Here is a 233,462-nt window from a genome sequence, read left to right on the forward strand (position 1 = left end):
TAATCCACCTCCAGTTTAGAGATGAGCAAACTGAGGCTCAGGAGGTTTGAGTGAGTTGCAAAGGTCATAGAGCTAAAAGTTACAGAGCCAAGATTTGAACCCAGGCAGCCTGGGTGCAGAATCCAAGTTTTTAACCACACTGCTATATTCTTAAGTGTATGCAAGCATGCAAAAATGCTGTCCTACATATTTTGAGAAATACGAAAATGAGAGGGGGAGTGAAATAAGAAAGTGCATAGATAAATAAAATACCCAGTGGAGAATTATGTAACACAAGGCTTTCTTTCTTTTATAACACAAAAACAGTAACTGAATCTTTGTTTGGTGAGATGGGATTTGTTCACAGAAAAATATTTCAGTATAAAAATTCCTAAAGTCAAATGTGCTTGTGACTCAGTTATACAGTGGCAGTTGATATTTATGTTGAAAAATGAAAAACAAAACCAACAAGTTATTCTGGGCACTAAACCATGTTTAAAACTGCTGCATTTATATTTTTGAAATATTTTTCTATAACTACTAACCTTTCCAACAGGACCAGCTCTCTGACATTTCTTAAGAATTTCCATGCAAGGCTTATGTTTTTCTGCTTTAAAAAAAACAGAGAGATATTATGACTGTCTGGTACTTGGTCCTATAAATAATTAAAATAAAGGAGACTTCACTCACCATCCCCCAAAGTTAAGTTAAAGTTTAAAGGAAATATTTTATAAGCATATTTAATAACAAAAGTATTTAACAAGGATTACTTTCTGCTTCATAAATGAGTTACATTTCCATTACAAGAATACTTAATAATGTTTTAACTAGTTCCATTATAATACTGTTCAAGGTAGATAATCAAACACATAGAGAATAAAAACCCACTTTGCATATTCAACTGAAAGAAATGCTGCTGTTGGTATAATTTGTGAGTCTCTGAATCCAGTGTAATGAGTTTTGGTTAAAGCAATATGCTTTTTAGTGACCAGGAGCATGTTCCAAAAGGAACAGCCACTTGCTAATGATAATCCAAAATGCTCTTGGTTTTTTTAAGTCTACGGAATTTTTCCAACAAGTATAAAATAATACTGCTATCTGCTTACATTGGTGGAAAATGGGAAAATAATAGCCTGCCTGCACATTCATAATAAATGAAATGTAAGTGAGCTTGATTTTTGTCTCTAAAAATTGGAGAGGTGAATGGATTTAATAATGCTTAAATAATAGTACTTTTAGGATAGTAAATGCTAGAATAGTCCACAGAGAAGCATTCTCTAAGAAGTATTTAAAATTGATCCAACTACTTGAGTAAGGAAGGTTTACCTTTGGGATTAAATTGAATGCCATCTTTGAAGATGTAATCCTCTGAATATAACAAACCATTAAAAACATATTCACTGCAAAAAAATATCCAAATTGAACCTATCTAGGGAATGGACAGTTAGAAACAGATAAAAGGCTGGACTTTAGGATAATTATGAAAAAATGCTTAGTGCAGTAATTTAAAGGAATAAGTTTAACAAAACATCAGTGGGTAGAGATCCTTAGAATCAGGATTTAATAAAGATTGATAGCAAGGACCCATAATCTGCTTCTCCATTTTGGAAGTGAGTTTATTCTCAGGTTTAAAATGTCCCATGAAGTTTTGTTTTCATAACCAGTTCCTTAGAAAGCCCTTTGTTCATATGTAGCGCACTGTTAAACTTTCATCCTATCTTATACAAATGCTTATAAATTTTTAATTAATAGAATTTGTATGCATTTACAAATTTATCATGTGACCACTTCAACATGTATAAATGTTATGTCAGCAAAATAACAAATTACTTTGTGAATGTGATTGGTTCCAGATAGTTCAAGAGCATGACTCTCTAAACCAACACTGCAAAATTTTGGTAAGGATTAAAAACATTTCCTAGGGAAAGAAGTAATGGCTGAAAAAGAAAACAAAATGAACAGGAATAAAAACAAAAACTGCAAAATGTTACTGTCTATGAGTGTCAAACTTGAATAATTTATTTATTAACTGTTAGCTAAAGAGAAAGTAATTTTGAGTAGTTATTGTAAAAGGTCAGATGGAAAACAAATTTCCTCTGTGTCAATAGGTTAACAAAATGCTGTGCTCGCTGACTCTGTAGAGAGAGGGCCACTCAGAAAACACTTGACCTGATTAGCTCATCAACAAACCATTAGGAGGATTTTCTGGAAAAGAAATGGGGAATCTATTTGCATTATTTTTATTACCTTCCCGATTTTTGTATGCTATTGTACAGCAAACGCTTAGCTACTAGAGGGCACTTGATGAGCAATTACTGGAATACCTGAGTTCTTGTTTAAAATTTCAGGAATCCTGGTGGCTTCTGGGTTCCGCAGGAAACTAGAAGGGCAGGATATTTTACATAAATGTTAACTTCATTAGCAGCGTCTTTGTGTATATATAGATGCTTCATTTTCCTCTGTACATCCAAAGATATATGGTATATACAAACAAAGTATATATATATAACTACATTTGCATATATCATTTATATAGACCATTTTTAGATATAGTGGTTTGTGGGGATGGAGGGAGGGAAGAAGAGAGAGAGAGAAGGAGAGAGAAGGAGAAAAAAAACATATTATAAGTATTTATTTGAAGTTTGTGCTTATCTGGCCCCAATTAGACTTGTAGTGTCTCAAAAATAGAAACTTTTCACCCCAACTTCCTAACACAGAGTCTGACACATCATAAGTTTTCAATAAATGTTTTCCAAATGTGTTTTTTTACTGACTGGATATTCACAAATACTTTCAGAATGAATTTATCTTTTAAAATTGGTGTCAACCAATATATCTGCATGTTGTCTCAATTCTGCTCATTTATACCCATTTCTCTATTTTTTTAATGAATAAAAATTAATTGATAGAGCGGAAAACATCTTAACATCCACATTCATAAGGTTTGCCTTAGGAATTTCCACTTGTGACTTCTCTTTCAGCCCAAATGACTTCTCTCATTTATATGTACTGTTAAAAGTGCCTGTGTACAAATAAAGAGCTAAGATTTAAATGTCTTAAGCCCTACCTTTAGGTTAAAAAAAAACAGAATTATTTGCACATTTGAATCGTCCAGTTTACCTGCTTTCCCTTTTATAGTGTAGTAGATTCTCACATCTCATTTCCTTGAATAATTCTTTTCAATGGAATTCACATTTAAATGTTTATTGTTATTATCTCAGTTTTAAAAAGTGATTATAAAAAATGTGGAAAATCAATAAATAAAATCACAATGGACACTACAAAGATTCTGCAAACAAAAACAGATATAAGCATAGTGACTAATAACAGAGATACAATTTTTTTTTAACATTTATACCAGGAAGTAATAGTCAATAAAATTATAAGAATAATGGATTCTGTAAGTCCATAAAGAAACATAACTTGAAAACAACTAAATACTGAGAGAAAAGAGAGCTGGAAAAATTTTAGAACCTGGAATAAAGCAAAAATGTTACATAAATATCTTATACATTACTAAAAGTAGAAGTTAAAATAGCAACAACACTGCAGGGAAAAAAAGGACACTTATGAGCATGACAATCTTGAGAAATTTTCATACTATGTGAAGTAATAGGATCCCCAAGATGAAAATGATAGCTATTAAGAATTCCATTTCTAAAGAAATGATCAGAAGAAATGAAACACAGGTGATTAACAAAGATATTCTAAAAGAGCGATTTTATTTAAAAGGTTAAAAAACAAACAAACATGAAATCAGAAGAATTTAATGTGAACCAGGAAAAATTTATTTTAAAAGTTTGTCACCTTAAAACATCTTGGTGCTATTTTTAAATTTTAAAGAAAAAGAATTCTATAAACATTAACATACACTTAAAGAGTTCCTACAACTTCCAATTCCAGGAATGGTATGTTAGTTTATTCATACCACCTCTAATGTCTAAAATCATTTTCTTAGAAGATTCAAAGAATTCAAGAGATGGTGAGGATGAGATGCCAAGCCAAACTCTAGAAAAAAGTAAATATTCAGAAAAATAAAGAGCCCACAAAGCTGCTTTTTCCTTGAGAACATTTGCTGATCCAGATTAAATTGAGCTACAATTTTTAGAGAGAATCAAGGAGCATGAAATATATAAATCCAGGTCCACACCCCTGAGAAATCATATAGGAGATAAGCACATTAAATTAGAGCTCTGAAGTAAGTAAATGCACCTTCCTAACCACAACCCACATGCAGGAAACTTGATGCGGGTATGGTTGCATGCTGAGCAGTGTAAAGGGGGAAAATAGAATTAGAAATCTGTCCCTCTGTAATGGCAACCACAAATGAACTTCTACATGGATTTTCAGCCCTATCTTACATTAGTGGGAGCAGTTCAAAAAAAGTCAAACTCTAAATTTAGTTTAAAGTGTTTATGGGATGGTTATGCATCTAGGGATATAACAGGAGAAAATGCAAATCCTAACTGGAGGAGAAACTTCACTCTAAGCCCTAGGGAGTTCCTACAAATAATTTCTCAAGGAAAATTGGTAGAAAATTAACCAAGTTCACAAAGAAATATGATATCATGAGTGAGAACAGATACACAAACAACCAGCAAAAAGAGATACACAAAGATGGCAGAAAGTGTAATAATCACACACAGATTATAAAACAAATAGGCTTGCAATGTTTGAAGAAATAAAATCAAGATTGAAAATAACTGAGAGGAAATATAAAACATAAAATGTGACCCTACAAGATATTTTTAAAAAAGAGCCACCAAAAACCTTAAGAAATGAAAATATAATGTCTAATTTTAAAACTGAATTGGATGTGTTTAGCAACAGACTGAACACAGCAAAAGAGAAAAGTACTGAGATGGAAAACAGACTAAAAAGTCTCACTGAAGCACAGAGAGAAAGAGAAATACAGAAAATGTGAAAGTCAAGTTAAGAGACAAGAGAAAGTAGAGAAGGACAAAGACTGGTTTGCTTGGAAAAGAAGATAAAAGGTGTTTAACGCACACAATATTTGAAGAGATAAATGATAATTTTCCAGAGATGATGAAAGATACCAATCCACATATTCAAAACGCCCAAAGAATCACAAGCCAGAAAATAAAAATAAATTCAAATTATATATTTCTGAGTGAAAAGCACAGAAAAAATAAAGACAAAGTCTTAAAAGCAACCAGAGAAAAAAATGAATTGCTGTATTAACTGTACTTTCTTATTTTCTGTATTCTTGATGCTCTGGCATCTGGGTCCTCACTGACCAGGGTGGGACTGCCTCTCCAAGGGTTAGCTAATTCCTAGAGATAGCAAACAATTCACACCTTTCATATGTGAACAAAACAATTCAGACCCCCCCACACTCCAACCTCCTCTATGTGGCTCTTACACTTTAGGCCAATCACCTGTCCCAATCACTCCAGGACCAGACACTACACAACTTGGGACAGCTCCTACAGCCCAGAGTCTGCTGAAATTATTAAAACTAGTCAATTCTAAGACTACTTACCTTGTCTCACATGTTCTATAATATTTAATTCTATGTGTCAACTCCACTGAGCCACAAGGTAACCAGATTTTTAACCAAACATTACTCTAGGTGTGTCTATGAGGGTGTTTCTGGATGAGATTAATGTTTAAATAGGTAGAATGAATAAAGCAGATGACCCTCCTTAATGTGGGTGGGTCTCATCCAATCAATTGAATGCCTAAACAGAACAAAAAGGCTGAATAAAAGGGAACTCCTCCTGCCTGACTGCTTGAACTAGGACATTGATCCTTTCCTGCTTTTATACTGAAACAGAAAACTGGCTCTTCTTGGGTCTCAAGCCTGCCAGAATTTGGACTGGAACTTACACCACCAGTTCTCCTGGTTCTCAGGCTTTTGGACTTGGACTAGAACTACTGGACTAGAATCAGCTCTTTTGGGTCTCCTGCTTGACTAAAGATCTTGGGACTTCTCAATATCCACAATTACCTGAGCCAATTCCTTATTATAAATCTATCTATATATCTATTTCATTAATGATTCTGTTTCTCTGAAGAACCTTGACACATTTCTTCCTGCAGAAACTGCAATAAAGCCTTTTGTCCATGTTTTTCTTCTACTCCTTCTCCTTCTTCACCTCATCCTTCCCCATGTACCTCTGCATGACATGGCATGTTCCTTCCTCTTTGGAACTGTGAGCAACAAACTATCTTTTCAATGACCGTAGTACCCTGATCTGTTGGTCTCACTACACCTGAATTATGATGAAACCTACATTTTAAAACAATCATGTTGAGAGAAACAACAGTGAGAAAGGCAGGTGACTTCTCAGTAACAATAATGAATATTAGAAAACAAAGGAATAACTTTGTGTCAAATGGTACTAACTGCTAAATTAAAATTCTATACCCAAGAAATATATATGTATTTCTATATGTATTTCTATTTATATATACTTCAAGAAATACATATATATCAAAAATGAAAGAGAAATAAATACTTAACAGATAGCCATAAAATTAGAGAGTTTGTCACCATACACACTCAGTAAATTTCAGAAGAAATTTCTAGTAAATACTAGAAGGAACACCAGGATATATAGACAATAGTCATGGCAATAGAGAATGGAAAGGAGAAATTGCTTTTTCCTGAATCAAATAGAAATGAAGAGATGGAAAGAATTTGAGAGAAATTGATACACACACACACACATACACCCACAGAGGGAGAGAGAGAGAACAAGTAAAGAAAACCCAACATATATGTATAATAGGATTCTCAAAGAAAAAAAGCAAATCAACGCCACAGAACAAATCTTGAAATATATCATTAAATAAAACTTTGTTGAAATAACAAAAGATGAATCTACATACTAAAGGGGCACATTATCTACCTAGGAAAATTTTCCCAGAATGGTTATCACCAAGACATACTGTAGTAAAACTATTAGACCTTAAAAAATATTGTTATTATTCAGGCCAAAAAATTAATTACATACAAGGAGAAAAGTATCAGTTTGGCATAAATCTTTTAGAAATACTTTATGTTGGGAAGGCAATGGACTAATACATATATTCCTATTCAAGGCAAAAAAACGGTCAATAATTTTATATCCAGCTAAACTAACCTTCAAATGTGATGAGCACAAGTGAATTTAAAAAGCATGCAAAAATTCAGTGAATATTATAAAGTTTCAATAATTAAAACAATGTGACAACAACATAGGAATAGACAGATTCACCAGTAAAAAAGATCATTTAAAAGTGGTCATATGAAAATTTAATGTATTATAATAACTACGTTTTAAATCAACAAGGAAAGATAGACCTTTCAGTAAGTGGTATCGAGATAATTAGGTAAACACAGAGACAAAAAATAATAATAAAATTAGCATTCTACACCATGTGGAAAAAATCTAGATAAATTTAAAAACTAAACAAAAAAAATAAAATTACTAAAAGTAAATATATAAAATATTTTAAGCTTCATGTTATGCATTCTCAAAGCACAAAAAACAAATAATTGCTAAATTTGACAACATAGTAATATAGTAGTTAATTATTATTGAGTGCTTACTGTATGTCAGGAACTATTCATAATTTAAGCCATCTAACCTTCACATCAACCCTGTGAGGCAAGTTCAATTATAATCTGCATTTCATAGATAAGGAAATTGAGGGTAAGAGAGGTCAGCTTTCCAAAGGTCACACAAAGAGTTTCCGAGTGGTGATTCAACCCCAGGCCATCTGGTCTCAAAGCCCATATTCCTAATCACTATGCAATATCCTGCTCTAAGTAAGATATAAGAAACAGAAATTTAAAATAATCATTAGGCCTGGATAAAAATAGTTCTAACACAAATAATACATAAGGAGTTAATATCTGGGAAAAAATTCTAACAGTCCTATAAGAAATCGAAAAGCAGCACCCCCACCCCCCAAAATGGACAAAAGATATGCACAGGCAATTCACAGAAGAAGAAACTTGAATGGCAGAAATCCATATAAAAAGATAATCAACTCAGTAGTAATCAGGGAAATGCAAACTGAAATAATGAGATACTAGCTCACATTCATCAAATTATCACTAATGTTAAATGTTTGACAACATCAGATATTGAAAAGATTGTGGATTAATACTGCTGATAAAAGCATGCATTAGTATAGCCAGTTTGGAGAATAATTTGAGGTTTCTATTATAACTCAAAATTCTCACAGCCAATAATACAACAATTTCAATTCTAGGACTCTTTTCTAAGGAAAAATCATGATAGGTGTACAATGAGACACAAGCATGTTAATTGTAATGCTATTCATAATAATCAAAAATGAATAGCAAACTACACATTCATAAATAGAGGAATGTAAGTGTGTGTGTGTATTTGATGGAATTCTGTGCAAAGAAACAAACAAGATATGAGTGTTTCAATGTAAATAGATATGAAAATTATATTGTTAACTGAAGAAAAAAAAAATCTCTGGAAGCATAAGAACCAAACTCATAATAGTCTGCAGTTTGGGTTTTGGTGGAGAGAAAAACAGGCAAGAGAGCAGAAGCAAAGGGATTTTAGTATTATCTGTTGTATTTAATTTTTTCCAAAAGTTAATGTATTTATGTTTTGTTGTGTAATTAAAATTAAATTTTTAAGTTGAAGAATGATCAAAATTAGTAAGCATGACAACAGAAAATATTCTTGCAACAGAGTTTTCATCAAATTCATTAAATTTAAGTTCAAAGTACCATCTTTCACAATGTCATATAGCTTAAATACAGTAAAGTACATTGAGGTACATTATTCTATGCCCAAGGTCTTTGACTAAGCCTAGGTTAAAATAATAGTTGTAATGATAGTAGTATATTTCAATGTTATTCAATGAGAAACTTTGAATTGTTGACACAAGGGCTTTTAAAAATGCAAGGCACTGAGTTAGCCATTATCCTTTGTTTTAGCTAGATAATACAGAAGTTCAGAGAATATTTATATACCATTACCATAAAACTTAATTTAAATCTATACTTACTCTTATCATGTTATCTTAAAGTTGAACTTCTGCCTAAGTTTACAGAATAAGACAGTTTTCCTATAATATTCAAAGATTTGTTTTAATAATTTCAAGGACTGTTGACTCGTAGTGTTGAGAATATAAATTTTTGTTATAGGAAACTACATTTATTAGAACACTGGCCCCAGAGAATTGTCTTTGTTCCCATAAAATTGTAAACTGCATTTGTCATAGTTTGCATTTCTCACTAAGTTTACAATAGTTAAACATACTCTCTGAAATCCCCACTCCAATCTTGTTACAATTAACTCAACCAGAGTGTATGGCTTTTTTTTTTTTTTTTTTTTTTTTAAAGTACGAAAAAGTATAATGAAGAGTTTCTTTCTTACAGAACTTATTTTTGAAAGTAAATTAAACAAGTGATTCAAACATTATTTTGAAGGTACAAAGCAGAACCTTATTCTATTGCATATGATTCACCAGGAATTTAATTTAAAGTAAATTAGGGTCAGGAAACAGAACACACCTGGGGTCCTAAGGCAGGAACCTGGGGTCCTAAGGCAAGAGCCTAGGGCCAGCCGCCTCTGCCCAGATGCCCGCAGGAAACAGAGCACAGCAGGCGTCCTTAGGCAGAAGCTGATGGCCAGTACCCTCCGCCTGGAAATAGGCAAGAAACAGAGCCCGCTGGGGGTCCTAGGCAGGAGCCGAGGGCAGCATCCCCCGCGGGAAACAGTCATGGAGCATGACAAAAACACCACTCTCCCCCATCCCCCCAGTCCCCCGGTTGGCCCACCACAGCCACTGCCACAGCCAAGGCTGCCTCAAAAGCGGCACAACACCACAGCAGTAGCCATAGCTACTGTGCAGGTGGCCCGCCAGATATCTAACCGCAGTGACACAAGGAGAATCACTAGTAGTGGGCTCATCATATATGGCTTTAATTTTGTTGAGATACTTTCCATCTATACCTAACTTGTAGAGAGTCTTTTTCATGGGACAAATGTTGAATTTTGTCAAATGCCTTTTCAGCATCTATAGAGATGATCACATGGTTTTTGTCTGTGCTTTTACTGATATGGTGCATCACCTTTATTGATTTGTATATGTTGAACGAACCTTGCATCCCTGGGATGAATCCCACTTGATCATGGTGTATAATTTTCTGTATGCGTTGCTGTATTCTGTTAGCTAGTACTTTATTGAGGATTTTTGCATCTATATTCTTCAAGGATATTGGCCTGCAGTTTTCTATTTTTGATGCATCTTTGCCTGGTTTTGGTATCAGGCTGATGCTTGCCTCAGAATGAGTTTGGTAGAATGGCCTCTGTTTCAATCTTTTGGAATAGTTTGTAGAGAATTGTTATCAGTTCCTCTTTGAAGGTTTGGAAGAACTCTGCAATGAACCTGTCCGATCCTGGGCTTTTCTTCTTTGTTGGGAGCCTTCTGATAATAGCTTCAATCTCTTTTATTGTTATTGGTCTGTTCAGATTTTCTATATCTTCTTGGTTCAGTTTTGGTAGTTTTTATGTGTCCAGAAACTTATCCATTAATGGATAAGTTCTTGTCTAGTTCTTGTTTCACGTTTGTTGGCATATAGTTGTTTATAGTAGTCTCTAATGATTCCTTGTATTTCTGAGGTATCAGTTGTAACATCACCTTTTTCATTTCTAATTTTTGTTATTTGAGTCTTCTCTCTTCTTAGTTAGCCTTGCTAAAGGTTTGTCTATTTTATTTATCTTTTCAAAACACCAACTATCTGTTTCATTGATCTCTTGTATTGTTTTTTGAGTTTCTATTTCATTTAGTTCTGCTCTGATCTTAATTATTTCTTTCCATCTAGTAACTTTGGGTTTGGATTCTTCTTGTTTTTCTAGTTCTTTAAAGTGAAGTGTTAGGTTGTTTATTTGCCATCTTTCCATTCTTCTTAAGTAAGAATTTAATATGATAAATTTCCCCTTTATTACTGCTTTTGCAGTATCCCACAGGTTTTGGTATGGTGTCATTATTTTCATTAGTTTCAAGAAATTTTTTGATTTCCTGTTTGATTTCTTCTTGGACCCATATGTCATTAAGTAGAATGTTATTTAATTTCCATGTGTTTTTATAGTTTCCAGAGTTTCGTTTGTCATTGATTTTTAATTTTAATCCGTTGTGGTCTGAAAAAATACATGGAATAATTCCAATTTTTAAAAAATTTGTTGAGATTTGCTTTGTGACCTAACATGTGGTCTATCGTGGAGAATATTCCATGTGCTGATGAGAAGAATGAATATTCTGAGGTTATTGGATGAAATGTTCTGTAGATATCTGCCAAGTACAATTGGTCTAAAGTGTTGTTTAGATCTTGTGTTTCTCTATTGATTTTTTGCCTAGATGATCTGTTCAATGTTGACAGTGGGGTGTTCAGGTCCCCCACTATTATGGTGTTAGTGTCTATCTCATTCTTTAGATCTAATAGTGTTTGCTTTATAAATCTGGCTCCTCTGACGTTGGGTGCATATATATTTATGATTGTTATGTCTTCTTGATGGATAGATCCTTTTATCATTAAATAGTGGCCTTCTTTATCTCTTTTATGGTTTTTGGTTTAAAGTCTATTTTATCTGATATAAGAATAGCTACTCCAGCTCTTTTTTCATTTCTATTTGCATGGTATATCTTTTTCCATCCTTTCATTTTAGTCTATGTATGTCTTTACAGGTGAGGTGAGTCTCTTGAAGGCAGCATATTGTTGGGTCCATCTTTTTAATACAGTCAGTCTGTGTCTTTTGAGTGGGGAATTTAAACCTTTTACATTTAGAGTTATTATTGAAAGGTGTTGATTTACTCCTAGCATTTTATTGATTTTTGTTTAGATGTCTCAAGTATCTTTTGTTCCTTTCTTTCTAATTTTCTGTTTATCTTCTGTGTTCATTGGTTTCTTGGGGTGGTAGATAAACTTTTTTTTCTCTTTATTGCTAGCATTTTTGTTTTACTGGTAGGTTTTGTTCTTTCTTGATTATTCATTGCAGCAATGGACGTTTTTCAGGTATCAAACCCAGTACTCCCTTGAGAATTTTGGCTGGTTGTGTGGTAGTGAACTCCTGCAGTTTTTGTTTGTCTGAGAAATATACTTTTTGTCCTTCATTTCAGAAGGATAGCCTTGTTGGGTAAAGTTTCTTGGCTGGTAATTTATGTCCTTTAGTATTTTGAATATATCATCCCATTATTTTCTGGCTTTTAGAGTTCCTGATGAAAAGTCTGATGTTAGTCTGATTGTGGCTCCCTTTTAGGTGACTTGCTGCTTCTCTCTTGCAGCTTTTAAGATTCTCTCTTTGTCTATGAGTTTTGCCAGTTTGACTATAACATGTCTTGGAGAGGACCAATTTGGTTGAATATGTTTGGGGAAACCTTTGGGCCTCATGAATCTGAAGATCTGTGACTTTCCCTAAACCTGGGAAGTTTTCTGCTATTATTTCACTGAATATGTTTTCAATGCTATTTCCTTTTTCCTCCCCTTCTGGAATACCCATGATTCAGATATTTCGTGCTTAAGGTTGCCTGTTTTCTCTCTTAGATTTTTTTTCCATTTTTAAAATTATTTTTTCTGGTCTGCCTGTGTTAATTCAAACAGCTTGTCTCCAAGGTCAGAAATTCTCTCTTCTGCTCATTCTAGCCTGCTGGTTAGACTCTCTGTTGTGTTTTTTATTTTGTTGAATGAATCCTTCAGCTCCACAAGCTCTGCTACATTCCTTTTCAGGGCACTGATTTCTTTGTACATTTCTTCTTTCAGGTCCTCTATATTTTTTCTCATTTCATTGTGTTGTTTAACTGAGTTTTCTTGTATCCATTTAGTTTCCTTAGAATAGTTGCTCAAAATTCCTTGTCAGTCATTTCAAGGACTTCCTGTTCTCTAGTATCTAGAGCTTGAGAGTTATTACTTTCCTTTGGCAGTGATGTACTTTCTTGATTTTTCATATTTCTGGTATCTTTCCATTGGTATTTAGTCATTGTGGCAGGGGGTATCATGATCCACTCATTCCACACTGATGTATGGCCTGGATTCTAAAGGGACTGCGACTTCTGGGTAGTAGGGACTATCCTAGGCTGGGGGTCCCATGGCACCTGCCTGTTCCAGCACAGCTGTCTTGGGGCATGTGGGCCTGGTGGCTCTTGGGCCTCTCTGGGTGGCAAGGATTGGCCTTGGCTAGAGGTCCTGCAGTTCCTGCCTGTCCTGGCATGGCTGATTCAGGGCATGTGAGCCCAGTGACTCTCGGGCCTCTCTGAGCAGCAGGCACTGGCCTCACCTGGAGGTCCCATGCTGCCTGCTTATTCTGGCATGGCTGACTCAGGGTGTGTGGGCCTGGCAGCTTTTGGGCCACTCTAGGTGGCAGGGACCAACCTGGGCTAGAGGTCTCATGGCTCCTGCCTGTTCCAGTGCAGCTGACATAGGGCATGTAGGCCGGGCAGCTCTTGGACCTCTCTAGGCAGTGGGGACTGACCTGGGCCGGAGGTCCAGCAGTTCCTGCCTCTGCTGGCACAGCTGATTCAGGGCATGTGGGCCCAGGAGCTCTTAGGCCTCCCTGGACAGCAGGCACTGGCTTGGCCTGGAGGTCCCATGCTGCCTGCCTGTTCTGGCATGGCTGACTCTGGGCGTGTGGGCTTTGTGGCTTTGGGGCCTCTCTAGGCAAGGGACTGACCTGGGCTGGAGGTCCTGTGGCTCCTGTCTGTTCTGTCATAGCTGACTTGGGGCATATGGTCTCGGCCACTCTCAGGCCTCTCTGGGATGCAGGCACTGGCCTGGGCTGGGGGTCCCATGGTATGCAGCTCCTGCCTGTTCCAGCACAGCTCTCAGGCCTCCTGTTGTTGCTCTTTAATAGTTGCAAATTGGTTGATTTGTGGGAGAGAGTGATGCTAGGAACTGTCTACTCCACCATCTTGACCGGAACCTCCTGTCTTAAATTTATATATTTGGAACACAGATTACAGAATTAGGGTTCACTACAGTTTTCTGACTGGATCTAATCATACAGCAGAAATACATTTTTCCCTGTACACACTATATCCATTAACACAAAAGAAAACAAACTAAACACATCCAGACTAGTTGCTTTGATTAAAACCATAAATTCAGAGTATGCCTTGCAGAATAGCTCTGTTAGGCTAACCATATACCTCTGGGGGCTAGACATCGCACCATGTGTCTCTGATTCAGATCTTTTCCTATGGTTGACAAAGGGAAAGATTCAACATGGAAACCAAAATGGGCTTAACCTTTCTCAAGTCCTGAGGAAAAGCAGGGCAAGTTTGTTCTTACAATAAGTCACTTTTTAGATCTAAAAACAGCCAGACTCCATGGCTGCTGGCCTTGTTCAGTATTCTCAGATTTCACAATTTAGAATTTAACATCTTTGCAAAAAACACCTTCTTCTAAATTCAATACCAATTAAACTAAAGCAGCATGGAGGAGAAGAAATTGAGACTGGCTCCCGTGTTCTAGTCTAACACTTCATGACTAATATGGTAGAGGGTCACAAGTGAGCTAGAAGAATCTAAGGCAAATGTGCTTAACCTCGGGTCCAAAGGTAGAATTTGAGAGGTTCATGATCATGCATGGGGAAAAAAAACTACATTTTTCTTTTTTTCACTAAACTCTGACTTGACATTTTCCTCAATCATAAATATAAGCAATAAACCACAGCAATATTAGCCGCATCTATGATTTTGCCACCAATAGAAATCACAAATATTTTCATATTACACTACAGTTGCTAAAAATATCATTTATATTTATCCCTACTTTAAAATTATGGTAGTAGCGAACCTGTTGCTAGAATGGCATGTGATTACTGTCTTCCTGCCTATAAATGCTCAGCGTGCAACATGGGTAACCAACTATTGAGCAATACTGCACTTCATAGTCACTCAGCCATCATATTCTCACATGTTCTCACATTAAAGTTTCGTGTTCTCATGTGGAGAACCCAGATCCATATTGCTTTCCAGTACTTCCTTTCTACAATTATTAGTCATTCATTGAAAGAGGTGAGTCGGAGACTACCAGAGTCTAATGTTCTCGTTTAAGCTAAGCAACAACAGCCTTCATACTAATACTGTCTTTGATAAATAAAATATCTTTAACTTCACTCTGTTTTAAATGAATTATTTTGTAATTTAATGTGTTAATAAAGAAGCACATATATGACTATGCCACAAATTCAATATTTTGACAACTGTATATAAATATAAGTTTTCTTTGTAATTCAATATATTTTATTTTATTCATTTAAAAATATTATTCTGAGAAGGGTTCCATAAGCTTCACCAGATATCTAAAGTGGCCCATGGCACTAAAATGGTCAAGAGCTGCTGACCAATAGATCACAGCAAAAACTACACAGTCAAGGCAAAATGCACTTTTCTCAAGAAAATTTGGGTCTACAGATATAGTCAATTCATATGACTTAGTCCAAAAATATTTTTTCATTAAAATTTTATATACAATTCTTTCCTGTACTTCAAATATAAGCACTAAATTTTAAATCTGGTAGGTAATTGCTAATAAGCTTTTTCTTTTTTAAATTACCATCGCAAGCACTACAAACTAAGGTAGAAATTCTAGAGAACATTCCATTTAAACCCAATTCCCGAACCACAACCCAACATGTTATATAGAACTGAAGACACTAAATTCTTCTATCAATACAGAAATATATAAAATCCTTTCCCATCCATACTCTGTCATGTTCAATACTAGGCAGGTTCATTTAACACTGCCAAAACCACAAGGTTTCAGGTGAAAAGACAACTGCCTCCCTAAGTAAAAGAGATAGTAAACAGCAGGAAGAATGGTAAGGCTCAATTTAGAATAGAATGATTCAAAGAAGAATTTATTAAGTGTTCTGTTTATAGGACTGTTTTCTTGCCTAACGTCATTTACTAGTTTTTCCTCACAACCCAATGCACATGTTTTTTCCTCAGTAAAAGCCTCTCCCTCACTGACCTCCTTTTCATACCTCTCCCTGCCTTCCCTCTCATAAATCATAGATTATGACTTATGGAGTCCTCAATTTACTATGACAAATTTCCCATTTTCATCAATTTTTTGTTCGTTTTTCGCTCTGCTTCTTCATCTTCTCAGAAACCTGGCTCTCTAGATCATACTCTCTCTGTTTCACTTGCTCATTCCACTGACATATGCTGACCACACAAATGTGCCAGGTACATTTATGTCCTCAAGGCATTTACAGTCAGAGGAGGAACACAAAACAAAATTTGACTGGCACTGTGGTAAGTACTATTGCAGAAGATTACTAAAAGTGCTACTACGGAGATACAGAGAATGGAGAGATTGGGTCTGCCAGGGAAGGTTGGATTTGATTTCACAGATAAGGTAACCTCAGAGCTAGATCTTAAAGACAATGGTTTGAGAAAACAGAACATACACCATAATTAATGATACAGTATGAGAAATATTTTCTGTGCTGAAAAAGATATGTGTCCAAGGCTGAAAGGTCTCTGAAATCATCCAGAGACAGACAGAGAAACAAAAAGTATTCCTACATATGAATGAAATTTAAGTCAATTTATAGTTAAACAGAGAAGGTAGAGCTCAATGTTAATCTTGACTCACTCCTCCTGAAACCTCACTAAAATGGCACCAGAAGAGTTTGTTTAAAGATATGAACTCACAGGTTTAAAGACAATGTAGAAGAAATAGAGGCAATTCAAATTTAGAAACAAGAAAGCAGTTGGATGAGTAGAAATGCATAGCAGACCATAGAAAGCTGAAAGCAACTAGACATGAAGGCAGCCCAGAAATAAGTTTTTTTGGGCTGCAAACTCTAAAAAAGCCTCAGGAACATAGAAATTTCATGGTGTCAGAGATACACAGAAGATCTTAAATGTATCCAAAGAGTAATATCTCTTATACATAGGATGAAGGATCCCAGTGGCACTGCATTCCTTAGTAGCAACACTAAAACCTAGAAGATAAATGGTATAATGTCTTCAAAATCCTGAGGAAAATGTTTCATTATTGAAGTTCATATTATTTCATATCCATTAATGATTACATACTTTGGCTGAATGACAAATGAAAAAGTATTAGAATTAACATTCATCCAAAATCATATTACCACCTTAGAATAAACTTCCAACATGGAAGAATAAGTTAAAATTTTATTTTTCAAAAGTAACAATTATTACAATTTTATTAAATGTCTTAGCAATCATGTTTTTTAAATTTATATAATTGTTATAATGCATAAACAGTTTCTCAAATGATTTTGCAATTAGCTACCAAATTGCTCCTCTGGCCCCTATATTCTTATCTAAAATGCCACGGTCTCATTTTCAGCTGAAGTCAACCGAGAAGCAAGATATACTTCAGCTAACTCTGCTGGTACAAAGTACCACTGTTGTAATGTTGTTACTAAGTTATTAGGTTCTCCTTTCACTCTAATGGTAGCTGACTAAGAAAAAGACTTATCTTGCCTTTAACTCCTGGACTTGAAGATTTGGCCAATGATGATGACACAATTTCACTGAAATAATCCCACAAGTTGAATTTAACCATATTGTTTTAAGATTCTTTCTAAATATTTTCAAACTACTTAAAATTGTTGCCCTCATTTATATTTTTTATTTTTAACATTTTCACTTACATATTGCTATTTTGCACAATCACATTCAAAATTTTTTTCATAGCATTAGATCAAAACTGGGGGAATGAAACCATGCAATTGACTGTCAAGATAATAAAACAACCTCCGAATTTTTTCAGTATTCCAGCTTTCATTGCATGCTAATTAATTTCAGCATCCTCACCTGGAGTAAAAATATACAAAAATCTTTAAAGCAAGCATAAAGTAAGAAATATGAGTATGTACATTCTCAAGACAGAATAATTCGGTGTCTCCAGCAGGTCCAAACCATTAAACTACTTTCTCTGCAAGTGGCTATCAACTGTTATTTAGTCCCATGATGTTGGTTTAGATTTTGCAATGTTTATAATTTAGCATTCCTTCTGCTCAGGCTTTTTAATGTAAAAGGTCCTATTCTGTATTGTTGGTAAATCTTGTATAAGTACATTAAAAGTCAGTTCCATTTTCATATTTCTTGTATATCATGCAGTTTGCTTCTACAAGAAAACTGATAAAAGTGGACCATCATATTTATGCTTTTAGCAAAGATTTCTTTTTTATTACAGTTATAATTACTTTATTTTCATACAAATAAAGGGTGTAAATAAAAATGTGTGATTCCTAAATCATTCACATTATGTTTGCTCCATTGTCAGTAGCAACCTAGAACAAGTTAAATGAAATGGGTAATTTTCCAGGAAATTATAAATTGTTAAAACTAATTCAAGAATAAGTAAAATAAAAATTTCAACAGACCAATAATCATAAAAATGAGAAAAGATGACCAGAAGATGACTGGACAAGGAAAACATGGTATATTTACACAATGGAATACTACTCTGCCATAAAAAAGAATGAAATACTGCCATTTGCAGCAACATAGATGAACTTAAAGAAAATGATGTTAAATGAAATAATCCAGGCACAGAAAGAGACATACCATCTCATAAGTGGGAGCTAAGAAATAAACAAATAAATAGAAAGAAAGATACAACAATCATAATACATTGAACTTTCTAAAGAAGAGAACAGAACTGAGGTTATCAGAGGTGGGAAAGGGGGAGGGGATAAGGAAAGGATTTGTAAAGGGCCGTAAAGAAGAATGACATTGTATATTGTTGAATATACTAATTATCCTAATTTGAACATCACATATTGCACACAGATATTGATATTTAACTCTGTATCCCACAGATATGTACAATCAACTAAGTTACAATAAAAACAATTTTTTAATAATAAAAAAAGAAAGAAAAGATGACCAGAAATTACCCAGTGAAATACTGAGCTCTTGAGAGTAGACCGTGTGCATCTCTTCCCAACTCTGTGTTCAATGACATCACATTTGTATCTTTAAGTCTACGATGATGTGAATATTTACATCACAGAAATTGGCAATGGCTATAAAGCAGAGCTTTTCATTTCAGAGAGCCAGTTGTTCTGCTGTTAAATGCTTACCAGCATATCCTTGGAATTACCACTCCATCCAAAGTAGCTCAGATCCAATGGTTTCCCTGTAAAGTTCCATCAAACATTCAAGGACAAGTAAATTACTGTATTATATTCATTATTACTTATATGTACATTCCTTTCCACATAATCTTTATATTCTTAATTTCATAGCAAAACTTTTTGAGAAAGTTCTCCATACTCTCTGTCTCCATCCCTCCTCCTTTGAATCCACTTCAGATAGACTTTCATCTCCACTATTCTACTGTTACTATTTGTGACAAGGTCATTATGCCCCCAACGTCTGATAAATCCAATGGTTAGTTCACATTCTTATCTTACTTGATGAATCAACACCGTTTCACATTGTTCATCATTACCTCTTCCTTGAAACCTATCCTTTGCTTGGCTGTTAGGTCATCACACTCTACTAGTTTTTCTCCTTCCCACTTCTTGTTTCTGAATTTGCTGATTCTTCCTCTTCTCCTTGATATATTAAAGCTGCTCAAGGGCTCAGTCCTTACATCTCTTCTCAATCTATACCAACTCCACAGAAGACCTCACCTACTTCAAAACTTTATATAAGGGTACTTTCAAAAAGTTCATGGAAAAAATGGAATTAAAAAATAATATAAATCTTTCTATAAACTTTTTGAAGATCCCTGGTGTAGATTATATATGCTGATGAATCTCAAATTCATGTCTCCAGCATAGACTTTACCCTTCGACTCTAAATTTGTTTATTCAACTGCCTACCACACTTCATTACTTGATTATCTGATAGACATCTTAATTTTGACATGTCTAGACATATAGTTCTTGGCATGATGGAATAACTACTATCAAATTTATTCTCCCACAATAAACAACTCAAATATTAACAAAAATAAATGAAGAAATTGCTTTTAGGCACTGGCTAAAAACAACAGAGGTGAGATTCTTGAGAGAAAAAAAATCCATGAGGTAAATTTCATATTCTCCTTGGCTTTCTGCCTGGCAGCATTTCACAAATAGTAGCACATAGAAATGAATAACAAATAGAGAGCAGAAATCTTGCTGAGTAGTGAAAGTTAAGTGAAATTTGTGGGGAAAGTTATCAGAGAATAGAGAGCTGTAAAGAAAAATAGTGCCATATGTTTGTATAGAGACCTCCCTTAGTGTCTGGATAAATACTAAGTTCTGCACACACAGAGCAAGACTTCAAGAGGTCTGTTATAGAACAATTACTCAAAGGCAATGAGATTAATGCAGATTTCAAAGTTCTCACAATGCTGGGAGATTTTCAAGTTTTGACAAGCCAGAGTGAAGAAATATGCGGAATTCCCCAGGCATTTAGTTGTGACCCCCGAAAAGACACATCTTATGTGAACAGTCACTCCATCACTAAATTAAGGGCTATTCAAGACCCACCCAAAGAAAGCATAAAATCAAGTATATCAAGCTGATTGAGTAAATTTCCTGACATTCAGAACAAAACTCAACATTGTTTAATAGAAGACATTGTCTCTAGAACACTTTAATCAAATTCTCAGCAATACAACATCATAAATATCCAGCACACAATAAAAAATTACTACAGATATAAAAAAGCAGAACATGAGAACCAAAAACAGGAGGAAAAGGTCAGTAGAAGCACAGAGATGGCAAAATGTTTGAATTTATTGACAAAAACTTTAAATTAACTATTATAAATATGTTCAAATATTAAGACAAAGATGGCTGTGGTGAGTGAGTAGATAATGAACCTAAAAAGAAAATGAAAATTAAAGAAAAAAAGAAATGGAAACTCTAGAACTTAAAAAATAATTATCTGAAATAAAAAATTCACTGCATAGGCTTAAAAGTAGACTATACATTGCAGGATAGAAGATTAGTTTTGGAGATTAGATTTTAAAAACCCATCTAAACCAAAGTATAGAAAAAGAAAATGAGACTGAAAACAATGAACAGCCTCAATGGCCTGTAGGACAATATTATATGTCACTGCAGTTTTAGATGGAGATGAAAAAAGATATTGAAGATGGAAGGGCAGAGCTACATGGCTAACAAGAGTTGCCTGGCTCTCACCCCACCTTCCCCGCTGCCAAAAAAAGAGCAAAACAAAACAAACAAACAACTATATTTTGACCAAAATGACTGAAGAAGTATGCTGCAGAGCACCAGGGCAGTAATGAAATCCTTGTGGAGCACAAAAGACCAGTATAGCAGCATAGTGGTCAGAGTAAGCCACCCTGCCTCTGCCACACTGTATACTTCCACTAGTACACACCTGTTCCCTGAAGAACAGAGGATTGGGCAGCAGCTCCACCTCCACCAGCAGCCTTCCAAAGAGCTGCTGGACCCTGGGGCACTGTGCATGACTGCTCCCTTCTTGACAGTGGCTCAACTGTTGGCTTCACCTCCTCCAGCTTGCCTCCACTGAGTCACCTGACCCTGCTGCATACACTTCTCTGATATGCTTTTGAAGAGTCACTTGATCCTTCCACGCTGCACTCAGGCTCACTTGTTTCTAGCCCAAAATACCAAACCATGAGAGAGACAACCTCAGAGCCACGCAACCACACCTGTCCTGATAGCCAGTCAGGCAGTGACTATGTACCTCAGAGAGACTACCAAACAGCAAATTGGCCCTCTGTATTCACACATACCTGGCCCGACAACCAGCTTAGAGTCTCTGACTGAGTAAAATAGTGCCGTTGTTGGCACAGATTCCTGCAGCCATCACTGAAGAGGATTACAACCAAAGAAACTGCACAGAGACTACAGTACTGAGTCCACCGAAAATCAAAGTCAAGCAACATATATAATAGACACCCCAAGACTCACCTACCAGAAAAAGTCATTTCTACATAATCTACTCCATAAAATTAGTTAAAGCAACTACTCCACTAGATGCATAGATATCAACGTAGGTACACAAGCAATATGAAAAAGCAACAAAACATGATGTCCCCAAAGGGACACAATAGGTCTCCAGTAACAGACACCAAAGAAAAGGACAATTATGAAACACCTGTAAAGGAATTTGAAATAACAATCTTAACAAAACCCAAACAGTTACAAGAGAATACAGACAAACAGTTCAGTGAAATCAAGAAAAAAATTATGATATGAATGAGAAATTTAACAAAAAGATAAATACAATAAAAAAGAACCAAACAGAAATCTTGGAGCTGAAGAATTCAATGAATGAAATAAAAAATATAATCAAGAGCTTCAACAGCAAACTAGAACAAGCAGAATAGAGAATTTCTGAACTTGAGGACAGAGCTTTTGAAATAATCCAATCAGAGGGAAAAAAAGAATGGAGAAAGTCTACAAGGCCTATGAGACACCATTATGCAAAGACATGTTTGAATAATAGGTATCCCCAAGAGAGAAGAGTAAAGAAAGGCACAGAAACCCTATTTGATGAAATAATTGCCAAAAATTTCCAAAGTATTGGAAGTGATATGGATATTCAGAAGCTCAAAGTTCCCCATTTAGATTCAACCCAAAAAGATCTTCTCCAAGGCACATCATAAACTGTCAAAAGTCAAAGACAAAGAGAGAATTCTAAAAGCTTCAAAAGAATAGCATCAAGTCACATATAAGAGATCCTACAATAAGCTATCAGCAGATTTCTAAACAGAAATTCTGCAAGCCTGGAGAAAATGGGATGATATATTCAAAGTGATGAAAGAAAAATACTGCCAGCAAAGAATATTTTATCCATCAAAGCTATCCTCTGGAAATGAGGGAAAAAATAGACTTTTCCAGAGAAGCAGAAGCTGAGGGAATTCCTCACTATTAGATTGACCTTACAAGAAATGCAGAAGGGAATGCTACACCTGGAAATGAAAAAAAAAATGATAATTACTAGCATGAAAACATGAAAAAGTACAAAATTTACCAGAAAAGGTAAATTCATAATTCAAACTCAGAATATCCCACTGTATTAAAACATTTTGTGTTGCTATAGCAGAATACTTGAGACTGGGTAATTTATAAGAAAAGAAGTTAATTTAGCTCATAATTCTGGGAAGCTGTATCTGGCAGCTGCACAGACTACATTTTTGGCCACTTGAGGCATGGTTGGTCCAGTGGCTAGGATGCAGGGAGCAGCATCCTGAGGTGGTGCAGAACAGAGGTGCTGCAAGTCTATCCCCCAAAACAATTAGTCCTACAAGTCTGTCCCCCAAAACAAGTAAGTCCTTCCAGGCCTCTTGGTCTGTGATGGGAGAGGCAGCCTGGAAGACTTGTGAAATGCCTTCAGGTGCCTTTCTCTCAGCATTTTGGCATTAGCTCCTGACTGCCTCATAGCCACGCTAATGTCTTTAGCAACCTGTCTATCTGCTGCCCCTTGAATTTTTCTCCTAAAAATGGTCTCTCATTTCCTACAACATGGCTAGGCTGCAAATTTTCCAGATCTTTATGCTCTGCTCCCCTTTTAATTATGAATTCATCTTTAGGTAATCTCTGTTCTCTCATTTTACTATATGCAATTAAATGCAGTCACATGACACCTTCAGTATTTTGCTAAGAAATTTCTTTTGCAAGATATCCCAGTTCATAACCCTTAAGTTCCACCTTCCATAAGCCCTAGGACATGGACACACTGTAGCCAAGTTCTTTGCTACAGTGTAGTAAGGATGTCATTTTTTTCAATTCCCAGTAAGTTCCTCATTTCTATCCAAGAACTCCTCAGAATAGACTTTACCATCTATATTTCTATCAGCATTTTGGCCATCACTATTTAATTAATCTCTAATACACCCCCCCCCCAAATTCCTTCAACCTCTGCCCATTACTCAGTTTCAAAGGCACTTCCACATTTTCAGGTATCTGTATAGCAACTCCATACTCTCGGTACTAATTCTTTGTATCAGTCCATTTTTGTGTTGCTGTAATGGAATACCTGAGACTGGATAATTTATTTAAAAATGAGGTTTATTTGGCTCATTTGATTCTGGAGCTGCATCTGGTTCAGGCCTCAGGCTGCTCCCACTCATGGTGGAAGACAGCAGGGCAGCTGTCAGGTATAAGCAGATTACGAGGTAAGAAAGGAAGTAAGAGAGAGAGGGGAGGTGCTAGTATCCTTTTAACAACCAATTCTTGTGGGAACTAATCCATTCCTGTGAGAGTTCACTCACCACCCCTCTTCAGGCAGGGCATTAATCTATTCATGAGAGATCTTCCCCCATGACCCAAATACTGTCACATTGGGGATCAGATTTTCATGTGAGCTTTGGAGGAACAAACATATCCAAACTGTATTACCCAGTGAGGTAATTGTGCTATGTAAAGTCTTCAATCCTCTAATATAAAGGTTTAAAGTCAAAATGGTCAAAAAAGAACAAAAGCTAAAACTAGTGACTAAGGAACATACAATAAGATACAAACATAAATTAAGGCATCAAACATAAATCAGGGAGTGAGGAGAAGCATAGAGTATTTTCATGCAACCAAAGTTAAGTTGCTATAAGCTTAAAATAGTTTATTATATCTACAAGGCTCTATGTTAGCCCCAAGGTAACCAGAAAAAAAGAAATTACAACAGATACCCAAGTGAGAAAGAGAAAAAAACAAAGCTTAGCACCACAGGAAATCACCAATCTACAGAGGTAAATAACAAGAGAAAAAGAAGGAACTAAGGATCTACAAAACAACCAGAAAACAATTAGCAAAATGGCATGATTAAGTTCTCACATATAAGTACTATGTGTACATATAGTAGTATAACTTTGAATGTTAAGCTTTCCAATTAAAAGATATAGTGTGGCTAAATAGGTTAAAAAAAAAAAAGACCCAATGATATGCTGTCTACAAGAGACTCACCTATTAAAGACAAACATAAACTGAAAGTGAAGGGCTAGAAAAAGATATTCCATGCAAATGGAAATCAAAAGCATGCGGGAGTAGCCATACTTATCACCAGGTAAAATAGACTTTAAATCAAAAACTGTGAAAAGAGACAAAGAAGATCATTACAGGAGAAAGGGATCAATTTGACAAGAGGATATAACAATTGTACATGCACCCAACACCAGAGCACCCAGATATGTAAAGCAAACATTATTAGACCTAAGGGGAGAGATAAATTGCAATTCAATTATAATAGGGGACTTTAACACCCCACTTTACACAATGGACAGATCATGTAGACAGAAAATAAAGAAACATCTAACTTAAACTGAATCAAAGACCAAATGTACCTTACTGACATTTACAGAACATTGCATCCAACAGCTGCAGAATACACATTCTCCTTGACTGCATGTGGAACATTCTCCAGGATATATAACATGTTAGGCCACAAAACAAGTTTACACGAATTTAAAAAGATAGAGGTTATATCACAATGACCACAATGGTATAACACTAGAAATCAACCAGAAAAACTTCACAAAAATTTACAAATATGTGGAAATTAAACAACATGTTCCTAAACAACCAAAGGGTTCATGGAGAAATTAAAAGGGAAATTTTAAAATTCCTTGAGAAAAGGGCCAGCCTGTGGCTCACTTGGGAGAGTGTGGTGCTGATAACACCAAGGCCAAGGGTTCGGATCCCTATATAGGGATGGTCGGTTAGCTCCCTTGGGAGAGAGCATGGTGCTGACAACACCAGGTCAAGGGTTAAGATCCCCTTAATTGTCATCTTTTAAAAAAATACAATAAAATAAATACTAAAAATTCCTTGAGACAAACAATAATGGAAACGTATCATACCAAAACCTATAGGACACAGTAAAAGTGGTTCTAAGAGGAAAGTTTATAGCAATAAATGCATATATCAAAAAAGAAGAAAGATTTCTAATAAACAACCTAATGATACACCTAAAGAAACTAGTACAACAACAACACAGTAAACCCAAAATTGGAAAATGGAAAGAAATAATAAAGCTCAGAGCATAAATAAATAAAATAAAAACTAAAAAAAAAATTGGCAAAATGAAGACTTGGTTTTTTTGAAAAGATGAACAAAATTGACAAACATTTAGCCAGACTAACCACGAAGAGAAGAGAGAAGACTCAAACATAATCAGAAATGAAAAAGGAGACATTACAACTGATACCACAGAAATACAAAGATATAAGAGACTATTATGAACAACTATATGCCAACAAATTTGATAACCTAGAAGAAATGAATAAATCCTGGACAAATACAATCTACCAATATTAAATAGTGAAGAAATGGAAAATCTGAACAGACCAAGAATAATTGAGGAAATTGGATCAGTAATGCAAAGTCTTCCATTAAAAGGAAAGTCCAGGACCTGAAGACTCAAGTGTTAAATTCTACCAAACACACCAGTTGTCTTCAGATTATTCCAGAAATTTGAGAAGAAGTGAATACTTCCCTACTCATTTTATGAGTCCAGCATTACTCAGATTCCAAAACCAGACAAGGACACAACAAAAAAGGAAAAGTATAGGCCAATATCCCAGATAATCAGAAAGGGAAAAATTCTCAGCAAGATACTAGAAAAGAGAATCCAATAGCACATTATTAAGATCATTCACTAGGATCAAGTGAGATTTATCCTAGGGATGCAGATAGTTTAACATACACAAGCCAATAAATACTATACACCACCTTAACAGAAAGGAAGACAAAAACCATACGATTATTTCAATTGACACAAAAAAAGCATTTACCAAAATTCGACATTATTCATGATAAAAATTCTTAACGAACTAGGGATAGAAGGCATATACCTCAATACAATAAAGGCCATATATGACAAACCTACAGCTAACATTATGCTGAATGGGAAAAGCTGAAAGCATTTCCTCTTAAATCAGGAGGAAGACGAGGATGCCGACTTTCATCACTTCTATTCAATACAGTACTGGAAGTCCTAGTGAGAGCAATCAGACTAGAGAAAGAAAGAAAAAGCACCCAAATTGGAAAGGAGGAAGTCAAACTATCCCTTTGTGCAGACAACATGTTATTATATATAGAAAACCCTAAACTCCACCAAAAAACTGTTAGAACTAATAAACAAATTCAGTAAAGTTGAAGGATACAAAATCAACATACAAATGTCAGTAGGTTCTATATACTAATTGTGAACTATCTGAAAAAAAAATCAAGAAAACAATTTATTTTGTAATAACTACAAAAAGAATACGATACCTAGGAATAAATTTAACCAAAGAGGTGAAAGACCTCTATAATAAAAACTTTTTTGAAGAAAGAAATTGACATCCCATGTTCATGGGTTGGAAGAATTTATATTGTTAAAATGGCCATTCTAGCAAAGCAATCTACAGATTTAGGGCAATCCCTACCAAAATACCAATCACATTTTTCACAGAAATAGAAGAAATTCCTAAAATTCATATGGAACCAAAAAAGATCCCAAATAACCAAAGCAATCCTTAGAAAAATGAACAAAGCTGGAGATATCACACTACCTGACTTCAAATTATACTACAAAGCTATAGTCACCAGAACTGCATGGTACTAGCATAAAATCAGACATAGACCAATGGAACAGAATAGAGAACCCAGAAATAAAGTCATGTACCTACAGTCAATTGATTTCTGACAAAGTTGCCAACAATACATATTGGGGAAAAGACAGTCTCTTCGATAAATGGTGCTGGGAAAACTGGATATCCACATACAGAAGAATGAGACTAGACCCCTGCCTCTCACCATATACAAAAATCAACTCAAAATGGATTAAAGATTAAGATGTAAAACCCCAAACTATGAAACTACTAGAAATAAAAAAGGGAGAAATGCATGATGTGGGGCTGGGCAAGGATTTTTTAAATAAGTCTTAAAAAGCACAAGCAATAAAAGCAAAAATAGACAAATGAATTTCACCACTTTAACAGAATAAAATGACTGCCTCAATAATTATCTCAGTAGAGGCAGACAAAAAAGCATTTAAGAAAATTAACACTTTTTCCTGATAAAAATTTTCAGTAAAAAATAATAAATGGAAATTACTGTATATTTGCAATAGCCTCTCAACTTTAGCCTTGGTATCCCTAAAATCTATTCTCAACAGAGTAACAAAGTTATCTTGTTAAAATATAATCAGATTAATTTCACTTTTTTTCCCAAAACACTGTATGGCTCCAAATTTTGCTTCCACGTTTTACTTGAATTGAAAAGATAGTAACTTAGTCACTTAGTTATGTATATCGTAATCTCTAGAGCAAACACTATAAAAAAAAAAACAAAGAAATATAGAAAATAAGCCAAAAGATAAATTAAAAATGGATTACAAAAAAAAAAAAAAAATAGACCTAAATGCAACCATATCAATAGTTACATTATAGGTTAATGGTCCACATACTAATTAAAAAACAGTGACTGTTGGATGGGGAAATAAAAATAAAATATTTTTAACAGATCAAACTATATGTGGTCTACAAAAAAAAAAAAACATTTTAACAGTAAAATAAGAGATGCATGCATACTATAATCAAGAACAAGTAAAGTATTCCTGCTAGCTCTATGGTTAATTAACATTGTTATGGGAAACTGGGCCAATGCAATTGGATAAGATAACAAATTAAGACACATGAATATTGAAAAGAGAAGGAAAAACTAACCTTATTTGCAGATGGCATTAATGTCTAGGCATAAAACTCAAAAGAATAATCTGAAAAACAACTAGAATTTATAAGAAAGATTAGGAGAGTAGTAATTAAAGAAATAAAGCTCAATATTTTCATACATTCTAGCAACAATAAACTAGAAAATAAATTACATTACTAATAGCAAAACAATATGCTTTATATCACCTAAGAGTTAAACTCATGAGAAACGTCCAGAAATTCTATGAAGAAAACCACAATATTGTTACTGAAGAACATAAAAGAAAACTTGCCTAAATGGAGAACTATATCATGTTACCGGCTAAGAGGACTTAATATTGTCAAGATGTCAATTCTTCCCAAATAAATAAATAAACTCAGTGTTGTCCCAGTGGGTTTGAGAATTTATATCTGGAAACCCAACAAATGATTCCAAAGTTCATCTGGAGGAATAATATATAAAATTAAGAGATTTTAAAAATTGTAGTAATAATAGAGTTTTGTCCTGCTAGAAAACAAAATGTATTCCTATATAAAATGATAGTTAAAATACTGGAGTACTACCATGAAAACAAGCAAACAATGGAATAAAATTTAAACTTAAGAACTGTTTCTGTATAAGCATAAGATTAATGTGTTAATAGTGGCATTTTAACTATTAACACATTAATTAGTGGGAAAGAATAAATTAGTGTGTAAATAAGGACAAAACACATAACTAACAATTTGGGGAAAAATAAGCTAGATTATTTCTTTACACTATATACAAAACAAATTTCAAACTTATTAGAGGTTTAGATACAAAAATAAGACTTATAATACTAGCAGAACATTTATGTGGATATACAATTTTGGTGAGGTAAAGAAAATGACTCCTAAGGTAGAAACCACACAGGAAAATATTAAACTTCCTATAAAAATACATTTCTATTTTGTAAAAGATTGCATTAAAAATAAAACTTGCAAATGACTCACTGAGAAAAATATACACAACATACTTTTAAGAAAAAGTTTATATCAATCCATAAATAGTTGACAAAGGCACCACAAGAAAACACAAATCACTAAAGAAAAATAATAAAAAATTTTCAAAAGAAGATATAATTATATGCCCTTAATAATTAAAAGTGCAACTTAAGAGGCATACCATATTAGAATATCAAATAAGCAAAGCTCTATATATGTATTAGTAAGTATATAAGAAAAAGAAACTTTCATTTGGAAGCATATAGATTTGTATAGCCTTTTTGAAAAGCATATTGAAATTCTTAAAATTTTGTAAATATGCCAGTTAGAAGAATCAATCCTAATGAAATAATAATGAATTTCTCTAAATGTATATTCATGTTACTGGATTAGAAACTGCCAGACTAAAGACAGCTTTACACAGTTTTCTCTAAGAAATCAACTCACAACAATGAAAACTTAAAAAGACAAAAACAATCTTTGATAAAGCTAGGAGGCACCTGTAACTTTGAATTATAATATTTGAGGAAGAACTGCCTGCAGGAAAGTTCAAACAGGGGTGCAGAGCAATACCTAAAAAGACATCTGTGGCTGAGATCTCAAATAAATCAGTCAGAACACAGTTATTCAAAGTATGTGGCAAAATATAAAGCGAAAAACCACAAACTTCATCTAGAACAATAGGTACAGGATGCCTGGGTCTTTAGGGGGAGCTTTTCTGGACCCTCTGACCCCACAGAACAGGCAGAGGAGGTGGAGCTGAACAAGGAAACACACATCTTTGCAAGAAGCAATGTATCATTGAGAAAAAGTAACGGAAATGGATCTTGACTTATGAGCAGTCCAGCAACTGCTGATTTCTTTGAACTAGAAAGAAACGAAGGTTAAAGAAGTTCACACACACACACAAACATACACACAAAACTCTAAGTCATAAGGAGCTTTGCTGTGAACTAAGGAAAGTTACTGCTTTCCTGGAACATTACTCTACTCCCTCCCCTGAAGGAACCTCTTGCAAATAACTGGAAGAATTCACCTCATTCAAAAAAGTAATAACCAAAAAGAACCAGCCAAGTATCTATGCAAAGTTACTTTCATAAAAAGGAAGAAAAATGTGGGAAAAACAAGTGGCAGGTGATGAACACACACCAGAAAAATACTGCCACTGCACAGATAAAAATCATGACCAAATATACAGTCATGAGTACAAGGCACCTAATGAATCAAAAAGCTCAAAGGAGAGAACTGAAAGAGATGAAACATAAGCTGGAAGACTTAAGAAATAAATAGAAGAAAACAATAAGTTCATCCAAGAAATCAAAGCCACACTAAGCAGCACAAAGAGCCATCACTGAAATCCCACTAAAAGTTAGAAGAACAATATTAAGAAAGACAAGCAAAATAACAAATATTGAGGGCAGACCGTAAAGAAGGAGTCAACACAAAACAAAACATAAAAGAAATTTTTTTAGGACATAATTTTGAAGAATTAAGAGACTTAAATCTATAGATTGAACTGGAAATCATTCCCCCCTAAAAAAAAAAGAGAGAGAGAGAAAGAAAAGAAAAGAAACAAACAAAACAAACACATGCTACATTATCAACACTGAAACATATCCTAGTGATGGTATTAGACTTCAAAGATTTTTTTTAAAACTTTGGGAATTCAGGCAAAAATGATTAAGTAACCTACAAGTTTGAGGCAGACTCCTAATTGTTCCTCCTAAATTTTCTCTTATTTCTGACTATAATGGCCACCCAGCTAGACCCTGAATTTCCTAGCTCTCTTTCCAGTTTGTATGGTGGCATACCTAATACAGATGGGAAAAATTAGACTGGGCTCATACTTCACAATAATATTCAATGCTAGAAGACTTACAAAAAATTGTAACCCACAATTTTCATATCCAGCCAAAGTTTCATTTAAGGAAAAAGGAAATAGACAAATATTGTGACTTTCATAAATCCTTCCTGAGGAAACTACTAGACAATAAACTTCAGCCAATCAAGAAATGAATGGAGAAAAATAACTGGCAGTGACTATTGAATCTATTTAACCAAAGATGAAGATGGCTTCAAAACAAAATGTGCATGTTATAAACAATGAAAATGAAAAAATGGTAAAATTAGACATAGACAGGAAAAAGAGAAGGTGGGAGATTGTGTAAGTATGCATATTTTCTCATACAGATGGCTAACAATCTTTTAAGAACATAAAGACTAGAAAAAAAATTTAATAATATATAATTGACTAAAATTGGTGGTGGAGGGGAGACAGGGTACAACTGGTTCTCAATTGTAGCTGTACTTAAGAGTCATATGGGAGAATTTGTATAAATAATCATCCCTTAATCTCAGAGGCACTGGTATTTTTTAAAAGCTCCCAGATCATGCTAATATGGATCAGGGCTGAGAACCACTGAAGTAGAAGAGTACTACCAAATGTCATTGCTATAATGGAGAATAAATAGACACTGCTGGAATAGAAGCTAAAGTATATTAAATTGGGAGGTTTTACGATGACCACTAACAGAACTTTAAATAAAATCATAAATCTTTGATCAATTCAGCAAGTTTTTTAAAAAAGAAAAAAGAAAAACCCACGAATCTCTGAATTACAAAGAAGAACGTCCATGCATACATGTGCACATGCACTTACGCATGCACACACACAAAAGCCATAAAAAACAGGCCATGTAAAAAGACTTTTGAAAAAATCAGAAGCAAAATAAACTGAAATCATTATATAAAATATGATGACAAAATTCATCTGTCTTATATAAAAGACATAAACTCACCTGTTAAAAGAAAGAAAGATGATAGAGAGAGAGATGTAGGTATATGTCAGGTTGATTCACAAAGCAAAAGTTGACCATAAAGGTATGACGTTAAAAAGATCCACTGAAAATTAAATATCTCAGATAAGTTAAAAAAGTAAGCATCTATGGTGGTTGGGCCTGGACGACAGTGGTGGCCAGGGGAACGAGAAGAGGCACGTGAGAGGCCATGTGGGATGCGGGGTGCCAGGAAGCCGGGAGCGCAAAGGTTGACTCTTCACCACACTGAAACCATTAGAAATTATATTACCTGGCGACTGATACGTCTCAAGGTGAACTCGTCCATCCTAAGGCACTCCCACTTATAGCAGGAGCTCAGCTGACCCACGCAGTCAAATTAGGCAAGAAGGTAGAAGACAGCACCATGCCAAGTCATGGAGCTGTGAATTCTCCCCCGGAAACTCCTCCCAAAAGCAAGCTTGCTGAAGGGGAGAAAAAAGAAAAGCCAGAACCAGACATAAATTCAGAGGAATCTGTCTCCTCTGTAGAAGAACAAGAGAATGAAACTCTACCTGCAACATCTAGTGAGACAGAGCAGCCAGAGGGGGAACCTGAGAATGAAGAGAAGGAAGAAAACAAGTCTTCCAAGGAAAACAAAAAGGATGAGAAAGATCAATCTAAAGAAAAGGAGAAGAAAGTGAAAAAAACAATACCTTCCTGGGCTATCCTTTCTGCCAGCCAGCTAGCCAAAGCCTAGAAACAAAGCCCCCAAGTCCCAAGATGGATGCAATTCATACTGAGGCCATTAAGGCTTGCTTCCAGAAGAGTGGTGCATCAGTGGTTGCTATTTGAAAATATATCATCCATAAGTATCTTTCTTTGGAGCTGAAGAGAAGGGGATATCTCAAACAAGCACTAAAAAGAGAATTAAATAGAGGAATCATCAAACAGATAAAAGGAAAAAGTGCTTCTGGAAGTTTTGTTGTGGTCCGAAAATCAACAAAAACACTTCAGAAATCCAGAAACAGAAAGAAGAGGAGCTCTGCAGTGGACCCAGAACCACAAGTAAAATTGCAGGATGTCCTCCCACTGGCCTTCACTCGCCTTTGTGAACCTAAAAAAGCTTCCTACAGTCTCATCAGGAAATATGTGTCTCGGTATTATCCTAAGCTTAGAGTGGACATCAGGCCTCAGCTGTTGAAGAATGCTCTGTAGAGAGCAGTAGAAAGAGGCCAGTTAGAACAGATAACCGGCAAAGGTGCTTCGGGGACATTCCAGCTGAAGAAATCAGGGGAGAAACCCCTGCTTGGTGGAAGCTTGATGGAATATGCAATCTTGTCTGCCGTTGCTGCCATGAATGAGCCAAAGGCCTGCTCCACCACTGCTTTGAAGAAGTACATCCTAGAGAACCACCCAGGGACCAATTCTAACTATCAAATGCATTTGCTGAAGAAAACCTTACAGAAATGTGAGACGAATGGGTGGGTGGAACAGACTTCTGGTAAAGGATTCAGTGGCACCTTCTAGCTCTGTTTCCCTATCACCCCAGCCCCAGAGTTCTATGTCCAAACATAGAACAAAATGAAAGAACCATAGAAAGAGCCAAATGATTCTAAAGATGAAGATGACGATAAAGATGAGTCATCAGAAAAAGACTCTGAGGATGAAGAGGTGGCACCCCCTAAGAGAAGGTTGCAGAAGAAAACCCCAGCCAAGTCCCCAGGGAAACCTGCATCCCTGAAACAGAGAGGGTCCAAGCCTGCACCTAAAGTCCCAGCTGCCCAGCGAGGGAAAGCTAGGCCCCTGCCCAAGGAAGCCCCTCCTAAGGCCAAAATTCCTGCCAAGAAAGCCAGGCCCTCACCTTCAGTCATTAAGAAGCCTAGTGGTGGCTCTTCAAAGAAGCCTGCAACCAGTGCGAGAAAAGAAGTGAAACTGCCTGGCAAGGGCAAATCCACCATGAAGAAGTCTTTCAAAGCAAAAAAAGTAAATTTTATAGGAAAAAAGGGTATCATGATGAAATTCAAAATCTTATTTTCTAAGGTCAGTGTGCATTTTAGTTTTGATGCTTTTAAAATTACATTGTTGTTCTCCCCTATGAACATTGTGGGGAGGGAATATAAATAAACCAGTTTAGGCATTTGTTAGCTTTAGGTGCTGTTCTTGGTGCCTGCCCTTTCCCTCAGTCATTTTAATTTTTGCAATAATCCTTGACTTACCTAAACTGTGTAATCTATACTTGTCCTCTTTGCCCTCTCTACCCTGAACACTGTTCTTTTTTTATGGTCAGCTTTGGCTTTTTTTTCCCCTTGCTTTATCTAAACAGTTGGAAAGATTTTTATATTGGTAGAAAGCATCAAAAGCAGGATGCTGGTCAGATGCTATAAGTAAAAAGGAGGCAGTATAGCACTGACTGAATTGTAAATCCTCCTGCCTGGAGATTTCAGTTATAGCTATAATAATTAATCTTATTTATAAAAACCATTCTATTAACACTTTATCCCCAACTATAAACACAGAGACATTTTAGCTTTGGGAATAAGCCAAAACCAATATAATCTCATTAGATTCTGAAGATTCAGAGCTCCTTTGGGCTACTTTTCACATTGATCAATTTACACATATTTTTCACTGGCCTAGAGCGTTGCATTCCCTTAACAGTAAGCACAAGTTCTCTACACCACTTGGTTTTTGACTGAAAGGGAAGTATAGAAATATATTGAATCTGTGATTTCTGGTGTTGCCTGTGTTATACCAAAAATGAAAACATAAAATCTTCTTGATCAAATGTTGAAATATATTTTTTAATATTCAGAGCATGAGTTGTTATTTCCTGTTTGCCTTTCTTATAAGTAAATGTTGGAGTAAGTAAATACATTGTTGCTAATGTAAAAATGTAAGTGGAAAAACATAAAATTTGCTAAAATAAACTAGATTCCAGATTCAAAAAAAAAGTAAGCATCTAGGCTAAAGCACACAAGACAATGACAAACAAATGAAAAACAGGGTTGGGGTTGTAATCTAACCATCAGATGAGGGTCAAATTCAAGGCAAAGAGCATTAAATGAGAAAAAGAAAGTTGCTTTATAATGTTAAAGTATACTACCTACAATGAAGACCTGACAGTTACACATACCTGTGAACTTAGTTACAGCACCCAGCACCAAAAAAAGCAAAAATTACATAAAGTGCTGTGAAATTTAGACAAAATCACATTTATATTAGGAGACTTTCTTTTTTTAAAAAAAGATGACCGGTAAGGGGATCTTACTTGACTTGGTGTTGTCAGCACCACACTCTCCCAAGTGAGTGAACCGGACATTACTATATAGGGTTCCAAATCCGTGGCCTTGATATTATTAGCACCACATTCTCCCAAGTGAGCCACGGGCTGGCCCTATATTAGGAGACTTTAACTCAAAATTAAGTATAAACAGAAATGACATAAACAACCTGATAAGTTAAACTAATAAATGAATTTTGAATTCTATCCAAAAAAAGAATACAATTTTTTAATGTGCACGGAAATACCCATGATTCATTAAATTAACCACAAACCAAAAAATAAATCTAATAAATTACAAAATATATAATTAGTATAGACAGCATTCTTTGGGGTTAACGCAAGGAAGTAGAAAATACTAAACAAAAGTGGCAAAAAAGAAAATGCATATGCATACAAACATCAAAACTAATTTGCAGATTATCCAGAAAAACAGAGTAAAGAATGTAATATGCCCAACCTATTGGTCATAACTAAAGCAGTGCCCAGGGGAAATTATATGATTTTAAATATTTATAATTATAACAAATAAGAATGCAAGAAAACAAATAAACTAGGTACTCAATTGAAAAAGTTAGGGAGGGACTAACCAGTTAGCTCAGTTGGTTAGAGTTCAACCTTATAACACCAAGGTCATGAGTTTGGATCCCCATACTAGCCAGGTTAAAAGGAGTTAGGGAAAAATGAAATAAACCTGATGAAAACAAAATGAGACAATAAAGGCAAAAACAGATATTCATTCATTATAAAACAGAAAAACTTGTATGATAACAAATAAATCTAAGAGCATATTGTTTAAAAGAATGAAATAGATAAATCATTAACTTACTTAATCAAGAATAAAAAGACGGCATAAAAACATAAGAAGGGAAAATGGGAAAATACTATATGCAGAGAATAAATACAGCTATAGTGATTGATATTTTGCCAACAGGCACTATTCTGACCATACTAGTTATTTATGGTGGGCATATATTGTGGTTGATTGTGGCATCTGTTATGACTCACCAATGTCCATGCCAACTGATTTTAAAACATTTTGCACATCACTTCTGCATAAAGACCAATTGGGTCAACTTTATGTAAATAAACTTGGAATCTTGAATGATATAGACTATCTTCTAGGAAAACAGGTTACCAAAACTGACCTCAAAAATGTCAGAATATCTAAACAAAAAATTTCTAAAGACTACTCCACAAATAAATGAAGAGTACCAGACCCAGTTTTAGGAACCAATAATATAACTGTATAAAAGCATTAAAAAAGAACAATTTACAAAATATTTGTTATGAAAAAATTATAACACCACCACCAAAACCTGAAATGAGTAGCCCAGAAATGAAAACTACAGGTCAATTTTAGTTGTGAATATTAATACAAAAACAGTTTAAATAAACTATTAACAAACAAAATCTAGCTCCATATTAACAAAATACCACACAATGATTAAATGGGGTTCCTGACAATTCTGATTCAATATGAGAAATATATTAATGTAACTTACCATATTAATAAATCAAAATGAAAGAACATATAATCTTCTACATAGATGCTGCAAAGACATTTGATAAAATTCATTTTTGATTCTAGATTAAAATATAACTCAACATAAAAGGAATAGATAACTATATCTTTGTATCTTCAATATGACCAACATGATGATCAACATGATGCTTAGTGGGGAAAACTTAGGATCATCCACATTACAGTCAAAAACAAGACAAGATTATGCATCACCATCATCATCACCACCACCATTATCATCATCATAATTACCATCAATATCACCATCATCCCCCTCCTCCTCTTTTAGGCACTTCACATGCTTTAACTCAATTTAATTCTCACAACAACCCTATTAGACAGGTGGGATATATTTTTTGTGAAGGCACTAGCCTATCCAATTAGACTAGGCAAAATAAGAAATACAAAATTCTAAAATGAGAAGTATCTTTTATTTAAAAATGATTTGATTGTACAGTTTGAAAGCATGTTAGATGCAACCTAAAAGGAATTACAGACAAGAGAATTTAAGAAAATGCCTATGTTCAAAATTAATTTAAAAATATTTTCATTACCAGCTTTTATGGACAAGCTTGTACCAAATCAAACTTCCCTACAAGAAAAACTAGAAAAGTTGGATAAAATTAAAATGACAACTATCTGAAAATATTAGAAACCAGAACCTGAGAAGTGAAGCTCTTCAAGAGCCAAGAAGAAAACTGAAATAAGCCCAACATTCTGCTCCACTTTTCCTCTGAATGTTTTTCCTGATTTGTTAGTAGCAGAGGGCCTAGAACATGAGAATTGAGAAGAAAGGGGTTTCTATGAGGATGAAAAGCTGAGCAGAAGTTTCTGTAGCATCACAGGACGGAAGATAAAAACTTGGAATTCAACAAGAAAAGTAAGACTTGAGAAGCCAAGATCTCAGGGAAAATGAAATTGTATCAAGATGAACCCAACATTCAACAATTCAACTAACTTCCAGCTATCTGCTAATTTATAAATAACATGGGGCTAACTCCAGTGGCCCTCTACAGAGCTGCCAGAACTTGCTGCAACAGTGTACACCTGCTCACTGATCAACAGTGAACTAGGCAGGGGCTTTGACACCCCGAGGCAGGCCTCTTCAGAGCTGCTGGGCTTGGCTGCACCCTTGTAGGCTTGCATCAGGCTCACCAGCTGATCATGCAGCTATCTTCAGAGATGCCGGGACCCATGATAGCTGTGTAACACTTACTCCCAAATCAACAGCTGATTGGGTAGCAGCTTTTTCTCCCTACAGCATGCCTCTAGAAAGCCACTCGGTCCTGCAGCATCCACATAGGCTTGTTCCAGTCTCAACTGCTGAGCCAGGGGCCCTCTAGAGAGCTGTCAGGACGTGCTGCAACAATATACCTCCGCTCACTGACTGACATCTGCTCACCCACCCCAGCAAGAAACTGTTAGGCCACAAAGGCACCCACAGACAACTCTAAGATGGAATACAGTTGAAGAAGTCACGTGAAGGCAGCACTACCACATTCACCCAGATCCAAACTTAAAACACCCAACCCAGTTGTCAATATAGAATACTTCTACAGGAAAGAGTCTCCCCCCTCAAAAGCCACTCCTAGAATTTAAAGAAGTGACTACATCAGATGTCCAAACTTCAACACAGAGATATGAGAAGCATGAAAACCAGGTAACATGACTCCCCAAAAGAATACTAATTCTCCAGTACCACACCCCAAGACAACACAAAATTGATGAATTGCCTGAAGAGGAATCCCAATACTAAGGAAACTCAAAGTGATGGATAAAAAAAATAGATAGAAATCATAATGAAGTCAAAAAGAAATTAGAGGACATGTATGAGAAATTCAACAAAAAGAAACAATTTTTAAAATCAAGCAGAAATCTTGGAACTGAAGAATTCATTCAAAGAAATAAAAAATACAACCGAGAGCACTAAGCAGGCTAAAACAAGTGGAAGAATCTCTGAACCAGAAGATAGGCTTTTTGAATTAATTTTTAAAAATGAAGAAAACCTACAAAATCTTTCCAATAACCTCAAGCATACAAACATCTGTATTATGGGTATACCAGAAAAGGAAGAGAAAGGAAAAGGCATTGAAAGCCTACTTAATAAAATAATAGCTAAAAACATCCCAAATATTGGGAGAGATATAGTCTGAAAGATTCAAGAAGCTAAAAGATCCCCGAACAGGTTCAACCAAAAAAGGACCTCCCCAAGACATATTATAGTCAAATTATCAAAAGACAAAGAATCTTAAAAGGAGCGAGAGAAAAGTGTCAAATCACCTATCAGTCTAACAGAAGACTTCTGAAAGAAATCATACAGCCAGGAGACAGTGGGATGACATATTCAAAGTATTAAAAGAAGAAAAACTGCCAGCCAAGAATACTATATGCAGCAAAGCTTCCCTTCTGAAATGAAGGAGAAATAGTATCTTTCCCAGACAAACAAAAATTGTGGGAATTCACCACCAAAAAATTGGCCCTTCAACAAGTCATCAAGGCAGTCCTACATCCAGAATCAAAAGAGAGATATATGTCACCATAAAGACATGAGAAAGAATAAAATTCACCAGTAGAATAGATACAAAAATGAGAAAGAGAAAGAAAATGTATTTTATCACTACAAAAAAACACCCAACAGCAAAGATAAACAATAAAAAGGGGAAAAAAGAACAGAAGGAATATAAAGTAACCATGAACAAAGTAATAAAATGGCAGGAATAAGACAATACCTTTCAATAACAACCCTGAAATTAACTAGATTAAATTCCCCACTTAAAAGATATAGACTGGCTGAATGGATTTTAAAAAAAAAAAAAACTAGACCCAACTACATGCTGCCTGCAAGAAACCCACTTCATCCTTTTACATAGACAAATATGAAGGCATGGAAAAAGACATTCCACACAAATTAAAACCAAAAACAAGCAGGAGCTGCCATACTTATATCAGATGAAACAGATTTTGAACCAAGAACTATAAAAAGAGACAAAGAATGTCATTATATAATGATAAAGGGATCGATCCAGCAAGAAGACCTAACAATCATAAACATATACGGACCCAAAAGCAGAGCATCCAAATATATAAAGCAACTATTATTGAATTTAAAGGAGAGAGAGAGCCCAACACGGTAATAGTTAAGAACTTTAACATGCTGCTCTCAACATTTGAAAGATAATATAGACAAAGAATTAGGATTGAAATGCTGGATTTTAAACAGCACTTTAGACCAAATGGACTGACAGAAATATACAGAACATTTCATTCAATGACAGAATATACATTCTTCTTAGTACAGGGATCATTCTCCAGGATAGATCACATGTTAGGCCACAAATTAAGACTCAATAAATTTAAAAGATTGAAATCATATCAACTATATTTTCAGACCACAGTGGAATAAAATTAGAAATTAACAACAAAATGTTGAAAACGATACAAATTCGTGGAAATTAAACATGTTTCTGGACGACCAATGGGTCAAAGAAGAGATAAAGCAGGAAATCAGAAAATTCCTTGAAACAAGTGAAAATACAAGAACTTATAAAAACCTATGGGATACTACAAAATGCAGTACTATGAGGGAAATTTATTGCAATAAGTGCTTACATAAAGAGAATAGAAAGACTTCAAATGAACAACCCAATATTAAATCTCAAAGAACTAGAAAACTAGAAAAATCTAATTCTAAAACTAGTAGACAGGAAGAAATAAGATCAGAACAGAACTAAATGAAATACAGACCAAAAGAATGATTTGAAAAGACCAACAAAACAAAAAGTTGGTTTTTGGAGAAGATAAACAAAATAGACAATCAATCATTGGCCAGACTAACTAAAAACAAAAGAGAGAGAGAAGACCCAAATAACAAAAATTAGAAATGAAAACAGAGACATTACAACTGATACCACAGAAATAAAAAGAATCATTAGAGATTATTATGAACAAATATAGGCCAACAAATTTGAAAAAAATAGAGGAAATGGATAAATTTCTGGGCATATATAAACTATCAAGACTGAACCAAGAAGAAATACAAAACCTGAACAGACTGATAACAAGCAAGAAGATTAAAGCAGTAATCAGCAGTCTCCCAGCAAAGAAAAGCCCAGGACCACACAGCTTCACTGCTGAATTCTACCAAACCTTTAAAGAAGAATTAACACAAATCCTATTCAAACTATTCCAAAAAATTGAAACAGAGGCCATCCTCCCAAACAAATTCTATGAGGCCAGCATCACCCTGACACCAAAATCAGATAAAGACCCAACAAAAAAAGAAAGTGACTTGGCAAAGTTGCCTGGATGTTGCTTCTCATTCTGGTAGTATGTGGCAGCTTGTCTTACTTGTCTGTAAGGATCTCAGGTTGTTCTGCTAGAGCTTCTGGCACACAGTGACCTGCACTGGCCTTCAGAGCTATAGAGAGAATGCTGGGACACCCAGAAGCCTGGAAATGGACTCAGAAGCCTTTGAGGACATGGCTGTCAACTTCACCATGGACAAGTGGGCTACATTGGATCATTCCCAGAAACAACTCTGCAGAGATGTTATGGGGGAGATTTTTACAAACTTGGTTTCTGTAGGGAAAAACTGGGAAGACCAGATGATAGAATTTGGGTGTATTGTCCCCCCCAAAAAAACTTATGTGGAAATGTGATTCCCAGTGTGGTAATGCTGGGAGCTATTTGAGTCATGGGGGCAGATCCCTCATGAATGGATTAATGCTCTCCCCAGGGGGTGGAGGTAGTGAGTGGGATCTCACTCTATTAGTTCCCATGAGAGCTCCTTGTTTAAAAGACCCTGGCATCTCCCCTCTGTCTCTGTTGCTTCCACTCGCCATGTGATCTGCTTGTACCTGCTGACTGCCTGCTGCTTTCCACCATGAGTAGAAGCAGCCTGAGGCCCACACCAGATGCAGCTGTCCCAGAATCATGAGGCAAATAAATCCCTGTTCTTTATAAATTACCCAGTTTCAGGTATTGTTATAGCGACACAAAAATGGACTAATACACTAGAACAACTGAAGATTGGTACAAAAATAATTGCAAGAATCTAAGCAATCACATTGTTGACAAAGTTGGTGAAGTAAAAGAAAGTTGTGCCTGTGGACAAACCATCAGCCAGATTCCAAATCTTAATCTCTGCAGTAAAACCACATGAATGTAGTTTGTGTGGAAAAGTCTTTATGTGTCATTCATCCATTAATAGGTGCACCCCATCTCACACTGGACCGAAATCATATGAGAATCAGGAATACGAAGAGAAGCCGTATAAAAATAAGCAATGTGGGAAAGCCTTCAGTTACCTCCATGCCAATCAAATTCATGGAAGGACTCACACTGAAGAGAAACCAATGAATGTAAGGAACATGAAAAGCATTCATTTCTCTCTCAAGTGTTTGAAGACACATGATAATGCACACTGGAGATGGACCTTATAAACGTAAAGTATGTGGGAAATGCTTGACTGTCTCTGTTCATGTCAAAGTCATGAAAACATTCACACTGGAAAGAAACCCTATGAATGTAAACAATATAGAAAAGCCTTCAGGTTTTCCAGTTGCTTATGAATACATGAAAGAACTCACACTGCAGAGAAACTCTATGAATGTAAGGAATGTGATAAAGCCTTTAGATGTCTCAGTTCCATTCCAAGACATGAAAGAACTCACAGTGGAGAGAAACTTTGTGAATGTAAAATATGTGGAAAAGCCTTTGGCTGCCCCCATTCATTTCAAATGTATAAGAAGCTCACAAAGGAGAAAAACCCTGTGAATATGAGCAATGTGGTAAAGCCTTTAGTCTTCTCAGTTCTGTTCAACTACATGAAAGAACTCACACTGGAAAGAAACCCTACGACAAGTGTAAGGAATGTGGATAACCTTTAGTTTTTCCAGTTCAGCTCAAAAACCTGAAAGAAATCACATTGGAGAGAAAACCGATAAATGTAAGGAGTAAGGGAAATCCTTCATTTCTCTCACACATGTACAAAAGCATATGATAGTACATACTGGAGATGGATCTCATAAATGTAAGGTATGTGGAAAAGCCTTTGACTATTTAGTTTATTTCAAATACATGAAAGGACTCACACTGGAAAGAAACCTTATGGATGTAAACAATGTTGTAAAGCCTTTGGTTGGTCCAAATCCTTCCAAACACATGAAAGAATTCACAATGGAGAGAAACCTTATGAATATAAAAAAAGTGGTAAAGCTTTCAGTGCTTACTGTTCCTTGTGAAGGCATGAAAGAATTCATACTGGATAAAGTGCTAAATGTAAGTAATGTGGAGAAGCCTTTAGTTGGTTCATATACTGACAAAGACATGTACAAACGCACACTGGATTGAAACCGTATTAGTGTCATATATACAGAAAGGTTTTAAATTTTAACAAGTAGTTTAAAGGTCACATGAAAACACACTGCAGTGAAATTCTATAAATGTCAACAAAACATATACTCTGAAAACTATAAAATATTATTGTACAAAATTAATAAAGATCTAAGTAAATAGGAAAAGATCCCGTGTTCATGAAACAGAAGACTTGACATTGTTGAGATGACAACCCTCTCTAAAATGATTCATTTTTTAAACTCTACCTTTGGATTTGACACAATGTCTATCAGACTAACAGCTGACTTCTTTGTAGAAACTGGCAAGGTCTTTCAAAAATTTATATGAAAGGGCAGAAAACACAGAATAGCTAAAGCAGTCCTGAAAAAGAATAAAGTAGGAGGACTCAGATTTTCTTATTTAAAACTTACTACTAAGTGTCTTACATAACTTGGGCTGCTATAACAGAACACAATGTGCTGGGAGTTCCAAACAACAAAGTTTCATTTTCCACAATTCTAGAGTCTGGAAGTCTGAGATCAGGCTGTCAGCATTGTCCAGTAGTTTGTGAGGACCTATTTCCTGGTTAAGCCCTCACATGGCCTTTACTCGGTGCTTGCTTGTAAAGATACAGCTGATTTTCTATAATGGTACCAAGTGATCTCATTTACCTAATTATATGTGGGCATTAATCTCATTATAGGTGCTTCACTCTCATGATCACATCTAAATCTAAGTACCTCCCAAAGACCATATCTCTAAGTACAATCACACTGGGGGTTACAAATAGCCAAAAGCACGTAACAAGACGCTTGACATCATTTGCCATCAAAGAATGGAAATGAAAACCAGAATGAAATAACATTTCACACCCACTGGAATGCCTAGAAACAAAAAAGTGAGGTAAGTTTTGGCAAGGATATGGAGAAATTGGAACCCTCGCACACTGCAGGTAGGAATACGAAATGGTGCAGCTAATTTGAAAAACAGTCTGGCAGTGCTTCAAACAATTAAATGTAGAGTTATCACATGACCCAAGAATTTTACTCCTAGGTGAAGAATTTCATATGTCCACACAAAAATTTGAAAGAGAATGTGTATAGTCACATTATTCATAATAGGTAAAATGTGGAAAGAAACCAAGTAACTATCAATGGATGAGTGAATAAACCAAATGGGCTGTATTTATACAATGGAATATTATTTGGCCATAAAAATGATTGAAGGATTTTGTTTTCATTTTTCATAGCTGGCTGGTATGAGCATCCAAACCCTTGACCTTGGTGTTACAACACTTTGCTCTAACTAACTGAGCTAACCTGCCAGCCCATGAATGAAGTATTGATACATGCTACAATATGGATATGTCTTGAAAAGTTTATGCTAACTGAATGAACTGAATGAAGCCAATCACAATGACCATGTGTTATATAATTCCATTCATTTGAAAGTTTAGCATGGTTACTAGAGGTGGGAAAGAGGGAGAGGAATGGGACTAGGGAGAAATTGGGTAATGGACACAAAGAATAATTATGATTTCAAATGATGAACATGTTAATAAAACTGGTTTGGTTATCACATATTGTACACAGATACTGATAGTCAACTCTGTTTCCCATAAATATAATCAGTTATTTTTTAATCAAAAAAATAAATTTTAAAAATTATGAAAACAAAAAATAACATGAAGCTAACAATATAAGAAGCCAAGCATAAAGTTACAACTAGGATCCTGTATTAGTTACCTGAGACTGTCCTAACAACATACCTCAGATTGGATAACTTAAACAAGAGAAATTTATTTTCTCACAATTCTGGAGGTTAAAAGCTCAAGAGCAAGATATTGCAGGGTTGATTTCTTCTGAGGCCTCTCTTCTTGGCTTGTATTTTAGCTGTTTTCCTGTCTTTCTTCATATTATATGCAAATACAGTCACATTATGAATGGGGGTTAGGACTTCAACATATGAATGGAGTGGTGGGGGCACAATTCAGCCCATAAAATATCCTAAGAAGTAGAGCAAAATTTTAGGCAGTTTACTGACATTAGAGAGACAAACACTAGAGCTCAGGGCTAATCAAGATCAAGAAACTCTGATAAACAGATCAATTAGATCCCCTGAAACATTACACTTTAAGAGACAGGCCAGATTAGAAGTAGATTGGCTCACATACACTGAAATACATCTTTGAACCAGCTCAATCCCAGACAGGATTTAAGTGAACTGCTTGTCAGAAGCAACTATAAATCCTCTTTGAAGGAACAATATCCAAACCCTCAAATTATCTCTACAATTTTCTCATATGCAACGTTTATTACAAAGTAAACCACAAAATAAAAACAAATAGCTGAAACCAAGAGGAAAATAAACAATAAAAACCCTGGTAATGTAGAGTTAATATTCTACATGTACTACATCCATTTTTAAAAGGGCCTTGGGCAAGAGCTGAAGACTGCAGCCCCCTCCACCCAGAAGCAGGCAAGAGAGCATGCCTGGGGTCCTAGATGAGGAGCTGAGAGGCACAGCCCCTTTTGCCTGGAAGCATGCAGGAGAACATGCCCGGCCCCTAGGTGAGAGCTGAGGGCTGCAGCCCCCTTCACCCCAAAGCAGGCAAGAGATGATGCCCAGTGTCCTATGTAAGGATCCAAGGGCTGTAGCCTCTGCTGCCAAAAAGCAGGCAAGAGAGTCTGCCAAAAACACCACTTACATGCAGGTGGCCTACCACAGCCACCACCACAGCCATAGCTGCCAAAAAAGTAGCTCAACACCACAGCAGCAGCCACAGCCACCATGCAGTCAGCCTACCAGACTACACTGACACAAGGAGAATCACCAGCAGACCCAGAAAAAGAAGAAGACATCTCTCTCCTCAAAGCCCACTCCAAAGTAAAAGAAGAAGCAACTGCTCTACCAGATGACCTGACATCAACGTAGAGATGCTAGAAATATGAAAACCCAAGAAAATAGGACACCACCAAAAAAATACAGTAATTCTCAAATACCAGACCCTATGGAGCAGGAAACTCTTGAAATGACTAAAAAGGAATTCTGAGTTTCTTATGGCAACTCACTGAGATACAAAAAGACTCAGTTAGATAAGATAATGAAATGAGTAAAAAAAACCCAGAATATGAAGGAGGAAATTTACAAAGAGATTAATACCTTAAAAAAGAATGTAGCAAAACTCATGGAACTAAAAGATTCACTCAATGAAATAAAAAACACAACTGAGAGTTTACATAACAGGCTAGAACAAGCAGAAGAAAGAATTTCTGGTCTTGAAGATAACCCTTTTGAAATAACCTAGGTGGACAAAAAAAAGGAAAAAGAATTTTTTAAAATGAATTTTTAAAAAATTTTTAAAAGATTAGAAAATCTAAGAGAACTAGCAGACAACCTTAAGTGCACAAATATTTGAATCATGGGTGTTCTGAAGGGGATGAGAAAGGAAAAGGCATAGAAAAACTATTCAATGCAATAATAACAAAAAACTTCCCAGGTATAGTGAGAAACACAGACCTTCAGGAGGCTCAAAGATCCCCAAACAGATTCAACCCAAAAAGATCCTCTTCAAGACACATTATAGTCAAACTGGCAAAGCTCAAAGGCAAAGAGAGAATCTTAAAAGAAGCAAGAGAAAAGTGTCAAGTCACCAACAAGGGAGCCCCTATCAGACTAACAGCAGACTTCTCAACAGAAACTCTACAGGCCAGAAGAAAATGGGATGATATATTCGAAATACTAAAAGAAAAAAAACTGCCAGCCAAAAATATTACACCCAGCAAGCCTATCCTTCAGAAATGAGGGGAAAATAGTGTATTTTCCAGACAGACAAAAGCTGTCAGAATTCACCACCACATGACTTACCCTACAAGAAATCCTCAATGAAGTCCTGTATCTGGAATCAGAAAAATGATAATCACTACCACAAATAAACAAGAAAGAACAAAACTCACTGGTAGAACAAAAATACAAATGAGAAATAGGAAGAAACGAAGTCTTACCACCATAAAAGACCATAATGACAATGTAATAATGCCCCTGTTTATTTCTGATTTTAGTAATTTTGGTCTTCTCTCTTTTTTTGGTCAGTCTTGATTAAAGTTTGCAAACTTTGTTAATCTTTTTAGAGAATCAACTTTTAGTTTTGTTGATTTTCTCTATTTTTTAAAAATTCCCTAACATATATTTCTGTGGTAATCTTTGCTATTCCCTGGTTATATTTGCTTTGGGATTAGTTTGCTCTACTTTTTCTATTTTCTTAAGGTACAAGTTTACATTACTGATTTGAGATTTTTCTTATTTTTAATATAGGTGTTCAGAAGCATAAATTTTCCTCTAGTACTGTATGAGCCCTGCATTATGAAATTTTGAGGTGTTGCACCTTGGTCTTTACCTCAAAGTACTCTCTAATTCTCCTTGATTTTTGTTTTCACTCATTGTTTATTTAGGAGAGTGTTGTTTAATTTCCACACAGGTGTGTGTTTTCTAAATGTCCTTCTGTATTGTGGTCAGAGAATGTATTTTCTATGATATTAGTCTTTAAAAAAAAAAGATTTTAAACAAAACAACAAACAAAAAGTTCATGGAAAGATTTCCATTATCTTTCAATTCTATTTTTCCACGAACTTTTTGAATTGCCCTTGTATTTATATTCTATTTTATTGATTTTTCATGCAATTTATGTTGCAAAACTTAGATATTTAAATTTCTATGCTTGATTTTTTTTTATTAAATGGACCTGATTTGCTTAAAAACTAATTTGCCTTTGAAAAGTTTATCTTCCTCCGTTGAAATTAATTTGATATTTGCATGCTTTTGGAAGACTTTAGAGAGCTATTTCAAATAACTGTAGAGATTATAAAATGGAACATGTAATTTTTAAAGTTTTACACCTCCAAATTTTGTAAAAATTTGAAGCCCTACTTTCTACAGAATATTTTGTTATTCATCTGTTATTCAGTTCATGTATTCATTATTTGAACAAATAAATAGGCATATCTTTGTTTAAAAAAATAAATTAATAAAGTATCTCTAATAAAAAGTAAATAAATAAATAAATGAAAAGGACCTCAAAGACATCAAATGGATCTGCAAGTAAATTAACCACCTGCTGCAACAAAGTCCAACAATCATTTCTAAATTTCTTTCTTTTATTGTGGTCAGAAAACATACTCTATAACTTTGATCTTTTAAAATGTATTAACACTTGTTTAGTGGCCAAAAATAAAAATAAATAAATTTTTTAAAATTAATTAATTAATTAATTAAATTTTGGAGGGGAGGTTCATGAGAAATTGGTTAACGGACACAAAGAATGATTATGTTCTGTAATGATGAAAATGCTAATTTATCCTGATTTAATCATCACATATTGTACACAAGTATTGATAGTCAACTCTGTACCCCGCGAATATGTATCATCAATTATGTTTCAATTAACAAAAAAGAGAAAGAAAAAAGAACTGATATCGTCAAAAAAGCATGGAGAGTTGGAGACACAGGGACCAGGTCTTCCTCTAATATTGTCTAATATGTCCTCTTAACATTTACAGGGAAGTGGCAAGAGTATAAATGGATCTATATACAAATTTTAAAGTAATACGAGTAGTCTAATATTGCAAATGTTTTTCAGCTTCTGTGGGCAACTGTTGTGAATATTGTGCTAATTTGTGAAAGTCTCCAGAACCACAAATTGAAATGTGAAAGAAAATGTCATTGGCTTAGGAGTCTGTACTTCGGTGGTGATAAAATTTATAAGAGGCTACAACTGTTTGGTGACACTTGGTAAAACTGTTCCTTGTGCTAACTTAGAAGATCATGTACTAAATTAACTTGTCACCTAGGAAAAATGTTAGAAAACAGAATGTAAGTAGCATGTCTTAGGTGCTGTTGGCTACATTAGGCAGTGTTATGGGTTAAATTGTGTCCCCCACCTCCTCAGAAAAGATATGTTGGCTTCCTAACCCCCACTATACCAGAATTGGAGATATAAATAATTAAGCAAGTAATCAAGTTTAAATGATAACTAGTATCATTATAAAAAGGAGAAATTTGAACACAAGGACATGCACATAGAGAGAACACCATGTGAAGATGAAGGCACAGACAGGGTGACACATCTACAAGTCAAAGAATGCCAAAGCTTGTGAGCAAACCATCAGGAGCTCAGAAACAAGCATGGAACAGATTTTCCCTCACAGTCCTAAGAAGGAACCAACCCTACCAACACCTTCATCTCGGATTTCTAGCCTCCAGAATTGTGAGATGAGACATTTCTATTGCTTAAGCCACCAAGTTTGTGGTACATGGTTTCATTAGCCATAGGAAACTAACACAAAAAGGTATTACAAGAAAGAGATGTGCTCAAAAAAGAATTGATCAATGTGCAAACAGGAATAAAAGGGAATCTGGGGACTTTATAGGTTAGAGAAAGTAACTGCTTATCAATCCCATATGGTAAAATACACAACTGAGCAACAAATGCCAATTAAAACTCAGCCTCGAGACAGTGATCAAATCAAAGGAATGGCCATCACCTTCATGGTTAAATTCGATGAATAGGTTAAGGTGTCCCGCAGCAAGATTGTGATACACAATAAACTATTCCAGACGTATGCAATGGCTTTCAGAAATGAGATTTAGGGGGTGGATCTCCATCATCTGAATAATGGAGAGACAGCTCAAAGAATACTCTGCTGTACTCTCACCTATAACCCAGACTCGAAGGACAGGTATCAAAACCTCCAACAAATGGGTAATTCAGTACACAACAGCAACAAGAAACAGAAGGGATAGTACTTTTGTACAACATAGGCTTCAAAGGAGGTATTTTTTATCAAAGGAGTTTAAATGATTATAAAACAAGCTCCACAAGACAGGCTCTTGGTTTTGTTTACAGCTGTATTCTCAGCACCTAACCCAGAGCACCTATATTAATAGCTGCTCAGGAAGTATTTGCTAGTTGCAAGAATAAAAAAATAAAAGGAAATCCAGAAGAATTTTGTCCTTTTCTCTGCTTGCCTCTCATAGTCCCATAATGCTGGGCAAGGAGAAGAATAAGAAGCCCACTTGAGCAGTATTCTGAAAGGGAACTGAATTTCACTGACAGTAAGATGGTGGAGGGGGTCTTTATTTTAGAACTTTATACAGGACTGTGCTGGGGCTCTTTGGCCCTAGCCTCTCATAGGCAGTCCTGCCATTAATTTATCATTGCCTCTCTAGCTTTCTCCTCCCAGTAGTTCAAACCTTGTTTGAAGCCTACAAATTTCTATAATCCCAACCCTTATTTTTTTAGCAGATGATGCTAATTCCCTTTCTTTACTGAGAGTATTAAAACCATCCAACATAAGCATTCTAACAGAATCTTATTGTCATTCAGCCCCTAATTTGTGAAGATGATTGGGACTCTCTAGTATCTGTACCACAGTTGAGGACACAACCTCATCTCTAAGGCTGCATATCTGAGCACATATTTCTCTGCAAAGAGGACATTTCTGCTCCTTACATTCATGTGAAATGCCTGCTCTTTGCTGAACTAGAAATTAATGCTTTGGTTCTGTTGTCCTCTGCCTTGCTCCTCCCCATCCTCTGTTCCTTCAAACCAAGAACTCTTTCTCAATATTGTGAGGTAAATGCTTCCAGATGTAGAAAACTCCCAGCTTTTCAGTTCAGGCTGCTAGATTAAAAGCCTCAACAGTCCACATAAAGTACCATTTTATACTGCATAGGAATGGGAACAAAGGCATTAAAATTCAGTTAAAATCATTCTGCCAACTGGGCCAAAGCCGGAACTATATCTGAAGGTTCTTGATCTTCACCTACTCTGTTTGCAAACATCCTTGTTCACATTCACTTTCTTGATGTGTACCTTTATTATGAAATCTCTAATCTTATCCTAGTTCTTCTAAAGCCATGAGTATTTCAAAAATAATATTTTCTGTAATATCTTCATGCTCTCTATAGTATACTAACCCAGATGTCACCTGATCACATCTATCCCATGGATAGCAGGGTGAAATGGATTTAAGCCTTCAATTCTTCTCCAAAGCTCTCCCCAAGACTTCTGCAAATTCCCAAGGTTTAATTTCTCATTATCTCTTCTGCCCAGTTTTACATTATATCAGTCCAGAAGTAAAACTTACCTCTTTATTAATTCCTATAGAAAATTCTGCAGTCACACAAAATATAGATTTTACTGAATATATGGGGAACACAGAGCAAAACGTCTTATAACTCTATACCAATTATCCCTCTTTCTCCAGAGTCCTTCCTGGCCATCCACCACTAGGGATTCCTGTGCTGGCACTTAACCTACACAGCATCCAACTTCAGTCTTTGCATAAACTCCCCTCTGTTCTTACTCCCTCCCTCACCAGAAAACCCAAACCCTTGAGGTTTCACTTTCTACCTCCAAAGTGTTTTCCCAGACAAATACTGTTTCTTCCATCACAGGAATTCCGATGCAAGCTGTTAAATTTGCAGTAGATTAGAATCCATGTTAATTTCTAAAGATAACTTAGTAATTGATTTTAGTCTTACTTTCATTTGTTTTTTTGTTTTTGTTTTGTTTTGTTTTAAATTTTAAATTTTACTTTTGCATAAAGTGTATGCAAAAGTAAATAGACTGGTATAATGAATCCTTTTGTATTCATCATTCAGGTTCAATAATTATCAAGTCATGGTCAAGTTGTTTATCTATTCCCCACCAACTTACTCCTGTATTATTTTAAAGCAAATCCTAGACATCACATGATTTATCTGTATTTCAGCATATATCCTTACGGCCTTTTTTAAAAAAAAATGTAACCACGATAGAACTATCACTCTAAAAAAAAAAAAAAGAAAACAGAAGCAGCAACAATTCCAATATTGTAAAATATTCAGTGAGTGTTAATTCTAATTCTCTCATACATTTTAAAAGCAGTTGATTTTTCACTTAATGTCTTCCTTCTCTCTCTCTCCTTCTTCCTCTCCCTCTTCCCCCCCTCCCTTCCTCTTCTCCTTGCTTCCTTTCCATGTGAATGTTCTGATTACATTCCTGTGAGGTGATTTAATATACAGATGAGTTCTGTCCTTTGTATCTCCTGTTAACTGGTAGTTGGATATAGAAACTTGATCATATTCAGGTTTGATTTCCTTTGGCGAGTGTCTGCCTAGTTGTCTCTCTTTTTGTGTTGATAATTACCATTGGTGCTCATTGCTTTAGATCAAGGATTGGCAACTTTTTTCTGATAGGGGGCAAATATTTTAGGCTTTGTGGGTTATCTGGTCTCTGTTGCAACTACTAAACTCTGCTGAGAGTAATGGGAAAGCAGCCATACACAAAATGTAATTTGTTTGGTTTTTGAATGAGGAAACTGAGGCTCAGACATCTTAAGCGACTTGCTTACTTTAGCTCTTAGAACAGTGTTTACACAGAGCTCTTGATTCAGAATCACATGGGTGATTTTGTTTTTGTTTTTTTAATGCTGTTTGGGGGGGCTGCATCTTTGATCTACTGAACCAGGATTATTGAATAAGCTCCCCAGATAATTTTTTAGCCCACAAGACTGCCTTATACGTATAACTTAAGGCCTACAGGAAAACAACAACAACAACAAAAAACACTAAAAGATGTTACCAACTTAATTTAAATTTGAGCAAAAGAAGAATAGCTTGGATTCACACATCACCTGAAAAGACTTTGGACAACTTTGACACAGGACAAAGTAAATACTGGTGTCATTTTGGTGGAAAGAACACCAGACTAGGAGTCAAGGCTAATTGTGTGACCTTGAGCAAGTTACTTAACATATTTGGACCTCAGGTTCCTAGGGGAAAATCCTACTTTCTTTCCCTACTTAACTCCAAGGACCATTTGAAGGATAAAATGAGATCATGTGTGTGAAAACACTTGTGGGAGGAGGGGAAAATAAATAGCTCTCTACAACTGCTAGGTATTATTTCAAAGCCCTTCTTGGGCCTGGAAAATATCAATCTTCTGCATGTTACCAGTGTGCTAGTAAGGCAGCCTGTGGAGTTTTTCAAGAAGCCTGTAGGATCCAAGTTAGGCAGCTCATTGCTCAGGCTGAGTAGCCAGAGAGGGGAATTCTTGATTCAGAGCAGCATCTGTTTGTGATTAAGGTTTCAGAGGCATGTGCTTGAACTGAAGGCAATGCTACAGAATTGGTCATAGCAGCATTCCCAATTGTAAAACAGATACTGTCCTTAAAGTGGAGATGAAAGGTAAACATGAAAGCATTATTCTGTAATTACATTAAACAAAGTGATACTTGTTTAACATGCCCCACAACACACACACAAGCACACACAAAGGGGAACAACAGGCAGAGGCTTATGTGAAAGTAAGAAATAACCAAGCAACAACCACCACCACTAGACTCAGATCTCACTTGTACTCTGTTAATTACAAAATATACCTGCAGTTTGCAGAGAGGGGCTCCTGGACATCCACCCCCTGACATAAATACAAAATTCAAGTCTGATCAATTGAATCTTTGGCCAAAAAAAAAAAAAAAACCCTTATACAAAATTCACTATGAATTCTGTGTCAGAGATCTGACTATAGTTAAAGTAAGCATATTTACTATAATTCAGAAGAAATGATCAATTTCTAATAAAGACCAAAGATCTGGGCCAGTGTGGAGAAGAGTGATCCTAGGATTTCCACGTGGGCCAGGTGAGTGAGAAGTCTTGAGAGTCATCAGGGAATGGAGGTAGAATGAGATCTGAAGATTTTTGTTAGGGTTATTTTGTGAAAGTGTGCATTTTATATCTACAAAAGGGTGGGGGGGGTGCTCCTGTTGAACTTAAAGTAAAAGCCTAGAGAGAGGTCTATTTAAAGATATAAAGAAAAAGGCCAGACTACAAGTTTAAGGTTGGTCAAAATTTACTGATCAAACTGTAGATTGCAGTTGAGTGTACATGAGTAAAAAACATGATGTCTCATACCAGGAGAAAATCCTGGTTTTTATGGGGAACATTCAAAAGATACCCAGAAAATCAGCAACTCAAATGGCCTGGCTGGTTCAATTTCCTTCTTTCTATAAATGCTTATATCAAAAGTAAGGAGAGTTGTGCCTATGCCCAAAGCAAGTGACCAAAAAGAGAAAAGAGAGGCAAAAGTTACTATTTGATAGATGGATCTAAGGATAATCTCAGTACAAGAAAGCTGCTCCAGGAAAGCAGAGGACTGGGCCTATGGGGCCAGTCACTGAGGTCAAAGGAGGAACAAAGTAGATGAACTACAGTCACTTCTACTTGGTTTTCCATCAGAAGATGGATGACTACCTTGTAAATTAAATCTAGTCATAAATCACTCAAATCCATCTTACAAAGAGTACTTCTTTAGGGCATCCAACTGACTAAGAATATACAATTGTGGGATGAGGTTGGAAGGATCCCTTAAGCAGCAGTAAAAAGACCTGGAGTCTAGTCCTAGTTTTGTCAATGCCTAGCCAAAGTGGAATTTCAGGTGGGGCATTTAGCCTGTCTATATATCTTCTAGAAGCCTGCAATGCGGGGGATGTGAATGATGCTGGGGAGAGATAGAAAGGTCTCCAAGGTCCCTTCCAGTTTTAACAGTCTATGATTCCATTTAGCATACAAAATAATTTTAAAAGTCTGGAAAGCTATATAGCAAAACATCACTGGAGGCTACCACTGGGAAATGGGATTGGGGTAGGGGTAGAGAGATAATTGGAAAGAAAACAATTGGAGAACACTTTAATGAGGAAAAATACAAAGGCAAAAGGGATTTTTAAGTGAAATAATAAACAAGAAAAGTTCCAGTTAGCATATAAAATAATAAAGTCTAGAAGGCTAGATATCAAAACATTCCTAGTATAGTAGTCAGAGCCTAAGTATGGAGCAAAAGAAGTAAAGGGAATTGGTAGAGATACCATTGTGATTATTTTATTTCCTCTCTTTCTCTCTTGCCCTTGTTAGAAAAGCCCATGGCAGAGCCACTGGAGGCCGCTCAATTCCAAGTCTTCTTTGTCCTCTGGGGACCAACCCTCCATGCCCAGTGACAGGTGAAGGAGGTGTGGAAGGGGTGCTGCCTGGAAGCCTGTTCTTCACCTTCTGATGAATTACACCATCTGATTTTCTGGCATGATGTGATGAAAGCTGAGTTTGTCTTTCACCCCATACTCATGTTACTTTCCCTGGAGATTTTAGCATCATCACTGTGGCTTCTTATTTCACCCTGGCTCTCTCCTTTGTCATTTTCAACTTCAGGGTCTACAAGACTGTCATCCAAGCTGTATAGAACTCAAAAGAAGGCTATGGAATCAAACTCAGTTTTCAGAAGTTTTCCATAATTATGAGAGTGACCCCATCAACAGGACCCCAAAACTCATCATTTGTCTGTTACTGGTGGAAAATCTGGCTATCTTCATGTGACTGATGACCTCTGTTGGTGCAGTTCCAGTGGAATTGCCCTTCTGATCTTTGCCAAACTATAAACTTTCAGTGTTTCAATGAAAAGTACAAAACCCAGATTGATTACCATGTTCCATTGCCAGGGATAAGACCAAGTCAATTGCTGAAGGACCCAAGCAAAACTCTCTGACATTTCAAAGAAATAAGCAGAATAAATCACATGTAAATCACAAATTCAACAGTTACTAAATCACCGCTGAAGAGTTATATCACTGCACTTGTACCATGAAGGAATATGTTGTGCCTACTTCCAAACTCGTTGAATTTGATGTTTTCTCACCTTCTTTCTCTGTGCTCTCAGTACCAATCTCCAGAATGTGTTACACTGAAAAAGAATTGACTTCTTAGAAACCGAAAGAGTAAGGAAAGATTCAAATTAATAGGATAAGCCAGAACTTCTAAGGGTGGTGGAGCTTTTGTCTATAGCTTGAAAAGGCGAATGGTGAAAATAAACATAGATAAAGCACACTTCTCCAGCATGGTCATAAACCCCTTCCTCACAATAGAATTATGATTACCATACAAAAAAATTATTTGAGGGTAGAAGTAGGATAATGGCTGTCTAGTTTTTACCTAATCCTTCGCATGGATTATTTTTACTGTCTTCTGACCTCTTTTCCTTGTCCTATAACACGAGCTGTTATTCCTGTTATCATCTCCTCTTCCTCCACCTCACTGGTCAAATAACTTTCCATTATATTAATAACTCAGAAGGGACACTGATAGTCCCTGAATCTTAAAATCTGAAAAATAAGATTGGAAACAGAAAATGGGGTCACTAAGGGACCAACACTTCCTTCCCTGCTTTCCCTTATAGGAAATAAAAAGCTCCACCACTGGGGAAGAGGGTTTCTGTTTTATCTCCTCTGGACATGAGTTCTAAGCTTGAATGGGAGAAATGTGCTTCCTGCCTTCTTCCTTAGCCACCTCACTCCAAGTTTAACAGACAATGCTGTGCTTTTTCTTATGAAATTAAACATCTACAGCTTCTATAAAAAATAATACTAGTGGTCACCTCTGGGTAAATGGATATGCAAGCAGATCACTGAAACTTACATCAGTGAGTATATATTAATAAATAATTATAGCAAGTGATTCATAATATGAAAAAGGGCCTAAATATGATTAATAGGGAAGAATTTCTGGATACTATGTCTCTGATAAAGGGAAAATACCTAAATGGTGAGACTTCTACTACATTTTAAAACCATTTAAAAATTGCTTTAAATGTTATCCTTGTGAACTACAGAAGGAGAAGGTTTATATTTGGCCCAATTATTGCCCCCTGGTTACCAAAAGTTACTTGATGGGGTCAGTGCCTTAGTCTCTATTATAACTGAATGATCTCCCCAACAACACATGTCTCCAGAGTTTTTACGGTATGAAAAGAAATACCATAGAAAGATGTAGAAAGATGGTGGAATAAGTTAATAAAATAAGTAAATATCATATTCACAGCCTCTTGAGCTGGTGATGCTCCTAACCCTAGTTTGAAACTTCATTAGCTTGGAAGTCCAAAGAATAAGGATAAGTAACAAAGACAAAGTCTGTTTTCTGGCCCACACCGACACTAATTCTGAGTCCACAATACATGTTGTTGGTTAAAATAGGAGATGTAACTTTTTGAAAAATATTAATCCCTATGCTTATCAAGTCCAGAACAACAAAAACTCAATAAATGTTCTGATAACTCTAAAGGAAAAATAACATGAAGCTCACATAGCTGAAAGCTGTCCTTATCTAACTTTGTTTTCCTTTTCACAGAGACATAGAACCCACAGAGGCAGAAACGAATGGGTTTTGTATAACTCTGGCCTTCTCTTAGAGTCTAATTATTTGTTCTCAGAAACTCAAACCACTTCACTATACCCAAGCAGGCCAGAAAGTTTGCAGGTAGAGCTGAGCCAAAGAGTCTGGTTTGGTTATAAAAGCCAAAACAAGAGTCGACCCATTTGAGCTGACTAGACACATAGGCAAAAGAAATAAATTTATATACGTGTATGTACGTGTTGGTCTGCGTAGTGTTTGTGTGTATGGTCACTGGGGCTGACAGGGAGTAATGACAGAGTATTTTCACTGGCTTGTCTTTTCCTTGGCTCATCTTTACTGTTGGAGGCAGAGCAGCAGTGCTAGATCCTGACTGACTTTAATTTGCCTTCCTCATTTCTTAACAAGCAGGAATAGAAATTGCAGTACTCTTTGTTATTTCTGCAGCTGATAGAACTGTTTAAGAGGTTCCCCACCTCCAGTTAAAGCTTTCTTCTTCTAAACTTAAATATGCTTCCAAGATTTTGTGTGGTATTTGAGGTAAAGAGAGAGAGTTAGTATTCGTTTATTCAACAAATGCTTGACCTGCCTAATATTTACATTGAACTGTGCTAGGCACCGTGGAAAAATAAAGGAAATAAAAAACAAAGCATAACACGTAAAATTTTTAATTCTAATTGTAGGATAAGAAAATGTTTGTTAATAATGTAATATTCTTTTTTAAAAGGCACAATACGGCTGGCCGGTTATCTTAGCTGGTTAGAGCATGGTGCTGGTAACATCAAGGCCAAAGGTTCAGATCCCTGTACTGGCCAGCTGCAAAAAAATAAATAAAAAATAAAAATGCATAATACAAGTCTCCCTCAATATCTATAGATTTAGATATAGCTATTATGTGTACATATAGATATAGGTAATCTAGAGATAGAGATATAGAACTCTCCCTGATACATGAGGATTTTCTTTCCATATCCCACATATTAAGTATTAGCACATGCAAGTCTGGACCCAGATAAAATAGTAAAGTGGGTGGCCTCCACCTTCAGAATTCCATGTTCCTGTAGCTTTTGCTCATGATTACCGTTACTGCCAAGGGTCCTTTAATACTCTCCTTCAGTCAACAGTCCACTATAAACTTTGCAAATTCTCTCTCCTCCCAACTCTACTTTCCTAAGTGTGCACCTCTCTGAAGATGGCTATTCAGATACACCAATTTCTCTAAATCCTTAAGAAGTGCTGGTAGATTACCAGCAGGTAGCATGGTGTGCTGGCCATAAACATGCCAGTTAGACAATTGAGTTAGATGATTGTGTATGGAATCTTGGCTCAAACACTTACCAGTTCTGTGATCTCGAGCAGCTTACTTAACTTCTTCATGTCTCAGTTTCCTTTTAGGTCAGATTGAGTAAAGGGAAATGGTAGCTAGTATCATATTTCATCTAATCTATAATGCTTTCTAAGTCATTCTCACCATGATTTGACATGCCACTATGATTTTTCATGCCATTAAGAAAGAAAAGAATGCTCTCAATTATGCTTGTAAGATGCTTTCAATTGCAAACACATCCTAATTTCAGAATGTTAAAATGTGAAAAAAATGTGCATCTTAAAAGTGACTAAAGACAATAGTATCAACCTCATAAGTATTATATAGTATAAGGTTCTTACAAGTATTATATCTATTATATATGTATATCATTGTAAGTATTAATTAAGATAGCCAAAATAGGGTGTTTAGCACAATGACAAGCACAAATTAAGCAGCTAATTGTTAGCTAACGTTATTAATGTGTTACTCCTCCCAGATAACAGACTTCATTTTAACATATGCTTCTTTAAACACAATGCCTTAACATACAGACAGACATCTGAGGCAAGGGATGGAGGCTTAGAGCCAATGGAAACATACCTTACTATGGCTTAGACTTTTTGATGCCCTCATTCAGGTTATACATTTTGATAGTTATTTGTAAGATTACTCCAACTCAAAAACCTAGTGACACAAATCTGGGACCAGAACTTCTGTCACAGTTTAGACAGATTTTTCCCTATATTAAACAATCAAACTTCTCAATGGCTTTCATAACTAGCTGAAGACACCAAATATAATACCAAGTTAATAAAAATACACATACATGCACACATACACAAAAATCACCTTCCTGGCTTACTAGCTTTCTTATGCTCTTTAAACCTGAAAGTTTATTTCATCTAATGACTTATTTCAGATTTATGTCACCTACAGTTATTTATCCTCAGGGTACAAAGACAAAAGGAAAGAACACCAGAAAACACAGTTATTTTTCAGATGAGTAAATTATAGAACAACAGTATTTTAGCAAGCACTTTGGATGACATAAATGCCCTACCTTTAGAAATCTAATCTTGTCGACTTTATGTTGAATTCAACCCATAAACTCTAAAGATGACACTCACCCAAGAGTTGGGTATGATGTACGTAACAAATGTAATACCTATATAATATGCTGGAAAGCATCATTCCTTTATTGGTCTTCAGATTAGTCTGCAGCTTGATAACTTGTTTATGCCAGCATGCTTGTCTGTTAAGTGGCATAGTAACTCTGTTGATGAGATTGTCTAATAACTTGACTACCAGCAATACAGTTGACAGTATGTTGCCACAGTTGCAGAACTTCGTAAAAGTTTTCATCCTGGTGTGGCAAAAATTTAGACTGTGTCTATTTACAACCAAGCAACCATTTTCAGGGAGTTGGTCCTTTTTGTATCTCTTACATAAACAATGTGCTATGATCTAAACTGGTTAATGAGATTGATTTAAAACCCTTTATATACATTTGCCAAAGACAGGTTGATCAATTATTTTAGTTCCAAGACCTTGGTTACTCTCACTAATATCCACATGCTCAAGCAGAATTTAGAAATAGCACTTACCAGAAGACAGTTATTTCAATATGCAACCCTCAGTCTGGAATAATCACACTCATCCTGCACTCAGTACTCCCTTCTACTGCACTACACTTTTCATGTACTCACTTGGAGTATCTGTTAACATTCTAGGCTCTCCTACTGAAAAAAAAATACTTCCTGGAAGACAAAAATTGTGCCTTATTCATGTTGGCACATTTCTTTACCCATCCTTCTTCCTCTCCACAATGCTTCATACATGATGGAAGCTTAAAATTTGATAAAATAAACTATATATATCCTCAGCTTCTGAAAATTGATTATACTTGAAGAAAAACACACACATAAGTCTACACAGGTTCTTGAAATCAAAGGTCTAGAAAGACTTGACAATGAATCTACTTTTAAGCTTCTCCTGGTTGAGAAGCCTTGGGTAGGTAAGAGAACACCTCCAGTAGAATTATAACTAATTCATCACAAATAACTTCATGAACTGAAAGATTTTTTTTTCTTGATACCCAGCTATGGAAGATTGGGCAAGTCCTCTAAAAGGATTATAAATGTAATGCATTTTCTAAGATAAGTTGTGTCTAGGAATGCTACTTAGAACCCTCCCTAGACCACCAGTCCTCCAAGGAGATAGCTATATCTTTGAAAAACTGTGGAGTAGTCTGCTTCCTGCTGGTAAGACTCAAGCCAATCAGCCAAGTTAGAGAAATACCCTAGAAGCTGACATTAGGACCAAGGAACTTGAAGGAACCTTAGAGATCACCTAATGGGTCTAGTCAACTCCATCATTTTACAAGTGAGGAATTTAAGCCCCAGACTAGCTATGACCTGACCAAGTTTAGAAAACTTATCAGAGGCAGAACTGTGGAGAATCCAGGTGTCTGAATTCTTAGAAATATTTTTATTGGGCTGAATTTTCAATGCTCCTTTGACTAGGGTACAAACTGTTCAATGTATCTCCAGTACACTTACATATGACAACAATAATACTCTGCAGAGTGTGAGACCACAGAATAACATCAATTCAGGGCCAAATGGTAGGCTTTGCACATAAACCTACTCATAGTAATATTATTTTAAGAGATCTATCTTCAAATATCACACTACTTGTGCGGATCCTACTCTAAGTATGTCTTGACACCTTTCTTGGGTTGCTACAACAGTCTCTGAACTTTCCTTTCCTGTGGCATCTAAAACATTCCAGTTCATTTCCCTTTCTGCCATAGAGTTATCCAATGAAAAGCCTGGCTCTTTACATTATCCCTTGCTGTAAAACCTGCATAATATCCAAACATGAAAGGGTTTCCACAATCTTGCTTCTACAAGTACTCCCCACTCCCTGACACTCTGAACTTGTCACCTTTTTCTGAATACTTACTTCTTACCTCCGCATGTGACATTCCCCAAACTGGAATGACCTTCTGCCACCCTTACTCCCTACTCCATTCTAACATGATTCTTCACCTGAAAACTCTTAATGTCATATCATATGCCAACTTCTTTAGTGGAGCTTTACTTGCTTTCTCCATACAGTTAGTTTCTCCATTCTAACAAAGCTGTTTCCATACTGTTGCTTGGCTTGAAGGAAACAAGAGGACATTAGAAGATGTTAAATAGCAGAGTAACAGTAACCAGACTCGTGGATTTAAAGGATCGCCCTGGCTTCTGTAAGGAGCAAAAGCAGATGAAGAGGGGCCATATGGAAAGTAATTGAGTTAATCCAGGTGACAGTGGCTTCAACTAGAGTGGGCAGTGGGTATGGAACGAAGTATGTCGTGAGATTAGGTGATGGAGTAGATGAGAGGAATAAAGAGAGAAGGGGAGGTATCAAAAGTGACCCTAAACGTTCCAGCACAAGCAACCAGGTAGTGTGTCATATCATTTGCTGAAATAGAGAACATTAGAAGAGGATCTGATTGTCGTTTATTTAGGCCTATTTGAATTTTGTTTTGTTTTTGTAGTGGGGGATGGATGGAGATCATGAGTTTAGTCTCAGATGTTGAAGTTGAAGTGCACATTTACTACCCAAGTAGAGTTACTGATATATGGGAGTTCGGAAGCAAGGTCTAAATTTGGGATACAATTCTGGAAGGTACTGGCATGTAAATGGCAATTCTGCATGAGAGAGATTGAATCTGCCTGGGGAGAGCACATGGAGAGAGAAAAGGAGAGGGCCTGGTACTCATCTTGCTACTGTTCTTTTTTCTCCTTTCTTCCCAAGAGGTTGTATGTACTTGCTACATCCTTACTACCACTGCCTCCTTATTCTTATACAATTTGGCTCTGCTCTTCCTACTCTATGAAGATGATCCTTAATTGGCTTCAAAGACTTCTAGTTGTCAAAATCAACAGCTTTTTAAATTTCCCTTTCTGTATAACCTCTCTAAAGCATGAGACAATGCCAACCACTACCATTACTAAAACTCTTGTTTGACTTCTGTGATTATATCATATTCTGGTTCTCCTCCTTGCCCTTCAATTGCTTTCTTTTCTGTCTTCCTTTACTGTCTTCTCTCCACCTTTCAACACCTAAGCATGAATGTATCCTATAGCTCATATCAGATATTTGCTCTTCCATTTCTAACATTTCTAATCCCTTTGGAGATCTTATCTACCTCCCCAGCTTCAACTATTACTTATATATAAATGGTCCCAAATTTTTTATTACTGATCCTGACTTCTCTCTCTCTCATAAAATTGAGTCTTGCATTTCCAACTGCTTATTAGAAGACATGCCACTACTTCAAGAGCAATTTACCCAAAACAAAACCCATTCTCTCCCTCTAACCCCAACCTTATCTATTTTCCAGATTTCTCAAACATGATAATGCTGTACAATCATTCTCTCTGATACACAGTCTCTAAATCATACATTAAGCCAAAAGATGTCATCTCATGTTGTCCTTCATTTCTGCACATCTAATAATCTCAAAGTTATATTGATTCCTCTTCTTTTCCCAATGTTTTTTCTTTCCATCACTGTAGCCATTACCCTACACTAGATTTTTATCATCTTTTTTTTTTAGGCAAGTAAAAAGTTTCCTAATCTACTGTCATATCTTCGACCACTTGCTTTTCCATTTATCCTGTTACTACCTGTGTTATCTACCTAAAACATTACTTTACCATTTCATTCCTCATCTCAAAAACTTAGAACAGCTCCTGTATCTACAGGATAAAGCCCACACTCCTTGGCTTGGTCTTCCAAAATCTGGTTTCATCCTACCTTTCAAACTCTAATTCCTACTACTCTCCTTTATTACTCTATATTCAAGTCCAGCAGAGGTTTCTCATTGCCCCCTGTGTATGGCATGCATCTTCCTGTCTCTGATGCATCAGTCCCCACCTCTGAAACACCCTGCTCATTCTTCTCAAAATTCATATACATTTCAAAGGCCAATATTACCCTAACATCCTCCATGAATACTCAAATCTTCCCTATCTGGAAATGATTACTTTCTTGTTTGTATGTAACTGACTCTCCCTGACACTTAGTAGGTATTTAAGACTCAGGTTTACTTCATTTCCTCAACCACTGGTTCACTCCTTCAGTACAGGACTCTATATAGTATTTACTGGCTGCCCGTTAATAGCTTTGATAAATATTCAAAATCAAATTTTAAATTCCAAGCTAGTGATGAATGTTATACTCCTATAGTTCCACTGTTTACTGTAATCATTTATTGTATCACTTGTATCATTATTACTTCAGAAAATAGTTCCAGGAAATCTCCAATTTTGAGAAGTTAACTAGATGTATTTATATTCTAAGAAACAGATTTCCTGTAGTTCTAAAGTACAAACATAAAGAAGGAAAGGAATTAGATACTGATGTCACCAAAGAATAATATTCGAAACAATTTTTTATTTTAAATGAAATGCAAAAAAAAAAATTTTAAGTTTACAACAAATATAACCACATTTCATTGGCTTGTAATTCAGATTTCGTGTGAATTAGTTCAAATTTCACAGTAATGTAACTCCATATAATAGCAGAAACAATCACTTAAAAGGATGTTGAATCCTTCATGTAATTCAACTAAAATCACTAATTAAATATATCCATAATTAAGAGACCCAGCTAGTTTGATAAGAATATAGATACTTTGGGAAAATATTTATGCTACTTACTAACTGGAATCTAGTTAGTTTAGTCATTTCTATTATCTGGAAAATTAAGGTCTCTAACTAAAAAAGAAGATGCATACTTTATTACATTCTCAGTATCTCTGAATGCTCTGAGGCCCCAAATCGTTCTAAAATCCTTTGAGACTATGTGCCTCAAAACTTCAGCAGGCCTCTGTTATTCTTCCACATCTGTAGAGCCTGAGGCTTGACCTCATTTTGTTCTGAGGTAAGTGATCAACTGTAAATGAGGTGAGATACTCTAGTGGGTATGTTTAGAAATCAACTAAAGTTTTCTAAATTATTTCAGAATGAATCATTTTTGTATTTGTTTCCTGTTCTAAGATATTTTCGTTGTTGATTATTGACTGGTATATAAGATCTTTGAGGACATTTTTCTTTTCAATATTGTATACCTCTGCCTGGAATATATTCTCCTGCGCCGGATATAATGAAGCCACTCAATAAATAGTCATTAAATTGAATTCTTATCCCTGGAACAAATAAATTGTATCCAAGGAGGATAGAATCTAAATTATTAGGCTCTCTTTGAAGTGGAAAAATTTTTTCAAAAGTCAACTAAGTAAAGAACTACAGTTCTCCTGGGATGACTTTTGAAATGAAAGCCAACCACGAGGGAAATCACTATGACAGGCCTTAACTCAGTTGGATTTAATCACCTATGAAAGATCTTCCCTGTTGAGCACATCAGGAGGCTTATAAATTGGATGCAGGCAATTCAATCGCTTTCAAAAGTCAGCTCTCTCCGAAGGAATTGGAAAGAATGTTTTCATAATTTCTATAGTAAGAGGAGCTGCCACAGTAAAATAGCAGCAGTTGGGGTTAGGTAGGCCCCCTTTCCCATGCAGATTCTCCAGTAAGTGTTTTTGTTCCTTGGTTTTGTTAAAATAAGATCCAAGTTATGGTTTCATAATTTCCCCATCACTAGCCCTGAAATAAAGTTACTACAGCCCTTAAACTGGAATGACTCCACTAGCTGCATAGCAAACCTTTGCCCAAGATTCAAACCAAACTGAATGTTTGAGGGTTTGGGTTGTTTTGAGTTTTCTAAGCTTCAAGCTTAAATTTTCATGAACCTTATTTCACTTCCTGATCTTTTCTGGGAGAGAGTGTGGAAAAACTAACCTCTTTGGTGCCAGTGTTAGAAGAGGCTCTCTAAGTGTTGTAATAACTGCATGGGGAGAAGATAGGCCTAGATAGGAGTATGGTAAGATGGTCAACTCTGGAATTATTTTTTAAAATTCTCTCTGAAGGTTTCTCTTAAATTCTGTTCTTCTAGTACCTTACATTTAAAACATTCAGTGACAAAACTGGAGTGTTATGTTCCTAAAAACCACAGGCACAATGAAAAAGAAAAAAGGCCAGCAATTTTAGTTCAGAACTGAAATAAAATAACTATTATCTATCACAACAATAACAACTAAACCATAGCAACATCATCAATGCCATCTTGGAAAGGGAACTAGATGGAAGAGAGATAGAGGATTGGATTTAAGCCTTTGGGCTTGGAAGATTCATTGAATTTTACAGATCCTTGGGAACAAAGTGCAATTGCTAGAGGAAAAGAGACTATGTAAGAGGCAGAGAAAGTAGGAGAAACAAGTTTTCATGGCAGAGCCGTTTGGTGTGGTAAAGACAATGTAAGCTGTAAATTACACATATTATTAAGAACTGTGTAATTCTCAATAAATTTACTGCAGTTTATTTTGGGTTGGATGGATGCCAGTTCAGAGACCAGTTCCATCAATGAGAGCTTCACAGTTCCATACTGATGGTCCATGTCAAGAAGAAGTTTCCAGGAAGATTGAACCACCAGCATCAAGGATGAAAAGGGCAACTATATCCACAGCATCACTAGCACTGTCTCATTCTTCATCTCTGTGATGGATGAGTTGCTCAGACAGAAATCCACACTGTGGCTAAATATGAAGTCAGATGCATCTGAAATTGCTTAGTATGAATGCTTGCTTAATAAAGAAATACAATACTGATGCAGTCAGAGCCTCTCTTAGAAGGGTAAGGGGGATCATTTGAGAGCAAGCCAAATTCTAAATGTTCTGTACAAGCCCTGCTGAACATTCTTATCTTGGAAATACTGAGACCTAGGCCTCTTCATTTCTCCCAGTATAGAACTCCTATAACCAAATATAACCCGGATATTTCTCTAGAGAACTTAACTAAGGCAAACCTGGTACATCAGATTCAGATTCTTAACCACCACCACCACCACCAATGTTTGGAGATAAAAATTACCTTTACTCTAATCTTTGTAAATATTATCTTGAGTAGTCATAACTATGCATGTCTACCCTCTAGATGAAATCATGTTCAAACAAAACTGACCATAGGGCAATCAGCAGGTGTGGGGAGTTCTAGGGTCATGACAAAAGGGAAATTGCTAGTCATAGACAAAACAGGAATATTAAAAATCAAGGAAACAGATCAAATTATGCTTCAGTACAGGGGAAGGAAGTCTCAATCAGGAACTGTAGAATCAGCAGGAATCAGTACAGGATGGCAAGGGATAAAATAAACTATGAGTTATAAATCATTTTTTTAAATAGCTATACCTACATGAAAGCATATTTCCTATAAGAATTCTGATATAATTAAAGTAGTAGAGGTTAGTTTTTTTTTAGTTTATATTTTTCTATAACAAGTTTTAATATAGAAAATAAAGAATACAGATAAGCAACTCAACTTGTACAACTTGTACAACTACAAAAAATGAAGAGAGCATATGCCAAAAAAAAACAAACAAACCGGTTTCAACTCTTCTCAGTAATTATATGGGTGGTAAAAGTATTAGTAGTAGACTAATATTTTGAGATTGTTATATATGCAATTTGAGATAAAATAAAAGTGTAAATTATGAGATATTCTAATATACCCTGTGTCCTTGAGAACTAGGATTTTCAGTAGGGGAAAAAAGAAGATACAGATATCATACAAAAAAAGATTATGTTAAAAGTCCCTGTAGTTGAATTTGAACTAAAAGTATTAGTATTAAGACATTAGCTGTTTTAATTAAAATATCATTTTTATTTGCTCTATCCACTGAAGAGTCCCAGAAAAAATGACCACCCCAATAGCAATGAGCAGCTCTGATACCCAAATTGTGACACTGAAATTCCAATACTCACTTGAATATTTCTTGAAGAAATAGCAGGTTCTAGACCTAGGGCAAGAAATAAAGAAAATAAATGTGGAATATCGTGTCATGCCAAATAGCAAGAAAGCTATCAAACACTCAAGAGGCTACATAAAGAGCTCCCATTAGCCAAAGATGGAACAATTTGAGTTCCAAATTGCATAACTTCAACTGATTGAAACACATCAAATATGTTTAAATCTATGAGTTCACATTGATAGAAAAAAGAAAGTAACTGGCCACCTTTGGAGGATATGAGAGAACCAATTCACTATTTTGAACATTGTAAATAAAGTTAAAGAACCAGCCATTTATCCTGCATTTCTTGTACAAATTGTACCACTGAGTAACAAAATATCCGATAAGGGGAAGCATCTCTTATAAAAGTATTCCAAATAATAAGTAGAAAGAAATGATAAAATTAGAATATAACCACTTTTAAACCCCAAATTAATTGAGCCTCAAAAGCTAGTAATAGAAATAGTTATGTGCCTCTTGATTTAAAAAACCTCACTGTATATCCTTTATCAAAGGGATTAAACATTAGTTTTAGTTAATTGTTTGGATCCTAATAGCAATTTGCATGAAATAAGGAGGGTAAATAAATAGGTCAAACTTCACCATAATCAGCAAAATCGTAACTGAAAAATTCTACAGGTCAAATACCTTGGATTCTTCAACAGTTAAGTTGTAAGAAGAAGAAAAAAAAGAATGGAGGAAGAACCTATATATTTAGACTTAAAAGACATCAATTATTTAAACAGGCAATATTAAATTATGGTGTCTAGGCATGCACACTTGAGTAATAAAAGTACACAGAAATTCAAAGAACTAATTACCATAAAAATTACAGTGGTTACTTTTGGGGCATAAGTGGGGGTTGAGATTGAGACTGGGCACATGGGGGCTTGTGGGGTATATGAAAAAGCTATATTTCCTGATCTGGGTGCTGGTTCTTTTATCTTATAATAACTCATTAAGCTATACATTTGTGGGGTTTTCCTGTATTTGTATGTTATTGTACAACAAAATGGCAAAAAAAAAATCCCACTAAATATTTGTTATCTGCATATATTTGATTGGTTGAATGAGTTGCTTTATTAAAATAGGTACTTAGCAAATGTTACTGTCATGTTTTAAACTGAGGAAACTGAACTATGAAGAAATAATTCTAGTTGGCATGATATCCTTCATCAAATAGCATTAATCATCCCCACTAATGTAACAGTAGCTGGATTAATAAGAAAACCACATAATGGACTTCTACTAAAGAAAGATAGGTAAATATGATTCACTTCAATAAGATTTATTGGGTGTCTGCTCTATGCTTGATTTTTCTTTCCTGACTGAATACTTCAGGTCACAGAAAATATTTGACCAGCTATGCCCAAACAAAATTTACCAAAAATACTGCATTAACTTGACCAGTAGAAAATATATTTTTCTAGTTTTCCATATAGCTACATTTAAGTCACATTTATGAAAGGTGACTCATCAGCAATTTCATAGCAGGCTCTCTCTTAAAACCACAGTTTTTCCACCTGCCCACTGTTCACCAACAACAGCTGCTAGGCAGTGGGTAAGACCGTAAGCTACCAACACAATATCTATCTCCCTAATTTTCCTTACTAATAGAACTTCAATACTATTTGGAGTGCTAACTGGATACAGCTAAAAATCATTTATTGGCTTCCCCTGCAATAAGGAGGTGATTGTGTGAGAAGTAGGCAGAAGACATCTTGGATTTTAGAGGAAACTGCTGATTTAGCTGACATGTGCCTTTTTGCCTTCCCCCACTTCTATCTCCTTCCAGCTAGGAATGAAGATTCGATGAATAGAGTTGCAGCAACCACGTGATGTTGGAGATGGAATCCAGTACTAAGTATGGCGAAGAAGAAAGAATGAGGGAACACAGTCTCTGGTAACATCATGAAGCCACTACACCAGCCCTGTATTAATTATTTTCAGACTCCTCTTTGCATAGGAAAACTAAATCCCAATTTATTTAAGTACTTCTATCGTGAACTTCTGTCACTCAACAAATTATTAATTAACATCCTTAATTATTATTTATTAATATTGTATTATAACTGATACAATAATCCCTCTTATTATTATGACTATCAATAGTATCAGTGCCCAACAATAAATAGCACATACTGATACACCATTTTAGAGATGTCTGAATGAAGTTGCAAAAATCAACAAAAAGAAAATAATTCTCAGAGGTGAAAATTATACTTCATAATCCATGTCATATTAAGTAAGAATTGCTAGGACTCAAGAGCATAAGTGAAACTTCATGATATGAAGAGAGAAACAAAATTAAAATAATAAACAATGGTAAAGTGCCAATCTTCATGGTTTATCTTCTACAACTTTCTATGGAATGTTATCGGCAATAGCAGCAGCAACAGCAAGAACATTTACTAGGCATCTGTACAACATCAAATTATACAGAGGTAAGTACTGTTTGAATGAATTTGACAGCACGATCTCTGCTTCATGGGGAACATTCATATGTACACACATCACAACATATGAAGGGTTCCAAGACACAAAGATTGACATTAACAAGAAAAATATAATTTTTGGCAACTGCTAGAACACATCATTTCTTTCCATCATTGACAAGACCTTGGCTGGGATTCTTTTGGATCAGCTACTATATAATGACGGCAACTGTATACTCCCAGAATAACTGTGGCTTTAAACCATAGGGCAACTGATATAATCTTTCCTTTAAGTCAGAAATAAGAAAATTACAGAAAACAGCCTGAATATTACAAAATTTACTGACTGCACTGAAACTTTGATGTTGTATGTAGACTTCAACTATAAATTACTATCTAGCTTTTTGTGCCTATGATTTGTCAGTATAAGAAGATGGTGGGACTGTGCACATTAGTCAATCAATAGTCACTTCAACAGCTACTATACACCCAGCACTGTAGAGATTACAGTTATTTGTATAATTTTTCATTTTTTTTTAAATAAGAGAAAGCAATTTTAATAAAATGGATAAAACTTTAACTATGTATTCAGTCATTCTATTCTTTAGCTTCAGAATTTTTGTTTCATTGCTTTTATGGTTTCTATCTGTTGAACTTCTCATTGTGTTTATGTATTACTTCCTGGTCTTAATTAATTATGTCGGTGTTTTCTTGTGAATCACTGAAATTCTTAAACGATTATGTTGAATTCTTCATCAAGCAATGAATTTGTAAATATTCATTTTTAGGAGGTCAGTTACCTAGGCTTTTTTTATTTATTTATTTTGATGGTGTCATATTTCCCTGATTCTTTGTGTTCATTGTAGCCTTTTTCTATTAATTTAGTTTTGTCAATATACAATGTGGTTGATTATTGTGGCCCATTACTGAAACCTTCCTCCCTCTTCCCTCTCCCCACTTCCTCACAACAATCTCCTTTCTGTCTGCTTGTCATATCAAGTTCAAGGAACTGTAATTGTTGTGTCTACTTATCTCCACCCCACTCCCCAGTTTGTTTCAGTATTTATTTATTTTTAGCTACCACAAATAAGTGAGAACATGTGATATTTCTCTTTCTGTGCCTGCCTTGTTTCACTTAAAATAATTCTCTCTAGGTCCATCCCTGTTGCTGCAAGTGGCAGTCTTTCATTCTTTTTTATAGCACAGTAGTATTTCATTGTGTAAATATACCACAGTTTCCTTATCCAATCATCTGATGATGGACATTTTCTCAATATACATTGTGGCTGATTATTGCTCCCCATCACCAAAACCTCCCTCCCTTCTCCCTCCCCCCCTCCCCCCCAACAATGTCCTTTCTGTTTGCTTGTCGTATCAACTTCAAATAATTGTGGTTGTTATATCTTCATCCCCCCCCCGGTTTGTGTGTGTGTGTGTGTGTGTGTGTGTGTGTGTGTGTGTGTGTGTGTGTGTGTGTGTGTGTGTGAATTTATATATTAATTTTTAGCTCCCACCAATAAGTGAGAACATGTGGTATTTCTCTTTCTGTGCCTGACTTGTTTCACTTAATATAATTCTCTCGAGGTCCATCCATGTTGTTGCAAATGGCAATATTTCATTCGTTTTTATAGCTGAGTAGTATTCCATTGTGTAGATGTACCACATTTTCCGTATCCACTCATCTGATGATGGGCATTTGGGCTGGTTCCAACTCTTGGCTATTGTAAAGAGTGCTGCGATGAACATTGGGGAACAGGTATACCTTCGACTTGATGATTTCCATTCCTCTGGGTATATTACCAACAGTGGGATAGCTGGGTCGTATGGTAGATCTATCTGCAGTTGTTTGAGGAACCTCCATACCATTTTCCATAGAGGCTGCACCATTTTGCAGTCCCACCAACAATGTATGAGAGTTCCTTTTTCTCTGCAACCTCGCCAGCATTTATCGTTCAGAGTCTTTTGGATTTTAGCCATCCTAACTGGGGTTAGGTGGTATCTCAGTGTGGTTTTGATTTGCATTTCCCGGATGCTGAGTGATGTTGAGCATTTTTTCATATGTCTCTTGGCCATTTGTATATCTTCCTTAGAGAAATGCGTGCTTAGCTCTTTTGCCCATTTTTTAATTGGGTTGCTTGTTTTCTTCTTGTAAAGTTGTTTGAGTTCCTTGTATATTCTGGATATTAATCCTTTGTCAGATGTATATTTTGCAATATTTTCTCCCACTCTGTTGGTTGTCTTTTAACTCTTTTAATTGTTTCTTTTGCTGTGCAGAAGCTTTTTAGTTTGATATAATCCCATTTGTTTATTTTTCCTTTGGTTGCCCGTGCTTTTGGGGTTGTATTCATGAAGTCTGTGCCCAGTCCTACTTCCTGGAGTGTTTCTCCTATGTTTTCTTTAAGAAGTTTTATTGTTTCAGGGTGTATATTTAATTCTTTGATCCATCTTGAGTTGATTTTGGTATATGCTGAGAGATATGGGTCTTGTTTCATTCTCCTGCATATTGATATCCAGTTATCCCAGCACCATTTGCTGAAGAGGTAGTCTCTTCCCCAGTGTATAGGCTTGGTGCCTTTGTCAAAGATCAGATGGCTGTAGGTGTATGGGTTGATTTCTGGGTTCTCTATTCTATTCCATTGATCAGTGTGTCTGTTTTTATGCCAGTACCATGCTCTTTTGGTTATTATAGCTTTGTACTATAGATTAAAGTCAGGTAGTGTTATGCCTCCAGCTTTATTTTTTTTGCTCAGCATTGCTTTGGCTATGCGTGGTCTTTTGTTATTCCATATAAATGTCTGGATAGTTTTTTCCATTTCTGAGAAAAATGTCATTGGAATTTTGATGGGGATTTGTACTGCATTTGTATACATTGTATACAAATTGTATACATTGAATTTGTACATCACTTTGGGTACTATGGACATTTTCACAATGTTGATTCTTCCAATCCAAGACCATGGGATATCTTTCCATCTTCTTGTGTTCTCTTTAATTTCTCTCAGCAGTGGTTTGTAGTTCTCATTATAGAGATTTTTCACATCCTTGGTTAACTCACTTCCTAAGTATTTTATTTTTTTGGTGGCTATTGTAAATGGGCAAGCTTTCTTGATTTCTCTTTCTGCATGTTCACTATCGGAGAATAGAAATGCTACTGGTTTTTGTGTGTTGATTTTGTATCCTGCAACTTTGCTGAAATCATTTATCAACTCCAAGAGTTTTTTGGTAAAGGCTTTAGGCTGTTCGATATATAGGATCATGTCATCTGCAAAGAGGGACAGTTTGACTTCATCTTTTCCAATCTGGATGCCCTTTATTTCCTTCTCTTCTCTGATTGCTCTGGCTAGTACTTTCAACACTATGTTGAATAGGAGTGGTGAGAGTGGGCATCCTTGTCTAGTTCCTATTCTTAAAGGAATAGTTTTCAGCTTTTCTCCGTTCAAGATGATATTGGCAGTGGGTTTATCATATATGGCTTTAACTATGTTGAGATATTTTCCATCTATACCTAACTTATGGAGAGTCTTTGTCATGAATGAGTTTTAAACTTTATCAAATGCTTTTTCAGCATCTATAGAGATGATCATATGGTGGTTGTGTTTGCTTTTGTTGATATGGCGTATCACACTTATTGATTTTTGTATGTTGAACCAACCCTGCATCCCTGGGATGAATCCCACTTGATCACTGTGTATAATTTTGCATTCGTGTTGCTGTATTCTGTTAGCTAGTATTTTAATGAGAATTTTTGCATCTATATTCATCAAGGATATTGGCCTGTAGTTTTTTTAACAGTTGTATCTTTACCTGGTTTTGGTATCAGGGTGATGTTTGCTTCATAGAATGAGTTTGGGAGAATTGCCTCTGTTTCAATCTTTTGGAATAGTTTGTAGAGAATTGGTGTCAATTCCTCTTTGAATGTTTGGTAAAATTCTGCTGTGAATCCATCTGGTCCTCGGCTTTGCTTTGTTGGGAGCCTTCTGATAATAGCTTCAATCTCTTTTATTGTTATTGGTATGTTCAGATTTTCTACACCTTCTTGGCTCAGTTTTGGTAGTTTGTGTGTGTCCAGAAATTTATCCATTTCCTCCAGACTTTCAAATTTGTTAGCATATAGTTTTTTTTATAGTAGTCACTAATGATTCCTTGTATTTCAGATGTATCAGTTGTAATATGACCTTTTTCATTTCTAATTTTTGTTACTTGGGTATTCTCTCTTCTTTTTTTTTAGTTAGCCAAGCTAATGGTTTGTCAATTTTATTTATCTTTTCAAAAAACCAACTTTTTGATTCATTGATCTACTATATTGTTTTTTGGGTTTCTATTTCATTAAGTTCTGCTCTGATCTTAATGATTTCTTTCTGTCTGCTAACTTTGGGTTTGGATTGTTCTTGTTTTTCTAGTTCATTAAGGTGAAGTATTAGGTTGTTCACTTGCCATCTTTCCATTCTTCTGAAGTAAGCATTTAAGGAGATAAATTTCCCCCTTAGTACTGCTTTTGCAGCATCGCATATGTTTTGGTACGATGTATCATTATTTTCAATAAATTTTTTGATTTCCTGCTTGATTTCTTCTTGGACCCATATGTCTTTAAGAAGAATGCTTTTTAATTTCCATGTGTTTGTATAGTTTCCAGAATTTCGTTTGTTATTTGATTTCTAATATTAATCCATTGTGGTCTGAAAAAATACATGGAATAATTCCAAGTTTTTTAAATTTGTTGAGACTTGATTTGTGACCTAACATGTGATCTATCCTGGAGAATGATCTATGTGCTGATGAGAAGAATAAATATTCTGAGGTTTTTGATGGAATGTTCTGTTTATATCTGCCAAGTCCAATCGGTCTAGAGTGTTGTTTAGATCTTGTTTCTCTGCTGATTCTTTGCCTAGATGATCTGTCCAATATTGACAGTGGGGTGTTCAGGTACCCTGCTATTATGGTATTAGTGTCTATTTCCTTCTTTAGGTCTAAGTGGGTTGGCTTTATAAATCTGGCTGCTCCAACATTGGGTGCATATATATTTATGATTGTTATGTCTTCTTGATGGATCAATACTTTTATCATTCTGTAGTGGCCCTCATTATCTCTTTTCATGGTTTTTAGTTGAAAGTCTATTTTATCAGATATAAGAATATCTACTCCTCCTCGTTTTTCATTTCTGCTTGCATGGTAAATCTTTTTCCATCCTTTCACTCGTAGTCTATTTGAGTCTTTATAGGTGAGGTGGGTCTCTTGAAGGCAGCATATAGTTGGGTCCTCGTTTTTAATCCAGTCAGCCAGTCTGTGTATCTTGAGTGGGGAATTTAATCCTTTTACATTGAGTTGTTATTGAAAAGTGTCGATTTACTCCTAGCATTTTACTGATTTTTGTTTGGATGTCTTAAGTATCTTTTTTTCTTCTTTCTTTCTGATTTACTGTTTGTCTTCTGTATTTGATGGTTCCTTAGGTTGTAGATAAACTTTTTTTCTCTTCATTGTTGCCATTTTTATTTTACTAGTGGGTTTTGATTTTTCTTGAGTTTTTATGGCAGTGGTTTTTATTTTTCAGGTACCAAACCCAGTACTCCCTTGAGAATTTCTTGTAAGGGTGGTTGTGTGGTAGTGAACTCCCACAGTTTTGGTTTGCCTGAGAAATATGCTATTTGCCCTTCATTTCGGAAGGATAGCCTTGCTGGATAGAGTATTCTTGGCTGGCAATCTCTGTCTCTCCAGGCTGGGGATGGAGTCGGGCGGCGGCAGCAAGGTCTACCTGCTATGTCGCATGCTGGCACTGCAGGGCGTGTGTTCTCCATGGATCTTCTGCTTGTCCAGCTGGGCGCCTCTCTGATCGGTGTGCACTTGGCCGGGCAGGGGATGAAGTTGGGTGGCAGCAGCAAGGTCTACCTGCTGGGTCACGCGCTGGCACCACAGGGCGTGTGGTTCCATGGATCTTCCGCTTCTCTGGCTCTATTTGTATAATTTTCTATTTAAGGATCATTAACCCCATTAGAATATAACTTCCATGCAGAGAGGCCTGAGGCTATCTTGTCCACTACTAAATCCCTTGTACCTAGTACAGTGCCTGGCATATATTATTAGAAGGACAATAAACATTTGCTGAATGAATAAAGGTACATGAGCATTACAAGACACAATTCCTTACATTCCCCAACTGGGGAAACAAAACTGAAAAGATTTATGTTTTTATTTTCCAGTTTTATCTTCACAGTCCCCACTGTTTAGAGTAGAGCTGTTCAACAGAACTTTCTGCAAAGAGGAAAATGTTCTACATCTGTACTGTCCAATATGGTAGCCACTAGCCACACGTTGCAGTTGAGCTCTTGAAATGTGACTACACTACACGACCTCATTCTTAACTTATTCTACATAGTCTCAGTTAGTTTTTATTAAAGATTCAGTTAACTATTTTTTGGAATCTGAAGTAGAGAATGGGGAATCCTAACTTATGTTTTGCCATTAAAGTGTTCTTGCTCCCCCACTACCACTACCCAAAAAATATACACAACCAAAAGAAATCCAGGAAAGATGGTCAATAGGTTGTTTCCATGGGAATTCCACTTTTCTAAGTTATAGTTAAAGATAGGGTAGAAGACAGATTAGCCATCTTAGCTATATAGAGAACTAATAGCATTTGAAATACATAACATTAAGTTAGGATTACAAAATCAAATATTCAGAATACAAATAAATCTAGAGAAATACTATCTACTAATATCAGATAAGCAGACCATATGCCATCCAAAGTGCTATATGGCTAACCGTACTGTTGATTGCAGAACATTCTTTTAATTTTTCCATATACATTTATTGAGTGTTTATTTGTGCCAAACACTATTTAAAGCACTAGAGTTACAGCAATGAACAAACTGATAAAAGTCCTGTCCTCGTGGAGCTTATATTTTGGTGGGTAGACAGCCAATAAACAAAAAAATAAGTAAAATATATAGCAGGTCAGGTGGTAATAAGCTCTATGGAGAAAAATATATCAGGGAGGGGGGTCAGGACATACAGTGAGGGAAAGGGCTGGCCAGGGATGACCTCACTGAAAAGATGACATTTGAGACAAGACTTGGAGTTAAAGGGAAAAGACAGGCAGATATCTGAGGAAAGAGAGTTTCAGGCAAGGTAACAGCAAGTTACCAAAGAACTTGTTAAAGGAATAGCAAATAGGCCAAGGTGCCTGGACCTGAATAAGCAAGTGCAGAAGTGTAGAAATATTCTGAATGCTTACATATCAATCCTTACACAACCTTTTGAAATAAGTGCTATCATTATCTGTGTTTTGCAGGAGAGAAAATAAGTACAGAGAGTTACGTAGCTCAATCTTGTATATAAGTGGCAAAACTGAGATTCAAACCCAGGTACTCTAGTTCTACAGCACATGCTCTTAAGCTATGCTGTTCTGTTTCCGACATGCTAGAGTTGATCATACCTATTCTTGTGGCAGGCAAAAAAAAGGGGGGGGGGGGTTCCAAAAAGTATTCATGTCAAACTCCTGGAACTTGTGAATGTTACCTTATTTGGAAACAGGTTCTTTGCAGATGTGACTAAGCTAAGGATTTTGAGATGAGGAGATAATCATAGATTATCTTTGTGGGTCCTAAATGCCATCACATGAATCTTGATAAGAGAGAGGCAGATGGATAGTAGGGATGGACACAAAGAGGAGAAGACCATTAAAGACAGCAGAGGGAGATGTAGCCACAAGCCAATGAATGCCAATGGTCACCAGAAGCTGGAAGAGGCAAGGAAGTACTCTCCCCTAGAGCCTCTGGAGGGAGGAATTCAAAATCCATACATTGATTTTGAACTTTTGACTTCCAGAACTATGAGAAATAAATTTCTACTGTAAAGCCACCAAGTTTGTGGTAATGTGTCACAGCAGAGCTAGGAAATTAATAAATACTCTGACATATTCTAGAGCCTATGATACCTTATACCATCTTTTCTCGTGATTAACAACAACAACAAAAAATCACTCATACGTTTGTCACATATTTATTCAAAGTCTATTATGTGCCTGACTCTGTTCTTGATAATGGGGATAGAAGGGTAAATAAAACAAAGCCCCCACCCTCACTGACACTGGGGCAGATGGACAAAAACACGTAAACAAATAGAATAATTTTAGACAGAAGCACAGTGAAGAAAATAAAGTGAAATGGAATAGGGAATGACTGGAAAGGGAGATCCTTTAGCTTGCGGGATTGAGGAAGCACTCTCAGAAACCATGCTATTTGAGCTGAGCCTAACAATGAAGCGTGGTAAATGATCATACAAATAATGGGAGGAAGATGCTTCTGACAGAGGGACCAGCACAGAAAACATCTTGAGCCAGAAATGGTCTTGGCATATCCTAGGAACAGAAACAAGGACAATATGGCTGAAGAGTGATGAAAGTGGGGGAGTCATAATAAACTTAGCAAGGAATGCATAGGGCAGGACATTTGTATCAATTATCTATTGCTAAAATAATACTGTGTAACAACACATGGAAAAATTCAGAAGGTATACAATAATAAATGTTTATGGAGTATGTTTTTGGGGTCAGCTGGGAGTCAGCTAGGCAGCTATGCTGGCCTCAACTGGACTTGTTCTAATGCCTGGTGATTGAATGGATGTCTGGTGATTGAATGGATGTCTGCTGATGGAGGATGACCTAACCTATGGCAACTGGGGTAACATGGCTCTGCTCCATATGACTCTCCAGCAGGCTAGCAGGGGAATGTTCCATGGTGATGGCAGAGGCTCAAGACAGAATCCCCAGTGTGCAAGACCATACAAAGCATCTGCTTGCATGACATCTAATAATATCTCATTAGTTAAAGTAAGTGACATGCCTGAGGCCAGAGTCAACAAGTGGGCAGCTTAACCTGCCCATTGTGGAAAGGCACTACAAAGTTACATGGCATGGACTGAGGAAACAATGAAGTAGAGCCATCAAGGCAAGCTTCTGCAGATATGTAGGCCCTCAATAATCTAATAAACATAAGAAACAATTATTTTTAAATAGGATAACTTATTACAAATGCTGTAGGAGTTCAGAATAGAGGATTTGGCTGTAGTACTCAGAGAAAGCTTCAAAGAGAAGGGTCTTAAAGGATATTTTAGACTTAGATGGAGGGACAAGATGAGGGAATTTTAAGAGCAGGAAATATCATGAATGGAGTTATGATGGCAGAAAAGAGCACTGTACATACGTGGAATGAAAAGACTGGCATGTATTCCAACATCAAGATGCTTTCACCTGATCCAATCTTTATCACAAACAGAAGCAAATGAAGTAGAACAAATAAATCACATATTCATCCTACATAGTAGAAACCACAACATTTCAAACTGTTTTGAGAGTCTAGAGTTCTGAGGGCTGAAGTAAGCCCTGAAAGTACAAACATAAGTTTCCTGACATGTGTGATAACGAAGACTCAATTCAGTATTTACCAGAACGGTGAAGAAACCTGAAATTACAAATTGATATCTATTATATAAGAATCTCTGTTGGTAACCCAATGTTGAAAGCTATCATCAGGTTGTTATTCTGGAAGCATGCTATCAGATAACTCCAAAATTGCTAGAATCAAACAATATCCAAGAATCATCTTTACAAGGCAACTGAAAAATTTAGCCACAAACTTAATTTCAAGTATGTTCATGTAACTCTTAATGCTATTTACATCTTGATTTATGCCAATAAGGTGTTAAGGCAATTCTCAAGATATCAGTCTAAAGCTCTAAAAATTGGTGATGTATAATTCACTAGAACTGGCTCTTCATTTGGGTCTTTAAACAATTTTATTAATTCTGTTTACATGACACTAAGAACAATATATTGCCCAGTAACGAGACCCAGGGAAGCAGCCAGTCCACACTAGCGCACACAGAGATGAATTCAAATCTGTATACAATAAAAAGAGGAAACCATATGCAAGGCAAACTCATGATTCAAATATATACTGTTGCAACATAAATATTTAAATCAATTAATACATCTGTAACAGTGGATCAAAACATGAAGTTATCAGTGTTCCTATCTAACTGGTCTCAAATTCACTGGACTAATTACAGTAGAGCATCACCAACTCTCCCCACATCTCCCAACCCACCATCCACAAAAGTACTGCATTGAGCATAGTGAGAAGATACACCACCAACTCCTATTGTTGGAGCAAAATGGAAGAGCTTTATTGCCTCCATCAGTCTCAGCTGGACCCCATATCTATAAAGAGTCTCTAAACACTCCTTACAAGTCTATGGTGCTGAAAGCCTTCAATTTCTCCTCTGAACCCTCAAATTAAAGACAGACTCAATCTGATTCTTCCCAGAAAAAGCTGCAGTCAACTCATCAACCAGATTAAAACTCTCTCAGAAAAGTCCTCTCCTAATTCCACACTGAATTCTGAGTGACATAAGTGCCCACCAGAAGCTACCCTTCCCGGACAACTCCATAAACACACCAAAACCACACACACACAACCTCTTTCTAAGGGAGTGCCGAGACTAATTCTCTCACCAGCCAGTTCCACAATACCACGTGTCCTATTGCCCTTGCTCTCCACCTAGATGTGACCCTATAGTCATCTATCTTTCCCACACTTTCATCTCTAAACAGTTCTGTGCTTCCTCTCCAATCTTTGTACTATGCCTTCTGGGTAACAAACACCCTTATAGCATTCTCTTTCACTAATTTTTTTTAACATCACACATACTTAAGAGTTAGAAAGGATGATGAGTGTCCTTTATACTCCATACTGTCAATAGCATGCAAAAAAATCTCGTTATCTGAGTTCCACAAATTCAGCAAAGCCACTTCTCTTCATTATCATTATGCCATATCTTCCATCTTGAAATAGAAATCTTCCCTTGGTGCCACACCCTCTTCTGTCCACAACCCAATTTTTCTGCATTCCTCAGTGTAAATCATCAGCATATTGGTTATATATTTTTCTTTTTCCATTCTTTATTTATTCTTTTTCCCTTCTTTCTTCAATTTTCTATCAGTGTTCAGCAGTCCCTACCAGTATCATTGACAGTGTCACTGCTTCAAGGTCATCCATGACTACCACATGACAAACCAAAGACTGATTCTCAGACCTCATCTTACTCACCCAGTAGCATTTGGCACAGCTGATCATTGTGCTTTCCTGCACTTACTGAGATGTTTTTTCTCCTTTATTCATTTAAAGTATTGAATTTCATGTATTTCTTTCAAAATATCACTTTAGTTTCCTAAAATAAACCTTATCTGATCATGAAATATGATCCTTTCCATATAACTAAATTCTATTTGACAATATATTGTTTAGAATTTTTATGTCTATGAATTTTTACATCTAGAAAGACTTGCCTATAATTTCCCCTTCTTATAATACACTTGTCAGATTTTGGTACCAAGTTTATGCTAGACTCATAAAAAGAGTTGGGAAGAGTATCAGTCAGGATTCAATCAGAGAAGCAGAACCACACACATACAAATGCATACACACACACACACACACACACACACACACACAGTGAAGCATATACATAATTTGTTACAGGGATTTGATCTCATGCAATTGTGGTAGATAATAAGTGGTATATAAGATTGTTCCATCTGATGCTGTAGTCTATAGGGAGAGGAACTGGGAAGAAAAGAGGGAAAGAATAGAACAAGCTGGAATCCAGCAGCACGAGTTGAAACCCATGAGGACAGACTAAAATTCAGATCTTGCTGTGTCTGACATCAATAGTATGAATGTCCTCAAGAGAGCTAGTGTCCTCTGTCAAAGAACTACATACACGTGTGCACACACACATCCCAAGAGTCAGAGAAATCGAAAGTGGATCAAAGAGAAAGTGGAGTGCTTTACTTCTGCCCTCCATATCACATATAGCAATGTCTCTTGTGGTCCACTACAACTGGAAACACATAGATAAAGAGAAGGAAATTCTGGAAAATGTAATTCAGCCTAGGCAAGTTGATACATTACAAACCTACCACAAAACACTTAAAATCTACTCTCTAAGCAATTTTCAAGTATACAAACTCGTACTTTGTTATGAAGTATAGTTACCATTTTGTACTAGATTTTTTCTTTTTTTTTTTTCATACAATAGATTTCTTGAACTTATTCCACCTAACTGAATTTTTTTTTTTCTTTTTTTTTTTTTTTAATTTTATTTTATTTTTTAAATTTTTTTTTTTTTTGAAATTTTTTAAATTTTATTTTGTCGATATACATTGTAGCTGATTAATGCTCCCCATCACCAAAACCTCACTCCCTTCTCCCTCCCCCCCTCCCCCCAACCATGTCCTTTCTGTTTGTTTGTTGTATCAACTTCAAATAATTGTGGTTGTTATATCTTCTTCCCCCCCCCCCCCGGTTTGTGTGTGTATGTGTGTATGTGTGTGTGAATTTATATATTAATTTTTAGCTCCCACCAATAAGTGAGAACATGTGGTATTTCTCTTTCTGTGCCTGACTTGTTTCACTTAATATAATTCTCTCGAGGTCCATCCATGTTGTTGCAAATGGCAATATTTCATTCGTTTTTATAGCTGAGTAGTATTCCATTGTGTAGATGTACCACATTTTCCGTATCCACTCATCTGATGATGGGCATTTGGGCTGGTTCCAACTCTTGGCTATTGTAAAGAGTGCTGCGATGAACATTGGGGAACAGGTATACCTTCGACTTGATGATTTCCATTCCTCTGGGTATATTCCCAACGGTGGGATGGCTGGGTTGTATGGTAGATCTATTTGCAATTGTTTAAGGAACCTCCATACCATTTTCCATAGAGGCTGCACCATTTTGCAGTCCCACCAACAATGTATGAGAGTTCCTTTTTCTCCGCAGCCTCGCCAGCATTTATCGTTCATAGTCTTTTGGATTTTAGCCATCCTAACTGGGGTTAGATGGTATCTCAATGTGGTTTTGATTTGCATTTCCCGGATGCTGAGTGATGTTGAGCATTTTTTCATATGTCTGTTGGCCATTTGTATATCTTCCTTAGAGAAATGCCTACTTAGCTCTTTTGCCCATTTTTTAATTGGGTTGCTTGTTTTCTTCTTGTAAAGTTGTTTGAGTTCCTTATATATTCTGGATATTAATCCTTTGTCAGATGTATATTTTGCAAATATTTTCTCCCACTCTGTTGGTTGTCTTTTAACTCTTTTAATTGTTTCTTTTGCTGTGCAGAAGCTTTTTAGTTTGATATAATCCCATTTGTTTATTTTTCCTTTGGTTGCCCGTGCTTTTGGGGTCGTATTCATGAAGTCTGTGCCCAGTCCTATTTCCTGAAGTGTTTCCCCTATGTTTTCTTTAAGAAGTTTTATTGTCTCAGGGTGTATATTTAAATCCTTAATCCATTTTGAGTTGATTTTAGTATACGGTGAGAGGTATGGATCTAGTTTCATTCTCCTGCATATCGATATCCAGTTATCCCAGCACCACTTGCTGAAGAGGCAGTCCCTTCCCCAGTGAATAGGCTTGGTGCCTTTGTCAAGGATCAGATGGCAGTAAGTGTGTGGGTTGATTTCTGGATTCTCTATTCTATTCCATTGGTCAGTGTGTCTGTTTTTATGCCAGTACCATACTGTTTTGGTTATTATAGCTTTGTAGTATAGCTTAAAGTCAGGTAGTGTTATGCCTCCAGCTTTATTTTTTTTGCTGAGCATTGCTTTGGCTATCCGTGGTCTTTTATTGTTCCATATAAATGTCTGAATAGTTTTTTCCATTTCTGAGAAAAATGTCTTTGGAATTTTGATGGGGATTGCATTGAATTTGTATATCACTTTGGGTAGTATGGACATTTTCACTATGTTGATTCTTCCAATCCAAGAGCATGGAATATCTTTCCATCTTCTTGTATCCTCTCTAATTTCTCTCAGCAGTGGTTTGTAGTTCTCATTATAGAGATTTTTCACCTCCTTGGTTAACTCAATTCCTAAGTATTTTATTTTTTTGGTGGCTATTGTAAATGGGCAGGCTTTCTTGATTTCTCCTTCTGCATGTTCACTATTGGAGAAAAGAAATGCTACTGATTTTTGTGTGTTGATTTTGTATCCTGCTACTGTGCTGAAATCATTTATCAATTCCAACAGTTTTTTTGTAGAGGTTTTAGGCTGTTCGATATATAGGATCATGTCATCTGCAAACAGGGACAGTTTGACTTCATCTTTTCCAATCTGGATGCCCTTTATTTCCTTCTCTTCTCTGATTGCTCTGGCTAGTACTTCCAACACTATGTTGAATAGGAGTGGTGAGAGTGGGCATCCTTGTCTAGTGCCTGTTCTTAAAGGAAAAGCTTTCAGCTTTTGCCCATTCAGGATGATATTGGCAGTGGGTTTGGCATATATGGCTTTAATTATGTTGAGATACTTTCCCTCTATACCTAACTTATAGAGGGTCTTTGTCATGAATGAGTGCTGAACTTTATCAAATGCTTTTTCAGCATCTATAGAGATGATCATATGGTCCTTGTGTTTGAGTTTATTAATATGGTGTATCACATTTATTGATTTGTGTATGTTGAACCAACCTTGCATCCCTGGGATGAATCCCACTTGATCGTGATGAATAAATTTTCGTATGTGTTGCTGTATTCTGTTTGCTACTATTTTAGTGAGGATTTTTGCATCTATATTCATCAAGGATATCGGCCTGTAGTTTTCTTTTTTGGTTATATCTTTACCTGGTTTTGGTATCAGGATGATGTTTGCTTCATAGAATGAGTTTGGGAGATTTGCGTCCATTTCAATCTTTTGGAATAGTTTGTAAAGAATCGGTGTCAATTCCTCTTTGAATGTTTGGTAAAATTCTGCTGTGAATCCATCTGGTCCTGGGCTTTTCTTTGTTGGGAGCCTTCTGATAACAGCTTCAATCTCCTTTATTGTTACTGGTCTGTTCAAATTTTCTACGTCTTCACGGTTCAGTTTTGGGAGCTTGTGTGTGTCCAGAAATTTATCCATTTCCTCCAGATTTTCAAATTTGTTGGCGTATAGTTGTTTATAGTAGTCTCGAATGATTCCTTGTATTTCAGATGAATCAGTTGTAATATCGCCTTTTTCATTTCTAATTTTTGTTATTTGAGTCTTCTCTCTTCTTTTTTTTGTTAGCCATGCTAATGGTTTGTCAATTTTATTTATCTTTTCAAAAAACCAACTTTTTGATTCGTTGATCTTTTGAATTGTTTTTTGGTTTTCAATTTCATTCAGTTCTGCTCTGATCTTAATGATTTCTTTCCGTCTGCTAACTTTAGGATTGGATTGTTCTTGTTTTTCTAGTTCTTTAAGGTGAAGTGTTAGGTTGTTCACTTGCCATCTTTCCATTCTTCTGAAGTGAGCATTTAATGCAATAAATTTTCCCCTCAATACTGCTTTTGCAGTATCCCACAGGTTTTGGTATGATGTATCATTGTTTTCATTAGTTTCAATAAATTTTTTGATTTCCTGCTTGATTTCTTCTTGGACCCATATGTCATTAAGTAGAATGCTGTTTAATTTCCATGTGTTTGTATAGTTTCCAGAGTTTTGTTTGTTATTAATTTCTAGTTTTAATCCATTGTGGTCTGAGAAGCTACATGGGATAATTCCAATTTTTTTGAATTTATTGAGACTTGATTTGTGACCTAATATGTGATCTATCCTGGAGAATGATCCATGTGCTGATGAGAAGAATGAATATTCTGAGGTTGTTGGGTGGAATGTTCTGTAGATATCTGCCAATTCCAATTGGTCTAGAGTCTTGTTTAGATCTTGTGTTTCTCTACTGATTCTTTGCCTAGATGATCTGTCTAATATTGACAGTGGAGTGTTCAGGTCTCCTGCTATTATGGTATTAGTGTCTATTTCCTTCTTTAGGTCTAATAGAGTTTGTTTTATAAATCTGGCTGCTCCAACATTGGGTGCGTACATATTTATGATTGTTATGTCTTCTTGATGGATCAGTCCTTTTATCATTAAGTAGTGTCCCTCATTGTCTCTTTTTATGGTTTTTAGTTTAAAGTCTATTTTGTCAGATATAAGAATAGCCACTCCAGCTTGTTTTTCTTTTCTGTTTGCATGGTAAATCTTTTTCCATCCTTTCACTCTTAGTCTGTGTGAATCTTTATGGGTGAGGTGGGTCTCTTGTAGGCAGCATATAGTTGGGTCCTGCTTTTTGATCCAGTCAGCCAGTCTGTGTCTTTTAATTGGGGCATTTAAGCCTTTAACATTAAGAGTTGTTATTGAAAGGTGTTGATTTATTCCTAGCATTTTATTGGTTGTTTGGTTGTCTTAGGTGTCTTTTGTTCCTTGCTTTCTGATTTACTGTTTGGTTTCTTTGTTTGTTGGTTCCTTAGGTTGTAGATAGTGTTTTTGTTAGCTTGTTTTCTCTTCATGAATGCCATTTTTATTGTACTAGCGGGTTTAGATTTTTCTTAGGTTTTTATGGCAGTGGTAGTTATTTTTCAGGAACCAAACCCAGTACTCCCTTGAGGATTTCGTGTAAGGGTGGTCTTGTGGTAGTGAACTCCCGCAGTTTTTGTTTGTCTGAGAAATATACTATTTGCCCCTCATTTCGGAAGGATAGCCTTGCAGGGTAGAGTATTCTTGGCTGGCAATCTTTGTCTTTTAGTATTTTGAAAATATCATCCCATTCCTTTCTAGCTTTTAGGGTTTGTGATGAAAAGTCTGATGTTAACCTGATTGGGGCTCCCTTATAGGTGATTTGACGCTTCTCTGTTGCAGCTTTTAAGATTCTCTCTTTGTCTCTGAGTTTTGCCAATTTGACTATGACATGCCTTGGAGAAGGCCTTTTTGGGTTGAATACGTTTGGAGATCGTTGAGCTTCCTGGATCTGAAGATCTGTGATTTTTCCTATACCTGGGAAGTTTTCTGCCACTATTTTGTTGAATATGTTTTCAATGGAATCTCCATTTTCCTCCCCTTCTGGAATACCCATGACTCGGATATTTGAGCGCTTGAGGTTGTCTGATATCTCTCTCAGATTTTCTTCCATGTCCTTGATTCTTTTTTCTTTCTTTTTGTCTGCTTGTGTTATTTCAAACAGCCCATCTTCAAGTTCAGAGGTTCTCTCTTCAACTTCGACAAGCCTGCTGGTTAAACTCTCCGTTGTGTTTTTTATTTCGCTGAATAACTTCTTCAGTTCAGCAAGTTCTGCTACATTTTTTTTCAGGACATTGATTTCCTTGTATATTTCCTCTTTCAGATCCTGTATACTTTTCCTCATTTCATCATGATGTCTAGCTGAGTTTTCTTGTATCTCATTCAGTTTCCTTAGAATTATCACTCGAAATTCCTTGTCAGTTATTTCAAGGGCTTCTTGTTCTATAGGATCTAGAGTATGAGATTTATTAACTTTTGGTGGTGTACTTTCTTGATTTTTTGTATTTCTGGTGTCTTTTTTTTGGTGTTTATTCATTGTGGCAGTGGGTTTCACAGTCCACCGGTTTAAGACTAATGACTAACTAGGATGTTGCTGTGGTTGCCAATTTGGTATGGCTCCCGCCGTGACTGCTCAGTTGGCCTCTAGTGTCTTGTGTGTGTGGTTGCCTCGGGTCTTGGGCTTCTCCGGGGATCCACCTTTCTAGTCAGCTTGTACTCTGCTGGGCTGGTGGATCACGTACCACAGGGTGTGTGATCTCTGTTGAGCTTTCACTTTCTGTACAGGACTTCTCCCCGTTCCGTGTGCTCTGGCCCAAGCTGTTAGATCGTGCAGTGGCGACCCCACCGGGTGTGTGGTTTCTGTCCAGTCTCCGCCTCCCTGGCCGCACGTCTCCACCCTCTGTGCACACTGTGCTGGGCTGGGGCGTGTCTTCTGCACCCCTCGTCTATCAGCTGGGCCTTCAAGACCCTGCTCAGCACTGCCTCGCCCAGGAAGTCTACCAGGTTTCTGCTAGGCACAGACGACCGGTCTCTCTGGGTGCCTTTGTAGCACTGTGTAGATCTTTCTCGGGTCTTGTTCACCTTTGTATCCCCCCGGTATAAACCGAGTCTAGTGCCCGCCTGCAGCCTGCTCTCTGGCAGGTTCAAGCGGACCTGGGAACTCTCCTACCACACTATTCCCAACCAGAAATTCGTTAGGCTTTTTTCCAAACTGGTGGTCGCAGAGATGGTATCTGCCTCCCAGTAACAGGAAGTTTACCGGGGCCGGAGTCCAGGGTGTGGTGGAGTGACAGTCGGCCCACCCGTACTTCCTAGCCCTCCCAAAACTGGTCGGGACGCCCCACACCCCCAGCCCTGCCAGAGAACCTTGGAGGGAGTGGGAGAGGAGGTCGGCCCGCAGGGTCCGGAAAGCCCCGCGCCAGGCCAAGCAAATGGGCTCAGTGATGGCCGAGCAGGGCGGAGCTGCCCGCACCTGGGAAAATGGAGGCAGCACCGTGGCAGTGAGTGGCCTGGTGGTGCAGGCGGGAGCCGCGTGGGCATCCACCCCCCGAACAGAGCTGTGCCAGGGATCACTCACAGTGCTGTGCCAGGTCGGGCGCTCGCTCTGTCTCTGGTTTGTTGCCTTCCGTGTTCTCGGCGCTGCCGCCTCGGGCTGTTCAGTCGCGGCGCCGCTCGGGCGCTCCCAGGAATCTTCTTTAATGCCGGCCTGAAACCTCGAATCCTGAATAGGGCAGCTGGCCGCCTTCAGTGCGGCCCCAGCCTCCGGGATCCTGGCTGCATCCACAGCAGCCCTGGCGCCGTGTTCCCTGTTTCAAGACTCACTTTTGCAGCTAAGAATCAGTTCTTTTCCTGCTCCACACTTCAAAGCTGTTGCCTGTAAATGAGGCAGCCTCTCCTGCCGGGGGCAAAGTGGCGTTGAGCCCCCACGACCGGTCAGCAGCAGCAGTCCTCCCTTAAGAGATGGCCAGAGGAAGGTCCACTGCCTGAGGCCCAGTGGCCACCTTTTCCACCTCAGCTACTCCGCGCCAGCCGCCGCAGCCGCCGCCATCTTGAAACTCCTAACTGAAATTTTTTATCCTTTGACCAACACCTCCCCAATCCCCGGCCTCTCCCACCAAAGTGGTTTTTCTTTTTCTATTTTCTAATAGAGGTTTTTGAAGATTGGTAGTATTGTTTGGGAGAATTTATCAGGGAAAGCAACTGAGTTTTCTTTGTGACAAAGGTTTTTAGTTTATAAATTCAATTTTTTAATAAATATAGAAATATTGAAATTTCCTATTTTTTCTTCTGGCAGTCTCGTAAATTGTCTTTTTTCTATAGCATTTTTCTATTTCAGGTGTCAGTAAACTGTGACCTGACTCTGTGTATTTGTAAATAAAGTTTTATTGAGACACCATCATACCCATTCATTCATTATATATTGTGAATGGCTACTTTTATGTTTCAATTGCAGTTGAATAAATGTGTTTGTATGGCTTAGAAAGCCCAAAATGTTTATTAGCTGACCCTTCACAGAAAAAGTTTTCTAATTCTTGACTCATTTCTTTTTTTTTTTTTTTTTTGTCGTTTTTGTGACGGGCACTCAGCCAGTGAGTGCACCGGTCATTCCTATATAGGATCCGAACCCGTGGCAGGAGCGTCGTCGCGCTCCCGGCACCGGAGCTCTACTGAGTGCGCCACGAGCTCAGCCCTTCTTGACTCATTTCTAAACATTGATTTATTTTCAAAAAACAAAAAGTTGTTCCCAATTTTCACTTACTATCTCTTTCTCTTATTACTAAAAGATTTATAGTAATGCCCCTTTTTCATTCCTGACACTAGCAACTTATGCTTGCTTGCTTTCTTAATCAGTCTTGAGTAAATTTATCAGTTCTTTGGCTGTGTTAAATTTTTCTATTGTACGATTGATTTCTATTTTATGAATTTCTGCTCTGATATTTAGTAATTCCTTCCTTCTACTTTCTTTGGTTTTATTTTGCTGTTCTTTTCTAATTCCTTAAGAAGTGAGTTAGGTCATTGATTTTTCAATCTTTCTATTTTCTAAAATACATTCTAGAGCTATAAATCTCCCTTTAAGAACCACATTAACTGAATCCCACCAGTTATATCATAAATTCATTATTTTCAGTTCAAAATATTTCCTAATTTCTGATTGCGTTCTTGAACCACATATTATTCAAGTGTGTTGTTTAACGTCTAAACATTTGTAGATTTTCTGTTATTTTCCTGTTCTTGATTTCTAGTTTAATTCCAGTGTGATCACAAAATATAGTTTATGGTTGCAAACACAAAATTTGTTGAGACCTAGAATATCGAAAGCAGTCTTGAAAATAAGCCAAGTTGGGACATTTATACTCTTGACTTCAATATTTCTATAAAGTTGTAGTAATCAAATGTGGTGCTACAATAAAGACTGACAAATAGATCAAGAGCAGAAGTTTGGGGTGAGAAGTAGAGGGGGGATGGTGGTATAAACAAACTGTAAAGAGGCAAGACATAACTTTCTAGAGTGATGGCAATGTCCTACATCTTGAAAAAGAGTCTGAGTTAAATAGGTGTACACATCTGTCAAAATTCAGTAAATGTACACTTAAGATTTATGCATTTCATTTTCTGTAAATTTTACCTCGAAAGAAAAAATTGTAAACAAATATTAAATCCAGTTAATAATATGCATGTTGAAGTATTTAATAGAACGTGTACGATACAAGCAATATATTTTGAAATGCATTAAAAGAAAAAATGATTAATGATGGAATAGGATAGAGGTATAGGAGTAAATGTCGATGGCAGAATCTAGGTGGAAGTATATGGGTTGTTCACTGTAGAAATTTGAAAAGGAATTTTATCTTTTGATAAAATAAGTCAGCAATCTTGGTTTTTACACTCATAAAATTAGCCATTAAGAAATTCAGGATACTGGTAAACAAATGACCAATTGCCATTTGATTTGCAGTGAATTTATTGGCATCATGTACCGAAGATATGTTAATTGCAGGAAAGAGAAGTTTAATAGCAATTTACAAATATACAGTGTTAGCAGTACTTCTTAAGAAAATGAAGATCACATTTGATATAAACCTTTTGCCTTTCCAGCATTTTCTGAACCACCCAAACCCATCTGGCAAGAGTTTTCTTCTTCAAAGTTCCTTTCTATCGCTTGGAGACATTTCATTTTCAGCATTAATAAAAAAGAAATCTACTATGCTCCATTGCACATCAGAGTAACCAATGTTTTTTAAAACAAGCTATCATTTAAAAAAATTGGAAACTATCTCCATAATTAAATGGTTATGGGAAAACCTCATAATGTTCAGAGACTATGACAGTTTAAGCAAAATAAAGGAAAACATTAACTTTTCTAAACCTTCAAAATGTTTGGATTTGGTCCCAATTTTGGGTGAGATCAGCCAAATCAGTTAATCCAGTGGAAATTTAAAACAAAATACATAATTATTAATATTTATTAAACTACCTGAACAGCAGCAAAGAGAAAAGGTTACCATTAATAAGGACTTTTTCAGATTAAACACGCACCTCCAAGCAAATTCAGACCCTAGGAAACAAACCAGGGGTCAACTATCAACATTAGAAAGATAAGGAAGCTCTATGAGCAGCGAAGTCAGAGGATTTCAGAGTCCTTTGTTTATAAATATACTCAGAAAACATTTGCCTAATGAGATTTAAATAGTTCCTAAGAGAATAAGCAGCTAACTACATCTACTTCTAAGAAAATATATTTAAGTGAAGTAGACAAATTATAAAATAATGTAAACTCCTAAAACAAACTAAAAAAGAAATAGTAATGTTGAATGTTCTTAAAGCTACTTAAGAAAGCAAATCAATCATTTAAAAAAAAAAAAAGTCTCACCAAGAAAACACCAAGCCCAAATAGTTTAACAGGAATGAAAAGAAAAAGAGTAAATTTGATCATCAGTTCATTTTATATACTTAGTACAACTTAATGTCAAACCCAGACAAAGCCAATACAGGAAAAGGAAGTTGCAAATCAATCTCAGTCATGATAATAAATGCGAAATGTACTAAATCAAATACTGACAAATTGAATCCAATAATATAATTGAAGGGTTTGTTTTGTGAACACATGGTTAGTTTAGCAAAATCTGTTCATTTAACTTACTAAAGACTGAAGTAGAAAATGATATTATCATCTCAATATACACAGAAAATGCATTCAATAAGATTCAGCAACAATTCATAATAAAAACTACTAGTAAGCCAGAAATAAAAGAGAACATCCTGTATTTTATAAAGAGTATCTATAAGAAACCTACAGCAAACGTCATGCTCAATGATGAAACATTAAAATCATTCTCTGTAAAACCAGTAATACTACAAAGATATCTGTTATCTTCATTTCCAACTTCTACTGGAGGTTTTGGCAAGTGTGTATGAACACACATACACACAGACAAACACACAAACACACAAGCACACACAATATAGATGGATTTACAAGGAAGAAATAAAATGCCATTATTATATTATTTATATCAACTGCCTGCATCAAAACACTAAAAGAATTCATACATTTGTAAACTATTAGAATTAAAAAGAGTTTAGGAAGTTTCTTTCTAGATCAGATCACTACACAAAAGCCAAACTGCATGTTCTCATATCAACAATATTAGAAAAGGTCATTTAAAGAAAAATACCATTTTCAATAACCAAAAATTTAAGGATTTATAATTAAATTATGAAGCATTATAATTCTTTAACAAAGATATGCAAGGCCTTTATAAAGAAAATAATATGTTATTAAAAAATTAGAGAATATCTAAACAAATATAGAGAAGTACCATGTCTATGAAAAATAAAATAAATTATCCTAAAGGTGTCAATTCTCCAAAACTAATCTATAGAACCAATGCAAATACTCTAAAATCCCATTAAGTTTTCTCACAGAACTTGAAAGGCTGATTTTACGATTTATATTGAAAAGAAATGGTCAAAAATAGCCAAGAAACTAGTGTAGCAGAAAAACTGACAGGTGAGTAGAGAGAGGGCTAAGAAACATGCCCTACCAAATATCAGAAATTATTTTAAAGTTATATTAATTAACACTGTAGATGTGGCAGTAGAATAGAAAGTTCAGAAAGGGACCCCCCTACACACACACAAAGACAGAAACCTGATATACTGTAGAGGTGGTATTGCATATTAGTGGGGACAGGATGAATTATTCAAGAAATGTGTAAGGACATTGGAAAAAGTTAAAATGTATCTCTATCTTATATCATACACAAAATTACAGCTTAACTAACAATCTAAATGTCAAAGTCAAAACATTCACACTTTTAGAAGATATATGGAAACATGTTAATAATCTCAGGGTTGGGAAGAACTTCTTTAAAAAAAATACATTAAAAGCACTAACCATAAAGAAAAAAGAAGCAATTTAAACATTAAAATTAAACAGTTTGGTTCACCAAAAGCCACCACTAAAGGGTTGAAAAGACAAGGCACAAACTGAGAGAAAACATTTGCAACATATATAAATAACAAATAATATCCTGAATATATAAAAAAACTCCCATTAATCAATTAGAAAGAGACATCCCAAATGCTGGCAGGTTAACTCAGTTGGTTAGCACACAGCCTTATAACACCAAGGTCACAAGTTTGGATCCCAGTACTGTCCAGCCACAAAAAGAAAAAAAAAAGAGAGAGAGAGAGAGAGAGAGAGAAAGACATCCCAGTAGAAAAATGGACAAAGAAAAAAAGACATTTTAGATAAGAGGAAAGATACATGGTTCATAAACTTATAAAAAGACACTCAATCTCTTTGGTAATTAGGGAAAAACAAATTAAATGGACAATGAGATAACCAAGTGTTGGCTAGGACATGGAATAATGTACAAATTAAAAGGACAATGAGATAACCATGTGTTGGCTAGGACATGGAATAATGGGAATTCTCATAACTTGCTGGTGGGAGCATAAATTGGTTAATACTATTCTGAAAGACATTTTGGCATGAGTAAAGCTGAACATACACATACTCCATGACCCAACAATTCCATATGTAGGAATAAATAAATATACCCTAGAAAAACTCTTATACATTTCTACCAGAAGACATATAAAAGAATGTACTGTCTTACTCACTGGGGTCAAAATTAGAAAATAACACTGAAATGTGTGATTAAAAATCATACAATATACATTCATCACCCAAAATTAATAGTTATGGAGCTCATAAATATTCTTTTCATGGATTTCTTATTCATTAATTGCTAAATTCATTAATAAATACCAGTATTATCCTTTTGTAAATGCAGAGATAAAATACACCTGACAGTTCAATTTTAGATATAGCACAAAAGACTTTTTGTTCATACAGATAGGCATATGTACTTTAATCATCAAAGGCCATTTCAAGTATTTATAAAAGAAAATACTTTTTGAAGATTATGTCAATTTAATCGGGATTAAAATGAAATAAAACTTCTATCCTTATCATCCTTGAATGAAAAACTTGAGTTTTAACATCTTAATCAGAAAAAACACAGAAGGAAATAATATAGAAAGAGCCTGATGTCCTGTGGTCTTCCTTAATAACAACCCATTTTTAAGAGATTATAATCTACTCAAGAGAAAGCATTCTATCACGGGTCTTAATCAGATTCTGAGAAAATTCACTCAAAATAAACAAGATGCTACTAAAACCAAAACAATGTAGGTATTAGCAGCTATACAAAAGGTTAGCCTCTATCTGATGAGTCATTTCTAAAATGATGAAAAGTGTAAGTCTTTGAAGTGCTTTCCATTCAAGCCAGAAAATATATAAAGGTAGGAAATAATTTACCAAGCAGGTCGACTGAGAAATTTTTCTTCATTTTACACATCCTTGGTTTGACTCTATGCAAATATTGAACTAAGAATGGCAAAAATGGGTTTTCCTTCTTACATATTAATACTAACGTTTTCTTTGTTTTCTCAAGGTATTTTATTTTCAGCATCCAAGTCAATAAGAAATTTAGAAGATGACATGGTATTTAATACATTCAGGCTGGGGAAAGCCTTTCAAAAGGAAGATAATGCAGAAAAATCAGTTGTTGCTCCTTCCCTGGAACAATATAAAAATGATGAGAGCAGTTTTGTAAACGACGACGAAAACAAAATTTCAAAGGTAAGTGGCAATGTGACTTGTCCTTTATTTCAATGAAAATTTAAATGATTTTTATAAATCCTCTGAAAAGCAAAATTGATACTTTTATAAACAGGGGTATATTCAAATAGTCAAATATTCATTAGTACAACTGCTGAAATTTCATACATACCAAGTGGTCCTTTCATCCTGAAGAACACCTATAATCCAAGAGGTTTTTTACCCAATAAACTTGTACTTAAACTATTTTTAAAGGGTAAAAATAGTGCAGAGCATCTTTAAATTGCTCAGTAAGAATATTATACCATTGTTTTATAGTTCCATTCCCAGTAAGACAGCTAAAATACAAATCAACCTTCTCTTCACAGAACGCAGGCTCCAAACATAATTTCTTAAATCATGGTCTGCCACTGAATCTGGCTATAAAACCTTATCTTACATTAAAAGGATCTGTAGCTTTTCCAGCTGAGAATGGAGTTCGGAATACTGAATCAACACAAGAAAAGAGAGAGATTGGAGATGAAGAAAACTCGGCTAAATTTCCTATTGGAAGGAGAGATTTTGACAGTGAGTAGTCTTTTTAAAATTCAATTCTTACATCTTAATAACATAAAACTGAATTTAATGGAATCCAATCATTTTTTGTTTGTTTGTTTTTGTTTGTTTTGTTTTTTTTATTTTTTATTTTTTATTTTTTAAATTTTATTTTGTCGATATACATTGTAGCTGATTATTGCTCCCCATCACCAAAACCTCCCTCCCTTCTCCCTCCCCCCTCCCCCCCAACAATGCCCTTTCTGTTTGCTTGTCCTATCAACTTCAAATAATTGTGGTTGTTATATCTTCTTCCCCCCCCCCCAGGTTTTTGTGTGTGTGTGTGTGTGTGTGTGTGTGTGTGTATGTGTGTGTGTGTGTGTGTGTGTGTGTGAGATAATGGAATCCAATCATAACAAAGCCAAATAAGACCTTGTAATACCAATTACAGATGATATTAAGTAACCGCTGCAAAAGTGTCGGATAAAAAACATTTAATTAGTTATTGAAATTTTGGTTTACTCAAAATTAGTTATACTAGATGCATTCTCTTTTTTTCCTAATAAATTTTGTGATAATTATAGTCCTTTAAACAATTTAAACTTTTTTTCCCCCATCAGTGCTCAGGTGTATGCTGGGAAGAGTCTACCGACCTTGTTGGCAAGTCTGATACCTGTTGGTCCACATCATCTTTTCAGAAGAAAAAATCATTTAATTGCCAATGGGGGGAATAGTCCTTGATGTTACCCTAACTTATGTGTTATTGTAAAAGTCTGTTTTAAAAGAAAGCAGTTTTAAGAAATATCAGTAACCTAAATGATATGCTTTTTCTGTGCATTAAACTTTGTGAAAATTCTGCATAATTATGACTTACTAGTATTTTGTTGTTGTTGAGGATGCTATATAACTTATTAGTATTTTTGAACAATGCTTAACGTATTAACTTCACATACACTCCAGACCAAAATAATAAAGCATCATAATTTATACCTTGATCTCTTAAAAATTATATTTATGCCTTTGGTGAATAGTCTTACATATACATATAAGACAAATTCATAGTGTAAAAAACTGAGTTAACTTTGTCTGGCCAGTAATCAACTTGTCCTTACCAGTACACTTACTGCCTTTTGCTACTTTGGCTAGTTTGCCATCCAATTTATTCTGCAAATTGTTTGATGTCTTTGGTATCTTAACACTTTTATGTTGAGGTAGTTCATTTCCATTATCACAGAGAATATTTTCATCATCTAAATCCACGTGTTCCCTTTTTGAACTTTTATTTCCTGTCTGACTACTTGATTTTCTTGATACTTTTTCACTTTTACTTCTGTCCAGATGAACATTTCCAGAACTTGTTCCAATTGTTGATCTTCCAATAGATGAATTTACACTCTCTGTTATGCAAGATAAAAAGGAGAAAGGAATTATATAATATTTAGTATTATTATTCATGAAAATTTTACAATAAACCTTAAAAATGGCTAAAGAATATTCAAAATTATGATTTACAATAAAATGCTATAAATTATATATATGATTACAAACACAGCTACATTACTATTGCATTACATTTTATTTTACTATACCACCTCTCTCATTCCTACCAACAAATATTTGTTTGAATGCATGACATTTAATCCTTAAACAAACGCTACAAATTATTTAACTATATTTTAATTAAATCAAACTGTATCCTATTCCTATCCACAAATTTGAACTTAGATTTAACTTTTTAAATAAACCCAGATCTTCAAAAACACAAATCTTTACATTTCATAGAACTTTGCAAAAACAATCTAGTTTTACTTAAGTTAAAATCAATTTGTAGAATAGGATTAAATAGTCATTTAATGCTCAAATACAGTCAATTACCAGAAAGGTCATTTTCCATGTGAAGAACACACAAAGGCTTTAATGCTGAATTAACATTATTCCATTTATCCTTGTTTATCATGCCGTCATCTTTATAAGTACAAGCAAACTGGGATCTAATTAAGGTTTGCCTCATCTGGTAATAGAAAAGGAAATATGAAATCTGTTCTTTATCTTTATTTATTTTTTCATCTAAATAGATACACAATCCATAGTAATCAAAGTATCAATAAAATGTTCTCTTAAATATTCTGGTATTCATTGGGAACTTCAAACATTTTACGTGTCGTGGTTTGCAAACTCTTTCATTTCTATAGCTAGTATTTTGTTCTTTTCAGCAATACTGGCTTTATGTTTGTTTTTTATATTTTTTGTAACAGTTATAAAAAAAAATCAATTTGAGACTCTTCAGAGGCCTTTCTTACACATACTGTGTCTGGGCTGCTCTGGAGAGTGAGTTTTATTATGAGTGAAATAATACTACACATTATATACATAATCATAGAAAAATACAAGTCCTTCATCCTAAGAAACAGAGCATAAGCCTTTTGGAAAAAAATAGCATATGAAAGTAAAGAAGAAATTGAGGAAGTGAGAAATGCTAAGACAAAAAAAGAAAACTAGAAGAAATCAAAACAAACAAAAAAAACTAGCAAAGAAGTAAACTGCAAGATAAAACAAAATGGTGATAAAACAAAATGGCACACTTGGTTAAAATTTGAGTATATAGAAAAATAAAAAAGATGATTCAAATATATCATTCTAGGAAGATTCAACCAAGTGATTTAATGGTCAAAAATTCAAAATATACTCTGGTATTTATCTTCAAACCTCAAATAGGAGGGCCTAACTTTCAACATAAATAGGAGAAAATTAGAAAGATACATTTAATTCTTAATCATTGAAAAGGATGCCAAAAAAGTAGTTTTAGAAATGTATTCTGCAAACACAAAGTGAGTGAGCCATTTCAGGAATAGAAATTAATTTCATAAAAAAATAGCCTACACAGATATGCAAATTTCAACAATTATACCTGATGTGTAATACCATTCAAGTATAATGGCGAGGTTTTTCCAAATAATTAGAAGTCACCTCAAATCCTTTTCAGAAATAGACAAAGTTTAAATTTCAAATAAATGATTCAATAAAGAAGACTTCAACAATTCAAAAATCTAATACTTCAAAGTATAACTACATTATGCTGAACATTACTGACAGAGTATTATTGATAAAGTCCATAAAATCTAAAACAGCACAGCTTTGTGTTATATAATCACTAGTTATACATTATATTATATATTCAGAGAGATCAGTACATTAATTCACTCAGATGTTGCAAAGATGATGGCAGTAAAATTCACTAATGATGATTTAGAAGAAAGTAGAATAGTCTCCTGTCCAAATGCTTCATAAAAGCGAGTTTTTTAGGATTACAAATTTTCTGTCTTTCTGACTAATGGAGTCTGTGAAAGCCTTCATTTCCCAAATCAATAAAAATTATGTTTCATGTGCTTGAATAAAGCATTAAACAATTGGAGTTTATCGTCCTCTTAAGCACAAAAATGCACAAAATTGAAAAAAATGTAAACATGTACAAGAACAAAAAACTTTTTTTTAAAAAGTGAAATAGAGTAGGCTCTTGATAATGAATGGGACTACAACCTTCATTAATCCCCTTAATGCAACTCCTATTATCGTTTCTACCACAAGATACCCTAAAATATAACCAAAGATTTTAAGTACCTCTTTCTGAATTTATTAATCCTACAAACAAAAAGAATTAAAGCAATTGACAAAGCTATTAAAATAAATTTTATTAATAAAATGAACTCAACATTATATTACACCATTTCATTACTGCAACAACATTATCTATGAACTTTTATCTCCATCTGCAAAACCAGTACTAACCAGTGGCATTATCTTTCCACACATCTCTTTCATTTCACCAGAGTTATTGCTTATATTACAAAGAGTATGGTAAGACCATGCAGGCAAATGGGTGCTAACTGGCTGGCTTGGATCACTAGTACCCAGATAGGGATGGCTACAGGTGACTTGGGCATTACCTTCCCACTACAAAATCTTCATCAGCACCACACATAAAACACTCTAAAAATACGGTAATTAGATTATTTAGTACAGACAACTGATGTTTTCTCAATGTCATGTTTAGCATGAATAAAAATTTCTTTAGAAAGCTCTGTTATTTTAAATATTTAACATACAATCTAAATTAAAATCTTGGTTTGCTACATAAATAAAGTCACGAAATAAGTGCCACAGCTCAAACTGTAGAGTCCTTAGTGACCACAGGATGATTTCAGAAAACTAGAGTTACAAGGCAATGGATTCTTAAAGAACTTAAAACAGGTTCAGATGTGAAACGAAACTAATTAACCACTTCGCCATGAAAAAGACTATCAATAAATATATCAAAACATGAAAAATAAATACAAAAGGTCTATGGTGATCTTGGAATACTTATGTCCAAAAGAAATAACTGAGTGTAGTTACAGAGTTTTTTTTTTTTCTTTTTATAAAACATTTATACTTGTATATGGGTTTTCTTTTCCCTGCTCTGTACAAAAATCTTTTTTATCAACTACTACTTATTATATTCCATCTAGGTGATAAGCAAACATTATACTAAAGAGATTATTAGGATGGCTTCTATAATCACAAAGATATTCTACTCATAAAATTTGCTGTTGGCACACAGCTGGAAGGAATAACAAATAAATTGGATAACAGAATCAAGACTGAAAAGATTTCAGATGGCTAGAACCAAAAGTAGAAAATAAGATGAAAATAGAGGGGGATAAACAAGGTCCTGCATTTAAGTCCAAAAATATCAATTACAGATGTACAGAACTAGGAGAACCTAACTTAAAAACAACATATGAAAAAGACCTGGAGATTTTAATTGATAATGAACTTGACTGGAGTCAACAATGTGATGTCCTGCTAAGAAAGCAGCACAAAAAGACAAGATGATCTGATGGGAAAAGCATCAGATTTGTAGTCAAAGGACCCGGGTTCTAATAGTGGCCTTATTACTTATTAACTGGATAATCATAAGCATTATACCTCGCACTTATCCACACATAAATGAAAATAATATTTACCTCAGAATTGTCAGAATTATATAAAGTAAAAAATGTAAAACAGCTACATAAACTCTAGAGATGTCTGTAGATACTACATAGTTATTATTTGTAACTTAAAAGAGATTGCTTTTCCTTTGTTTATAAAAGTTGAATTTTTCTGCACAAGATTAGTGGCTACATAAAATTGAGATTACTTCCTGTTACAAATCTCCCAAATCTCTCTGTGTATTTGATTTGGAATCACAAATAAGCAAAACAATTCTCTCTTGAAAGTGCTTTTGAAGTACTAAACAACTAAGAATAATGTCCAGATTCATACATGGCTGTTAAAATCACTTTATGTTCAAGTCACATGAGAGAAACAGACTGAAAGTTTTCCTTTGTAAAGTGTTTTCCCCTCTTTGGAAAGATTTCTATCCACAGTAAAATTGCAATGAACTTCAAACTGGCCAAGAATTAGAAAAGTCCTTTTGCCACAAGCTCTTTTTAAAGTGAAATTATTAGTAGGTTCCCAGTTTGAGGAAAATAGTATTCACATAGGAAAGCCTGACTCCAGTTAAATTAAAATGAATGAGTCAAAACATTGAAAAGTCCCAGACTGTCAGAGTTAGCTGTATTAATAAGAAAATGAAAGTTCTAAGCCCCCATTATACTGATAAATATATCCTCAAGTTTGAAAAAGGAAATTATTCTTAACATATCTATTAAATATGTAACTAAAAATAAAGATTGTAAATTTATCTTTTTATTCTTACATTAGCACATTTTCAAAAGAAAAGAGATTTGGTATCATTAATGGCACATGAATTTGTAAATATATCAAATAATCTATTTCTTCATCATTGAAATTCTATTTACTTTGCTAAATAGCAAAAAGAAAATATTTTTTACCTGAGTAGTAAAATTATCTTTATACAACCACTCATTTTTTTTTTTTACAGTTGATTTCATAAGCCAAATGTTAATTAACAATGACAGTGCTATTGTTAAAAACAGAGACATATTAAAGAAATTTAATATCTGAACAGTCAAGAAAAACCTTCCATTGTTTTATGAATTGGTCAGACTCTTAATAAAGTAGTATATCCTATTCGATAACAGAGAGTGTAGAGAAACTAGAGACCATGTGGGGCACAACGACAGAACTGATTAAAGTGCAAACAGTAGGTTCTGTACAGAAAAGATGTTTTGTGAGGGGAGAAGTATTTTATCACTGACATTGTTTAGAATTGCTGGTGAATGATGATAACAAAAAGTAGACTGACTTTTAGTCAGTAATATGATTGTTTTAAACTTCTCTGCAGACAACACAACTTCCCATTGCCTGCACCAGGTGGACTGCTCCCTCCTCCCTCTCCTGGGTATGACAGTGATGCACACACATGTCTGGGATAAAATAACAAGAACATTTAAGAACAGTGCTGTGCAAGACATGGCCTAGGGACTGGTGCCGGTTTGTGAGTATAGAAATTGAGAGTATGCTCTCAGATGTTTTTTATAGCATGTTGATTTTGCTGATATTCAGTATTATTTTCTAGTAATTCATTTTCATTGTATTTTACAAAAACTATTGGCCTGCAACAGAAAAATTTAAGGAATAGTCTTTCACTACCAGTGCTTTGAGAAAAAATAATTCATATGTGTCCTTTTGATATGCTCTGCAGTGTCTTGATTAAACAAGATGGTGCCTTCTCATGAATCTGTGAATCTAAAAACGTATCACATGGTTGGGCTTTGACTAGATGCTGCCAAAGCTGATTGTGTTAGAACACAGCATATTATGTTAGGACAATTTTTTTTTTTTTAAATTTTATTTTGTCGATATACATTGTGGCTGATTATTGCTCCCCATCACCAAAACCTCCCTCCCTTCTCCCTCCCCCCTCCCCCCCAACAATATCCTTTCTCTTTGCTTGTCGTATCAACTTCAAATAATTGTGGTTGTTATATCTTCTTCCCCCCCCCCCGGTTTGTGTGTGTGTGTGTGTGTGTGTGTGTGTGTGTGAATTTATATATTAATTTTTAGCTTCCACCAATAAGTGAGAACATGTGGTATTTCTCTTTCTGTGCCTGACTTGTTTCACTTAATATAATTCTCTCAAGGTCCATCCATGTTGTTGCAAATGGCAGTATTTCATTCATTTTTATAGCTGAGTAGTATTCCATTGTGTAGATGTACCACATTTTCCGTATCCACTCATCTGATGATGGGCATTTGGGCTGGTTCCAACTCTTGGCTATTGTAAAGAGTGCTGCGATAAACATTGGGAAACAGGTATACCTTCGACTTGATGATTAACATTCCTCTGGGTATATTACCAACAGTGGGATAGCTGGGTCGTATGTTAGATCTCTCCGCAATTGTTTGAGGTACCTCCATACCATTTTCCATAGAGGCTGCACCATTTTGCAGTCCCACCAACAATGTATGAGAGTTCCTTTCTCTCCGCAGCCTCGCCAGCATTTATCGTTCAGAGTCTTTTGGATTTTAGCCATCCTAACTGGGGTTAGATGGTATCTCAATGTCGTTTTGATTTGCATTTCCCAGATGCTGAGTGATGTTGAGCATTTTTTCATATGTCTGTTGGCCATTTGTATATCTTCCTTAGAGAAATGCCTGCTTAGCTCTTTTGCCCATTTTTTAATTGGGTTGCTTGTTTTATTCTTGTACAGTTGTTTGAGTTCCTTATATATTCTGTATATTAATCCTTTGTCAGATGAATATTTTGCAAATATTTTCTCCCACTCTGTTGGTTGTCTTTTAACTCTTTTAATTGGTTCTTTTGCTGTGCAGAAGCTTTTTAGTTTGATATAATCCCATTTGTTTATTTTTCCTTTGGTTGCCCGTGCTTTTGGGGTCGTATTCATGAAGTCTGTGCCCAGTCCTACTTCCTGGAGTGTTTCTCCTATGTTTTCTTTAAGAAGTTTTATTGTTTCAGGGTGTATATTTAAATCCTTAATCCATTTTGAGTTGATTTTAGTATACGGCGAGAGGTATGGATCTAGTTTCATTTTCCTGCATATGGATATCCAGTTATCCCAGCACCATTTGCTGAAGAGGCAGTCCCTTCGCCACTGAATAGGCTTGGTGCCTTTGTCAAAGATCAGCTGACAGTAAGTGTGTGGGTTGATTTCTGGATTCTCTATTCTATTCCATTGGTCAGTGTGTCTGTTTTTATGCCAGTACCATACTGTTTTGGTTATTATAGCTTTGTAGTATAGCTTAAAGTCAGGTAGTGTTATGCCTCCAGCTTTATTTTTTTTGCTCAGCATTGCTTTGGCTATGCGTGGTCTTTTATTGTTCCATATAAATGTCTGGATAGTTTTTTCCATTTCTGAGAAAAATGTCTTTGGAATTTTGATGGGGATTGCATTGAATTTGTATATCACTTTGGGTAGTATGGACATTTTCACTATGTTGATTCTTCCAATCCAAGAGCATGGGATATCTTTCCATCTTCTTGTATCCTCTCTAATTTCTCTCAGCAGTGGTTTGTAGTTCTCATTATAGAGATTTTTCACCTCCTTGGTTAACTCAATTCCTAAGTATTTTATTTTTTTGGTGGCTATTGTAAATGGGCAGGCTTTCTTGATTTCTCGTTCTGCATGTTCACTATTGGAGAAAAAAAAATGCTACTCATTTTTGAGTGTTGATTTTGTATCCTGCTACTGTGCTGAAATCATTTATCAATTCCAACAGTTTTTTTGTAGAGGTTTTAGGCTGTTCTATATATAGGATCATGTCATCTGCAAACAGGGACAGTTTGACTTCATCTTTTCCAATCTGGATGCCCTTTATTTCCTTCTCTTCTCTGATTGCTCTGGCTAGTACTTCCAACACTATGTTGAATAGGAGTGGTGAGAGTGGGCATCCTTGTCTGGTTCCTGTTCTTAAAGGAAAAGCTTTCAGCTTTTCCCCATTCAGGATGATATTGGCTGTGGGTTTGGCATATATGGCTTTAATTATGTTGAGATACTTTCCCTCTATACCTAACTTATAGAGGGTCTTTGTCATGAATGAGTGCTGAACTTTATCAAATGCTTTTTCAGCATCTATAGAGATGATCATATGGTCCTTGTGTTTGAGTTTATTAATATGGTGTATCACATTTATTGATTTGCATATGTTGAACCAACCTTGCATCCCTGGGATGAATCCCACTTGATCGTGATGAATAAATTTACGTATGTGTTGCTGTATTCTGTTTGCTAGTATTTTAGTGAGGATTTTTGCATCTATATTCATCAAGGATATTGGCCTGTAGTTTTCTTTTTTGGTTATATCTTTACCTGGTTTTGGTATCAGGATGATGTTTGCTTCATAGAATGAGTTTGGGAGATTTGCGTCCATTTCAATCTTTTGGAATAGTTTGTAAAGAATCGGTGTCAATTCCTGTTTGAATGTTTGGTAAAATTCTGCTGTGAATCCATCTGGTCCTGGGCTTTTCTTTGTTGGGAGCCTTCTGATAACAGCTTCAATCTCCTTTATTGTTATTGGTCTGTTCAAATTTTCTACGTCTTCACGGTTCAGTTTTGGGAGCTTGTGTGTGTCCAGAAATTTATCCATTTCCTCCAGATTTTCAAATTTGTTGGTGTATAGTTGTTTATAGTAGTCTCAAATGATTCCTTGTATTTCAGATGAATCAGTTGTAATATCGCCTTTTTCATTTCTAATTTTTGTTATTTGAGTCTTCTCTCTTCTTTTTTTTGTTAGCCATGCTAATGGTTTGTCGATTTTATTTATCTTTTCAAAAAACCAACTTTTTGATTCATTGATCTTTTGAATTGTTTTTTGGTTTTCAATTTCATTCAGTTCTGCTCTGATCTTAATGATTTCTTTCCGTCTGCTAACTTGAGGTTTGGATTGTTCTTGTTTTTCTAGTTCTTTAAGGTGAAGTGTTAGGTTGTTCACTTGCCATCTTTCCATTCTTCTGAAGTGAGCGTTTAATGCAATAAATTTTCCCCTCAATACTGCTTTTGCAGTATCCCACAGGTTTTGGTATGATGTATCATTGTTTTCATTAGTTTCAATAAATTTTTTGATTTCCTGCTTGATTTCTTCTTGGACCCATATGTCATTAAGTAGAATGCTGTTTAATTTCCATGTGTTTGTATAGTTTCCAGAGTTTCGTTTGTTATTAATTTCTAGTTTTAATCCATTGTGGTCTGAGAGGATACATGGGATAATTGCAATTTTTTTTGAATTTATTGAGACTTGATTTGTGACCTAATATGTGATCTATCCTGGAGAATGATCCATGTGCTGCTGAGAAGAATGAATATTCTGAGGTTGTTGGGTGGAATGTTCTGTAGATATCTGCCAATTCCAATTGGTCTAGAGTCTTGTTTAGATCTTGTGTTTCTCTACTGATTCTTTGCCTAGATGATCTGTCTAATATTGACAGTGGGGTGTTCAGGTCCCCTGCTATTATGGTATTAGTGTCTATCTCCTTCTTTAGGTCTAATAGAGTTTGTTTTATAAATCTGGCTGCTCCAACATTGGGTGCGTACATATTTATGATTGTTATGTCTTCTTGATGGATCAGTCCTCTTATCATTAAGTAGTGTCCCTCATTGTCTGTTTTTATGGTTTTTAGTTTAAAGTCTATTTTGTCAGATATAAGAATAGCTACTCCAGCTCGTTTTTCTTTTCTGTTTGCATGGTAAATCTTTTTCCATCCTTTCACTCTTAGTCTGTGTGAATCTTTATGGGTGAGGTGGGTCTCTTGTAGGCAGCATATAGTTGGGTCCTCCTTTTCGATCCAGTCAGCCAGTCTGTGTCTTTTGATTGGGGAATTTAAGCCTTTTACATTAAGAGTTGTTATTGAAAGGTGTTGATTTGTTCCTAGCATTTTATTGGTTGTTTGGTTGTCTTAGGTGTCTTTTGTTCCTTGCTTTCTGATTTACTGTTTGGTTTCTGTGTTAGTTGGTTCCTTAGGATGTAGATAGTGTTTTTCTGAGCTTGTTTTCTCTTCCTGATTGCCATTTTTATTATACTAGCGGGTTTAGATTTTTCTTGGGTTTTTATGGCAGTGGTAGTTATTTTTCAGGAACCAAACCCAGTACTCCCTTGAGGATTTCTTGTAAGGGTGGTCTTGTGGTAGTGAACTCCCGCAGTTTTTGTTTGTCTGAGAAATATACTATTTGCCCCTCATTTCGGAAGGATAGCCTTGCAGGGTAGAGTATTCTTGGCTGGCAATCTTTGTCTTTTAGTATTTTGAAAATATCATCCCATTCCTTTCTGACTTTTAGGGTTTGTGATGAAAAGTCTGATGTTAACCTGATTGGGGCTCCCTTATAGGTGATTTGACGCTTCTCTGTTGCAGCTTTTAAGATTCTCTCTTTGTCTCTGAGTTTTGCCAATTTGACTATGACATGTCTTGGAGAAGGTCTTTTTGGGTTGAATACATTTGGAGATCGTTGAGCTTCCTGGATCTGAAGATCTGTGATTTTTCCTATACCTGGGAAGTTTTCTGCCACTATTTTGTTGAATATGTTTTCAATGCAATCTCCATATTCCTCCCCTTCTGGAATACCCATGACTCGGATATTTGATCGCTTATGGTTGTCTGATATCTCTCTCAGATTTTCTTCAATGTCCTTGATTCTTTTTTCTTTCTTTTTGTCTGCTTGTGTTATTTCAAACAGCCCATCTTCAAGTTCAGAGGTTCTCTCTTCAACTTTGACAAGCCTGCTGGTTAAACTCTCCGTTGTGTTTTTTATTTCGTTGAATAACTTCTTCAGTTCAGCAAGTTCTGCTACATTTTTTTTCAGGACATTGATTTCCTTGTACATTTCCTCTTTCAGATCCTGTATACTTTTCCTCATTTCATCATGATGTCTAGCTGAGTTTTCTTGTATCTCATTCAGTTTCCTTAGAATTATCACTCGAAATTCCTTGTCAGTCATTTCAAGGGCTTCTTGTTCTATAGGATCTAGAGTTTGAGATTTATTAACTTTTGGTGGTGTACTTTCTTGATTTTTTGTATTTCTGTTATCTTTTTTTTTGGTGTTTATTCATTGTGGCAGGGGGTTTCACAGTTCACCGGTTTGAGACTAATGACTAACTAGGATGTTGCCGTGGTTGCCAATTTCGTATGGCTCCCTCCGTGACTGCTCAGTTAGCCTCTAGTGCCTTGTGTGTGTGGTTGCCTCGGGTCTTGGGCTTCTCCCAACTAAAATGTAATCTCCATGAACATTAAAACCCTTAGAGTTTGGCAACTGGTTGCCCACTCTGGCCTGTCTATGGTCCTTCCCTCCCCAGAGGGTGAGGAATCCACAAGGCCTCAGACATGCCTACGAGGAAAACACGACCCCCCTTTTAGATTCTGTTCCAGTGGGACCCCAACACACTGAGCTGGCACTAGCCTCTTTCTCTCGACTCAAGAGTTGACTGTGTATACCAAGGGTCATAGGATTGGGGTATACTGCCTCCTGGCAAAGTGTTCTTCAGAACATGAAACAAGAAAACTGGGGTCAAAAGAGGTTTGGGGTAGGTCAGGGACTTCCATTTATATTTTTGCACTTTGGTTGCAAAAATATTTGGGGAAGTCTTGTCCATTAGGACAGGAGTTTCTCTATGCTTTGTTCACTGATATAACTCCAGGACCTAGGACACAGCCTGGAATCTAGCAGGTATTTAACACGTTTGTTGAATGAATTAATTAATGAAGTAAACTAACAAACTATGACAAGCGTATGAAAGCAGAAGCTATGAGAGAACAGAAACCATAAGTATGCAAAAGCTTGGAGTTAGAAAATAATGCACAGAATAGACATTACTCTCTTTAACAGAGAGTAAGGAAACGTTATAATACAGAAATAACAGAAGTAGACTTGCAAAGAACAGCTAAATCACTCTAAGCACAAAAGGTTTGAGACAGAAAAACACAACCAGAGTAAACTACTCTGTTCAATAGAGTAAGGAAACAAGTTGGTACAGAAAAAGAAATATACGTGCAGAGAAAAGCTATATCATATTCAAGTATAGAAAACCATGCAGCTGAAGTCATTAATCTGCTTTACATACACCATTCACTTATGAGTTCTTAAATATTCCGCCTTTCTCAGATTCTCAAGCACATATCCTTACAATAAAACTCCTACAAAAAACAACTCTGTTCCTTAAAACCACAAAAGACATACTTTCTTTCACCTTGTCCATATTACCTATTCACTGTTATTTTGTACAACTACCCAACACACATTCCCTTTACACTTGCAAGGCATTTTAATACTTTAATGCTCTATTCCATTTTCTCTGCCTATTTAAATCCTATTTATTTCAATCTCTCATGGTCAGAGAGCCATCTCTATTAACTATTTAATACAGGTTCCAAGTTATTGCATTTACATGTATCTTTTTTTTAATAGAAAACTTAGATTTGTTATTACAAAGACAAAACAATGATTATTTGAAGTACTTTGAGGACTTCATCCCAGTTTCATTTCTTCTGTTACAGAAACTAACCTAAGAGGGTAGAAATTAAATGATATAACCTAAGAGGTTATAACACAGCAGATTGATGAAACGTGAAAGGAACAAAAGCTAGTCAGAAGCACTTGTGTCAGTGGTTGTACATGTGGTATATATATTGTCAGATTTTTTCTGTGTTATTTGTTTGTTTGTTATTTAAATTTTATTTTATTTTATCAATATACAATGAGGTTGATTATTGTGGCCCATTACTGAAACCTCCCTTGCCCCTGCCTCTCTCCCCTCCTTCCCAACAACCTCATATCTCTTTACTTGTTGTAACAACTTCAACGAATTGTGAATATTGTGTCTTCTTCTCCCCCACCCCAGTTTATCTGTGTACTTCATCTGCTTTATTTTTAGCTCCCACAAATAGGTGAGAACATGTGGTATTTCTCTTTCTGTGCCTGACTCATTTCACTTGATATACTTTTCTCTAGGTCCACACATCATGTTGCAAATGGCAGTCTTTCATTCTTTTTTAAAGCAGAGTAGTATTCCATTGGGTAGATATACCACAGTTTCCTTATCCAATCATCTGATGATGGACATTTCAGCTGGTCCCAACTCTTAGCTATTGTAAAGAGTGCTGCAATAAACATTAGAGAACAGGTATACCTTCTACTTGATGATTTCCATTCCTCTGGGTATATTCCCAGCAGTGGGAAAGCTGGGTCATATGGTAGATCTATCTGTTATTGTCTGAGGAACCTGCATACCATTTTCCATAAAGGCTGCACCATTTTGCAGTCCCACCAACAATGTATGAGAGTTCCTTTTTCTCCACAACCTCGCCAGCATTTATCATTCAGTCTTTTGGATATTAGCCATGCTAACTGGGGTGAGATGGTGTCTCAGTGTGATTTTAATTTGCATTTCCCAAATGCTGAGTGATGTGCATTTTTTCATGTGTCTATTGGCCATTCATATATCTTCCTTTGAGAAATGCCTATTCAGCTCCTTTGCCCATTTTTAATTGGGTTACTTGTTTTTTTGTTGTAAAGTTGTTTCAGTTCCTTGTATATTCGGGATATTAGTCCTTTGTCAGATGCATATTTTGCAAATATTCTCTCCCACTCTATTGGTTGTATTTTAACTCTGTTAATTGTTTCTTGCTGTGCAGAAGCGTTTTAGTTTGATATAATCCCATTTGTTTATTTTTCCTTTGGTTGCCCGTGCTTTTGGGGTTGTATTCATGAAGTCTGTGCCCAGTCCTACTTCCTGGAGTGTTTCTCCTATGTTTTCTTTAAGAAGTTTTATTGTTTCAGGGTGTATATTTAATTCTTCAATCCATCTTGAGTTGTTTTTGGTATATCCTGAGAGGTATGGGTCTAGTTTCATCCTCCTGCATATTGATATCCAGTTATCCCAGCACCATTTGCTGAAGAGGTAGTCTCTTCCCCAGTGTATAGGCTTGGTGCCTTTGTCAAAGATCAGATGGCTGTAGGTGTGTGGGTTGATTTCTGGGTTCTCTATTCAATTCCATTGTATTGTATTTGTATACATTGTATTTGTATATCACTTTGGGTACTATGGACATTTTCACAATGTTGATTCTTCCAATCCAAGACCATGGGATATCTTTCCATCTTCTTGTGTTCTCTTTAATTTCTCTCAGCAGTGGTTTGTAGTTCTCATTATAGAGATTTTTCACATCCTTGGTTAACTCACTTCCTAAGTATTTTATTTTTTTGGTGGCTATTGTAAATGGGCAAGCTTTCTTGATTTCTCTTTCTGCATGTTCACTATCGGAGAATAGAAATGCTACTGATTTTTGTGTGTTGATTTTGTATCCTGCAACTTTGCTGAAATCATTTATCAACTCCAAGAGTTTTTTGGTAAAGGCTTTAGGCTGTTCGATATACGGGATCATGTCATCTGCAAAGAGGGACAGTTTGACTTCATCTTTTCCAATCTGGATGCCCTTTATTTCCTTCTCTTCTCTGATTGCTCTGGCTAGTACTTTCAACACTATGTTGAATAGGAGTGGTGAGAGTGGGCATCCTTGTCTAGTTCCTGTTCTTAAAGGAACAGTTTTCAGCTTTTCTCCATTCAAGATGATATTGGCAGTGGGTTTATCATAAATGGCTTTAATTATGTTGAGATATTTTCCATCTATACCTAACTTATGGAGAGTCTTTGTCATGAATGAGTTTTAAACTTTATCAAATGCTTTTTCAGCATCTATAGAGATGATCATATGGTGGTTGTGTTTGCTTTTGTTGATATGGCGTATCACACTTATTGATTTTTGTATGTTGAACCAACCTTGCATCCCCCTGGGATGAATCCCACTTGATCATGGTGTATAATTTTGCATTCGTGTTGCTGTATTCTGTTAGCTAGTATTTTAATGAGAATTTTTGCATCTATATTCATCAAGGATATTGGCCTGTAGTTTTTTTAACAGTTGTATCTTTACCTGGTTTTGGTATCAGGGTGATGTTTGCTTCATAAAATGAGTTTGGGAGAATTGCCTCTGTTTCAATCTTTTGGAATAGTTTGTAGAGAATTGGTGTCAATTCCTCTTTGAATGTTTGGTAAAATTCTGCTGTGAACCCATCTGGTCCTGAGCTTTTCTTTGTTGGGAGCCTTCTGATAACAGCTTCAATCTCCTTTATTGTTATTGGTCTGCTCAGATTTTCTACAACATCTTGGCTCAGTTTTGGTAGTTTGTGTGTGTCCAGAAATTAATCCATTTCCTCCCGATTTTCAAATTTGTTGGCATATAGCTTTTTATAGTAGTCACTAATGATTTCTTGTATTTATGAGGTTTCAGTTGTAACATCACCTTTTTCATTTCTAATTTTTGTTACTTGAGTATTCTCTCTTCTTTTTTAGTTAGCCATGCTAATGTTTTGTCAATTTTATTTATCTTTTCAAAAAACCAACTTTTTGACTCATTGATCTTTTGTATCAGTTTTTGGGTTTCAATTTCATTCAGTTCTGCTCTGATCTTAATGATTTCTTTCTGTCTGCTAACTTTGGATTTGGATTGTTCTTGTTTTTCTAGTTCTTTAAGGTGAAATATTACGTTGCTTACTTGCCATCTTTCTATACTTCTTAAGTAAGCATTTAATGCAATAAATTTCCCCCTTAGTATTGCTTTTGCAGTATTCCACTGGTTTTGGTATGATGTATCATTGTTTTCATTAGTTTCAATAAATTTTTTGATTTCCTGCTTGATTTCTTCTTGGACCCATATGTCTTTAAGTAGAATGCTCTTTAATTTTCATGCGTTTGTGTAGTTGCCAGAATTTCATTTTTTATTACTAATTTTAATCCATTGTGATCTGAAAAAATACACGGAATAATTCCAATTTTTTTGAATTTGTTGAGACTTGATTTGTGACCTAACATGTGATCTATCCTGGAGAATGATCCATATGCTGACGAGTAGAATGAATATTCTGAGGTTGTTGGATGGAATGTTCTATAGTTATCTCCCAAGTCCAAATGGACTACAGTTTTGTTTAGATCTTGTCTTTCTCTGCTGATTCTTTGCCTAGATGATCTGTCCAATATTGATAGTGGGATGTTCAGGTCTCCTGCTATTATGGTATTAGTGTCTATCTCTTTCTTTAGGTCTAATAGAGTTTGCTTTATAAATCTGGCTGCTCTGACATTGGGTGAATATATATTTATAATTGTTAAGTCTCCTTCATGGATGGATCCTTTTATCATTATGTAGTGGCCCTCTTTATCTCTTTTTATGGTTTTTAGTTTAAAGTCTATTTTATCAGATATAAGAATAGCTACTCTGGCTCGTTTTTTATTTCTATTTGCATGATGTATTAGTCAAGGTTCTCCAGAGAGACAGAATCAATAGGATATGTTATAATTATATCAGAGGGATTTATTAGGGGAATTAGCTCACATGGCTATGAAGAAAAGTCCCATGATAGGCCGTCTATAAACTGGATGCCAGAAGTGTGGCTCAGTCCAATTCCAAAGGCCTCAGAACCAGGGAAGCTGATGGCGTCCTTGGCGTAAGTTCTGAAACCCAAAAGCTGAAGATTCTCAAGCTCTGATGTCCATGGACAGGAGAGAAGAGTGTATCCCAGCTCCAGCAGATCAAGAGAGAGAAAGCTTCACCTCTTTCCTCTGTCTTTTGTTCTCTCTGACCCCCAGCGGATTGGATGGTTCCCACCCACACTGAGGGTGGGTCTTTAACACCCAGGCCACTTAGACCTCTCATACTAATTTCTGCTGGAAACACTCTCATGGACACACCTGAAACAATTACTTTACCAAGTTTCTCAGCATTCCTTCATCTAACCAAGTTGACATCTAGAATTAACCTTCATACATGGTATATCTTTTTCCATCCTTTCACTCTTAGTCCATGTACGTCTTTATAGGTGAGGTGAGTCTCTTGAAGGCAGCATATAGCTGGGTCCACCTTTTTAATCCAGTCAGCCAGTCTGTGTATCTTGAGTGGGGAATTTAATCCTTTTACATTGAGTTGTTATTGAAAAGTGTTGATTTACTCCTAGCATTTTACTGATTTTTGTTTGGATGTCTTAAGTGTCTTTTGTTCTTTTCTTTCTGATTTACTGTTTGTCTTCTGTATTTGTTGGTTCCTTGAGTTGTAGATAAACTTTTTTTTTCTCTCTCTTCATTGTTAGCATTTTTATTGTACTAGTAAGTTTTTGTTTTTCTTGAGTTTTTATTGAAGTGGTAGTTATTTTTCAGGTACCGAATCCAGTACTCCCTTGAGAATTTCTTGTAAGGGTGGTTGTGTGGTAGTGAACTCCCGCAGTTTTTGTTTGTCTGAGAAATATACTATTTGCCCCTCATTTCGGAAGGACAGCCTTGTGTGATAAAGTATTCTTGGCTGGCAATCTCTGTCTTTTATAGTATTTTGAATATATCATCCCATTCCTTTCTGGCTTTTAGGGTTTGTGATGAAAAGTCTGATGTTAGTCTGATTGGGGCTCCCTTACAGGTGATTTGATGCTTGTTTCTTGCAGCTTTTAAGATTCTCTCTTTGTCTTTGAGTTTTGCCAATTTGGTTATAACATGTCTTGGAGAAGACCTTTTTGGGTTGAATACGTTTGGGGATCTTTGAGCCTCCTGAGTCTGAAGATCAGTGTCATTTCCTATACCTGGGAAGTTTTGAAACTATTTTGCTGAATATGTTTTCAATGGAATCACCTTTTTCCTCTGCTTCTGGAATACCCATGACTCGGATATTTGGGTGCTTATGGTTGTCTGATATCTATCTTAGATCTTCTTCAATGTTTTTAATTTTTTTTCTTTTTGTCTGCCTGTGTTATTTCAAACAGCCCATCTTCAAGGTCAGAAGTTCTCTCTTCAGCTTCTGCAAGCCTGCTGGTTAAACTCTCTGTTGTATTTTTTTATTTCATTGAATGAATTCTTCAGCTCGGCAAGCTCTGCTACATTCTTTTTCAGGGCATTGATTTCCTTGTACATTTCTTCTTTCAGGTCCTGTATACTTTTCCTTGTTTCATCGTGCTGGCTAGCTGAGTTTTCTTGTATCTCATTTAGTTTCCTTAGAATTTTCAAGAGCTTCTTATTCTACAGGATCTAGAGCTTGAGAGTTATTATTACCCTTTAGTGGTGTACTTTCTTGATTTTTCATATTTCTGTTATCTTTCCTTTGGTGTTTAGTCGTTGTGGCAAGGGATTTCACGGTCCACTGGATCGACACTATTGTCTGGCTAGGATCCTGCTGGGACTGCCAATTTGGCCCTGCTTCCTCAGTGCCTGTGGGTGGAAGGTTCAGGCCTCTCTGGTCAGCGCCCACTCCCCCCTGACAGGGCAGGGGAGTCCGGCGGCAGTGACACCTACCTGCTCTATCATGCTGGCACCTCAGGGTGCGTGGTCGCCATGGGTCTTGGCTCTCCAGGGGGGCACCTCTCTGGTCAGCGCACACTCGCCCGGGCTGGGGGTAGGGTCTGGCAGCAGCGAAGCCTACCTGCTCATTTGTGCTGGGGCCTCAGGGCGCATGGTCGCCATGGGTCTTGGGCCTCTGGGGGGGGGAATGCCTCTATGGTAGGCATGCACTAGCCCCGACTGGCCTTCACCATCACTTTTTAAGTTCATTTTATTTGATTACATTATTCTTTGTTGTTTGCTCTTTGTAATTAGTTGTGTTAGCTTTTATTATTTTGTACTCATTTTCAGTATCAGGGAAGAAAAATTCTTTGAGTTAAATTCAATTCATCATTTTAATTTGATTTCTAACACCATAAGCATTAAACTGCTTCACTGTATATGAAGGTAACAGAGTAATAGCCAGTTTAGTTCCTTACATTACCTAAGTACTGATTTTTACTGTCTCAGCTGCTCCATGTTTAAAAGATCCAGTATTTTCCTGATCAGCTCACTTAAGTTATTAAGTGAACGAATGATGATTATTCTGACACACATATAAAATGGTAAAGAAACATCAGACCTAGAATAAGGAAAAGACCTATATATACCACTTTTCAGGTATGCCTGATGTACAAAAAATACTGCTAAACAAAGTTGGAAGTAATAAACCAATTAATTTACAGGGATTTAAGGAGGTACCTCCTTGAAAAATCATTTAATAAAAAAGTATTAAGGTACTTAAAATAACTTTTTTGAAGTGCTTGGAAACTGGGGGCAAGGAATAGGGTAGAAAACATTCTCTAAAGATTCCTATCAAACTATGAAGAACCTTCTGGTTTCCTTTGCAGGGGAATTTTTTTGACCATCACAAACAAGTTTCCTAATACATTACAGTAGGAAATAAAAGTTGAAAACCTAAAATAAGTATGTTAATGAACAGTTTCCAAAGTGGCTTTATAAGATTTTGTGATCAGAGGAACATCTATTTCTATTTATGAATGAGGAAACTAAAATCAAAGAAGAGTTAATTTGCCCCATGTAATAATGACATGGATTTCTTCACAATCGAGTACATCAAAATTAAAAGTTCTCTAATATTTTCTACCTTTGAAATGTTCTTTCCAAGACAGTATTTCAAGCATAGATCGTATATTCTTTCCATGACTAAAAACACAAGAAATTATGTGCCAAAGAGCAAAAGTAACATGGTAATAAGCTGCTAACCTATTTTTACATAGTTACTTTGGTAGTAAATATTAGCAACATTTTTTGTTACTCCAACAAGTACTCTACCTGGCTATACTTCCATTGTACACCTGGCTAGGCTAATTATTTTCATATTTTGTTTTTATAAAAAGTACCATAAAATATAATCATAAACAACAATTCTTCCCCTTCTCAACTGCCATTTAGTTTCAGAGCTGTGTAGACTAAGCCAGCTCCACTGTTAAGTAATGAAGCAATGTAATTATAATTTCATTAGTATTTAACCACGTTCTGCAAACTGGCATAAAATATCTCATGATAATTATGAGACCTTGGATTAGATGCTTTCTTAGAATTTTGAATCCCCACATCTGTAAATGAGATTGGATTAGGACTCTTCTATTTCCCAAAACTTTCTAAATTTGTACATTTTATAGCAATTAGTTGACCCATAAGAAATTTCTTTTTTTTTAGTGTCAGACACATTAAATTATTTTAAAGTGTTTATTATTATCAGTTAATCGTTAGTATGTGATTTATATGAACATTACCAGTTATTTACATTCAACTGAAATATTGAGTCAAATTTCACTACTTTTTATCAATTCCTCTTCATTCTAATAAGAGTTTAAGGTATTTTATTTTTATTTAATTTTTTCATTTATTACTAGCATATTCATTCTTACAAATTGTGATATTTCTTTATGCCCTTTACCCAACCTATCACTTCTCAAAACCCCTCCCCTCCCTCACCCCATCTCTAGGATCCTTAGGTTTGTTCTCTCCTTCTGTAAGTTCAACATATTGTTGTGGTCTTTTCTTTCTTTCCTTCATTCCTCCCTTCCTTCCTCCCTCCCTCCCTCCCTCTTTTCCATCCTAGAAGCCAGTTATGAGTGAGAACATGCGGTATTTCTATTTCTTTGTCTGGCTTATTTCACGTAACATAATTTTCTCCAGACTCATCCATGTTGCTGCAAGTGGCGGAATTTCATTCTTCTTTATGTCTGAGTAGTATTCCATTGTGTATATATACTACATTTGCTTTATCCAGTCATCCATTGATGGACACTTAGGTTGGTTACATATTTTGGCTATTGTAAATAGAACTGCAATGGACACAGGAGTGCAGGTATCCCTTTGACATGATGATTTCTATTCCTTTGGATATATACCCAGTAGTGGGCTTACTAGATCATATGGTAGCACTATCTGTAGTTGTTTGTGAAATGTCCATACTGTTTTCCATAATGGCTGCACTAATTTATATCCCACCAACAGTGTAGAAGAGTTCCCTTTTTCCTGCATCCTCTCCAGCATTTGTTATTCTTGGTCTCTTTAATAATGGCCAGTCTAACTGGTGTAAGATGATATCTCAATGTGGTTTTGATTTGCATTTGTATGGCTTCCTTTGAAAAATGTCTATTCATCTCCTTTGCCCATTTTTAACTGGATTATTTGTTTTGATTTTTTTTTTTACTGTGTAGTTGTTTGAGTTTTTTGTATATTTTGGATATTAATCCCTCATCGATGTATACTTTGCAAATATTTTCTCCCATCCCATTGGTTGTCTTTCTGCTCTGTTGTTTCCTTTGCTTTACAGAAGCTTTTTAGTTTGATATGGTCCCATTTCTTTATTTTTTCTTTTGCTGCTTGTGCTTTTAGGGTCTTATTCATAAAGTCTTTGCCCAGTCCTACTAACTGGAGTGTTTCCCCTACGTTTTCCTTTAGTAATTTTACCTCTCACCATATAACAAAATCAGTTCAAAATAGATTAAACACTTAAATATAAAACCTTAATTTCGACCTTACCGTTCTTCAACTTTTTTTTTTCATTTTGGCTTACTTAGTTCTAAGAAAATATCCTAATTATCTTTAAATCAAAATATTAAAATATATCAGTATCCATAGCAGTGAAAAAAATTAAAGAACTTACATGTTACATTTCTGTTTCTACTCAAATCCAAAGAACAGATGTTTTAAAAAAAATCTTGCATTTCAAGATGGTGGTGGCTGCTGCGGTTGGCGCGGAGCAGCTGAGGTGGAAAAGGTGGCCACTGGGCCTCAGGCAGCCGGGAAACTTGTGGACCTTCCTCTCACCATCTCTTAAGGGAGGACCGCTGCTGGTGGCCGGTCGTGGGGGGTGACCGCCACTTTGCCCCCGGCAGGAGAGGCTGCCTCATTTACAGGCAACAGCTTTGAAGTGTGGAGCAGGAAGAGAACTGTTTCTTAGCTGCAAATGCGAGTCTCGAAACAGGGAACACGGCGCCAGGGCTGCTGTGGATGCAGACAGGATCCCGGAGGCCGGGGCCGCGCTGAAGGCGGCCAGCTGCCCTATTCAGGATTCGAGGTTTCAGGCCGGCATTAAAGAAGATTCCTGGGAGCGCCCGAGCCGCGCCGCAACTGAACAGCCCGAGGCGGCAGCGGCCGAGAACGGGGAAGGCAGCAAACCAGAGGCAGAGAGTGAGTGCCCGACCTGGCACAACCCTGTGAGTGACCCCTGGACCAGCCCTGTTTGGGGGGCTGAAGCCCACCCGGCTCCCGCCTGCATCACCAGGCCACTCACTGCCCCGGGGCTGCCTCCATTTTCCCAGGTGCTGGCAGCTCCGCCCGGCTCGTCCGTCGCTGAGCCTTCCCACCTGCTTGGCCTGGCGCGGGGCTTTCCGGAGCCTGCGGGCCGGCCTCCCCTCCCACTCCCTCCGTGGTTCTCTGGCGGGTTGGTGGCGTGGGGCGTCCCCAGCCAGTGTCGAGAGGGCAAGGAAGTACGGGCGGGCCAACTGTCACTCCACCACACCCTGGACTCCGGCCCCCGGTAAACTTCCTGTTACTGGGAGGCAGATACCATTTCTGTGGCCACCAGTTCGGAAAAACGCCTAACCAATTTCTGGTTGGGAATAGTCTGGTAGGAGAGTTCCCAGGTCCGCTTGAACCTGCCGGAGAGCAGGCCGCAGGTGGGAGCTAGATGTAGTCTATGCCGGAGGGAAACAAAGGTGAACAAGTCCCGAGAAAGATCTACACAGTGCTACAAAGGCACCCAGAGCGACCGGTCGTCTGTGCCTACCAGAAACCTGGTAGACTTCCTGGGCGAGGCGGTGCCGAGCAGGGTCTTGAAGGCCCAGTTGATAGACGAGGGTTGCAGAAGACACGCCCCAGCCCAGCCCAGTGCACACAGAGTGGGGAGACGTGCAGCCAGGGAGGCGGAGACTCGACAGAAACCACACACCCTGTGGGGTCGCCACTGCACGATCCAACAGCCTGGGCCAGAGCACACGGAACAGGGAGTCCTGCACAGGAAGTGAAAGCTCAACAGAGAACACACACCCTGTGGTACGTGATCCACCAGCCCAGCAGAGTCCAAGCTGACCAGAAAGGTGGCTCCCTGGAGAAGCCCAAGAACCGAGGCAACCACACACACAAGGCACTAGAGGCCAACTGAGCAGCCACGGAGGGAGCCATACGAAATTGGCAACCACAGCAACATCCTAGTTATTCATTAGTCTCAAACCAGTGGACTGTGAAACCCCCTGCCACAATGAATAAACATCAAAAAAAAGATACCAGAAATACAAAAAATCAAGAAAGTACACCACCAAAAGTTAATAAATCTCAAACTCTAGAACCTATAGAACAAGAAGCCCTTGAAATGACTAACAAGGAATTTCGAGTGATAATTCTAAGGAAAATAAATGAGATACAAGAAAACACACCTAGACATCATGATGAAATGAGGAAAAGTATACAGGATCTGAAAGAGGAAATGTACAAGGAAATCAATGTCCTGAAAAAAAATGTAGCAGAACTTGCTGAACTGAAGAAGTTATTCAGCGAAATAAAAAACACAACGGAGAGTTTAACCAGCAGGCTTGTCGAAGTTGAAGAGAGAACCTCTGAACTTGAAGATGGGCTGTTTGAAATAACACAAGCAGACAAAAAGAAAGAAAAAAGAATCAAGGACATTGAAGAAAATCTGAGAGAGATATCAGACAACCTCAAGCGCTCAAATATCCGAGTCATGGGTATTCCAGAAGGGGAGGAAAATGGAGATTGCATTGAAAACATATTCAACAAAATAGTGGCAGAAAAGTTCCCAGGTATAGGAAAAGTCACAGATCTTCAGATCCAGGAAGCTCAACGATCTCCAAATGTATTCAACCCAAAAAGGCCTTCTCCAAGACATGTTATAGTCAAATTGGCAAAACTCAGAGACAAAGAGAGAATCTTAAAAGCTGCAAGAGAGAAGCGTCAAATCACCTATAAGGGAGCCCCAATCAGGCTAACATCAGACTTTTCATCACAAACCCTAAAAGCTAAAAAGGAATGGGATGATATTTTCAAAATACTAAAAGACAAAGATTGCCAGCCAAGAATACTCTACCCTGCAAGGCTATCCTTCTGAAATGAAGGGCAAATAGTATATTTCTCAGACAAACAAAAACTGCGGGAGTTCACTACCACAAGACCACCCTTACAAGAAATCCTCAAGGGAGTACTGGGTTTGGTTCCTGAAAAATAACTACCACTGCCATAAAAACCCAAGAAATATCAATACCCGCTAGTATAATAAAAATGGCATTCATGAAGAGAAAACAAGCAAACAAAAACGCTATCTACAACCTAAGGAACCAACAAATACAGAAACCAAACAGTAAATCAGAAAGCAAGGAATAAAAGACACCTAAGACAACCAAACAACCAATAAAATGCTAAGAATAAATCAACACCTTTCAATAACAACTCTTAATGTAAAAGGCTTAAATTCCCCAATCAAAAGACACAGACTGGCTGACTGGATCAAAAAGGAGGACCCAACTATATGCTCCCTACAAGAGACCCACCTCACCCATAAAGATTCACACAGACTAAGAGTGAAAGGATGGAAAAAGATTTACCATGCAAACAGAAAAGAAAAACGAGCTGGAGTAGCTATTCTTATATCTGACAAAATAGACTTTAAACTAAAAACCATAAAAACAGACAATGAGGGACACTACTTAATGATAAGAGGACTGATCCATCAAGAAGACATAACAATCATAAATATGTACGCACCCAATGTTGGAGCAGCCAGATTTATAAAACAAACTCTATTAGACCTAAAGAAGGAAATAGACACTAATACCATAATAGCAGGAGACATGAACACCCCACTGTCAATATTAGACAGATCATCTAGGCAAAGAATCAGTAGAGAAACACAAGATCTAAACAATACTCTAGACCAATTGGAATTGGCAGATATCTACACAACATTCCACCCAACAACCTCAGAATATTCATTCTTCTCATCAGCACATGGATCATTCTCCAGGATAGATCACATATTAGGTCACAAATCAAGTCTCAATAAATTCAAAAAAATTGGAATTATCCCATGTAGCTTCTCAGACCACAATGGATTAAAACTAGAAATTAATAACAAACGAAACTCTGGAAACTATACAAACACATGGAAATTAAACAGCATTCTACTTAATGACATATGGGTCCAAGAAGAAATCAAGCAGGAAATCAAAAAATATATTGAAACTAATGAAAACAATGATACATCATACCAAAACCTGTGGGATACTGCAAAGGCAGTATTGAGGGGAAAATTTATTGCATTAAACGCTCACTTCAGAAGAATGGAAAGATGGCAAGTGAACAACCTAACACTTCACCTTAAAGAACTAGAAAAACAAGAACAATCCAAACCTAAAGTGAGCAGACGGAAAGAAATCATTAAGATCAGAGCAGAACTGAATGAAATTGAAAACCAAAAAACAATTCAAAAGATCAACGAATCAAAAAGTTGTTTTTTTGAAAAGATAAATAAAATTGACAAACCATTAGCATGGATAACAAAAAACAGAAGAGAGAAGACTCAAATAACAAAAATTAGAAATGAAAAAGGCGATATTCCGACTGATTCATCTGAAATACAAGGAATCATTCGAGACTACTATAAACAACTATACGCCAACAAATTTGAAAATCTGGGCCGAGCCCGTGGCGCACTTGGTAGGGTGCGGCGCTGGGAGTGCTGCGACGCGGGTTCGGATCCTATATAGGACTGGCCGGTGCACTCACTGGCTGAATGCCGGTCACGAAAAGGACAAAAAAAAAAAAAAAAACAAATTTGAAAATCTGGAGGAAATGGATAAATTTCTGGACACACACAAGCTCCCAAAACTGAACCATGAAGACGTAGAAAATTTGAACAGACAAATAACAATAAAGGAGATTGAAGCTGTTATCAGAAGGCTCCCAACAAAGAAAAGCCCAGGACCAGATGGATTCACAGCAGAATTTTACCAAATATTCAAAGAGGAATTGACACCGATTCTTTACAAACTATTCCAAAAGATTGAAACGGACGCTAACCTCCCAAACTCATTCTATGAAGCAAACATCATCCTGATACCAAAACCAGGAAAAGATATAACCAAAAAAGAAAACTACAGGCCGATATCCTTGATGAATATAGATGCAAAAATCCTCACTAAAATACTAGCAAACAGAATACAGCAACACATACGAAAAATTATTCATCATGATAAAGTGGGATTCATCCCAGGGATGCAAGGTTGGTTCAACATATGCAAATCAATAAATGTGATACACCATATTAATAAACTCAAACACAAGGACCATATGATCATATCTATAGATGCTGAAAAAGCATTTGATAAAGTTCAGCACTCATTCATGACAAAGACCCTCTATAAGTTAGGTATAGAGGGAAAGTATCTCAACATAATTAAAGCCATATATGCCAAACCCACTGCCAATATCATCCTGAATGGGGAAAAGCTGAAAGCTTTTCCTTTAAGAACAGGAACTAGACAAGGATGCCCACTCTCACCACTCCTATTCAACATAGTGTTGGAAGTACTAGCCAGAGCAATCAGAGAAGAGAAGGAAATAAAGGGCATCCAGATTGGAAAAGAGGAAGTCAAACTGTCCCTGTTTGCAGATGACATGTTCCTGTATATCGAACAGCCTAAAACATCTACAAAAAAACTCTTGGAATTGATAAATGATTTCAGCACAGTAGCAGGATACAAAATCAACACACAAAAATCAGTAGCATTTCTATTCTCCAATAGTGAACATGCAGAACGAGAAATCAAGAAAGCCTGCCCATTTACAATAGGCACCAAAAAAATAAAATACTTAGGAATTGAGTTAACCAAGGAGGTGAAAAATCTCTATAATGAGAACTACAATCTACTGCTGAGAGAAATTAGAGAGGATACTAGAAGATGGAAAGATATCTCATGCTCTTGGATTGGAAGAATCAACATAGTGAAAATGTCCATACTACCCAAAGTGATATACAAATTCAATGCAATCCCCATCAAAATTCCAAAGACATTTTTCTCAGAAATGGAAAAAACTATCCAGTCATTTATATGGAACAATAAAAGACCACGCATAGCCAAAGCATTGCTGAGCAAAAAAAATAAAGCTGGAGGCATAACACTACCTGACTTTAAACTATACTACAAAGCTATAATAACCAAAAGAGCATGGTACTGGCATAAAAACAGACACACTGATCAATGGAATTGAATAGAGAACCCAGAAATCAACCCACACACCTACAGCCATCTGATCTTTGACAAAGGCACCAAGCCTATACACTGGGGAAGAGACTACCTCTTCAGCAAATGGTGCTGGGATAACTGGATATCAATATGCAGGAGGATGAAACTAGACCCATACCTCTCAGGATATACCAAAATCAACTCAAGATGGATTGAAGAATTAAATATACACCCTGAAACAATAAAACTTCTTAAAGAAAACATAGGAGAAACACTCCAGGAAGTAGGACTGGGCACAGACTTCATGAATACAACCCCAAAAGCACGGGCAACCAAACGAAAAATAAACAAATGGGATTATATCAAACTAAAACGCTTCTGCACAGCAAGAAACAATTAACAGAGTTAAAATACAACCAATAGAGTGGGAGAGAATATTTGCAAAATATGCATCTGACAAAGGATTAATATCCCAAATATACAAGGAACTGAAACAACTTTACAACAAAAAAACAAGTAACCCAGTTAAAAAATGGGCAAAGGAGCTGAATAGGCATTTCTCAAAGGAAGATATACGAATGGCCAATAGACAGATGAAAAAATGCACAACATCACTCAGTATCCGGGAAATGCAAATCAAAACCACACTGAGATACCATCTAACCCCAGTTAGGATGGCTAAAATCCAAAAGACTCTGAACGATAAATGCTGGCGAGGTTGCAGAGAAAAAGGAACTCTCATACATTGTTGGTGGGACTGCAAAATGGTGCAGCCTCTATGGAAAATGGTATGGAGGTTCCTCAAACAACTGCAGATAGATCTACCATACAACCCAGCTATCCCACTGTTGGGAATATACCCAGAGGAATGGAAAGCATCAAGTCGAAGGTATACCTGTTCCCCAATGTTCATCACATCACTCGTTACAATAGCCAAGAGTTGGAACCAGCCCAAATGTCCATCATCGGATGAGTGGATATGGAAAATGTGGTACATCTACACAATGGAATACTACTCAGCTATAAAAACGAATGAAATACTGCCATTTGCAACAACATGGATGGACCTCGAGAGAATTATATTAAGTGAAACAAGTCAGGCACAGAAAGAGAAATACCACATGTTCTCACTTATTGGTGGGAGCTAAAAATTAATATATAAATTCACACACACACACACACACACACACACACACACACACACACACACACACACAAAACCGGGGAGGGGGGGAAGAAGATATGACAACCACAATTACTTGAAGTTGATACGACAAGCAAACAGAAAGGACATTGTTGGGGGGGGGGGAGAAGGGAGAGAGGTTTTGGTGATGGGGAGCAATAATCAGCCATGATGTATATTGACAAAATAAAATTAAAAAAAAAAAAAATCTTATCCCTTGAAAATTTCTTATATTAATATAACAAAGAGTTGACAGATTTTATTTACTGAAATACTGTATAAAACTCAATGGTGTAATCCACAGGCATTAATTACTAACAACTACTAATAAACAATAGAAAGACAAGACTTATTAATAAACTAAATGTGCTTGGGGCATGTAGACGACACAGATGAAACAAAAAGCTTTGCTAATTGGTACTAAATTTCCAAATGGGAAAATAAAAGGCATAGAAATTAAAGTTCTCTCTTTTGTTTTATCAAGATAAATAATTATTTGATAATTTGAGGATAATTGTAAATTTTAAAAATTAATGAATTCCCAACCATACTACAGTGTCTGGCAAATAGTAGATATTCAATAAAAGTATGTTGAATAAATGAATGCATTAAAACTGAGTTTGTTTTTGAAAAATAAGAACAAGAAAATTTTAAATGCTTGAAGAAACACATTATTGACTCCTTACAGGCACAAATACTTCATAAGAAAACTTTGTTCAAACTAAATGAAAACATAAAGAACATAAATGTTCTCCTCCTCTCAATCTACAATTCATTATATTCTGCCATTATGTCCTCAGACAGGAACAAATTATAAATTAGAGTCTCTCAAGATTCAGTTTAAGATATAAGAAATGTAAATGAGAAAGCCATGCCTTCTTTATTTTCTCCTTCATTGATGGAACAGATATTTATTCAACACTTAACAATAGCAACTGCTTATTCCTTTCCTTCTTTTAGGTCCAGTGGGTTAAATAAGCCAGAAACAGATTGGTCAAGATAGCATAAAAGGACACTTATTGTATGTCAACTGTCATAATTCATTTTCAATTTAATTCCTGTTGTACCACGTACAATGTATATTTACAACATCCAGCTCAGCTTTTATACATTTATTTCTTCTAAGAATCAAAAAAAAAGTTTATCATTTTCATGGCAGCATATTAAACTGTACCTTAATTTTCTTCTCTTGCATTGACTTATGGATGCGTTCTCTTAGGGGTTTTATCAATGAATTATTTGCTTGCGTGGGAGATCTAGGTAAAACACAAAAAAAGACTTATTGCAAAAACTTATCGCTGTGGTTTGAATGTCTGTGTCCCTCCAAAATTCACATAGAAACTTAATCCCTAATGCAATAGTATTAAGAGGTAAGGCCACTAGGAAGTGATTAGGTCATGAGGACTCTGCCTTTATGAATGGAATTAGTGTCCTGATAAAAAGACTTAAGGAAGGCTATTTGGCCCTTTCTGCCCTTCTACTTTTTCTGCCATGTGAAGACACAGCAAAAAGGTGCCATCTATGAGGAACAGGCTTTTACCAGATACTGAATGTGCTGGCATCTTGATCTTGGACTTCTAGCCTCTAGAACAATGAGAAATAAATTTCTGTTATTGACAGATTACCCAGTCTGAGGTATTTTGTTAGTGGCCCAAATGGACTAAGATAATTATAAACCAAAGTTGACTTTTTTTTTTTTTTTTTTTGTCTTTTTTGTGACTGGCACTCATCCAGTGAGTGCACCCATCCAGTGAGTGCACCGGCCATTCCTATATAGGATCCGAACCCGCAGCAGGAGCGTAGCTGCGCTCCAAGCGCCGCACTCTCCCAAGTGCGCCACGGGCTCGGCCCATAAACCAAAGTGACTTTTAAACTTGTTACCTCCCCTTACCCAAAAGCACAGTAAGAGGTTAAAAGACAACCAAAAGTGCCTTTTTATAAAAGACAATAAAAGTGTCAGTATTTCTATTTTAAGAGTCTTAAATATTAATAATTTGCTTAATTATTTCAGTAACTAAATATTTCTTGTGCTTCTAGCATTTGTAAAGAACTATACGAGATACTGTAAAGAATAAAAAATTGATTCATTCATTGGTCCTGGATTCAAGCATCCTGAAGTCTAAGTAAGGGAAATAATACAGGACTTCAAAAGAGAAAAGCAGAAATAAAAGGGCTAAAGAAGGCACAATGGAGGAGACCCTGGAGTTTTGGTGTCAGACTAACCTGTATTCCTCAAAAAACGAATCTCTTTTTGGCTTAATGGAGCCAGAGTCAGAACTCCTTTGACTCAAAAGACCATTACATAAGGGGGGGAAAAGAAAACTATCCTAAGAAAGAATAGTTGGCATAGTTGACAACCTTACATTGACTTAATTTCACATATCACATTGTCCTTAATTTCATCAAATCAGTGCAGATCATTAAAAATTAACTTTACCATGGACTGGCACTTGTCTGCACAATGACAACTGGAAATGCTAATGTAGAATCCAAAATGTAAACAATGGGAATGTGTTTGGCCACAACACATGAATAAATACAGAAAGATTCCTTTTCAAAATGGACGTGGGAATTAATTTTGTTTAAAAAATTCTATGAACAGAAAATAACTTTCTCTAAGAAAATGGTAGAATTCAATCTGAGAGAAAATTAAAATCATTTATATCTACCTAAAAGCAATCTTTGTTAAACAGCAATATGGTAAAATGGAGAAAAAAGAAAGATTCATTTTCCTTATACTATTTTCTGTGATTCCAGCAAGAGTAGAAGTAAATCACTGATAACAGAAATTTTCACTGTTAAGAAAACGTGTGGGCATTCTGAGTTAGAATGTGGAAGAATTATATTATGCCCATGTATAAAAGAATGTCATGGAAATCTACTAAGAAAGATGAGATTTAAAGTAATTAGATGACAACACTGAGTAACAGACCATTGTAAAGTTTCTCTTTAAAGAGAAAAGAAAGGATAGTGAGGCACAGGAGACAGTACACAAAGAAACCGTGAATGGATATGAAAAATTTTAAACTAAAACCAGATTTCTAGACAGTCGCTCCAGTTGAATACAGAAAAAGTCACACAGAAGGATGATTTTGTGAAAATTCTCTACAATGCATTAAATACAGTTTTAAATGGTTGTTCTAAAATTTTTAATGTTTCTAAAAGTGAATGTTCATTTAATTAAAAATATCACCAACCCACTCAATGACCAACCAATTCTTATTAAAACTGGAGAGTATCTGCTATAGACTGAATAGCAACCTCCCCAAAATATATATGCTGAAGGCTTAATGCCCAAATGTGACTATATTGAGAGTTAGGTCTTTCAGGAGATAATTAAAATTAAATGAGGTCATAAGGGTAGGGTCCTAATCTGCTAGGATTGGCGGCCTTATAAGAGAAAGAGAGATCTCTCTCTCTCCCCATGTGCACACACCAAGGAAAGGCCATGTGAGCACATAGTACGAAGGCAGTCCTCTGCAACCCAAGGGGACAGCTCTCACCAGAACCTGAAGGTTCTGGACCAAACAGAAAATAAATTTCTCGTGTTTAAAGTATCTATTCTATGGTTGTTTTTTTTTTAATGGCAGCCTGAGTAGGCTAAGGCTGTATCAATGTTTGAACATAATATCAGCACTAATTTATTAAATATTTTTCTTCATAATGTGAGGAAGAACAAGTAAATGTTAATCCCAATGTAAGTCTGGTGTATATATTCTCTCCTCTTCTCAGGCAGAATAGCAGTCCTTGGAACATAGCCTCAGACTTTGGCGAAAGACACCATTAGTTCTGTTTGGCAAATTACTTAATATCTCTCTCAAGTCTCGAACTCTTTACTTATAAAGTGGGGATACAATTAAAAGGAGTTGTGAAGGCTCAGATAATTTAAGTGAAAACATATAGCAAAGTTCTGAACACACAGCAAAATGAATAATAATTTCAACGCAAAAAATAAGAACAAAAAACATCAAATCCAAAAACTCCCACTAAATGTTTTCACTTAAATTATCTCACAAAATATATATTTTTTTATATATAACCTCTTTGTATTCAAATGTTCTCTCTTTAACTAACTTTTATTTTCTTCATTCTTTTCTGTGGTTTCCAAGTTCCCTACTATAAACATTTATTTCTTTTATAATCATTGAGGTGTTTTTTTCAAAAATTCTCTAGAGTTAACATTTATATACATGTAACTTTCACATTACTTACCTAAAAAGTGTAAGAATAGAAGTTCCATTATAATGAATTGAGTTATCATCATATAAAAGCTCTGCTTTGTTTTTGGTAGGAGCACTGGCTGCTGCTTCATCCAAAAGAACTAGTAAAGTTTTCACAGTATCTCTGCCACAGTATACAGTGCCATGGTTTATGGCATGAGATTTTGGCTAGAACAAAAAATAATTTTAAGTAAATTTAATCATCATCCTGGCTGGGTAAATTGGACACACTTTCCCATTTCATGGGCCACTGCTTTCCTTCCTCTATTGTTGAAGTAACAAAAAAATCAGCTATTAGAAGTGGCTGTAAGGCACGTGAACATTTCTCCCTTAAGCCATACTATAATCAATCTCATCAATTTTCCGATGCACAAAAATAGTATCATCAAAGGAAGACATTAGGTTCTGGTCAAAATATCATTAGGCTTTGAGTCAGAAAAATTTACCCATTTAGGATGGGATTTTGATGACCTGAATATCCCAAAGACAGTTGTAAAGATCTAATCGAATGCAAAACTGAAAAACTAGTTGACATCCACTTATTCAATAATCACTAAGTATATACTATGTCCCCAGTGCGATGTTTGAAGACAAAGCTACAAAGGTGAAAACAATTGCCTTCAAAGAACCCACAATCTCCTTGATAAGATAAATAAGTATCCAAATAACTGCATTACAGAATGTTAATGTTTACACATGGAACAAAGGAAGCACACTTAAGAGAGTGATCAATGTACCCTCAAGGATGGCTTCATGGACAAGGAGATGCACAGAGCTAGGAGAAAGTATGGCACTTTCATGGACCAGGTAGCAAGACACGGCTGAGGAACAGGTAAAAGGGAGGAAGTTATATGAGATAAGCCTGGCGAAGCTTTGTGTGTCATGCAAATAGTTACAAGTCAGTCTGTTACAGAGGTAAAATCTCTTACTTTATTAAGCAAAGAAGTAAAAAGATCCTGCTTAGATTTTAGAAAAATTGATGGCAATATGTAAAATACATTCTAGGTAAAGAGTGTTATCAACTCTGGAGACAGGGCCACAAATTAAGAGACTGTAACAGACTACCTTAGAAAGAAAAGGGTCTAAACTAAGATAGTAGCAGTAAAGATAAAGAAAGCATATTAAAGAGCAAGAGCTGGAATAACTTAGTGACTAGATAGAAGAATAAAATAAAATATGTAATAACATAATATTATATATAGATACCTGTAAGCATAAATTCTGAAGACATGTCTGGCTGGGTTTGATACCAGCTTACCAGCTGTGTGTCCTGTATAACTCTGGGGAAGTTGCTTAATTTCTCTTTGCTTAAGTTAAACTTACCTGCAAAATAAGGGCAATGATAGTACCTAACTCAAAGGGTTGGTGAACACTGTGCTAGATATCAAAGCTGCCTTTTCAGGGATATCTGTTGTAGCTGTGCCAGTTTCCTCAGCTTTCATCAAAATGGTGTTGGCTTCCTTTCTCTACTTGGCAGATTCAGGCTATCAAGTGAACTGTAATGTCTAGCTTCACTAGAACTGTAACAAATTGCCTATCACAATCTGGTGCCTACCACATATTTTTCATTAGTACCAAAGAATTCCATATTATTTAACACTAACTTCATTAAGTATTATTTGATTGTATTTTTCAAAAATTTCTGATTTGCCTGAAAACATAAAATTAAGGACCAGGTTGTTTGCACCATTATTTCTTCTGCCAGGAAATGGGAGAAACTGGTGCTCTTAATTATCTGAAACTAAGACAGCTCCTGATTTATACTTATAGTAATAACCTGGTTATTATTTGAGCCAAGCTAGTCACAGGAAGTGTTAACACACATGAAATACATGGCGTAACATCTCAGAATCTCCCCATCCCCTGTCTTCACAGTAAATCTAAGAACATGTATTTTTATAGAAAAATAACTAAAAACAGTCCATGAGGGTTGTGAATGAATAAATAGATAAATAATAACAATTAAGCAAAAGTTCATCTTCCATTATCACACCTGATGAAATGGGGCTTTTGTTAATTAAATAAACTGCAATAAACGAACTATAATACTCCAAAATTCTGTTCCAGAGCTAAAAACATAGTAGTCAATTTCTCCTATAGTACAGAGGCTAGAAAATTTTATATTTGATAATCTATGTAAAAAAAAAAAATCAAGAAAGAGGTAAATGTTATGGAAACAAATGGTTAAAAGATTGCTAGGTATGGGGAAAATTGGGTTGCAGTATACTAGGAATGAAGGTAGAAAATAAGAGATTATAGAAATCTATAAAAGAAAATTACTGAATGGAAACAATTTCTAACAGGACTGTTGCTGTCCTATAGAGTACTCAGTATTGGGGTCAGAACCCTAGAAACCAGGCTTCTATTTTATTTCTGAGTAAAGAAAATAATTGTTTTATAAAAATAATTATTGAAAAATATCACAGAACACCTTAATATACATCAAGACTTACAAGTTTTTAGAGCTAAAAGGGATACTAGTGATTATCCAGGGCCTTACTTTAATAAATACAGTCAATTTGACCCAAAGATGTTATGATTTACCCAGGCTGAACATAATCCTAAATAATCCTATTGAGAAACTTAAATTTTCAGCATCATCTTAGAACATAAAAAACACATTCTTCTGGATTAAGTAGCAATAAGAAACCATTTCTACAATTAAAAAAAGAGATAATGTTTTGAATAGAAGGATAACAAAAAATAAAAAGCTCATTACCCGTGCAGGACTGATGTCAGTGGTGCTAACAGCTACACCTCCTTGTTGAGAACTGATAATATTTTTAATCCTCAAATCCAAATCCTGAGTAACTTCCTCTACTGCTTTATAAAAAGGATCCCTACTATTCCGGCCTTTAATCAGCTGCATCTTTATCACTGACAGTATCCGACCCCCTGCAATGCTGAAAATAGAAATAAGATCACCTTTATAATACTACTGCAAACGACAATATGCTTATAAGCTTGAAAATATAATTTTCAGAGTTAACCTACACTTTTCAGAGTATAGCTTTGGTCTTATAAATCAAACAGCAAAGCATTTAAGAAAAAGACAAGAACCATTAGAAACGAAATTTAAAAGTTTGTCTAAAACAAAATCACTTCAACAAGTTACTTCTTCCTTGATTTGAAAGCTGAAGGAAAATAATTTAGTTATATGTGAAATATAACAGATTCAGATATAGTCATATACATGCAATATACTTAAAATATGTACCTTTAGATACAAGATAACTAAAATAGCTACTTCTCATTGACAACCTAGAATCTAATACTAATTTAATCTTAAAGCCAATTAAATAAGTTGATATTATTATATCTAAATCACAGATGAAAAACATTGAATTTCATAAAGGTTAAATAGCTTGTCCAAGAACACATGATGTTCTGGGCTAGGGAGAAAGCAGCAAAGAAGGAGACTGAACTGAAATACATGATGTTGCATTCTAATATGTGATGGATTATTACATGGAATAGGAAATTAAGCAAGTTAGTACTGATCCAAAACAAACCAGAGACTGAACCAATCATGGCCAATAAACACGTGTTTTAAAAAACCTGAAATCAATGTTTCTGTATTCCAAGCCTGAACCCCCGCAAAATTGGTGTTGCAGCTCTTGCACTAGAGGACTGACCTATGACCAGTGTGAGAAATACACATGAGGATGAATTTTGGTCCATTTTAAGGAAGAAATTAGAAGTATCCAACAATAGAAAAGGGCTCTCTTTAGAGGTCATGAGACCCCATATCTCTAGAAGTACCCCTGGAAAGGCTGCACAGTGCCAAATGAGAAAGTGGTCTGGTCTAACTATGGACCATGGATTCAGGCCGCCTGAGCACAAATCACAGCTCTGCTACTTTCTACCTTGGATATGCTATTAAAGTTCTCTTCTGTCATGGCATAAGGGAAATTATGAATTGAAGTTTTCACCTTCACTGCCTTATTGCCAGATTTTATATTTTAGAGAACAGTTAGATTCCGTACAAGCATTGGAAATATGATTGTTCACATTTAAATAGCTGATCCAAATAGAAAAGGAAAGTTAGAAAAAATCAGAGAGACTTAATGTATGATAATAGTGCATTAGACCAGTGTCTTCCCAATTTTCCTGATCATCAGAATCATATTCAGGGGCTGGCCCGTGGCTCACTCGGGAGAGTGTGGTGCTGATAACACCAAGGCCACGGGTTCGGATCCCATATAGGGATGGCCAGTTGGCTCATTGGGTGAGCGTGGTGCTGACAACACCAAGCCAAAGGTTAAGATCCCCTTACCGGTCATCTTTAAAAAAAAGAATCATATTCAGCACTTATTTAAAACATCAACTCCAGATCCTATGCTACTGAATCAAAATCTCCAGAAAACGGCACTGAACAGTTGCAGTGCTTAAAAAGTACCACAGGTAATTCTTATGATTAGGCAAGGTTGGGAAACATTTCATAAAAAAATTAGCTCCCTGAGAAAGGAACCATATTTCACTAATCTTCATATTACCAGTTTACACTTGGTACACAAAAGAGATGACTGATAAATGTTTGTCAAATAAATGAATATGATATAAATTCACACACACACACACACAAAACCGGGGGGGGGGGGGAGGAGAAGATATAACAACCACAATTACTTGAAGTTGATGCGACAAGCAAACAGAAAGGACATTGTTGGGGGGGGGGAGGGAGAAGGGAGGGAGGTTTTGGTGATGCGGAGCAATAATCAGCCACAATGTATATCGACAAAATAAAATTAAATAAAAACAAATAAATGAATATGATCACATGCAACAATCTGAATAATAGTAAGACAAAAGATATATATTTTACTATTGTTCAGATCATTATTATTATTATTATTATTATTTGCAATACAAAAGTACTTTGGGGGTTTCCTCTCACACTGTGGAAGACTAAACACTCTGGGGGAATATCTCACTGAGCTTGGCAAGAATAGAGGAAAATCTCCAAGTACTACTCAATATCTCCCCCAGCAATCAAAAGATGGGCTGGTAAACTGGAAGCTGTGAGTGGTAAGTAAGCAGGAAAAAATCGGGTTTTTCTGAGGACAGACACCTCTAGTAGCACTGTAATCATGACACAAAGCCCTGGTCTAGCAGCAAGGTGAAAGAGGGCAACCAGAGACTTTTGCATTCAGTCTGTACCTTCCAAGGGGGAAGGAGATAGTATGGCTTTTACTAGATTTATTCTATGTACTTTATATTTTTGAAGCTATTTTTTAAAAATGTTTCCTATTTAATGGTATAGAAATACAATTGCTTTTTTGTTTATTGACCTTGTGTCCAGTGACAATGTTAAACTCTACTGCTAATTTTAATAATTTGCCTTTATCATTAAACAGTCTTATTTCTTCTTTCTCAATTGTCATATCTCCTTTTCTTTTTCTTGCCTTACTACACTGAATTAGACATCCAATACTAAGTTGAAAAGAAATGATGACAGCAGGAACTCTTATCTGAATCTTAAATTGAATGCTAAAACATTTTACATTAACTAGGTTTTTGTAAAAACGCTTTATCATGCTAAAGCCTTTATTCTTAGTTCATCATTATACTGAGGGGTTAGCACTGTAGGGTGGGTATATGTTTCCTATTAGACTCTCCACCTTAGGCAATCCCTGAGCTTTGTCCCCTGTCCCCTCAGACTTTAGCCACTTTAAGGATAGAAACTCCAATTTACCAAATTCAGCAAATGCTCTCAAAATAAAAACTGGCTTCTCTTCTTGACTTGTCTCTCTGGTTTTCCTCCTCTATCTACTTTTTGACCTCTGCTTTCATCACATTTGACTGCTTATCAATGCATTTGAGAAGCATTTTTATAATACGTTATCCAGCATTGTTCATCATTTTCAACGTAAGGGTCAACGAGGGGACCTAGTCTGCCAAATTCCTGCAGTCAGAAGTCTTACTTTCAACGCTGTACCCCACAGTATGTACAATCAGCTATGTTTCAATTTTTAAAAAAGTCTGAGTAGACTCTAGGAATTTTTACATATAAAAAAACTTTCTTTTTCAGCTGTTTTTTTTTTTCCTTAGTTTTCATTTGAAAGCACAGAAATGCATTTGTGATGAAATGTAGCCAAAATGAAAACATAATTAACACTATGTGCTTTTTCTGGGAATTAATCTCTAACGGAAAACAGTTTTGTAAAAGATTCAAAAGGTTAACAAAATATAAAAGCGTATCTTAGTGCCAATTACAAGAACAGCAAAAAAAAAAAAAAAAATGCTTCAAATGATGCTAGGAAATAGTCATCTTTGCCCCCCTTTTCTCATTCCTTCTATAGGAACAAAAATGCTAAATATTAAAGACAATGCAATTCATTCACTGAACTGTATTTAGGAAAAAAACTTATAAGACTTGTATTTCAGATACAGCAGGTCAACATTGTGACCCCTGGCAAATTACCCCAAACACCAGGGCTATGACTAGTCTATTGCTATATACTCACTACCAGAGCCAACCATGAACTCTTTTAACGTCTGCTCAGCAACATAGTGGCTTAATTCAAACTCTTGCCTCCAGAACCTAGACACTCATAAGTTTTAACTCAAATGACACCAGGACATTTGTGCTATGCACTGAGGATACAAAATGGATAAAACTCTTCTCTTTAATAAGTCACAACTGATCATATGATACAATGAGATACTGGAAGTACAGAGGGAGTTTGAGGGGAAAAGTAGAGGAAAGAAGGAGTTATTCAGGAAGGCTCGCCAAAAGATACATTACGACTATTCTGGATAAACACTAATAGGAGAATAAGATGAGAAAGACATAAACTGCAGCTCCTGACTCCTAACTGCATCACACCAGAGCCCTGGGACACAAAGAGAAAAATGAGGCTACTGATGAAAAGCACAGTTAAATCCCGAACTTGTACCAAAAAAAAAATAATAATAATAATAACTGGAAGAGAACACTAAGCAATAGTACAATTAATTGCTAATACTTTAATGCAATTATTGACTATCTTCACTTTACTAAATAAAGTGACTGGATTTTCCATATCATACTCAACAATTTGATAAATTATTTCGATGAAATAAATTTTACCTTTAAAAATTAGATGTGATTGAAAGTGTCACATAAAAAGTACCAAAAATGCTTGTGAAATATTTTTAAACAAGAAAAATGTTAACAGGAGATTAGCCTGGATCATTTCAACCAGATCTAACATTTTATAAGTGTATATCTAGTTTAATATACATAATGCAGGTGTGCATCTAAAATTTGTATAATAAACTTGAAATACAGAATTTTAAACTTCTAAACAACATGAAACTAACTAATTTATATAAACTGAAACCTCTAATTTAAGACATTTTTCAGGTGAAAGTGTATCGCTTCTCGGCCTTTTGGCTAAGATCAAGTGTAGTATCAGGTGAAAGTATAGTATGCATTTCATGGTGGCACCTACTGGCAAAGTGTAGAAATGCAGCCAAATAGAGCTAAGATGGCTTCATGAGAAGCTAGCAGTGGAGCCAGGAGTGTGAGAATCAATGCCTTTTTTATTTCTTTCCTGTATGTCTATTGTCCTTCCTTCCTTGGACTCAAAGATTACTGTAATTCCTCTATTATAAGATAACTAATACAAACATCCTCAGATACAAGAGTGAAATATATTCTATCTCTAAGTTTTAAGATTGAGAGATGAAGAGAATGAAGAGGCCAGAGTGAGAGAAGGGCAGGAGTTAGATCATGTACAATTTTATATACCACACTGAGGTTTCTGGAGTTTTATCCTATACCTAATATGGAATCACTGAAGGATTTTAATCATGAGAGTAACATTTGCCATTTCAGAAAAATCACTCCGGCAGCAGTGAGGACAGCAGGATGGGGTGACTCAAGGTTGAATGAAGGCAGAATAGATGACTCAGAGACAAGTGCAAAGTCCAGGCAAGAAAGGATGAAAGGCTGAAAACAGACAGTACAAAGACTGGAAATAAGATAATAGCCATAGGAATAGAAATGAGGGAAAAGAATATTAAAAATATTAAGTAAAAAGTAATGGATCTTGGCAAGTGAAGGGATAGAAAAAAGAGAAAAAGGACTTTAGGAATTCTGCTAAAGGGAGAGAGGCTTCATCCTTTGGGAGGAGAAGCAGTTTTACAGGGAAAGATGAAGATTTCATCTGAGACATGCTAAGTTTGAGTTTCCTATGAGGTACCACTCTAAAGATAGTTGAAATTATGTTTCTGAAACTCAAGAAGAGGTTTGGATTTCACTGAAATATAGATTTAGAATAATTTGCATATACATAGTCGGAGGGGTTGGGAAAATAAGAAAAATGACATCTCAGAAATTATGGGGAAAAAAGAGTTCCAAGAAGAAGTGATTAAATTTGAGGACTCAAAAGAGAGCAAAGATTATGGCAAGTGGAAGACCACAAGTGATTGTTGTTAGAATAGCTTCAGTAGCAGGGAAAAATACATGAATGTGAATCAGTCAAGTACAGGGAAGTAAAGACAAGTAAATGTCTACTCTGTGCCAGAAACTGTACGAGGGCTAGGGTATATTAGTAAAGAAAAAAACCCTTACAGATCTTACTGCCTAGTGAGAAATATACATTAAAAATTTAAAAATAGGGAAGTGGAAAGAACAGTATTTTTTCGAGAATTTGAACTGCAAAAAGAAGAAACAGAGAAAAAGGTTTTTGCTTTTTCTTATGATCTTTATAGACTATGACTAAAGAACTAGTAGAGAGAGAGAGATTGAAATTATAAGACAAAATGAATAACCAATGGAGCGATATTAATAATGGGAAAATTCCAAGTTCATCCTTCAAGATTAAGCTCAACTGGAACATCTATCCAGATAAGCATTCCTGACACCCTTGTCTCTGGCTCCCACAAATTGTGTCATTGTCCTATCCCTTGTACACCATTCTACCTAATATTGCACAATAGGATATGTTTTTAGTTTTTAATAATGTTAGTTATTAAAATTATAAAACAAACATATGCTTACTGAAAAAAACAAATCACCACAAAGAAGAAAATAAAGATTGCTCAACTGTACTATTAGATGCCCACTTGAAGACACTCACTATTTAGATACCCACTTCCTCAAGGTCTTCTCTAGGACACAGAATCATTACTCATTATGACCATACAGGATATCCAAAATAAATGGCTGCTAAGTTGAAGAAGTCTATTCTATCACTCTACATGCCTCTAAAACAAATGTACTTCTACTCCGCTGATCATTTACCCCCAAAACTAGAAATTGCTACAAAAGGAATGTAATTATAACAAATTACACTGGATTAAATATATGCATTTATCTCTGCTCCCTCCTAAAACCTCACTTATACCCCTAAATCACTATTTAGAGGCAAAGAAAACTTCCAAGGTGATGATGAAGCTTCATGGTTCACATTCTGACATAGGCCTACCAAGCAAAGGTACAGATTGAATGAAGATAGGGAATGTTTCAGAAGAAATGTCTTCAGGAGCAAAAAACAGAACTGATAGATAAACCTATCTATCTATCTATCTATCTATCTATCTATCTATCTATCTATCTATCTATCTATCTATCTATTTATTTATGGTGGCTAGCTGGTATGGGGATCTGAAACAGATGACCCAATATTAAAAAGAAACTTTATAGTTTCATTATCAAACTTGATAAAGAATTGATGATAAATATATAGGAAGCAATGCAGAAGATAAAGGTAGATAATTATTAACTCTAGAAAGAAACAAAAATTTGTACAAGAAAGGAAGTACAATCATAGTATATAAAACAGCTTAGCTGTAGGCAATATTCATGGTCATAATAATATGAGTTCTAAAATATGATATAAAGCAAAACGGTGGTGTAACTATATTAGGATGAAAGAAGATTTGTGTGTGTGTGTGTGTGTGTGTGTGTGTGTGTGTGTAGGTGGGTGGGGAGGAGAGGTTTGTCGGGAGGTTGGTTAGTGGATTGCAAAGTCTCATCTTCCATGCTAGGAAGTTAATAGGTAATGCCTAAAACCCAAAAATCAAAAATAGCCAAGTAAAAATTTCATTTAAATGTAGATAAATATAAAAACAAACACATCTTTTTAAAAAAACATATAAAGTCAGTTCCTCTGAGGAGGACTTTTTATTATAAGTCTGTAGTACCATTTCATAAAATATGTCTATATTGCTTTACAAAAAAATTAAATTTTTAAAAATTAATCATCGGCTATCTTAGAAGAAATGGTCAATATATTATCTGGAAGTTAATAAGATGTCACTGATATAGTCTACAAGTCATTTTCAAAATCCTCCCAATTTACTTCTCATAAGAAGATAAGATACAATTCAGAATAAAATCCTAAAAAAAATTCTTCTTGGAATCTTAGAATGGAAAGAAGTTTCATAAAATAAGATATAGTGATTAAGAGAATGGGTGCCAGGGTCAGAATTGACTGAGTTCAGATCCTAGCTACTTAATAACAATGTAAACTAGGATATTACTTGGTCCCAGTGCTTCAGATGAAGACACCTCTAAATTGGGAATGGTAATAATACCTATCACATAACACTGTGGTTAAGATCAAATGATAACCCATGTAAGGAGTGCTAGACAATATCTAACTCATTATGTGTCCAATAAATATAAGCTATTTTTATTAGTACCATGCTATGGCATACCAACCAAACCGACAGTGATCCACAATGATTATTAGCATATACAATCCACTCTGACCCCCAAAATTAATATAAAACTTATCATCCAATACGCTTATATTATAAATGGGAGTCTGATTTTTAAAAAAAAGTCTTACCTCTAATATCACATAAAAACAAATCCCAAATGAACAAAAGATTTACTCATAAGAAAATGAAAAATAACTAGCAGGAAATGGAAAACAGCATTTCTTTGTCAATTTTCTTACTTGTTCTTTACATTGGTTTCCTTTATTGCTAAATAAAAATTTTAAATAACTTATCTATTTGATCATTTCCAGTCCTCAAAAATCTGTTTCTTCCAGATAAAAATAAATGGTAATCCTCTCCTCTAAACCAATTTCATCTGGATATGTCTTCTGACTTTGGCAAAAATTTTAGAATCACAGATAGGCAGAAATTCAGGGGAAAAGGCCATGTGATTATAATTTCTTTATATAGATATTTTGTTTCCCTACTGTTTGGTCTGATGCTTGGTCATTTCAATATCTCTTTTATTCCTACCTCTGAATCTGTGAATTTTTAAAAAGAGATTAATAACACACACTTCTAATTTATGAAAAGTGATTACCTTGGATTTGGTATTTCTCCAAGAATCTCATCTAATTTGTCAATGAAATTAATAAAATTAGACAATCCCTTTACGTGTGTCCTTAAAGGATCAGATGGTGATGGTGCATATCCTTTCCCTCCAAGCTCTATTGTTCTAATAAATGACGTGGCCACCTATGAAGTAAAACAAATGATTTAGTTATGTTTAATTATTTAGTAAGTTAAAACTACAATTTACTTTATGAAACTAGGTATATCTATATAATTCTGGGTATACAGTTAAAGTGAAGCACATTATGTGACACATGCCACACTTTGATTCAGGAGAAAATAACCAAAGAAACAAGTGGCATGCAGACAGAATTCTTGCTAGCAAGGGTGGTGGCAATGGCATTCTGCTGCAGGTGGAGCCTGAGGAGCTAAGTTAGAGGACAAACTAAGGGCTAAATAATATATTCATAAAATATATCATTGACTATAAAGAATTCATTTATGAATATATTCTTATCTAGACTGACTAGTGGTTATTGGAATTGTTACACGGAATGAAAGTAACATGTGTCAACTGACCTGTTGTATTAAACAGATGAATTGCTTCCAATCCTCAGCTTCTTTATTTGTAAAATAAAAATTGATTAGACTATCACTAGTTTCCATCTAGCTTTCACATCTTAGGATTATATGATCATGTGTAGTTCCAAAGGCCTTGCCTTTACAATGATAAAAATACATAGTGATTGCTAAAGGTAAGAGTGTCTCCATCAAAGATGAAATGTTCTAAAGCAGTATTTTCCAAAGTGCATCTTAAGGAAAAAAGCTCTATAAAATGTCAACATTTGGGGAAAAGTTCCATTGTCAAGTAATTTAGGAATCAATAGATTAAATAACAAGGTTAATCTGTCATAAATTATAAGCAGATTTCTTTATGGCAGGACTTCTAGGAGCTCTTGATATACAAAATATATTATGTATAACCAATAAGGGAATACCACACTATTTCTAAACTTTTTGTCCTTAGAAACATGTATTCAAGGAGAATTTATCAGGGCTATCCTCTGTAAAACATATGTAGAGAAACACTGCTTTAGAGAAATTCTCCCTTTGCCAAACTTGAAGGAGACAGTAAAAAATAAAAGTACCATGGATTTTCAAATACAGAGGTAGAATATAAATTAACCACTTAAAAGTTGTTTCGACATAGTTAAAAGAACTATATATTAAGGTACATGGATCCACTGCTCAAAGTGTCTTAAATAATGCTGAAAATGTAACACATCCATACCAAAAAGATAGACATCTGTTTCTCTTGAGCTGCATGTTTCAAATCAGTAAAGGCTTCTCTTCCAAGTCCTCTATCAGGAATATTGAGAATATGAGCCAGAGCCAGATCATTCTTTGAATTCACTAGCAGGTTTAAATATGAAAAGATGATTTTCTTTGCTAGTAGCTGCATCTGTACAACAAAATATTCAGTTATTTTCTTTATTGCAGTTGTTTTAAGTCTATAAACAATCTTTTTTACACACAGTAAAGATGCATATGATCATTCAATTACAATATCTCACTCAGCTCCTTAGGAAAAGAGAATTGCCATATAAACTAAAAACTTAGGTTGAACAACCAACATATTCAAGCTCATGAAATCAATTTTCTGTCAATGAGAAATGATGAGTAAATAATAACTATTATAACTGTTGGAAAATGGCTCTTAGAAGATTATATAAATGAAACAGTTCAAATCTGTATTTCTGATGAGGCCTCATCTCACTCCTCTGCACATATTTGCCACTGAAAAATTGACAATAACAAAGCCCACTGATACTTAGGGCACAGGCCAACTAACTTTATTTGTTCCTATACATATGTCCCTTACAATGCCAGATATAAGGGCTAAAGCTAAATGTTTAAATTTTTGACAATTACTAGATACTGACTTTGATAATACCAAACAACCAACTAAAAATTAAAATGAAGAGATTGAACCAAACAATAAGCAAATAACAGCACGTGACTGATGTTGGCATTAACTGGCCTCAAACATAGCTTTAGACCACTCAAGCACAAGATAAATAATATTTGGGAGGACATGATAGGGGCATCAGATCTTTTGTATATATTGCACTTGTCCTTTACACTCAAATAATAAACCAGGACATTTAATAATCTTTTTCTTAATTAGCTATTTATAGCTATTTATGGCCTTGGAACTTCTAGTACTAAGGAAGAAGTGACCATGTAAATCCCCACAGGAAACAGCTATAAAATATTAGGTAAAAAAAAAAAAAACTGTGTAAAGACACAGAAAAGCATCAAAAAGGCAGACACGAGTAAGAATTGTGAGTGTGTGATTATTTGAGATTCTGCAATTTTGAGTAATAGGGGGAAAGTGACTGATCATGTGAACACTGCAGATAACAACTATGAAATATTTTTTAAAAATTTTAAATACAATTTAATGACTCTGGAAGGTGATCAAAAGGCAGACAAGCTGGAGGAAAGTTTAATTTTTAAAAAGGGGAGAGGGAGGAGGGAGGAGGGGTTTCGGTAAGGGGCCACAATAATCAACCACATTGTATATCGACAAAATAAAATTAAGAAAAATAAATAGATAGATAGATAGATAGATAGATAGATAGATAGATAAAAGAAAAAGAAAAAGAAAATAAAAGAACTACATCAAGAAGGGTATGAATTAAGTTTGAGATTTACTGGCCCAAAGGTATGCCCAAATCTCATGGCTGTGACTACAGAAAATAGAGGTGACTACAGAAAATAGAGGTAACTAAAGGTGTCAGAAATTAAAACTCAGGAAAGTAGTTGTAAATTTAAAGGGTGAAATCTTGTTAAAAATTCATAGCATAAATAGCCCAAATATCTGGCTGACAGCTAAACTACACAAGGGTGGGAGAGACCCCAGGGTGTCCATCAAAAACACAGATAGAAATCAGAAAGAAATATATTCTAGAAAAACTGAACTACAAGGAGCCAGAGCTATGAGTTTTAAGATTTTCTTAACTGAATGCATTCTATAGCTGTGCAGTTTATACAGCAGAAAACTGAAGCTTCACAGGTTTGAAGTTTTAAGAATACAGAGCCTGAACCTGGTAAAGCAACTAGAAAATTCAGGAAAATCCCTAGAAGAAAGAAAACCAAGAAGTATGTAAGCCAGAAGATACTGGAACAACATATCAAATATGCTGAGAAATGATCTTAGGAATTACTATACAATTATAACAATCAAGACTGTAGCATTTGAGAAAGAACACACACTCAGATCAATGGAAGAGAATAGCGTCCAGAAATAGATCAACACAGACATGAAAAAGGACAGTCTTTTCAACAACTGGTGTTGAACCAATTGGTTATCCACACGCAAAACAAATGAACCTCAACCTAAACCTCACACCTTTTATAAAGATTAACTCAAAGTGGGTCCAAATGTATAACACAAAACTATAAAACTTTTGAAGGAAACATATGAAAAAATCTTCATGACCTGAAGTTAGCCAGAGTTCCTACACATGACACCAAAAGCACAATCCAGAAAAAGAAAAACTTGATAAATTAAATTTCATCAAAATTAAATTCCTTGTATGGAATTCTCTTCCTGTTCCTACCCTCTGAGTTACTCTCACCCAACCTTCTGCTCTGGAATCCTGTTTGTTTCTAATTCTTAGATGTTGCTCCCAGACTTCACTTGAAACTCTCTTCTTGCCCATTCCCTTGGATAATGAACTCATAAATTCTAAACTCAATTCACTCGCAAAACTTGAAATTCATAAATCCTCCAGTAACTTTAATAACTTAGCTAAACAGTTTGAGTCATGGGGGCAGATCCCTCATGAATGAATTAATGCTCTCCCTGGGGGCAGGGGGCCTGAGTGAGATCTCATTCTATTAGCTCCCGCGAGAGCTGGTTGTTTAAAAGACCCTGGCACCTCCCCTCTCTCTCTCGCTTCCTCTCGCCATGTGACCTGTTGATACCTGCCAGCTTCCTGCTGCTTTCCACCATGAGTAGAAGCAGCCTGAGGCCCATGCCAGATGCAGCTGTCCCAGAATCATAAGCCAAATAAACCTCTTTTCCCTATAAAAAAAATTTTAAAATAACTTAGCTAAAGTCCCAGTAATTAACAATCTATAAACTCTAAGAAAATACCTTCCTTATTAAAATTAAAATTTCTCCATATTCTACCTAATCATATTTAAAATTTCTGAAGCATCAAACAAACTACAAAAGGTAGCAATAAAAATTACAAATGATCAGAAAGCCTCTTAGATAACTATTAAGTCTCAAGTTCACGTATCTCTTAAAAGCAACTTTAAAGATAACATGCTTTTGGATTATTTAAATTTCCATGTGAAAAACAATTCTTAAAACTTCATTGGATAGGAAAAGGTCACCTTAAATATGAACTTGAGATATAGTTTCAGCAAAATTAATTAACACAAAACAAAGCTGAAAGATTAACACTAAGAAACTTTTCTTTTCCTTAAATATTAAAGATACTAGCTAAATGTTACCTTTCACAGAGATTTCCGGATTTCCCAATCTAAAGCAGACATTCATACATACTCTTTTATATCACCCTGTGATAACTCTTCATATAACCCTATTATAATTCTCTGCATAGGTCTTAATACTTTCTGATACTTTATTTCCTTAATCCTTACACTACTTTATGAGTTCGATAAGAGCAAATGATGTATTCTTAGGGCCTAAAAGAATGACTGTCATTATAGTAGGTAATCAATCCAATTTTGTTAATAGGTTCTCAATCAAGTTTTGTTCAATGACGAATGAAAAAAAAATTAATATATGTATTTGGCCCTTTTAGAAATTAAAAAATTAAAACTCAATTAATAAAACCTTACTTGAGATCAAATAAGTGCTCATTTTTTAAATTACATGTCCTTACAAAGAAAATTACTCTAAGGTACAACCAAATGAAAATTAGCTTTAAGATTTGTCCTAAATTTGTATAAAATAAGGAATAATACTGTTTTTGTTTCTATTTCAAATGTTCTTTTATTTTCACAGCAAATCACAATAATTCATGTGCTCTATAATACGAAATTTCCATTTTTAATTTCATACTGCAACAATCTGTCTAAAACATAAGAATCTCTTCTTTATCCCTTTGACATTTGGGAAGAATAACACAACTGGCCAAAAATCAAAGCAGAGAAATGAAATAGTGTTCACACTGTCATCAGAAACTTTTTTATGTTTCCTACATTAAATTTAATGCAATCTCTGTTTCACTGTGCTGCTGATATTCAAAAATAATAAGGACTTCCTAGTATATATATGCCTGATCCTTAACTGGGTACAAAACCAGGTCTTCAGCCCTCACATCTACAACTTGTTCTTTAAGGCTATCAAATTCTGTTCTTTTGATCTGTAATGCTGGGCAAACATCAGGGAAAAATATACTGGAGTCCTCAAAGTTAGAGTGTTTCTTTTAACTTATGGCTGCAATTGGAAATCTATCCCTATCATTATGGTCAAATAACATGGCAGTTACGGTTTCCCTGCTCTTGTATTTGCAAGCAGGTTTTAAAGAGGCTCCCTGGAAAAGCAGTCCACTTAAGTCAGTTATGATGTCCAGAAGCAAGGGCCTAAATTGAAAAAATCCACAAGATTGAAGCTTTTGCCAAGATACCAAATATAAGGATACTCTTCTGTTTATTTGTTTAATAAACTGATTCTATCCATACCATAAAGTATTTGCAATGTTTGTTTAGGAGTTTGACAATTTTATTTAAGCTTTTTGACAATTCCGAGTTTCTTCCTATCCCTTAATTCTTACTGAGATGCAGATATTCAATCTAATTTTGAAGTCAGTTTTTCTAAATTGAGAAGATTAACCATTTGTACAGGTATTTTTTACTTTCTTTGCCAACACATAAATACTTACATATAATGACCAAAAAAAAGTTGGACTAGAACTAACATACTGGTAAAATTTTTATTTAATGTATGATTTTCTTTTAGGGCCTTTATTCTATTTTTCTTTTCATTACTTTAGATTTTAAAAAGCAATAGGTTAGTACTTTAGAAAAAATAAAATAAAATAAAATGAAGTAAAATAAAATAAAATAAGGAAAGAAAAATATTGTTCCTCAAATTCATCCATTCATCTACTTGAAAACTCTGGGATGGCATTAGTAAGCACTTTTAGTGGTCAAAATCTTTGCAAAACTGCAACCCAAAAAGTCACTTTAAAATTCTAACAAATATATTGACTTCCAAAAATACCTTGTAAAAAGAAAAGTTAGAAACTAACAGAAGCATGACTAAGAGGATAGCTGCTATTTTAACATTCCTTGAAAAATCTAATCAAATTAGTAGAATAAAATCAATAAGTAGACAAAATTCTATCAGAAAATATGATCCAAGAAAGCAAAAGATAAAAAGTAGTGGATTCACACAATGAAATGAACTGTGAGTGCTTTGTAAATGAGGAAACTATATGCTTACAATGAAGACCCATCAATTTCTATATACTATAATCCTTGGTGATGCATATCCCTTTAGGATTATGTTTTATATTTGGAAGCCAAAATTCTAAAAACTTAGGTCTTTTTACATATACAAATTAGTTCATTCCTCTTAATAAAAAAGTATAATAACAATTATTATTTCCTCCCTATAGAGCATGTGGGATAAATCAAACAGAAGAGATCTATAAGCAATCTACCTTCTTGATATATAAACGTACTCCTTACGTGCCACTTAGAAAAGACTAGGAAAAGACTAGGAGAAGTTGATAAGAATTTTGTCAAGATTTGAGGCAGGAGAGAAAAACAAAAAGTATGCAAGTGAAAAATGAATTTCAAGCAAGAGAAAATAGTTACAAATCACTAAAAGGAACAAGGTCTGGGCAGGAGACACTCAAGGAGGGCTTGGGATATTTTCTTGTACCAGAAAAGAGGAAAATGATCAAAACGCCTAACAGGGCATGCAGAAAAGACACAGAAGCCAGCTAGAGGGGCTTCTATTTTAGCATCAAAGGTAACTGATTTAAAAATACTTAATAAACAAAAATCTATGAGTCCATAATAATATACACCCAAAAAAGGAGAAAGATAAATAGAAAAAAATACCTAATTTGCCCCTTCTGTATAACTATTATGCCAACTCCTAAATAGGTAAAGAAAATTAAGCAGTGACCCTGACATCTTTAGAGAACTAGACTTCATCCCATTTGAGATAAGGGTCTCTTTACTAAGAAATGGCAGTTAATTAATACAAAAACATGATAGAATTATAAACTTACTATTCTACAAAGCTAAGAAATAACTGATTCAGGCAAGGATTATCAATGCATGCTTAATACCATTAGGTAAAAGGTTGTTGTGAACAGAATATTTACGCAGTGCCAGAGTATCATCCAAAAGATCTTTGCTGACAGCAAAGGGAAAACTACATCTTTCTACTGGAGACATCCGGCAATTTGGGACAACCTGAGTTTGTGTCTCCTGATGTGATAGAAAATTAAATACTCTGCAACAGATATAAAGTATTTCTTATGAAACATTAAATCTAAATCTAAGCAAGCTTTCAGATGTAACTGCCAGTTTATCAGAAATATAGCAGAGGAATAAGTTAAATAACACCACAAGGAAATAATCAAATAAAAAGAAAGAAAAAAAAAGATTAAGGGAATTCTTCTAGATTAAAAGAGTCTAAAGAGACATAAAAACCATTTGGGGGACAAATGGAGAAATTTGAATATGGAAGTTAGTAAATGATATTACAGAATTCGTATTTAAGTTTTCTTATACATGATAAATGATTTTGTGGTTATGTTCTCATTTTCAGAGAATGCATGCTGAAGAATTTTAGGGATAAAGTTCCTACATGATATCAGCAATTTACTTTTAAATAGAACAGAAAAAAATACTAGATGCAGGTATAAAGCACATTATTAAATCCAGGAAGTAGATATACAGGTATTTACTTGAGGACAGTGATAAAATATATTTTTTAAAGTGCAATCTGTATAAAATAGGGCTTATGGGTGAATCCACCTCAGCAATGTTTCCTGAAAAAGGAAGAAGTTGATTCACAAATGTGTTAACTTACTTAAGCAGCTGGTTTTGGAAGTAGTGCATTCTTGACCTTTTATATATCAGACTTTTAAAATATGTTCAATGCAATTTTACTGCTTTTTCTGATACTCATACTTTCATCTTGTCAATGATGATTTTATTGACCATAGAAACTTTCATTACCATGGTTGTGGGGGGGGTCACCATATATAATTATGTATCTAGCATAGTGTTCAGCTGAAGATAAATTATATTCGACTAAATCTGTAAGTGGCACCACTTTTCTGTGTTTTGTTTGCACAATGAACCCTGTTATCATAACTTTTAACACATCAGTTGTACTACTGCAAAAGGTACAAACCAGATTTTTCAACTGAACACATTCTCCCCAAAATCAACCAACTAAAACAGTAAATATGAAGTTTCTCAAGTAGAAAGATTCAAATAACTCTTCACAATCTGGACTACTTTTCTGGAACTTTGAATGATAACTATTCTTGCTAGGTACCTCTTACCCTTGGCCCTAAACCATGAAGACCCTGATTATTATCATACACTTGCCAGTTTCCAATGTATTAATTTTTGCAAATACAGTTTTATGTAAACAAATTAAAAACTTATTAAAAAAAACAACAAAGCATCAATAACTCTAATGTACCACCAAATTCATAGTGATTTGAAGGGGATCATATCCTGCTTTAATTTACTCACAATTTATCAGTACCTTTTCATTATCTTGGTTGTGTTTACTCATTGGTGATGTTGGTACATAATGATCAGCTTCGTCATCTACTGCATACTGTTTTCCAGACAGAAAATCCTGTAGTTGACTCTGTAGGAAATATAGGGTATACAAATAAAATGCTATCCTGACTATAAAAAATACTTCACGGAGGAAAATGAAGGAGAACACTTGCTCCAGAACTTTCTGTCTGGTTTCTAGTTGCCCGCCTCCCAAGGCGGCAGACCCTAGCTCAAGGCGTGCCCTGAGCAAGTTACCTTGCTGAACTCTCTTGGCAGGGCTGCATGTGGCCCTGCTTCCTGGGGAACTCCTTGCAGATGCTACGTGTAGTCCTGCCTCCTGAGACCCCCAGGACCAAGAGAAAGGTGCAACTTCACATCAGGCTCTACTTAGTGTCACTGATATTCCAGTGCAGGGTATTACCTGACATTTGTTGGCAGTCATTAAGTATACATGGAATTAAACTTCGTAATAAAATGCTTCAATCTGTTTCCAATGGTACCTGTACTCACAGAGTTTTACAATTTTAGAGATAAAAAGGTGACCTTGGAAATTTAGTCTGAGCTTCTTATTTTTTATAAGAAAAATTAAAGAAACAAAACTCTTACCTAAGGCCTCACAGTAAGTCAAGGAAAAATTTTGTCATCTCTTTTACATGTTAATGACCCATCATCTGACTAGAATAGGTGATTTTAAGAAAATTAATTGTAAACAAAGTGTATAAACTAGTGAAGAAGTAATAGTAAACACACTAACTGCTCAGAGTCCAAAGAGGTGCTTCATTTTATATTTATATAAATTAATCTAGTGTCCTAAGCAATACAGTATTTCAGAATAAATAAGTTTGCATGAAAAAACAATTTATAAAGAGATATTTGCTTTCACCCTGCGATACTACTCAACATCTCTATATTATTTCACTTATCCCGAGATATAATATTATACAGATACACAAACACACACACACACCATTACTGATGAGTAAATCTGGAGGGGAGGTACAAATTGAATTTAAAAGCTCAATGAAATTACAAAACACTTTTCCTCTCAGCTATTACAAAGTTTTAACTGAAATAATTCACCAATATGTATACATCTTGAGAAGCAATCGGGTTTGCCACAATTCTAATGATATGAGCTGGTATTCGCAGAGTTAATTATAAGAGAAAAAGCCTAGGATTTTGTTGTTCATTATATTTACAAATTTTTTTTAATCATTACACAATGTAAACATTTGTTTGTGTCCCTTTACCAGTTTCTCCCTAATCCCCTCACCTCTCCCGCTTTCCCACCTCTAGCCCTCAGTTTCATTCTCCCCTTTTGAGAATTCAAGGAATTATTGTGATTGTTATATTTTTCTTTCTTTTGTCTTTTTTTTTTTTCAGCTCCCACTTATGAATGAAGACATGCTGGCTAATTTCACTTAACATAATTTTCTCTAAATTCATCCATGTTGCTGTGAATGGTAGAATTTAATTCCTTTTAACAACAGAGTAATATTCCACTGTATATACACCACATTTTCCTTATCCAGTCATCCGTCAATGGGCATTTAGGTTGGTTCCAACTTTTAGTTATTGTACGTAATATTTACAACTTTTCAATCTCAAAGTGCTCCATCACTAAAAAGAGAATTCACTCTTTAACAAATTTTGAATAGAGGTAGTTCTCACACTTATGATTCTTATGTCTTCAAAAGAGATGTTAAAAGCAAAACACAATATTACCAAAAAAAGGGGGAGAATATTACTTTCTGGTAAAATTGTTTTCATATTTAACTACATGCAAAGTACATTGTTCTAGATCACTGGGTCTCAAAGAATGTTTCAAGGCGAGGTCCCTAGAACTGTTTCAGGATCCTCCCTTTTTCAACTAGCTATAGACATGAAGCCAAATTTTCTTGACATGTTTCAATCAAAACAACATATCAAATAGAACCAGACATGAGAATCCAGCCATTTTTATCACACACAAAATTAAAGATATTTGGAAAGATATAAAACAATGTCATTATCCTCACAATTTATTTTCATTTTTGGAAAATAATTATTCTTCATAAAATAATGTTATTTAAGTTAACGTCTAATAGGTTTATTATCAGTGTTTTAAGTAAATATTTTAAAAATTACTCAATTTTAATTTTTAATATTTTTAATTTTAAAATATCAATATTGATTTAAATATCAATAGGTATAGCCCACATAATCAAAATCTCCTTGTAATCCTGAATAATTTCTCAGTGTGTAGAGGTACTAAGACCTAAAAATCTGAATACTAGGATTCTAGATAATATAGTGTAAGGCTTTCTGAAGCATAAAAATCCCAATATATTTGCTGTTATACACTATTAATCCTATTGATTTGTACCTTTACTGATTTGATAAGCTGCTACTCATTCTATTTTAATTCTCTTATTAACTTGAAAGATGTACTATATTTTTCCATTCAATTAATGGTTACCTTTCCTTACCCTATACTCAGATCAGACCCTTATCTATTATTTAAAAGTAATGACTGCCACTTCTCTCAACAAACTACAATGTTTAGCAGTTTTAATTCTAATATAAGAATCACCCTTAGTGTAAGCCTTCCATTTTAGCACCTATATACTCCCTTATGATTTTAACTACACACACTCCAAGTTTCATTGATCTACCATCTTTCCCTCAACAGATATGTGTTCCAGTTTATCTGTTTAATTATTAAGGTCTCTGGAAAATTAAATTCTTCACATGAGATACAAGCAAGACATTGTAAATTTTTTGCATATCTTCACAAATACTTCCTTTAACAGACTAATAAAAATGATATCTTGGTTGGGGATGAGATTTTTAGGTTGCTTCCTTCAGGAAATGCTATTTAATTTTTTGTTAAACAAGAAATTTATAATATTTAAATTATACTTAAATTAAATAATAAAGTTAAATAAGAAAGCGTGTAATATTTATCTTTATCCTTAAGAATTCAGGAATTTTACCAGGATATACCTAGGTATGTGTCTTCTCTCATCAATACATGTTGGAACTTGGTAAGCACTCATCATCAACAGATGCAGGTTTCTTTTCAGCTAAGAGAAAGATTTATTATAACGAATATATTCATAACAAATATATTATATATTTATAGCCTCTTATGAATGTTTTTTTTCCTTCTGAGATTTCTATCATTTGCATGTTAAGTCCTTTACATCTAACCTCCACTTAAAATCTAAGTTAAATTTTCTTAACTTTTCCCTTATGATTTCTTTATCTAATATTTTTTTCTCTATGATTTAAATACTTATTGTGCTTGATTTTCAGGATAATAATTTGGGTCTGAATTCATTCATTGTGTTGAGAACTATTCTCTCTCTCTCCTCTCTTTTAGTTCTCATGAAAAGTTTATTTTTCATAATAAATATTAGAAGAAATTACTCTGAAGCATTTATCTCTATGTTATGCAGTTACATAGAAGTTTTTCTGCTTTATACTTTCATGTTTTCATATTTGAAAAATATACTTTTCTCATTTTTATAAATCTGATGTTATAACCTGATAATCAATAATTATTTTAAAAAGTGAACAACTTGAATAGTTGTCTTACACAGGAGGACCTGATTCATAAAACTTACAAATGTTTAAGTGCTACACAGTAAGTAAATGCTTACCACATATACAGAACATCAGCTGATGAAACTTGAACTATCCCAATAATTGCAGATGCTACCTCACATCTAATCCTTCTTGTGAGGAATTTCATCATTCCCTTCTCTGTTGGAAATCTCCGAAGAAATATGGGTGCTTGCAGGGAAAACCAGATTCTTGATCTGGAATACTTTCCATCTATCCTACAGCTTGACAGTAAAACTTTTCACCTGTCACTTGTCTCTTAAAACAAAACATCCTAGACCTTACATGCCCTTAAAATCTATTACGCTGTTTTTTGTCTTTAGTGTAGTCTGAGGTTTTGTCTAGGGGTTGCTCTTCTTGATTCCACTCTAGGGATAAGCTTTTATCCACAGCCCTAAGAGCCAGCCCACACACCTGGGAGGAAGGGCATGGAAGCAGCCAAGGAAGGGATGGGGGCTACAAACATAAGAATTCTTTTGTTTTAAGAAAGAAAAAAAGCAAACGTTTTTAGATAACGGCGGGGGGGGTGGCGTGTGTGCAAACATTTACAAGAATAAAATCTAGTTATTTATTAAGCACTATAATGGTATCCACAAAAACAGGTGTCTCTAAGACTTCTGGACTTAGGAGGTTTGATGCTGGTTTTCTGTGTTAAACTGAAACTCCTAGGGTGCCCCTTTCCTTCTCGGCTTGGACAGTGAATTGGTGCTGGGTGGCTTCTTCAGTACTCTAAAGCAGGTGGCTTTTCCACTGCCTCACTTGTTCCATCACAGCCACGAGCTTCTCTAGGTCTCCTCTCTTCCTCCCAGCTGTGTCAGTAACCGCGGCAATCCTGAGTTTCATGGTCAGGTCCCTATTCAGAGGGACTCTTCTTTCTGCTGCTGCTGATGCTGCTGGGCCAACGAGGCTGACACTGGCGGATCTTCTGCAGGAGCTGAGAGGTCTGGGTCGGGCCCAAACTGCCCAATGTAGCCCTTGGTGGCCTAGGTGTTAGAAAGCCTCCTCTTGCTGAAAGTGGCCAGAGAGCTAACCCCTGCCAGGTGGATTGGGAGATCCTGAGAAGAATATGAAGGCATCAGGGACTCACTCACAGGACCCCCCCCCCTTCACTAAGTTGGGAGGCATCTCCTGATGGCCTCTGGCTCCACAGAAGGGCCGCTTCCTCAAGGATACTGTATTTTATGAGCTTTCTCAAGGGTGGCTTTATCATCATGAAAGGTCTCCCATGCTCCAACGAGTTCAACCCCAGAACCTGCACTTCCGGACCCATCCCGGTTCCCCGCAAGACTGGCCAGATGATTTACCCACACGCCCCAACCTCAGCCCCAGCAGGTGCACTTGCTTTTTTTTTTTTTTTTTTTTTTTAATATCTGGAAAGGCTTACGTTTAGGTGCTATCTTTGAATTTCCTTAAGGACTTAATATTTTATGTATTAAAGTTATCATTCACCGTGTAGCAGCTCTATTTGTTAGGCATGTGTGTTGCCCGCTGACTCATCCTTCTCTGGCTGCTGGGAACCTTCAGATGGTTTGTTGTTTTCTTCATGGGCCCTTTGGGGCTCAGCTCTGACTGCTGAGATACCTTAAGTAGTGACAGTTCTACAAGTAACGGAAGTTGAAATGGTCTCTACCCCTGTGTTTTGGGGGGTTTTTTTGTTTGGTTTTTCTTTGGCAGTTGTCCTGTACAGGGATCAACCCTGGACCTTGGTGTTATCAGCACCAGGTTCTAACTGACTGAGCTAACCGTCCAGCCCCCGTCTCTACCCCTATGGAGCAGCAGTTGCTACCAGTCACCTGGAGAGGCCAAGGAAAAGTCTTCTGTGTTCTCTCAAGCTTCACTAACAGTAAGGAAGGCCAACAATTCAGCTACTTCTGGCTGAAGGGTCAAGGAATCCTGGTACACTCACAGGGAGCATTTGTTGACCTTCCCCAGAGGGTCCACAGATCTCTGAGGCAAAGCTCTCCTCAGGATCTACCATTTCTGTTTCACTCTTCAAGTTTCTGATGCTGTCTTCCAGATACTTGTTTAGTTCATGAGAAAGTAAGCCCTGTACCAAATCTCTCTATTAATACTTAGACTCCAGTTACAATCCAAGACCTTACATGCTCCCAGATGCCCATGGGCCCTGTGTCCATGTTCCTTAGGAGAGAAATTATAAAGTAGGGAGGAAAAAGGAAAGGGGCAATAGTCAAGTTACCATGTTCCCAGAATTGCTCTGTCTTAGCTTTCTCATAATTTCTGCCTTATTTAAGCTACAACAAATAAGAAACAAAGAAACTTTATTGGGGTCATGAAAATTCAGCATCATAAATTCAGGATTGTATGGAATATTCTGAAACATATCTTTAAAGACACTTTTAGTATAATTTAGGGTTATATTTATATTTTTGAGAAGTCGATGTACAGATATGTTTTCCTATCTACTTTTTCCTCACTAGAAATTTCCTGAGGGCAAACATAAGTATCAGAAATCAAGTTGTTAGTCTTCCATGGTTTAAATCAGAACATTTTCTACTTCATGTACTATCATCTCAGAAGCTTCAATTTCATCCCTGGTATTCTGCAAAAGAGACATGTTAACATTTGGAGACAGTCTCCCACATAGACAACCTCAAATGTGTACCCTTACATATCTCATACTATAAATTGAGCCACTCAAATGAGGAGACTTATTAGAGGACTTAAACAGGGCAAAGTACAGCATGGAAACAATTTGTCCAAAGACCACAAGTAGATTATACTATAATCTTTGTTGTTTTTCTAATCCAATACTTATGTATGATTAGTTTCTCTAAATCAACTATGTAAAAGTAGTCTTTTTAAAAAGTCATCTCTATAAGCAAGTTAATGAAATATAGCTAGGGAGAAATAAAAAAAAAAATCTTCATTCATAGGTATCCTTATTATAGTGTTGGTGTGCATGTGTGTGTATGCGTGTGCATATGTGTACTTGTGTTTTGAGGAAGTTACAGCAGGACAAAAGCATCAATGATAGCCCAATAAGGCAAAGACAAGCTGCCTGCCAATCCATTCTTCCCTTCTTCCTCAGTAATAGAGTTCTTGTTTTTATCCTGGCATGTTACTATGCAGAATAAAGACTATATTCTCTACTCTCCCTCGCAGCTAGGTGTGGCCATGTGACTAAGCTTTGGGCAATGAAATGAAAACAAAGGAGCTATATCTCCTTAAAATGAAAGGAGAGTGCTGTTCTCCCTTCCTACTTCTGCTGCAAGGAATGCCAATATAACATCTGGAGCTCCAACAGTTATCCTGGACCACAAGATGGTCTTGAGGGTAGAGGGAGAGAAAAAAAATGGGAGAGCAGAATGACAGAAAAAGCATAGGTCTCTGATAAGCACAGAGCTATCCTACCAGTCCTGGTTACATATTGTTAAACATCTTTTACAGAAGAGTGAAATAAAATTTTATTTTCTATAAACCGCTGTATTAGTGGAGGTTTCTATGATAATCAGCTAAAGCACTATTTCCAAATATCATATGGAAATATTTACAAAATATTCGAATATCTTACAAAATACAGTAAACATTTTCTTCTAATTCCAGCTACAATTATTCAGTTATTATCACTATTTAACTATTACTTTATTGACAGAGTAAATGTTAAGACAAAGAAAAATATTTTCAACACTTCAAAAAAACCTAGACATATCCAAATATATTCTAAACAGTTTATAAATTCTAATGTAGACAAAACCAAACTGCAAAGGCTAAAACTCCATTTAATTTTAAAATTTATACCCACTAAAAAAAGTTTGTATAAAAAAGGAATAATAGTATTTTATCTCATGTATACTGCATCATCCTATTCTCATGAAATGATACCCCAATCTAGTAAAATAATATTAATCCATAGAGTCATATCAGCCATTTATACAACATACGCCAAATAACAGATACACATTAAGCCAAGAAAGTAAAATACAAAAGCAATCCTTAAGATAATTCAGAAAGAAATCAGGCATTTGAGACTAATTTCTTTGTTACAGATTTTTTGATCTAATAAGAAGCTGTTCTTGGTATATCAGCCAAATAACAATAACACAAGTCCAACAAAATGTACCACCAAAACATTGCTTTCAATTACTGATTAGCTTACAGGGAGCTAAATTTTCCATTTCTAACATGATCCCAAAAGCAAAAACATTACCGAGTTACTATAACTGGTGATACTATAGTTTAAAACCAAATTAAACCTAGCTGAATTTTAACTTAATTAAAATAAAATTGTTTTTAAAAAATACTTACAGGGGACATCATGTCATTTTCACAATTAGACGTCAAAACCGTATATTTTTTATAAACATCGATCAGATCTACCATGTTACTATTCTTCAAGAAATCATCATAAGTCTTCCTAATGTCCTCATAACGGTCAATCACTTCCATATTTTCAACTGGTAAGTTCAATTTCTCATGCAGTAAGTATTTCCACGTCAATAAAACATCACTGAGAGAGACTGTAAATTCTCCACTGTGCTGAAAGAGATGATGCAAAACAAACAAACAAACAAACAACAGAAGCAGATAAACTTGGATCCCAAAATATTCATTATCTTAAAATTAAGATGGGAAATACAAATTGAATTTTGTTATAGTAAAGTCTATATTTTGTTATAGTAAAGAGCGTTCTTGTGGATTTGAAGATAAATCCAAGTTGAGCTATAAAATAATTTCAGAAACCAGATATAATGAAAAAAGGTTTTCATGATTTTATAAAATATAAACAACTTAGGCAAGTTTACACATGACAAAATTGGCAAATAAACACAGACGTTGTCTTATTTCCTGAAATTCACTAAATTTCTTCTATACGAAGTAGAAGAATGCAGAGGCAGCGAGCTGTACTTAAGTACTACTGATCGGGGAAATAATTGATCGTTAATACTTAGTTCCTTTTAGTTCTTTTGGCTAATGTATTTTTAATCTTGTTATTTAAAATTGTCAATGCCATAAAGAGTTCCTACATAACACAATATTCCAAGTCTTAGTCGTAAAATATGGTCACAGAGATTAACTTTTTTAAAATTATGTTTCATTTCATTACTGTTACAGGAAAAGCAAAATATCAGTGCTAAAATCTTGGGCCAGAGAATAATATTTATTCTTCCCTGCTCATGGACACACTAAACTGTAACAAACAAGTGCTAAAAAACCATAGTCAGATTTCTTTCTATAAATTGTCAGATGTTACTAATCAGGAAAAATTGTTCTTTTTCTTTCTCTTTTTTGACTGGCTTCCTATTTTTCCAAGAAGAAATAAAACAGATTGTAATCTGGCTACAGTGACATGCAGTTGCTTAGAAACCCACTAATATTACCAATATGTCTGCATGTCAGTATTTTATCTAACTGTAAAGATTTCTTTAAAGTTTCTTCTTCAATATCCACATGATAAATTCTCTCAGTGGACATGGTGAAAGTTTGTTTGTTTTTATTATTGCATTCTGCTCCCACATTAATAACCAGGTATTAATAATGGTACCTTTCAAAAAATGCCAGCCATAATTCAGTAAAAAATTCTTACTACTCCTTTCCAGTGCAACATGAGTAAAAAATATTTTTAAGTATCCATATGTGGTTTTGTGAAATGTAATATGTTGTTGTCTTCCACAGTTAAGTTCTCTTAATATGTTAGGGGTTTCTGCTAAGAATAATAGAAAGCAATCAAACACACCCAAATAATATACAATTTTCTATATATTTGACTCTTTTAAGTCTATATCTTTACATTTTTTATAATAAGACACATTTACTACTTACTATCCAAATTTAAGACAAGGTGTCCAAACTGCCTTAAAATAATTAGCTCTTTACTCATCCATATGGACATGACTAAGAAAATTATCTTTATTGTCCTTAACATAGGGGACTGTGATATCATTATATGAAAATTAATTATATTTCATGAAATTAGTTCAATGCTCAACCAAAAAGTCAGTAACTCTCAAACCCTGGATCTATAACCCAAACATAAGACAGATTTGTAATTTCCCAGTATGGCATCAAAAATTGTATACTTTGCTTCCCAATCCCACAAAGGTTACACACCAGAAAATCTCAAAATGGTATTTCAGTTAAGTAAATACAGCTATTTAAAGTTCCAAAACTAAGTAGTTTTATCTCAAAAATTCCTAACTCTATTTTTAGTATAACATCATTCAAGTTTGAAATAAAATAAGATTTTGCCTAATGTACATGTATGATTTAGTCGCCCCCTGATGACTTTAACTAGTTAAACTATGCAAGCTCTCGATCTTGTGAGAAAAGGTTTTGACTAGATTAACAGTGTTTATACTGGGATTGTAAAACATTTTAAATCCAAATAAAAATACACTCGGGATATCAGTTTTCATGATCAGATGCCCACCATGACAGCATATTCTATTATTCAAACCAGTAACAACTGATTGAGAGAGTCTGTGGTCAAATCAGAAAATGTTTTTCTAGGAAAACACGCCAGCTGGCTAATATATGAAGGAAGTGCAAAATGTTCAATGCCTTAATTCTCTGACGGACATAAGAAGAACTGTATTTCACAAGAATAAAATAAGAAAAGCAAGAGTTACACATTTTTCAGAACATTTGTACTTTGTATGTTATATCCAAGTAATCTTTATAGTAATTCAAATTTTTAAATAAAACTTACACATTTAATTAACTGGAATTTTTGCTGTTATCATAAGGGAAAAGTTAGCAGGTCTGCTTAAGAGCTCTAATTGGCTATGTGACCTTGAGTAAGATAGTGAAACCCCTCTGAATCAATTTCCTTGGTTATGAAATGAAACTGTGCTGATTAAATAACACCTGATAAACGGCAGATAATCAAAAACGTCAATTTCCTTTCTTTTCCCTATTCAAGTTAAAATAATTGCTTGTTAGGAGGGTAGTAGATGAATGTAATACAATTTTAAAAACCTGTTCCTTATTATTTGTTAAGTAACTCTTAGGTCATTTTCAAGTCCGAAAGTCAACTACAGATGCTATGATTGCTTTCCATGAAGTTATAAAATTAATACCTTCATCTCTTTCATGCAATGGAATATCTGTAACCCTTTTAATACAACTATTTAAGGTGAAAAATATCCTATATAACGTAATTGCCAGACAGATTCAAACTATGAAGCCAATTCCAAAGAAATAAAAGGCCAAAATATTATTTACCACCTAACGAAGTCATATATATTTGCCAAATAATGAAGTCAGTAGTCCTCAATGAATCTATAATAGGTTAAAACTTTAGCAGTATAAAACTTCAAGAGATGTTATACAATTCAATTTTTTAAAAAATTGCCCTCTCGAGGCAGCCGGGAAACTTGTGGACCTTCCTCTCGCCATCTCTTAAGGGAGGACTGCTGCTGCTGGCCAGTCGTGGGGGGTGACCGCCACTTTACCCCCGGCAGGAAAGGCTGCCTCATTTACAGGCAACAGCTTTGAAGTGTGGAGCAGGAAAAGAACTGTTTCTTAGCTGCAAAAGCGAGTCTCGAAACAGGGAACACGGCGCCAGGGCTGCTGTGGATGCAGACAGGATCCCGGAGGCCAGGGCCGCGCTGAAGGCGGCCAGCTGCCCTATTCAGGATTCGAGGTTTCAGGCCGGCATTAAAGAAGATTCCTGGGAGCGCCCGAGCCGCGCCGCGACTGAACAGCCCGAGGCGGCAGCGGCCGAGAACTGGGAAAGGCGGCAAACCAGAGACAGAGCAAGCGCCCGACCTGGCACAGCACTGTGAGTGATCCCTGGCACAGCTCTGTTCGGGGGGTGGATGCCCACGCGGCTCCCGCCTGCACCACCAGGCCACTCACCTCCCGGTGCTGCCTCCATTTTCCCAGGTGCGGGCAGCTCCTCCGTGCTCGGCCATCACTGAGCCCTCCCACTTGCTTACCCTGGCGCAGGGCTTTCCGGAGCCTGCAGACCGGCCTCCGCTCCCACTCCCTCCGCGGTTCTCTGGCGGGGCTGGTGGCGGGCGGGGGGGGCGTCCCGGCCAGTGTCGGGAGGGCAAGGAAGTACAGGCGGGCCAACTGTCACTCCACCACACCCTGGACTCCGGCCCCAGGTAAACTCCCTGTTACTGGGAGGCAAATACCATCTCTGCGGCCACCAGTTTGGAAAAAAGCCTAACGAATTTCTGGTTGGGAATAGTGTGGTAGGAGAGTTCCCAAGTCCGCTTGAACCTGACGGAGACCAGGCTGCAGGTGGGCGCTAGACTCGGTTTATACTGGGGGGATACAAAGGTGAACAAGACCCGAGAAAGATCTACATAGTGCTACAAAGGCACCCAGAGAGACCGGTCGTCTGTGCCTAGCAGAAAGCTGGTAGACTTCCTGGGCGAGGCGGTGCCGAGCAGGGTCTTGAAGGCCCAGCTGATAGACGAGGGGTGCAGAAGACACGCCCCAGCCCAGCACAGTGTGCACAGAGTGGGGAGACGTGCGGCCAGGGAGGCGGAGACTCGACAGAAACCACACACCCGGTGGGGTCGCCACTGCATGATCTAACAGCCTGGGCCAGAGCACACGGAACAGGGAGAAGTCCTGCACAGGAAGTGAAAGCTCAACAGAGATCACACACCCTGTGGTACGTGATCCACCAGCCCAGCAGAGTCCAAGCTGACCAGAAAGGTGGCTCCCCGGAGAAGCACAAGACCCGAGGCAACCACACACACAAGGCACTAGAGGCCAACTGAGCAGTCACGGAGGTAGCCATACGAAATTGGCAACCACAGCAACATCCTAGTTAGTCATTAGTCTCAAACCGGTGAACTGTGAAAGCCCCTGCCACAATGAATAAACACCAAAAAAAAGATACCAGAAATACAAAAAATCAAGAAAGTACACCACCAAAAGTTAATAAATCTCAAACTCTAGATCCTATAGAACAAGAAGCCCTTGAAATAACTGATAAGGAATTTCGAGTGATAATTCTAAGGAAACTGAATGAGATACAAGAAAACTCAGCTAGACATCATGATGAAATGAGGAAAAGTATACAGGATCTGAAAGAGGAAATGTACAAGGAAATCAATGTCCTGAAAAAAAATGTAGCAGAACTTGCTGAACTGAAGAAGTTATTCAACGAAATAAAAAACACAATGGAGAGTTTAACCAGCAGGCTTGTCGAAGTTGAAGAGAGAACCTCTGAACTTGAAGATGGGCTGTTTGAAATAACACAAGCAGACAAAAAGAAAGAAAAAAGAATCAAGGACATTGAAGAAAATCTGAGAGAGATATCAGACAACCATAAGCGATCAAATATCCGAGTCATGGGTATTCCAGAAGGGGAGGAAAATGGAGATTCCATTGAAAACATATTCAACAAAATAGTGGCAGAAAACTTCCCAGGTATAGGAAAAATCACAGATCTTCAGATCCAGGAAGCTCAATGATCTCCAAATGTATTCAACCCAAAAAGGCCTTCTCCAAGACATGTCATAGTCAAATTGGCAAAACTCAGAGACAAAGAGAGAATCTTAAAAGCTGCAAGAGAGAAGCGTCAAATCACCTATAAGGGAGCCCCAATCAGGTTAACATCAGACTTTTCATCACAAACCCTAAAAGCTAGAAAGGAATGGGATGATATTTTCAAAATACTAAAAGACAAAGATTGCCAGCCAAGAGTACTCTACCCTGCAAGGCTATCCTTCTGAAATGAGGGGCAAATAGTATATTTCTCAGATAAACAAAAACTGCGGGAGTTCACTACCACAAGACCACCCTTACAAGAAATCCTCAAGGGAGTACTGGGTTTGGGTCCTGAAAAATAACTACCACTGCCATAAAAAGCCAAGAAAAATCTAAACCCGCTAGTATAATAAAAATGGCATTCAGGAAGAGAAAACAAGCTAACAAAAACACTATCTACAACCTAAGGGACCAACAAACACAGAAAACAAACAGTAAATCAGAAAGCAAGGAACAAAAGACACCTAAGACAACCAAACAACCAATAAAATGCTAGGAATAAATCAACACCTTTCAATAACAACTCTTAATGTAAAAGGCTTAAATTCCCCAATTAAAAGACACAGACTGGCTGACTGGATCAAAAAGCAGGACCCAACTATATGCTGCCTACAAGAGACCTACCTCACCCATAAAGATTCACACAGACTAAGAGTGAAAGGATGGAAAAAGATTTACCATGCAAACAGAAAAGAAAAACGAGCTGGAGTAGCTATTCTTATATCTGACAAAATAGACTTTAAACTAAAAACCATAAAAACAGACAATGAGGGACACTACTTAATGATAAAAGGACTGATCCATCAAGAAGACATAACAATCATAAATATGTACGCACCCAATGTTGGAGCAGCCAGATTTATAAAACAAACTCTATTAGACCTAAACAAGGAGATAGACACTAATACCATAATAGCAGGGGACCTGAACACCCCACTGTCAATATTAGACAGATCATCTAGGCAAAGAATCAGTAGAGAAACACAAGATCTAAACAAGACTCTAGACCAATTGGAATTGGCAGATATCTACAGAACATTCCACCCAACAACCTCAGAATATTCATTCTTCTCAGCAGCACATGGATCATTCTCCAGGATAGATCACATATTAGGTCACAAATCAAGTCTCAATAAATTCAAAAAAAATTGCAATTATCCCATGTATCCTCTCAGACCACAATGGATTAAAACTAGAAATTAATAACAAACGAAACTCTGGAAACTATACAAACACATGGAAATTAAACAGCATTCTACTTAATGACATATGGGTCCAAGAAGAAATCAAGCAGGAAATCAAAAAATTTATTGAAACTAATGAAAACAATGATACATCATACCAAAACCTGTGGGATACTGCAAAGGCAGTATTGAGGGGAAAACTTATTGCATTAAACGCTCACTTTCAAAGAATAGAAAGATGGCAAGTGAACAACCTAACACTTCACCTTAAAGAACTAGAAAAACAAGAACAATCCAAACCTCAAGTTAGCAGACGGAAAGAAATCATTAAGATCAGAGCAGAACTGAATGAAATTGAAAACCAAAAAACAATTCAAAAGATCAATGAATCAAAAAGTTGGTATTTTGAAAAGATAAATAAAATTGACAAACCATTAGCATGGCTAACAAAAAAAAGAAGAGAGAAGACTCAAATAACAAAAATTAGAAATGAAAAAGGCGATATTACAACTGATTCATCTGAAATACAAGGAATCATTCGAGATTACTATATACAACTATACGCCAACAAATTTGAAAATCTGGAGGAAATGGATAAATTTCTGGACACACACAAGCTCCCAAAACTGAACCGTGAAGACGTAGAAAATTTGAACAGACCAATAACAATAAAGGAGATTGAAGCTGTTATCAGAAGGCTCCCAACAAAGAAAAGCCCAGGACCAGATGGATTCACAGCAGAATTTTACCAAACATTCAAACAGGAATTGACACCGATTCTTTACAAACTATTCCAAAAGATTGAAATGGACGCAAATCTCCCAAACTCATTCTATGAAGCAAACATCATCCTGATACCAAAACCAGGTAAAGATATAACCAAAAAAGAAAACTACAGGCCAATATCCTTGATGAATATAGATGCAAATATCCTCACTAAAATACTAGCAAACAGAATACAGCAACACATATGTAAAATTATTCATCACGATCAAGTGGGATTCATCCCAGGGATGCAAGGATGGTTCAACATATGCAAATCAATAAATGTGATACACCATATTAATAAACTCAAACACAAGGACCATATGATCATATCTATAGATGCTGAAAAAGCATATGATAAAGTTCAACACTCATTCATGACAAAGACCCTCTATAAGTTAGGTATAGAGGGAAAGTATCTCAACATAATTAAAGCCATATATGCCAAACCCACAGCCAATATCATCCTGAATGGGGAAAAGCTGAAAGCTTTTCCTTTAAGAACAGGAACTAGACAAGGATGCCCACTCTCACCACTCCTATTCAACATAGTGTTGGAAGTACTAGCCAGAGCAATCAGAGAAGAGAAGGAAATAAAGGGCATCCAGATTGGAAAAGATGAAGTCAAACTGTACCTGTTTGCAGATGACATGATCCTATATATCGAACAGCCTAAAACCTCTACAAAAAAACTCTTGGAATTGATAAATGATTTCAGCACAGTAGCAGGATACAAAATCAACTCACAAAAATGAGTAGCATTTCATTTCTCCAATAGTGAACATGCAGAAAGAGAAATCAAGAAAGCCTGCCCATTTACAATAGCCACCAAAAAAATAAAATACTTAGGAATTGAGTTAACCAAGGAGGTGAAAAATCTCTGTAATGAGAACTACAAACCACTGCTGAGAGAAATTAGAGAGGATACAAGAAGATGGAAAGATATCCCATGCTCTTGGATTGGAAGAATCAACATAGTGAAAATGTCCATACTACCCAAAGTGATATACAAATTCAATGCAATCCCCATCAAAATTCCAAAGACATTTTTCTCAGAAATGGAAAAAACTATCCAGACATTTATATGGAACAATAAAAGACCACGCATAGCCAAAGCAATGCTGAGCAAAAAAAATAAAGCTGGAGGCATAACACTACCTGACTTTAAGCTATACTACAAAGCTATAATAACCAAAACAGTATGGTACTGGCATAAAAACAGACACACTGACCAATGGAATAGAATAGAGAATCCAGAAATCAACCCACACACTTACTGTCAGCTGATCTTTGACAAAGGCACCAAGCCTATTCAGTGGCGAAGGGACTGCCTCTTCAGCAAATGGTGCTGGGATAACTGGATATCCATATGCAGGAGAATGAAACTAGATCCATACCTCTCGCCGTATACTAAAATCAACTCAAAATGGATTAAGGATTTAAATATACACCCTGAAACAATAAAACTTCTTAAAGAAAACATAGGAGAAACACTTCAGGAAATAGGACTGGGCACAGACTTCATGAATACGACCCCAAAAGCACGGGCAACCAAAGGAAAAATAAACAAATGGGATTATATCAAACTAAAAAGCTTCTGCACAGCAAAAGAAACAATTAAAAGAGTTAAATGACAACCAACAGAATGGGAGAAAATATTTGCAAAATATTCATCTGACAAAGGATTAATATCCAGAATATATAAGGAACTCAAACAACTGTACAAGAATAAAACAAGCAACCCAATTAAAAAATGGGCAAAAGAGCTAAATAGGCATTTCTCTAAGGAAGATATCCAAATGGCCAACAGACACATGAAAAAATGCTCAACATCACTCAGCATACGGGAAATGTAAATCAAAACCACATTGAGATACCATCTAACCCCAGTTAGGATGGCTAAAATCCAAAAGACTATGAACGATAAATGCTGGCGGGGCTGCGGAGAAAAAGGAACTCTCATACATTGTTGGTGGGACTGCAAAATGGTGCAGCCTCTATGGAAAATGGTATGGAGGTTCCTCAAACAATTGCAGATAGATCTAACATACGACCCAGCTATCCCACCGTTGGGAATATACCCAGAGGAATGGAAATCATCAAGTCGAAGGTATACCTGTTTCCCAATGTTTATCGCAGCACTCTTTACAATAGCCAAGAGTTGGAACCAGCCCAAATGCCCATCATCAGATGAGTGGATACGGAAAATGTGGTACATCTACACAATGGAATACTACTCAGCTATAAAAATGAATGAAATACTGCCATTTGCAACAACATGGATGGACCTTGAGAGAATTATATTAAGTGAAACAAGTCAGGCACAGAAAGAGAAATACCACATGTTCTCACTTATTGGTGGGAGCTAAAAATTAATGTATAAATTCACACACACACACACACACATACACACACACAAAAAAAACCGGGGGGGGGGGGAAGAAGATATAACAACCACAATTATTTGAAGTTGATACGACAAGCAAAGAGAAAGGACATTGTTTGGGGGGAGGGGGGGAGGGAGAAGGGAGGGAGGTTTTGGTGATGGGGAGCAATAATCAGCCACAATGTATATCGACAAAATAAAATTTTTTAAAAAATAAAAAAAATTTTTAAAAATAATAAAAAAATAAAAAATAAATAAATAAAAAATAAAATAAAAAATAAAGAAATTGCCCTCTCAAAAAAATGCCAAAAATTTAAAACGCAAAGATTATTTTAATATAACTTTTTCTCCCACATAAGCAGTTAAGGAAAGAAACATGCCATTAGACAAACTAACAACTCTACTAGGTATTCAAAAGTTTTATTGTAGTCAAATTCAGATGTAAGGACTATACTTTAGGACACACACTCTCAAACTTCAGAGAATTAAAAACCTAAATAGAGCTCAAATACAAGATAAAAGATGTAAGTAAAGGATATATATAATAACTCCACCCTTTTATTACTGATGCCTAAGCTAACTGTATGTGGAGAGTTGAAGTAAAACCAAACTTCAGAGCTGGCTGGTAAGTTCAGTTGGTTATAGCACAGCCTTGTAACATCAAGGTCAAGGGTTTGGTTTACCATACCAGCCAGCCCCCCCCCCCCAAAAAAAACTGAACTGCAACCCACCATCTGCACTGCTCACACGCACACACATATACAAACTGCGAAAAGCTCTGAGGCAACTCACCTCTCCTTTTCTTTCCCACTCAGAATCTGAACTTTCACACTGAATTAGCAAGTAGAAAGAGAATCTGAGTGACTGCTACACAGACAAGCTCTGAAGAAAAACTGACCTGGGTTGAATATTTCAATATATCAAGATTTTTACAAAGGTAACCAAATTTTTTTCAGGGCCTATTTCACTTTGCTTGTTGATAAAACGTATTTATTAAAAGTAATTCATAGAGAAACAAACAAAAGGAGGTGATTTGAACATGATCTAATATTAACAGAATAATAGCTTTCAATCACTGTATAATACTGATTCTTAAGAATCACCTCAATTTCTCTCTCTTCTTATTTTCTGGTGTGTGGTCACCAAGATTTAACAACACTTGGCTAAACTATTCTATTTATATAATACCCTCAGAATCTATTACTTACCTTAGTGTAATTTCCTCACACTACTAGAAAAGGACAAATTAAAAAAAAAAAAAAAAAAAACTCAGGCAGTAAAATTGGCAACACTTAGAGATTGCAATGGGAAACAAAGGAAAGAGACTAAAGTATGACCCTCAGGTGTCCAGCTTCAGTGACTGAGTGAATAATGATATATACCATTGAGACTAAGAATATGAATGGGATGGTAAGTTAAAGAAGCAAATGATGCACTATATATATACACATAAAATATATATATATATACATAAAAATATACATATAATATACACATATACATACATACAAAAAAATGTATATACACTTTTTTTTTTTTTTGGCAGCTGGCCAGCGCAGGGATCTGAAGTACACCGGAAGATGCTAAAGGAATACCACTTGGCATTTTGAAAATTTGGGTTAAAAGCACTTGAAAAATGCATGTGCAAGAAGATCATTTTGAACTTCCTTCTGTTTCTTAAAAGCAGGAGATGAAACTCCCATGTGAAATATGTCCTCTCTATACCAGAAGAAAAGTAACATTCTTATCATCAAGAATGGGAGGTAGAGGCAGAGGGAAACCTGTCACACAAGCCTTGTTAAACTGACCCTTATCTTCCTAGCCACTTCACCATCCAATTAACTACCCAAGCCCGTTTACCTTGTCACATTTTCATTTCACTACTCTTTGCCTAATTCAGTACATAAGTGTCCAACTCTAACTAGTCTTTGGGTCTGCATTTCCTCATGAAAGCTCCTGTGCCAAGTAAAACTTGTATTATATAAACCTGTATGATTTTCTTCTGTTGACCTGTCTTATGTCGATTAAATTCTCACACCAGCCAAAAAACCCTAAAAAGGGAGAGGTAACGTTTTGCCTCCACTATAATATCAACAAAGTGTATAACAAAGAGAGTATCTAAAATACATATAAGAGGAGTTCTGGTCAAGATGGTGGCACTCTATCCCACAAATCAACAAATTTGCAACTATAAAAATGTAACAACAGCCAAGCTGGGGCTGCTGGAGCTCAGGGGAAGAGGAGGAGAGACCTACAGAGTTCATGAAGGCAGGAGAAGCCACGATGAGAGAAAGAAAAAACTACTGGGAACATTTAGGGCCATGGCCACTTTAAGGCTGGGGCTCCTGAGTGCATGGAGCAGGAGCCAGCAGAAGCCGCAGCTGTGTCCTTCAGATGGAGTTGCTTGGAGGTGGCAGGGGAGAAGAGGGCCTTGGTGGCCCCCATGACAGCAAGACCACTAATAGGGATCCTGTAAACCCACGCAGGAGCAAGGGACCAGAACAGCTGGAAAAGGGGAGCCATTCAGAGGCCAGTGAGTCATCACAAGAGACCGGTGCAGGGTCTGTCCCATGGGAAGTGTTTGGAGCACAGGTGGTGGGGGAGACGGGCCCACGGGGAGAACACTGGGACACAGCATAGACAGCCAATCTGCCCTCCAATCAGCACAAGACCACTCAGAGGAGACTGGTCGGTAATGCAGAATTGCATGGGGTGCAGTTTGATGAAAAAACTCAGGCCCAGATCAGAGTTTCTACACAACCCAGATGCACCTAGTCTCTGGAGAGCCAGAAGTACCTATAAGGTCAACCATTCAACCCCGAGCTGCACAAAAAGCATTCCCTAGGGAAACAGCAGCAAAGCAGCAATTTAGCTGAACCACACAGCTCAAGTACTGGTTCCCACAGGAAGTTCTCCCATCTTAGAAGTAAGCAAAGGACAAAAAATTAGTTCTGGCCCAGGCACACCACCAGCGCCTTGGGGCTGCCACAGAACTTGAGGCATGGAGTCGGGGACCAGACCCTCCATCCACAACCAGGCACACCACCAGCACCAAGGAGCATGCCAAAAACATCACCTCCATGTGGGTGGCCCACCACAGCCACCACTGTAAACATGGATGCCATGAAAGTGGCTAGACATCACAATGACCACGCAGATGGTCCACCAGCCACTGGAGTGCATTGACACAAGGAGAGTCACCAGCAGAGACCAAAGAAAAAAGAGGATGTCTCTCTCCACAAAGCTCATTCCAGAGTGACAGAAGAAGCATCTGCTCTACAGTAATATTGGGGGACCTGAACACACCTCTCAACATTGGACAGATCATCTAGGCAACAAATCAACAGAGTAACCATTACTCTTTCAGAAGGAGAGAAGAAATCCAGGGTTATCGGTGGTGGGAGTCGGGAGAGAGAGGAGGATAGGAGAGACTGGACAAAGGGCATAAAGAATAAGTACAATTTGTAACAATATACATACTAGTAATACTGATTTGATCATCATATGTCAACACTGAATCCCAAAAATATGTATAATCAATTATGATTCAATAAAAAAAAAAATACATATAAGACTCTTTCAAAGAATAACAAAGAGAAAAAATAACTCAATAGTAAAATAATCAAAGGATATAAACAAAAAATGTCTAAAAACAGAATATGTACTGGCCTCATAAAATGAATTTGAAGAACAACAAACCCTTGGACAGCACAGGTTTGAACTGTGAGGGTCCACTTACATGCACATTTTTTTTCAATAAATATATTAAAACATACGTAACCAAAATTTTTTCAAGTGTAAAACTGTTTAGTAGCCTACCTAACAGTAAGCTGTTAGTCGTTATGTACTTAACTACTACTTAAGTAACAACACAGTACTCTCCCTCCCACCCCCAAGCTCAGGCACACAGCAGTGCAGTTCAGCCATGGTGAGGGGGTGTGTGCATGACATACTTAACAAAAGTTACATGCAGATTTTGAATGCGGGGAATGGGGGATCAGCACCCCTAATCCCTGTGTAGTTAAAGGGTCAACTGTATTCTCTAGTCTTCTTTTTTTGGAAGACTTTGAAAAGGGATTGGTATCAGCTAAACGTTTGGTAGAATTTAGCAGTGAAGCCATCATGTCCTGGGCTTTTCTCTGATGGAAGACTTTTTGTTACTAATTCAATCTCCTTACTTGTTATGGGTCTGATCAGATATTCTATTTCCTCCTGATTCAGTCTTAGAGGTTCTATGTGTCTAGGAACTTATCCCTTTCTTCTAGTTTATACAATTTGTTGGCATGTAATTGTTCACAGTAGTCTCTTATAATCCTTTTTATTTCTCTGCTATCAGTTATAATGTCTCCTCTTTCATTTCTGATTTTGTTTGAGTCTTCTATTTTCCTTGGTTGGTCTAGCTAAATGTTTGTTGATTTTATTTATCTTTTCAAAAAAGCAATTCTAAGTTTCCTTGATCTTTTCTATTGCTTTTTTTAATCTCTATCTCTTTATTTCTGTTCTGATCTTTACTAGTTCCTTCCTTCTGCTAATTTTGGGCTTAGTTTTGCTCTTCTTTTTCTAGTTCCCTGAGGTGAAACAGGTTGTTTACCATCTTTATTCTTTTCTGATGTAGGCAATTTTTGCTATAAACTTCTCTCTTAGAGCTGCTTTTGCTCCATCCCATAAGTTTTGATATGTTATCTTCTCATTTTATCTCAAGATATTTTTTAATTTCCCTTTTAGTTCTTCTTTGAACAATTAGTTATTCAGGAGCACACTGTTTAATTTCCACATATGTGTGAATTTTCTGAAATTCCTCCTGTTACCAATTTCTAGTTTCATACCATTGTGATCATAAAAGATACGTGATATAATTTCAATCTCTTGTTAAGACTTGTTTTATGGCCCAACATATCCTGGGGAATGTTCCATGTGTACTTAAAAACTCTTTCAAAAACTTGAAGAAGAGGGAATATTTCCAAACTTATTTGATGAGGCCAACATTACCCTGATACCAAAGTCAGACAAAGACATTACAAGAAAAGAAAATTTCAGGCCAATGATCTCTGGTGAACACAGATGCAAAAATCCTCAAAATACTAGCAAACCAGATTCAGAAGCACATTAAAAGGATCATTCATGATGATCAAGTCAGATTTATCCCAGGGATGGGTCAACATATGCAAATCTATAAACATGATACACCACATTAACAGAATGAACAATAAAAATGATAATAATCTCAAAAGATGCAGAAAAAGCATGATAAAATTCAACATCCTTTCATAAAAATTCTCAATAAATTAGGTGAAGAAGAATGTACCTAAACACAACAAAAGCCAAATGTGACACATCCCCAGTTAACATCATACTCAAAAGTGAAAAGTTGAAAGCTTTTCCTCTAAGATCAGTAACAAGGATGCTTACTCTCACCATTTCTATTCAATACAGTACTGGAAGTCCTAGCCAGATCAATTAGGCAAGATAAAGAAATAAAAAGCATCCAAATTTGAAAGGAAGAAGTTAAATTGTCCCTGTTTGCAGACAACATGTTCTTATATACAGAAAACCCTAGACTCCACCAAAAAATGGTGAGAATTAATAAACGAATTCAGTAAAGTTGCAGGATATAAAATAAAAATACAAAAATCAGTAGTGTTTCTATACACTAAGAACAAACTATCTGAAAAAGAAATCCAGAAAACAATCCCATTTATAGTAGCTATAAAAAATAAATTCTTAGTTACCCATGGACAACCACAGTTCAAAAATATTAAATGAAAAATGCCAGAAATAAACGATTCATATGTTTCAAGTTGTGTTGCTGTTCTGAGTATTATGATGAAATCTTGCTCCATCCTGATCCATGAATCATCTCTTTGTCCAGAATATCCACCCTTTATACGTTACCCACCTGTTAGTCATCTAAATAGTCTGTTCCTAACACCCAGCCATCAACATCATCATGGCTCAGTGATCCAAGATTACCCAAAGCAAATGATCCTCCCTCTGACACATTGTCAGAAGGTCAGTAGTCTAACACTACATCACAATGCCTATCTCATTCACCTAACTTCTTCTCATCAGGCATTTTATCATCTCACACCATCACAAGAAGGGGAGTATAGCACAAGATATTTTGAGAGAGATCACATTCACATAACTTTTATTATAGTATAAAGTTGTACTACTTTATTATTAGTTATTGTTGTGAATTTCTTACTGTGCCTAACTTGTAAATTAAACTTTCTCATAGGTATGTATGTATATGAAAAAACACAGTATATATAGGATTTGGTAATATTCACAGTTTCAGGCATTCACCAGGGGTCTTGGAACATATTTTCCACAGATAAGGGGGGGACTACTATATATAGAAACTCTATACTTTCTCCTCAATTTTGCTGTGAACCTAAAACTGCTCTGAAAAATAAAGTCTATTTAAAAACAGCTAAAGAAGATTATGGAATTATGATTCATATTGAGAAAACGAGGACATTAGAAAATTTACAGGAAAAGTAATCTTAAAAAATTGTAAAACTTGTTACTTGTAAAAGAATGGTGTAATTATAGAGACTGCATAAATAAAATTTATTATAAACCATAAAAAAAGCTAAACAAAAAGTGGAATTAAAAAGTAGAACAAAATATAAAGAATGGAAAAAAAGTAAGAAAAATAAGAGTTTTAATAAAAGAAAGTTTAACATTTAATAGGAATTCAAAAAAAGAGAAATCAAAAAAAATAATTTTTTTAAATCATAAAAATTTTCAAGAACAAAAGGACATGAGTGCCAGATTGACGAGCATCTACAAACTTCCAGTATTTAAATTAAAAAAAAATTCATATCATACAAAGGATCAAAAATTAGTATGACAAAATCCTAAGGAAAAATGATCAATATGAGAGAATTAAATGCCCAACCAAGCCATCATATAAGAGTAGAATAAAGACAGTTTCAGGTAGTCAAGCTCTTTAAAAACTTACCACTCCTACATTCAATGCAAGCAAGCCTAGAGGTTAATTAATCCAGAAATGAAGTAGTTAGAAGAGTCCAGAAAGGATTTCTTCAAAGAGATTAGAGACAGAATACTTACATGTGTTTGAATATATTGACAGGACATTTATATAACTAGGGGAGACTTTGGAGACATTAAGTAAAAACTATATAGAAATTTAAGCAAACAAACAAAACATCTAGGGGGAAAAACAGAGGCCAGGAGGAGAGGTGTGGGGTTGGGGGAGGGGAAATGGTGAATTAATGGGTACAAAGCTATGCTATTTACCCTAAGTGAATCAATGTATAGTATATGCATGTATTGAAACAACACACTGTACCCACAAAAATACATAAAAATAAACAGTAAGAGAGAGAGAGAGGGAGAGAGAAAGGAAGGAAGGAAGGAGGGTTACCAATAGCATTTTAGTGGCCATATAACATACATACTGAAAGTTGAGCTAATCACAATTACAATATAACTATATTGGGAAGATGGATGAGGAAGGTGGGCAAGAAGTATGAATATTGTGGTAGGTACAAGGTTGTATGAAAGAAAGAACAGGGATTTTATTTCACTACTTTAGCCACAATGCACAGAATCATGTGACTCACAAAGCAGTAATCCAATAAACATTTGATAAATGAGTGAATGAATGAAAGCAAATACCAAAAGAATCAGTTAAAAATTAAGTCATTGTCTCTGAATGGGGAGAAAGAAATGAGGAGGAAGAAAGAGAGGGTGGAGTACAGGGAACTGCTGTTTTTCAAATGAAGCCTTATAGAAAATTACTCCTTCTGCTTAACTTTGATAATAATTTTAACATTTTTTTAAAGAGAGAAATGGAATCAGTGCCATTTCACTTTAAAGTTTGCAAATATCCCTTTCAAAATCCCTACAAATATCTACCTAATTATCTTCCTCTAAATAAACCTGCTTCTTCTCAAACATTAGCTCACAAGACAACTTTTTTTTTTAAAAAGTGAATTCAAACAGTCTGTTAAATTAGTGGTATAGTGACAGCACTGTTTCCATTTCTCATCACAAACATACACTATTTCATCTACATTATGAATTTAAAGTAGGCTTTTGTATGATTGTCTGGGAACCTAATCATCACTTATGTTACTGTTTCCTCAGTAGACTAGATTCCAAATCTCAAACAACTGACATACAAAAATCAACTTTTGTAATACATATCACTTACATTTGGAACTAATTAAGAACCATTTCATGACTTTGAATTTAAAAACAAATGACCTATCTCCTGTGAGCTATCTTTCCACAAATTTGCTTTACTTCTTTCTTTAGAGACAAGTGATATTATTTTTTTAGGTAATTCAGGATTTTCCCTAAATTCTCATGAGTAAACACACAGATCTAACAACTTAGCCTATATTCTTATTACTGATTCTGGAAATTGATATTGAGTAAAATAATACAGGAAAAAAGACAAAGATACAATCCCTGCTTATAAAGACTATCAGATATTAGAACATGTTGCCAAAGAATAATGCAGTCCTCTGGAAAACACAAACATTTCTATTTGAATTCTAACATTGTTTCAAATTAAATCTCCCTGCCTAGTCCCCCTTCAACACCACTTACTGCAACCTAAAAAAACAGGTTCCCTTTCCCAATTTTATTTTTTTCAGGGCAATGGCAAAACTACTCTCCCGGCCATTCAAATGATCTAGAGCATGATTTCTAATTCTGACTTCCTTTGTTCACTATGTTTGATCAAACAACCAGTCTTACCAAATTTTCCTTGGAATACTTCTCAGACCCATTCTTTCCTTTCCATTTTGACTGCTGCAGCAGTAGTCCAGACCATTATGATCTCATGTCTAGGTTTGCAACAGCATCCTAATTGGTCTTCTGATCTCCAGACTCTTCTCCCTGGATTTATATATACCTACATATTTCTATTTCTAAAATATTATTTCACGCCATTCTCTGGTCAATAACTTCTATATTCTTTTGCATTGCTCATAGCATTAAAGCCCAAAAATCATCCCTCAGGGAGTTCAGCATCCCTGATAAAGTCCCTTTCAAATGAATTCCTAACTTTTCCCTGTTGTATGATCAAGGACCCTGAGCTACAGGTGTGCCCTACATTAATCTTCCTGCAATTTGGGGGAACTAGGGACTTAGCCTAGTATTCTCACTGAATGAAGTCTCTTGTTTTTTGGGTTTTTTTTCCCCCCAACTTATCTAACATATTCTGAATTGACTAAAAGAGCATTAAATAGCATCCAGGACATTGCTTCCATGGAAAAGGAAAGAAACAATATTGGAAGATAAGGAACAATACTAGAAGATAAGAAAAATATCATGTTGGATTGGAATTAGAGGTATAAACATTAACTTGTGAAAAATATAATTCCTAGTGCTGTCTGCTGAAAGAGCAAAGAAGTAACAACCACCCAGTAGCAATGACTAAACCTAGAACACAGACATCTTGGTTTCTAAATACCATTCTCCACTATAAGAAACCAAGTCTCTTTGGAAAAATGTCTGGTTCTAAGAATAGGGCAGAAAAAGAGCAAGATGTACCTAGAAGACCTGGTGCCATAAAGTTTAGAAGTAATCAAAGTAACAGACACATGTCTAAAGGACACAAGAGCTAGACAATAGCGGCTCCCATCAGCCAATTCAGGGACAATTTAAGCAGCAAAATGAATAGTGACTGTAATGGATTATAAACCATTAAGTAAAAAAAGAATTTTGGGAGGCCTATGCTGACAATTAAGGTGAAAAAAAAGCTCTGTATAGTAAAAGCTAATTATAGAACAGGTATGGTAGAATTAGAAAAGCATCTTTTTGTCATAGTAATAATGGATGCAGGCAAGAATCATCAATACTAAAATGAGTGGGTGAAAGCTTTTTAGGGAACATGATACTTACACAGTCACGAAGTATCTCCCCTATAGATTAGTCACTAATTACAAAAGGAATAAAGATACTTTTATATTGAAGAAATGTGGCAGACTTAAGTCAACTGACCATAATCAAGTGAAAGCTGACATCACCAATAATGGGACAAAATGGTATCATGTTCCTCTTAATGCCATGCACTCAAAGGATGCAACATCATTTACATGTTATTTCTGTCAAAAATGCTTAATACGCACAAGGAAACAATATAAACACCTATACTGAGGGACACTCTACAAAATGAATGATTTGTATTCCTGAATATATCAGTCATGAAAGACAGGTAGGCTGATCTATATTAAAAGAGACTAAAGAGATACCAGCTAACTGCAATTCCTTATCTTGGATTAGAGGAAATTGTTATAAGGAACATAATTAGACAATTGGTGAAATACAATGACCATAGACTGTATGTTAAATAATAGAATACCATCAATGTTAACTTTCCTGAACTTAACAATTATACTGTGATTATACTCATATAAGACAGTAGCATTGGATAGAAGAGACATAAGCTGAAGTGTTAAGGGATAAAGGCTCATGATGTCTGCTTACTATCAAACGGTTTGTACAGAATATAATATGTATGTATATGTATATGAATGGGTACAATATGTACGGATGTGTATATTTATATACGTTTATATAGTTATATATTTATACATACATACATATAAAAATAACATGCAAATGTGGCAAAATATTAATAATTGCTGAGTCTAAGTGAAGGGCATATAGGAATTCAGTGTAATGTTCTTGAAACTTTTCTGCAAGTTTAACATTTTTTCAAAATAATAAGTTAAAAAAGTGCTATTTCCATTTTTTTCAATATACCTATGTGAAACTGATTTTTAACGATGACTATGATTAAAAACAAGGAACAGACAAATTGAACATGTAATCATCAGCCCTCCCTTCAGCTACACTTGTCATTTTGCATTTCTCAAACTCTATCTGTACTCTCCTGCCATAGGACCTCTGCATATGCTGTTCCCCTATCCTTATCTTGCCCTCTTCTTCTTTGTCTAGTTAATTCCTCTCCTTCCTTGAGGGCTCAGCTTGATCTCTCCAACCAGGTCAACTACCTGGTCTCAAACCATAATCATATACTTCTCACAGCTATTATTTTACATTTATTTGTATGATTCTCTACTTAATGTGTGCCCTACCCACTAGGTAATAAGCTTCAGAAAGGCAGAAGCCAAGTCTGGTTTTGTTCACCATTTTAACACCAACACCCACCACAATGCCTGGCACATAGTAGAAACTTAAAAAAAGAAAAAAAAAATCCGTGGAGGGGAGGAAACTAACATTTATATAAACAGCTGTATTGGCCTCTGCTGGTCCTTGAACATGACAGGCATATTCCCCCCTCAAGGACATTGCATCTGCTATTCCCTTCACCTGGTAGTCCCCTGCCACACAAATCCCCATGGCACTTTCTAGATGAGGCTTTCCCTGACCACCCTATTTCAAATTGCAACAACTCCTCCATTTCAACCTTAGTTGCATCTTTGTTTTATTTTTCTCTGTAGCATTTATTATGACCTAAATTACTAAATATTTATTAGAATACTATCTATATCTCCTCATTAGAAGATTAACTCCATAAGAACAAAAATTTCCTTCACTGCTGTATTCCCAATGTTTAGAATGATGTCTAACACATAGTAAAACCTCAATCAATACTTGTTAAAATGACTACATAAAATAAGATAAAATTTTGTCAAATATTTTCTACATTCAAAATTTATCTTAATGTACATTGTTTTCAATATGCAAAACTGCCAACTATCCGTGTATAGGAAAAACTATCCCATTTTTCAAGATTATATACTTCCAATTTTTAGGTGTTAAAATAGTCTTCCTTTTTCAAAGTGATGATAATGTGTAGTAACTATTTTTTCTCAATGGCCTTATTTGCCAAAATGAGAAATGGTCAAATCTGTCAGTGTCTAATATTTTTTGGAAATTTTACTCATCTGTGAAATCTAAAACTCTGGAAACTACTAACATATAAGATAAAAATAATTCATCAGAATGTCATTTCACTATTGAAACCACCCATTGAAACCAATCACCTTCAAAAATCTTCTTCTCTAGTCAGTATCTTTATTAACTTCATACCATAATGTTGATCCCCTTTGACCCTTTTTCTGAATTGACCTTTTCCTTTTTTCATCCCTCCTCTAAATCCTCCCTTTCCTTTACCTAAAATCTTTCTAAAATTAAGAAGCTTTTCCTTACCACTCTAGCCTACATTCATCCTCCTCTCACCTGAACACTTCTAGCCCTTTAGTTAGGGCTCATTCCAAACACTAGTTTGGCCCAAGCTACCTACATAAGAATCACTTTGGGGAGATTATGTAGGGCAGTTTCTGTCATCTCAGTGAAGATTAGAAGAATCAGAATTTCCAGGATTGGGGCACAGTAGGCAGTATTTTTTAAATTTGATTCTGACGTACTGCTTGACTTAGGAATAATTAATCCATACCATAGGGTACAAAACTAGACATAAAATACTTTATAATTATATTTGAATAAGCATTACTTATGTGTGCCTTCTAGAACTTCTTTTAGGGAACAAAGGAAGTCTTATTAAATAAAAATAATTGTAACCATAATAATCATAATATTTGCATGTTAACCTTACGACCATAAAACATCAATCATGCATGTCCCGTGTTCAATTATACATATGAAGGCCTTAATTTTGAAACAGATCATTTCAAATCCAATTGCAATATTGTGACACAGATATGCAGAGGCATTTGTGGAAATAGTGTATTATCACAGGAGGGCATATATTGCAAAGAAATTAATGTATTTTAGCTTAAGTTTATTCAAATGCGCAGCAAGCAAAATTCTATTTTAAAGAAAAGTTAATGTAAATGTTGTTTACTAACCTGTTTGTTGTTCTCTGCCATGGAAATCTGCAATGCCAAGAGCATGGAGTCTGCACCACATAGGGTAGTTCGCTCAGAGTTACAAAGAGTGTGCCAATTCCTTCTAAACTCTTTAATCATATCCAAGACAGACTTCTGATTAAGCACAGCCATTTTCTTAAAGTTAGACAGAACAGAAAGTTGAAATGACTTATTTTAATTGGAAATTAACATTAAACACATGTAAGCAAGCAAAGAGAAAAATAAGTAGTAAGTGAGGAGTCATTTAATATTTACCAAGATTGCTTTTAATTAAATTTAGGAAAACAGAATAACATAATCGGTGCCCAATCATATTTTCCTCTCCTTTGGTTTTCTTAAGCCAAATCTCTTGAAACAACAAAATCCAACCTTAAAAATTCAGAAAAATCAGACAAAACAGACATGTAATTTCTGCAAACTTATCATTACAAGAACAGATATAGCTAATTAAAGGTGTATTTAAAATATATTTGAGAGGTGGTAATATTTGTGGTAGATTGAAAAAAAAAAAACAAAAAACTAATTTCCTCTCATCCCTATGTTGTCCCAAAAGAAGTGTTCTATTTTTCCACCCATTTGAATCTGGACCAGCCTTATGGCTTGATTTGACCAACAGTATGTGGCAAGAATGACTTGATAAATCTGAGCCTAGGCCTTAAGAGCCTGTGCACAGTTAATACAGCAGACCTGACTGATATCCTTTGAAGCAGATTTCAGGAGGTTTTCCAATAAGAGTAGCTCACTGTGCTAAACTGTACAAACCATATAGATTATACTGATTACTTGCTTTCCTTCTGGGTCTGTAATTTTGGTACATAACAGAGAATGCCTATGTGTTCAGCCCCTAACAAAAATCCTGGGCACTGAGTCTCTAACAAGCTTCCCTGATAGACAACATTTTACATGTGTTGTCATAACCTGTTGCTGCAGGAATTAAGCATGTCCTGTGTGACTCCACTAAGAGAGGACCTATGGAAGCTTACACCTGGTCTCCCCTGGACTTCACCCCATATGCCTTTTCCCTTTGTTAATTTTGCTTGTATTCTCTTGCTACAATAAATCATAGCCATGAGGACTATATGCTGAGTCCTCTGAATCCTCCTAGCACATCATCCAATCTGGGGATGGTCTTGGGGGCCTCCAATATAAGGAAGGCCTTCTAACTTCAGCTCAGTCTCTTGATGCTCTGAAACTACTGTATGAGGAAGTCTACACTAGTCTGCTGGAGAGGCCATGTGAAGGAGAAACAAGGCACTCCAGGTAACTACCAACACCAACTCATCGACGTGAATGAGGCTACCTTAGACTATCTAACCTCAGTCCAACTGCCAGATGAAATGCAGCAACAAGTGATCACAGGCAAGACCAGCAGAAGAATTACCTAGTTGAGTCCAGCCCAAATAGATAACCAATACAATAGCTAATAATTAGAAGCTTACTTGGTACTTCTGCCAGATACTTTCCAAGAGTTTAATACTGATTACCTCATTGAATTTTCAAAGGATCCTACAAGGTTATTATTAGCATTTTATACCTGAAGAAAGTAACGTCCCATGTCACTCAGCTAATAAATGGCCAATTAGACATAAACCCAAGATCCCTCTTAATTCACTGTATTATATAACTTCTCCTGATGCAGAGGGAAGCCTTTCAAATTAATTTGATGTAGTACCAATGCTTTACATACCCAAGCCCATATAAAGCAGACAATTCCTTTCTCTGATTTTACAGACATGCCTGCTACAAGTTTTTTTCCTTTTTTTTTAAGTACCAAAGTATTTAAGTATCCAACATATTCACATCCCCAACATCTTATTTTGAGTATTTTTCTGTACACATCCCATTTACTGACTCCTGTCATCCTTTTCTTCTACTTTTATGTAGCATAAACAGAATCACAGACATTTACTAGACATCTCAGGCTTCTATGACCAAGAAAAAGGGCATTTACCATTTACAAAATAATAATTTAAATTATATATGTAATCTCTGTGATGTAATTTAAAGATACAGGTAAAAGACTGTAGATTAAAATAGCTACATAAACACAAATCTTTGCAAATAGCTAAGAGTTATACTCAAAATATCACCCTCATTTCTTAAAAGAAAGAAGAAAGTGAAGAACTAAGGGGTCAATTTCAATTTGCCTGATATAAATTTTTAGCAGTAAATTACTTACTAGTATTATTTAAAGGTATTATGAGTTTAGATCACTATGAATGCAGACTCAACTGAAATTAGACTATTCTAAATTCTGGCTTCACCACTTACTAGTTGTGAGATCTTGGCAAAGTTACATCACCTCTCCCTGCCTCTCTAAGCTGGGCATAACTTCCTCATACTGAAAATGAAAATATTAGTTCCTGTCTCAGAGGGTTTTGTGAAGAGTAAACAATACAAATACAAGTAAAGCTTTTAGCACAGTGCATGGCACATATAAAAGCACATTAGCTATTATCATGCATTATGAGTTTCTAAATTGTTTTGAGTTAAAATTTAAAGAATATTACTATTGGTGACAGAAAATCGACAGTCTCATCCAGGGGTCAGCAAACTTTTTGGAAAGGTACAAATAATAAATATTTGAGGCATGCAGGCTATACAGTCTCCGTCACAACTACTCAACTCGACCTTGTGGTGTGAAAATAGCCAGAAACAATACATAAAAAAATGAACATAGCTGTGCTTCAATAAAACTTTATTTATGGACACTGAAATTTGTATTTCATACAATTTTCACATATCACAAAATATTCTTTTCATTTTTTTCCCATTTAAACATATAAAATCCATTCTTAGCTCAGGAGCTGGCTGCACAAAAACAAGCAATGCAGCTGGTTTGCCAGCTCCTGGTCTCTACCAAGCTCTTCTAGTGGCTAGCTGGTTGCATGAGCCTAGGGGATAAGCTTTACACCTGGCTGCCCAGGTAGAGAAATCATCACTCGAATACAGGAATAATATCCACCCTCTCTACTTACCTTTGAGCCAGTTGTGAGGAGTCAATAAGACAATGAATATGCAACCGCTCTGAATTTCAGGCTGCACTATACAAAAAATAGTAGCAGAAGGCAGCAGCGATAATAAACACTTGTTTTGAAAAACTGGATTCCAAGCTGCACTAAAGCAAAAATTGTGAGACAGGAAATTGTCACTGGGGAGGCAGTGTGAGATGGTTGAAAGAACTAGTTTCGAGTCAGACAGAGCAGGGTTCACATCCTCTCATTTATTAGCTCTGCGTCCTCGGTAATTAAAATCTCTAGTGAGCGTAAGTTTCTTCATCTGTAGAAATGGAAAGATAATTCCTACCGCTTAGAATTATGAGACGTTAATGAAACAAACTACATAACCCACCTAGTGCTGGACACTTAGCAGGTGCTCAATAAAAAATGGCAGACGTTATCATTGTCAGAATGCAGGTCCTAAAGGTTCCTTGGTAGGATATAATAATAGCAAGAAGAGGGAAAGTTAAGGAATTGGAGTCTGCGTACATAGTGGGACAAGATCCCTGGTTTCCTTCCTAACTAATGGATTTTAGTGAGGCCTCGGTGGGCCTCAGTCTTCCAATCTGAAGACATCCCTCAGGACCTCCCAGCTCCATCACTGGACACTGTAAACGCCGTCCAACGCCGCCAGACCCAACCAGGTTCCCGCGCGAAGCTACGGTCTCATGGCACTTTGTTGTCACCGAAACGCCCTTTCAAGCAGCGGCTAGAATAGCCACTTAAAGTGCGACAGGCAAGCCGGGCATGGGTAAGACTCACCTGACTCCAGGGAGGCGTAATTTAGCCTGAGGAAAAGCCCCACAGCGCTGCCGTCGCGCGGCTGCTTGAGTAGAAGTGAGTTCCATTTTAAATCTCGCGGGAGGGCACGGGAGCCAATCGTCGCGCTCACCCTCCGACCCGGAAGTAGAGACGGCGCGCGCCGTGTCACCCTCAGCTGAGAACAACTTCGCCTTGGTCGTTTTCCGGCACTCTCCGGTGCGTATTGCGCGGGCAGCCTAAGGGGCCGCACGGCTTTGCTGTCTGCCGCTCCCCGCTCCCAACTTATCCGCGGGAGTTCTTCCTTCTTTCCTCCGACCTCGGGCTCGGGGAGGTTAAGAGCGGGATCTCGCGGGACTTGCCTGGCTCGGGGCGAGGCGTCTGGGCTCATTGCGGGGATTTCTCTTGTTTATTTCTCCTTTCTGCCCTTTTACTTTTAGAGGGTCAAGTCCTGCCTTCCGTGTATAGGTGAGGCCGTGACAAAGTAATGACACCGGGCACTGCTTTAATGAGCAATAGATGAGAGACTGGGACCGAGTTTCCTGACCTCGAGTCTCGTGCACTTTCCATACCGTTCTGCTTCCGTGGGTATCTCACCTGCTGGTCACCCTTAACAAGCATCCAGTCCCAGATGATGCCCATTCTTAAGGTTACTAGTTTATAAGCTCCCCGAGGTGGGACTCATCTGATTTTCAGTATATTCTCATCAGGTGTTTTGATGTGTTTGTTGCTGAGCACAACTGTTTTCAGTACAAATACCTTGCGTCTGATAAAAAAGAAAAACTCTTGATTCACAATTCTCATGTAGGAATGCTACTTTCAGAATGCACACTAGGCTCTAACAGGTTAGTTGAGGTTTTGTACCTGGCTTTATGAGTATATCACATACCACATTTGGCACTCCTTCCATCAGATCCTATATTCTGTATCTGTTTATATTATAGCTCTTTTCACGCTATATCATAACCATCCCTAGATTGTGATCTCCTTCAAGGCAAGAGGCTGTGTTTTTCTGCCCTGGTGCCCAACACATAGGAGTCTTTCAAATCCTGGCTGCTTCGGAGCTTGGCAAGTTAGTTAACCTCCGAAGCCTCAATTTCCCCATTTGTAAATTGGGGGCCATAAGTAGTACATGCCTTTAAATTTGTGCAAATACAAGATATGCTAATGTTAGTAAAATGATTTAACATGGCATCTACAAGTACTGTTCCATAAATGTTAATTTTTATGGATATGTTTGCTGTTAAAAGTGACTCCATTTTCAAGTACTCACTTTATCCTTTAGATAATTTAAACAGAATTTTATGGTGTTATATTCTGTGGGTACAGTATCACTTACAAATGTGGAACAGAGGAAAACTGTGGAGGAAGTGTTAAAACATTAATAATTTAATAATTAGATTGAATTGTTTTCCTGCAGTTTCTGACCCTTGATAAGTATTTTAAATATTTCTTTTGAGTTGTCTGTGGCATTGGAACCTTATTTTGACTCATTTGCTGAATGACCGACACTTTGGCTGTTTCTAATTGTATTTATCCTGTAATCTGCAGTTTCCTGACCTTGTCCAGTAGAAGGCTATTTTATTTTTACAACTACTCAAGTTTTGACCTTCAAGATGAAGCAAGATGCCACAAGAAATGCTGCCTACGCTGTGGATTGTGAAGATTATGTGCATGTGGTAGAATTTAATCCCTTTGAGAGTGGGGATTCAGGAAACCTAATTGCATATGGTGGCAATAATTACGTGGTCGTTGGCACATGTACATTTCAGGTTAGTCTACAAAGTTGCTAAAAGACAGTGAAGATAAGAAAACTTATACAAACCAAAGCTAAACTTTGAGAGTGTATTGAGTTAAATGTTTAAAAAGAAAGATTTGAAGAACCACAGAGGTATTCCCAGTTATATCTGCCTGAGATTTGTGCAGACATTATATAGATGGTGAAGAAGAAGAGTATGAGGCTCCTTTTTTGCCTCATGATTAGTAGTGGAATATTGTGGTGGTTGAAGGCGATGATTAACTGAACATTTGTATGTATAGGAAAAACCTCATTTAAATGAGATCCAATTATAATTGCAGTTTTTCTCCATTCTTCTTTGACATAGGAAACAAGCTAATACTGAGATCCTAAAAAATGATCCTCCAGGAGCTTTTATAGCTTCCATGTTATTCAGCTTTCCTATTAATGTGCTGACGTACTTCTTATACATCTAAAGCATACATCTGGAGTATACAAAGTATGGGATCGTATTAATTGAGGAGGCAGTTCAGCATAGCCGTTAAGAGCATGAATTCTAGAGCCAAAATGCCTAGTGGTTTACTCCTGCTTTGCTTTAACTCTTAATGGCTATGTGACCTTGAGGTACTTAACCTCTCTTCTATAAAAATGAAGAATATGGTGCTCAATAGGATTTTGTGAGAAAGTAATGAGTTAGTATGTGTAAAGTTCCTAGGAGGCATCAGGCACACTGTTATTCATACATAATCCAGAATGTTATTCATAGAACTGTATTTCTCAAATTAAAATTAATTAATGGAATTAATGTAATTTGGCAATGACCGATTTTCAAAAAGTTGAAATAACTTTATCACTAAAGTGATATATTATTATAAACATTATTTCCCATTTTACTCAGGAAGCAGTTCTACATCTTAACAGTGTTTTGACATCTTGCAGTTTATTTTAAAGTACAATAAATGTGTAAAGTTTTGCAAAATTGGGTGCATTCATATTTGTCCTAAAGGAAAGTATGAATTGAAATTTTCAGTTTTATTGGTGTCTTAGTAGAATATGAGAGCTCTTAGACTGTCTCCCATTGTCTATCCAGGTGGGGGTACGAATTTCTAGCTTTTAGGCTGCATATCACCCAGCCTCACTTCAACTGGACTACTGGATTTGGATCATAAAAAGTCATATGATTCAAACAAATAATGTAGCATACACTTGAAAAAGACTGAAGAGAAACCATTTCTCTAATGCAGGCTAATAACCTGCAGAAGAATAAAGCAGCCCCCTACAGGTGAAACTAACTTTTTACTTCATTACTTTTAAAATTAATAGCTATGATCATAGAATTATATTTTAAAACAATAAAAAAATACGTTTATCTGCAGTTTATAAAAAATTCAGAAATGTTGAGGGAGAAAGTCAGGAGGGGAGAATAAATCAGGAAAAAAGTCAGAGACAGTGGGTGACAGAGAAAAGGGGAGAGGAAAGGAAAATGACAAAATGAGGAAAAGAAAGTAAAAACATTTGTATTTGTATTGTTTCATTATGGGTTATGGTCACATGGATTGTCTTGGTTGAGCCTCAGAACTGTGAGATTGACAATGTATTATCTTTTAATTTTACTTTTTCATGACTTTTTGAAGTACCCTCATACTTAAGTTAATTAAGACTGTTCCTATCCTCATGGAATTTCCTTTCTACTTCAAAGAAGTTCAGGAATTTGCATGACTACTAAATGAAAAAATAAGATCTAAACCCCATTCTTAATCTCTTGTTTTATTTCTTTACACTTCTATTCAGATAGGTTGAAGCTATGATTCAAATGGTTCTGAAGGAGAATTGAGTTCCAGTGGTTTGCCCTTGGGGATTCAAAATAAATTGTTGCTTCTCTTGGAAGTTATTTTTTATCTAAGTAAATATTATTAAACATAATTCCTCTTCTCTTATCCTAGAACTTTGAAGTTCCATAGCACCCAATTTCATGCCTCTTGTCTTGAGAGAAAACTAAGTAAAGATAAATTCAAATTGAAAGATTTTTGCATTCCCATCAGAAAGGCAATCCTTGTGTTAAGACTATTAGGAAAACGCTGTAGATACAGTGAATTTGAATTTCAAAAAACCATTTTTCAGAATCTCGTGCTGTTCTTTTTAATGTAATGAAAATATAAGCCGATTGATAGTACTCTTAACTGGTGTCATGTATTTACCAAATATTGATTAAGTCCATATTAGTGCTGGGAAGTTAAAAAAGCAAGGACCTGGCCCTCAAGGAGACATTTAAATATAAAACAGTGCAATAAGAAAAATGCTGTAAGAGCCCTATGTGTAAAGAGCGGAAGGAGCGTGAAAGTGTCTAAGTCTATTCAAAGGGTCTTCATTAATGAATTGAGGCCTCTGTCGGGACTTGGATGAGAATATTGATTTTAGCAAGCACATTTCATTTATGTGGAAGATGAAGCTGAGGATACCCTAGTGCTTTGGATAACAGACTTCATTTAACAAGTATTTATTGAGCACCTGTTGTATGCCAAGCTCTGTGCTCAGAATCCAAACATTGTGTAATAGATTGGATTAATGGGCCAAGTTGACCAAGCTAAAATTTAATAAAGATGAATATAAAGTCTTAAAAGGTAGACTGGTAAACCAAAAGGAGAATTATGACCTAGGGTTTTTAGTCACCTGAATGTTCTCCATGAGTCAGTGCAATGATTAAACTGCCAAAAGGAGCTAATTCAGTGCAGTCTAATAGAACTATAATGTGAGCCACAAATATAAGTTTAAATGTAGTAGCCACATAAAAAGTAAAAAACAGGTGAAATTCATTTTAAAACCATATATTTTTATCTAGTATATCCAAAATATTTCACATGTAATCACTATAAGTTCCTGACATGTTTTATTTATTTTTTTCATAGTCTTTTAAATCTGTTGTGTATTTTGTGCTTTATAAAGTGTACACATATCGGATTGCGCTAGCCACATTTTAAGTGCTTAATAAGGCCCCACTTGGCTAATGGCTACTGGATTATACAGTACAGTTCTCTCTATATCTTCCTCTGTAAATTGACTGAAATCTTTAATACACAATAATAATAATAATTTTTAGTTCTCAGCAGTGTATTATGATTCAAAGTAGATAATGTACTTAAAGACAAATTTCAGAGTAGTTTTAAATGTTTAAAACTGTCATGTGGTAGAGGTATTAGAATGGTAAACAGATTTTATGTAATTTATCACCTCTATGTTTGGTTAGAGTTGTTGCTTGTAGTGCTTTAAGACTGATTCTAAAGATTATCCTCATTTGAGTGTGTTCACCTAGGGGAGATCAGCTATGGCCAGATACTTGCCATCACTAAATTAGATTTAACTCTGTAGAGTTCCAGGAATAGAACTTGGAGAAATGAGCAGAACTTACTTGGAAACAGATTTTGGCTTAATGTTAAGGAGAACTCTTCTAATAATTAGAGCTATGCTCCAATTGAATAAGGTTTTTGAAGAAGTACCTAGTTCCCTCTCACTGGAACTGTTCAGAGTGGGATTGTGCAAACCTCTTTTAGATGTTCTACTAGAAATTCAAGCATTAGATGAAAGAATTGGACTAGATAAACTTAACAGTCTTGTCTAACTGAAATTCTGTATTTGGCCTTAAGTGGGTATGTAGGAGGGCCTGCCAGTTTCAAACACTTACAATAGCCCTTCTGTCAGTCTGGCTTTGCCCCAACCTCAACTTTGCAGGAGTTTTGTATAATCATTTGTATTATATAGCGAGTTTTCCAAAGTATCTTAATTTCCTGCCTATACAATACTGCCTACAGCTCAAACGAAACCCAAAATAGTATTCGTCTCTGCCTATACCACACACACACTCTGGCCTTTTGGTTGGCTCAGTGGCAGACGGTGCTGCCAGGAAAAAAGGATTTCACTGGTAATACATAAAGCTCAAGCTGTACAGCCCCTTGGATTTGTTTATCCCTATGACCACCCAATAATTCCATGTATAATTTGGGTAGCACTGTTGTTACAGTAGCAAAATAATGTTCATTTTCATGTAAAAACTTTATTTTTGAAGATTGATTTGTCAGGTGTGGAAAAGATAGGTGTAACCCAAACTATGAATTCAGCCATGATTAGGCTTCTAAACTTATTTTTAATTTGCTTACTGATCACTACCTTGGCATAATTGGCTGTTAGCTATGCAGCTGTTATACATACAGATTATTAAGTAATAAAATTTGATGATGTTTTCTTTATACGTGTATTTCTGTTTCTTTCATTTATGGAAAAACTTTTTGCTGTTAACCCTTAAATTCATCTGAAATTTAAAGTTATTTTCAAAGGGTATCTGAATTATGTACAGAAACACATGTGTAGTATATCTGTGAAATGACTTTGCTAGGATCCCAAAGGCTCTCCTGGAAAAATCAACGCATCTATTTGGATTCGATTAGAGTACATGTTATAAAACTTTGCATTTAGATTCAGGGTAAATGGAATTTTTAAAACAGACCTTCAGGTAATTCCTATCTATCTAGACATATGTATTCCATTAAATATCTAGTTTCACATGCTCTGGATTGTTTCCCTAATGATATTTTATAATCCCACAAGCTTTTATAAAAGATAACTATAGTTACTTAATACAGAAGATTCTTTGGACAAACTTGTCATGAAAATATTTGCTGTAGTCTGTAGACTCAGTTCAGGTAGTGATTTAAATAAGAGCACAATGATTTATTTATTTTTAAAATTGTATTATTTAGGCTTTTAAAAATGTGTATTATCTATGTAAGGTATAGAGAAGAATAAAATAGATCCCTGTGTACCTGCTACCTAGCTTAAGAAATGGAACATTGGCAATGCTTTTGAAGCCCCCTGGCTAGCCTTTCCTTACTGCCTTACCATCTCATCCCCAAGAAGTAAACATGTCTGAAATTTTGTGTTGTTTATTTCTTGCTTTTCTTTATAAGTGTTACTGTACGTGTAGGTATTCCAAGTCACAATGCTGTTTTTCACTTTATAACAGTAATACTCTTATAGTTTTTCTATTCTTTGTTGCTATTGCTTAACATAGTTGTTAGATTCTTCCATGTCAAAGTTTATTTTTACTGCTGGTATTTTATAATATGAATATACCACAATTTATTTATCCGTTCCTGCACTGTTGGATATTTGGGTTACCTTTAGATTTTTACTATTGAAAGCATTGCCAGTATGCATTTTCTTACCATGTTTTCTGTTTGTGTTTTTGTACCCCTCCTTTCATTTTTTTCCTCCCTGATAGTTCAGAAGCTTTATATGCTATTGCTCTTTTTATTAATGGTTGCCAAAGGCATTCGAACATGCATACTTAATTAGACAAAGTCAAAATTAATATCTTTACCTTCTTCACGAGGAAGATAGACCTTTAACATTTGAACTATTATTACCCCTCCAGACTTACTGTTGTCCATCATTTTAGTTCTCTCTCATTTTTCTTTTTGTTTTAACCCAAAAATTAAATATTGTTTTATGTGGCTAATATTTATTTACATTTACTCACCTGTTTGCCTTTGGTTTTTTTACTCACCATTCCTTATTTCTGAGACCTTCCTTCTAGGATCATTTTTCTTCATCCAAAAGCACATCATTTACTACAGGAATTGGCAGACTTTCTTTAAAGGACCGGATAGTAAATATTTTAGGCTTTGCCAAGCACTTAAGGTCTCCATTGTATATTATTCTTTGTTTTTTGTTTGTTTTGTTTTTTACAACTCCTTAAAATTGTAAAAAATTGGACCATACAAAACCGGGCTATAGGCCAGCTTTGGCCCACAAGCCATAGGCTTGAAAATAATTTTTTTAGTGAATTTTTTTAGTGAAAATTTATTGATTCTAACTCTTGGTTTTTGTTTTTCTGAAAGTATGTTTGACCCATCCTCATTCTAGAAAATCAGTTTTATTATGTCTACAATTCCACGGGTATTTTCTCTCAGCATTTTGAAAATATTATTCCACTGTCTTCCTGCCTTTGTTGTTTCTGGTGAGAAGTTGGTTTTTGATCTAATTATTACTCTTTTATAGGAAATCTCTTTTATAGAAGACTTGTCTTTTCTTTCTAGCTGCAGTTGCTAAGATCAATCTGTGTGTGTGTGTGTGTGTGTGTGTGTGTGTGTGTGTGTGTGTGTGTGTGTGTGTGTGTGTGTGTGTGTGTGTGTGTGTGTGTTTTCTGAAGTTCCACTACATTGTCTCTAGCTATAGATTTCTTCTTATTTAAGCTGCCTGGGATTTATTGTTCTTTCCAACTATAGCTTGTTTTGCTTTGTTTTGTTTTGTTCTGTTTGGCGGCTGGCCAGTGCCAGGATCTGAACTGTAACACTGAGCTCTAACCAACTGAGCTAACCAGCCAGCCCAGTATGACTATTGATGCATGTTGTCAAGTATGGAGAGTCCTTTACCATTATCTCTTCAAATACTTCTTGTCCTTTTCCCTCTATTCCTCCTTCTACAACCCAGTCACATACAGGGTGGAACTTTTCACTGAATCCTCTGTCTTTTAACCTCTCTTTTTGTCTGTGTTTGTCTACATTCTGAGTTAATTTTTGAAGTCTATCTTCCAGCTACATGTAAAGATTGATTTTTTTAAAATTTCAATTATGGTATATTTAAAAGTTTTATTTAGTTCTTTTTTATTATTAACTTTTATTTGTAATAGACAAATAATTGTATATACTTATTTGGCACAGTGTGATGTTTCTGGTTTATAAGTACAGTGTGGAATGGTTAAATCAAGCTAGTTAACATATCTGTCAACCTCACTTTTTGTAGTGAGAGATTTGAAATTCACTTTCTTAGGAATTTCAAAATATAAATACATCATTACTAACTATAGTCACTATACTGTGCAATAAATCTCAAAAATTTATTCCCCCTAACTTAAACTTTATACCCTTTGATCAACATCTCCCCATTCCCTGTGCCCCACCCGCACCCCATTCTACTCTACTTCTGTGAGTTTGATTTTATTAGATTCCACATATAAGCAAGATTATGTACTATTTGTACTATTTCTGTGCCTTGCCTATTTCACTTGGCATAATATATTCCAGTTTCATCCATGTTGTCACAAATGATTAGATTTCCTTCTTTATTAAGGCAGAATAATATGCCATTGATGGACACTTAGGTTGGTGTCATATCTTGGCTATTGTGAATAATGCTGCAGTGAACATGGGAGTGTAGATATCTCTTCTACATACTGATTTCAATTCCTTTGGATATATATCCAGTAGGGATTGCTGAATCATGTGGTAATTGTATTTTTAGTTTTTTGAGGAACCTCCATACTGTTTCCTTAATAGCTCTACTAATTTACATTTCCACCAACAGTGTACAGTGTTCCCTTTTCTCCACATCCTTGTTATATTTCATTTTTTTGATAGTAGCCATTCTAAAAGGTGTGAGGTGATAACTCATTATTCTAATTTGCATTTCCCTGATGATTAGTGATGTTGAGCATTTTTTCATTTACCTCTTGGCCATTTGTATTTCTTCTGAAAAATGTCTGTTTAGATCCTTTGCCCATTTTTTAATTAGGTTGTTTGTTTTCCTACTGTTGAGTTGTTTGATTTCCTTATATGTTTTGCATATTAGCTCATTATCAGATATATGACTTGCAAATATTTTCTCCCACTTTGTGGTTTGTCTCTTCACTCTGTTAATGTTTTCTTTGCTCTGCAGAAGCTTTTTAGTTTTGAGGCAGTCCCATTTGTTTATTTTCGCTTTTGTTGTCTATGCTTTGGGGTCCTTATTCCAAGAAATCATTGCCCAGACTAATGTCTTGGAGCTTTTTCCCTGCTTTTTTGTAGTGGATTTACAGTTTCAGGCCATACATTTAAGTCTTTCATTTGTTTTGAGTGGATTTTTATATAAGGGTGTAATTTCATTCTTCCACGTATAGATATCCAGTTTTCCCAGCACCATGCATTGAACAGACTGTCCTTTCCCCATTGTGTGTTCTTGGCACTTTTATCAAAAATCAGTTGTTCATAAATGTATGTGTTTATTTCTGGACTCTTTATCCTGTTCCATTGGTCTATATGTCTATTTTTATGCCTATACCGTGTTGTTATAGATTATAAATCTGCCTGACCATTTCTGGTAATCTCTTGTTGCTTACTGATTTTTATTTACCTCTTTTATTTCCCTAAACATACATCTTTCTTGCATCTGATAATTTTTATAAGATATCTTTGCAGGTTTTATTCTGCAGTTTTGTTGTTTTTGTTCATATGTTTTTGTTTTCATATCTGAGAATGCATGTATATAAGATCATATTTGATTGAACTATATCTTTGGGAACTTTTTGAGACATGGGTAGAAGTAGTTTATCCAGAGAGAATTTGCCTTTGTTTCTGTCAAGTACTTGGGGCCACTACCAACATATAACAACTTTGAAATAAGTTCTTTGTTATTTTCTGGACCACATTGTTAATGTGAATTCTCTCCCCATACTCATGCTAGAGCCAGCTAATCGTTGAGATTTCTCACAAGTTCCTTTTTCTTTTTCTTGGCCTTCACCTGTGGTAGGTACTTTGCACAGCAGTGTTTTCTTTTTTAGTTTTTTTCTATTTCTCCCCTTAAGGGCACTGGATCTATGCAAAGATTTCTGATCTGGCATCCTCCCTTGTACAGACCCTAAGTTTTGTCTCCTGTCCTTTGCAAAACTGAAGCTTTAAGTCACTAGATGTGGGCAAGTGCACTTATAACACCAGCATAACTTACTACTCAGTTCCTTCTCTGGATTTGAATTTTTGCATTATTGTTGTAGTGGGAGAGCTTTTCAGATTTATGTCCATATTGCCAGAGATAGATGGCTTGACATTTAAAAATTTTTTTTTTCCTCACCTTCCCATGAGAATAAGCTGAAATCATTTTGGCAAGACAGAACCAGGTAAATGAGCTGACTTTATTAAGCATTTATACCCAGAATCAAATACCTAAGACTAAGGTAACCATATTATTATTTACATATTCACTATTCATAGACTATAATATTATAGGTGAATTATTTGTAATATATATAAATAGTGTCATTACTACATGAAAATCATTAACACTCATTGTAATGACTTTGAGACATCATAAGGTCCCATAGTATCTTCTATATAATCAGAACTTTAAGTTCATTGTATTTTTTTATATTTTCTGTTGATAATCCATGTATGGTAATTTATGTACCTAGAATATTCTGATTCTTAGAGCATTCTATTTTCATTGAATTTGTAATGAAATGTGTTTACTATTAAGAGTAAAATGTCTCCTAAAATAAAGTATAACATGTTTACCGTTTGTTGTTAGCTGCCTTCGAGAGGTATTTTGTGAGACTTAAACAGTTTTGAATTTTTTTTTAATTCAGTGAACTATTTAAATCTCAAATTTCCGGCTAATATGCATGGCCTTCTGAAAAATTCAATGAAATATAGGGTATTACATAGTTTGTTCTCATACTTATTAGAACATTTACTCTGTATGCTTAGGAGGAAGAGGCAGACATTGAAGGAATTCGGTATAAAACACTGCGAACATTTCACCATGGAGTCAGGGTCGATGGCATAGCTTGGAGCCCAGAGACTAGACTTGATTCATTGCCTCCAGTAATCAAGTAAGTTTTAAAGTATCAAATGCAATAGTTATTAATGTCCTTTGGTTGTTTTTAGTGATCTGAAGAATTACCATATGATCCAGCAGTCCCATTTCTTAGTACCAAAAGAATTGAAATCAGTATCTGGAAGAGATATTTGCACTGCCATGTTCACAGTAGCCAGGAGGTAGAAGCAAGCTAAATGAACATCAACCGGTGAATAGATAAAGTGTTGCAGTGTTACTGTGAAGTCACAAGGAGAGGCAGGAAACACCAAGGAACAGAGTTCATTGATGCCGGCAGCAGCTCAGTGGACTCTAGTTGCAAAGGCTGAGCCCCAAACATAGCGGGGCTGTTATTTTTATATCATAGCATTTCCAGGTTTTTGCAACAGGGCAAGAGGGGTGATCTTATGATCTTATGTGGTTATGACTCTGTCTCAGGATGAAAAATTACAGCAAGGGAGAAGCAGAAGGGAAAATACTGTTATAGCAGTCCGGTGGCAACCGCAGTGTGAGACAAGGCAGGGGTGCAGCTGCATCTGGGTGTGTATGATATCTGGGCAGGGGTCTTGGTTACAGCATAGTGTAGCCCAGCATGGGTGCCTAACGGCCACAGCCAGGCAGAACACGGCCAGGTAAGGACGAGTGCCTCAAAAGAAAGTAATGGTGTATACATGTGATGGAATAATATTCAGCCTTAAAAAAAGAAGGAAATCCTATTATATGCTGCAACATGGATAATCCTTGAGGATGTCATGCTAAATGAAATAAGCTAGTCACAAAAAGACAATTACTGCTTTATTCTACTTATGAGTTATCTGAAATAATAAAACTTATAAAATAGAAATTAGAATAGCAGTTTCCAGGGACTGGGAGGAGGGTAGACAGAGGAGTAGTTCAGTGGATATAGTGTTTTTCAGTTTTGCAAGATTAAAAAGTTCTAAAACTCTGTTGCACAACAATGTGCATATAGTTAACACTACTCTATGTTCTACTTACAAATGGTTAAGATGGTAAATTTTCTTATGTGTTTTTGACCACAATAAAAAAAAAAGTTAATATGTGGCAATCACAAAACAAACTAAAGATATAAAAAAGAGAAATTAAAGAAATCCTGAATATATGAATATATATATTTTTTTAAATCTCTCTAAAAAATTGCTTTCATTAAAATTTGGCTCATATTTGTAAAGTATGTAATGAAATTATTAAAATTAACAACTGCAAATCTGTGTCTAAATTGCCCAGGAAATGTAGATATTTCCTAAGACTGATTGACTGATTCTCTCTCTCTCTCTCTCTCTCTCTCGCTCTCTCTCGCTCTCTCTCGCTCTCTCTCTCTTTCACCCTCTTCCCCCGCCTCACCACACACACAAACAAAGATATGTACTTCCCCACTTTAAAACATCATAGTCCCAATTATAGGAGGAATAAAAACTACTTTTTTTCATTACTACTTTTAATTTCACCTCTGAGAAAACCTTGGACAGAAAGGGAATTTCCCTGTTGGCTTTGATCTGTTTCCTCTCATGGTTCTTGACAGATCACTGGAAAGGGATGTCGTAGCAGAGACCTACCAGCACATCAGAGTCTATAGATTAATAGCCTTGCTTTACCGAGATCCTTAAATTTATTACTTGAGAAAAAATGGTTAACTTTAGTTGAGAACTAAAGAAGAGATTTAGATCCATGTGACACTTTTCTTGCCAAAGAAGTACTGGAAATAAACTTTGGTTTTCAATATATAAATATGTCTATTTCTTCCTCAGTCATTATTTAGCATGCTGAGAATCTAGAAATTTTAGGTTTTAATCACCTTTAAGGTGAACTAGTTAAAAAATAGTTGTTTGCTACTTGGATTTTTAAAAATGTAATGTCCTTTAATGAACTACTGAAAAACATGTCTTGAATGTTTAGAGTCAGCACAAGTAATACTCTAGCTTTTAGCATGTATACCAGCTTTTACAGACATAAATGAGATGAAATACGATACTCTTTTTATCTGGAGGAATAGAAAAAGTAAGAAGGGTTATGGATAACTGAACAAGATAAAGACTAAGGTAGATGTATAACAACATCTTTAATACCTCATGTTGTCCTGGCTAAAATGAAGACACTTTTTTAAATCTATCACTTTATGCTTTTAAGAAAACATTTAATATTAAATTAACGTGCTGATTTAGTATAAAATTCTACACTTCTATTATTGAAGAGACAAGTCCAGAATATACTAACATTTTGTGTATTCTCAAAATATTTAATATGCCTCTTACTTTCAGTAATGACTATATAATATTTTTTGCAGAAGAGCCACAACATTCTCCTTTTCTCCTCCAATAAAAGTATGATTACGAGTTATGATAAAAGCTTTGGTGACTTGGAGGGAGGGACAGAGACCAGGGGGGCACTTTCACTTACAGAAACTAAAAATGGGCTTGTTTTTGTTTTTTGCTTCCAGATTTTGTACTTCAGCTGCTGATATGAAAATTAGATTATTTACTTCAGATCTTCAAGATAAAAATGAATATAAGGTATGTTGACAAGTATAATTCATAAATCTTTAGATTTTATATTAAAACATGTATTTATTACTTTTTGCCTTTTTTATTTGTATTTATTACAATTTCAAATGACTTTTTGTGGTCAAATTTAAGAAATGTTATTTAGGGTATCATTTACCCTATTGTAGGCTATAGTAACTAGGTTTTTAGTAGTGACTGCAGATTATAAATCTGATATCACTTATTAAATTAAAATACCAGGAACAGCAAATAGGAGAATCAGAAATTCACAGTTGAATGTACTAAGAGTATAATAGTCATGAGCACACATGGAGTAAGAGTTGAGGAAACAAATGATCAGTACAGCATAACACAGGCAGGATTGCAAAGTGATTAAGAGCACAGACACAGGAGCCAGACCCCCTGTATTTAAAGCCCAGCTTTATCACTTAGTAATGGTATGACCTTGGCCAAGTAACCTAATCTCTTTGTACTCATTTTGTTATCTGTAAAATGGGGATAATCATAAGCATCTACCTCATAGGATTATTAGCATTGACTGAGCTAATTCATAAAAAATACTAGAACAATGCTTGGTCCAGAGCAAGCCCTGTGTGTTTGTTCCTATTACTATAATAAATAGCCCTCAGGATGAGTTGAAATTGCATCATGTTTTCTTATAAAAATGATATTGCCTTCTTGACTTTCTAGTAAATCAAAAATATGAACAATGTTGTGAAACAAAGATAAACTAGAAACCTTTCCAGTCGTTTAGAAAATAGTGAAAATTATGCTCCAAGCTATAGACAGTGGGCTTAATGCACTGTACATATTGGTTAATTTAAGGCTGTACCATGAATAACCAAGTTTATAAATGGCACATAAAATTTTGACCTATTAAAAGTTAATATGCTAGTTATAAGAGACATTAAACATTTAATGTTAATTTAGTTTGTCTTGTAGACCATGACAGAAGTTTTGGAGAATGACTTGGAGGACCTGGATAAAATTAAAATTACACTGGAATCTTTGAGCCAGATCCTTTTTTCTTCATGTTACATTTCTACATATTAAGCTGTGCCATTTAGGACTGTTTGATTAACCTTAGATCTGAAGTCAAATTTGAGTTTTTGCAAGGGAGGGAGGGAGGAAGAACTACCTAACAAACACACATAGGCCTGTCATATTTAAATATTTTAATTTTATTAAAATTATATGTATTAAATTTGTGTTTACATATTTTATTTTATTAAAATGGTGTATATTAAATATGTATTTACATATATATGTAAATGAAATATGAATTAAAATGAAATTAAAATAATTAAATATCTGACAGGCTTATGTGTGTGTGTTAGGTAGTAGTGAGTGTGCATCAGGTATAAGGTGAAAAGCCCAAAGAGACCATATCTCAGTATCCCTAAGAAGTTTTCCTTGCTTTAATTTTTATTTAAGCTTTACGTAACAAATGAGAAAGAAAGTGATATGAGGACACGTACAGTAAAAAAGTGTGTGTTTTTGTAAGAAATGCATAGAAAAGAGAGACTAAGCTACTAATAGTGTGTTGAATGATCAGCTTCTTTCCAAGATAAACCTTCCAGAAAAGTGGGTGTATAAATCATGCTTTAAAAATAGATTACTTAAGAAATATTTATAGAAAAGAGAAGCATACAGTGAAAGCTTTTAAAACAGTGAAGTAAAAATATTAGATAGGAGTATTGTAGATTATTTTCCTGTTTCTTAATTTTTCCCTTTTTGTCAGGTTTTAGAGGGTCATTCAGATTTCATTAATGGTTTGGTGTTTGATCCCAAAGAAGGCCAAGAAATTGCAAGTGTGAGTGATGATCATACCTGCAGGTATGTTGCTTATGTTACAGCCACATCTTTGAATTTTCACTTTAATTTAATGAGAATTATATTCTTAAATTTAGAGGAAAAACTCTACAAAATGTTGTAGAAGTAGTAAAAGTACTAAAATTAAATACTTTATCTAAATTGTAGGTATGGCACAAACCTGAGTTTCAAAACCAGTGAGTTGAGTTAATGGAAACTTCCCTTACTGTTTCAAGTGTCTCTCTCCACCTCTTATTTTAGATTTGCACATTTTTGAAATTTAAATATATATTGGATCAAATTCTCTAATATTGAGCAAGATCAGTAGGATAACAAAAGGTAATTGCCATATTGTGAAGTTACATCACAGATCCTATATGATAAGTTAGTGTTTAATAATGAACTGTGAATCTTACTTGCTATGGAAGACTCATGGAAAATTTAGTGTTTTGACAAATTCAGAGGTCTCCGTATAAGGTTTTCTATAGATACAATACATTTCAGTATCATGTTCTCCCACCCCATTCCCTAGTTTAGAGTGGATGAGGTAGGTATAACATTTTAATAATGCCTCAAGCTAGCAAGTATCACAAGTAAAGAAAAAGATGAAAACCAAGAGTAGGAGGTAGAAATAAGCTGAGGAGTCAAGAGTGAAATCAGTGAATCGGTCATTTAGAGGGGTGTTAATTTCTGCATTTGCTTTAACAGTGTTGTGAGCAGGGGAAAAAAATGCTGCTCTGCTGTTTTGCATAGTTTCAATGTTTGATAAAGCTACATCAAAATCATTAGTATTAATACTTATATACATATAAAATATGTATCACTTCACATTGGATGTAAAGCTGCTAGCTACTTTTTAAAATTTTAATCTTCTTAATATAGCTCATCTTCTTAAAGTTATAGAGTCATACATTATTTTTTATGTACTGCCTGTTAAAATATTCATGTCAGGGACATGAATGATTTAGGTGACATTGAGATTCTAGGGCCCTAAGTATTACAAAACCAAGTTTCTGTAGAGACTTGAAGAGTAAATGGGACCATTTTTAAGATAAAAATTAGATCACTAGAAATAAATAATGGCATTTCACTTATCTAAAAGAGACTCCTCATCATAAGCATTTATTATAATGAAAACTGGAAAAGGGGAAAAGTGAGTGTCTTTCCAAGCCAAGCAATGCCTCTGAACAGTGGACATAGGATTTGTACTCAGTAGTCTATGATTTTTTTTTCTTGTAGTAGACTTTGGGATTTTCTTGTAGACTAGTAAAATTCTCCAGAAATTTTGGGAACTAACATAGGGTTGCTAGCTTTTTATATAGTCAAGGAATAAGAATTTGCAAAGTCTTTTGCTTTCTACTATTGTCATTATTTTATAGAAGAGAGGACATTATTGCTCTAAAAGTAGAAAGGGCTTGCCTTTAGAGTAAGTCCTTCAATTTAAATAAATTTAGCCTTTTGGAAAACTCACTACATTGCTCCTAAGTGTCACATTTTGCTAGATTGTGATCGATGGTATTATTGTTCAGCAAGTATTTACTCTCCTTTCTCCCTCCATGGAAGGAGGAGATTTTTCCATCCCGTCAGGCTTTAGCTTTGTGACTTGTTTAGGCCAGTGTAATGTTAGCAGGTGTGACAAGAGCAAAAGCTTTAAATGTTTACCTGGTTTGACTTGATCTGTGCTCTGTCATCTGCTATGAGGTAAGCGTGTCTTAGATAGCTACTAGTCCCAGAATGAGAAATACATGGGACAGATAGTACCCATCATTATGAAAGAGAGCTTTCCGTAGGCCCATTAGCAAGAAATGTATGCCTATTTTTGTAAGCCACTAAGATTTGGAGGTTGATTCACAACATCATTATAGCAGTAGCTGGGAGCTAAATTTAGAATTCATCAGCTTAGTTCACCAACCAAAAGTAAACAGCAACTCTGATTGGCTATTAAAGCTGAATCTCTTAGACCAAAAGCTAAGCAATATAGATAGGATTTTTAAAAAGAAAAACAGAAGATATCAGTAAAACAAGAATTTTAAACTAAGGAAGAATAGTGAGTCTCATATACTCTCACAGCAGGAAAGAAAAGAAGGAATTCTGAGGGACAGACTACAATAGATACACATTTTAGTACAATCGTCTTTATTAACTTGAAAGCTAGAAGGGCCAAGCTACAAATAATGACACCAGCTGAATGGGAACTATGCAATTTAGGCAGAGGAAAGAGCCATTTACATCCCAGGAATGACTCTTGTCACTATACTAAAGTAATGCCAACCACAGACTGGGTCTGCATGTTGGTGGTAAAGGTACATTAGTGAAATCTTTGTCTGATCCTAGTCAAAGCCTGTGTCATCTTAGGAGTAGTTTTATTGCAGGTGATATCCTACTTATAAAAAAAAACTGCTAGAGAATAACAAGATAGAAGGCCAATAAGGAAATAGAGAATTTGAACATTATAAAACAACTAGACTTAACAAATATACACAAAACACTCCAAACACTCCTAACATTGACACAATACACATTCTTCTCAAGTGCACATAGAACCTTCTGGAGAATAAAATATATGTTAGGCCTCAATACAAATCTCAATAAATTTTTAAAAATTGAAATCATACAAAGTATCCTCTTAGACCACAGCAGAATGAAAATAGAAATCAATGACAGAAAATGCTGGAAAATCTACAAATATGTGGAAATTAAATATTGCACTCTTAAACAACCAGTGGGTCAAAGAAGAAATCACAAGGGAAATTAGAAAATACTTTGTGATGAATAAGAACAAAACACAACATACAAAATTTATGGGATTCAGCAGAAGCAGTGCTCGAAGGGAAATCTGTTAACTATGAACACCTACATTAAAGAAGAAAAAAGTAACCTCAAATCAGTAGCCTAATTTTACACCCTAAGGAACTTAAAAAATAAAAAGAGCAAACTAAACCCAAAGCTGGCAGAAGGAAAGAAATAATAAATAAATATTAGAGAGGAGATAAACAAAATAGAGACAAGAAAACAGAAGAGAAAAATCAATAAAGCCAAAAGTTGCTTTGAAAAGATCAACAAAATTGACAAGACTTTAGCTAAACAGACCAAGAAAAAAAGAGAATCTTCAACTAGTAAAATCAGAAAAAGTGGGACATTACTACCAACCTTACAAAAATAAAAGGAATTCTAAGAGAATACTTGAATAGTTATACACCAACAAATTAGATAACCTAAATAAAATGGGCAGAAACACAAAAGCTGCCAAACTGACTCAAGAAGAAACAGAAAATCTGAATAGATCTGTAACAAGTAAAGATATTGAATCAGTAATCAAAAACTTCATAACAAAGAAAAACCCAGGACCAGATGCTTCACGGGTGAATTCCAACAAACATTTAAAGAATTAACACCAGTCTTTCTCAAACAATTCCAAAAAATAAAGAAAAGGGAACACTTTTTAACTCATTCTATGAGGCCAGTGTTACCCTGATACCAAAGCCAAACAAAGACATCACAAGAAAAAAAAAATGCAGACTGCTATATCCTTTACAAATATAGATGCCAAAATCCTGAACAACATCTAGGTAAAACTAGAAAATTTTTAGTAGAAAACATAAGGGGAAATCCTTATTATCTTGGATTTAGCAATGGTTTCTTATATATGACACCAAAAGCACAAATAAAAGAAAAAAAAAAGATAAATTGGACTTGGACTTCATTAAAATTAAATACTTTTGGACATCAAAGAACACTGTTAAGATAGTGAAAAGATGAAGAATGGGAGAAAATATTTGTAAATCATATATCTGATAAGAGTCTTATATCCAGGATATATGAAGAACTCATAATTCAACAAAAAGACAACCCAATTAAACAAAAGGCAAAGGACTTGAATAGACAATTCTGTAATGAAGATATATGTACAAATGACCAACAAGCACATGAAAAGATGCTGAATTCATTAGTCTTTAGGGAAATACAAATCAAAACCATAATGAGACACCACTTCACACTCACTAGGACAGCTGTAATCAAAAAAAAAGAAAGAAAGATAGGGCCAGCCAGTGGCTCACTTGGGAGAGTGTGGTGCAGATAACACCAATGCCACAGGTTCAGATTCCTATATAGGGATGGCTGTTTAGCTCCCTTCAGAGAGCGTGGTGCTGACAACACTAAGTCAAGATGACCTTACTGGTCATCTTTAAAAAAAAAAAAAAAGAAAGAAAGAAAGGAAAATAATGTTCATGAGAATGTGAAGGAAGAAATTGGAACCACCATACTTTGCTGGTAGAATGTAAAATGGTGCAGCCACTGTGGAAAACAGTTTGGCAGTTCCTCAAAAAGTTAAATATAGAGTTACCATGTGACCCAGCAATTCCACTTCTAAGTGCATACCCAAAAGAATTAGAAACGTGTTTAAACGAGTGCCGCGCTCCCAGCGCAGCACTCTCCCAAGTGCGCCACAGGCTCGGCCCTATTTTCCACAAACTTTTTGAAGTACCCTAGTTTGTAATAAAAGAGACTATATCAAAGGAGCAGTCCTACAATATGGATTCTTATTCTACTTGTAAAGAGTAGAAAGAATATTTCTGTCTGACCCATTGCCTATTTTACAAAATAATTTTTTAAATAAATTTAGTATTTTGATCTGTGCATATTTGCTGATGTCCGACTTTGACATTTCCAGGAGAAACAATATTATTATCAGCTAGAAGATTTGTGGCCTTAGGAAAACCATTTTAAAACATCTATCTCTTGAATATGTTCATGAAATTTACGTATTTTATTGAAAATTGTTAAATTCTGAATCAAGTAGAATAAAGATTCATATTGGGAATCAAGGTGCTACTCATAATGTGAAATATTATTATAGAAGGTGATAGATTAAATTTTATCTACAGTTCCGTCTACTTTTAGCATTCTGTAATCTATGCAAGTTTAAAGAAAATTGAGTTCTCATGTAAGTCAATAGTCCCAATACTGCCTTTCTTAACAAATGTTTATAATGCCTACTATACATTCTTAAATAAAACTCAGAAAATAAGCCTCTCATAATACATAATTAAAAAAAATTATTGGAGCACCTTAATTGTATTATACATTTCTATAAAAGGAAAGCAAATTATTATTGTATAACAGTGCAGTGTGTACATGCTCAGATGCAACCACATCTCTATACAAAGAATAATATTGGATATCAGAAAAATAAGATAACAGGAAAATGTGAGGCAGAGGAAAGATTGCCAAGTTGCACAGTTCCACGGTATATAGTTTGCATAGAGTACAATGTAAATAGTGCCATCTGGAGTTCTACAGTGTCATAGCCCTGAACAGATCTACAGTTTTAGAGTAAAAGCTGACATTAGTAATAATAGAACAAAAATATTTTAAGAGAAAGAGGAAATAATGTTAATCAAAATACAGATATGGTAAGACAAATTATAGGATATAAAGTTGGAATAATAAAGAAGGATAATATTCTTACAAATCAGCCAGTTGCTATATGTACAAGCATGAAAATAATTCACTTTTATGCCATGTAATGTTGACAAATTTTGCAGAAAACGTATCTCCTCTCTTGAAATATCCCAACCTTTTGATGAGCCTCTAAAGTTTACTCTGTCATTCAAAAGTCATGTAGAATGATTGGCATTGCTTGCTCTCTTCTGTCAAATGCCTACAGCACCCCAATTATTAAATCAATCAAAATACCCCCTAACTCTGGTTTCTCTTCAGATCGTATAAATCTTTCGCCTTTTACAAAATGCCCCCTAATGAGAATCATCAATTTAAATTATAATTATGTTACCAGGAACTATTCTGAGCATTTTATATGAATTAACTCATTTAATCCTGAAAACCTTATACAGTAGGTTTTCTTATTGTTCCCATTTTGCAGATTAGTAACACTTAAGTACTAAAGTACACTGGCTCTTAAGTACTAAAGTATACTGTTAATCCTTTAAGGTTCTTTAAGAAATTTTAATCTTTTTAAGTTATTGAAAAAGCAGGTGTTCACATTATCTGTCTGTTCTAATCAAAATCAAGCATTGTATAAGGCTTAATAAAATTGATAGGATTGTACTTAGAGTCATCTCTGTTAGAAGTGTTAACGTCTTCTGCTGGTGAAGAATTTATAGTTTTTTAAAGATACTTTTGCCAGAACAACCTAGTTCCCACTTTCGAAATGAAGACATCATATTTCTTCTTCATAGCCCATTAGTTCAGTTATTCAGATAAGGAAGAAGAGTAAATGCACAGACTGCCCCAGAGAGTTCCATGGTATCAGGGATACCTAACTAACAGAGGGTTCAAATGCTACTGAGAAACAGACTTTTCTATAGAGAATAAAGAAAGTTACTCTGGAGTAGACTGCTTTGGCCTTACACTAACAAGGTATTTTGCAGGGTCAGCCATGCTTTACTAAGAGGTCTTAGGTGACTTAGAGGTCATCACAGGACTTAGAAGAATGCCGTTGTGGTAGGTATTCAGTGAGTGAGTGGATGAAGGGAGAAAACAAATATATATCCGTCACTGCATCTTTATAAAAAAAGGTGCTGTTACACCCCCCCCCAAAAAAAAGGCATCTGACAGATGTGTTTAATAAAAGAAATTACCAAGTAAATCATGGGATTGCTAACCATTGAGCCTCATGTTCACACCATTCCCTTTATGATCCCTCATCATCTCCAACATATACAAACATACACATACACACACACACATATATACATAAATATGTGTGTGTATACAAACATGCATAGGATGAAATACTGATGTTCGTAGTTATGACCCAGCATCATTAAAAGGAAGTTAAATCATTATAATATTTGAGAGGTAAAGAAGTACATATTAATTTTAAAAGATTTATTGTCTCCTACCTCCAAAAGCAGTGAAAAATGGTGTTCAGGTATTTAATGGGTTAAGCTTATTATTGTAAAAACTCAATAATAAAGAACATCTCCTTCCTGGTCAGTGCCAAATAACAGATGTTCTTGTATATTAGAAACAGTACCATTCTGTAAGAACAAGTCAGGTCAACAAGTATTTATTAAACACATTCAGTATAGCCAACATTTAGTACTTTGTGGGATACAAAAGAAACAGAAGACCCATTACTCACTGTAACTGCAAAGGATGTTAGAAGTAAATCCCTTTCCTCCTCCTCCGTGCCCCTCATTAATCTTCTAAAATATTAAATTAAAATGTATGGTAAGGAAAATTGACCAAGAAATTCTTAGTTTAAGTCTAATATAACAGAGGCATATAATGTATCATTCACTTTCTCTATAAAACACAGGGTATTTGTAGTTGTCATGTTCTAGCTGTGTTCATTCTGTAAAAGAATGGGAGAAAAAGTGGGATATAAAAAGTAAAGAATAAGACAAATAACTGAATTAGGAAATTCTGTATTACTTAAGATATTCAGTAAGCCAATAGTATAGTTTTTTTGAAAAATGTTACAAGAAAAAGAATGTTTATCAAGTGACTTCTGTGTACCACATGCTAGCTGAGTTCTTTCCATATTATCTCTGTTTATGTACATTTGAGAATCTTTAAGATCCATAGTTAGGGTGGAGTGTTCCTTCTCCACCCCCACCCCAATTGGGATCACAAAATATGTGATATATTTAAAAGTAGTCCTTGTGGGGAACGAAAAAGTAACTGAGAGCCTTCAGAAGGTATGTCAATGAAGCATTCCTTGGGAATCTATATTTAGGAGTACATAAACCATGCCTAAATAATTCTGGGTATAAAATGAAATCAAGATAATTTACATTATTTATTATATGTAATGTTATGGTTAAATAGTTCATGAAATAAAGTTCCCTGTTTGTCTTCTAAAATTCCCTCTAATTTTTTGAAACATTTTAAATCAAGATTACTTATTGCATAGTTCTAATAAGAGCTTTGAGAATGGGATAAAATTAACAGTTTGTATTGAGTTTGTTAATTAAGTTTACCTCTGGTGAATGGAACATAAGGATCTGTGTCTTTAAAAGAACTCTCCGAAAATTATACTAAAACCTGTTGACCACATTTGCAGACCTTTTTTAATTCAGTGCAGTGAAATTATATGTTAATGAAAGACTGTAATAAATTAAAGGCAATAAAGTGATGAAAGAATTTTCTAAAACTTTACATGATAGTATACTGGTAACACCGCTCTCTAGTATTCAGTACTTTGTTCTTTCTTGTGTGCTCTTCTAGATGAAATACAAAACCAGTACTTAGTAAAGTGTATTACCAAATCAGTAATTGCAGTAATTTAGGCTTGCTTTATGTGGCCCTCATGCGGTTACAGTAAAGTGAATTGTATGAATGGGAGCCCCATTCATAAACATTTTTCAAGGGCTGGCCACTTAGCTCAGTTGGTTAGAGTATAGTGCTGTAGCACCAAGGTCAAGGGTTTGGATCCCCATACCTGCCAGCCACCCCAAGAAAAAAAAATATTTTCAAGTTTATTTTGAAAGTCCATTGATGTGCATAATAAGGAGTACTTTCCCTCATTTATCACTTTGGTATTCAAAATATAGTCAACATTTAACTTGTAAAGTTGTAAAAAAATAATAAATTATCAAAATTTTTCTTGGAAATAATGAAATGCTAATATTTCCTGGGTAGTATTACTGGTGTTTGTGTTAAAAGCTGATGTCATTTCAAGAAAAAGCCCTTCTATTCTGAATTCCTTAAAGATGAAATCATTAGTTACGATCTGTTTGAAAACTGCCATATGCTATTTCTTTGCAGTTGAGAGTTTAATTTTGAAGTTTATTTTCAAATGTGACAAAATTTCTCACAATTCCTATTCTTCAAAAATCTGTTTTCTATGTAAGTTACATGAGATGTTAATATTTCTCCTCTGGGGTAGTCTCAGAAAGTTTCTCACTTCTCTGATCATGAACTTCCAGCATCTGCTGAATTTGTTTAAAATTTCAAGAAATCAAAATAAGTAACAGCGTTTAAGTTTATAAGACATTTTTTTACTGGCTAGTTAGCTCAGTTGATTAGAGCATGGTGCTGGTAACACCAGGATCCAAGGTTTGATCCCTGTACTGCCAGCCAAAACAGAAAGAAAAAAAAAAATGATTGTTTTACCTCCTCCAAGGCTTCATGAAGATGTACAATAGTAGATTATTTTTGGCATGGTATAGTTGGTTTGGTAGTGTTCTTCCTTCTCTGCCCCAAAATACACAAGCCTTTGATTATCAACTCTTATTTTTGACTCATGATTTTTAATTATTGAAGGGTAAAGTGATAAGCATATGCAGTTATCTCTTATTTTCACTCTTTTAATTCTTTTTACTCTGAAGTCAATAAAACTTTTAATAGTCCATTCCTTTTATCATTAATACTACTAATACATTAAAACTACTACTATACTACAAGGTACATAGTCTCAAGTATTAAAGAACCATTAGTCTAATCTTACTTTCTGTGTATAATTGAAACACAGATACTGAAAGTACCCCTTATAAAATTCTTAATTCACACTATCATGCCATTTTGTTGTCTCCACTTTGAAGGCCTTTACCCAGCTATCAAAGTTCTCCATAGTCTGAGCCATAAACTGCCAATGTTTATTGACCACTCTAAACTTCCATACCCACTATCAAGATTTGTCATTCTGATTCCTAGGTTTGTGCTTTGTTATATGGATCCCCACCTCTGAACTTCTTTTGCCCTTAAAAACAGATACTTTAGCACTAAATTATTTTGTAGTTTGTTTTGCTTTACTTTCTAATTATGTGCTCAGTTAGTAAGGAAATATACCAAGTTATCCTTTTTTGAATCATCCATAGCATGATAAATAACTTAGTGATTTATTTGGAAATGAGAGGGAAAATCCTTATTTTGCTATCACAAACTCAGTGGAAAATGTTTTTTGTCTAAGAACGTTGTATGTCCCTTTTTGTACCTAGTGACATTGTAAAGTGCCTTCTCATCCTTATAACTACATCTCTGTATTACTTTTGTTCTTACTTTCATATTTAACTCATCAATACACTGATTCATGTGATCCAGTGACATCTTTTAGAAAGATTGTGGTTTATGTTTTTTGCTTTACCAGTTAGAGAGGGCCAAATGGATACAGATGTGTCATTTAATGTCATCCATTCCTTCTTTTGTTTGTGTAGTCAAAAACATTTGGTAGCAGATATTTTCTCCTGCAGTGAATTCCCTAATAGACAGTGAGCTGCCAATTAAAAGTTGAGAATAAACAAATAAAAAGAATAGAATATTACCCAGGAAATTTCCCTTTGAATTCTTAGATGGAACATCTCCCTCTACTAATTGTCAATTTAAAAGATTCTTGAGATTATCTAGGATAGCCCCAATATGCTAACACCCAAATTATGGGACCTTTTTATTAATTAAATGGGACAATTACATTTAAATACCATATGGTAGGGATACTTAATGTTCTGCTGAAAATCACAGAGCCTGAAATGAGACAATAATTTTAGCAGTAAACTACTAAAAATAAAATAAATGCAATTCATAATCTTAGTTCTAGATAGTTCTTCATCTCTCCATTTTACAGATAAATCTGATAGTTCTACTTAGGATCATAATGTTGGGAGGGGTGAGATATGTTTGTTATTATTATAGTTCAAATTGTGTCAAAACTGTTATTTTATTGTAGTTGATGAGTGATGCTATACTTATCCAGTACCCTTTGAAATTTCCCTTGCAAACATTTAAATATGTATGCATATACATTTCATCTAGCTCCTGGTTTTTGGCCAGGGTAATTTAACCTGATAACATTTATACCATACTTTTATAAACAGTCTGTCCTTTTTTCATGTATTTGATTATCTTTATTAAGAAGGCTGTGAACCCTTAAAGTTTTTCTTTTTGTGATGTACTTTCCCGAAAAGTATGCTTCTGCGGTTATAATTGACTTTTAGATAATTTTATAAACACATAAATTTTTTGGCAAATAAATTTGGAAATATTAAAACCTGAATTTCTAAATTTTGAACTTTTATTCCTATTATGGTAGAAACTCTCTTATCTGACATGGTCTAGACCAATAGTTTCTTGATAACCACACAAGAACAATAAACTCAGGAAATCATTTTAAAAGAATGCCTACCTACCCTTCTTAATATACAACATACATAATATGAAAACCATTTGCCAATATTTTGATATTAGGCCAAGACTTTTATTCTCAGGTTATGAATCCATTGATTGCCATTGTATCTCTCATTTGCATGAACCACAACCATAATACAATGTCTGCAATGAAACAACACTTACAAAAGCAGTCTCAATTCAGAATACATCTAGATTTTTATGATTTTATTGTTTAATCTTGTATATTTGCCACATACAGCTAATTTAAGAGTGGTTCTTGTCTTTTAGAAATTTACCTTAGTTAGTTGCCATCAACTTAGTTTCATTGTAACAGCTCTTTCACATTTGTATTTTGTCAGCTTATTTAATATTAATTATGTAATTACACTAATAAACGTGGGTTGAAATCACATACAGTGGTTTGCTAAGCAAATAATCCATATTCCTCTTGGTAAGCATACAACAAATGCACATGGGGTAAATTAGGAAATAACCTTCTCATTTATGTCAGTTCTACAGAGGGAGAAGGGAGAATCTGTCAAAAGATCAATTAACAGAGCTTCTACTATACATTTGTGTTAACTACATTTTAAAACTTATGCACATTTATCCATACATAGAGTCATGAAAATATCAACATAAAATGCAAGAGAAAAAAGAGATAATTTGAGAAATCTACCTTATAAAAAAGACCACTGACCTTCTGCCTTTCAGATGAGTTAAGATTGTTTTTGTCAGAAAATAGGAGAAAGTTTTGGCTTTTTCCATTGGTAATTAATACAAGGTGGGGCAGGAAAGATGACGTACAGTCAATTTGGAAAACTTTTTTTTTTTTTTTTTTCCTGACTGGTAAGGGAATGCAGCCCTTGGCACGGTGTGGTCCGCACCATGCTCAGCCAGTGAGTGCACCGGCCATCTCTATATAGGATCCGAACCCGTGGCCTTGGCGCTCACAGCGCCGCACTCTCCCAAGTGAGCCACGGGGCCAGCCCTGGAAAACTTTTTGACAGTACCTTCTTGCTAAAGTTGAACATATTTGTAAGCTGTGATCTGGCAATTTCATGCCTAGGTATGTACCCAGAAGGAATGTGTGTGTGTGTATTTAAGGGGATGTGAGGGGGATGGTATGTGGGTATCTTTATTCACTAAAAGACATGTGCAAGAAGATTTATAGAGGCATTATTGGTAATGACCAAAAATTGGAAATAGTCTAAATTTCTATCAGCAATAGAATGGATAAATATGTTGCAGTGTACTTAATTAATGGAATACTGTATATGGAAATGAGAATGAACATATTACAACAACATGCTTCAATGTTGGTAAATCTCACAAAACCTAATGATGAGTAAAAGAAGCCAGACCAAAAAAAATGTAGTATATGATTGTATTTTTATGATGTTCAAAAACAGGCGAAAGTAAGCTATGATGTTTAGAAGTCAGGATGGCAGATACCTTTTTTGACAGAGCAAGGAAATATGACTGGAACGCAGCACAAGATGACATCTGTAGGTCAGGAAATACTGTGTTTTGATTTAGGTGCTGTTCTCTTTGAATGTGTTCTCTTTGAATTGTATTCATAAGATTTGTGTACTTTTTTTATAATATGGTAGACTTCAAAAAATTTATCAAAAAAATGAAAGAAATTTGACTTTATCTGATGGAACTAATATTAACTACATGAACCATGTAGTAAAGATGCGTAAAAATGAGTTGAGCTCCACAAAAGGATTAAAGGGCTTAATTATAGAATCTATCAAAAAGGGAATTAAGACTTAACTTAAATTGTTCCATCTGTAGCTAATTAAGTTAGGATAACTCATTGCAACCCAATTTGCTATATTGTGCATACCTGGTACTTGGATCATGCAGCCACTGAGAATTATTATTATTATTATTTTTTTTTTTTTTTTTTTTTTTTTTTTGTCTTTTTCGTGACCAGCACTCAGCCAGTGAGCGCACTGGCCATTCCTATATGGGATCCGAACCCGCGGCGGGAGAGTCGCCGCGCTCCCAGCGCGGCACTCTACCAAGTGCACCACGGGCTCGGCCCCACTGAGAATTATTGAATAAGCATGTAATAAACCATAAATCAGTTTATCCTAGTCTCCTGAAAAGAAATCTGGGTAACCCTCCTTATTTTTAAGTCAGGTTAAAAAAAAAAAAAAAAGTCAGGTTCTGTTCAAGATAAAATATTGTTTAAAATTTGGTTCAGTGGACAGGAGTACACTTCATTAGTTGACCTGTTTTTATATAATATCTTTGCCCTATTTTTCACCTCTTTTGTTTCTTTCATTTGAAAGGGAAAAAAATCATGAAAAAATTCTGGTATGTATTTGCTAAATTTATGCGATAGCCAACAAAAATCAAATACATTAGAAGAAGATCAAAAGAATGGAGATTTTAAACCATCTTCTCACAGGACTCACTGAATTTGCAAGACACATTCCCACCATTTCAGTAGTGGCGAATTATATGCTAGCCCAACACTTTATCATGCAAAAGGCAATAGAGAGTGAAATATTCAGTTGCCATAATTAATAATCTCATTCATTGTGGGGAGTAAAACACAATTGCGTAAACTTTAGTAAATGTCTTTTCCCTTCTTGAGTTAAATTGTAATTATCTTTTTTGTATAGTACATACAGATGAAAAGTGTTGATTTGGCAGGAGGAAAGTGTATGCTTCTGCATTATTTAGTCAGGGAGATAATCATTTTGAAAAACCTTTGTGTTAGTTTATGTGTAACTGTGATATTTCAAGATTTCAGACCCAAGAAACAGAAATACCACATGTTCTCATTCATAACTGGCTGCTAGGAAGGAAGGAAAGAAAGACCACAACAATAAGTTGAACTTTCAGAAGGAGAGACCAAACCTAAGGATGCTAGAGATGGGGGGGCGGGGGGGGGTTGGGGAAGTGATAGGTCGGGCAAAGGGCATAAAGAAGTATCACAATTTGTAAGAATGAATATGCTAATAATAAAAAAATTTTTTTAAGTCTTTGCTACTACTTAGTAGGATGGAATACTCCTTATTATATACTGTATTGTGAGACAAAATAAACTGTTGTTACTAAATTTTTTTTAAAAAAAAAGATTTCAAACCCTATGATTTCTAAAAATATTTAAGTAATATGATTTGGCACAGAATATAGCATTGTCCAATAAATATGTCTTCTTTCTTTGAAGTAAATTTTTGCCTAGATGTTAAAAATATAGTTCCAAAGTTTGTTGAAATTGTTTTATGTTCCTAATGAGATAAGAATTATAAAACCTAGAAGAAAAAGTCCAAGGCATTCTAGAATGAATGTGTTCAATTCTTAAGGACCAGAATTCTGTGAGCACTTTGCCAACCACCCACCTACTTCTGTCTCCTGTCATGCTCACCCTGTGCCAGCATGATATAACAGTGGCTGAGTGTGAAGAACAAGCCAAAAGACAAGCAGTGTGAATGGGGGATAGCAATTCTCACAAAAAGTACCATGACTGAGATTACTAAGTTTTGATTCTCCTGTGAGGATGGGAAAGCAGTTGAGATGGAGAGCCATGTCAGTGAGTTACCTGGTCCTTGTTAGTGTGGATTGGTGACTACTGAGGGAAGAGAGAATAAGAGGTACCAAGGGCCTGTTTCTTCAACCCACCTTTAATCTGGTAGCTATCAAGCATGGCCACACTTTGGGAGAGAAAACTAGAGAAGTGAGCCAGATCAGGAAAGGTATCTAAAAATAGGAAGTAGCCACTGGAATAGAAACCCAAAGGTAGAAGCTATCAGCAGTATATAAAATGGCTATCTCACTAAATCAACATCACTTCATATTAGCTTCTTTATACATTTGTATTTTTGAAAATGGGAGTGCTGTTTGTGTGTGTGCGTGCATGTGTATGTGTGGTGGTGTGGGGGTGTTTTAAGCACCCCTGGTAGGAATTACTGTTGATTGAAATGACTACTCACTTAGGAATGCAACCTGATTAGTAACCTAGAAACTTCAAGATTTTGCCCACAAAATAAAGAACATATAAATAATTTAATTTGGTTACCGTGTTACAGTGTTGCTGTGTTAGATTAATTAAAGAAAGAATTTGTGTGACTCTTTTTTCCATGATTGAGTGTGGTAAAACTTAATTCTTTGTACTACTTTCACATTTTCTAAAAGCGGTGTTATAATTTTCTTTAAAAGATATACATTTAGTACAAATGTTTACCTTTATTCTATAGTTAATAGCTTTAAATAAATTCATGGAAATTTAGTTTTTTTAGTAGTGATGTATCAAGAACATTTAACATTATACTCCTATTCTTTTATTAGGATCTGGAACTTGGAAGGAATGCAGACAGCTCATTTTGTTCTTCATTCCCCTGGAATGAGTGTGTGCTGGCATCCTGAGGAAACTTTTAAGGTTATTATTTACAACTTAGCTTTCTTTTATCAAACTGAAAAGACATATACAGATATAATACATACACACATGGAGGAGAAAAATCAATGACTTTTCTACTTCAGAGACTCTAATTGGCACAAATGCATTTGCATTAGTCTAGAAATCTGTACTTTTAAAGTTTCTCTGTAATTGCTAAAGTTTTTAATTGACGACCATCATCCATAAGTGACATTTATTTAGAGTGCACTTTTCCTGATCTTTGGTAGATTACGATCTAAAAACTGATGCCCAGATGATCTAATAGAAGAAGTTTGCGGTTTAAAAAAATGAAAAAAGTTACATCCATGCCTGTGAGCTATAGAGTATAAACAGAAAACAGCAGTGGCATAAGGCAAATTTGTCCTAGCTGGAGTGGTATTCGATTCCTATTCAGAGTAGAGCTTTCTAAAATACCAAAAGTAAACTACAAATTTGTATTATCAATTGGCCTTAACTCTTATTTTATTGAGAAAATAGGAGCCATTCAACAAGAGTTTTCATTTGTCAGTCTCTGCTCTTGGACATCACGGTATTTATTGTATCTTTCCCTAGAATCCAAGAAGTTACCATATTCATCTTTCTTAAAGTTAATCCTTCAGCTGTTCTCTGGAGCTCATGCCAGGTGCTTAGTCACCCTGCTTTCACAGCCCTCTAATGTCTTCATACTTTTTCTTCATTGACTCTGTTTTTTCCTCAAGTTCACACAAAAAGATAAGTTTGATTATAGCAAATACATAGCATTTACATATGCCAGGACCATCGTCAGCATTTCACATATATTAGCTCACTTAATCCTCATGACCACCCTGTGAGATAGGTACTGTGATGATCCCCATTTTACAGATGAGTAAACCAAGTCTCAGAGAAGTTAACTTGCCCAAGATCACACAGCTAGAAAGTAAAAGAATTGGCATTTGAACCAAAGAAGCCTGGCTCCATAGTTCTTGCTCTTAACAATCACATTCTTCCGCCTCTCTTTTAAATTTTAAACTATCTTTTTCATACCCTGTGTTTCTAAATATTTAAATACATCACCTATTCCTTTTAACTTATGGTTGCTCTTTCCCCATCCCCAATCTAACTCTGTAATCTCAGTCTTTACTACTCTCTCAGAAGTTATGAGTGATATTTTCAACATATTCAATGGCATTTTCCTTTATTCTTAATTTCAAGGCAGTTTTTTACACTTTTGGTCACCTCCTTCTTGAAACTTTCCTTGCTTGATTTTTAAAGCTGCAGTATCCTGGTCCTCTTGAGCAACTTTGCATGTATCTTCTTTTTCTTTTCATTCTGCCAACTTTTGTTTTACCACGTATTTGTGAATTGCTCCAAAGATTAGTTCTCACCTACACTGTACCCTGTATTATAATAGGGTGTATAAAATGAATAAGGTCCTTTCCCATTTATTATACACTGACTTGAAGAAAAACATGTAAATATAGCAACACAGATAATAAGTTTTGGAATCATAAAATATGTTAAGTAGAATGATGACATAAAGAAGGATTAATTAAATCACAGCTTTCACAGAGGAGGTAGTCCCCAGACTATATAAGTATGTTCTCTGAACCTTGGCATCCGATGGAAATTCGTTCCAGATCTATTGGGTCTTTCATCAGTAGAATTATACTCCGTATATGTGTACAAGTGACATGTTCTAATTTATTCATATTAAATGTGTAGGTATTATTTCTGAATCCAGTTAGTAAAAGATAGTAAAAGATATAAAAAACAGTTAGTAAAAGACATAAAAATCAAGAGACCTCTAGAAACTAAGCTCTCCTAAATTTTGTTTTATGCCTAGATTTCTCCTCTACAGCAGTGAGTCTACTTAAAACATAGTCAAGGATTTTACCAAAATGTTGATATCACCACAGATAACTACAATAGGCTGCTTCTAAAAAACTGATCTAGATAAGAAATGAGAACATTTATTACAACCTCTATCCCATAACTTATATCTTAATGCTTAATTTAATTGTCATTTCTGACCCCTTTCTTCCATATGCTTTAATTTCTATTTTTCTTCTATATATTATTAAAATTCCACCCTACCCCATCTTCTTTAATGTTCCCATGATGTCAGAACATTTGGAAGTCTCTGCTTTAAATCATGTAAACTCAAAATCCTAAAATCACTAATTCCTTCCTTTCCTATACACTAACTTTTCCAGGTCTTATAATTTTTCCTTCATTGTCACTAGCTCTAGTCATTCCTCTCTTCATTGAGCTGCATTTTCTATTATCTGTTCTCATACCTCACTCTTGCCAAACCTTCACTTGTTTCTAAAGTCTTTGGCTCTCTTCTCTTTGATCGTTTTTGCCTACTAGACTGATATTCTTCAAGTACTAGTTTTGTCATGTTACTACTAAACTCAGAAATCTAGAATACAGAAAAGTGGCACAAAGAAGTGGTTAAGAGTATGGACCCTTGAGTGAACTACCTAGAGTCAAATCCCAGTTCCACCACTTACTAGCTGTGTGATCTCCAGCAAATTACTTAAACTTTCTCATTCACTGCCTTCACTTCCTCATCTTGTAGAGTAGATACTTATGAAGATTAAATGAGTTAACATTTGTAAAGTCCTTTAGTACATAGTAAGCACTAAATTTTAGCTGCTTGTCATTATTGATGCCACTATTATAACTGTAACAATCCAGTGGCTCTCTTATCAAATCATTGTCTGCCATATCAAATCAAACCCAGAATTTTTGTCCTCTTATGCTTGGTCTTGATGAAAATGAGGCAGCCAGAGAAGAAGGAGAGACATGGGTTCATGATTAGCTATCCCATAGAATTCTTATGAAAATCACATGAAATATAAACTACACAAAAGCCGTATAATCTGGAAAGCACAAAACAAATACTGGCATTTAACAGTTAGTAAAAGATATAAAAATCAAGAGACCTCTAGAAACTAAGCTCTCAAATCCAGTAAACCTCAATTGGACCTAGGATTTCAGTGAGTAGTAATAACAGAACCGAGGGTTTAGGATGTCATGGGATCAAAGAATTGGGACTGAGGACATCTCAGTCTCTGACCTTAAAAGACATGAAATTAGAGAGCAGCTAAATGACGTGTAGTTTATCAACAAACATTTGTTGAATGCTTTCTCTTTGCCAGGAACTGTGCTGAGTACTTTACATGTATTCTCTTATTGAATCCTCACAAAACACTCTAAGGTCAGTAGCTTTACTCTATCCATTTTGTAGATGAGAAAAATGAAGCACCGAAAGGTTTTGTTCAGGGTCACACAGTCACAGATTTGAACTCAATCTGGTTCAAGTACTACACTGTTCTGTGCTACTTTAGGTATTTCCTCCCTGGAGACTCACAGTTCATATTACTTTTTATGGTTTTAAGAACTCCTAAAGGAGTCACCCTGCAACATTTTTTGGAGTCCTAAAGGAGTCAGCAGTTTCCAAACTTACTTAACTTTTTTACTTTATCTGCTCTTTCACCGAAAAAAGTCTGTTGTCACAATTGAGCATAGTTTTAAAAACAATAAATAACAAAACAAAAAAATTTTTCATTAGAACTGAGTTTTCAGTCTGACCTAAACCTATAGTAGCTAATGTTTTAGAGTGCCTAGTCTATGCCAGACAGTTTTAAGTGCTTCGCATGTATTAACTCACACCATCCTCTATGAAGTGTAGGTACTGTTTATTAGCCTCATTTTACTGATGAGAACATGAAGCACAGAAAGGTAAGTAATTTGTCCAAAATCATATAGCTCCTGAAGGCAAAGATGGGACCACTCCTCCTTCCCATCTCCCCACCAGACTGGTTATAGAAGCTATACTATTACCCATGATGCTTTACTGTCCCTTCTGTCTTAAGACCTGGGTTCATATAGACGTGGCCCTTCCATAGTCCACAAGTTATACCTGAAATCCTCAAGATTTTCATATTCAAACTCAAAATCTCAAATGTCTTTACTAGGTCCTAGTATATCTTCGATCTCCTCCCATTTCTAATCCCTCCCCATCCCAGACTGTAGCACACTAGACCACTCACTAGTGTCTTCATCAGTCTAGCTTTATAGTAGGAAATACACGTACTCTGTAGCCAGACAGACTTGGGTTCAAATTCAGGCTCCTTCATGGGCTGGGAGTGAGATCTTGAACAAGTTACTTTAATCACTCTGAGCCTCATCTGAAATATGCGATTAACGATAGTAATTTTCTCACACAGTGGTCTTGAGGATTAAATAAAGTAGGACATGTAAAGCTCTTACCTTGGTGTTGTACTTGTTTTTGTTGTGTATTTGTCATTGGCCTCACTGTATTTATTGTTAGCAGTATTAACATTATTTGCCTATCATTAAAGGATAGTTTTAAATTCTACCTCTTCTATTAAGAATTTCATAATTCCAAAGATTACCTATATTCTATAATAATTCCTCTTTCTTTTGCAGTCCAGGGCATTTTGCCTCAAATTATTATCAGTTTTTTTCATAATTCTCTTTTCTAGATGGGAAGTTTCTTGAGATCAAGGATTATGTCTTCTGTTGGAATTAACATTGTGTTTTACATGTGCATGTGTATGCAGTTGATCTTCATTATTCATAGATTTGAATGCACCTACTCACTAAAATTTATTTATAACCCTAAAATCAATACTTAGTGCACTTTTGCAGTCACAACATGCACAGAGCAGGAAAAGATTTGAGTCAGCTAATGCACACATTAAGGAAACATGCTGTAGTCTTTTTTTAACTCTCTCTCATACTGTAAGTATCCTTTTCATGGTCTATTTAGTGCCACATTTTTCACATTTTTGTGCTTTTTCTTGATGATTTCACTGAATAAAATGAGCCCCAAGCATGGTACTGAAGTCTAGAGTCCCTAAGTGCAAGAAGGCTGTGATGTATCTTATGGAGAAAATACATGTGTTAGATAAGCTTTGTTCAGGCATGAGGTATATAGCACATGTTGGCTGTGAGTTCATTGTTAATGAATCAACTATATATTGCATAAAGCATCTTTAAACAGAAACAAAAATAAAACAAGGTTATGGTTGATGAAAATGTTGTGAAGAGAGGCTCACAGGAACTTAACCCTGTATTTCCAATAGGAGCAATGGTTCAATATTCACTAATTCAGTGTTGGTAGCAACTTTATAACACCTAACTACCATGAATAATGAGAATTGACTGTGTGTATGTGTGTGTGTGTGTGTTTGTGTTTGTGTGCTTTGAAAATGTGTATACATAGAAATACAGGTAAGATGCTGCGTAAAGGACTCCTAGAAGAAGAAGAGAATGACTGCCCGAAGCCTAGAGCCAGAGATGACCTGTTTTGTTAGGAATGGTAACAATATTTTTATAGTGTTTTATGGGTTTAGGAAAGTACTTAGATACAGTCACATTTTAACCATACAATAACTTTTCAGGTATGATATAATTATCCCCCATTTTACAGATTAGAAAAAAGCAACCCCCAGGTCATTCAACAAATTAAGTGGTAGAGCCCAGGATTCTTGATGCCAAGTCCCACATTCTTTCCAGTCTACACTACTACTTCACATTTTCTGAGATGTTTTCACCGTAATATAATCAGAATTAAAAGAACATTCTGAAAAACTAAGAACTTTACAGAAGATGTAGAGAATTTCTCAGAGCATTTTGTTTGGGCATCAACTGTTCAAACGCTTAGATATTCACAGCAATCTCTCTATCTTACCTCCCACAAATGGGTATCCTAATGCCATACTCACTTGAGTCTAAGAAACAAATTTTCTCACATTCTAATATTTCATTTTGTAAAGTTGGGATTTATCTTTTAATTAATTTGTGCATTTAAGTATTTCATAGATAGATAAAACTGATTAATTTATTGAGCAACTTAAATCAGTGGTATCTTAGAATAAAGGACTGAAATAATAGTAGCTACTATTTATTGAGTGGCTACTATGTGTCAAGCATTGTACTGGATGCTTTATATACAATATTCACTTAATCATGACAACAGCCCTGTAGCTATTCTTATCCTCACATCTCCCTTTTAGAAATGAGATAGCTGCCAGTCACAATGGCAGAGGCATTCAGCATTTAAATGGAGGAAGCAGCCTTGCTACCCAGGCCTATCTGTGCTCTTTAACTATGCCATGCTGCCTTCCATTCTGGACACAAATTTAAATTCCATAAGAATGTGTCACACTTAAATATATTTCTGTTGAGAGATACATACTTAGTGGTCCTTTCTAGACAACATATTAACATAACTCAAAGATAACTTTTCTCAGAATGAATCTGTAGGTTGATCTCTTCTTGCTAGTGACCGTACATCATCACTTAAAATCGTACCTAACTTTCTTGAGTCTTTCTTTTGCAAGTTTTCTGTAAGGTTTCTATATTTGATAGAGATTTTTACATAACCTTATGTTATTTCCTTTGCATATGATCTTCTATTTGTAATTTACATTTTAGTGCATAACATGGAATCTCTGCTTACTTCGCAGATTTAGCTAGTAAGATAAGCAATTGAGTTTCTTTTTATTTTTCTGTCTTACAGCTGATGGTTGCAGAGAAGAATGGAACAATCCGATTTTATGATCTTTTGGCCCAACAGGCTATTTTGTCTCTTGAATCAGAACAAATGCCATTAATGTCAGCACACTGGTGCTTAAAAAACACCTTCAAAGTTGGAGCTGTTGCAGGAAATGATTGGTTAATTTGGGATATTACTAGGTCCAGGTACTGCTTCAGTATATGTGTCTATTGCTTACCAAAAAATCAGTAGCTATTGCCAAATGATCCATTGGGCCATCCTTGTATACATAAGCCTCACCGTAAAGTGAAAACAAGTCCCTCCTGTAGGAGGGCCAGAGCTGTGGGTTTTTATATAACATAATCATGTTTTGCAGATTTACTTTGGGAGTAACCCAGAAAGGACAATGCAAAGAAAGAAATCTTTGATCTGTGCAATGTTTACTTATGTTAGAAAAGAAGAAAAACACTGACCCTGTTGAGCGATGGTGCTCTGTAGTGATTCTAAGTCATGTTTTATTGTATTTCATCTATTGTAACTGAATGCTTATTTGGAATTTTGTTATAGTTTACGTATATTGGGCATTCTGTCCTTGAAAGAGAAAATACCATTTACCTACTTGAATCTAACACAGAAAATGCAAAATATTATCTTTTAGTTATCCTCAAGATAAGAGACCTGTTCACATGGATCAAGCCTACTTATTCAGGTAATGTACCATTTTTGTCGGAGATATAATTTGATATTTTGACATTGTGCTATGCCACTACTGGAATACTTTCCCAGTCCTCTCCTTTGCACTGGATTTTTTTTTTTTTCCTGATTGTTTTATAAGTGGTTATTTTGCTATCCCAACTAAGTCTTTCCTTTTGTCTTTTTGTCTAGACAAGAAGTTGGCTTGTTTTTCAAATATTTTCCTTGAACGCTTTTACAACACAGAACAACATGTTGCCACTCCACCAGTACCACCCTAGCATTTTGGAGTACATTATGCTTCCTTATTGTTCTATGCTGATAAATGTGTAAATATAGGGGACCCATGTTTATTCATGTAAACTTTATTGTTGTTCTTTAAATGAGAACATGCTAGATTGTATATATCTACAAACATGCTACTTTTTTTTTCACTTAAAATACATGTCTACCATGGTTTTTTTCTATTCATTTTTTATAATATTCCATTGTGTAGTATTATGGATAGTTTGTCTGATGCCTTGTCCGTGTCTCTCACCATATTGTTAGCTCTTTGGTTATAAGAAAGGGACTGTGTTAACCTTGCATAACTTTGGAACTTAATGAAGTGACACGTAATAGGCACTTTATAAAATTTACAGAATGAGAAAATATTTATAGCTACTAACCTGGAATTCCCAGTCTAATTGTAAAGCCATATTAACAAATTTAGGATTATAAAACTATTGCTTTTGTGCAAAAAGAAGTAACCTGGTTCAGAAAAGCTTGAAGTTATCTGTAGGGCACTGTATTTATTTTTATGCTTTCCTATTTCTTAGATGGTCCACAATTAATGAAAACTTGTTTGCAACCACTGGTTATCCTGGCAAAATGGCAAGCCAGTTTCAAATTCATCATTTAGGACACCCTCAGGTAACGTGGAACTGTTTTGTGGCATATGCAGTTTTCTTAATTTGTGTGCTTGACTTTTCCACCCACAGCCCCCAAATTTGTAATTTGTCTATTATCTGCTTAAATTGAAAGAGAAGGCATTTTTGATGTTTAAATCACCAGTAGCAATGGACTTTGTTTGCCAATATTCATATAAGAAGCATTTCATTTCTTCAGTTGCTTTTATATTTTCTCTTTCACTTAAATATATTAATTTAATTTCACTTGCTTGGTTGATGTAGACTGCAAAAATGTTTGAGTCTGGGCTGCAACAGTTATTCTTAGATGGATTGTATCCTTCATTCTGGCCAGCTGCAAGTAAATAATTTGTAGATCACCTCTAAGGGAACATATTTTTTAACTATGTATCAATGCTTTCTTATTTTTGAAAGTAGTTTTTATTTATTAACTTTGGAGATATATTGTACTTTTTTAATTCTTCACATATTTTATAGCCCATCCTCATTGGTTCTGTAGCTGTTGGATCTGGCCTTTCCTGGCATAGGACTCTCCCTCTGTGTGCAATTGGAGGAGACCACAAGCTGTTGTTTTGGGTGACTGAAATGTAAAATAAATTTTCCCTTACCTTAGATTTATAAACTTTGTGTTTTTATTACATATCTTGGAGAACTCCATATTTTTGTATCAAATATACTGTAAGCTCTAGAAATGTCTCAGTTGTTGCTTTTCTAAATAAAATAAAATGTTGATGGTTTGAAATATTTTCTTATTCTGTTTGTGTGTGTGTGTGTGTGTGTGTGTGTGTGTGTGTGTGTGTGTGTGTGTGTGTGTATTTTTTTTTTCCCCCCCCATTCATCTTGTAATACTTTAAAATTGGCTCAGCAGCTCAGGTCCAGAAAAGAGATGACTAGGAGAAAATAACACTTTTGATTTGATCAAAGGATTTTCAAAGTGTATCCCGTCTTCTATTTTTTGAGTATATGCTACTCTCAGGGACACAAACATTTACAAAGGAGAAAAAGATCCCTCAGTGTACTCTGGAAGTGGTTGAATGTATATGTATGTTTGTATATATTTTTGTTAGCAATCTATATGTGTGGGGATGTTGTAACTTCCTCAGTAATTATTAAGGACTATTATTCAATTTAACATTTAAAAATGGCTTGCAATTTCTTTCTTTTTTGGGGGGTGGCTGGCCAGACTGGGGATCTGAACCCTTGACCTTGATGTTATAACACGGGGCTATAATCAACTGAGCTAACCGGCCAGCCCTGGTTTAAATTTCTCAAAAAATGTGACTGATTATGTTACTCAACCTTGTTTACTATATGCAAATTCCTTTGGTCTGGACATCTCAACATTCTTAGAACATCTGGTATATGGGTTAAAGATTACCTTGAAAAGTGACTGATAGTTTATACCTTTAAGAGCCTATCCCTTTTATGGATCGTAACTATTCTTACCAAGAAACTTAGATGTTTTTGAGGTGGCACTTAGTGGAAATAAGAGTAGAACTGTATTCACCCCTCAAGGACCATTAAAATCAGCATTATGTAAAAGAGCCATGTCATGTTTTTGTGACACATCAAGATGTAGTCAGAAGAGTATAAGAGTATGGTTCTGCTTCTCCGTTATGTATACAGTTAAATAAATTCCTACAAACTGTGTTCCTGCAAGATAATACTCTCTCTCTCAAGCTTCATTTCCTCTTGTAAAATGGACGTAGAAATCATTATCTCATGCAGTTGCTGTGAGGATTAAATAAAGGTAAATGAAAATACTTAGCATGTGTCTGCCACACAGTTTGGAGATTTTTAGATATTATTAATTTACTTTAGAGATGTGTAGTTCTTATTTTTGAGAATTGAGATTTATTTCTAATGATGCCAATAAAATATTTTTACTCAAGTTTTCTTACCAAATAATAGAAATAGTTTCCTTTACCCCTTTATAAGCAGATTTTGAACTTACAAAGGAAAAAGCAAAGAGCAAGGAATTTTGACATGGCTCTCTTAAACAGTCTCTATGAAGGGACAGAGATGCCTAAAAGCATCAAAGTAGGCAGGCCAAAGGGATACAGTATCAATAGTGACTTGGAAGAATTTGTCATTTCAGGATGTATCCAAAAAATAAAGAGGTCATGACTTGGGCCAGTATATTCGAAAATTTTTGTCTTATACTTAGAAAAACATGTAGGAATTGAGTGGGTTGTGTTTGGGAAGGGAGATTGGGGATATGAGAATATTGAGCTTGGGAATCCAGGAACTGGATTCTCTGGATATATTTATATCCAAAATATAAAAGTTATCTGATGAGATTACCCAATAGAACTGCTCTCTGTCATTAGGGGAAACTGTCTTGCGGAAAGATAGTTCATGGTGGTCATGTAAATATAGTTATGACCAAAAAAGGCAGGAAGTGTTATCCTCAAAGGGATGAAAATGGTGGTTTCATTTGTCAGTTAATATTGTGACTATAAGATAAGACATTCTCAAGAAGTGAAAGGGTTGCCTTTACCTGTTAGTTTCAAGAATGGAATATACTTTATCCTAAGTGAGCATTGAGATCTCTAACCTCTTTTTCTTTTTTTAAATCTTACATATTAGCTACAGGACCACTTTCTATCTCCCCTTGTTGTTAAACTTTATTGTGTTCAAATACTTTGAAATGGTATAATGATATTCTTTCTCCTTAGTAAACTTTATTCTTTGAAATATGTTTAAATTAGACTAAGACAGAAGGAAATGTTTATGGGAAATTAGTTACTGGTCATCACTTCTAATTCCTGATAAATAACATGAGATCTGATACTGTGTTTGTGTCCCAGTTTTACTATTTCCTTGTTTGTTTATAAATGTGTCTGAGGGTTTTTCTTCTGTTGAAATTAAGTTTTCCTCAGAATTGCTTCACTTACAAACATCATGGAAAGAAAAAAAATCTTGTACTTATGCTCTAAGACTGGTATTATTTAGTACTGTTGAAGCAAAAGTCAGGATATCACAAATCTGCAAGATGTCAGAGCTAAATCCTACTCTTTCAAAATGATGGGATTATAAGTCCTATTTTATTTTTATGATTTGGCTTGTATGTTGTGAATATTTCAGTGTCTCTCCCATGCCAAAACACAAAATCACACACCCATGCACTCCAATTTGTTTCTTACTTTGGTAATTTGTGACTACATATTGACACTGACCTAGAAATTTTCCTGTTGCTGTTTTGAATCTCACGTCAGTGGAGAAGAAATTGAAATCTGGTTTGCATATTTGTGTCTGTTTTTTTGTAATTGTCCAAAATCTGACACTATCCCAGAAATGCTGATTGGGAAGTTGTGAGACGGTATTGTGCCCGAGACTGATTTTAATAGTTCTAAGGAGAGAAAAAGTAGTTAGTTGCATGTTTTTCTATAACTCAAAAAGTTAAACACAACTGAACCCAACTTTATACTATACCAGTAGTAGCCTTAGCTCTGAGCTCACATAAAATTTGTCGGGTTAAAATGATCATTATGATGATCCATTTCCACATTTTCCTCATGAGACCTTGGTCAAGTCCTCAGAAGCAGCATTCTATTCTAATATATCCTTATCAAGCTGTCTGAGTGCTCAGTAACAAGGACTGGAGAGAACACTCTGTCTCTTTAATCTTAACACCTTGCTGATTCAAAAACATTTATTTTAACAGGCATTTGAAAAGGATTTCCAAACAGCTAACATTCGTTTCTAATTATACATTTAAAGAAATATGTCCTTTAAAACATAGCTAGAAGTTTTCTTTATTTATTAACATGATTTTAATTTATAGCAATCATTTGTTACCTAAACACAGTAACACAGCAAAATAGGATATCAGCTTTGAACATCTCCTTTCACAAAAAGAAAAAGAATATACATTTTATGACATATTCATTACTCAAACTCAACATAATCAGTTTCTTTTTCTTGCATGAACACAGGCTTCATAGAAAATCAAAAGCATTTAATCTAATTTCTGACCTTTTCAACTGTTCTTTGAACTACCTTAGTAAAAACAATTGTTGCCCTTATGTAGGATCAAGTGACATTTGGAAATTTCTTTAGTTCAGCTTATTTCTGTTTAACTTATGTCTTTGTCATATAGCTATTTGCCTTCTCAACTAATTTTTAACAGAATACTCTACCTTGGGACTTTTAACACTGAACATATGCTTGTAAAATCCATATGCACTATAATAAGTAAAAAGGGAAGCAACCAGGTTTCTCAGCCTTTGCAAACAATTTGAGTAACCCAATAGATTGAGGAATTTATGAAATATACATTTCTACCAACTGCATTTATAATACTGTATGGAATTGAGTGTCCTTGTAGCAAAAGATAATAAATACTGCTGGTATCTTTGCTTCTAATAGTGGTTAAACAGAAAACTTTGATCTTTTTTTATAAACACAGCTGTTGTACTATCATTGAGCCAAATCCAGACAAGATTAGACTCTGGCCAAAATTAAGGTTAATCTTTGCAACTATCTCAAGCAAGAGCTTTCTAATACTGTTTTAGGAAATCTATTTTTGAGACAATGTATTAAGGATATAAGACCCAGACAACTAACCCCTAAAGTAAGCCAGAGGCAACTAAGTCATAAATTATACCACAGTGATAAAGAAGATGGAGACTGTCTAACCAAGTAAGTTCATTTTGGTTCATTTTTACTTAGACCATAACCTTAAGAAATGAGTTTCTTAGTTGACATTAAGTTTAAAGCAAACCAATGTAAGTTACTTTTTAATGAACTTCTTTCAACCATCTTTTCTTAATTTAATGTTTCTTTGGTTAATAGCTCATTCTTTCACTAATACTAATAAAAACTAGTTGTTTGTTGCAGATAGAATAAGCTGGATATATTTTATTGTAATTATTGTATAATAGCTCATTTTGATTTCCAGCCTACAAAAAAGTTTTTGGGTTTTTTTTTTTTTTTTCATTCAGATTTAGACTCTCTGGAATTTTAAATACTTTGCCAAATGTTCTGTAGGGCTGATTCTCCTAAGATTTGGGTAGTAGTGCCTCAGTCTGTGTTGTGAACAACTAATGATGCTTTTGTTTCCAAACTGCCTGTTCCAGGAGAACATTTGTAGGGGTATTCCTCACCTGAAATCTATAGAGCTCTAATATTAGGTTTATGTAATAACATTTCTCTAGCACTTAATTTTGAGCAAGTGCTCATACAGGACTGGTCATATATACAGCTGTTTTATAGGTCTCATTCCATCCTGGACTTACCCCACAAATACATTAAGCCCCATGCCTACAGAACAGTTCTGGAATTCTGTTTTTTACCTATTCTTTTTCCCATCATTCCACCCCCTTACCTCAATAACTAATATGTGTTCTATGTACATATAATCTTTATAAAACCTTGAGTCATTGCTTCCCAACCTATTGATGGCAAATACTTGAAAGAATATGGAATTATTGCTAGAGTTTGTCAAAATTAAGTTCATATTACCACTATCAAAGTCCTCTTCTTTAGAAGCCTTGACCTCCTGGGGTCCTGGGGTCCTGAGACAGCCCCAAAATCAAACTTGCTTACATATTTCTAACAGACATTGACTTCAGGTGCCCTGCCATCTGCCACTTCCTCCTCCAAAACAGCATAACAGGAGAGGAAATGAGCCTGCGAATGAACCCTTAACTCCCATTCAGACACAGAAACTTTTGGAGATCTCATACAGACATCTTGAGAGGGTTAAATACTTCCCGGATATATCAACATGTGTCTGTCATCTTGATTATCTGTTATGTGACTCCAGGTTTGGCTCTGGAGTTTGGAAGAAAGCCAGAATACTTTAGCCATTCTTGCCAGTGTGATATATAGGGGACAATACTTTCTAAGGCAGGATGTATTATAGGAACACTAATAGAACCTACACTGGAAAATAGGAAGAGAAAACTATCTTTGAATGATTTTAAGATGGGTTTCCCAAAATAGCTCACCCATTTCCACATATTCCTATCTTAAATCTCCCTCAATAACGTGTATGTATTTACTCAATAAATATTAAATGGCCAGCCACAATCACTTTGGGTTCCTCAAAATTTTTTTTGTATTAAAAAGGTTTTCTTGTACTGGAAAACATTGTGAACGACTTTCCTAGACTGACTGGCTCACAACTTCTGGCCCAGCCTTTTTTTAAAGGGGTAATAGCAAAGGCTCTAACATGATCATTTTGGACTCTAGAAACAGGGTTTCGGGGAGAAATGTTGATGTTGAACTTCCAGAGTAGTTTTAAGTGTTTTTATGTGGTTGTGATTCAAAACAATCTGACCGCTTTAAGAAGTCCAGGTACTGAGTCATTTACTGAAAAAGCCAGTGGAGGTTAATTAGAAGCAGCTGATAGTGGCATCATTTCTGCTTTTTTTTTTTTTTAAATGAGTGGAGAGGATTATTCTATGAGGAAGACAGAGTGTATCAAAGGTGTACAAAGCTAAGCAAAGACTCATGGCTGAGTCCTACCACATTTCTACCCTACCAAAGAAGGAGAAAATCCAACTTAGTGAATTCATGTTAAAGTACCATAGCTCTATAAAAATGGTAATGGTTACTCTTAAGAAGAGTGACTATGGGTGATATTATTCTTCCTATGTATTTTTCTTCTAAGTTTTTCATGATAAATATTTCACTTTTATAATAAAATTCTTAGCTTAAAAATAAGCAGATATTAACTGTCTACCATGTGCATGGCTCCATCATAGGTGTAAGGGAATATAAAAAATGAAAACTGGCCTCTGACTTCAAAAAAAATTGCAAAAAGGTTGGCAATACCCCATGGGCACAAAAAAATAAAGATAGCATATGCTAGGTATCATGAGTGATGCCAGCAAGGATTGTTAAGAGGATTAAAAGAAGTGGTTTTATGGTCTTCATCTTCTAGGACAGGAAAGTAAAATGACACTTGGATCTCTAGAGCATATCCCTGCTAAGGAACTTGGGTCACCAGTTCCTCTGAAGAGGAGTGCAGTGTTTCAGGGTTTGCTGAAACAGGAGGATTGATTGAGAGTCTCAATGAAGAATGATAGGCAACTACTCCTTCCCCTCTGATCACTTCTTGAAAAATTGAATCAATGAGACTCTAGTCTCAGGAATGAGGTGCTTTGCTGAAACCACGGCATTACCTGAAAACATGTGCTAAAAGGTAAGTGTGCTGTGTTTTCTTAGATACTGTATTTATCTGTTTGGCATCCATTCATCACAGGGCCAATTATATTAACTATATTTTCTTATTTTCTGTAATCTTGATGCTCTGACAGTTACGGCCTTACAGACCCAGGAGAGACTGCCTCTCCCAGAGCTGGCTGATTCCTAAAGATAAACTGCTTACTTGGTAGCATGTCCTTCATATGCAAACCAATACTGAGCCCATATCCCCCAATCACTTCTTTATCTAACTCTCACACACCAAGCCAGTATTTCCCCAGCACTAAATCAACCTAAGGACAGACACAAGAAAAATGAGGATGAGTCCCTATGCCCCATAACTCGCCATAATTATTCAAACTAGCGAATAGTTAACTGTTTGCTCTGCCTCGGCTTTCTCTCAGAAACCCCAATAAAGGCTCTTGCCTAGGCTTTCTCCTCACTCCTGTTTCTGTCATCTGACCAAAATCTGATGTTTCCCTTTGGCCCTGCATGGTATGGTGTGCCTCCTTCTCTTGAGAAACATAAGTAATAAAGTTTTTCAATGGCATTAGCTTCTCTGTGTCATCACTAAGTCATCTCCAGAAATAAAAATCCCACAGATACAAATGAGCCAGGCCTTTTCCCAACCCCCTCAAAGAAAGCAGGCTAATCACTGGGTTGTCCTTTGGGGACAGTTTTTACTGGGGACTCCTTCACTGTAAATATCTTCAGGTCTCTCCTCTTGAGGTAGTTAGCTTTCTAAAGAGGAATCTAGACTCCTGTCTAGAGGATATAATCTTAAAACCCAACTTTCTGAGTTAAGTTATGAAAGCCAGAACAATTAGAAGTAGCCTGAAACTGAATTCTTAACACAATTGAAGTAACCAGGCTAGAATTCCTTCACTTAACAAAGTGTCAACAGACTTTGTATCACTCCTCAGGGATAAAGGGAGGGGGAGAGGATAAGGATGGGGACCTTTAAATTATTTTCCCACAATTATGAACCAACGCCGTACCTCTCTATTCTATCCTGAAGCAGAGCAGGGAGGAACCCAAAATAAAAATAGGAGCTTACTTTTCATCATTTGCCTCACCTAAGAACTTACCCATGATAAAACAAGCAGTTTTCTAGTAATCTGCTATGAAAACAATAACTACTGAAAAATTATTAGGATTTTTTTTATTGAGTGGATATATGCAGGTGGCAGATATAGTCTCTGCCTTTTGAAGCCAGCATTCATTACAATCTGCTTGTTTTGCCTCCAGAATTCACTACAGTAAATGAAATGTGGTAATACATTTCATTTTTATCAGTGAGAGAAAGCCTGAAGGAGAGAGTACATATTTCAGAGGATTTCTGACAGTTGGCCAAGACTTCTAGCTATAGATTGTTGTTAATAGGCCTAGAAATTCAGTTATTAAAATGTGAGTGGCACTGCTGTCAAGAACTATGGATGACCGATGAATATTAATCATCAAGGATCCTAGGATGGACAGAGACTGCCATTCTTCTTTTTGTTGACTAGAAATCACTTCTTCTGCATAGTATTTGTCTTTTAAGAAACCAAACCACTTTTAAAAAATTTTTTGTCAATTGGCCAAGAACAAGTTCATGTTTCTATAGTTGCGTACTACATATATAGAACCATATATGTTACATATTTATATATACACGAGATCCTCAAAAAGTTCATGTAAAGATTTGTATTCTCCCTTTTTAAATTATTTTTTACTTTTTTATTTTGGTGGCTGGCCAGTAAGGGAATCTCAATCTGTGACCTTGGTGTTATAAGGCTGCACTCTAACCAACTGAGCTAACTAGCCAGCCCTGTATTCTCTTTTATTTCTATTTTTCCACAAACTTTTTGAAGTATCCTCATATTTATATATAAGTGAATGCCTGCTACTTATATTTAAACATAAACGTGAAGTAACTGATTGGTTTTTTACTTTTTCCTCTGACTGGAAGCCTCACGCGGCTCTGGGGAAGAAGGCTACTCTGACCAGTTGGGGAGTCAGTTCAGGGAGGGTAATAAGGTGAGTACTCAGAGTTGTAAGTCTCACCATCAAGAGCTCATGGAAGATCAAGTAAGACGTGGAAGACAAGGGCCATTAGGCTCTGTATTAGTCGGTTTTGTGTTGCTATAACAGAAATACCTGAGATTAGGTAATCTGTAAGAAAAAGAGGTTTATTTGGCTGCATCTGGCACGGGCCTCAGGCTGCTTCTACTCATGGCGGAAAGCGGCAGGCAGCTGGTGGGTACAAGCAGATCACATGGCGAGAGGAAGCAAGAGAGAGAGATGAGATGCCAGGGTCTTTTAAACAACCTGCTCTCCTGGGAACTAATAGAGTGAGAACTCGCTCATTAATCCCCCCACTTAGGGAGAGCATTAATCCATTCATGAGGGATCCGCCCCCATGACTCAAACAGCTTCCAACACTGTCACATTGGGGATGATTTCTGCATGAGTTTTGGGGGACAACACACCCAAACTATCAGGCCCCAGTGTCATTTAACAGGTACTTATTAAGGTTTTACTATAGGTCAGACACTAGGCTAGGGCCTTAGTAGTGAACAAGGCAGAGTACCCCTCCTCATTCCTCTTCATCTTGCTAACTTTTATGTCTTCAGAACTCAGCTCAGACCATCAGCTCTGCCAGAAAGCCACCTCTTCAGCTTCTCCTCTTCAGGGCATACTTTAGCCTAGTCTTTTTTGTTTTTGTTGGCTGGATAGTATGGAGATCAGAATCCTTGACCTTGGTGTTATAACACCGCATTCTAACCAACTAAGCTAAACAGCCAGCCTTCTTTAGCCTTTATCACACTATTAATCTCTTTTCATTTTTCTGTCTCCCGATCTGGACTATAAGCAACTTAATATGTTTATCTATTTATTATCTACTTACCTTCATGAGAGCAGAATTGTTGAATATTCACTTCTGTATCCATGATTTATATAACAGTGCTTCGTACATAGTAGGGAATATCTGTTGGATGGATTGATGGACAGAAGGATGGCTCTTCAATGCCAGGCACCATGCCTGGATCATAGTAAGCCTTCAAGACTGCATATGAAAATTATTAATGAGTTGTACTGAAAAGAAGAGTAGCTGGTACTAATAGAGGAGTCATTAAAAAATAATAATACTTGCTTTAAGGAATTTATAGTCTAACGGAAAAATTCCAACTCATATGGTCTTTATCAAGGTGAAAAAACAAAACATCAGTACAGTTGCATAGAACTGTCACAATGTTTGTGTTAATTATAGGTGTGGCACTAGTACAGTATTAGAACATAAAAGGTGTTCAGTAGATGTTTGTTGAAAGATAACAATGAAGTATTCAATGATACAAAACTAGTCAGAAACATGGACAGATGTATTTAAAAGTATTCCTCATCATATCCTTCCTTGCTCTGACCTCCTATTTTTACTTGTACAAATACTACCTTTAACTTTTCTATTTCCAATATTTATTACACATCTACATGCCACGCATTGTGTAACATTTTAACAAATTTGGATTATGTCACTCCTCTGCTCAGAATTTTTTAATGGTTCCCACCACCTATGGAAGTAATTTTCAAACCTTTGGGTTCAGAATAATCCTGGGTGGTGTGGGAGTTGGATAAAATGCAGATTCCTAGGCTCCTCCCCCCAAAGTCCTGATTCAGGTTATTTGAGGTCAATCTCTGGAATGTTTATTTCA

General features: G+C 35.6%; 3 protein-coding genes and 3 pseudogenes across 8 annotated transcripts; 5 read left to right on the forward strand and 1 right to left on the reverse strand.

Moving 5' to 3' along the window:
* The first annotated feature begins 32,734 nt into the window (after window positions 1–32,734).
* Window positions 32,735–34,449, forward strand: LOC134391630 (heterochromatin protein 1-binding protein 3-like; annotated as a pseudogene).
* A 7,135-nt stretch (window positions 34,450–41,584) lies between these two features.
* On the forward strand, window positions 41,585–56,065 carry LOC134391631 (reticulon-3-like; annotated as a pseudogene).
* A 39,031-nt stretch (window positions 56,066–95,096) lies between these two features.
* Window positions 95,097–96,528, forward strand: PMCH (pro-melanin concentrating hormone). The gene is made up of 3 exons (XM_063076251.1): window positions 95,097–95,345; window positions 95,693–95,891; window positions 96,479–96,528. Exons 1-3 carry the CDS (start codon window positions 95,097–95,099, stop codon window positions 96,526–96,528), a joined length of 498 nt encoding a protein of 165 aa, XP_062932321.1.
* Window positions 96,529–96,818: 290 nt separating this feature from the next.
* Window positions 96,819–183,401, reverse strand: PARPBP (PARP1 binding protein). The gene is made up of 11 exons (XM_063074702.1): window positions 183,348–183,401; window positions 179,566–179,721; window positions 157,205–157,435; window positions 149,313–149,420; window positions 141,816–141,986; window positions 140,553–140,707; window positions 132,015–132,198; window positions 129,288–129,463; window positions 126,250–126,331; window positions 97,734–97,869; window positions 96,819–97,255 (listed from the first exon to the last, which is right to left on the reverse strand). Exons 2-11 carry the CDS (start codon window positions 179,716–179,718, stop codon window positions 96,915–96,917), a joined length of 1,737 nt encoding a protein of 578 aa, XP_062930772.1. The 5' UTR covers window positions 179,719–179,721; window positions 183,348–183,401; the 3' UTR covers window positions 96,819–96,914.
* LOC134361437 (U2 spliceosomal RNA) lies at window positions 136,654–136,732 on the forward strand (annotated as a pseudogene).
* A 91-nt stretch (window positions 183,402–183,492) lies between the features above and the next one.
* Window positions 183,493–223,357, forward strand: NUP37 (nucleoporin 37). 6 transcript variants are annotated; one of them, XM_063075704.1, is made up of 11 exons: window positions 183,493–183,563; window positions 183,785–183,928; window positions 184,896–185,116; window positions 194,589–194,713; window positions 197,153–197,225; window positions 198,958–199,052; window positions 214,410–214,500; window positions 221,039–221,220; window positions 221,673–221,723; window positions 222,526–222,619; window positions 223,093–223,357. In XM_063075704.1, the coding sequence occupies exons 3-11, from the start codon at window positions 184,961–184,963 to the stop codon at window positions 223,204–223,206; spliced, it is 981 nt and encodes a 326-aa protein (XP_062931774.1). In that variant the 5' UTR covers window positions 183,493–183,563; window positions 183,785–183,928; window positions 184,896–184,960; the 3' UTR covers window positions 223,207–223,357. The 6 variants fall into 6 exon arrangements, with proteins under 6 accessions (XP_062931774.1, XP_062931775.1, XP_062931777.1 ...); XM_063075707.1 differs by having other exon boundaries at window positions 183,545–183,563; window positions 183,785–183,812; XM_063075705.1 differs by lacking the exon at window positions 183,785–183,928.
* Window positions 223,358–233,462: the final 10,105 nt, after the last annotated feature.

The sequence above is a fragment of the Cynocephalus volans genome, chromosome 12 (genome assembly GCF_027409185.1).
Source record: "Cynocephalus volans isolate mCynVol1 chromosome 12, mCynVol1.pri, whole genome shotgun sequence".
Taxonomy (NCBI): Eukaryota; Metazoa; Chordata; class Mammalia; order Dermoptera; family Cynocephalidae; genus Cynocephalus; species Cynocephalus volans.

Coding starts and splice junctions, on each gene's coding strand:
- NUP37 (XM_063075704.1), top strand. CDS start 184,961: ATGAAGCAAGATGCCACAAGAAATGCTGCCTACGCTGTGGATTGTGAA. Junction 185,117..194,588: donor TTGGCACATGTACATTTCAG/GTTAGTCTACAA, acceptor CTGTATGCTTAG/GAGGAAGAGGCAGACATTGA. Junction 199,053..214,409: donor AGTGATGATCATACCTGCAG/GTATGTTGCTTA, acceptor TTCTTTTATTAG/GATCTGGAACTTGGAAGGAA.
- PMCH (XM_063076251.1), top strand. CDS start 95,097: ATGGCAAAAATGGGTTTTCCTTCTTACATATTAATACTAACGTTTTCT. Junction 95,346..95,692: donor ACGAAAACAAAATTTCAAAG/GTAAGTGGCAAT, acceptor TTCTCTTCACAG/AACGCAGGCTCCAAACATAA. Junction 95,892..96,478: donor TGGAAGGAGAGATTTTGACA/GTGAGTAGTCTT, acceptor TTCCCCCATCAG/TGCTCAGGTGTATGCTGGGA.
- PARPBP (XM_063074702.1), bottom strand. CDS start 179,718: ATGGCTGTGCTTAATCAGAAGTCTGTCTTGGATATGATTAAAGAGTTT. Junction 140,708..141,815: donor AACAGATGTCTATCTTTTTG/GTATGGATGTGT, acceptor TTTACTTCATAG/GTGGCCACGTCATTTATTAG. Junction 97,870..126,249: donor TGCAAGAGAAGAAAATTAAG/GTACAGTTTAAT, acceptor TTCTATTACCAG/ATGAGGCAAACCTTAATTAG.